At 33.5% G+C, this 222,981-nt stretch overlaps 15 protein-coding genes across 22 annotated transcripts; 6 read left to right on the top strand and 9 right to left on the bottom strand.

Annotated features, from left to right (window-relative positions):
• Positions 1-2,314: 2,314 nt before the first annotated feature.
• Positions 2,315-20,041, bottom strand: LOC111046436 (zinc finger protein 227). The gene is made up of 8 exons (XM_039444459.1): positions 19,719-20,041; positions 18,062-18,271; positions 14,682-14,899; positions 8,748-8,954; positions 7,147-7,332; positions 5,894-6,083; positions 4,799-4,968; positions 2,315-3,352 (listed from the first exon to the last, which is right to left on the bottom strand). The coding sequence occupies exons 1-7, from the start codon at positions 19,848-19,850 to the stop codon at positions 4,813-4,815; spliced, it is 1,299 nt and encodes a 432-aa protein (XP_039300393.1). The 5' UTR covers positions 19,851-20,041; the 3' UTR covers positions 2,315-3,352; positions 4,799-4,812.
• A 2,458-nt stretch (positions 20,042-22,499) lies between these two features.
• On the bottom strand, positions 22,500-29,630 carry LOC111046421. 2 transcript variants are annotated; one of them, XR_005573835.1, is made up of 5 exons: positions 29,484-29,630; positions 25,940-26,058; positions 24,585-24,800; positions 22,682-23,033; positions 22,500-22,649 (listed from the first exon to the last, which is right to left on the bottom strand). XR_005573835.1 is itself a non-coding variant. In XM_022331970.2 (4 exons), the coding sequence occupies exons 2-4, from the start codon at positions 26,050-26,052 to the stop codon at positions 22,781-22,783; spliced, it is 582 nt and encodes a 193-aa protein (XP_022187662.1). In that variant the 5' UTR covers positions 26,053-26,058; positions 29,484-29,630; the 3' UTR covers positions 22,500-22,780. The 2 variants fall into 2 exon arrangements, 1 of the variants encoding a protein (XP_022187662.1); XM_022331970.2 differs by having other exon boundaries at positions 22,500-23,033.
• A 3,439-nt stretch (positions 29,631-33,069) lies between these two features.
• LOC111046426 (peptidyl-prolyl cis-trans isomerase NIMA-interacting 4) lies at positions 33,070-39,694 on the bottom strand. Its single transcript, XM_039444481.1, has 3 exons — positions 39,159-39,694; positions 36,010-36,129; positions 33,070-33,278 (listed from the first exon to the last, which is right to left on the bottom strand). Exons 1-3 carry the CDS (start codon positions 39,252-39,254, stop codon positions 33,120-33,122), a joined length of 375 nt encoding a protein of 124 aa, XP_039300415.1. The 5' UTR covers positions 39,255-39,694; the 3' UTR covers positions 33,070-33,119.
• On the top strand, positions 39,422-53,538 carry LOC111046427 (origin recognition complex subunit 2). The gene is made up of 9 exons (XM_039444450.1): positions 39,422-39,822; positions 43,672-43,836; positions 46,337-46,759; positions 47,706-47,914; positions 49,081-49,301; positions 50,138-50,270; positions 51,196-51,436; positions 52,313-52,546; positions 53,214-53,538. Exons 1-9 carry the CDS (start codon positions 39,702-39,704, stop codon positions 53,411-53,413), a joined length of 1,947 nt encoding a protein of 648 aa, XP_039300384.1. The 5' UTR covers positions 39,422-39,701; the 3' UTR covers positions 53,414-53,538.
• Positions 53,539-54,662: 1,124 nt separating this feature from the next.
• LOC111046438 (survival of motor neuron-related-splicing factor 30) lies at positions 54,663-60,116 on the bottom strand. The gene is made up of 6 exons (XM_022331987.2): positions 59,786-60,116; positions 58,415-58,544; positions 57,976-58,102; positions 56,402-56,539; positions 55,807-55,933; positions 54,663-54,948 (listed from the first exon to the last, which is right to left on the bottom strand). The coding sequence occupies exons 1-6, from the start codon at positions 59,837-59,839 to the stop codon at positions 54,811-54,813; spliced, it is 714 nt and encodes a 237-aa protein (XP_022187679.1). The 5' UTR covers positions 59,840-60,116; the 3' UTR covers positions 54,663-54,810.
• Positions 60,117-60,303: 187 nt separating this feature from the next.
• On the top strand, positions 60,304-78,049 carry LOC111046439 (mitochondrial folate transporter/carrier). The gene is made up of 7 exons (XM_022331988.2): positions 60,304-60,805; positions 64,072-64,222; positions 65,102-65,239; positions 68,632-68,746; positions 70,629-70,742; positions 72,620-72,765; positions 77,646-78,049. Exons 1-7 carry the CDS (start codon positions 60,652-60,654, stop codon positions 77,773-77,775), a joined length of 948 nt encoding a protein of 315 aa, XP_022187680.1. The 5' UTR covers positions 60,304-60,651; the 3' UTR covers positions 77,776-78,049.
• Positions 78,050-81,202: 3,153 nt separating this feature from the next.
• On the top strand, positions 81,203-87,392 carry LOC111046440. Its single transcript, XM_039444420.1, has 3 exons — positions 81,203-81,582; positions 84,305-84,580; positions 85,993-87,392. The coding sequence occupies exons 1-3, from the start codon at positions 81,531-81,533 to the stop codon at positions 86,508-86,510; spliced, it is 846 nt and encodes a 281-aa protein (XP_039300354.1). The 5' UTR covers positions 81,203-81,530; the 3' UTR covers positions 86,511-87,392.
• A 1,757-nt stretch (positions 87,393-89,149) lies between these two features.
• On the bottom strand, positions 89,150-101,722 carry LOC111046441 (keratin, type I cytoskeletal 9). The gene is made up of 4 exons (XM_039444429.1): positions 101,343-101,722; positions 97,150-97,227; positions 95,520-95,853; positions 89,150-89,538 (listed from the first exon to the last, which is right to left on the bottom strand). Exons 1-4 carry the CDS (start codon positions 101,416-101,418, stop codon positions 89,187-89,189), a joined length of 840 nt encoding a protein of 279 aa, XP_039300363.1. The 5' UTR covers positions 101,419-101,722; the 3' UTR covers positions 89,150-89,186.
• A 3,653-nt stretch (positions 101,723-105,375) lies between these two features.
• Positions 105,376-112,725, bottom strand: LOC111046442. Its single transcript, XM_022331992.2, is given in 5 exon segments — positions 105,376-105,565; positions 105,568-105,683; positions 106,894-107,181; positions 108,789-108,864; positions 112,574-112,725. Coding segments are annotated over 5 exon segments (663 nt in total). The 5' UTR covers positions 112,635-112,725; the 3' UTR covers positions 105,376-105,443.
• A 1,129-nt stretch (positions 112,726-113,854) lies between these two features.
• LOC111046429 (fibroin heavy chain-like) lies at positions 113,855-117,580 on the top strand. The gene is made up of 2 exons (XM_022331978.2): positions 113,855-113,991; positions 115,306-117,580. The coding sequence occupies exons 1-2, from the start codon at positions 113,922-113,924 to the stop codon at positions 117,114-117,116; spliced, it is 1,881 nt and encodes a 626-aa protein (XP_022187670.2). The 5' UTR covers positions 113,855-113,921; the 3' UTR covers positions 117,117-117,580.
• Positions 117,581-121,461: 3,881 nt separating this feature from the next.
• Positions 121,462-128,673, top strand: LOC111046446 (glycine-rich cell wall structural protein). Of its 4 annotated transcripts, none has more exons than XM_039444408.1 (5): positions 121,462-121,621; positions 122,600-122,667; positions 124,684-124,802; positions 125,980-126,975; positions 128,512-128,673. In XM_039444408.1, exons 1-5 carry the CDS (start codon positions 121,537-121,539, stop codon positions 128,519-128,521), a joined length of 1,278 nt encoding a protein of 425 aa, XP_039300342.1. In that variant the 5' UTR covers positions 121,462-121,536; the 3' UTR covers positions 128,522-128,673. The 4 variants fall into 4 exon arrangements, with proteins under 4 accessions (XP_039300342.1, XP_022187692.2, XP_022187693.2 ...); XM_022332000.2 differs by having other exon boundaries at positions 124,684-124,898; XM_022332001.2 differs by having other exon boundaries at positions 124,681-124,802.
• Positions 128,674-130,045: 1,372 nt separating this feature from the next.
• Positions 130,046-137,873, top strand: LOC111046448 (keratin, type II cytoskeletal 59 kDa, component IV-like). Of its 2 annotated transcripts, none has more exons than XM_039444389.1 (5): positions 130,046-130,412; positions 131,097-131,314; positions 132,477-132,607; positions 134,504-134,686; positions 137,648-137,873. In XM_039444389.1, exons 1-5 carry the CDS (start codon positions 130,319-130,321, stop codon positions 137,658-137,660), a joined length of 639 nt encoding a protein of 212 aa, XP_039300323.1. In that variant the 5' UTR covers positions 130,046-130,318; the 3' UTR covers positions 137,661-137,873. The 2 variants fall into 2 exon arrangements, with proteins under 2 accessions (XP_039300323.1, XP_039300320.1); XM_039444386.1 differs by having other exon boundaries at positions 130,230-130,412; positions 131,094-131,314.
• On the bottom strand, positions 136,770-157,644 carry LOC111046443. 2 transcript variants are annotated; one of them, XR_005573762.1, is made up of 12 exons: positions 154,926-157,644; positions 152,996-153,211; positions 152,244-152,570; positions 151,189-151,312; positions 150,128-150,235; positions 149,392-149,476; positions 148,740-149,204; positions 148,110-148,271; positions 144,110-144,296; positions 140,350-140,498; positions 138,850-139,095; positions 136,770-137,027 (listed from the first exon to the last, which is right to left on the bottom strand). XR_005573762.1 is itself a non-coding variant. In XM_039444372.1 (11 exons), the coding sequence occupies exons 1-11, from the start codon at positions 155,272-155,274 to the stop codon at positions 139,024-139,026; spliced, it is 2,244 nt and encodes a 747-aa protein (XP_039300306.1). In that variant the 5' UTR covers positions 155,275-157,644; the 3' UTR covers positions 138,776-139,023. The 2 variants fall into 2 exon arrangements, 1 of the variants encoding a protein (XP_039300306.1); XM_039444372.1 differs by lacking the exon at positions 136,770-137,027 and having other exon boundaries at positions 138,776-139,095.
• Positions 157,645-158,925: 1,281 nt separating this feature from the next.
• On the bottom strand, positions 158,926-177,449 carry LOC111055752 (alpha-ketoglutarate-dependent dioxygenase alkB homolog 6). The gene is made up of 4 exons (XM_039441827.1): positions 177,399-177,449; positions 169,928-170,080; positions 169,517-169,618; positions 158,926-159,222 (listed from the first exon to the last, which is right to left on the bottom strand). The coding sequence occupies exons 1-4, from the start codon at positions 177,447-177,449 to the stop codon at positions 158,929-158,931; spliced, it is 600 nt and encodes a 199-aa protein (XP_039297761.1). The 3' UTR covers positions 158,926-158,928.
• A 4,162-nt stretch (positions 177,450-181,611) lies between these two features.
• LOC111055754 (attractin-like protein 1) lies at positions 181,612-222,551 on the bottom strand. 2 transcript variants are annotated; one of them, XM_039444362.1, is made up of 23 exons: positions 222,240-222,551; positions 218,714-218,917; positions 217,722-217,850; positions 213,944-214,140; positions 212,286-212,477; positions 211,582-211,661; positions 210,728-210,881; positions 209,848-209,982; positions 209,188-209,371; positions 207,978-208,274; positions 206,319-206,495; positions 204,625-204,810; positions 201,198-201,351; positions 199,864-200,047; positions 193,541-193,711; positions 192,364-192,504; positions 191,608-191,757; positions 190,672-190,836; positions 189,692-189,908; positions 187,707-187,785; positions 186,318-186,452; positions 183,357-183,471; positions 181,612-182,551 (listed from the first exon to the last, which is right to left on the bottom strand). In XM_039444362.1, exons 1-23 carry the CDS (start codon positions 222,515-222,517, stop codon positions 182,415-182,417), a joined length of 3,861 nt encoding a protein of 1,286 aa, XP_039300296.1. In that variant the 5' UTR covers positions 222,518-222,551; the 3' UTR covers positions 181,612-182,414. The 2 variants fall into 2 exon arrangements, with proteins under 2 accessions (XP_039300296.1, XP_039300291.1); XM_039444357.1 differs by lacking the exon at positions 213,944-214,140 and adding an exon at positions 215,744-215,940 and having other exon boundaries at positions 222,240-222,518.
• Positions 222,552-222,981: the final 430 nt, after the last annotated feature.

The raw sequence follows: 222,981 nt of genomic DNA, 5'->3' as shown, positions 1-222,981 counted from the left end.
TTGTGCCAAAGGGACATTCGCGGGCAAGTCATTGATGAAAACAAGGAAGAGCAATGGCCCCAAAATAGAGCCTTGTGGCACTCCTCTCCTTACAGTCTGGGGTTGTGAGCGATGAGGATAGTTCTGAATTCGATCCTGCTGAATCTCCAACTCCACAACTTGAAACCTGTCTCTCAGATAAGACTGTATCAGCTGCAGGAAGTTCCCCCGGACACCATAATAACTCAGCTTATTGAAGATTATATCATGACTGAGCATGTCAAATGCCATCCTTAAATCCACAAAGAATCCAGCCACCTTCACGCCACCATCCAATGAAAGATAGACCTCATCCAAAAGCATATTTATGGCATCAACTGTTGCCTTATTCCTTCTAAATCCGAATTGATTTTTATGCAGTACATTTCCCATTTGGAGGTGTCTGTAAAGCTCGTCATAAATGGACCTTTCAAAGATTTTTGAAAATGATGATAGCATTGAAACTGGCCTAAAATTTTCAATAAGCTCCTTTGATCCTTTTTTATGGAGTGGCCTAACTTTGGCAGTCTTGAATGAGGATGGAAAGATTCCAGATGACATAGACAAGTTTAAAAGGTAAGTCACAGTATCTGCCACATAGTGAAAGAAATCCTTCATTATTCGTGATGGAACACCATCCAAACCACTGGACATCTTACCCTTTAGAGATCTTACTATTTTCTTTACATCCTCTACAGATTTAACTGTCACATCATTCACTCGACAGTTTCCTGAATCCGCCCTTTCCAACAAGTCCATATAATTTGCATCATGTTTTCTGATTTTATGTGGTCTGTCCTTAGCGAAAAACATATTGAATAATTGGCTATTTCACTTGGTGACTCAGTATAGGATTCATTTAATTGTAATTTATAGCTGTTCACTCTATAATTATGTTTTATCTCTTTTTTAATCACATCCCAGATTGCTTTTGGCTTATTTTCTGATGAACTAATCAGTCTGCTGGCATATTCTGTTCTTAATAAACGTATCTGTGACTTTATTTCAGTAGAAATTTGCTTATATCTATGCTTTAACACAATATCATTGGGATATAGTTTCGTAAACAGCTGAATATCTCTCTTACAGGAACATAAATAATTAAGATATGGGCAAGACCATTTTACAGTTTCTGGTTTCTTCCTTACTTTGAGTTTCTTGAGAGGAAATGCTTCATTGAAAGCCACACAGTACATTTTCATGAATACAGCCAACTTATCATTGATGGTCCCTGGTACAAGTTGTATACAGTTCCAATCACAGTTCTGCAAACTCTGTTCAAACTTTGTCCTATTTTCTGCCGAGAAAACTCGCTTTACAAGAAACTCATCTCTGTTGTAGTTCATTAGGCCACGCGGCAGTTTCACAGTAACTAGTTGCGCATAATGATCAGAAAGAGCCAAAGAATGTACACCCGAAGAGACGTATTCAATTGTTGAAGAGAGAAAGCAGTTATCGAGCAAGGTCGCAGAGTGTGATGTGACTCTTGTAGGAGTATCAATAACACCGGTGAATCCAAAAGCAGAGAGAAGTGCACACAATTCTTGTTTGTGTGATGAATTAACTAGGAAATCACATTGAAGTCACCAACTAGAATGATTCCCTTGAATCTCTGTTGAATCAGATCCAAGTATCTCTCTAGATCAGAGAAGAAATGGAGAATATCACCGCTGGGTGGTCTATATAAACATAAATAAGAAACTTTTTCTCAAACACTATTGCAGTATTCTCAAATCCAGTTCAAGTGAGCAATCAAAGACTGAAGCCGACGATGCTATTCCTTTTCTAGCAAATATTGCCACTCCCCCTCCTCGCTGACCAGATCGATTTGAGAAAGATATGAGTTGAAAATTATGCAGTTGAACCGTTTCCTGCTCACAGAGCCAAGTTTCTGACAAACAAAGAAAATCCAATTTCGGTAATGCACCTTCCTTTTGCATTGTTTCCAGTTGAAGGGTGAGTTCATTATCTTTCGAGCGAATGCTGCGAATGTTATAATGCATTATACTGATCTCATTAATGTTGGATGCTCTCCTACTTGCTTTCTGCTGACATGGTACATAAATCAAATTATTCATATTTCTGCCGTGTCTTTCGTTGGTTGAAAACTCTGGAAACTTGATTCAGCAGCATCCTCTACTACTGGAGCTTGTACACCGCTACTCCAGGAGGAGTATTGAAACCTAAAAAATCATTGTATGAACTATCTGTAACATTTAGTTCATTTTCTGCAATAGAAGGAAGAGAGGATACTGAATTTGGAAGAGACCTTCTAAACTTGAATTCCGCAATAAAAGAATAATTTGAAAATGAACTATATTGTCTTAAACTTATCCTTATTTGAATAAAAATATACTTGTAAATAAAACTAAGAATATAATCAGTTCAAAATGAATTTTAGGGAACAGAGCACTAATGTGTCAATAACTTACAGTAATTAATTGATATTTACATGCCACTTCAACGTGGTGGGCAAGAATATTGAAAAATATTGTTATTCCACTTAATGAATCAATTTTCAACAGATAAGAAAGAAAAAAGTTATAATATTTTTGATCCAACGTTTTTTCCAATGACAATATACGCACAGAAATTGTGAGTAATGTTGATTTTGTTTTGGTGTGGTGCTATTAATTTGCTGATAAAGCTATTTACGAGTAATGAAAGAGAAGGTGGATTTCCCGTTCTCCAACATAGTTTGGACTAGAATAATTCAGCTAGAGAAACAATGTTGTGGGGAAAATAATAAAAAATAATGTTATTCCACTCATTGCATTAATTTTCAACAAATAAAAAAGAAAAAAGGTTGAATAATATTTTTGATCCAAAGTTTTTACCAATGGCAATATACGCACGTAAATTGTGAGTAATGTTAATTTTGTTTTCGTTTGGTATGCCTACTAATAATTTGCTGATAAAGCTATTTACGTAGTAATGAAAGAGAAGGTGGATTTCCCGTTCTCCAACATAGCTTGGACTAGAATAATTCAACAAGAGAAAAGCTTAATTCTATGACCAATTTGTTCAGACGACTAGAGAAACTTGAGGTTGGCTGGTAAAGAGGAGGCTTTATCTGACTCCGTCTAAGAAAATACAAATAAGAAAAAATGAGATACTTCATTAGATGAATAAATCCTATAAAAAATTAAGTCAAAGTCAAACGAATAGGAAGAAGTACAAATAAAAATACGATTAAAAAGTATTTACCCATCACTTCTAGCCTATGTTGATTGATTTTGAGCTTATTGATGTGACTAGATTTTGGTTGGAGGTTACGATAAAAGGCGTAATTTCTATTGATTCATCATTCAAATTCTCCATGACAGTGATTTACCTGGAACAATCATTAAATGAATAAATTAAATTTATAACAAGTTGATGAGTTTTTAACACTTAGTGACAAATATTGAATTCAGAACACATGAAAAAGCTAATATTCTCAATAAAAACTAGTGATATTAAAAGAATAGCATTAGCTATTGCAGAGCAGTATTCAGCAGAAAAGTAGCCTCACCATCAGAGAAGTGACACTAAAGAAATACTATAGGATTTACATCGTCAACCGTCAGTAGCTCTGAGACCCAACCATTAATAATTTCTTGTCTCTCAGATTATATAAAAAACTTACTTTCAGAACTCGCATTATGAGAATGACTGCTCGTGGTTTGAAACCCACTATTGAATATTTCTCTAGACTTCATCTCTAATCATCAGACATCACATTACACATTTACTATAAAAAAAACTTGTGAGCATGTTTTTCAGAGAAAAAAGAAATCTTAGTAATTAGCCTTCAGGAAGGTTAATAGAACTGGGAAGACTTTTGTTCATTCACTTTATACTAGTGGGAGAGCCAAGGCTGATTTTTTATGAATGAAGACTCCAAAGATCAAACCACTTAGAATTCAAAATATATCCTTCTTTCAGTTGAAAGTTGGAAGGTAGAAGCTGGGAAACACTGTGTGTGAATGGATGGATAGGTATAATAAAGGAGGTCAAGGACTCCATTTGGACTGTAGAATTCCTACTATTTATCAAACTATTAAAATTCCTACTGGAACACTAAAAAACATACCTGTAAACCGGGGTGACTTTGTCCTAATTTTGGGGTGTTGAGATTTAAACCGTTTGCAATCAATACTTCAGTTGCAACAATCTCTTGCAATATTTTTTATTGTATTCTGCAATGTTTGAAGATTATTTTTCATTATACAAAGTTAGTATTTTTCGAAGTTAATGTCACAATTTTTTTACTGGGACAAAGTCACCCCAAGTTCAACCTAAAAGTGACATCGTTGTATTTAACTAGTAACAGAAACCTAACAAGTTCAACTATGGATATTACAAATAATATACCAATTGAAATATAATAAAAAGACCAAAATAATATGTACTCACCGATAACATAAGTCTTTTAGAAATAAATTTTCCAGTACAAAGTTTTCCGACAACGAAATCACAAGATGAAGCAAGCAGTTATGTTTTATGTCGATAATTCAACTAATACTTATCGACAACTAATATCTTGAATAGATTCGACAAGATATCGATTGTAGAACCTCGATAATGATCAGGGCTACGGCTATCAATGTTGAACATCGATTTCGGATAACAGAGATAGGAGTTAAATTGATTTGAATATTTTTCCGAGAGGTGGGACAGTCACTCCAGTCGACGGGACAGTGTTATACATGTAAAATTTCAATGATAAAGTCAATAGAGCTGAAAATTGCAAGTCAATAAAACAGTTAATTTGGAAGTAAATGATAGTGAATATTACCGTAGATGTTGTGATCATCGTGCTATTTCGTCGGCCATTTCTCTGTCTCTTTCCACTTCGGTCGGATGCATTCGCTTGCGATGAGAGAAGCAGTTTCCCGAGCTGGCAAACGCTTTCGGACAATAGGGACACTTGTACGGACGGGCACCAGTATGCTGATTTATGTGGAACTGAAATTTATAAAAAAAAAATACTTTACAACAATATTGTACGTTTGAACCGTTTCAAAACTATGATTGCAATGAAATGATAAGTGGAATAAAAATAGTTTGATCATATTACAAACTTTACGGGCTTGAGAGGATTTGATGCAATTACAAAAGAATTCAACATTATTTTGAGTGATGTAGTGAAATACATTGAGAAAAACAATATTTTGCAATATACAGTATATAGACAATAAATATAATCACATGATGGTATCAGATACAATATCATACAAGATATTAAATTCTTGTAAAATAATCTGAACTACACAGCCACTGACACCAAATAAAAACAAATTTTCAATCAATCTTAAAAATTTCATTTTCCCACATTTTACTTAACTCCATTTCCAAAGTGAGTTATACTATCAAAGTTTAATCAAACCCAGATTCAGATAAATGTATCATTCAAATTACATTTGTAATGAGAGTTCATCGGCTAACTTCATGAGTGTACACAATTTTACAAGAGAGGAAATTCACTAAATGAGAAACGGCCAGTAATAAAATTAAGAGAAAACATTTCCAGACAATACCTGTGGAAAAAGTCAAAGGAAAGTTTGAAGTTTTATTAGTCTAAACTAATAATTTCTTTTGAATTTGTTGAGGTTGTTTCGGTTTCTTCATAGACATTTCACACATTTTAAGCCGCATCTACATTTTGGCCGAGTCGCTGGCACTGCCCAAGTGCCCAGCCTTCCCCAGTCTGGTAATTCAACGTGGGTAAATAAAGGCAAGTAAAAGCCAGCGCTGGCAAACCACCCATCCACACATTGGCGCTGGCTGACATTGGCCTTCGTTGGGCCAACATGTGGATGCGGCATCACAAATAACACATTATTTCATACATAGATTAAATTTTGATTTTCGAACTTGAGATTCTACTCACTTTAAGATCCTGATTTCTTTTGAATGTTTTCTCGCAGAGCGGACACTTGTGAGGCCTGAGGGTGCTGTGGGTGATGCTATGCGCTCTGAGAGTGCTGTTGGTCGGGTAGACGCGGCCGCACACCAAGCACGGGTACTGCACGCCGCCGTGATACTCCTTGTGTCGGTACAGGTTTGATTGTGTCTTGAATCTGAAACAAATCAGAAAACAGTCAATGTGTTTTGTGCATCATCGAATAAATAAATAAAACGTCCTCAAATTAAAATAATAAATTGGCTTTACATACGTGTGTGATCGTCAACATCAATTATCTAGTAACTAGTTGAAAGGTTGGATTGTAAAAACGAAATAACAACAATATTAAATGAAAACTACTTTATATTGTCAAATCCACTTATTTATAGAACAATTTGAAATACTAGTTTCGGATGCTACGCCATTATCAATCTTGAGTGAACTATACTAGTTTAATAAACTAGTGGGTTTGACAATAACAAGTCGTTCATTTTTGAATATATACCAAAACTACCTTTACAACAACACAGAAAAAATATTATAAAGGAAATTGAAATTCATTTGAAATTATGCATATTAATTTTTAAATAAAAATATGGCAAAAGCACAACAGAATTAATTTTGTGGTTTTCTGTCATCAACACTACTATTACGACATTACTATTATACTCATCTATTTCACTTTCAATGATGAACTGCTGGTTAATACTTCTTTCTTGAATTGTAGTTTTCGTCAAAAATAGTTCAAAAAAGAACTAGGTACTATTCAAGCTAATAACAAAATAATAGATTATGTGGGATTGATGTGTTGTAATCGGGTAGTAGTTGTCACAGCGTGACATCACTAATCTCTTAGATTAGCCAAGTGACGAACACTCGGTACTACAGTTTGAAGGGTGTCCTCGTAAAGCTCTACACACACACACACACACACATCGATTTTTGTTCGTACGATATTTTGCATTCCTTATGAATTCTATCAGATTAAAAGGAACTTGACAAACATCATCTGTTTGAAATCATCTGTTTTATCTAATAGAATTTATTATGACGGCAACATATCCTACGAGCAAAAATCGATGTGTGTGTAGCTAGCCTAAGGCTAGCTTCACTCTGACAGTATTAGCGTTAAAATCTCTTCCTAGAAGTTTACAACCCACCACTGCAGGACCAATCATTTCTCATCATCATCATCCTTCGCATCATCAGGAAAACCCCGTACAAAATATTGGACTCACATTCTTCCGCAAATGTCGCATCCATATTTGCCCTTGGGTCGATGAGTTTCTAGATGAACTTTGAGGTTGCCCTTGGTCGAAATGCTTTTGCCGCACATTGGACAGAGGAAGCTCTGACCGTTGCTGGTCACTTGCTCGACGGCGACGTCCCCCGTTACCGGCAGGAATGCGGCCCGTCTACGCCTTCTGAGAAAACAAAAACAAAACTTTTAGAACTATTTAATGGCACGTCTACTTATCTGAAAAATAACAAAGCTATGATAACTATAGAGCATTAAATGTTCTAAAAGTTTAATAAATTTCAATAGAATTTCTCAATATAAGCTAAAATATTAGCTTCATGAGGCAGCCACAAATTCATAATATGGAGATCTAGAATTCTTAAGACTGTTTTAATAAGTATATCACTTTTCAATACTCAAATTACGACATAGCAGTCTGATTTTCATGATTATAAGCTATTAGCTTCTACTCACGATAAGCTATTAGCTTCTACTCACGTTTGTGGAGCGCTTTCGGACGCTGAGTCCTTTTTCAACACTGGTTGACACCACTCAACAAGTGAAGTGTCTTCACTCTTCAATTTCACTTTCCACTACAAACTGCTTGTTAATGATCACTTTTCAGTAAGTTACCTAAATTACGACATAGCAGTCTGATTTTTATAAGTAAAAGCTAATTTTTGTAGCGCCTTTTCAATACTGGTTGACATTACTCAACCAGTGTTGAAAAACGACTCAGTGTCCGAAAGCGCTCCACAAACGTGAGTAGAAGCTAATAGCATATAATCACAAAAATCAGACTGCTATGTCGTAATTTAGGTATAGCAGTTCGTAATAGAATGTGAAATTGAATAGAAATATAGTAATAAAATTAGTAGAATTGATGGTGATGTGAAATCTCTCCATAATAAGAGAACAAAGATATTGTCAAATTTCACTAAAATATCTTAGGTACTAAATCCCTATCTAAACACTGTTGGTTAAAAATAATATTTTTTTCAGTTATCGCAAGCTTTTCACTCAGCTTTAGGTACCGTATGCTTTCACAATATTATAGTGAGATTTGACGATATGTTTGTTTTCTTATTATTAGAAATATAGTATATTATTATATATTGATTTCTATAATTTATATACCGTACCCTGCTATATAATTATGTAATGTGAAAATAATTTGAATGAAAAGAGGTTTGAGCTACTCAAGGCTGAGCAACAGGTTTAGAAAAAATACTGGTGAGATTTTTCAAAGTTTTTCAATTTGGATACTACCAAACTATCACAATAAGAAACATTTTGAGGGAAGTTTTAGTAAGAGGGCTTTTTACAGATACAGACAAATTCATGCTTCAGTGATAGACAAGTTATATTTTTTCAAAGTTTTGTAAATAGTCCAATTCCTCTTATTAAAGGATCGTACATTTTGGACTGTAACGTACTGTTATTGTACTGCTTTATCTGTTTCATTTTTCAACTGTATATACTATAAATTGTTGTTAAATTTTTGTTGAAATGAAGAATTATTATTTATTATTGATATAGGGCATGGTAGAACACTAGATCATTTAAAGTTGTAAGCGCATAAAAAGCTATACATCATACCTTCGTTTTGGATTCGAATTAGCAGATGAAAGCACTTTTCTAGTTGCATGCGAGTGACACCATAAATGATTTTGTAGTCCTATTTCAGTGTTGAAGCCACGAGGGCAGTTGGCAACAGTGCATTTGTATGGCTTGTAATCCTTCGCTGAATGAATTGGAACGAGACCAGGTGGTGGGGGAACTCGCGACACTGAGTTTCTATTCGTACTGAAAATTACACAAATAAAATTCATTTGATGAAACTATTTTACTTCTGAGAACACTGATTGTATTGTGAATACTACTTTATACTATATCCATACTAAGAATTTACGGTCCCGTTCAGGTTAACGGGCAGCAATGGCAAATAAAAAAATGAAGAAATAGAAGCATTAATGATAGGAGAAAATATAATACGATTTGATAAGGCCCAAAGAATAAGGTGGTTGGGGCAGGTGATGAGGATGAGTGAGGCTAGAATTCCCAAAATGGTATTCAATAGCAAGTTGCACAGCAGACGAAAAAAAGGTAGGCCAAGGAACAGGTGGGTGGACCAAGTGATGGATGAACTGAGAATGATGGGGGTGAGAGGATGGAAAAAATCCATGAACAGAGAAGAATGGAGGCGTGTTGTGAAGGAGACCAGGGCTCACCTAGGGCTCTAGCGCCGGATAAAGAGAGAAAATACTTTATACTATAAGTGTTCTCAATTAAGGAAAGTTCCACAAAAAAATATATATATACTAGAAATGATTCTTTGTTTGTCCAAACAATCGCTCTTCATGAAAATGGATATGGTGCCGGATTTTATGGTTGGCCGTCCACTGCAACCGATTTCGTCTGAACTAGCATCGGCCGAAAACTACCAACTCGTCCGAACAATCCCCCAACAAAGAAAGCTATAGATGCTCGTTCATTGCAACAGGTTCATATGTCCGTGCACGGCCGTCTCCGGTCGATCAAGTTTTCGATCCGAATTGGATGGGATTTTCCGGCTCTATCCGTCCGAAGTCGAGCTGAGACAACATCATCCTAACCTCAAAATTGTTTCACAGTCTTGTCTGTTTTGTTTTTGAACTTGTTCTGTTTTATAAATATTTTTTATTATCTTTGTGAGTAAACACACACAGATGAATGACTTTCCCTACTAATTAGCTTGCCACTTCACTTTCTGGCAACCAGCCAACTACTGAACTAGATTGACAAAAACGGTTCCAATGGACGACCGTGTTCGGCCGAATTAACGGCCGGCAGATTCGTCCGATCCAACGGCCGAACGGTTCGGTTGAATGCGGTTCCAGTGGACGGTTACCCTATAGAGGAGCATCCGTACCACCATCACAGATTGATTGATTTTTATTCTGTGCTAGGTCTGGAAAGATCCATTGCACATCAAAACATGGTACAGCAAAAATAACATAATATAAAAAATATAGATTGATTGAAATATATAGACTGTAATTATAAGACAGTACTAATAATGATTGTAGATGATATTATTGTAAGATACACACTTCACATCTACTGAAAACACATTTTAATCACTAACGACACAATCCTCATAAATCTGGATTTCCACATATCAGTATCTGTAAAAAAGACTGGCACAGTGAAAATATAATTTACATAAGTTCCAATTGGTCTGTTCCTACTCAGCACGGCCGAGCGAGTGTGAATAGTCCCATTGGAACTCATGTAAATTATATTTTCACTGTACCGGTTACTTTCACTGTCACTGACATGTGGGAATCCAGCTTAAGAAAATAAAAAAACAATGACTATTCTCCGATCCTTGGACCGTGGTGGAGACACCAACAGTAAGTAAGTAATGAGATTAGAACAGTCGTATAACTTATTAATAAAAACAATATAAAAATCTTGAAGTACCCTTTATTTTTTAAAAACTTTAAAATAGTTCTTTTTTTTATAAAGGGTACTTCAAGATTTTTATATTGTTTTTATTAAAAAATAGCCCATGTGAGTGAAGTGTTTTTATGAAACGTATAACTTATCTATGTTTCCTGCTATTTCTGCTGAGGGTGATGCCCACATGAGCTCTAGGCTTGTGCGTGGGTAATGAGGTGGATGATAATGAGATATGAATGGAGCTACAGTTTTAGGTGGGTTCTGAACCACCGGGAAGCGATTTTACAAGAGTAATGTGCTGACAGTTTAAACCTGAGAGTTACTAGATGAGTGATGGAACTAATTCATCAATATTACAGAATTTGAAGTAGTTATGTAGAACCGTCTGAATCTTCAATTAAGTTAGTAGCTAAATATTAGATATTGCAAAGAAAATTTGAAGCATGTAATTAATAATTATGTAAAGGATAACTAACGATGAAATTTGTATTATGTTGATAAGATTATGCAGTAGAATAGAAGAATTAGAAAATAGGATAGAGTAGGAATAAGAAAAATGTTCTTCAGAAGGGAATCTGTTACTGTTTTATAATAATATTATACCTCTGTATTTCCATCTCAATCACTATACAAGATCAAAGTAATTTAATAATTGCATATTTTATTTTATAATTCCTTCTTAGTATAATAATAATAATATCGAGTGACCTGGCTGGCTCAGGTCTGGTGTCAGAGTTTTCAGAACGCAATAAATTGATCAATTTCAGGGCCTCTGACATGACATAACGACTGCTTTTTAGGCAGCCGGGACCGACGACTTAACGTGTACATCCTTCTCAGTGATTCATAGATTTATTGTTAAATTATTGAGTTTATTTTAAAAATATTCAAGAAACATAATTGAATCACTGAGAAGGAAGTATTATGATAAAATTGAATATATGTTATAATTAAATTACTTTGATCTTATATAGTGTTCGAGGTTGAAATACAGAAGTACATATTATTATAAAACAATGACAGATTTCCTTCTGAAGTACATTTTTTCAACGTTTCAATGATTTTCGATAACCTACTGTTCTCTCCTTATTTTGACGTGTGATTTGTCTTCGGAGAATGGATCATCTATTGCACCATTCTCGATGCCTTCCATGGCGGTGGGCTCTCCGTCATCGTTGGTGTCGTCACACGAGAAGAAGAGCATTGGGTCAATGCGCACTTCCACCTCTGTCACCTCAGATGGCTCTGACGGCGATTCCGATGGAGAGGCATTGCCGTTGCTACCATTTTGGCCCTGTTCAACAAACAAATATATTGAGAGACATTACAGTATTAGGATATACAGTTATAAAATCACTTCACTTATATGGGCTACTTTATTCAAATTAATAAAAACAATATAAAACTTGTTTTATACTTAATTTTTGTGTTTTACACATGTTTTACACTCAATGTTTTACACATGATAATAAGTTTTTGTATCCAAGACAAATAAAGTTCAGTTTTGTGTTTATGGCTCTCAAGTATTCAAGCATGAAGAAATCATGGTGATTTTGTTAATTTTAACATTTCAACTTGAAAATGGCCAAAGTAGGTCGAAGCTAGTCGTTAGAATGTTTTAAAGTTTTTAAAATGTTTTAATAAAAGGGTACTAAAAGTTTTATATTGTTTTTATTAATTTGATATACAGTTAGTGTACAGTATAGGATACATTAGCCATCAGTATTAGGATACATTACAGTTAGGCTATGATCATATTGGATGCACGGTTGCGCAAGAACAAGTGTGACCACGCGCTCAAATAGGAAAAATATCTGGAAAGAGCCATAGAAACACGTTGTGACTTGTCTGCCGCTGCTCACACTGAACGCACAAGTAAGCGTGCACCTGCTGGTGGTGTTCAGTGTGAGCAGCGACAGACTAGTCACAACGTGTTTCCATGGTTCTTTCCAGATTTTGTTTCTGCGCGCACTTGCTGGGGCCTATTTCACAAAGGTACAAGTATTGTTACCAACCATGGTTACGAACAAGTACTTGTAGTTACAAGTTTACAAGTACTCACGTTTCACAACAATTTATGATCTACAAGTTTACAATTTTACAAGTCTACAAGTACTTCAATAGTAAACATAACCTATTTTCATGATGATTTCCTTTTTTCATCCTTTATAAAGGTTACTTGTACTTTTCAATAATTACTTTGAAAATATTTGAAAGCAATATAATGTTTTTTGTACAGTCTACTTCATTTATTGCTGAATTTGTAACCTACACACTATATGTACTCTGTATATATATAGTAGATGTACTATATATAATGTATACTATATATACTGTGTATATATACTATAGTACACATAACCTATGAGGTAACACATTAATAACTATTTTGGAAATTTATTAAATTCAATTTCCTGATGCATATATTTCCAAAATAATGAATTTTAGAGGGATATAGGGCATTTTTGATTATTAGAAATATTTATTGAATATTTAAAATCATTTTAATGATCACTTGTAAATCCTTTACATAGCTTTCCACCTCGGTAGAAATTTCATAGTTACGAACAAGTAATTTTGACAAAAATTGTTGGCTACAATGAAAATCTTTGTGAAGCACTTGTTCGTAACAAGCAAATCACTTGTAAACTTGTAGAAATTCATTGTAACTACAAGTTTACAATTCTGCTTTTGTGAAACGCTAGTAATCAGCTGTTCTCCAAAACCATGGTTGGCAACAAGACTTGTAACCTACTTGTACCTTTGTGAAACGGGCCCCTGGTAGCGTTCAGTGTGAGCAGCGACAGACTAGTCACAACGTGTTTCCATGGTTCTTTCCAAATTTTGTTTCTATCTGCACTGCACGTATGACCACACTCCCACAAACGAGCATCCAATGTGATCATAGCCTTAGACCTGTCAATTGGACTTATGTAGCCTACTCGCTGTGTGCAGAGAAGTTGAAAAATTTAACAAAATTATTTATCAATCATAGTATTATTTTAAAAAAAGTGACGGGAGAATCAATAACTTCATACATGGAAGAGAATTTTGATAAATACTGGCTCTTAGAATAGCTTATACTCTCTACATTTAAATGACAAATTTGGACAGAAGGCCCAAGATTTCTAGTCGGGAAGTCCTTAAAAGGACTGTTGGGTTTATTATTCATTTGAACAGCTTATGAGGGCAGGCTGGATGACTTCCTGGTAGCTACACCAGATGAAGTGGCATATTTAAATCGACTGGATATATGTTATATAACTTTTAAAATTTTATTTTTCTTTATTTGTGTTCCACCTTTTTTCAAACTTGTGACTAAGATGACTTCATTGTTTATATGTGTGACTTTAGTTAGATAACATAAAGATTTGTGTCGTAGGGCCATACGCTAAATAAAATAAATGGAAGAGAATTTACTGAGGTTTCACCCTCGAAAGACCCTTGATGATATTGATGAGTGAAATATTTTAGTAGACTTGAGCACAGATAAAGCAATCTGACAATATCATAGAGATTATAATAAGCATTGTAAGTTGGTATTATAGCTATAACAAGCCGGCTCCACATGTGTAACCTTGGCCTCGAGGACTCCTTGTCCAACACAGAAATATGCAATGATAAACTATTTCTTACTAGTATTTTTGGTCTTTAGATAACCAGGAAACCTCTGTATAGTAGCATTCATTTTTAACACAGATAAATAATAGCGTCGAGTGACCTGGCTGGCTCAGGTCTGGTTTCAGAGTTTTCAGGTCGCAATAAATTGATCAATTTCAGGGCCTCTGACATGACATAACGACTGCTTTTTAGGCAGCCGGGACCGACGACTTAACGTGTACATCCTTCTCAGTGATTCATAGATTTATTGTTAAATTATTGAGTTTATTTTAAAAATATTCAAGAAACATAATTGAATCACTGAGAAGGAAGTATTATGATAAAATTGAATATATGTTATAATTAAATTACTTTGATCTTATATAGTGTTCGAGGTTGAAATACAGAAGTACATATTATTATAAAACAATGACAGATTTCCTTCTGAAGTACATTTTTTCAACGTTTCAATGATTTTCGATAACCTACTGTTCTCTCCTTATTTTGACGTGTGATTTGTCTTCAGAGAATGGATCATCTATTGCACCATTCTCGATGCCTTCCATGGCGGTGGGCTCTCCGTCATCGTTGGTGTCGTCACACGAGAAGAAGAGCATTGGGTCAATGCGCACTTCCACCTCTGTCACCTCAGATGGCTCTGACGGCGATTCCGATGGAGAGGCATTGCCGTTGCTACCATTTTGGCCCTGTTCAACAAACAAATATATTGAGAGACATTACAGTATTAGGATATACAGTTATAAAATCACTTCACTTATATGGGCTACTTTATTCAAATTAATAAAAACAATATAAAACTTGTTTTATACTTAATTTTTGTGTTTTACACATGTTTTACACTCAATGTTTTACACATGATAATAAGTTTTTGTATCCAAGACAAATAAAGTTCAGTTTTGTGTTTATGGCTCTCAAGTATTCAAGCATGAAGAAATCATGGTGATTTTGTTTATTTTAACATTTCAACTTGAAAATGGCCAAAGTAGGTCGAAGCTAGTCGTTAGAATGTTTTAAAGTTTTTAAAATGTTTTAATAAAAGGGTACTAAAAGTTTTATATTGTTTTTATTAATTTGATATACAGTTAGTGTACAGTATAGGATACATTAGCCATCAGTATTAGGATACATTACAGTTAGGCTATGATCATATTGGATGCACGGTTGCGCAAGAACAAGTGTGACCACGCGCTCAAATAGGAAAAATATCTGGAAAGAGCCATAGAAACACGTTGTGACTTGTCTGCCGCTGCTCACACTGAACGCACAAGTAAGCGTGCACCTGCTGGTGGTGTTCAGTGTGAACAGTGACAGACTAGTCACAATGTGTTTCCAAGGATCATTCCAGATTTTGTTTCTGCGCGCACTTGCTGGGGCCTATTTCACAAAGGTACAAGTATTGTTACCAACCATGGTTACGAACAAGTACTTGTAGTTACAAGTTTACAAGTACTCACGTTTCACAAAAATTTATGATCTACAAGTTTACAATTTTACAAGTCTACAAGTACTTCGATAGTAAACATAACCTATTTTCATGATGATTTCCTTTTTTCATCCTTTATAAAGGTTACTTGTACTTTTCAATAATTACTTTGAAAATATTTGAAAGCAATATAATGTTTTTTGTACAGTCTACTTCATTTATTGCTGAATTTGTAACCTACACACTATATGTACTCTGTATATATATAGTAGATGTACTATATATAATGTATACTATATATACTGTGTATATATACTATAGTACACATAACCTATGAGGTAACACATTAATAACTATTTTGGAAATTTATTAAATTTAATTTCCTGATGCATATATTTCCAAAATAATGAATTTTAGAGGGATATAGGGCATTTTTGATTATTAGAAATATTTATTGAATATTTAAAATCATTTTAATGATCACTTGTAAATCCTTTACATAGCTTTCCACCTCGGTAGAAATTTCATAGTTACGAACAAGTAATTTTGACAAAAATTGTTGGCTACAATGAAAATCTTTGTGAAACACTTGTTCGTAACAAGCAAATCACTTGTAAACTTGTAGAAATTCATTGTAACTACAAGTTTACAATTCTGCTTTTGTGAAACGCTAGTAATCAGCTGTTCTCCAAAACCATGGTTGGCAACAAGACTTGTACCTTTGTGGAACGGGCCCCTGGTAGCGTTCAGTGTGAGCAGCGACAGACTAGTCACAACGTGTTTCCATGGTTCTTTCCAAATGTTGTTTCTATCTGCACTGCACGTATGACCACACTCCCATAAACGAGCATCCAATGTGATCATAGCCTTAGACCTGTCAATTGGACTTAAGTAGCCTACTCGCTGTGTGCAGAGAAGTTGAAAAATTTAACAAAATTATTTATCAATCATAGTATTATTTTAAAAAAAGTGACGGGAGAATCAATAACTTCATACATGGAAGAGAATTTTGATAAATACTGGCTCTTAGAATAGCTTATACTCTCTACATTTAAATGACAAATTTGGACAGAAGGCCCAAGATTTCTAGTCGGGAAGTCCTTAAAAGGACTGTTGGGTTTATTATTCATTTGAACAGCTTATGAGGGCAGGCTGGATGACTTCCTGGTAGCTACACCAGATGCAGTGGCATATTTAAATCGACTGGATATATGTTATATAACTTTTAAAATTTTATTTTTCTTTATTTGTGTTCCACCTTTTTTCAAACTTGTGACTAAGATGACTTCATTGTTTATATGTGTGACTTTAGTTAGATAACATAAAGATTTGTGTCGTAGGGCCATACGCTAAATAAAATAAATGGAAGAGAATTTACTGAGGTTTCACCCTCGAAAGACCCTTGATGATATTGATGAGTAAAATATTTTAGTAGACTTGAGCACAGATAAAGCAATCTGACAATATCATAGAGATTATAATAAGCATTGTAAGTTGGTATTATAGCTATAACAAGCCGGCTCCACATGTGTAACCTTGGCCTCGAGGACTCCTTGGCCAACACAGAAATATGCAATGATAAACTATTTCTTACTAGTATTTTTGGTCTTTAGATAACCAGGAAACCTCTGTATAGTAGCATTCATTTTTAACACAGATAAATAATAACGTCGAGTGACCTGGCTGGCTCAGGTCTGGTTTCAGAGTTTTCAGGTCGCAACTGATCATTCTCAGGGCCTCTGACATGACCTAACGACTGCTTTTTAGGCAGCCGGGACCGACGGTTTAACGTGTTCTTTCGAAACACGGGAGTGGCCCGAGATAATATTTAATTTAATATATTGGATTTGAACCCGGGCCTCTGAATCATAAAGTCAGCATCTGATCCACTCGACTACGGCCACTCCAACAGATGAATCGGCCATAAGTTAGAGTAAAGATAAGAGGAAAAAATTAATTAAAATTATATAATAAATTGTTATTTAAAATACACAACAGCAGGGATAGCCAAGCTACTTACATTCTGATGTCTGCTACATCACAGGCCTAAATTCATTGATTTTCTATGATTCGATGATATTAATAAAATAAAAATATGTACTAAGGAATTGGATTAGTCAAGTAGGGTAGGTTGGCTTCTCGATGATGCCTATTCCAGTACGAAGGACCCTACCTACCTCCTCCACCTACTTCCTCTACCTTATAGGCTACTTATAAATGGAGTTAAAAATTTCAAGTTGGACAATTTAGACGTGGATGTGGTTGGGTCAATAATTAAGACATGTATAAGAATAAAAAATGTTCATTATTTTCTTGCAGAAGTTTTCCTCCTCTAGTTCTATTATTGATCTGAAATTATGAATGTCAATTAGGTTTCCTGGTGGTTAGACATAGGTTAATTGGGATATTATGGCATTAAACTTACCTTGGTGAGAATAGAATGCAATAAACTACCATTATGCTCGTCATCAGTAGATTCGCAGTTGGTTTCCGATGGTTCATCATTTTTCATTTTTACAGATTTTTTCAACTTTTCTTGCATTTTTACAGCCATTGTAGCAAATTGATGTACATCATCTAGTTTGGTCTTGCAGTCTTGACATACCATTTTAGGAAGATTATCTTCAACATAAACCTGGAAGTATCAAATGAAAGATAAATTTTGTTTGGTCTCGTTTTCAAGCCTTGCGCACACCGGTGCGGAACGCGAGGGGAAGAATTCTATGGTGAAAATTATTGTCCCACTATCCATCCAGTTGTTGTACTGCTTTCCGCATACATTCTGCACTGTTGTGCGCAACAATAATACCTTAGGCCCTAACTATACGAGCGTCATAGAAGCGCTGAATTTTTTCAGCTCGTTTACAAGATACATTGTCTCTTATTATGGAGAAAACTATACGAGCGTAACTATAAGACGCACCCCATATGCAGGACATGCATTCTATATTATGCGCTCGTAATATAGTTGGTGCCTTAGACAGGACCGAATAAAATTAATTTTGATAATTATTCTATTTGACAATTCCCCGGTCTATTGACTGTGACGAAGACCTAAAAGAAAATGAAACTACCTATTCTATTCCATATTGTAATAGGATATAATATGAAAAAGTCAAATTAATAAATAAATTTGGAAAACTTTTAGAATGTCATTAAAGTTATTTTGACAGACCATATGAATAAAATATTGAAGAATAAATCTAAGTTTAATTTGGTTGATTTTTCGAAAATAAACTACCTAACTTAGTGTATAATTATGGCATATTTTTCAAAATATTGTAATACTTTTTACAATAATTTTAGTTAATTTTTACAAAAAAAGTTAATTTTTTGCTTAAATAATTAGTAGTGGTGTCATAGCCAAGTTATTCCCTCGGTGAATAATAAAATGCAAGTACTTTGCGCGATTATTATTCAATTTATTAGGATTATAGCCTTAATGTGGCATTTTCACGGTTGCATAACAAAAGCGATGATACCGGTACAGTATAGAGTTATCAAGTGAGATATTATAATTCTCAATTAACATTTCAAGTACTTCTAGCATGAAAATAACTAGATTATATTTTTAGAAAACTAATCAAGGCAAATCTCTGAGCAGAAAATTAGCCACTCTATACAGTAGGCTATCCTAATCGATTGTCTTTAGAAATGACAGTTGACAACTTATCTTCAGAATCAATTATTATCAACATTTACAGTCTTCAATTTAAAACAATATGAATTGTAAGTTAGGTACAAAAATGTAAAATTATCAAAAAATAAATCGATTTCAGACTTTGTTAGGTAAGATCTTTGTTGCTATAATTAGGCTACGGGTAGAGATGAGATTAGCGTATTTCATTAGCGTGCGGTATTTTAGACTACACAAGATTTCTAAATAGATTTATTAATAAAATAATAACTATAAATAATTTTGTACAATTGAATAATGATTTTCTATGTATGATATCAAAATAACATATTACTTTGAAACTCATTTATCGTTGAAGGGAAGCATTCTCATAACCTAGAGGTTATCAAAAACAACCCCTAGCAGACAACGCTTTGCTACAATCAATTCAAAACATTTTACTCACCGATATGTATAAATACTTTCTTATCTTTCCTTCTAGATTGTGTTTTTTTCCTTCTTCACTATAAATATTAATTCCTTCGCTTTCGTCGGTGCAGATACGACAAATACAGTCAAACTTTTTATTTTCATCCATTTTACTAGCGCTATGTTTTGAAGTCAACCTCCATTATCGACGTCGGTTGCTGTGCTGGGGATCATTTCTTGCTATAGAACAACGCAGTCTTTTTACATCATGAGCATGACCTCTGACGAAACAGCAGCGCCGAATGTTTCAGAAATGAGTGGATTATTTGAATCGCTCAATACATTCCTTGCGGCTGCACTCGGCCTTTCTCTGATTAGGCACGTACAGTACATACCGTACTAGTTCAAAATAAGGCTTTTTCCTTTTTAAAAAATGTTTCCCTTTATTGGAAAGAACACAATAAACGAAAATGTTACATAATATATTTTCCATCAGCCTATATTTTACCCCTAAAATTCATTTAATACCGGTACCAGATATCATTACAATAAAAAGTTGTCACTTATACAATATGTAAAAAGTTGATTCAATTTCCAAAATTTTCTTTTGAATACTGTAAAACTTTAATTTATTTCAATATAGTTGAATGAAAAAATGCATACTATGAATCTTACAAACATGAATTACTAAATAAAAAATTTATTGGTCAAAGTATTATTTGTTTATATTTAGATGTTAGGTACTGTATGTACTCAAGATTAAATTAGGGGAGGGTAAGTCCTGGCTGGGGGGGGGATGTGCATCCCTGTTATGTGGAAAATGGTAACTTTAAAATCATGAGGATATTAACTTATGAACGATCCATAGGCGAGCGCAGGATATTTCCACATATTTCGTGAAAGCAGTACAATACTAGATATACTAGGTACCTACACTTTTCACTTAAACTTGTACGGTATGTACTGTACCTATAAATAAACACTATAGTCAGGTCCACGTTGGTGTTGCTATCCTTGTCTATCATTCGACAAAGCAGATGGCGCTATCCTTTTCTAGCTTTGCAACGTTGCCAGATTGTTTTCAACAATTTACTAAAATATTTAATCTCAAATGAAATTTTTATTTAATCACTGTAAAATACATTTTCTTGTCAAACAAGATTAAATAGATTATTATATCAAACAAAAATAAACAATATTAATATTATAGGTACATCAGAGATACCAGTATCAGCTATCCTCTATGGAAGGCAGTGGAAAAGCAGAGAATCGGCAATGCTGTTATCCTATCTTTCTCCACTGCCATTATAACGTGGACCTCACTTCAAGTTTCCAGTGAGCTTAGTACTGTACTACTATGTACAGTACTAACATGTTTAGCCTGATTTTTCAATACTGTAATATATATATATATATATATATTATAAATATGAACCATGTTCACTTTCTTGGTAAGGTTTACTCGTATTTATGTAGAAATTGAAAAAAAAAATCGAAGTAATGAAGTTGAAAAAAGGGTACTTTGATACTATTTTTACATATGAACGATGTTCAGGTTGATCCCGAATCAGTGGCGTAGCGAAGGGGGGGGAGGTTTCCAGGTTACAAACCCCTCCCCATGAGCCCGAAAAAGAGACACCAAAATCCAAGATAACTACCCCCCCACCCTCAACAAATTCCACTAGAGGTAAAGTCTACAGGAGACCCGAAATTTTTGGTCAACACCCTCCCATTGCAAAATCCTGGCTACGCTATTGTCCTGAATTCTTTCTACGGAGTTCAAGAAGCCCTGCCAGTTATCCAGTGAATGAGGCAACCATTATTTATTTATTGGCTTATATGGAATGACGCCAGAAATAAGAAACCCTTGACATTTGGACCTGAAATTCGCAAGTGAGACCACCGTTCCTTGAAATTTGGACTTAACATTTTTGCGAGTGAGACACAGTTCTCCTCTATGCATCTATTTTGGTTCAAAATAAGAGTTATTTAAAAAAAGAATCCTTATAATGAAAAAATAATACCATTATAATACTAGAGTTATTTGAACTCGTCTTAGAGTTTTATAGCAAGAGAAACACATGAAAAAAATATTTTTATATTAAAAATTACCTACTCAAAATAAATGCAAGTATACCGTATCGTATATGTCCAATAAGTGGTGCCCTATTATAATAGAATAAACTGAATTATTCTTTTACCAGCGAAAACTTAAGCTGCATATAGAACTTTACCCACAGACAATAATTTTTATATGGTTCAACTTATAAAGAGAGCATGTAGAACATTACTGGCACTTTAAAGCTGGGTTTACACCAAATTTATTAACAAAATGTTAATAACTTAATCCTTATAGATTGAACATAACTTATCATACACATGATGAACATATATGTATTTGTCAAATTCCGTTCAATCTAATAGAATCTATAAGGATTAATTTATCAACATTTTGTTAATAACTTTGGTGTAAACCCAGCTTTAGATTACCATTAGTTTTCTTGTTGGTGCCGTATTCAATTCACGATTTCTCCAAACAATTTCAAAAACTTGACTTACTATACGGTAATTCAAATTCTTGAAATTATTATTCTTTCTCACCATAAAAAATCTAATGTCATCAAAGTTCGATTCGGTTTAAATTTAGTGGTATAACCCTCACTTATCTATGCTTGATCAAACAATTATCAATGAGTGATTGAAGGTTTATAGAATATATTGGAGAAATAACCTCCAAAGGTACAGCCGTGCTTATTATGATATACATACAGCCATAGGCTACTCAAGAAAAGTAACTTTGAAAAAGCGTTAATCATAATAAAAAACATGAACGAAATAATATTTATTTAGAAGTTAATCAGTTAAAAGAGAATACAATCAATTTGAGATTCACAGTCCATAACGACATTTTTTTTAAATTGTAGAAGTTTATAGAGGAATGGACTTTTTTATCATGGACTGTTTTCCCCTTGATGTACAAGTGAAGTTATACAATAAGCCTATTCTGTATGGTAAAATGATGTCTGTTATGAATCGAATATCGAAAATAATATTATTTCTACATCTATATACAGGATAAAAAATTATAAATTGAAAACATCAAATTTCACGATCAGTAAGTATGTTGAAGACAATTTTGCAATTGTCTGCTGAAATATCGGCGGCATTGGTCAGTTCATCTAGTATTTTTATCTGATGTTGCACTTGATCCCTCGCTTTGATCACCTTGGTCTTCAAAAACTCAACTGATTTTTCTGTCTCTTCCACGTGCAGTTTCAAATTTTCAATGAATCTCAATTTTTCTGTGATGGAAGGAGCACGTAAATGTTTTTCAACACTGCCAGGTGGTCTCCTGTGAAATAAAACCAATGTCTTTTATTGTCTATAACTATAATAATCTAATAATATGTACTAATATTGTTGTAAAACATAAGAAGAAGAAGAAAATTTACCGCCTATAAAATCAAGATAATTACACAATCAATATTCTAGAATTCAGACAAGCTATAGTGAGATTCCCATTATAAAGACTATAAAGTCAGCACCTGATTAACATTCATTTGCTATCCTTGTCTGTCATTGAACAAAGCAGATAACAGCCATAACACTATCTTTTTTTTAAATTGTTGTCAAATTGTTTGTTGGCTATGAAGAAATATAATGATTACCAAAATATTCAATCTCAATTATGAAAATTAAATAAATAACAATTGTAAATAATTTATTGAATTGTAATAAATAATAATTATAATTGGCATTAAATTTGATTCGCCAACTTCCTTGTCTAATAAAATATATTTGAAATAGTTTCATATCATTATTAGCAGGACTCAACAATTATATCAGATATAACAGAATAATATGAATCTAAATTACAGAATAAACAGCCATCTAAATTATAGAAGGCGGTAGTTACAGAAAATCTGTATCTCTGACTTACTATTATTTCCATTGACTTAAATAACGTGAAACTCTAAGGGGTGACAATTATGAAACAATACACAGTGCGGGCAACGAGTCTTACTGTAACAAATGTCCAAGCAAAATAATTACATGTATTAGTTATTATAATGTATACAGTATAATAATTCATGTTTATAAAATAACTTTGCTTTTATGGGCTACTTGATATTGTTTTTATTGTTCATGTTTCTATTACAAGAGGAATATCATGAGAACATATTACACTTGATCATTCTTTTAAAAAATTACTACTATATACTAAATCGATTGTACTAATTTATGTAATAATTTCAAGAATTCATCCCTAGTAGAATACACGTGTATTTCTATTTTTACTCATTGGTGTTAAAATAAAGAATCAGTAACAATAAAATTACCAATCATTCATGATAAGATTTGTGTTTGATTGTAGATATGAATAAGTGAAATAACGGAAATAATTTATATTTAAATTAAAATACTTGAAAGCCTATAATTTATGAATTTGCAGGTGCATAACATAGCAGTAGGAAAGTTTCCATCTCTACTGCAAGTCATAAAGCTAATGAATCAACTCCTAGACCTGAGTGTTCAGACAATATCTGAATCAGAAGGGAAGACGTCAGACAATGAACAACACAATTAGATAAAATTTGGGAGGTAATCTCAATTATTTAAAGCTAGACTTTACATATCTTACAAGATATAAGCACACAATAAAAAATGCACGAATTTCAAATGATAGACAGGAAATGCTACTGGAATTCATTTATTCAAGAGTCAAAACTACAAATCGCTATATCGATTTTGCCACAAAAATTAATAGAATAATAGTTATGAAGAATGAATTAATAGTTACTCCAATAAATCGAATTATTTCATTTCATTTAGCAAATGAATCTTAGTTAAATTGAACAAGTGATTATATTATAATTTTAATGTTCATAATGCAGGTACATACCAAGCTTCCACATCTTCGTGTTCGGCGTTATTATCTGTTAGAACTAACAGTTCTGAAAATTTGGCATCAAGATTATCAGTCTTCACTAAATCATGTAACCATTGAGCTGCATTGTTGTCAAAGACTATATTGAACTTTGCATGCAACTTTTGCGCAAGTAGGTGTTTAGTTTTCAGTGGTTGTAAGTCGCCAATAACATTTCTGAACTCTTCATCGCTGAAATAAACAAAAATCAGAAAAATAATAATTTTACTCAAATTGTGAGAAAACGAAAAATATTTCCTTAATTGAATGAAACTGCTTAGCTAGCAGTAGTGATAACACTATTTTATTTATTTATCCAATAAATTTTAGAATATTTCAAGTTTTAGAATATATTTTTAAGTTAAAAAAATTCAGAAAATTATTCGATGTTTCTTAATTAGAATTATTATTCTTAATTAAAATTATATTTACTTTTTTTACAATACTAGTCTTATCATAGAATTCCTTTTTATCAGGCCTAATAAATTTGATTTTAAAAATCTGTGTATGCTTCAAGTGTTTGTAGAGTTATCCAAATTGAATTTTTGCTAAAACATGTCTCACTTATTATTAATTCAGCTCTACAAATTCAATTCTCGTTATTTATTAATGCGACCCAATGTGACAGTATTAATTTATGCATATATTTTTTACCTAAATTTGACAGAGAAATAGTTTTGTGTTCAGCTTGCTATTTCTCTCCCTATTATATTCATAATAATGCATATTAGAATATAATAATATGATCTGTGCTTCATTGTAAAAAAGAATACATAAAATAAATAAATAAATAATAAGGAGAGAAATAGCAAGCGGAAAACAAAACTGTTTCTTTGCCAAATTTAGGTAAAATATAGTCCAAATAGGATTCTAAATTTATTTTTCACAATTCAATGAATATATTTCCAGACCAGGAATATCTATGATGAATAAAGTAATTAGCTATTATATTAACTAAATGATATTATATTCAGATGAACATTTCAGGCTTCATCTTAATTCACTATCAATATTCTTGATAATATTATTTTTCATTTGGTTTGAGGAAACGTCTTCTTTTACTTATGCAGTATTATTTGTTATTGGTAGGTGAATATCATTAATATAATAGTATTGAAGGATTGAAATGTAAAGACGTACCATAAATTCACCCTTTCAAAGGGAGAGATAAAGATTGTTATTCTATACTATGCTTTCTATACAATATCATATTTTAAAATTGTTATAATAATCGAACTGACAATCAATCCAAACTATAACTACTCGAATGTGAGAGACAGAGACGTCAATTTCATATCACCATTGGTGTATACTGAATAATAACAGATTACCTAACTCCTTTAATGATTTCTTGGACTGTTTTGTGAACTGCATTCTGAAGTACCATCATTCTTTCGGTTACAATGGAATCCCCATTGCTGATTGTACCATTATTACATTCCATATTTCTCTGTAAACAGAAAATTAATTGTTCCAATAATAATCGAAATAATAGCATTCATAAATGTAATGTTAAAACAATTACTAATAATCGAAATAATAGGATTCATAAATGTAATGTTAAAACAATTACTAATAATCGAAATAATAGGATTCATAAATGTAATGTTAAAACAATTACTAATAATCGAAATAATAGGATTCATAAATGTAATGTTAAAAAATTACTAATAATCGAAATAATAGCATTCATAAATGTAATGTTAAAAAATTACTAATAATCGAAATAATAGCATTCATAAATGTAATGTTAAAAAATTACTAATAATCGAAATAATAGCATTCATAAATGTAATGTTAAAACAATTACTAATAATCGAAATAATAGGATTCATAAATGTAATGTTAAAACAATTACTAATAATCGAAATAATAGGATTCATAAATGTAATGTTAAAAAATTACTAATAATCGAAATAATAGGATTCATAAATGTAATGTTAAAAAATTACTAATAATCGAAATAATAGCATTCATAAATGTAATGTTAAAACAATTACTAATAATCGAAATAATAGGATTCATAAATGTAATGTTAAAACAATTACTAATAATCGAAATAATAGCATTCATAAATGTAATGTTAAAACAATTACTAATAATCGAAATAATAGGATTCATAAATGTAATGTTAAAACAATTACTAATAATCGAAATAATAGGATTCATAAATGTAATGTTAAAACAATTACTAATAATCGAAATAATAGGATTCATAAATGTAATGTTAAAACAATTACTAAACTTATGCAGCTGGGATCAATCACTTACTTACTGCGGTGGCCACTCGTACCCCAGTCGGTACTTAGCCTCATCAACTAAGCCTCTCCACAAGTTTCGGTCACCCGCGTCCTCCTCTTTTAGGCCCATCCTCCTCATATCTTTCCGGACCTGGTCCCACCATCTAGTTTTTGGCCTTCCAGCTGGTCTCCTTCCTATAGGATTATTCCTCAGTACATTGCTTGTCAGAGCGCTTTCTTCTTTCCTCAGAATGTGTCCCGTCCACCGTAACCTTCTGCTTTTAATCTCACCCACTATGTCTGGTTCATTGAATAATTGGTGTATTTCATAGTTGTGCTTGATTCTCCAAACTCCGTTCTCTAGTGTTGGGCCGAAATTTTTTCGAAGAATCTTGTTTTCAAAAACAATAGTGTTTTTTTTTCTTTTTTTTTATTCAGTATCCATGTTTCTGAAGCATATAGTAGTACTGGTCTAATGATGGTTTTGTATAGTCTTAGTTTTGATATATTATGTGAGAGGAGTCTCGAGCTATTGCAAGCATAAAAGCTTTTATTTGCCGATCTTATTCTGTTGGTCACTTCCAGTTCTTCTGAGTTGTTGTGCGTGAGTGTCACTCCAAAGTACGAGAAAGTTTCTGTCTTTTTTAAAATAGTTAGTCTCTTACTTCCAGAGATTGTTCATTCTGTCCGTTTATATTTTGAACTCTACTTATCTGCATGAGCTTGGTTTTATATTCATTTATTTTTAGTCCTACATATTCAGTTTCTTCAATCAATATATTTGTCAGGTATACCAAGTCTTCTTCTTTCTCAGCTATGACAACAATGTTGTCTGCAAAAGCCAGGATATTTATATTTACTCCAATCTTAATTTCTTCATTTGTACTTTTGACTCTTTCCAGTGCTTCTTCTACTAAGGCTATGTTAAATAATGTTGGCGACATTCCATCTCCTTGTCGTACTCCAGTATTAACTTCAAAAATGCTTGTGGTTTTTCCATTTACTTTTACTTTGCATCTTGAGTGTAGAGTACGGTACTAAGCTTAAGCTGGGATCAATCACACTACTATAATCATACCAAATCAAATTATGAGCGAATGATAGCTTGAAACATTATCAGAAATGACTACTTAGCTAATTACTTATAGGAACAGTGAATGCTATTTGAGATTGTAAATCTATTAAAAAACGTTTTACTATTGTAAAACTATTAACAACACTTATGAATGCACAGTTTTTGATGGAATTTTGAGGAAAGAAACCCACCCCACCAACGATATGATGGGAGATGAGAAGACACCACTCAAAACTGACAACCACGACGCTGATTTGCTTCTAGTAAAACAATATCAAGTAAGAGACTTAACAGCCTTAACATCTACAATGAATTTGTTGAAACCGTGCACAAGATATTATTTTCAGGCGTTTCCAACTCCATCACTTAAAATTAATGTTTGCGAAAATTATAATTTCAATTTTTATCAATCATAGTTGAATTACTGAAAAAGATCCAGCCAGGCTACTAATAATTGATGTATTATAAATAAGGTAAAACAGCCTTTTAGTCATAATCTTTGATAAAATATTTTGTCAAAGTTCTTTGTTTACATATTTTTTCTAATCTCTTTAAATATGTGTAATAGGTTATCATTCATCATATACAGTATCTCAACTTTAAATTTTTATAAAACTTTCAAGAGACAAATTAACGTGCGGTTTGAGTCTAGTTGCGCCTGTTCTATTTCAGCAAGTTAATATAATATATATATTTTTAAATATTATATTTCTTCAGGAATAAAATGAGGTTAATGTACGGCGCGATCTAACAGCGTTTCTAGCTGAGTTGAACGTTGTATCTAATGTGTAGAGGGAAGTGTAAAATTTTTTCAAACATGTTTATGATATTTGAATTAAATAACAAATTGATTAAATGTCTCTCAAAATATAATAACAACTAAAATATCAAAAATGTGGAGGTTTTAAAAATAGCAGTTGATTTTAGCTTCAAGTGATTAAGTTACATAGAAAGCAGTGATTTGAGCAGCACAGGTCTAGTGTAGTAACATTGAATTATAAAACTTGAGAGCATTGTTGCTTACTATGCATTCTAAAACATTAGAATAAAGGTTAGTGTTTTGAGAATTGCAAATTATCCAAACCAATGTCCAATTTTAATATTTTATGACAATACTGTAGTAAGGGCTACACTATAATGGTAGAAGAGAAAAATAGACAAGCAGCGTTGTCGATTTTCTGCCTTTGCGGAGCTTGAAACTGAAAACGCTATTTGTTTTTTGAGTGAAAGACAAGGATGGCAACACCGAAAATAATCAAATACGGCCATTATAAAGTGGATTTTACTATAGGTATTTTTCAACAAATTTAATGTACCCGACAAAAATAACTCATTTTTGTAAAAGTTTTCTCAATAGTCAAGCTCTGACCATCAAAGTTTACGAGGATAAACTTTTAATAATTGATTTGAAGATATAATAAATAATATGATTAACATTTTACATTTTGAAGTCTTGTCAAAATATTTTGAGAATTATTGTCAAACCATTGAAAACATGATTTGCAATATAAATTTCTAAGTTTAGAAATTAAGTAATTAAAACAATGTTGAAATACTCACGAAATATTGTTCCTTGGATAAATGAATTAAATGGTTCAACTAATAAAAGATTTGTTATTCAACTTTACATTTCAATGCTCAAGTTAGGTTAACCTATAAAGTTCGTTACTTCAAAAATGTGATCAGCCCGCCAAATCAAACTAGTGTACCAACTGTATCATGTTGATGCGAACATTGATATTATTTTAACTAGAATTAGGAGTTTTTTTTGAAGCAATAAAAATGTTTTCGAAAATAATATTTATCAATTTTTTTTGTCATAGACTCACGTAAATATTTGTTAATACTTTCCTCAACGGACCATGCTGTACTTGTTACCGCACAATAATTATCAAAGGGGTTCAGCGATTTCACGTTTATAACGAGGGTAGAATATCTATATATCCGAAAGCGTACTGGTGTGAAAAATTGGGGCTTGTTTGGAAGGTCAATTATATACACTCGAAATATGGAAACAAAAAAAAACATTAATTTTAGATGGAAAAATATCTAATATGTTTCTTTTCTATTATGAATATATGGGTTGAAAAATATGTTTGAGTTATCCTTTATTCACATCAATAGGCTACAGCACTTCTTTTTATTTTCAAACACCTTACGCAACTTTTTCATTTCACTTTGTTTTATAGTGACTTTCCAAACTCCGGATCTGACGCCTCCAGATTTCCATTTATGGAGTGTACGGTAGCAACCAACCACACAGAATTGATGAGTTCTGCGATAACGTTAGAGGAATCACTGACATTGAATTGTGTAAGGTGTTTTGGAAAAAAAGCAAATAGTAAGCTGTGAGTAGTTGTCATTTAACTATAGTAAACACTTTTATTTCAGCCATCTTAGTTCTATGGTATGGTCTATTGTTCATGATGCTAATTGTTGACTGAGCATGTTGCCATTTCACCTATAGTGAGGTCTACATTATAATGGAAATGGAGAAAAATAGGAGAACAACGTTGCCGATCCTCACCTCACTGTCTTGTCAATGCCTTTTTGACGGTAACTGATACAAGTTTATTGATGTAATATTAATTTTTCATTCTCGTTTAAAATAATAAATTATATTTTATTAAGAAAGAAATTATATTTTTCAATAATTTTATAATGAATTTTCATAATAGAGAATACTGTTAATTAATTCTACATTGCTAAAAGCCGATCTGGCAACAGCGCAAAGCGAGAGAGAGTGAGAGGAAGGTAGCGCTATCCGCTTTGTTGAATGATAGACAAGGATAGCAATACCATTGCGTGGACCTTACTATAGGCGGAAGTATCAAAGTATCACATTCCTCTTCACCAATACCAGCATGGGCGGATGAGTTGCGGTAAGAGTTTATTAAATAGAGAAGGTACAGTGCTCAACCTCAAGTATAAGTAGAGAAGGCTGGGTTTACACCCATAAATGTCGGTTTTTATTTATAAATTTTCAGTTTTTTTTGAAGGAGAATATTATTTTCTATAAGTTGAAGAAATGGCAGGTTGAAAATAATTAAAACTTTACTAAATAAATCGGGACCCAGCAGCATGTAATTTCCTTATTAAAAGTGAAAGATTATTCACATTCTTCAAAAAGTTCAATCAAACAAAATTCAGGGGAAAATGATTCAATCGATGTTAGATTTTTAGGTGTACACACTACACAAAAATATTAATTTCTATAAAGGAGGACAATATTATTTGAAAATAAAAAGTGTTTTATTCAAAATTCATTTGGAAATTAACATTATTTTTTACCCTCTACCATAATAATATGATAGCCGAATTTCGTTTTGACGGGAGGATCTGTGTAAACCGGTGAACCTAAGCTAGAAATGGGCAAAGCGAAAGCAGCATCTTGGAAGGGACCCACCATCGATCCACGAGTCATCCAGCCGAGATCACCCTGTAACAGATATTTTTTTCAGTTACAGTAACTTGATAGATTTTATATTTGCAAACATCATTTGAGATGACTCTATGATTAGATGGGAATGCCACAATTTCGAATGCAAAATATTGACTAAAACAAAGTTCTTTATTTTGCCCTAGTGTGAAATCATACTTCTCTCCTAAGTTATAAACAGAGATCTGAATTGACTGTATCTGGAAGTAGACTGACTTGGTCCTTGTCATAGTATTGAAATACAAGTTATTCAGAAATGAACACTTATTCACGTTTTTTACCTAGTCAAACACATAAAACATTTACAAAAGTAAAATTTTACAACTTTTCATCAAGATGGCCTTAAATTCCTTCATTCATGAAATGGAACTGAATTTGCACAATTGATCACTGTAGAAATAAAATATTCCTGTAATATTTTATGTTTCATCGTATTTGATTGAAATTCACTTCTTATGAGATGGAATTACAGGAAATTAAAAACTAAAGGCAAAGCAGTTTCGTTCTTAAGGTGCATTTTCGTTTATGTGTAAATTTTCGCAGTCGACGACGACAAGCATTGTTGACATTCATATTGTCCAAATTTCAAGTGTGCCAAAACAGCTGATCAAGTAACTTTTCATTATTCAATAATCAAACAATTATTCTAATAATATCAACATATTGCCATTTAAAAGTATAAACTCAACCTCCCCCATTAAAACATAATTCAGCATAATATTTCAAGTTATTAAGACAAATTGAAATCTACCCAATCTGAGATCCACACCATGTCGTGGTCGACGACGACATTTACTCACAAACAAAAACCCAGCTCAAGAGATTTTTAGAGTAACCGTCCACTGGAACCGTAATCAACCGATCCGTTCGGCCGTCGGATAGGTCGAATCTGCCGGCCGTCAATTCAGCCGAATACGGTCGTCCATTGAAACCGTTTCGTCAGTCCAGTTCAGTAGCCTAGTTGACTGGTTGCCAGAAAGTGAAGTGGCAAGCTAGTTAGTAGGGAAAGAGATTCTTCTTTGTGTGTTTACTTACTAAGTCTGTAAGATTTCATCCATCGAATGAATTTCGATGAGATTATGCTACTTGAAAGTACCTACTAATTATCAATTATAAAACAATTATTTCTACTTTATAATTCTACATCAGTAGAATTTTCTACATTTTTCCACTTCAATTCAGTTAATTATAATTTAGTACATTTTTCCACTTCAGCTCTTAGTTTTTTGTTGTTAGTAACAAAATAGATTAACTCATAATTTCCCAAACACATTAAAATAACTGTTCAAATTCAAAGATATTCATTCATTTACATCATACAAAATTATTTTGATATTTATGATATGTATAATACTTATATCATCATACAAAAATCATTATTAAACTTATTTATAAACTAAATATCAACAAAAGTAGAAGTATTTTATCTTAAAAACTTAAAATGATATTGTTTTATAACTTTGGAGGGTTATTTGAAGGAGAATATTATTTTCTATAAGTTGAAGAAATGGCAGGTTGAAAATAATTAAACTTTACTAAATAAATCGGGACCCAGCAGCATGTAATTTCCTTATTAAAAGTGAAAGATTATTCACATTCTTCAAAAAGTTCAATCAAACAAAATTCAGGGAAAATGATTCAATCGATGTTAGATTTTTAGGTGTACACACTACACAAAAATATTAATTTCTATAAAGGAGGACAATATTATTTGAAAATAAAAAGTGTTTTATTCAAAATTCATTTGGAAATTAACATTATTTTTTACCCTCTACCATAATAATATGATAGCCGAATTTCGTTTTGACGGGAGGATCTGTGTAAACCGGTGAACCTAAGCTAGAAATGGGCAAAGCGAAAGCAGCATCTTGGAAGGGACCCACCATCGATCCACGAGTCATCCAGCCGAGATCACCCTGTAACAGATATTTTTTTCAGTTACAGTAACTTGATAGATTTTATATTTGCAAACATCATTTGAGATGACTCTATGATTAGATGGGAATGCCACAATTTCGAATGCAAAATATTGACTAAAACAAAGTTCTTTATTTTGCCCTAGTGTGAAATCATACTTCTCTCCTAAGTTATAAACAGAGATCTGAATTGACTGTATCTGGAAGTAGACTGACTTGGTCCTTGTCATAGTATTGAAATACAAGTTATTCAGAAATGAACACTTATTCACGTTTTTTACCTAGTCAAACACATAAAACATTTACAAAAGTAAAATTTTACAACTTTTCATCAAGATGGCCTTAAATTCCTTCATTCATGAAATGGAACTGAATTTGCACAATTGATCACTGTAGAAATAAAATATTCCTGTAATATTTTATGTTTCATCGTATTTGATTGAAATTCACTTCTTATGAGATGGAATTACAGGAAATTAAAAACTAAAGGCAAAGCAGTTTCGTTCTTAAGGTGCATTTTCGTTTATGTGTAAATTTTCGCAGTCGACGACGACAAGCATTGTTGACATTCATATTGTCCAAATTTCAAGTGTGCCAAAACAGCTGATCAAGTAACTTTTCATTATTCAATAATCAAACAATTATTCTAATAATATCAACATATTGCCATTTAAAAGCCCTATCAACTGACATGAGTCTCATTTCTGTGAAAATTGCAGGAGCTCCGTAATATTCTTGAGAAAAATGACAGTTACTAAAAAACCATGTTTTTCACGATTTTCTCAAAAACGGCTCTAACAATTTTTTTCAAATCCATACCCTGTATAGTTATTTATTAGCTCTATCAACTGACATGAGTCTTTTTCCTGGGGTACTAATGGGGGGTCCACCCAATCCTTGAGAAATGGACTTTGTAACCTCCTTCTCGTGCATGAGGTAGGTAGGAACACGGTTTTTACTTTTTCTTCTTCCATATACCGTGGGTAGGTAGAGCAGTTTATAAAAAGAACACAGTCATAGTCAAGATATTTCATCTGTAGAACAGCTGTTTTGACGAATTTAAAAAAAACATCGAATTTCACAATATTTACATAAAGGAAAAAGTACTCTGAAAACAATTGTATATACACATATACAGTAGTCTGATCGTAGTTGCAAATATGTTGCCGTCAATCTTCATTATGTTTTTCTCCTAAATTATTCTCGTTTGATATTGAGGCTTAGGTTTATTTAGCGAACTATATTGGAAATTTTAAGGTAGGGTTATAAAAAGGGCACTTTGTTCCGTGGATGTTTTTTTACAAGAGAAATATTTGATCAAAATAAGGGGAAAGGTTTTTAAACGAAAATAGATGTAAAATTTTAAATAGTTCAATGAGCAAGGAAAGTTGTGTGAGTGTACCACACCAGATTTTTTATAACTGTACTCATATAAAATAATATGAGAATATATTTAATATTCTAATAAAACGTTTAATTTTTGAAAATAAACATATTTTGAAGTTTCAAAATCCATTGAATAATTGCCGAATTGTTTGAACAAGAGATTCAATTATTTATTGATGATAAAGTTCAATTGCAACGTAATACATAGAGAATTTAATCTTCATCAATTGCAATATTTCACAAAATGTTTGGAGAGAAAAGTCGTGTTGCCAAAACATACATAGAAATGATACTCATCAATTATTCGTAAACAGTACAGAGGAAATACTTTCACCATTGAAAATATTAATTTGTCCCCATGCAAAGCCTATGGTAGTAATAGTACACTACTGTGTACGTAGTACAGTATCCTTTCCTGCTTAGATCAAACCTGTACTGTAGGCTACAGAAGATTCACGACATGTCAATTGGAAAATTTTCTCATTTTCAACTGATATCTTCTCAATTACATTTGACGATTTCTCAAATATAATTCACTAATCTCAATTATATATGATGACTTCCCAAATACAATTGACTATTATCATCTACATCTGACATTCTCTCAATAATTACAAGTGACTATTCTCAAATACAATTGATTCTTTCTCAAATCAACTTGATACTTTCTCAAATACAATTGGAAAAGGTGTAGTTAGTTGAAGGTGGCCCGCACCAGTCCCATCTACGAGTAAGAAGACTCTACACAATAAATAGCTTTGGATCAATGAAAATTAACCGGTCTTCGCCAAGATTTTTCAAACTGAAATTAAAAAGTGTTACACTATTCAAATGGTAAAAAAATGATAGCTACAGACTGTTCGTCACAAGCTGAGCTCTAGCCGACAGAGTACTCAAACAGATCTGTCATCAAATCAATATTCTCCAGGTAATTCTGATTATGGTCAAGACATAGTGGAGAGACGAAGGTAGAGTGTAGAGTGTATCAGAGACGATAGCTAAGAGTGTTTAGATAGTGCTCGTATATGTCACTAAATGTCTCTGCTTCCTGCAACTTTTATGTTCGTCGCTTACATATGTTCTGACACATTTGAATACATGCAAAATTAGATACAACACTCTTAGATACATTTTCTGATACACCTTAACTTGCCGCTCCACTATGTTTTGACTTTTAGCTATGTTTTACAACAACATATAGTTCAGTGCTACAGACTTGCAATTGGTGACCCTACATTTTTATATAATTTTTCGAATGTTGGATGGTTAGTTCAGTTTGTAACATTTTTATTCTTCAGTGTCGGCAAAAGTTCAGATTCTGATGTCCATCAGAAATTGGACTCACCCCTTGTCTAGCTTTGTCCTCACTGTACTGGGCAGCTATTTCGTTGAATTTCATTCCTGCTTTCAATTTTTCCATTGCTTCCATGCATTTCGAATGTTTCTCACACAATATATGTCTCACCTGAAACAGGTTTTATTAAAATAAAATTCCAAGCACTTGATATATGTATTATTGAAACATAGAATATGAACAATAAATCACAATTAATTGAATATCAGATATCGCAAACACCCACCTTCATAACCAACCAATCGACACACTTTAAATCCGCAATCTTTCCTGTCACCAGTCTGCGACAATTACATAAAGTCATAAAGATCAAGTATACATTTTTACTGGCAAATTAACAAATAAAAGTTGTTAATTTTATGCTTAATAGTAGGCCTACTAGGATAACAGTAAAATGCTAGGATGATCAAAATAAGATCAAGGTTTGAAAAATGAATAGTTGTGTTCTGACCTATGGCCTGCTGGAACCCTAATCAAAGAATTTATAAATGAAAATAAGCGAAATTTTTCATTCAAGGGTCATGTACCAGGCCGAGCAAAATAATCTCAAATCAAATAGGTCTAAATACTAGTCTTGTAAATACTGCTTCTGTTAATGGTACTGATGATAAATTCATGTGAAGTGGAACAAAATTGAGCAAGCTGAGAATTTGTTTTTTAAATGTACAGTGCCTTCCACCAAGTTTGAGTCACTGAACCTCTGGGTTGAAGAGGTTAACCCTGACTTTTCTATGTATTTGTGAACATTGGCTGAAGGCTGATGAAACTAAATATTATCAAAATATTGGTAATTTGACTATAGTTGATTCATATTGTAGAGATACTATGATTGATGGTGGTACCGCTATATATGTTAACAGTAGGTTGGGTTCAGATGCTGAACCAATTGACCTAAAAATTTGTTGCATTGACTCTATACTTGAAGTGTCAGCAGTATCTTACCAGCGTTGCTCAATTATTGTTGAGTCAGTGTACAGATCCCCCAAGTAGTGACATCAATTGTTTTTTTGATATGTTGGAGGAGTGTCTCAATTTTCTCAACAATTTTGGACATAAAATTATTATGTGTGGTGACTACAACATTCATTCAGAAAAACGCCATGTAAGTGAAAAGCACTTAACTATTTTATTAAGAACGTTTGGATTGTTTATTGGCAATAGAGCACCAATAAGAGGTGATGCATGTCTTGACACAGTTGTTACCAATATGAACTCTTGGGACTATAGTGTGGGAGTAATGGATCCTGTCATGGCCGATCATCAAGCCCTTGTGATAGACATTTCCGGTTTGTGTGAGGGGGTGAAGGAGGCCCCTGAATGTTGTACCAGGTATGCTTTTACTTACAGAAGAATTCATGAATGCAACATTCCATTACTAAATGGTGCACTGGAAAAAGTGGTTTGGAGTACAATTATCGTGGACAGTGAGCCTCGATTAGCTTTTGTACAATTCTTTGAGAGATCTAAACGACCTACTGTGGATGTAGAAAAGAAGGATAGACTGGAAAAGAAACTTCAGAACTCATGGTTCACAGCTGAATTGGCCAATATTAAAGCCTTAGTGATTCTGGCAAGTAGCCTTTGTAAATCTGCCACCAGTAATTAACTGAGGAATAGGTACTACACTGCATACTTAAGACTTAAGAAAATCTATCACCAGTAAATTGCTGATGCCAAAAAGTTCAGCGTTAATGGAATCATTAGTCAAGCTACAAACCTCTGGGCAGCCTGGAATATTATAAATAAGTCTAAAAAGAAACAGTCTGCTCTGACAAAAAATGCAAGTCCAGATGATTTCAACAATTTTCTTGTTCACTCTGTTACACAGATTGTTTGTGCTTTTACAGGAACTACATCCTGTGCGGTGGAAAGAGTACCATTACAAAACTACTGTGTATTTGGAAAATGGAAAAGAGTGTCACCTATGGACTTGGTAACAATTGTAAATGGCTACAAGAGCTCGAGAAGCCCTGATGTCTATGCATGTCTACCTTTCTTATGAAGGCAGTCATTTCTTCAATAGCCTCACCACTTAGCAGACTAATCAACAGCTGTCTGTAACAAGGTGTATTTCCTGATCTACTGAAGATTTCAAGAACAGTGCCAATCTCCAAAAAGGGTGATACTGAAGAGTTGTCAAACTACCGACCTATATCTCTGGTTCAGGTGTTTGCAAAGATTATGGAGTCTGTGATGCTCTGTCAGCTTTCGGCTTATTTTGATGAGAATTCACTCTTTAAGGAGGATCAGTTTGGTTTACGCCATGGGAGGTCGACTACGGGTGCTGTCCAAAGCCTGGTGAAATCCATTCTTGAGGAGAAGAAACACTCAACTGCCATGACCCTCTGTGACCTCACCAAAGCATTACTTTGTTACTGCAGTCTGTTTCAACTATGGATTTGCACTTTGGGGTCATGCAAGTGGATACCAGAGGATTCTCCTTCTACAGAAGAAAGTGGTTCGCATCATAACATATTCGCCATACTTGGAGCAATGTCGCCCGCTGTTCAGGAAGCAGGGAATACTTACTGTCTTCAGTCAAAATGTGCTGAGCTCCCTTGTGCTTCTGAAAGGCCAACTTTACAAACTGCAAGCAAGAGGTGCCAGATCCACAACTACTCAACTAGAAGGAGAGACAACATATCTACCTTCCTACTCAAGATTGGCTAAGCAGCACACCTGCTATCCAATGCGCGCGTTGAAAATTTTTAATAGAATTCCACTGCAGGTGCGAGAGTTGGAAGAAAAAGTGTTCAAGAAAGTGCTCTGAGAAACTGATTAACCTCCCTCTGTATTTCTTGAATGAGAGGGAAATTGTAAACTTTGTCCGTCTCTTTGATCTGCCATTTTGAGATAACTATAAATATTTGAACTTCTATACTTTATTAATCTACTTTCATTTTTTATAAATCTATCCAGTACATACACAGACGAAATAAAAATTGAATTGAAAAGATAACTTGATCAAGGTTACTTTCGTTTAGTTCCATACAAAAGTAGGCTACACACATTTAAATTCTCAACTGCTCATACAATAAGACTCTCCAAATTAATTCAGATTAAATATTAAATTTTTTTAAAGTTTGTTATAATAAAATTAAAATATTTATGTTCCAAAAAGTAAACAAAACTTACAATACCTTCACCGATGTTCCACCTTTCGTTTCTTTGGATTTACCTCCTTCCTCATCTTTGCTTTTTGACGCACCACCTTTGCTTCCTTTTTTTGGTGGCATTTTACTTGAATAATTAATAAATTTATCTACAGAATGATAGAACAATTTACATGAAAAGTAAAAGCCGATTACGTAGGTTAATTAGGTTTAAGGTTATGTTATTACTTATTGCTTTACCCAATCAAGTTAGCAGAGCACAGTCACAGCTTCTGCCGCACAGCTGACTTGGTTTGGTTTTACGCGGGAACATGATCGCAAATCGTGAAATTTTTGGTTATTGCTTTTTGGTTAGGTTTGCATGTTATTGTTTTTGTTTGTAATTTTATAGAAATGTAGAGGTAGTGTGAAATAATTAGCTTGAAATTTTGGCAAATAATATCAAATCTTGAAACCCCTAAATTTCACAAAATAGTTGTACGCTATTTAAAAATATTACTTTTCTTAGTTTAATGAGTAGTTGCTCTATCAAATCTTATCAAACTCTTGCATGTTAAAACTAGTGTGACCATGGCAAATAATATGAAATATCAAAATAAGCGAAAACAACGTGAAAACGTTGTTGTTGAATTTATTGATGACTCCGAAGTGAATCATATCTTGCCAATAGAAGACCTACGATTGAAAATGGGTGAGTTTCTTTTCTGTTTAAGAGACAAACATGCTTTTAACTTTTAATTTATTGAATGATCATGATCAAAGTTTCATGCTTTGTGTGATCTGATCCAAGCCTTTAAAAGCAGCATTGGTTGCAAACCTGTCCTGTTCTGCTGAAATATGGAATTGTAGCATGGGCAAGGGATCTGCGCCAAGGAACTGTGGATATGGACAGAATACCTAGCTGTCAAATCTATTGAGGATTTTCTTGAGGTATGATTTCAGGGAACATTGAAAACCACTATTTATCCAAAATAAAATACTCACTGTGGTCTCCATATATATTATAGAAACAATAATTTTTGCTATGGGACAGAGCCCTGCACTTCATAGTGACCGACATTATTGCAATACAAGAAAGTTTGAAATAAATAGTATTAACCTCCCGGATCATAGGCTCCAGAAATTCAAGTACACCCCAAATTATGCTGGCTCACACTATTTCAACACTCCGCCAAAGGACGTCAAGTCGATGATACACTCCTATCCACACTTCCTTAAGGAGCTGAAACAATATTAGGTTATATGAGAAGACCATAAATTTTACGATAGCAGAAATTATAGAGGAAAATACGTTCCAACATCGGAGGACATGATCGAGTTTACCTTCTGAAAACTATGACGATTCCCCGATCCATGGAACATGGCGAAGACACCGGAAGTATACATTAAGTAACTAAGAAATCAACTGTGTGGGCCATGGCATTCCACTCTAAAATCGGAGTTCTATGGTTTAAGGGGCTCAGCCTTTTCATCTTGGGCTCTTACCTTACTGGAAGGACTCAGATAGTCTCCCTTGTTGGTGCAATCTCCCAGACTCTTCCGGTGACTTGGTGTGCCTCGGGGATCAGTGTTGGCGCCTACACTGTTCCTAGTCATGATAAATTTACCTTAACGACCACTGTCCCTCTGATGTCAGATGATACATGTCTACTTTCGTCACATCTCTACCGTCATCGGTTGCTGAGCTTGAGTGGGGTTTGGAGGCGTTTGGGGAGCATCTTCGATCTGCTAGTTTGTGGTTCCTTGCTAATCGATTACAGCTGAATGAGGGCAAGACTTTCTAGTGAAGCTGCTGGGTTTTGTCTTGGACTGCAAACTCAGCTGGAACAGCAGGTAACCAGCCGACTCTCCCGCATTTGATTCCTGCAGGTCAAGATGAGGGTCCTGGTGAATGAGAGGTATCTTGTGATGATGGATGTATAATGCACACTTCCATGCCACATGATTGCTCCTGTAGGGTCACTCGGCAGGGGCTGCTGATGTCTTGAGGCTGCAAAGGAGGGCTGTGAGAAGCTTAACAGGCAGTGACCATCTTGGTTGCCTTGGTGTACTGACGGCCATCAGCCATTACATCCTCCTGTGATTGATAAACTATGTCAAAAGAATACAGCAAACTCTGACTGTCCTTAGTGACATTCACCAACACAACGGCAGGCACTATGAGCTGTTGGATGTCTCCACTGATCGCATGACAGTTGTAGGATTTCTGTCCTGAGATTCTTCAACAAGCTGCCTCCTACTGTGAAGCAATTGGATGAGGTCATATTCAAGAGAACCGTCAGGAAGCTACTTTGTAACAAGGCATATTACAGTGTAAATGAATTTATGAGTGATAATTTAAATTTTTACTTTCCTTGCCCTATTACCATAGGTGAGGAAAGTATTGCTTTCCAAAAAAATTTAAGGTACCCTAATTTCATGTTTTCTATACGTTTCAAGGTCCCCTGAGTCCAAAAACATGATTTTTTGGTGTTGGTCTGTGTGGGTGTGTGTGTTTGTCTGTGAACACGATAACTCAATTCCTAATAAACCGATTTACTATAAACTTAAGGTCCTTATACCATGAAGATCCGACAATTAGAAATTCAATAAAATTCAATTCAAAATGGCGGATAATGGCTAAAAAAACATGTTTTTCACGGTTTTCTCGAAAACGGCTCTAACGATTTTCTTCAAATTTATACCCTAGATAGCTATTTATAAGCCCTATCAACTGACATGAGTCTCATTTCTGGGAAAATTGCAGGAGCTCCGTAATATTCCTGAGAAGAATGAATTTTGTTAAATTTCTCAAAAAGGACTTGACCGATTTTTACTAAAAGCGATCACTGCATTGGTGCCATCTGAATAGTTATGTGTTGAATTACATGTACTCAGGTTTTTGATACCATATCTCCATCGATCCCATAAGTAAGGGTAATAGATGAAGCAGAAGGAATTACTCTTATTTAAGTGATCTTTTACCAATCGACTTAAAATTTGAATACATTTATTCTTATGCCTATTTTTAGATACACTAAGTAAGATAATTCTAGTTCAACTTCGTTGCCTTGAAAAATCAATTCACTTCGTCCTTTTTGAGGCGTTTTCAAATTCGAAATAGTTTCATTTTCATTGTCAAATATTATGCTATTGACAATCATGTGAACAGTAAGTGAGTTACTCAAAAATAACGATACTTTTTTCAAGCTATTTTTAATATTTCATCCACCCAGATGAGCACTGTAGGCCAATCTTTGTTGAGCTGGACACCCTTAAGTTATTCAACCAGTATATACTGTCAAGTCGTCTGCTGCATGTCAAATACACCGAGGACAGAATGGAGTAGAATACAAGCAGAAAAAATTAGGTTCCTCTGGGCAATAACGGGAAAACCATGTAGAGACAGAGTTGGGAATGGAATATAAGAAGAGAACTGAGCATGGAAAGCATAAGGGGAAAGATAGAAAGCATGAGAATACGCTGGTTTGGACACGTGAAGAGAATGGGAGAGGATCGGCTGCTAAAGAAAGTGGAAGAGATGAGGATTGAAGGAAGGAGACCAAGAGAACGACCGCGACGACGACGGGAAGACACAGTGGCTAACGAACTGGAGAAGAGATGATACAGATGGTGATATTTTCATTTTCCGGTGTCTTCCTCATGATCAGGGAATCGTCAAAGGTTTTGATCCCTATTAGGGTCGTCATCAGGTGTGTAGATTATTCTATACTCTAAGGTGTTGGTATATGTGGTCTCCATTAAACCCTCTTGTCGTATAGTATGGTCTTGCAACTAGATATTTCTTAAGCTCTTGTGCGAAAATGCCATGATCCTGAATTTCTTTTAATTCTTTTGGTAACAGGTTGAAGAGGCAGGCTCCTGAATATGCCGGTGAATCACTGTATTTTTTGAGAATGTGATGTTGTAGGTCTATGTTGTTGCTGTTTCTTGTGTTGTACTCAAGTCGCTCACTTCTCCTGATCGGGCTTGTCTTTTTAGCCAGGGTTACTACCTCGAGGACATACAATGAAATGATAGTCAGTATACCATGTTGAGTGAAGAGATTGTCCTGCAATGCTCCATCGGATCCTTTCTTAGTATAGTTTTAAGGAGTATCCTTAGTTTTTCTCTCCCAATCAGTGCTACTTTGTAAAAATTATAAATAAATAAATAAATGTATTCAGAAAATAAATAAGTGCTCTCATCTGGATACGCAGGACTCCGTCCAAGCTGGTTTGTGCAGCGGATTCCCAGGCCACTATGCCGTACCTGAGATGAGAGGCAAACAAGGAGTGATAGGCTATAAATGCGTTTTATTCTACTCAATTGAAATCTCTATCTAAACCTTTGTACTGACTTTTAACATAAATATCAGTCCAAATTATACTTAAAAAATCTATGACTACGCTGAACACATTGTTTTTGGGCGTAGTTAAGGAGACTGAACAAGGTTTTTTGTTTTTTCGTTTTACAACGGCAGAGTTTCACAACTGAATGTGAATGAATGAATCACAAACTTATTCTTCTTTAAAATTTTATGAATTTCTTTATTTTTCAGGTTCTAAAAGAATGAAGCATAAGGCTCTTGGGAATGGAAAATCAGACACTGAAAACTCTCCTTTAGCATCCAGAAAGAAGCGATTTTTGAAAAAAGACCAAACAAATGACAGTGATGAAGATGATGATGACGATTATAGTCTCAAAAAAGACATCAGGCCTGCTGGTATGAACCATTTTTCCCTTTTAATAGTTTGCCATAGATTGATTTTAAGATCTTGAAATCTAAGATCATGAAAAATCAACCTCGATCTGAAATCTACCATATCCTATCAATCCACCATGAAGGATATTCAGGACTTAATAAATCGAATTAATAATAATGTCTTTAATTCCATTATTTATTACGAACTGCTATAAATATATGTTTCATCAAGTAATAATATCGAGTGACCTGGCTGGCTCAGGACGCAACTGATCAATTTCAGGGCCTCTGACATGACCTAAAGTTTTGACACTGAAATGATGACTTGCAGACTATATTATTGTGATAAATAAAAAATATTTACTCACTGACTGGAGCATGCTTTCAAATCGCCTGGGATTCATTGTCTGCTGACAATGGATTTTATATTTTTCACAATAATATAGTCTGCAAGTTGTCATTTAAGTGTCAAAACTTGATGAATAAACTAATATAATAGACCTTAAAATGAATTAATAAGAAAAAGAGTAAATACTCTCAGTTTTGGTTTGAAGCCAGAAAAAATATTATTTCTAACATTAAAAAAGAGAGACGCATTCTTCTCAGATTTGTAGAAAAATAGTTCATTAGCCTTCCATCCACATTGTCCTAATAAAATTGTAGAATCAGCATTCCTTTACAAATTGCCAATCCACCAAACAGGTCAACTATTGTTTAACAGTGATGTCGCACACAGTTATTACTGGAGTCCGTTCATCATAAAGGTTTTCATACTAACATGTAACATGAAAATCGGTTTCATTCATTTCTATCATTCGCTTCCTTGCTTAGAAATTCACAAAATTTGAAAACGAAAACGCTTTTAATTTTTTCCACAAAGCTGCGAGGTAATCCCAATAATAATTAAACAAAATCTGCTATCGTTAGAGTTAATACAATTCTGGTAAATTTATAAGATCAATAATTCAATTTAAATGTTCTTAAAATATGTTTTATGGTGCAGTGCGAATACGAATTAATCATTTCACACATTCTCATTGACTTCAAAAATTTTCTTCTACAAATCAGTCTCATAATATCTCTTAAGATTGATAGATTAGATAATTTTTGTAATCTTATAAATATAGTCTACCTTTTTTGTTTCAATAATTACTGTTTTCATGTGAATTGATGAAATTTGAATCTATTTAGTATAATTTTCCGACTCATTCAATTATTCTACATTAACGAAATCGGTGGTATTTTTATTTACGTTACAACCTATCTTTGAAAATGGATTGATTGATCCGAAAGCATACGTAGCCCACTGTGCTTCAACATAGTAAGTGGAATCGTAATGCCTTTCCTGAGAATAGAGGCTTCAATTCGTTGATATTGGAGTTGAAATGGACAAAATTTATAATTCAATAACAACACTAAAAAGTGTGAGGTGCAGGTAGGTTTTTAAAATCACTTGTAAACCAACGTACTGTTTACCAAATGCCCATATCAATGAAGTTGTAGTTTCAAACAATGATACGGCATTAAAGTATTATCTATTATAAATGATTACCAAAATTGTTTAACTGCCTTGTTCAAAAACCAGTTGTTGTATGATTTGAATTTTTTGTACCCTGTTATCATGGATAATAGATACCAATTTGATTTGATCTGATTTTGTTCTGATCAAGGGATTATCCCAATGCTAAAAACAACCTACCTTCAGATACGCACATTTATTAAAAATAAATAAACATTTACATTTATTTACAAGTACAAACAGGTACATTTATTTTGATTCAATGATCATTCTTTACCCAGGAATAAAAATATGAAAATCTAATTAATAAAATCTGCGCTTAAGGCTGTGCAAAGGATAAAAATAAACTTTACTCGTGATATTTTTCAATTTTTTTTTATTTGTATATCATCAAGCTATCAAAATGGAAAAGTTTTCTTAGGAAAACATTATTTCTCCGATCATTACTTTTTGAGATATGAGCGCCTAAAGTTTGAATTTTTGGGACAGAACATTTCAAATTCGGTAAGAGATAAATCCATGAGATTTAGAGGATGGATTCTTCATGGTATTGTTGATCTAGTAAAACAAAACATTTCTAAAAGTATCAATTTTTGAAAAAGTTTTTCAATGTACCAAAAATAAATCAAATAAAAGTTATTTTTGGTTATTTTTAATAAATTGAATAACTTATCTCTTACCGAATTTGAAATGTTCTGTCCCAAAAATTTAAACTTTAGGCGCTCATATTATCTCAAAAAGTAATGATCGAAAAAAAACGTTTTTCTGAGAAAACTTTTTTATTTTGATAGCTTGATGATATAGAAATCGAAAAACTTTGAAAAATATCGAGAGTAGAAAGTTTATTTTTAGCCTTTGCACAGCCTTAAAGGAAGCTGATCTTTGCTTTAGCATGAACCGCATCAAAATTGACATAGTATAAATTATACTCAAACTGTCTTCACTTTTAATATTCAAGTCTTATAATATGCGAGGATTAGTTTTGTGTATTCCTTTTTTCAGCCTTGTTTGAGGATGGCGACGTAGCAGGGAAAGTAATGTTTGGTTTCCACACGCCAAAAAAGAAGAATGCTATGATTGAGAAAGCAAGATTGTCTTCGAGTAAAACAACCCCCAAGCACAGTCCCAGAACTCCGCAAGTGATCGGCCTCACTCCGAAAACTAGACGATCGATATTGGCCACCAAGGAACCGCAAAGTGTTGATTACTCCAGCCCCGGTTGTTTGAAACGCACTGCTGATAAACGCTCAGTTCGCAATCCGTTAACGAAAAGCAGGCGATCGATAATGTGGAATGACGATAACATCAAAGAGACGTCCAGTCCACGTTCCAAAAATGTTCTCAAAGAACAGAATTGTGATAGCAGTATACCAGACACCAAGATGCCTTCCACTCCTTATAACATTAGAACTCGACTCAAATCAAGTGAGTAATAATTCAATTTTTTCAATTCCTCTCAAGTAATTTCCGCTTAGAGCAACAATACTCATATTATTGAAAACACAAATTGGAATTGTCAACTACTTTTATATCTACAGGTGGAAATTATCTTCAAATTCCCGGGCTGACAAATAATTTTTGAATCATTTGAATCAATTTTTGACTCATCGAATTTCCATCTAGCTGTTTACCCTGTTGTCAATATTTGCAGTAGCATAAGTCTTCGGGGTGATTTACAGCATTTAATTTGGATTTTAGTTCAATAATAATAATTACTTTTATATCATTTCACTTTCAATTTGTGTTTCCAAAATGGAAAATTACCACAACATCACACACAACACAACTTATGATATTCTTGCACAATTGTGGCTTCTACTCGTAAAGTGATTGAAAATGATGTTACAAACTAGCTGCCCAACTACATCCATGATTATTAAGTTTTCCATGTTTATACTATTGCTAGTTTTGAAACTAATAGGAAATTTGTACTATTCTAATATTCGATTTCTAAAATAAATAGTGATGAATATTCATGACAATCACCCACAGCTACTAATAAGTAGCAGTGGTAGAAGTTTTTAATCGGTAATACTACCTATTAGTTATGGCTAATACTATTTAATAGGTAAGCCTACTAAGGTAGCATTAATCATGAGTAATCCAATAAAAGCTAAATCTGCTCTTTCCTTGAATGACAACCTATAGTAAATGCTAAATTTTTGCTCCATTTTCTATAAAAGGAGTAGGCCTACTGCTGACTCACTACTTTTACTCTACTATTAATTCATTCTACTTCTTTTTTCTTCGACGTCTGCACATGACTACCGACAAAGTGAGATTCATTTTGTTCACCATTATTAGAAATTATTATCAGTTATTCGTTAAGAAAGTTAAGCGTGATTTTCAGTTTCAATTTTCCTCTTTTCAGAGATAGCAGCAAAAGTTATGGAAAGCGACAGCGAAGAGAGCGACGTTGATCTGCCGTCAAGTGACAGTGACAGTGATAAATTCAAGAGTAGTGAATCAAGTAGCTCTGACGATTCAGACAATGAAAATGCAGAACAAGTTCCCGCTGGGAAAAAATTGGATAGGGTTTACAGTGATTCAACCAGAAAAAAAGGGAGAGATCTCACTTACGTAAGTAAACCAAGTTATTTTAAAATAATAATGTAGTCAAATATTTCGTTTTCAATTTGAAAAAAAATTATTTTTTGAGCTCCACAGTTAGTAGAATATCTACTTATTTTCTCTTTATCGAAATCTTATAGTCGCTGATATAAACTAACATTTGATTGATTATATCAAGGTGTATTGCCATTGATTTGCTTGAGCCGGCTAAGTGAACCAGTGAAACTTTCCATTTTCAATAGAATTTGCAATTTTCGTTGGCGTAAAATAATAATCTTGGTTTTAATGTGTGTAAATTTTTGAATGAGGTAAGCAACCTATTTTTGCTTGTCGGCAATATCGTTTCTAATACCAACCAAAGAATGAATTTGTAATATGAAAGTACAAAGGAGACTGTATTCACTTGAACTGTAGCTTACAAACTAACAATAATATTTGGATTTGAAAAAACCTATTGCTTTCTCGGAGTACACTTTGAGTTGTAGGCCTGAGTGCCGGGAAACAGGTTACATGGAGCCGAACACTTTCACATGACAACCTATTATGTACAATTACCTACTACCTATCGGTTGCGGGTTAATAAAGTTTTAAATTTAAACTGAATAAACACAATCCACTAAACTGAGCTAATAACACTCTTCTTCAGTTAAGGAAGTAGAATCCAGAAACAATTGTTTCAACTATTGAAGAAATCGAGTCTCCATCAAATATGTGTTGAAAAATTATAGTAGGTACTTGTTCTCAACATGTTGAAAAATAGTAATAAACAATTATAAAAAAATCAATTAATAAAACATAATTCTATAATACCCCTTTGTTTTTAAAACATTTTCATATAAAGCACAATAACAACAGAGTTTTAACAAATCAAGTAGCCTTATTGAAATACTTAATAAGAAAAAAATATTTGTTTAAAAAATGGTATTTAATGATTATTGAATGTGCTTGATATGTTTCAAAAGGTTAATATTTTAAATGAGTGCTATCGGCACATGTTCGGGAAGTGGGTTAGATGGAAGCTATTATTGCTTACACTTCTCATTGCTACAACACGAACGAATAGTATGAAATGAATCATTTCAATGTCTAAATATATTTGCGTTATCACCAAGAACACAGCAAAGGAAATATTTTCTTTATTTCGTCAATTCCACATTATTGTTATTTTTTTCCAGGCGATAAGTGTTGACGACTATTTCAGTTCAACATCTTCCAAGAAGAATAAAACATCAAATCACACATTGAGCAAATTGAAAAGTCCACGTATCAACGAAGATCAACTAGCAAAGCTACTGAAACGCAGTCACTCGCAGTGCACTCACACTGCTGCCTTGCAGTCATTGCACAAGCTATGCATTTCACAACACCACTTCGACAGTTGGTGCTTCTATCTCAGGTGAATAAACAGAACAGAGTGGTCGTTGAGATGCTTCTTAAATGTCTTTCGAAATTGGAACAATACTGTAGAAAAATAATCGTCTATTTTTAATCAGTAATATTTAAATGAACTGTCGTTTCCACACTTTTGCCAAGTCCGTGCAAATAACGAAGAGTGTGATCAGTGACGTTTGGGGTGGGGCGAGGTTAATGTAAGATTAAGTGGTAACACCCCATGATGCTTAATATCAGTTTTGCTGCTCATATTCAGAGGATAATTTGCGCTGAACGCCCTCTTTACCGTCAGGCCGTCAAAAATTCCGATTACTGTACTTTTTTCTGAAAATACTGTACTGATTTTTTTTATATTCATATTTTCGGGGGGGGGGCTGTCTCCTGGCTCCCCTGACGCCACCGCTTGCCTTTACTCCGCCCGTATAGATGTATACAGCGAGTCGCTTGGCAAACGACACGGCCAGTGACTGGGCGAGAGTGTGGCGCTGGCATTAGATACAACCATTACCATAAAATCGCATGAATTCAAGGTCTTGAAACCCATTCTCACGCTATGCTGATTGCTGAGCAAAGCCCGTCCAAATTATTTTTTCTGAACTAGAAATATGTCCTATTTAGAGATTTACCAGTTACTCTGCTCATTAATAAATCAATCAATCAATAATTTTATTCAAATCAACAGAAGATACGCAAAATAAATCAACATACAAAATAACACAATCAAATTACAAATGAACGAATGAAATGTAAGTTATTCCCAACTTACTACCAACCTATTCCCAAGTTATGTCCAACTTGTTTCGCTAGTGGTCTAAATTGGTTCATTATTTTCAATTTCAGAGAAGGCTTCAGCGTTTTGCTGTACGGACTTGGATCCAAGAAATTTATTCTAGATGAATTTCACCAGAAAGTCCTCACTAATGAATATGTTCTGGTTATCAATGGATTTTTCCCAGGACTTTCCACAAAAGAGGTGAGATTAGAAAGAAGCATTTATTTAAAGCTAATATTTCAAACACTTAATCAAACCTGTATTTTCACAAACGCTTTTCTAAAAGCCACCCTTTCATTTCCGAACAGACAACAGAATTTGTAATCTATAGTCTGTGCAAATCTTAGATCGCAGCATTGCATTTACGGAGTACTAAGCTGTCGTATTTCACAGAAGCCAGAAAACCTGTGAGGTAATTGTGTGAGAGAAACAGCGAAGAAGAGAGCGTTGGTCATTTTGATGGAATGGGCAGAAATATGGCAACAGTGCGCTCCTATTCTTTTATGCCTAAATAATGGCAATAGAGCCTTGTGCTGCAAACTAAGGTTTGTGGGGAGTTATTGCAGTTATATTTATTAGTTTGGGTCTGCATATTTTGTTATGATGAAGCGGAATTGGAATACTATTGCTTTACATCTGAATATCGTTTTATCTGAATAGCTGTACATCCTAAAACTTTAACAATTCTATAATCAATGTTGTACGGTACATTCAAATCCATTCAGCTTATTTATACTATTCACTATTTATAAGTTTTTATTAAACTTGATTTAATAGAAGTTATGTACTGATTAAACTTCTCAGATTTAAAAACCGAAGATAGGATATAGATAGGCCTGCAAACCGTCTATTTTTATTTATTCTTATATTATAATTTGAACTATTTGTGATACGTACGAGTTCTTGTGAATTGCTCCTTCTCGCAATACATTACTAGCGCCAATACATCTACCTGATTTGATTTACTTTATCTACCTGATTTGTTAGTCAAGTGAGTTACACGTTGCCAAATTATCTTTAGGTGAAACTGCCAGACTTCAATATCTGCAAATTGAATATAATTAACACCTGAATATTCTGATAAAACACATTTTGTATTTGTCTAAATCTGAGTGTCTGTTTTCAGATAGCTGATTCATTAGCAGAACTACTGAACATGAAAGATGTACCTTCACAACTGAACGAGGTTGTAGAAATGTTAGAAATAAGTTTGTCGCGTAAATCAAGTCCCGATATATTCTTGATTGTCCATAATTTGGATGGTGTAATGCTGCAATCGGACAAGGCTCAATCGTTTTTGTCGAGCTTGGCTCGGCTGCCCAAATGCCACCTCCTAGCATCAATAGACCACATCAATGCGCCTCTCAGTAAGTCATTTTGTATACAATATTTTATTTTCATTGAATAATATCCTTTCACATTCAACATTTTCCAATCACATGTATTTATGGTATCCACTCCATAGCTCTCTAAGGGCCGGTTTCCGAGCTCGGGATTTAGCTAAGTTCTAGACTTTAAACAGCTGGAGTTGGCTTTCCGGAACGGGGCGTAGTCGCGCAGTCCACGTTTAAATTAAATTTAGAAAAACTACAAAATTGAACACAAAATAAAATAAAGATAAAATAGTGTAAAGTTTCAGCTATTTTGAACTATTAGGGAATGTTTCATTTCGTCAAGGAAAAACGTTTCCAATAAATTATAGAAATGAAAAAATAAAGATTATCATAAAAATTACGACTACGCCTCATTTCGGAAAGCTAATTTTCTAACTCCTGTTTGAAGTCTAGAACTTAGCTAAATCCCGAGCTTGGAAACCGGCCCTAAAAGGTATATTTGTTGCCATAAGGCATTTACAATAAAATCCATTAGAGCATAAAATGCGCAGACAGAAACCAAATAATTTTAAATAGAATCAACTCGTCGCGAGACCATTATTTACTTGTCTCTAAAATCATTCTTGGAGACCGAATAAAAATAATAATATCCTATGAGAAACAACTTTTGAATGGCGAGTATCATTTATGTAGAAAAATGCCTGTCATAATTGTGCCTGGGTTGTTCTTAGATTTCATTTTGCATATGGGTAGTGGCACATGTCTTGAAGTGGAGCTGTTAAAAGCACAGATTTCTCACTCTGTGGCATGTTCTGTAGTTTTCTGTTGTATTTCATTTAGATGTGTAAATTACCTGTACATTTCAAGGTCTTGCTTTTATGATTAAGATTAATTTTGTCTTTTTTCTAGTGTGGGATGATAAAAAGCTCAGCAACTACAATTTCATATGGGAAGATTCGACAAACTACAATCCCTACTTCGATGAAACCAGCTTTGAAAATTCGTTGCTTGTGAAGAACACTGGTGGCCTAGTCCTGTCATCACTCAAAAGCGTCTATCAGTCCCTCACGAAAAATGGCAAGGATATATTCAAACTGCTCGTCGAAGATCATCTAGCCAATAAGAAGAATAAGAAATACTCAGGTAATATTGTAATCAATTATATTAATAATGAAATCTTTAATTTATACCATTAGGGCTACGGTAGTTGAAAGTTCTATTACATCGAATTACTTTTACCTTTTTTTATTTTCTTTGAGACACGACAAGCTTTGGGTATTTGTCCAATTAACAAGACTTGGTAAAATCACATAATGATTTGGGCACTTGATAATGGAATAAATATCCAAAACCGGTCGTAGAGAAAATAAAAAGGATACTAGTAATTCTATCGTTTTTTTTTTGTTAGGGCTACTCTTGAATAGAAATAAAAATCTAAGTACCCTTTTTGGGCCAAATAAACAATTTTAAAAAAGGGTAGGCCTACTTGGATTTTCATTTTTAATAATTCTATGTATTAAAATATTATTCAAAAGTTAAAATAATCTTACAATTCCCATACTCAGGGAATAATACTAAGAATCCTACTCAGTAAAAAAAATTAGACGATTGACTTGATTGCCTTGTTAAATAAGCTATGTCTATATTCCAACAAATATACATTTTGAATAAAAAGACTTGAAATTGTCAGAACCACTTATCTGAAACATCAGATAGGGGTTTTTCTCAGATTCTCAAATATTCGAAAAAATCATGTAGGCCTAGGTATTTGGAATTAGAACTTTTTTATTGAGTGTTGGGATTTTTGCAGGTCTAGGATTCAGTGAACTGTATTGGAAATGCCGTGACAATTTCCTTGTCAGCACTGATTTGGCTCTCCGTAGTCAATTGACTGAATTCCTGGATCATCAGATTCTGAAATGGCGTCGAGACTGCGACCACCTGTTCATTCCCATCGATTCCACTCTACTCGAGCAGTTTGCTAGTTGCATCGAAGAGCAAGGCATTTGATCAACTTATTTTTTCTGTTTTATTGTTTAACTCATCACTTAGTTTATACTAGTATTGATCGTCAACTCATTTACCATGTCAAACATATTCATTGTTTTATTATTAAAATTGAACTTTTCTAAAAATGAAGTTTCCCTTATGCCTACAGCGTGTAATACCTGTACTTCAAGACCGGCCAATTTGATACATCCTTTGTATTGCCGCTTCCACACTCTTTTTCACTCCGCCCGTAAAGATGTACACAGCGAGCCGCTTGGCAAGTGACTTGTTGATAGTGTGGCGCTGTCATAAGACATTTACTAGAGTTCGAGGATGCTTCAAATAAAACGCATCTACAGGGCTCTGGCCCGGTTGCACAACAGCCGGTTAAATTTTAACCGTGAATAATTTCACGAGCACCAATCAGAGGCGTTTTTGAAAAGACGGCTTCTCTGATTGGTTCTCGTAGAATTAATCACGGTTGAAATTCTACCGGCTGTTGTGCAACCGGCACTGTTTTATAATTCGATTTTTTTGAAAGAATGCTACACACCTTGGAGCTTGGAGTGAAGATGAAATATATTATATAACGAAGTAGGGTTTCAACCGAACCAAGTTAGCCTGGACTTTTGTGATTCGTGTGAAAAACTTGAAATTGAACTTCCAACATGATCTGTCATTCAATTGCTCCTTGAACGTTACTTTAGTCGCATGAGAATTAATCAATTAGCAATATTTCCTGACTTATAGCACTTTTTCATATTTTACCTGGCTCAAGAAACTATTCAAAACGTTTTTCCTGCTCAAAACAAAAAAATCCTGACTATCAATTTCTATGGCAACATTGTAAATATATTATTTCAATTATGGTTTTCAGTGATACGAATTTAGTCGACTAAAGGTGAATTCCCACAAAAGTGGCAGTGAAAATATAATTTTCACGAGTTCTTATTGGACTATTCCCACTCAGCCCCAAAATCCACTTTATTTAAATAAAAAATAATATTTTACAGTAGAATACTTTCGTGTGTGCTTACACATCACCAGCTGTAAGTTAATATTAATTTTTATGAAAATAAAGTGGATTTTTGACAACATTTCAAGTCTCTTGAATTATGGAAAAATTCTACAACATCAATATTCATGCCACAGACAATATATATATTTTGGACAGTATATTCTATCGAAATTCGGAAGAGCAACAGGTTTGGGCTGAGTTTGTTTTCTAATGATGATTGTAGGATCTTTACCAGTAAACTGTAACAATTGATGAATTCTAGAAATGAAATGGTTTATTAAAGATTTACTTTACATGTTAATGATATTTACAGTCATGATATATACAATTGAAACACCAGAGCGAGAAATGTTTGTTTTAATAGAGACTGGATCAACTTATTGGGTGACTATTGTATTGTTTACTTCCTCCATTTCTCGGCGGATGTGTATTCAGTCATACCTCGGCCACTGACGCCGCACGTCCCGATTCCAACTCGGCCATTCACGTTGTCCGGAGACGCGAAAATGCTCTTCTTGATCAAGCCTTTCTTCGAACTCTGTCAACACCAAACAAATTAAACTATATTAAAACACTGATATTTATTGAACAAACAAAATTAGAACTCAATCACTCATATTCACACAATTATTTTTGTCTATTCACAAATTAAGATTGGACTATCCAAAAATGTTGAACTATTCAAGAATTGAACAGCAAGTTCGAGTTGTGGTTGAGTATGGATTTATATACTTGGATTCTATGAAAGCACAGTACACCAAAATATCGTGATATTGAATTGAGCATAGCTAGAAGTTGAGAAACAAATCACCATAAATATTGAAAAGTTTTGAAAATCAGAAATTTTTCAAGATGCTCTATAATTATATTAGTGTCCACAGTCCACAATTGTTCAAAATGTGCTTAATGGCTATGCTCTTTTGATTCCTGTAATGTTCTTGTTTCATTATTCTGTAATGCGCCATATAACCGGAACTACATATAATTGATTACTGTGGTTTTATTATCCACTTGTCGAGTTGGGTGAAATGACAAACACCTCTATTAGGCTGACTAGGGACTATGAAGTCCGTTTTATCACTCAACCTTCTGGATATTTGGGTGCTCAACAAGCTAAAAACAGTTATTCCAGACTGAATCTTTTTGAAAGAAATATACATTCAAGTATGTCCGGCTATTGGATCCTTTTTAAAGGAATTATTTACAAACGCATAACATGGCAGTTTTCCACTCAATGTTTGCACAACGATTTTTAATAATTTCGAATTTTGATGTGAAAAATTTTTGTAATCATTTTGATAAAGGCAAAGTTGAATTGCGTACGACTATATAACTCTACCACAAAAAATCAAAAAAGATACAGTCATAAAAATCATACGAAAAAATATTTCTCTACCTTGGAACTGAATGCTAGCCATTTGTTCTTCTCTGATTCTCTATCTTCTTCCAGCTGCTTGTACCTCTGCAATTTCTTTTGCTTCTTCTTCTTTTGGTATTCTCTCACCTTTGATTGTGGTTGTTTTCTGCAACAAAACAAATAAATTAGATTGAAAATAATTTACATTTGAAATAAAAAATATCATTTTCTGTTACGAGATTATTTTACAGAAACAAAATGAACAGGTACTGAACAACGATAGCTATGCCAATTACTAGTTGAAGACTAGCGTTATAATTATTTACTAAGACAAGACTCTAGAATACAGTGTAGAATGATATCGTGTTATATGTTGTCTCACGAGAAATATTTATAAATTATTTTCAAGTGTTCGTATGCAAACATCATTCGGTTGAATATGAATTGTTGCCTAGCATCCAATAGCAATTATTCAATCTACTAGAATAGTCTCAAGTTCTGATTGGTTCACCAACTTAATAAATTGATTATAAATATGGCACTCGGCGATTAATTATACAAAAATGGATCACTCCAATTGCAAAATGAGAGAAAATGTAAGTATTTTTATAATGAACAGTGATAGTTGTCTTACTTGGATTTGGCATCAGCTTCTTGGGATCTAGGAAGTTCCTTTATAAATTCCAACGACGTAACTTCGACGGTCTTGTAATGGTTAAATAGGACCGACACTTCTTCCCCTTCAATGGATTCGATTACAGCTTCATAATACCTGATTTAACAATAGACAGAATTATCATAAAACAGCATTTGGATACCAACTTCATTAAATAGCGATGAGCTATTGACAGTATTTCGACAATACCTAGCTGCAATAATGTTACTTTCAATCTTACTTAATATTGTTCCACAACAAAATAGTAATGAAACCAACATTGTAATTATTGAATGGAACTGAGACTTATAAATCGTCAATGGATTTGAAAACCTGATAGACGGGTTTTTAATGTATATTGCAACATTGTTCAATCAAATCTAAAAACTCTAAATTTAAAAACACTTCATGTTGTGCAATTCGAAATATTCGCTCCGATTTAAATTTGATGTTTTCTTCTTATTCAAAACTTTCTTTAAATTCATATAAGTAATCTTCATAAGAAGTATAAGTTGTGAAAATCAGTCTTCTAATTAATATTTCCGCACTAATTCCTATTATGAGTGAGAACCGTATCCACTCTTCACAGTTCATTGACCCAGAAGTAATGAATCTAAGAAATCTACAAATGTGTTGATGTTCATCATTCAAGACACGGCTCCGTTACAACAATTTCTGTATGCATGAATTTTATTATGAATTGATTGTATGTGCAACGGATCTTGACGAATTTTTAATATAGGTTAATGATACAGAAATCGTTTGCTCCGGGCTTCATCCCTGCGATAATATGCTGAGACAAAATCATTTTTCAAGAAACATCTTTTCTCAGTTGAAAATGAAAGTTCAAGAAACATCTTTTCTCAGAGAGCGGGAGCGAGTCAGTGTGATTGATTCAAGAGTATACTAAATGTTGATAGGATTTAATAATTATTCCATTATAAATTTCAATTCCTGTGCATCTGTAGTTCTGAGCAGAGATCGATCCCCTAGTATTATTGTTGTCTGTATTAAATCTAAATCGCGCTGTGTATGTAAAGAAATATAGCCACAGCTGTGGGCTCAATAAGCGATTTTCGGAGACATCACATCAGAAATCAAATTGGTGGGATTTCTCCATGAGGAGTCTCGCTTCTCTTAACATCCCACAGTATCACTTTAGACAGAACCGTGCATCCTCTTCTGCCACACATTAGTTTAAAAAATATATATTTAATTTATAATAAATCATTTCATCAGTGCATTATATAGAAGAATAATATAGTTTGAACATGAAAATACTGAAGTTAATATAAAGAAACAATGCAAGTTAAAAATCATATTGAGTTTGACAATACCTACAGAATGGTAGCTAACGACAGTGAGCCGATGTGATTGCGAGACGCGGCAATTTGAGGCCCTCGCCAGAACTCCACAACATGGCACCCAGTCACTTAATAGGTCTTTCACAACCTTGTAAACAGAGTAACCAGAATAATAATGAAAATATGTGAACGTAATGCATGAGAGGACAAAATAAGTTGTCATTGTTTTCTCATGGCTACAACACTTACTGATTGTCTTCTGTCCAAAGAGCTAGGCATCTATCTCCAACCTTCCAGTCCTGTTTTAAAGCATTACTTGCTTGACCATCTTCTACATCGGAGTCAACGTCTATACCTGAGTAAGTAGGAGCCGAATCTGAGAAAAAAGACGTTATTGTTACTTGACATTAAATCCAATACGTTCAGTTAACTATTGTCAACAGAACGTTATTAGTTAATCATTTATGTTTTGTAACAAATGGAAATTGTGTCATACAAAAACCACGTAGTAAAACTTTTTACAAGCCTGAAGTCATGATTAAATCATATATTTTAGAACAATCATGCACTTGATTATATTTTCAAAAATCTCAAAATGGAAATAGTCTTAAAGGAGAAAAGTCTGTATATGCATTCATTGAAATCATAGAAACCTAGAAACTGAAAAATAGAATAATAGTGTACACACCTTGTGCTGATTTTTCTTCAAGCACTTGAGCTTTCAATAATTCTACCGTCAGCTGAATGACTTCCTCAAGGTCGGACTTGAGTTTCATAAGTTCCTCATCATCAGGATCTGTTGTCAAAGCAGCTTCAACCTACAATATATAAAAAGCATTGAAGATAGTAAATAGCATAAATGAAATTTTTTTCATTCTGTCATAAGTTGAAAAGTTGAGCCAGGTCTGCACTGGCAAATGTTGTATCGCATCGTTAATAATTCTAAACGTCATGGACTTTCTAATATGAAATAAGCGGTATTTGGGTTATTTTTTAGATAGAACTATTTTTTCAGATGCTTCCAGAACACGTAATTGCTCGATTAAAAATTGAGTTTCATCACTTCCACGGTTTAAGAGTGACTCCAAACAACCGTGGTCGTTAAAAGACCAGAACATCCAAATTGTATATTATTTATATTAGCCTACTTCAACATATGTGGTTCTAATAACAAACACTAGTCTATCATTTCCTGAGTAAAGGTTAATACTGCATTTGTTATATGATAAGAACTAAGAGGCGTATTTTTCAAGTAAGCACCGAGTTTAATAACTCTGTCGCCGATCATCACTTGCACATCCATGAGGAACCATAGGATCCAAGTTCACATTTGTTAGCGTGATTTTTAAATGCCTCCACCTATTGAGAACTCCGCCTACTGTGAGGTGCGTGCTGTAATACGGTTTCTCTGTACTAAAAGCTTTGAATCAGTTGACATTCATTGCCAAATCAGTTATGTGAATGTTAGAAACATTATGAAATTACAAGCAATTGTGGGTGCGAATGTGCGTTACGGCCTTTAAGGGTGGCCGTACTAACGTTTTGCTCCACACACAACAAATCCTCATTAGGCTACTTTTGATGGCTGGAAACAATAATTTATTGGACAATCCTCCTTACATTCCCGAACTGCCATTTGTTTATGCACTTGAAGAAGAACCTGGCAGGAAAGCAGCATTTCGATGACGATCAAGTAAAAACGACTAAAGCTTACTGCAAGCTTTAAGAGCGATGTTAAAACAATTCTGAAGTATATCCAAATATCCTAATAACATTTTGTAATTACATTAGGCCTACGGGCTGAAACTATTGTATAAAGTCTTGATTTTCCATCTTATGAAGCATAATGGGTCCTATATACAGAGTAAACACAAATTATGTGAAAAGATATTAATCATGAAAAAACAAACTTTTTGTTGAACAAAACAAACTCAGAATTGAGTAAACCATTCTAACAAAATTGTAGCAAATATATAGCCTAGTTTTATTAGGTTTTTGTTTTAAGAATATTGAAATAAAAAACATATAACTAGTAAAATTGATTAAAATTCTAACTCACTTGCTGAAGTTGAAGCTCATAGTTTTGTAAATTTGCTTTGAGGTTTTCGGCCATATTGTTTACTAGTAGTGTAGAGACCGATACGCTTTCAATTAAAAAGATTATCCATATATTTATACAGTGGTACCTCTAGTTTCTGATAACTCAACTGATTATACACTCAACAAATTATTAGTATTATCTTCAAATGTATTATTTATAATTAATGCAGAATAGAAATATTATTGAGTTTAGTACTTTGGCTGACTTCCTCAATAAAAAAGAAGGAAGGATCATAGAATAGAACATCATATTGATTATAGAGTGGTTTTATGGAATCAGCTGATATTTTGTTTTCATAGACAATAGATTTTAGACTAGTTCAGTATTAGATGGAATTTCTTCAAAAAAATGGATAAAAAATTTCAATTGGATGAACTCATAAATATTCGCTTATTTTTCTTAAATCTTTTATAATTTTCGTTTGAAGATAATATTTTTTTCTTCTCCGGCTACCTTGAAATGACTGAATGAAAATCACTTCCGCCTTGAAGAGAAAGAAGCTAATCGAACATTTTGGAATGTTGGGGACAGTGCTGGAAACGGAAAGAAAGAAGTGTGTGTTTTCTGCTAGTCTTTGCTTCTGCTAGTTTATTATTTTTGTTCGCGTTTAGTCAGTTATTGTTATCATTATTCAGTCTTTTGTGCTATTAGTTTATATCCATCATTTTTCGTTCTGTGTTTGAAATGTTGTGTAATGTCGACCTGCCCTTTCACAATAACGTTTATGATGGAAGTAGTGTAATACCAAGGGATAATGATGCAATCTCTGTGAGCTGATTTATAAAGCACTTATTTTTAAAGGTTAGAAATTTTTGATAGCAAAAATGACAACGATGAAATCGTCATCAGGACCTTCAAATTCAGGACTGACAGTTTTTAAACATGTCAAGTATGAGCATTTAATAGCTGGCATAACTGGTGGTGTCACTTCAACTCTCATCCTTCATCCTCTTGATCTAATAAAAATTCGATTTGCTGGTAAGTGAATTTTACTTTTTAACTTACCTATTCTAAAGTAAATTAATTTAACACTTCTGCAAAAGATTCTAGTCACTGCTTTCCTTAATGAAAATTGAATAAATTGGCTCATGACGTTGGTTTTAATTTAGAACTTGGCAAAGAATGTTCAATGTTATGTTTTATTGCAACAATTCGAATTACGGTTTGTTTATAGAATGCACGTGCATCATGTAATAGTGCTACTAGGTGTTATAAAGAAGAACTGTAAAATATTAGGCTTCAGTCTAAAGCTATAGATTTTGATGCTTAAATATTATTATCTGTTAGGCTTATATAATCACCTCAGATTAAACGAAGATAAAAACAGCTGACCATTTAAACCCAAAATGCAACTCATTAGTGTGAATGCAACCATATCAACAAGATTTTTTTTGCGTTCAACAAAGAGTGTGCATGTGGTCATAGAATTAACTTTTAGAATTGTATATTTCTCCATTTTCAAATTTTGATGTATATAAAGTTCGATTGACGGGGAATACCTATCCTGAGTTATTTTGAAATTGGCGAGTTTCTTGCCCTCACACAATGTGACCTCAGTAAAGCCTTTGACTGCGTTTCTCAAAAAATACTTATAGGTTATAGGAAAACTCTAGATATATGGTCTAGGTAGTACAGTCCTGGGGACAGTGGTATCTTACCTTGAACTTAGAAAGCAAGTGGTCCAACTGAGTGGTGTCACTTCAAAATTGTAAAATGTAGAGCATGGTGTATCACAAGGATCAGTTCTAGGCCCTCTGCTGTTCATATTGCTTATAAACGATTTCACGAGCGGTAGCCTACTTTTTGTGGATGACGCCACCTTGTTGTCCAGAGGCCCCTTCATCGAACAGGTAAGAGAAATGTCTGCCAGTCTCATTGAGGAGGCCAAGCTATGGTTTCTTGCAAACAAATTGAAGCTCAATGAAGATAAAATGAGCATCATAGTCTGCTCTTTGAAGAGTCATCCAGCTGCATAAGAACCAGTTGGGTTCTACGTTTCTGGAAGGACAGGAGGTTGAGCTGGAATCATCATGTTTAACGGGTGTGCAGGAATTTTTCTAGAACATTATATCTCCTCAAAAACTGAGACACCTGGTTGACCACAGCAGCCTCATCATGGTGTACCATTCAATTTGCCACATTAACTATGGGTTACTGCTGTGGGGTCATTTACCGGCCGTCCATTATGTTCTGCTGCTGCAGAAAAAACCATGAGTATAATGACCTCAGAATCCAGGGATCATTGCCGGCCTCTCTTCAGGAGTCTTGGAATCCTCACTGTGTACAGCCATTATGTGCGCTCACTGATGTACATAAAGGAAAACCAGGATCTGCTTCACAGAAGGGTGATATACAGGCATACAATACCAGACATGCTGCCTCATTGGAGATAACTCGCAGCAGACTGGCTGGACTTGCAACAGCATTCCAAAACAGGCTATATAATTCTTCAACAGTCTTCCCAAGCAGATACAAGGCAAACCAAACTCTAGGTTCTACGCAATTGTGAAGAACAAACTTATTGAAATACCAATCTACTCGTCGAGGGAATTGAGAGAGGAGTCCCTTTATTGCAAATCTTGCATCTCCACAGCATGAATATCCATGCAGCTTGTTTAATGTATGTGACAAGTTTTCTGAGACTGCCTATTTAGAGACCCCAGTCATTGGCAACGACTTCAAGTATTCAAGTAATCCCATTTTAACTCGTTGACGGTTTTAAGGGACCTCCGTGACTCACGTTTATCAAACCAGTTGTTGAATCTAATTAAATACCTTTCATCGAATTTATATCAAAGTATACAAATATTTTCCTTAAAAACAAAAATATTTCTAAATCATATAGTACGAATATTGTAAAGAAGCCTAGGTATCAATAGTAATGTTTTTGTTAGGGTAGCCATTCACGAAAGGTTTTCCAAACAGGTTTGTCTATTTAGAAAATTTAAGAATGATAACTTTGATCACATTGAATGCAAATATATTATGAGCAATTACACGTCACATCATGCATGAACTGAAAAACAAAATCTGTAAAGAGCCATTGAAACACGTTGTGAATTGTATGTAGCTGCTCACACTGTACTCCACCATAATAATCGAAATTTCCCATAGATTTTCAAAACCCCACCACCCCATCAACTTTTCAATAATGAGCGCATCCTTGACTCTTTCAATTCACCATGAGTGAGTAGTGAATAATAACAGTGCTAATATGTTTTCTGAGTGATAACAATACCAATTGTCCTTTTCCACCATCTTCTATAGTAGATAGCTGTGATGTGCGTGATAGCTGTGTCACGTTAGCCTGATAAATCTATGATATTTTTGGAACTAATATAAATAATTTTATTGTAGCTTGTTAATAAAGATCAATGGGTAAAAGAAACGAGACGGGGCCGCGCTACTTTTACACTGGGCTATTGTTCCAAAAATGTTCATTTTCTAAATCTCGACTAGCATACTTTATTGTCCTCTGATTCCGCTTCATTAACCTCATTAGTGGCCCCGTGTGGTTTCTTGAAGTCAATTCTAGCTGGTAGCTGGTAGCACCAACTAATTTCTACTTTGCACCTTTCATCTGTTACTTGTATTTTCTACAATATTATTGAATCTAAGTCAGTGATCCAGTACTTGTAATATTGCATTATTCCCAATGGTTCATTTGATGAACTCCACTTGCTCATAAGCTGTATACAGACCAGCTTGAATTACATACAATTCGATTAAACACAACTTGGCAAACATGATGTGTATCATGTGTTTGTCAAGTTCCATTCAATCTCGTTGAATTTATAAGGACGGCAAACAAATGTACGTCCAAAAATCGATTTGGGCTTTACACACCACGTACGTTTGACTAAATTTGTACTCATCATCGATAGTAATGTGTGTGATTATCCAATCACGGTATGCTACCACAGGTTTACAGCTGAAATTCCTTCTAAGTAACCAGACTGGTCCACCAAAATATTCCTCAGAGTGGAAACCTTAACAATAGACTACGAAAATGTCGAAATTCAATAACAATAGGCGACCACTGAAGGGTTACTAGAACTTCTACCTGTCCTTCCATTGTTTTCGGCGGTCCCGTCTTGTTTCTTTAATCCATATCAAATATATCCCAACTATATTTCATTCAAGAAAATAATATCAGGCTGAATTATAGATGTTTATAATTGAGATGTGTAGAATTAACTTGTATTGTTTTGGATACCTACTTAATAATGTGAATTATGTTGCAGTAAGTGATGGGCGAACAAGCGTCCCACAGTACAATGGAATGCGAAGTGCATTATCCACCATAATGAAGCAAGAGGGATTCAAAGGCTTCTACAAAGGTGTCACGCCTAATGTATGGGGCTCTGGAAGCGCTTGGGGCTTCTACTTTTTGTTGTAAGTTATCCCATGTCACTCACTGACTCACATAACTTAATTGATAGTTATTTTGGTCTGATGAAACTCATTACTGTCATTTTTATTATCTCGTGTAATGTTTCTGTATTCACTGTGATATTCTTAGTTATTTATTTTTAGTGACAGTTTTAAGCTGTCTGTATTCAGTACTCTGTAGAACTCTGTATTCAGTACAAGAATATTCATAGAGTTAAACACTGAGCGGATTTTCCGCTGATACCCTGACCTCACCCTCCTACCTTACCTGACGTGCCCCTAATCTCAATCATATAGGTGGTAAAAAGAAAATTAAAGTGAAGCTATTACAGTAATGTATAGATAATGGAATGTTATACTACAAAATGGTGAATTAAAAAGTTCAATTGTGTTTCAATTATGTGTGAAACAGGTATCCACAAATAAAGTACCGTATTCTTTTTTGTGTTTTGCTCAAACAATTCTTTTATATTGAAAATTAAAATCGATACTAGCTGCCAGCACTCAAACTTCGGTTTTGCAGGCAGCGCCAAACATGCTATTTTGTTTTGACAAAGTTGTTTTTCGTGTATATTTAAATATTGATCTATATGTTTTTTTTCAACTTTGTATTGAAGATTATTATTTCTGTTGTGGCGAAATAAAATTTGATTTTGATTTGATAGCAATTTATGTCTGGATGGCGTAAGACATGAATGTTCTCACTGCTATATACAGTTTTTTTTAATATGGTTTTTGGTTCGGCTATTTGCTTCTGACTATGGTGTAACAAACAAACCTTTCATTGCAGGCGATAGAATGGAATAATAGTTCTATTGTTTATTTATGTTGTTAATGTTAATTATAATCTAATGTAGCCTAACATGAAAATGTCTATTTCAGTTACAGTTCGATAAAGACTTGGATTCAGGGTGGCAATACGAAAACGCCACTGGGACCCACACTGCACATGATTGCCGCCGCAGAGGCTGGCGTTCTCACGCTGGTCATGACCAATCCTGTGTGGGTCGTCAAAACAAGGTAATAGTTCTGTTCTATTCTCCTAATTATACTATCCAAAACAGTCAGTATCAGTATTGCTCAACATACCCACTCATTTGTCGTTCAAGTATTAATTATCTCTAATTGTAAAGTAGATTTTAACTAGTTGTATTTTTTCATGATAGATTTATCTCAATGTATTTCAACTGCTATTCCAGTTTTTTGTATTTTAAGTTATAAATTGCTTTTTTAATGTACGATTCTTTGAATATAGAAGTAAAGCTGTGATAATATGATGGAACCAATGTAAGTATATTGAAAATCTTTGAATTTAATTTTCTCCAGTTAGGCTAGTTGTCCTCTATCAACATTAATTGATGTGGAACTCGTCTCACTTTGCATAATCCCACTCAGTGCGCTGAACATGACAGAAATTCTTGAATTATCGTATACCAAAATAGCAATTGCATATATTCCATTCTATCTATAATAACTTGGTTCCTTGAAGAAATAGTTTTTCATCTCATAGATCTGTTTTCCTATTCCATATCCTGTCACGTATTTCATAATTGCTATTTTGGTATTATCTGGTCTCCATTTCAGTTTTATGGTTATAAATGCTTGTTTTTACCTCTAATTTATCAAGGAACGATCCTTTGAATATGGAGGTAATGTTGTGATTACATGATAGAATCCTAATGCCAACGTTATTCCAATTATCACAAAGCTTGCAAAATAATTGAGTAATTCATTAAAATGTTGAATTTTATATCGGTCGTGATTATAAATCTGTAAGCTCACTGTGATTTCAACTTTATAAATCCTTACAAACTTGATCAATTTGGGGCGTTCATTGCGTGCTCATTGATAATTTTTATTTCGAGTTGTTATTGTGCATTAGAAAAAATATCTTCTCAATAGGTTAGAAAGTTTAATCAACAAATATGAGAATTTTAAATCGTTTTCTGTAAAGCAGAATTTAAAAAAGTTGCAATACTTGCAGATCAATAAATTTATTTCTTATTCATTTAATACATTCATATAAATGCAAAAATGATTGAGGTTTACAGCTTACGCTAAAACAAACCGCATTGATAACAAATTGATTTCTCTGCTTTTGCATTCTTCTGATCAAATTATAAATGTTTCTACGCGAAATCATTCCAAAAAGGATGAGCTGCTACCTACCTACCTACCTACTCACTACTATTACTTCACTCCGTCGTGCAACGTTCCTTGATTCAACATTCAATTCAGTTTGCAATTTTTGGAATCAAAATTACATTTTGCATTTTATTAATTTTAATAAAATTAAAATTTCATAATTCACATTTTTCCACATTTTCTACGCAACAACAAATCTTATTATATCTTACTCCTTTTCACTTATTTGACGGATTCGCTTAGTAATTATATTATTTATTCTTAATTCTTAATATATGCAATAGCATGATTAGATGCTCTGCTTTTCTTTTATTTTCTTAACTCTTTAAGAGAATTAAAAATTTAATTGGAATCATTATCAAAATATTACTGAGTCAGATCAATCATATTCAACTTAATATTGCCTTTGAAACATAGCTTACAGAAAGTATTCACTATATTCCATAGCTTATAGCATAGAGAAACGATAACATAAGTAGATATCCCATGGTATAGGGCGTTTATGTCGCAACGTTTACTGTTATCCCAAGCCGATAGTTCACGTAGTTCTTTCCTATGCAACTATGTGATGCTGGTAGTCACTCAAATTGTGCCGTTCATACACTATCACCCCAACAAAACAGTAAAAATTGACAATAATCGACAGTAATCGGCTTGAGATAACAGTAAAAGTTGCGACATAAATTCCCTATACCATGGGATATCTACTTACCCTATTGTTTCTCTATGCTTATAGTTATTGTAGGAAAAATAACACAATTCATAAATCAACGGATTCATTTTAAGTTGTGTAATACCGATCATTAAGTGTAGTAAATCTATTGGTAAAATCCAAATTTCATTAATATGTTAAGAATCTCTATCAAAGTAGTTGTAAATGCTTATTTTATTTTGTATGGTAGTCTGATTACAATCTTCATCTGGATTGTTAATTTATATATGTTGTTCGGTTGAAATACAATTTAACGGAGCAATAGAACAGAAAAAATTGCCTCAAACTTCTTCTATTCCAAAATGTTATGTCATTATGTACAGTAGACCAAATTCATCTCACATATTTTCGCTCAGTATGGCTCAACTCACACTTACGCGACTCAGGTCGAGAAGAGACTCGACTCTAGTCGAGAGCATGTGTTTTCAAATGGTGACAGTCGCGGAGACTAGAATCGACTGGTCTGAGTGTCACCATTTGGAAACACATGCTCTCGACTAGAGTCGAGTCTCTTCTTGACCTGAGTCGTGTAAGTGTGAGTTGAGCCTAAGAGCAAGTTACAAGTTTTATTGACTATTGAATTTCTCAAACGGTTGTCAATGAACGAAAGAATTATTTGAAGAATTTAATACAATTTATTAGGTATTCAATTTAACAAGAAAAATGTTTCAGATTCTTACTTATCACTGCACATCACGAATAATCACTATAGTCCGAGAGATATTACTTTTTACACGGCTCTTTCTCGAAGACAGAGAGGCCCGATGCTCTTTCCTTCACTGATCACTCCCACTACCTAACAGCATTCTCCCTACTTTTGTGTCAGCATCCAATTGTGCGCAGTACGCTTACTCCACTGCTCCACTACTCTGTCCATGCTACAAACTGTGCAAGGAGAATCTGGTTTCCCTTCTTCATGGTTAGGTTCTTTGTGGTTAAGTGGTAGAGTGGACATTACTGTCCCATCTTCGCCACGTTATCTAATATAAAAGACATTCTATTCTATTTAAAAATTAATATCTCTCGAACTATAATTGAACATACTCTTAGATCTTGTAGAAGAATCAATTTTATTTTCATTCGATTACATCAATATTTTAACATCATCATATTTTGATATTAGCTTAACAAAGATTTTCTGACTACTAATTTGATCATGATTTTGTACAAAACACGTAAATTACTGGCATAATGAAATTACTATGTAATCCTACGAAATTCTCACCCTTACAATAGTAAATAACACATATCGTACATTATCTATCCTGTCGAAATTGATTTCCCAATTGAACCCTACCCGAATGGAAAGTGTTCTTGCTTAGAGCAACCATAGAAAATTAGAATCCAATCTAATCTTTACATGTATATCCTCTTTGGTGCAACCGAACATTATAAATTTATCGGATATCGAATTTGAGCTCTGAAATGAGACATTATGATTGTGTATACATCCATCGCCGTCGACTGAAATATTGAATTGGATTCCGTGGCTGATGTGTGACATGTTGGTGATTTTCATTTCTGTTACTATGTGCTGGTGTATCCTCTATTCTAGGCTTTGTCTTCAGTACGGTAGCGAGTCGGATGTTGCTAGCGGTAAGCAATATTCTGGAATGGTCGACGCTCTGTCGAAAATTTATCGAGTGGAGGGCATTCGAGGTTTGTATAAGGTGAGCCAAAGTCAACTCATTCGGAACTGTGTTTAGTTCATTGGAACCGACTAACTCGTTTTCATTCATATCATCTAGGATTAATTTACAAATTGACTGACTTCAAACATTGTTGTAAGCATTATCCATAGGATTTTTGATTAGATAATGAATGGATGACTGATATTTCTGTATTCAGCTTAAGTTTTTTTGTAATCCATCTCATTGTTGACTCATTTTCAATCTAATAAGAAATAGATTTAATTTAAAGAAATCTAATAAGGATTAGTGTTTCATTGAATGTGTAGATTATAGATGAATAATGATGTCAGATATGATTGCCGAATTGGGTGAAACATTTTGTATCTGCTGGGGTTTAGAAGTATTGTGAACTACGTAAATTAAAAGTAAAAATGTACTGAATTGAATTTATTGCAAGATAAAATCGTATGTGAGCAACAGGATAAAGGTTGTGAATAGTTAGTGATCGATATCTAATGAAATCCAAAATTGAGATACCAAGTTACCAATTTTATTGTTTAATTTTATCTATTTTGCTGGCCTGAAGCTTAGACCTTCCCAATGGCCGTTAGTTTCGTCACTCATCTCAACGATTAGATATTACGCTGACCACTTACATATAGTCACTTTCTCTGTGTGATATAAATAAAAAAACTGTCTAAACAATAGCTACCTATATGGAATAATAGCTAAATAAATGCTGTTGAACTTTTTTGGGAAAGAAATACGAGTTAATTATATGTGTAAGTATACAAGTCAGGTAAATGTGAAATGAATCACGAGAATTGATGTAACTTTATGTTAAAGTTCCAATATCTATTGTGAATTTGTATGTAATTAATAATTGAAATATCTCAGGCTTCCTTCCATTTTGGAATTTTGCTAGAAAACTATGCAAGAGACTATAATAAGAATAATGTTTACATCCAGATCACAGATTCTGTAGAAGTTCATTGTATTTGGTTCAATCTGAAATATAATCTTTGATTTTTGTATATATTTGAAAATTCAGTTCAATTGGAGATAACTTACCTTTGTAACGGTGCATCCTGAAATAATGGATGAAGTTGATGCAATTTTCCAGAATTTTCTGTTTTTTATGTTTGAGTTGAGCGTGGAATGGAATTGTATTGAAAATGAAGTAAGTGTGATAACAGGATGAAAGTAATGCTGGTTTGTGGGGTGAAAATTCTGCCATTTTTATGGTGAAAGAAGGCTGGTATGTATGAGGTGTTTTGAATGAATCTCTCCATATTATTAGACCTACTATTAATAGTTTAGTATTATTTCAGCTACATTTGTGCTTGAAACATTCCATTCTGGGTCTTCGTTGTTCATAAAATAAATTTAATTTTATCATTCTAATCATAATGTATAAACCTACCGCACTATTGCTCATCATTGTAAGAGTTGTTTATTATCATGATGATTGATCCAATTCCATTGGTACTAACCCAGTCTTGTATTATTAGTGGTTCGATTAAATTTCCAGTAGTATGTTATTGATTCTAAAGTTCTACATGCTTTAACTATTTTGTAATATTTATACCGATTTTATTCACCTTAACATACTAATGTTCAACCTTCATTTGATTCAGATTTTGTTATAAACTGGAGTGTTTTGTTAAGTTACTTTAGTGTTAGCATAAAACACATTAGAAATTGGAAAACATGTTAATAATACTCGTAGTGTCAGTTCAATGCTGTAGATTTAAAATTTTGATTGTCTAATACATCCCAATAATAGCTTTCATTCTTCATTATGCTATTCCTATTATTATTGTGATCATTTATTATCTTGTATAGAATTTCATAACTTAAATTTTGATGTATCTTTTGTGTTGGTGCTGTACGTATATTATATCATAGTTATTTGTTTCAGGGCTTTATTCCTGGAATGTTTGGTGTTTCTCATGGTGCTTTGCAGTTTATGACTTATGAAGAAATGAAGAATTTCTACAACCAGTATAGAAATCTTCCCATCGATACCAAATTGGTAAGTAAATAAATACCTCATCTTACGTTGAACTACATATCAACAGCTCTTTTAGGTCTTACAAATTCCCTCTCAAAACTGCGTTATTCTTATTTTATCATAGCTAAACTGCTGTAATTGTCACTGACGAAGTCACTGGGCTAACCACAGTCATTTTGGTTATGTTCATTATTAATAAGTTTGATTTATTGAAAAATAATTGGAATCCTATACTATTACACGAGCAACTTCTGTTTATATGTTTGAATGTTTAGATGTTAATATGTTTGTATTTCACCGGATCTCGAAAACGGCTCTAACGATTCTCACTAAACTCAGAACATAGTAGGTTTATAATATAAAGATTCGATTGCACTAGGTCTCATCCCTGAGAAAACACGCTGAAGGACATTAAAAGGATAATTATTATTCATCCTAGGGAAAACAGATGATAATAATTATTTCGTCGTCTGTTGGTGATGGAAGTGAGTGAGCGAGTTCATGTGTGTGGGACTGTGTCAAAATTATGACAGCTGTTGAACTTTTGTAATCATTCAATCAGGTACTAAGTGCCGGTTGCAAAAAAGCCGGGCTATTTTCAATCCTGATTAATTCCAGTAGATCCATCTTTTTGAAATGGTCTTCTCTGATTTGGTTCACGTGAAGTTAATCAGGATAAAAATTTAACCAGCTTTTGTGCAACTATGCCTTTGTGAGGGAAATTATTGCATTATTCTGGGAATTAATCTCAATTTACTGTGATTAGATAGAAAATTTCTGTGTGAATGCTATTATAATTTCTTCTTTCGTAATACATTTTTTATGCTTTTGTACTCCAGAGCGAAGCTCGGTCCCCGATATTGTAACTTAAAGAACACAACATCTTTCTAAAGCAACTAGAGAAACTGGTATGCAGAAAAGACGAGACCTTCCTATAGTGTCAGTTTCGTTCTAAAAATAAATAAATAATTCAACCCATACAATATTCATGTCTTGTTATAATTATTGTGTTTATTTTCACATGTTTGAGTATTTTAATAACTTATTGGTTGAAGGTTTCCAAATCTATACTGTTTTATTTGTGCCCCTTGTGTTGGGGAGGTGATACGAACTTGGTGTGCACATTGATCTCCTTACAAGCGTTTCCTACCATGGTGGCTATTTTCTCATATAATGTATATTTTTTCAATTAAATAAACTAATATTCTCAAAGTTTTTCTAAAAACTCTACATGTTTCTGTGAATTATGCGGATTTCAAGCTCCATTAATGGGCAATGAAAATCTAAGAACCTTTAGTCAGGACCAATGGGATGTTCTTGGCACTTGAAAAAGACATACTTTTATTGGCCAAAATATGTCGTGTCTTGGAAAATAGATGTTTAGGGTGTGATTGCATTGGTTGCTTATATGTGCAAGTGTACGCTTGATTAAGCATGACCAAGCGCGCAGATGATAAACAAAATCTGAAAATAGCAAAGGAACACTCACACTGAATGTGTTCACTTGCTGTTTGCGTTCAGTGTGAGCAGCTACATGCAAATCACAGCGTGTTTCAATCGCACTTTCCAGATTTTCTTTTTCGGCTCATGCATGAACTGACGTGACTTGCACGTATACGAATTCAATGTGAAATCACACCCTTAATCTAATCAACTGAAAACTTTAAAGTATTCCTATAAAATAATCATCTATGGGTTGACTCGTTTCTTTTATCTACTCATTTCAAATGGAGTTATTGAGTGGACTAGATAATTATTGTTTTATCCTTTTATTTTATCATTATTTATTATGCTTTATCTTTATCTATCGAAAGGATCTATTCGATGAACGATGAATGGATTCCCAGTTATTTTGCTGTGTTTAGTGTGTAAAGTGATGGTTTGATTGCGATGTACAGGGCACATCAGAGTACCTGATGTTCGCGGCGGTGTCTAAGCTGCTGGCGGCCGCCCTGACCTACCCCTACCAGGTGGTGCGCGCGCGCCTGCAAGACCACCGCGGCGGCTACGCGGGCACGCTTGACTGCATCAACAAGACTTGGAGGTACGAAGGCGCTCGTGGATTTTATAAAGGCTTAATACCCTATCTACTTCATGTTATGCCAAATATCTGTGTCGTGCTTCTCATTTACGAGAAGTTCACCGATAGCTGACTCTGTTGTTGTGGTTTACTGGTAATGTTCACTCCGTGCATATCTTCTGACACCCAATTGTCACTAAGTTCTAAGTTATAATTATGTCATCACCAAATGGCTCCGCACAACAACGCGCATTTCTCTTACTATTTATATCGAACGCATACTTATGTACAATTCAATTTTCAAATAGATTTTACAGTTATAGAAGCATGCAGGTGTTTCTTGCAAGTACATTCATTGTAGAACTTGAACTGGAAATCAAGTGGAGTGATTTTTTGTAATCAGGGAGTGTTGTCTCCAACCCGTATTTATGAACGTATTCAATTGAGGGTATTTGAAAAAAAGAACGCTGGCTGAATTGGACTTTTCATGTGACAATCGTTTATCCCAAACATGATTTACTAAAATATAGACTCTTAAAACAAAGATACAAGTATGATAATGATTTATAATATTCAATAATAGTTTCCGATAAATATTATAACTTATTGTCACTTGATTGGTTGTGTAGGTTATCAAAGTTAAAATCAATCCATAGATTGTTTGTTAATAGTGATTGAAATAATGATTTTAACTTAGTTAAAATCAATCAAGACTAACTAAGGTTAGCGAGTAGATCTTTTCAAGTACAAGTGAATTGATCCTTCAAGTTTGTTAGATCTCAGTAAAAATTGCAAATCATATGAATAAAAATAACGAGTATCCCTTATTTCAAGTTGAATATTGTAGGTAACGTTCATAAATACGGGAATGATAATAATTTGAATACGTTTCTAAAAATGCTTTTCGAATTTAATAGATATTTCAATATTTTTTAATAAAATGGTATTCTTACTTAATTTTATCTAAATATTCTGATAGTTAACATCAATAGGTCTCAGTATTAAATTTCTAGCTAGAAAAAAAAATGTAGTTTGTGTTACAATATACTTTTTTGTTTCATTTAATGTAATATATTCGAATCTCTTTGATGACAAGTGAAATAAAATGAGCCATCCTGCGGGTAATGAAATTTATTTGATATCGTATGTAATATTGATATGTATGTAATTCATTCAATCTGTGATAAATCTGTTGATGATCATAATATAATTTCCATTAATATTGCTTAGAATATTGTTTTTTTTCACGTATCAATGTAATGAAATGAGTCCATTTTTTATTGAGTGGAGTTAAAACTCTCTACTTTTCAACCCTGAACAATAATGCATCTATTATAATACTAGTCACTAGATTATATCTAGTGATATATATGTATATCCTTACCCAAAGTAGTGCAATCATGTAAGTTTGAAACCAGAGTTCCTCCTCACAAGATTTGAATAAGGAATGTAATGAGAACAATCTTAATGAAAGTATGAAATATTAGTCCGTGATCCTCTAAGTTGCAATTTTCAAGTGTGAGCTCACCTCACAATGCATCGCATCAGTAATCTAAATTTCGAATGAATAGCTATGGTATGATGAAGTGTAATTCAATTAATTTCAATGCCTATTCTTATTATAACGTTCAATTTCAATGACAAAATTAGTTAGATTTCTCGAATCAGATTTGGTCAGCTAATGATTCTCAAGGATTAATTCTTGTCATCGCTATTTGGAATAACTTCTATAGAAATGCCATTTTTGATTAATTGAAAGAGAATTACATTGTAATTAATTTACCCAATTCGAATAGAGCTTATTAGAATCGTCTTGAACTCATCGTGTAATTTTCTTTATTATTTCTTGATATCATCTAGAAATCTAGATAGTAAGAGAGGACTAAACCATTTCTGACAATAATATATCATATTTAATTTGACAGTTCAATATTATTACTGTATCAATGACCCATAAATCTTGTTTGATGTAGGTTATTGAGAAATTCAACAAACAAATGAAGCAGTTTGACTTGTTATTTGTCTATCATGTTTTATGCTTGTAATATACTATTTTACTGTTGAAATTGTTGAAAACCCTATTATTTCCAATCTATCTATGTTTTCTGAGCTTAAGGTTTACTCATAATACAATGAAACAGATTCTTGAAAAATCCATAGACATGAAACTACAGTCCTTGCGATCTGGCCCAAAATAATTTGCTTTTTATGAAACTGAAATGTGCAAAATGAAGCTTTGAACTGGATTATTACGTAAATTTGAAGGTGTAATACCCAAAGATGAAAGCAAAGTATTGTTCAAGAACCCTTGGAACGAATATCAAGGTTCTAAAAATTACAGTTTAATCAGAATAATTATTATTCTGTCAACAATTTTGAAATTGATAAAATGATGATAATATTCTGTCAGGCCAAGAATGTCTTGAAGGTACTGGCTTTTTTTAATTTCATGCAATATATCATCTCTGTCTTGAGTTAAGCCTTTACATTTGATTGAGATTTTCTGTGTAAAAACATCAAGTAAGGTGTTCAGAAACCTTGCTTCTAATAGAAAGCGAAAAGTAATTTCCAAGTTGTACAAATATTTTCAAACTTTATCCATAATTTCACTGAATATCTTCTGTTAAGAAGTTTAAATTATCATATAATATTTCTCGATTTTATCCATTACGTTTTCGTATAGTACCACCTATAGTTTGGATAAAGGTTGAATGATGTTCGTGATTGTATAATTACTTATACGTTCTTAACCGTGAAGACGTCAGGGACTTTTCATATCAATAACTTGAAGAAACAATTTAAATCATAATTTATTTCTTTATTAAAAAATTGAAAATGTTTCAACAAAATTCAAACGCTAATATTATAACTGAATTGTTCTCTGGAGTGCATATTATTATAACACTTGTACAAAATTGATTATGTTGTGATATTCTTGATAAGCTATTTATTTTCATCTTTAGATCACTTAATAATTTAATACTTCAATAGATATAATTTGTATAATAATGAATTAGTGTACGAGTAGTTTAGTATGATGATTGATTATATTTTTCTATAAATGTAATTTGTATTGAATATCTAATTGATGTGTTTGAAGACACTATGCACATCCAAGTGGCTGGTCCATTTGTTTCATTATCATCTGATCAAATCCATAATATTGTAATAAAACAATAATGCTCTTTTCTGCTGGTCATGAATTGCATAAATTTTTTTGATCTAGCTATGTATATTAAAAATATTTCAAGTTTATTGCTGATAATTATTGTAATAAATTATATTTGTTTGTGTGGTACATGCTTTATACAGAAATCCTGTCTTTCGTATGGGTTCTATAGGTTGAAACTTGATATAAATATTTAATGGAAATAATGGAATGTATTAGATTAGATACTCTTTGGTATTCGCTAATTTAAACATTGATAGCTCGAAGAAGGAGCATCAAAAATATTGGAACGTTCATCTTGATTGTTCTGTTAGAAGAAAGTTTTAACTTGTGAATACTTGAGGAATATTTAATACAATCCATTATTTCTCATCAGGAGCTTCGTTATTTTTAGTCTCTCTCACATAATGGAATGCTCTTCGATTTTATATTGATTAACAATTTTATGGAGGTTGATACTATCTAGTAAATCTGATAGGTCAGATGAAAAATCTTTCTCATGATGATTATATCATTGAGATTGTTTTGAAAAAGCAGCATTCAACGTCAAGCACTTCAATTTTTGTTAACTATTATATTGTGATCTCTAGTTTATAGAGTACAGAAAAATTGTGAAGACTCTAAACTTCTGAACTCCTTTACTCAATAATTTTCATGTATCTCTTCCCAGTCAATTATGGTATTTTTATTTCCATGTTCAAATTGAATATTCAATAGTAACATTCAAATTTATCTCTTGATATCATGATAATTCTTGGTGAGTTTTTTGTACTAATTCACAAACACCAAGTATGAAATGTTGCCTAACAAAATTTAGACTCTAAAGTTAGAATAGAAGAAAATCCTAAGAATATAAATTCGACTTATAACTTGATACAACTGCTTTTGAATTGTGTAATTATTGGCTTCGTATTACTTCCTTTCTAAATTAGACATCCACCACCGCTCTTCCACGGGTGGCAAAAGCTCCACTCAAACTAGAATGAGTCTTTTCAAAAATCTTAATTCGAATGATTCTGAATGTCCCATTCTCAAATTTTCTTCAATGAGATTTTGAGACAATTCGCTCTATATTCACTAGTGTATTAAGAGATTTTTATGTTATATTTAATTTAATAACTCGAATAATTCCTATAACTGTTGATTACATCCTTACCATTTACTACTTTCTCAAAATTACACTATTCGTATCGCAAATCATAAGCATGAGACTTATGATTCTTCGTTGCATATCCCTCTCCCTTGAATTTATGAGAACATTGAGTTAATCTTATTATTTTCAATCTTTGACTCCGAAGATCCGAAAGCTATTAATGGCAGATCCTTGAAGAATGTGGGTTTTCCCTTATGCCACTTGCTGCAATTTTTTGGAACGTCCACCAATGTCAGCTCATATCACACTATTATGTATTTTCATATTGAACATTTTCAATTCAATCTTTTTGAAAGGTTCTTTTCTATGTGTCAACTTATAATCGGCGTTTGAACCTGTCAGATTTAATTCAAACTGGGCCGAACGATTTTGTCCTGTTGAACAGGTAACATTCAGTTATCATTGAATTTTGAATATTTTTTTATTTAACGAATTTATCTTACAGAGCTTTACCTGTCTGAAAAACTTTGCTAAATTAGAAAATACTCTATATTTAGAACAACGTTGGATTCTGAAATCTAGTTTGAATAAATAAGAAGCAAATCTAAATGATCTGCAAATAATATGTTTGGTCGGTTACAGGTTTGAAGGTGTTGAGGGGTTTTACAAAGGCTTGACTCCTAACCTGACACGTGTTGTTCCAGCCACTATGATTACATTTACAATCTATGAAAATGTATCTCGGTATTTGCTTAAGAGGCGCTCGGACTAGGCCCTACCACTGCAAATTTCTTCTTATCGATTATAATAATAATTTATCAATGTTTCCATCATCGTATTATATGTGTAGAAAGTTTCACGACGTCAATACAGTAAGCCCGTAAATATGATATTTCACAAACTTTTGAAATCGAGTTTCCGCATTGGATAGAAAAGCAGTAGTAATTTAATTCAACCAGTTACTCTAAGCTATTCCAAAGATTCTCGAATTACTTGTAAATATGCTCTGTTTGATTATTGAATAAATTAAAATGTGAATGCATCAAGTCTATAGTCAATTATTACAATCCACTTTACTTGAAATACAGCCTAAGGGCTTATAGAAGCATGACAATTTGCCATAGAGTGGATTAGTCCACTTCTATTACCTTTACTCTATATATGCGATGAGAGTATATACGCTGATGCTCAGCTTTAATGTGTGCACCCATGCACCCTCTCACTTTAAGACACAGAAACGCATAAAAAAACTATAAGAAACATTGTTCAGTAATCTGTGGTGGATGTACTCGGTGGATGAGGATCAAAGTTAATTTTTCGAATGTGAACAAGGGAAGTGTTGATATGTTTTCACTTGTATGGTGATACTTTGGATGTTGCATAGTTATAAGCCCTTCTAAAACTGGTTCATCATTTTCAGCAAACACATGACGTTTGATGAGATGGATGCACACTAGTAAGAACCACATTATTTGCCATGAAATGATGATATCCATCCCTGGTGGGTTCAATATTGGCGGGGTGACCAATGAAGCTCTGGTTTTTCAAAAATGTTCAAACCTCTTCTAACTAGTAGATCTTTTTCCTAAAAAGATTCACTTTTAACTAAAAAGGTTTCTTTATCGAACGTTTTGGGTGGCGGGTTTATTACAATTATTGCATCAGGAAAGGTCGCAGTGGTTAAGATCATCGCGTTTCAATAATTTATATTTGAAATAGATCTCTTCCAGTAATGTACATGTACATTACTATTGTTTCGTTTTGTATGTATTAAAAGATTGTTAGTAATTCAACTATAAATTCCTCAAATTGAGGTAAGGGTTCTATTAATTAAGAGTGTACTCAAGGTTTTTATGAGTTGTTCAATCATTGACTTACTTGTATGTAATGTAAAAATTTTCAGTACCGTTCAGGTAGCGTATTAATTGTTGTGGTTCATTTTGCTCTGTAAGCATGATGTGGTTGGAACAAGAACAACTCGGTAATGCATCTAAAGCTTTCTATCGTACTAACATTTCTATCGATTAGTAGCTAATGAAACCTACCCTACTGTCTCAATACATAAAAATACCATTTCAACTTAGGGTATGATCACATTGGATGCACGTCAGATCATGCATGAGTCGAAAAACAAAATCTGGAAAGAGCCATTTTGACTCGTTGTGACTTATCTGTAGCTGCTCACACTGAACCATCAAATGCACGCGTTCAGTGTGAGTATTCCTATTGCTCTTTCCAAATTTTATTTCTTACCTGCGCGCTTCGTCATGAATAACCAAGAGTGCACTTGCACATATACGCATACAATATGATCATACCCTTAGAAGAATGTCGAAGGACGGCATGAATAAAAATTAATTCATCAACATTGAAATGCATCTTTATTCATTCTACGTTCGGTAGTACGTTACTGGGAGACTTCTATGCTAAGTAAGACAGTACCAAATAAACTATTTTTAATGTGATTTGAATGAGCATAATATTATTAACATCTACCTGCTACTGACAACGGAACATCATTTGTAGTACAGATTTACATAGAAAAATTTAGGCTACAGAGTGCTGTCACTGCCATCGGTTTGTTAATTTTTGTAATTAAATATACAATTCTATTACCGTATCATAATTATTAAAGAAAATGCTACAGCAGGTTATCTACTACACATTCATTTTATAATTTTAATTGAAAAATAACTGGAATTGCAATAATTAATTTTATATTGTATATACTGACCTCCTGCGAAGAGGTGTAAGGATTTGTCGAACTTGAAGTAAATTATTCATCTACCCTCTCAAAGTTTATAACACAATCTGAAGTCCACTACAGACTGAGCGCATATTCACAGCAACTCCTTCAATTCAACTAATTCGTCCATTCTTCACAGATCCAAAAATCATCAAGGATGGATAAGAATCTTGATGAATAAACTGTATGCTTATTCATCAAGCCATGTAAATGAAAAATTATAATGAATTATTACGTATAAACTAGTGGAGGCCTAATAGTTTTAATTTAGATGAGTTCAAAAAGGATGACTGGGTGTATGAAACTAGTAAACTATACAGAGTGGGTGAAAAGTCCGAGGCTTAATATCTCATACACAAAGGTAATTTGAAGGTGGATGTGATTGGGGATCCTACTCAAATTGAAAATTTTGAAATTGATACTACTTTACTATGACTCTGAAAATCTGGTCCGCCATTTTGAATACAACTTTATTTTTCTTAAATAGGAATGTGGTCATGCGATACATGATTTCGATACGAAATTTCAAGAAAAAATGAATGGCGAAAACCGCACATCGATATCTCAAACCGTTTCGAAGATATTCACATTATTAATCAATATACTATTCAAAGCAGAAAGGAGAGAAAAAAGTATGATACTATGACTTTAACAATCTGGTCCTCCATCTTGGATCCGCTAATTTGAATGCAACAATTAAAAGGTGGTGATGCGATACAACAGGATTTCAATACGGAATTTCAAGACAAAAGGAATGACGAAAACAGCACATCGATATCTCAAACCGTTTGCAAGATATTTACATTATTAATCAATACCACTTATTTATTTCATTTCTGATTTGCATGGTATTGATTAATAATGTAAATACCTTCTGAACTGTTTGAGTCTTTGTGTATGAGTTCTGATTTGCATGGTATTGATTAATAATGTAAATATCTTCTGAACGGTTTGTGTATGAGATATTAAGCCATTCTCGGACTTTTCACCCACCTGTATAGTAAGACAACTAGATTGTAAAGTAGTTTTATAATTTTTTAATTTTCATTGATACTATTGCACCGTATCGGTACCGTAAGTACTGTTCTACTAGGCTATTTACAGTTATCTCATAATCCACTATATTTAATTCATGATTGATATAAAATAAATTTATGATTTATTTAATATTCCTTCAAGCCTACAAAAAATCGTACCTAATATTAGAAAAAGAAGAGTTTCTACCAGAAACCCCATTTCGGCGTCCTAGAGGGATAGGGTTCGCAGATTTGAATAATTAGACAAATGCTTCTAAAGCTACAAATGCAGGAAACATGTCCAATAAGATTATTCTTGCGATTTTCTTATCACAGAATCTGATTGTAGTCATACCTGATATTATAACTCTCAATTTTCATTACGTTTGTCCTTCGCGTTACATCGTTTCATGCTCTTCTGTTTTTCTTCTCAGCCAGTATAGTAATTGACTCCTTCAATAAAACAACTAATAACATTTCCTTTTATAATTCTCTATCTCTTATCTTCTCTCATTGTCATGCCTGTTGACTTTTGTATCTCTGTTTCTCTTTTCTTAAAACTTCTTATGCGTGTTTCATCTGTCTTTTGTCCTGTAAAATGACGGTTATAATTAATAAAAGCTCATGTGACATTTTCCATGCTGCTGAGTATTGAAGGTTGAACAAAGTTTTCAAAGATCTCGCCGTAAGGAGTTTTCTGAGGCCAAGTTGTTTGCTTGTTTTTTAATCCAGTTGGTAGGAGGAAACTCGACCAGTCTGTTCAAGATGCTCCTCCAGTGCAGGCAATCCCTCATCTGCCTGGCATGGCTCCTTCCAGGTTAGTATAAATAACCTGTTACTTAAATTATTGAATCCCTTATTATGCCACAGGTCATCTTTGTTATCTACCTGACGCACGAAAAAGTAAAGAGGGCTTGAATAATAAATATTGTGCTGTGTACCACTCGACTATTTATGTCTACACCGTGCTATACAACCGCTCATATCATTTGAAATCATAAATAAGTTATTATTACATTTGAATTCTAGTTTGAGTGAAAATAGTGAGATATACAAATAATCGAATTACAATCTTGGTTGAATGAATTATTGAAGATTACAAATAACACACCTTTGACATATATTTTCATTGAGGAAAAAATATTTCCATCTTAAACTTTTATGGTAATGAAATAAATTTCCTTGATAGTTGTGCTGGTGTTGAAAAATGTATTGAACTTGAACTAGAGGACAACTACAAAACTATATTGCTACCGTGTAATGTGAATGCTCTGATTATGTTCAAGCATGATTCATTTATGATAGATATTATATTCAATAATAAAAATGACGGTATACCGGTACTTAATAATGGAATTTTCCTTCCACTAATACCACGGTAGCCTACTGGTATAAATTTTCCACGAATTTATTTATATCTACAAAATTATTCCAATAATTAATTATAAAATTAATTGAGTGTAACGGACCGCTACGGTATACCTAGTTGAAATATATTAATTTCAGTGATTAATGAACGACCTATAAATGTTAATCAAATAACTGGAAAAATTTCACAGAAAAATATCAATATAAGTTGTATTATCGTATTACGTCATAGATAATATATATAATTAAATGGTCATTAAACTCTACTATACATTTTCAAGTTCTATAGGTCTATTTTACAAGAATCAACAACATGCGTAATGGGTTTATAATCAAATTCCTCCCCAAGAGTCAAGATCTATTCAGCAGGACAAATCGGTGAACAATAAAATAAGTTTCATAGACAAGTCCGACTATCTGAGAGTCTGTTAATCTGAGATGATTTTATGTAGGCCTAACTTATTATCATACTAGAATAAGATAAATTAGATTACAATTTAATCACTAGAATAAAGACGCAAAGGCTTATTATATTCTTCATATTTTATATACCAAATTACCAATTAATGTATTTTGTGAGTAGCCTTGATTGATCGACTTTTTATAGCTAATTAATGATAAATTATTGCAAAATACTCTGTTAGGCCTCCTGTTGTTAATAGTTGATCTGTTTTTATTTTCCTTCCAATATTCCTTTCCAATAAGATGTTCTGCTCCATCAACTGATACAACCAGATTCCATCTGAAGACCGGTTCCATGCTACTTATATTAGGTCTTCTCTATATTGTTAATATCAAATTTTGCTGGGGTGGATGAACTTTGTGAGCCTGTATTCACCCAACACCACAAAGCTCATCACTTGCCCTCAAAATACTCCTTTCTCAATATAAATAAAAATATTAATCTGAGTACCCTTTTAATATTTTTATTTATATTAGAAGTAGCCCTAAAGAAAAAAATACAATAAATCCTTTCTCAATATTATGTTTGATATTGTTCAATTTCACTATCCATCACGAACTGTTTGTTAATTATCAGTATTGAAAATGATTATTTTTGAGTTGACGATGCTTATTTTTTATAAATCGACTCTATAACTAGGCACTTAACAAAATATGACTACATAATTCATAATTGATCTTTAGAAAAGTGCATCTCTCTCTTTCGTTCCTTTGTAAATAAAGTAAAATTTGAAAGTAATAGAGTAGCCTACCGTACTTTAATGAATTTTTCCATGTACCGTAAGTAAAGGAATTAAGACTTAATTAGGCCTATATACATAGGTCCGTATTATCAGATCATCACTTAGTAATTCCATATTATCAGAAATTAATGCTAGACAGTAGAATGTATGGTAATAAATTAGCACGGTTGACTGCAATCAAAAATAATAAATTGCTTCTGCAAATTAAGTTGTTTTGGTAATCCATAATACTCTGTGCACTAAAACTACATACTTGCTGTAACCTACATCACTAACTTACTTTTGATTAGGCTACTATTATATGGTACTAAACTTACTAAATTGTACTTGCAACTTACTCATTATAGTGTTTATATAGTAGGTATTCTGAATAAAGTTGAATGAAAATTACAAAATGGAAAAATTGAATTAAAAAAAAAAAAATGATACCACAAACACCTTTATACAAATCAAGAGCTCTAATATTCATGACTAATGATAATTCCTTTTTCAATTAATTAATTTTTTTAGTTCAAGTCACTTAGTTGTACTATTATTTTATTATTATATTACTATCGTATTTTATATAACTTTCAATTGAAAAAAACACTCACATTCTTTTCACTTTGAAGTTAGTATATAAAATACGATAGTAATAATAATAGTGAAAACAAGTTGAATAACACACAACGTATTATTTTTGCTTACAATTTTCAATTTCTTATTTTATTAGCAATTTTCTAGTACCTAACTAGATTTTTATAGTACCGTATATAGTATCAATGAAGTATAGTTTATTTTCTTATCGATTGTCAGAAGACTCCTCCATGCACACGGACTTATCGTCCAAGCATGGAGTTATTCATTTACTTTTTATTTGTTTTTCATATTAATGTTTCATTAATCGAATGTATCGCTTTTACTTTGTTTTCATTAAGTATGTAATGTATAAAGTTTTGAATAAATTGAATTGAATTTGTGCTGCAGCTTTAGCTGTTGCCCTGGACCTGAATGAGATTGACAAATCGCTCAACCCACGACTGGTGGGAATGATTTTCAACTTGTACAGACCACATGCCAGCACCAAGAAGCCGCCCATCATTGTTGACTGCGACCATCCGGGGATCCTGTGCCAGTTTGGCAGCAAACCTCTGGTTGCCAGGCCGATCAGTGAGTGCAACTGCAAGGGCGAAGTGCCAATTGTCACCGGACTCGAACCGGAGAAAGAGAGCAACGGAGAGCAGACAGAAAATGAAGGAGGAGGTGAGATTGAGATGTATTCCAGTTATATTATTGTGAGGTCCACGTTATAATGGTATTGTTTGTATAGCAATGGTATTTCTATCCTTGTCTATCATTCAACAAAGCAAATCGCCATCTCTTTCTCGCTTTGCTCTGTTGCCAGATCGTCTTTTAACAATGTAGAATTAATAATTAATTAACAAAATATTTCATCTTAATTATGAAAATTCATTATGAAATTATTGAAATTCATTATGATTATAATACATTAAAATTCATAATGAATTATAATTCATTATGAAATTATGAATAATTTCTTGCTTGATAAAATATAATTGATTACTTTAAACGAGAATAAACAGTTAATATTAAATCAATAAATCTGTATCAGCAACCGTCTATAGAAGGCATTGACGAGACAGGGGATCGGCAACGTTGTTCTCCTATCTTTCTTCAATGACATTATAACGTGGATCTCACCATAGTAATAAGAATACACGTTTACCTATAAGTAATTGAAGTTGGATGAAATTAATCTTTATATTGCAACAATCAAAATGAAATTCATTAATTATCAACTGAATCACAAAAACAGCATTTTCTCTATCAATTACATATTCAGGGTTTACAAGAATATACTATCTAAATTTTGGGTTAATAAGGCTTGTATAATTATCATCATCAAAATTGCTAAGTTAGGTAATTTTAGGACAAAAACTATTCTCTTATATATCATTACTAAACTGCATTTATCATTTCGTATTTAATTACTGAATTATTTACCATATCATGACTTTTTATTCACGTTTTTATCTTTCCATTGATCAAAATCTATATCAGAGAGAAAATTAAATAATATTGTCAGGGGGTTTCTTCCGTATATTCAAGTTCTATTTAGGATTTAGAATATTTTAAGGCAAAATAAATGTTTATTTGGAAGTACAAATTATTATATAATGGTAATGGTATGTGAAATGAAAAAATGGCTTCTGTAATTGAAAAAAATGTTTCGTCTCATTAGACTTTTATATTTTATTAAAGGAATAGAGATTGGGGCATTCTATAGGAAAAGTGTATAATCATGGGACGAGATAAAAAGATACTCTACGTTTAGGAAACCAGATTGGTGGATTGAGCTTTATCTCTCTGCTTTTCTGGTTTTTACTCTCTCCCTTACTCTTCCTTTAGTACGGTACGAAGGATTCGTTCAAACACAATGTTTTATTAGCATTCATATTTTTACTGACTTTGATTGATATTTAATTTATACTTTCATCAAAAATAGAGTGTAGTCTTCACTCGTTCACTACGCAATACCGCAATACTGAGTGTTTATAGAGGTTTTATTTCATACATGTGGAATGGAGTAAACCAATGAACAAAATTTACACATGAGGATGGATTCTTATCTAGGAAATATCAATCAATTTCAGAGGCAGTATCTCCAAAATCGCCTGGAGCAAGCACCGATGTGCCGATCTACAAGGGAATAGTTTCGAATATGGAGGCAGTTCTTGAGTCGGGAGCCGCATCTGCAAGTCTGCAGTACAAGCCTTCGGTAATGGGGCCGCCAAACAAGTGGAGCCCCTCCACTTCTGAAGATCTGTACCAGAAGCGGTTGGGAGAGCTTCCCAAAAAGTACGCATCCTACTATCCGTTTTCCAAGCCAGTTCTAATCGATGATCCTGATGAGTTTGATCCAGATTTCGACCAAGGTCCACCCTTCCCCTTCTTCCCCGAAATGTTCGGACCACATCACAAAGGATCTCATCATCAGTTTCATCCGTACAAGAAGCAGAATGGTCCAGCATCCAAACCTCAGACAAGCTGGAGACAGACTGCTAAGCCGACATCAGTCACGTCAACAACGAAAAAAGCCGTAAAGGTTGAACCTACCACACCCACCCCACTATCCAAAGCTAGTGATAAGGATTCCACAAAAAAGACGTAGTACCTGAATTATTTTCAAGTTTATCAGAATTTCTAATTTATTTTCATAATGAAAATTCAAGACTTTTGAAAGCTCAATCAAAATTATAACATAATTTTCCAGATAAAATTTTGTGTGAAAATATTTTAGTCTTCTTGTAATTAATAAAGAAAACATTTGTTAATGGAATCAATATTTGTACAATTAAATAAAACTTTATAACGTCAAAATGAATCTATGAATTTATCTTCACTCAGTAACCATCGGGGACTAAACCATCATCTTTGCGAGGATAGGATTATTTGATTTTGATATAGCATTTTTTTTTATGATTATTTTATTTTCAGTAATCATTGTTGCTGATATGTTATACTTAAAATATCCTACCTAAATACCTAGGTGCTCCTAGTAGAATAGTATAATTCCTTCGAGATTAAATGGAAAAATTAAAAAAAAAAACGAAATTTTAGGGGTTTTTGGGGGTGAAGCCGCCCTCTGGCGTGTCAGCAAATTTCAGATTCGTATTCAGCTCCCCAAAATACATATAGAACCGTCGAGAAAAATTCTTTCGGGGCTGTTTCCTGAAAAACGACCATTTGACGATCATACGGCTCAGACTATTATACCAGAAACAAATATAATACAAGTAGTATTGAACGGATCTTTAATATTTGTCTGTAATCTCTTTCTCAAGTTATTTGATATGAACAAGATTTCCTTCAAATTTCATGAACTATAATTATTTGTATTCTTGCGTTCATGGAAAATCCATTAACTTATCTATTATTGCGCTATAATTTAACTTATGTTGTAGACACCTTTTGAGTAGGTAGGAATAATGTAATATTGAACAGAATTATCTTCTAATTATTGTGAATGAAAATAAACTATCTTATCACAGCACATACCATGTAATCCAAAGTGACTATTTTTCCTAACTAAAGTTTCTTCCTTTAAGACAAAAAAGGATAACAAATTATACTGTCAGCAAAAAAACTATAATATGCTCAGTGCACTCCTTCGCACCCATAATTATTTTTTCCGAAATTAAATTGACTCTTTTGTAAAGACTCCAGGCATCCAGTTCAAGATGAAGTTAGAACAATGATGAATAGAGCACCAACATTAATGTTTTACAATATATGGCTTTCTATTATAGAAGGATGGTGCTACCACTGAAAATGGCAAAGTTCGCGTACTAGGTTCAGTCAGCCGGTTAGCCCCAGTAAATATATTTGAGATCAGTATCAGTGATGTAAATTCTATTGTAAAATAGTAGTTCTAGTTCATTATCATAAATAAGTTACTTCAAACTTCAACTACCTACTGTACGAGTATGCCAAGTTGAATCAACGTTACCAGTTCGTTGGGCCTATCATATCGCTAGAGCTCTAGTGCTATCACCATACTATATTTGAGTAATTATGCTTAAATTTTCCGACTCATTCATTCGATTAATCAGCTTCTCTATGCTTTTAAAAATCAAATTTATTATTAGTTTTTTCCCTAATAAATTGATAGTTGATGAATTATTATTATTAGCTTCAAGAAGTAGAAAAAAGAACAACCGAAATAGGGGAGGACCCAATAGAGAGTTCCAAGTAAACTTAACACGTGAGTCACACCCACTCAATAACAGCCTCATTGACTTGAAAATCATTGATTGATTGATTTTCATGCCTCACATGTTTTCGACGAAAATAATCAATCTTGGCATAGTCACGATTGAGCTTCTAATGATAATGTAGAGAGATCTTGGTCCATCGGCCGCTTAATAAGTACCTACCTAGTGGAAGAACAGTCCGAATCTATTGCAAGAGATCTTGATGAGAGAAGAAGACGCGTTGGCCTTGGGAGTAGTAGCCAAGGGCGAGAGAGCAGGAAAGAGACGCTTCTGCTCGAATCACGTGCAACTCGTTCTGTCTAATCGCTGCCCATCGCAGTGCATCGCTGTAGAAGTAAATTATGTACCGGTTTCCCCGCAATTTCAATAAGTTGCGACTGAAGTTACCGCACCCGCACTCATGCCGTAGAAGAATAGAATCGGTAACAGTGCTCTTCAATTTGTAGAACACACGCGAATGCTTGAAAGATTATAGTTACCTATTTCCACTTGAATGAATATTTAATGGATAATTAATGAGCACTAGAAATTTCAAGCTTGTTTACTAATAACACAAGAAAAGAATCAACTACAAGACTATTCTGGCTGGTTTTGCATTGTTCTGAGTCTTACTCAATTAGTATGCCTTGCAATATTATTATTCTAATAATAGAATGTTTAGTAAACTTAGAAGTTCTGTGATATAGAAATGTTGTTCTTCCTACACAATGGTCATATTCCTCTAAAAATTTATGACAAAGCATGCAGGGCTTTTCACATTGGCTGAGTAAAGGCTGCTTCTTCATATACCTGTACCTATACCTTACAGAGACTAGAGATAACATATTGATGAGAAGTGAATTAAGTAAGATGAAGGCCCGGTTGCACAACTTCTGATAACTTTTATATGTGATTATGTGCTGATTAACGATGTCTTACGCTCCTCTGATAGATTCTCATGGAATTTTACCGTCTTTCAATCACCGTTAAAATTAAACAGGCTTTTGTGCAACCGAGCCAGAGATTGTAGATGAAAAACACAATGAAAAATCACAAATATTGAAATAAATTTTAATCAGATGATGAGGAACTTATCAGGGATCATGGGCTTGGTAGGTGGTGACTTTTCCATTATCGTTGACGGTGACTGACGACTGCTTGAAGGAGCTCTTCTTGCCGTTGACGTCCGACTGGCCGGATGAGGAGAAGGACGAGATGCCGTAGTAGGAGCCGCCGGGGGGAGGGAAGGGTCCGCTGGACTGCGAGACGGGTGGAGACCCTCCGAACCGGTTGAAGACGTCGGGTGAGGGGGCGGGGAACACTGAGGCCTGGCCGTAGCCGCCCTGCGGTCCGTACTGACCGAAAGCGCCCGCTCCCGCTACCGTACCCAGCTCGTTGCCGAAGCTATCCGGAGACTGAGGCAACTGAGGCGCCAGACCCCCCTGGCTGTTATTCAACAGATGCAAAGAAATGAAAGATTGAATTTGAAATTGAGATTGAATTATACAATATTATCAATCCTGCTCGCTCTTTTGTCAATAGACTATATTTGCAGTAGCAGAAGTCTTGGGGGTGGTTGAGAGCATTTAATTTGGATTTTCGTTTAATATTATTATTTTTACTGATTGTCTGATGAACAGAGAGTGTGGAGATTTCTTTTGAAACGAAAAGAAAGTATGAATTTGTGAATATAATATTTTCATAAGCCATGAAAATGTTGCCTGTTCGTCTATGTAACTGGAAGACACTCTGAGGGATTCAAAAATCTGAGCTTCAAATTGAGTAAGTATCAAAATCTGATAATTACAATTTGTGGATAAGAGTATGAATGTGATTGTGACAAATTCAAGCCTTATAATACTTTCCTTGATGGGTATCTATCACATTTCTAATTTGCACTTTATAGTGTAGTGTTTGAAGGATCACAGCATGTGGCTTATCATTTGTTGAAAAAAATGATGTAGGATGTAGTGTAATCTAAAATATTTCTATAGGTAGTATAAACAATCAATTTAAAATTCATTGTTTCAATGACTGAATAAACCCCAAACTGATTAAGTGGTAGGCTAATGTGATACATATAACGTATACATACAGAGTGAGTCATATATATATATGTGGGAACCCTTCAATAAGTTTGAGACTGTTGTAGATATAATACTGTAACTTTCAGGATACATTATTGGTCGAATACTCTACCTTTTGACGTACAACTGAACTTCAACCCCTCATAAGGGGGTGACTTACGGGTTGTAACTAGAATATTTAAAATATAAACACCCATTGTGTGGTACATCATTTTAAAGGCCCTATCAAAACAAGAAAGATTACAAGAATAAAAATGTTCTATGATACTTGTATCCAAAATGGCGGCTGATTGAAGTATAAGATTTTATAGAAATGATTGATAAAGTTCAATCAGCCGCCATTTTGGATACTTGTATCATAGAACATTTTTATTCTTGTCATCTTTCTTGCTTTGAAAAGGCCTTTGATATGAATTACCACACATGGGTGTTTAAATTTAAAATATTTGAGTTAAAACCCATCATTTCTTTAAAAACTAAAACTTCAATCCGCCGCCATTCTGGATACAAGTATCATTGAACATTTTCATTAATGCCATTCTTCTGGTTTAAAAAAAGGCATTTAAAATGATGGACCACCCACGGGTGTTTACATTTTCGAGTTACAACCCCTAAGTCGCCCCCTTATGAGGGGCTGTATTCGACCAATAACGTATCCTGGAAGTTACAGTACCTATTATATCTACAATAGTATCCATCTTATTGAAGTGTTCCCATACATATGACTCACTCTGTATAACAAATACACTTACATACAGAGTGGGTGAAAAGTCTGAGAACGGCTTAATATCTCATACACAAAGATGATTTGATGGTGGGTGTGATTGGGGATCCTACTCAAATTGGAAATACTACTTTACTATGACTTCAAAAATCTGGTCCGCCATCTTGGATCCGCCATATTGAATGCAACTTTATTTTTTTAAATAGGAAGGTGATCATGCGATACATGATTTCGATACGAAATTAAAAAAAAAATGAATGGTGAAAACCGCACATCGATATCTCAAACCGTTCAGAAGATATTCACATTATTAAGCAATACTATTCAAAGCAGGAAGGAGAGAAAAAGTCTGAGAACGGCTTAGTATCTCATATAAAGAAGTGATTCCACAGTGGGTGTGATTGGGGATGATACTTGAATTGAAAATACTACTTTACTATGACATTAAAAATCTGATCCGCCATATTGAATGCAACTTTATTTTTTGAAAGGGAATGTTGTCATGCGATGCATGATTTCGATACGAGATTTCAAGAAAAAATGAATGGTGGAAACCTCACATCGATATCTCAAACCGTTCAGAAGATATTCACATTATTAATCAATACCACTTATGTATCTCATTTCTGATATGCATGATATTGATTAATAATGTGAATATCTTCTGAACGGTTTGAGATATCGATATGCGGTTTTCACCATTCATTTTTTCTTGAAATTCCGTATCGAAATCATGTAGCGCATGACCACCTTCCCATTTAAAAAAAATGAAGTTGCATTCAATATGGCGGATCCAAGATGGCGGACCAGATTTTTGAAGTCATAGTAAAGTAGTACTTCCAATTTGAGTAGGATCCCCAATCACACCCACCGTCAATAACCTCTGTGTATGAGACATTAAGCCGTTCTCGGACTTTTCACCCACTCTGTATATGTGGTACATATAAAACCACTAATAAACTCTACAAAAACACAATTTTTGTATTCTACATTTACTTGAAAAATGAATACTATAATAATTATCTGTATTGTTTTAAGATACCATGGAACATGAAAGCACCATAATAATCATCATTCAATGCATATTCAGCTGTATGATAATACAGCTTTTCTTCCTTATAATTTCGTACTGACCTCCGATTTGTTCAGTATCATAGTGCCAAATATAATCCAAATTTATAAAATACAAAAATCATAAAATTAAAAATAATAAGTAAAATAGAATTAATATGATTGGTACAAGAAGAAAAGGCTCAAGACATAAAAGGTTGAAATAAGGGAAAAATGGATGGAAATAGCATTGGACAAATAAAACTAACTATATTAGGATAAATATGATCAGGAGAAGAGAGAAAAGCGTAAGGCATAAAAAGTAGAAATAAGAGAAAAATGGATGAAAATAAGATTAGAACATATAAATAGCAGAAAAAAGCAAAGCTTACATAGTATGAGACACGTTGGGTGCTGGGCGGAGGCCAAGTTGACGACCACACCACATAGTTGGGTCCGCTCACGTAGATGCCGTGACCGCTAGTGCAACAAGCCAACAACATGCATGCATTAACAAGCTCAAGCATTGCATTTCTATTAATAAAGCATGATAAATTATAAAAGAATTGAAACGTGAAGATTGTTTCTTCCAATGGAAAAGCGTTATTAATTTGAAGCTGTAGGCCTACTTATAATATATTTAAAATATAAGAAAAAGATAAGAAATCGTAAAAAAACTAGATATGAGAAAAATATGTGATCCTCAGAAGATAAGAAGATCCATATAGGAGAGATGTGAGATAGGAGATTGAGATGTGAAAGATGTAGAAGCGCTCATGACAAACAATGTAAAATCATGAACTTGAAATTATTTTTGCTAATCAAGCATCATTTGAACAGAGATAGAATTGAATGGTTGAATAAAGAAATGAATGGTAATGATTCTCTGAAACAGTTCAGACAACCAAACATCATATTGACTGCCACACTGTGTGACCGAATGAAATTTATGGAAGCACTGGAAAAATAGATATGCAATGAGCAGTAGAAAGAGTGTTAAAAAAATGAATTATGATCAAATTGAATATATTGTAGAGTGTGTGGATATAAGAGCCTATGAACCATTAATGAGTTTTCAGATTAATTTCTACAATGATGCAGGTTTGATGCCTAGTGAGATCGGACTCCCCAAGCAGCATTTTGTGTAAAGTTGTAATGCAAATAATTAATAGAGAAGAGATCAGATAATATTCTTCCTAACAATTTTACTCATAAAAACTTAAAATTCACTTACTTTATTTACTTGAATAAATATAATTTTTTAGGCTACTTTAAAACAGGCCCACTGATTCAAATTCGTTGGATTGCCATTAGGAATACAGTTTTTTTTATGAGAGGCATTTCTTCTAAAAATTGAGAGAGAGGCGGAAATTTGTTTTTCTCATTCTCACTACATGATTAACTCCTTTGTTCGAAGGTAGTCTCTTATCGAGTTATCAAGCTAATGCCACAGAGAATGGCGAGCTATTAGAGAAAATGAGATTAAGTCAATATTTGGTCCAAAGGCAGATAGGTAAGAAGTCTTGCCATAACAAGCTCATCAAACAAAGGCGTAAAAGGAATTTCCAAAGACTTTTGTTTTCTAATGAATTATTCACAAGTTACAGTGTAGGATTTAGGTTGTGCAATATTGTTCGTTATTATTGCTTCGAAATATTTCGAATCAGGACTTGAAAACCTTGAAACATTTTCAAGACAATGAAGCATGAAATAAGAATGGAAAATATAAGCTTTTCATTCTAGAAATAATGAGAATGAATGGATAGTGGTTTTCATTCAGCACTTCTTCCAAATATAGTAACTATATTATGGGTAATATAGTTACTGTACGTTCAAACTATCCAAATACTAAATAAAATATTACAAGTAGTCCTATACAGAAAAGAGATATCCAAATACTTTTTGAAACAATTTTTTTTCAAAACCACCATATTTAGGCTTATTCTATTTTGAAAAATACAATATGATTTGTGTGATAGAGTTCTCAGATAGTCTAGAAATAGACTCTAAACCATTTGGTAACACATATAAGTATGACTTTTAAAGGGAATTTAATCACATCAATGAATTGAATTCATCATTTTGTTAGTAGAAAAGTACAATAGGTACTATTAAGCTTCCACATCCGCAACACATGGCACCAACCGTGCTACAATCAATTTGATCGACCTTCGTTCTCATCCCGGCTTCATGGACAGGTGCTATCGATTTATCAAGTTCTGTATCAACTGATAATCTACAGTTGGTGTGCTCAAAATGTGATATGAAATTGCAGTAAAAATGCAATTTTACTGCAAATTAAACTTGCACGTATTGTGCAAGAATACTTTTTCAATGACGTGTCATTGAAGAATTGTGTGCTTGTGACATATTTTTTCATCATGTATTACTTATTTTGAAATGTGTCAATTTTGTTATTGTTGTTGTAGGGAACTTATTACCTCATTATCCATTTCTCTTCTTCGTATTTCCTAGGGAATTTATTTACCCATTATCCTTTTTCTCTTATTTGTATTTTTTTAGGGAACTCATTTACCCATTATCCATCCTATTCTCCTTTGTATTGTTTTATACATAATGCTCTATAACTTAACATTTTTTGATTATAAGTTGAATAGTTTCAAAACTTAAAATAATAAATAAATAGAGAAAACATAATAATTCAACTTATTCCATAAAAAAGAGTGGGCTACAATCACAAAAATTGATCTTGAAACTAATTTGCATCATAATTGGATAGAATTTGAAGTTGTAGGCCTATTTTGCTAATTTATAAACTTTACAATCCACCTCATATTGCATCCAAATCAAAATGTTTAAGGGAGTTGAACGAAAAAAGTATATGGAAGAAAGGTGATGTAGGATTTGGGTTTTATGGTGCTGTATAATCCATTTTGATAGAATGCGTGAGAGATTTTCATATATAATTTGAATAAATATAGCAAGTCTTTTGAAACGATGATGGTTTCTTGATCCATTCCGAGCTGCGATGTATTAATACACTTTTTCTATGTATTTAAACACGACATGCAGTCAATTATTAAGTAAATACGGTAATTAAAAACTTCTACTTACTGACTGAAGTACTAGATCGCTAGACGATCGAAAGTACTTCAGTAAGTAAGTAAAAGTTTTTAATTATTTACTTAATAATTGACTGCATGTCGTGTTTAAATACATAGAAAAAAGTGTCTTTTGAAACCTTGAAAACTCATTGTGCATTAAAAAAGAAATATATTGAACATGATATAGAATGAAGACGATTTGATATGAAAATATAAAACCAATATCGCCCACCAAATAAGCCAATCAATAAAAAGACAAATGTAATCTAGTGTAAGAGCTTATGGAAGAAACATAAAAGAAGTAGGTACTTGCGAGGAAAATTGCGAGACAGTGAAGCATTGTAAAAGAGCAACTGAGATATAGAAAATTCATCGAAGTGTGCTTCAAACTTCAATTTCCAAGTGTACTTCAAACAAGCAAATTCAAGTTTTGTAATAAATTTAATGTAGATGTACCCTCTACACAATATGAGATGAAATTTCTCCCAAACTTGTACTCACTCAGCGGCTGCTTTCTGTGCCGAAGCGGCCAGTTGCTGGTGATAGCGCTGGATGGAAGCGATATAGTTCTGGAAAAACGATGAGAAGTCAAAGGGTTGAGCCGGTGCAAAGTAGGGGAACGGAACAGGAGCGAAGTTGGGGAAAGGATAGCCGGAAGTGCCGAATGAGCCGAACGAGCCACCTGAGCCGCCGCCAAATGAGCCACCCGAGTAAGATCCTCCCGCGAAGCCACCTGAGTAGCCCGATGGACTGCTGCTGCCTGAAGATGCTGATCGGAACGATGGGTTCGAGAAGTCATGGTTGAAGCCTGACTGCGCTACGAATGATCCAGTACCTTCAATCAGAGACAAATAATCAAGGTAATCAATAATAAACGGGTTCTTACTCTATGCTTTAATCAAATGCAACTCACAATTCATCGTATGCTATTTATTTAGCTGAAATAATTCTACGGGGAATAATAAACAGGGAATAGGGGAATTCATTCAATTTTGGAACAATAACTCAATATATGTGATCAGTATATATTATAAATTACTCAAATATTAAATATATTATATAAAAATAACTCAATATATTATTGATCAGGTTTTCAGTTGCTTGATTTTTTCAAAATAGAATAAATTTCTCCAGAATTGATATTCTAATAACTCAAAAATAGTCATGAGTTAGATAGACAATATCTAGGAGAATGTATCCTCAAAATTTCATGAATTTATTTGCTCCCAATTCGGGAGTAGAATCTACAAATATTTCAACTTTGAACGCTCTCATAGCAAGAAGTAAAGATAATAAAAAACTATTTTCTTACAGATTTGTTCCATTTGGGGAGTTTGATAGTATTCAAATTGAAATAATTTGAAAAATGTCACAATAATAATAATTAAAAATGAAGTAAAAATAATAAAAAACGATTTTCCCAGAGATTTGTTCCATTTGGGAGCTTCATATAGTACCGTATTCAAATTCAAATAATTTGAAAAATGACACCAGTAAAAAGATTCCTAAAAGCGTGGTGCACAGCCACAACATCACAGATGCAATTTTTCAATTTACTTAGCTGCTGGCTCAGTAAAACAATTAATTTTATTCAATTAATCATGTTAATATAAGGAGTTTTCAGTAGCAAAGCCCTCTGTACCCCCATCCTATTCACAGTCTCAAGTTAATTGTAAATTAGTTTTTGATAAAAAAGTAAAATGTTAAAATTTACATCACTCAAAACTCTATTGTTGGAAGAATATAATCGGAGATTGCACACTGTACTGTTTATTAATAGGTACTCCGTTATTAACTTGGAATGTTATTTTAATGACAGATTTATTATAAATTATTAGTTAACTTTATTTGTTTTCACAAGGAGTAGGGATACGGCTTTGATCATCTCTTATTGTATTATTATTGAACGGTATCAATCTAAATGAATGAATAAATTGAAAATTTACTTTTAATTAAATTATTTGTAAACATTTAAAATATTAGTAATCATTTAAATTATTAGTAAACTTCAATGAGGAATTTGTTTTCACAAGGAGTAGGGACACGGCTTTGATCATCTCTTATTTTATTATTATTGAACGGTATCAATCTAAATGAAAGAATAAATTGAAAATAGGCCTATGTAATTTACCATCTGGACCAGGTCTTAATGCTGTACCGGAGGACGAAAATGCTCCAGCATTAGCGGATGATCCAGCTGTAGATACTCCTATAAGAATAAAATGATTACTGTACATCTGTTTTATACTCTTCATAGAAATATAATACAAATTTAGTGCTTTATGGAGAATCAAGCACAACTATGAAATACGCCAATTATTCAATGAGCCAGACATAGTGGGTGAGATTAAAAGCAGAAGGTTACGGTGGACGGGATACATTCTGAGGAAAGAAGAAAGCGCTCTGACAAGCTATGTACTGAGGAATAATCCTATAGGAAGGAGACCAGCTGGAAGGCCAAAAACTAGATGGTGGGACCAGGTCCGGAAAGATATGAGGAGGATGGGCCTAAAAGAGGAGGACGCGGGTGACCGAAACTTGTGGAGAGGCTTAGTTGATGAGGCTAAGTACCGACTGGGGTACCAGTGGCCACCGCAGTAAGTAAGTAAGTAAGTATGAATAATCAACTTGAATGTATGAAGAAAAAATACTTTAGTAGTTTGTTCACACATAATGACAAATCTGATTATTTATTTATTACAAATGAATGAATAAAGCATCGTTTACAATATTAATATAATACGGTAATGAAACACTGTGGAATGTTGAATTTAATGACTATATGATGTGATTGTATCTAGAAATGTAGAACGCAAAGTTTTTCCTTTGCTAGTTGAAGCTTTGTTTTGATAATTATGCTTTTCAGTTTTTGTTATGTAGACATGCATCTCAAGCAGGTATAAGATATTTGAAGAGAAGTACAAACACTTGCAACAACAGATATAGTGTGTCCATGCTAATGAATTCAGTACGTTTTTTGAACAAAGAAAGATTGTTGTGTTGACAGAAGATGTCAAAAAGCGTAAGAATGAAAATAATTATTATTCATTATAGGCTTAGTGAGTTGGTTATTCACATGTAGGATTTCTACTCCCCTTATAATATGTTTAAATAATTTATAAATGTTAAAAATTGTTAATTTATAAATGTTTATTAATGTTAAATGTTAATTTATAAATGTTTAAACTAGTAGTTCTGTGAACAGTAGACCTCACGCAGTATTCTCATCCACAAGTACCTGATTGAAACTATAGACCTTATGGAAATACAGCAATAAACTGGCTTCTCTACACATCTGTGTAATCACTTGTCAGGTGATTTATGATGAATAATATTCTATAGTCTGATTTTTACTATAATATTGACGTATGAAGGAGGCTACTTTTTCCTTTTATATTATCCTTGAAATGCGAAATTTCCAAAAACCTTGTATATACGTCGACGCGTAATTAAAAAATGAACATACCTGTCAAATTTCATAATAATCTATTACCGCGTTTCGCCGTAAATGCGCAAAATATAAACATTTAAACATTCAAACATTTAAACATTAAGAGAAATGCCAAACCGTCGACTTGAATCTTATCCCTCACTTCGCTCGTTCAATAATTTATAAATGTTTCCCCTTATAAATGTTTAAATAATTTTTCCCCTAATATGTCTTATTTGTAGTCTACTTCTTGTCTTATATCATGGTATAAAACATCTGATTTTTAGAGTAAGATGCTCATGAATCTAGATTCAAGAATCCTTTGAAAAGTATCACTAAATGACGATACAAAATAATATCAATTCTACACCTCTTCTAAAAAAAATAACGTAGAGGATTATACATGTACAGCCTATGTTATTCATCAATTTGTGAATTATTTATCTTTGATGAATATACATATATTCGAATATTTTAAAAGAATTTCGAGTAGGTACCCTCAATATTATTGTATTATTTTATTTACGATACGATTTTCGCCTAAAATTTCTACTTCAAAAGTTTGTGATTATATCAATCAGCCTAAATTTGAAGTTTTCTTCCTCAATTTAGTAGTAATAACATATTATTATTCGTCTATTCATGTCATTTTTGGTGATTCATCCAACTCATATTAAAAATTATTTTTGATGTAAGTATATACTGTAGTTGCCGTATCACTCTCTTTTCCCAGACTTTTTGCCTTATTATTGTGTAGGTACTTAGAAGTAGAATCACAGATTTTAGCCGGTGGCCTGTGATTCTTGTCTGTGTTACAGTAGACGAACAATAACGATATGGGAATCAATAAAATAATTAGCATCTGGAAATACAGGAAAACCCACGAATGGGAGTAATGATGTAAGGATAGATTTCTATTGTGCTATTCCATACATACGTCAATGAGATGCGTTTTAAAAACAATAATAAGTGATGAATGTCAATTTGAGCATTCCATTGGTGAAACGCTGGAACTGCTCTGCATTGTAAGAAACTAATACAGCTCTCAGTAGCTAATCGATCGGAAGCACCTTATTCTAACATAATTTAATAACGGGGTACCAATATTATAGAAAACTTATTATTCTCCTCCCATCAAATTTCCATTCCAGGTCATGAGATGCTCAAAAATAACTGACCGATTCTGATTACATGAACACAATTAAAAATGTAATTTTTAAAATAAACTTTTCAATTTTTCCTAATACATGGTTATTGTTATTTTCAATATTGTAATACCTTTTGGGAAAATCTAATTTGGTAACATAATTATTAAAAAGGAGTTAAGAGGATATAATATTTTATTAATTTTCCAAATCTAATCAGAGTTTTTATTGTATTTAACCATTCAAAACTAGGCAACCCAAATTTATCATCAATGAGCGTCGACAAGAGCATTAGGAATTTCTTGATGAGTGTTGAGAATTTCTTGATGAGCAATGAGAATTCCTGGGAAAGCAAATTTTTAACTATAGTACCGTATTGAACTATTCAGCAAAATCGAATAGATATTGAATATTTTTTTTAGAGTTTGCAATATTCTTATGGATCAAACTCATGGTTCATTTGAATAAATTCTCATCATAAGCACTTTTAGATTTACTGAATCAATTTATTATAAAAACAAGAACCAATAATTACGCCTTTGAAATCGGAACGTTTGAAAATTCTTATCAGAAGAAAACCCATAGCATAGTACTTGAAAAATAGAAGCCTTTCATACCTTAATTAGTATTAAAACCAATAATTTATTCATTTATTTTTGTAAAAATAATAAATGAAAAATGAAGAAAACTACAATAATTAGGAGACTTGATCATTGGCCACTATCAGATAATATAATAACGGTATCTTTCTCTTTACTATGTAGTGATTGTACTAAGGGGATGTGACGTGCAATTAAAGGCAGCTTGAGATGTTTTTCCAGATATTTCTCATTTTTTTCTTATTGCGGTAGATGCCTACAAAAACTTTCAGCTTGTGCGTGGGTGATTTTATTGTGATGATCAAACAACAAACCATAAATTCTAAAATTTCCATTCAAGTCCACAAATTATAAAAAAAACATTCCCAAAACATTTTACTGTCTCAAAATATTACATTTACATTCTCAAAACATGTTACTGTCTTGCAACAGAGAATTAAAAATTAGTATCATAGGAAAAAGATTAATCATGAGGGGAACGAAAAATAATACAGCCGCGTTCTTACAAAATTGTAATTGATTCTTTTTTTTCTTTTTCAACAAAATACAAAAATATACAACAATTTAATGTGAAGAAGGCTCCTCATATTGGCAAATACCTGTGTGTGAGGAGCGAGTTCCAAATACAATTGAATAAGTATTACAAGAATAAAGACAATAATCGCAAAAAGTAAAAGATTTCAGCTTACTAATTGATAAAGAACAAGCGACAAAATTATTCTAAAATAAGTAAAAACATTACTATAAGTAAAAACATGTAGTACCCTTTTTATTTAAAACATTTTAAAACTTTAATAAATTTCAATAAAACATTTTGTTTTTATTAATTTTAATAAAGTAGCTCATACAAGTGAAGTTATTTTAACTATAAGTAGTACATATCATTTCTAGTATTTTTATTTAATATGAATAATTACCACAATATCAACTACACAAAAAGTAGTATATATAAATAAAGTATCTTTTCAAATCAGTATCTTTTGTATATAATGTTATGGAGTTTTATGAAGACATTCAAGTACTTAGGTAGATAATTATTTCATATTCTGCTGATGCCTATCTTAATAGGACACTAGCGTTATCTGTTTGCGCGGGTGATAATTAGAGACGACAAGGGAATCACGTGATGATGTATAAATGATGGGCTTACCGGGGAAAGGCTGCGATTGGACGGCTGACAGCAGGGCTGCGGCGAAGATCGCAACATTAAGGGCGAAGGTGTGCATGCTTGAGGAAGGCGCTTCAAAACTAAGCGCCACAATACAGAACCTATCACAGCTTCCAGTTGACTGAACTCTTATTGCAGCACTCGGTCGCTTTTAAGTAAACAGATTATTCGTGACTGACTGAATGTGTAGCGGCACACTCTGACTCTGACGTCTGTCCAGAGCGATTCTCACAGTTCACCTCCCAATATTTTCCCACTTCTCTCTCAGTCTCTCTCGTCTTCCTTCTCTATTTTCCCACCAGTCGGACTCTGATGGGCGCTTCCAATAATGAGCGGCAGGCGTTCATAGCTGCTGCTGAGGAGAGGCAAGGTCAAGGTGACGATTCTAACGAGGCTCTACATCACGGATCGTGTTCATCATCATCATCATCACCATCATCACCAGAAACTCACTCAATTTAACAAACCTTATCACCAACATCGCTCCTGTAACATCATCAGCCTCCATCCGGTTGGTGTCGGAAAACATTTTTAATTTTGTTGTTCTGCTGGTATCAGAATATTAAAAATGAAAAAATCATAATTCTAAAAAGCAAAAGAAAAACAACTGTCCAGAGTCTAGATGTCCATAGAGCGGACTTTGGGTGAAAAGTTGTGTGTCGTTAGTGTGATGATGGCAGCTCATGAAGATGTATAGATATGAAATAAAAACACGACACATATAATATCATCAAATTCTACAGTTTTATTTGGTACAGGACCATAAAACTGTAGAATTTTATGATATATATGCGTGTTTTTATTTCATTATGGAACGGTTCTACAACATTGACAGTGACTCAGTCGAATGTATAGATATATTGGTAGAAAGTAAAAGTAAATTCGTATGGCTTTTGTTGGTGGGGAGTCCCTTGCGGGAAGGTCCCACCGCCTGAATATATAATTTGAGCCGTCAATGGGCCTTACGACTGTCATACTTCAGCCGGGACCGACATTTAACGTGCCCATCCGATGACACGGGAGTGATGTGGTTAAAAAACTTTTGTTAATGACAGGTTTGAGCCCGCGAGAGTTAGAGTGCTTGGCAGAAAGATCTATCTTATTATCAAGTCCACCAACTGAATGAAAGAAGGCATTATAGAAATGCGACAAAGTTCAAACAAAACATGAAAATGTTTGAGTGTCTAGTCTGAAGGTATTATTTTGATTAGGTACTGTTTACTTAAAAAAACTGAAAATTAATTTCAAATAGACAATTCGAAATACGCCTTTCTAACAATGTAATATGTTTTGTATTTCTGCAAAACAGACGCCAAGTTATACGGCCATACGGAAGATATATAATATTATAAAAAAAATTGTTTCAAAAAATATTGGTTTAAGAAATATCTGGTTTCGCAAACTGACAATTTGAAATAAGACTTTTCAACAATGTAATCTGTTTTGCATTTTTGCTTAATGTCTGACGCCGAGTTATGCGACCAAACGGACGAGATATATTATTTGTTTAACGAAATATTTGGTTTAAGAAATATCTGGTTTTGCAAACGCCAGTTGTTGTTTGAAAAACAGTCCAAAGTTTCGTACGGTATCTATTTCAATTTTTCATTAATATATTATTAGTAGGCTCAAATCCCTTATCGACCGCATAGATTTCATAACATCTCATATTACTCATTTACGAACGACTACAAGTAATATAAAACTGCATAATATTGATCTGAATTTTACTCTCTATTAAATAGCATATAAGTTTCAATACTGGGTCGCACTAACCGGTTTAAATGTACATTTAATAAATTATTGCGATAATCACATATAGTACCTCAACTAGTTAGCTTTGATGAAATTGTAAAATAATGATTGTAATCACAAATTCAAGCGATAATATTCCACAAATTATTTTTTACGTTTGATTAATTTCAAGAAATTACAATACTTCTAAAATAAATATGAAGAAAAATAGAATAGACCTAATAATATTGTAAAAACACTACACTTGGGCTACTTTTTAAAAAATATTAAAAACACAATTTAAAAACATTAAGTACCATTTTATTGCCATTTCAACATGCCAAAACTAGTTGTTTGAAATGTTTTAAATAAAAGGGTACTTTATGTTTTTATATTGTGTTCTCAATAATTTTTACTAATAATTGTAGTATATTGTCAAGCGCATGAGGTTCATGAATGACCAAATTTAATCTGTGACTCATGTTTCTCATTCCAACAACAAACATAGCTGAAGAAGTCCATGACAATGACTTTGACCCTTCTCAATGCTGATTGACAGTCCACTTGTTTTCAAGTTCAATCGACTTAATTATCAAAACATTGCCTCGCCTCAAACAGACAATCAACTATCAACAGACCAATTCAACAAAGCTGCATGCTTCCATCAAATAATACAGTAATTATTGCTTCATGCAACATTCAATTGAACATAACTTAATGTTGGTTTTATTATCCTCTAATATTCTAATAAAACTTACCTTAATAAACACTTCGCAGCTTATTGTGGTAATAGAAAATTAAACAACCTTATTTCAACACAAAAATATTGTTTTTTATACTATTAAAATTGAAGGGTTGACGCAATATTTCATACTGAAATGAGAATATATATGCATAGCCTAAATATATAATTTAAAATATGCTATACCGGTACTACAAGAATCTAAAATGTATGAGTTATAGGCTTTAAATATATTCCAATGGAGCTAAAATCAATGAATATGCCTTAAGCGTCCCAAGTTTCCTATTTCAGATTGAAATAAAATTCAACAGTGAAAAAATAAAATAATGAATGGGAAAATAACCTATTTTTTGACCAGTGTATGAATCGAAATTTGGGGAAGGGACAGTTTTGGGGTGTGTCTGTTGGTCCTTTCCCATTCACTTTAATGAATTATGTTTTGTGTATCATTGAATAAATGCAGAATTGATTAAGTTTATTGAATTGAAGAAGTTTTGGGCAATAGCCTGTTTTTTCTTTTCCGACTACTGTATTGTTTACTCTATCTAATAAATAAATAATAATATATTTCTAACACTATATACCATATTGTATGTTTCAATTAGCACATTCACAACTCCAATATATACGTTTTATTACTAATAGATATTGTAGGTAACGTATCTGAAATCGGATTCTCCAAAAAAATAATAATCTCAAGAAAAGCTTAAATTTTGAATCGCGTACCGTATTTTTTTTGTATGCTGAATGAAGCACTCATCTACGTTTTTACATGGCATATTTGATCATAATTGAACATCTTATTTACTATTGTATTGGAAATGGAAGCTTTAAAAATGAAAATTTCGCAGTGGATAATGCCTAAATTTACATGATACTGAAATTTTTAGGAAGTATAGTGAATAATAATATAACGAATTGACCAGTAGGTCTAATATTATTGGGCTTGTAACAACCTTTATCCAACAACGTTTGAGGTATGGTTGAGGATTTCTCTGTTCACACTTGCCTTTTTTATTATTTGTGATCAAAAGTCCTGAATCGTTGATGGTGAGCGGATGGACCCATACGGTAATACAATAATTATATTATAATAGGTCCATAAAATTCTAGATCAGGATCGGGTAGGATTTTCGGATATCATATTTCTATGAACTAAAACTATACATGCATTTGTCTCTGCCACTCGTCCGTGTCTCTATCTCTGTAGGCCTACCTCATCAAGTGTTTGACCACTGACATCAACATATAATCAATATTTTACTGGAGGTGATGCCCACATAAGCTCCAGGCATGTGCGCGGGAACGCTTATGATGAAGAAGAGAGATGAGTGGACTCAGCTTTATGTGGATTTAAAACCGAGTTTTCAACTCACATAAAGCAAGTTTTAAACTCATAATTAATATTAAACGAAGTCAGCTCTCAAGTTACCCGTGTCCAAGGTGATGCCTTGCAGGCTCGTGCCTCTTAATTGATCAGATCGCAGAACTGATTCCCCAAATTTTGCTGGTCAAGGTTCAAGAATAGTGTACACCCAGTAGAGTTCAAATGTTATAATTTTATTTACATAGAGCTTGAAATAATAACTGTTAATTAGAACTAATATCTAGAAAACATGAGTGGTTACTTTTCCATTATCGTTGACTGTCACTTGGCCGGTTTGTGAGGCGGTGACAGGCACACCATTGACGTGGGCAGAATGAGACGACGTGGAATACGACATACTCTGAAATTGGAGCCTGGCATACCAGCAGTCAACGGCATTTGGCCAGGCATGGTCAACGGCATTTTGCTAGGCATGCTCAATTTTATCTCCTTACTGTTGACGTCCGACTTACTTTTCGATCTGAAATATACAACATAAAATTTATGTTAAATTTCTCAGAATCATACTTCAAGATCCCTAGTGAAGATGAATTCAATTTTAAATATCCAAATAAATTAATTTTAATGTTCAATTCCTCAGAATCATACGTCATTAATTTCTTTATTGTCATTCAGATCTTCAGTCTATCGTCATCTAGTGCCGTTTGCACGGATTCTTAGTTTGAGCTAGACCACATCCATATTATGTCTTGTTTGTTATGTGTTTCATTTTATTAAGAAATAAAACCACCAGCGGATTCAATTCAGTTGAAGCTTTCACTGTGTAAACGGCTCTAAAGAAATCATAGTTTGTGAAGAACGGTTGATGGTCAATGCGGAGTCTTTAAACTAGAGTAGGCTACTGATCTAGAACTTGAACATCCTTTTCATTTTCATCTATTTCTATGTGATAATTTTTGTTTCATACACTTCAATGTAATTAGTTGACAACGTGAAAATAATATATTATGCATTATTCGTATTATGAATTAGAGTAATGAGCTTTGTTTTCAAATGATTGATGAATTCATATAATGCACTTACAAGTGCTTGAATTCGGATTATCAAAAATATTTCGTTCCTGAATAGTACAAAAATATGCTCAACTTATTGCCAACTAAAATTAACTAACTATACTGAGGTCCACGTTATAATGACAGTAGGCTATTTGATCAACTTTGGTTTTGCTATCCTTGTCTATCATTCGACAAAGACGGTGGTACTATCCTTTTCTAGGTCCACAACGATGACAATTATGTTTTGACAGTGTAGAAATATAATTAGTTAATGCAGAGAATCGGCATCGCTATTCTTCTATCATTCACTGCCATTATAACGAGGACCACACTATAGTTAATGAGTTCAAACAAAACAACATATCTCTTCATATGTTAATAAAATTGCTCTTTCAAATACATAAAAATGTTAATATCCTCAAAATTATATTCTCCATTAATTCACCAAAGTATTCCCTTAATTCATTCTTTTATCGTCTACTTTTATTTTTACAATAAACTAGTTTCCACACAGATAATGACTTCTTATAATATTGATTATATTTTCTCTGAAGCTGGTCTATTCAGTAATTAATTTTTTATATATTTGTTGATGGTTAACCTGCTACTTTTTTTGAATTACAGATTTCAAGTTCACATCAATAGCAGTGCTATTAATCCTTGAATATGATTTACCTTGCACTAGTATCACTATTCATCGATTTAGATGACTTCGACTTAGACTTGGATGACTTTGATTTGGGCTTTGTCTCTACAAGAGGCTTTGGAGCCAGGGTCGCAAAGTGATTCATCATTGCCGCTTCCATCATTTTTTGATGTTCTAGCATCATTTTTTTATGTTGAGCTTCTATCTTCAATTGTTGAAGTCGCATTTGCTCCCGTAGCTTATTTATATCTTTGGGTGCCGTCACTTGAAAAGGCTTTGGTTGCATCGTTGGAAACATCATCATTTGCATCATATCGCTGCAACACAGTAGCAGGTACAACCATCATTTATCATATGAAACTTCACTTTCTCAAGTAAATAACTTCAAGTCAACTGAGCTACAACAACTACTTTAAGTAATTTGCTCTTCTCAAGTAACTACACCCACTATTTTGGGAATTGCTATTCGCATCTCATACATTTCAATTCTGTTATTCAATATAAACTTTTTTAAGCCGTTGCTTTTCCATTTTTAGTGAGGGCCTTCACTATTTTTATGGCTGAAAATATTGCTGAATAACATACTTGCTTCAACTCATCTCGCCATCTTTATTATCTTCTTTCATAGATACTCCACTTGAGTTGGATATTTGTTTCCAACATAATATAGGTCTAATCGCAGAATATCTAGTGATTTATAGATATGGATAATATCCTACTAAACTTTGAAAAAACTATTTTATTGTTAGTTATTTTAGTGATACAACCAGTATTATATACAGTGATTCATAGTTAATAGATTGAAATACCAGCAATTACATGTTGATAAGAAATATATAGAAGTAGGTAGTTAAAATAATAGAATAAAAATACAGTAACTATATACAAGAAAAAGTGAGAAAGGGTCAATTGATAGCGACAGATGTATAAAAATTCGAATAAGATAGAAAAGGAATAGAGCACAATATAAAAACTTTAGTATTATTAAATATTATTTTTTCCAGAAGTAACTATTTCGTGATGGTTGCTCGTAAATGCAATACTCTGCGAATTGATTCGATTTTTAAATCTAGATGCATTATTATGATTGTTTTCAAAAGATAACTCGAGAATACATTTTTATTACTTTATTAATAAAGAAAAAATGCTACTTTTCACTGCAGATAGAATTGACCCTTCAAAAAAATTCGGATTTAAATAACTATTTTAAACGTGGTAACTTAGCGGAAATAAATTCATTGAACATTAACGGTTGAAATTTTCCGAGAAGAGTCCGAGTGTTTATGGCTTGCAATTCATATAAATAAGCTGCCTAGAAATCTGCCAAAGTCAAGTAATTTTAAGTGAGATTTGTACGTATTTCAAGTTAACAAGGCTTATTATAGAGTTTTAAAATTATGGGGCAATATAATTTATTCAAATCTAAAATTACAGCTATTGTTTGTAAAGTAAAAAAATTATAATTGATGTGACCAGTGCTATATATTTTGTAAGCTCCTGATATTTTCTGTATTTTTCAATACTTTTGTTGACATGACCAGTTGTAAAGTGTTTTGCTCAATAAAATTACTGCCAAAAAATAAAAAAAATTGAAAATATCATTAAATGAGAAGTCAATTATTTTCGAACGAATTTTTTTCTCTTCACGATAGCAATACCAGGACCTCATATATATGTCCTGTTATATTAAATAAAAATTTTATAAAAAAGCTGGGAATTGGAAGTGAATTTTTTTAGTTGAGAAGAAGAAAATTGCTTTACGGGCTACAAATAATTACCAAAAAATGCAAAAATGTATTCAGTTCATATAAATTATTTGAAAGTTGTTATATATTATTTAGTTTATTGTGAAATGTATTTTTATAAAAAATCAGAGAAGTATAGAGGTAAAAGAATATAGCTGAAACCAGACAAGTTTACGTACTGTAACCCAAATCCTGGCATTCCCATTTGTTGAAAGCCGGGCATCGCCATCTTTGGAAACATTCCGAATGGCGTAGCTGCAACACAAAAAATAATATCAATAATTATTTTTTCAACTCACAAATTCAGCAGGATAAATTTCTATTTATGTGGGTGATTTCAAAATTGGTCATGGTTGGTGGTGCATGGAAAATAGTGGTCACCCGTCGGATGGTAGTACCAATCGCTAGTCACTTTCAACTCTACAGTGGTGTTTATTAAATATATGATAATGATGATAATAATAAAACACAATCAAGAATCAACTATTCTAGAATCCTATCATCTACATTACAATTACCGTACTAAATGTTCTATTGCGTGTTGCAGTTCCATAAATTTTAAAAGTGTTATAAAGTATATGTTCCTTGATCACTCATACCATCTCTTATGACTGTGTCATACCATCTTTGTGAGTTGTGTCATAGAAAATTGTTCTTTCTTCTTTGCTTGTAAGCAAACAAGTAGTAATCAAGCTTCTTGAAAGTAATTCTGTACTTCTCTTCTAGATAGCAGCACTTGCATGGGAAATAGTGGAGAAGAGAGACTGGAGAATTGAGGAACAATAAATTGACAGAGAACACTCTGTACCATGGGTAATCTCTTATTTTTGCCATAGTTTCAGGCCAGATAATTGAGATTATACTGTAGTAGGAAATTAGAACAGAAATACGGTAACTTTTATTTGACAAATAGAGTTATATCTTGATCAAAACTGAGATTGCTTGAGAATTGAACGTAATCAAAAAAGATTTTACTCAAGAAAATGATTCAATCATAATAACATAGAAAAAAATGAAGCACTGGATTAATATTAAATTTAGACATTTTATATTCAACTTTATATATTTAATGAGCCTGGACTTGGAAATTATTACAATTAATTACTATCCAAGTAGTGGACTAGTATTATAAGTCACGGTGTATGGCTAGTTTCACACTCATTCGGTTCGTTTCGTTTTCGGCAAATTCCGATAAGTGTGAAACGGTAATTCGGTTTGAATTCGGTACCGAATAGCAACCGCATAGCACCGAACGCCCCCTCGACACAAATAGGTTTCATCATATTCGAATTCGTTGCTAGGGAAACAGGGAAAAACAAATTCTTTTACACACACTTGCCTAATTGTTTTTATTTTAACCTGATATCGTGATCTTTTTCAAAATTTTCCAAGTCAAAATCATATGGTCAATTCATTTCTGTTAGTTCACAGGAACATTTTTTTCTCAATGGATAGTTTGCTAAAAAAATGTGAAAGATATAAATTAAAACTCAGGGAGAATTTTTATTATTTTTTTTTTTCAACTCACAAATTCAGCAGGATAAATTTCTATTTATGTGGGTGATTTCAAAATTGGTCATGGTTGGTGGTGCATGGAAAATAGTGGTCACCCGTCGGATGGTAGTACCAATCGCTAGTCACTTTCAACTCTACAGTGGTGTTTATTAAATATATGATAATAATAAAACACAATCAAGAATCAACTATTCTAGAATCCTATCATCTACATTACAATTACCGTACTAAATGTGTTCTATTGCGTGTTGCAGTTCCATAAATTTTAAAAGTGTTATAAAGTATATGTTCCTTGATCACTCATACCATCTCTTATGACTGTGTCATACCATCTTTGTGAGTTGTGTCATAGAAAATTGTTCTTCTTCTTTGCTTGTAAGCAAACAAGTAGTAATCAAGCTTCTTGAAAGTAATTCTGTACTTCTCTTCTAGATAGCAGCACTTGCATGGGAAATAGTGGAGAAGAGAGACTGGAGAATTGAGGGACAATAAATTGACAGAGAACACTCTGTACCATGGGTAATCTCTTATTTTTGCCATAGTTTCAGGCCAGATAATTGAGATTATACTGTAGTAGGAAATTAGAAAAGAAATACGGTAACTTTTATTTGACAAATAGAGTTATATCTTGATCAAAACTGAGATTGCTTGAGAATTGAACGTAATCAAAAAAGATTTTACTCAAGAAAATGATTCAATCATAATAACAAAAAAAAAAATGAAGCACTGGATTAATATTAAATTTAGACATTTGATATTCAACTTTATATATTTAATGAGCCTGGACTTGGAAATTATTACAATTAATTACTATCCAAGTAGTGGACTAGTATTATAAGTCACGGTGTATGGCTAGTTTCACACTCATTCGGTTCGTTTCGTTTTCGGCAAATTCCGATAAGTGTGAAACGATTATTCGGTTTGAATTCGGTACCGAATAGCAACCGCATAGCACCGAACGCCCCCTCGACACGAATAGGTTTCATCATATTCGAATTCGTTGCTAGGGAGACAGGGAAAAACAAATTATTTTACACACACTTGCCTAATTGTTTTTATTTTAACCTGATATCGTGATTATCTTTTTCAAAAATTTTCAAGTCAAAATCATATGGTCAATTCATTTCTGTTAGTTCACAGGAACATTTTTTTCTCAATGGATAGTTTGCTAAAAAAATGTGAAAGATATAAATTAAAACTCAGGGAGAATTTTTATTATTTTTATTTTTTGTTTATTTTCCCACGGATATTACATTATTTTATCAATGGAGAGAAGAGATGAAGTTTATATACCATGTGTCAAAACAAGGAACAAATTTTCAATTTAAAAAAATAATCTCTCTGAACATCCAAAATTAACATAATCAAAAAGAAACTATTCAAATAATTCACAATTTTTAATTAACTTTAAAATTTTGTTGTTCAAGAAATAACATCTTACAATTTAACACCATTTGTTATATTTAAATATACCAGCATGAACTGTGAAAATCCAAACACAGCTGTGTTTGAGAAGAAAATACCTAATTAGAATCGTACGAATTAAAACCTGACATGTATGAAAGCCTCATTCGTTTTCGGTAACGAACCGAACCGAATGAAACCGAAAGCGTGTGAAGCTAGCCTGTATTTAGATGAAATCTTCTTCTACATACCGTGGTATAAGTTAACATCAGAACATTTTTTTCAACATTATATTTTTTATCCAAATTATTTTTTCTAATTTGATGAAGCCTTTAATTTTAATTTTCAATTTGATCAAAAATTATTATGGTTTCAGTGATTATAGCTTATTTGTTGGTTTTTGGTTTCATTATAACAATAGCTATAATATCCCACAACTTCACTAATTGGGATACAATCTTTCCTCTTGAGATATCCTGGCGGAGTTCAAATATTCAACAACACGGTGTCTTCAAATGAAGAGGGGAGAGAATTGTCAGAAATAGAATTCATCAATTGATTCCTAGAATCTAAAAACACGTCATAAGCAGCCTGAATATCGTTTGATGAATCAATTATGAATGATTACTTCACAGATAGCAGGGTTGTAACTCGAAATTGGTGATTATTAGTGTGGCTTGGTGAAGAGATTTCCTGGTATTTTTTATAGGTTTTAAAGTTTTCATTGATACTAGATAACAAAAGCAGATGCAGAGGAAAAACTACAGCAAATGGGATGGTACTGTTTCGATTTTTGTTTCAAGTCTCTGAATCTCATTTCGTTTCCTATTAGTTTTATGGAACATTATTATCATACCTATTATTTCTGTATGGAATTAAAATATTTTCTTCGACGACAGCCAGAGAATAATTAAAAAAAACCAACCTGAGAAGTGAAAAAAGTTAATTTGAATTTCTTGGACAAAGTTAGATTCTAATTCAATGATTGTATAAGGTATAGGCCTATAGCTTTTTCAATGCAATAATGTTTTAGAATAATACGTACCTTCACTGAAGCTGATGACCACCACAAAAACGCAGACAAAAATAAAAGACATCTGAGCCATAATGGAAAAACAAAACTAGTTACGTCCTGACAAAATATCTGCGATCAAAATAATTTCTAGCACAGTCGCTTCACCTTTTTATACATGTGGGCACAACAATTAATACCGGGCACAAAACAATAGGATTTTGATAAATTATATTTATTTTCTTATTCAGAACAAATAAAAACCAAAGAATGAATGGGACAAAGGAATGACAGTTTGGAAAAGAGATTGCCTATTATTTTTTATTAGCAAGTGGATGTCAATGAGTTATTGTACCTTGTCAATTTTTGATTAATGGCTTGAAATGTTAGCTTAGAAAAGTGTACTATGATGAATAAAGATCCTGCAAGGAACACGTAGGTTACATGAATAGATGTAATAAATGATGACATCTTATTATAGCGTAACTCTATATAATGGAAATCTGAGGATATTAAATTAATAGAGTTTCATTTTAAAACTAAATAGAAATCTAATCCGATCTGGTCCTTCACCGTTTTTCTACTTATAATAATAAATAGGTGAAATTATGAGGGCCTTACAAAATGTTTATATTATTGAAATATACCTAGGTAGGTACCTCAGTAATGTTGGTGACTTCACTGACGTTTGGGATTGACGCATTATTATCAGAGTACTTTTACATACTTGGATCTTTTTCATTGCTATTCGAAATATTGTGACTACTTCCTTAGTTGTTGAAATAGGCTATACATTTTTCTCGAAGAATCTTATAATAAAATGGTCACCGCATTTTGATTGTTGAATGGTAGGGCTGATGAAAGAGTAGGCTTCGACCTAACTATAATAAAACTTGGGTGCATAAATCAGGCAATCATGGAAATTTTTTTTTAGATCTGCAATCGTTTTTATAGTTTCAGCTTCTCTTTTGAAAGAAATGTACCTATTATACTTATATAAATGATTGAATGGTGTCAGCATGTATGAAAATGTTCTTTATAGGATGGGATTAATTAATTCCATGAAATTTGATGGTTAATATTTGATGGTTTGGCTATAATCTCATTAGCCTATACGGTATTATTCAACAGTCATTTTTGTGCTAGTTATAATTTCTTCTAGCTAACAGACCTCTGAGTTGAGAGTCAACAAAGACATTGTTCACGATTGATTTCCACCAAACTGATTACAATAATCTCTTGAAAAGTTTCAGCAATAATAATTAAGTTACCGTACACTATCACCTAAAACCTCCGTGGTGGAAAATGGTCATTAGTAGCAGATAAGTTTTATAAGCAGCTTCTAGTCTAGTAGAAATTTGGCTTTTCAGTTTTGTTGAAAATGCAGATGGCTGAGGCACTGTTCAGGATATCAATAACTCTGTTATTGATCACTATTTCATTCGCTCAAAGTAAGTACATTAATCAATCTCTATTGCTTTCAAAGCTAAGCCAACAATAATATTGTTCATGAGTCAAGGCTGATGAAAAGACAATATTTCGCAATAAAGAATAATAATTATTGTTGAGCTCCACGTGTGGGTCACATCTTAAAAAAAATTCAGCATTTAACAAAACAAGAATTCTTCATATGCATTTTGAACTTGAAATCTATATGCAATAGATGTTCAACTACACGCGTGTAATTGTATTAGTTATTGTCTCATCGAATAGGCTAATAAGTTTCTCAAAAAAAAGAAGTAGGAAAAATTCTTGAATAAAGATTCTCTTATTGGAATAATAGATAGTTTAAATGTGCCTTATTTTTTAGCCATTGTCAATGATAATGCATTTTAATTGAATTATTATTATTATACAGAAGAAGCTTAAAGTACCTATAGTTCTGAGTGTTCAGATTATTGTGTTGTAAATGTCATTCTAATTGAAATCTTCATACCATATTCACTGTGGGACTATTATAAGAAATCCAAATCTACTACCTATGCTCTTATCTGAATTATATCTAGTTTACGTTTTTTAATGAACTTTGATGTTAAATAGATTAACAAAAAGAAATAAGTTACGGCTTCTATTTATCTTATTCAAGTAAAAATATAGTTTTCTGTTATCGCAATTTTTTATTTTCACGCGAATTCAGTAAATTAAGCAGGGTGCTGTTAGAACATTGTTACAGGTGAAATTGTAGTCAATTTGGTAAGAGATTTTTTCTCTCACTAACAATTCAAATAGTTTCATAATTTTCCTTCTTGAATAATAATTTCAATTGAAAATAAAATTGTCAGGCATTGCAGTCCCTGAGTACTGATCAATATCATTCTGATTTCTACTGTTTTAACCTCTAAGTTCTAAATTTATGTTAATTTATAATTAATTTCAAGTAATGAAACTGATTTTCGAAAGAGTGATGTAGGTATTATACAGTACTAGGGATCAAGTATATAGAAATTGAGAAGTCCTGTAAAGCAGGAAAGAGTACCGTGCCACATGAGACATACAAAATTATCATATACCTATCCATACTACAGTTACTGTAATTCATACTTGCCACGTCTATATAATTATCTAAAAAGTATGAGGGAGTATATCACATATATTAGCTTTTTATTAGAACTCTATAAACATTAATGTTCTCATCAATAGTAATATTCAATTCTTCAAACATTTAGAAATTACATTACCGTACATCGTACTTTCAGCCTCATTATTATTCTTTTTTGAAATTTTATACACACAATTAAAATATAAATTTTCCATGTTTGTTCCAGTTCCTGAAAAAACAAATGAGAAAAATGTCGAATCGAACCCGGGAGAAGATTTGAAAACAGGAGAGGAAAATAAGAAATTGGAAGCGGAGAGTAATTCTGCAATTCCATTGGTCTCAGACCGTGCTGAAAACACACCAGGAATTTGGCCTTTCCAGTATATAATACCGAATGCTCTGGGGTCGAGGCCAGCTGCTTCTGTCGGACAGGCAGCCCCTGCCCCCGGGGCGCGCCCCTCGCCCAGGCCTGCCGACAGAGCAAACTCAGCTCAAGCTGTCATCACAGCCACCGTCTTCCAGTTGAAAACCGCCATTGAGGTAGTTCATCTGAGACATGCTAGTCTAGTGGAGTTCATCAGATGCAGTATACCAGATATCCCTGAGACCTGCTCCAAATATGAACCAAAGCCTTTTGTATGGAATTGGAGCTTATTCATTCCACCAGGTTTCACTGTTGATAGTTTCTTTGAGCTACAACTCCCCGAGCAGTTGACAGCCATATTCGTGGTTTTCAGAGATGCATTGTACCATCTTCACGATCTGCAGAAATTCACATTGGAATTCATATCCTGTTCTTGTCGCAAGAACACTACATGTGCAGCTCAACAGGATTTACAGCAACTATTTTCAGGGGGACTTTTCCAAAACATCTTTGGCTCCCAAGCACCGAATGGAGGATGGTCAGGTGGAGTTAACAAACCATCAGGGTCAATATTTGGCAGTGGAGTGTCCAAGCCGAATGTGGTCCCATTCCATCAAGGAAACACATCTGGTGTAACCTATACTGGAACAATTGATGGCAGTGATGGAAAACCCACAGGAAGCTATTCTGGATCTGTATTTGGAGGCCCCAATTCAGGAGGCTCCTACAGTTCTTTCTCTTCAGGCAATCGTCCCCTGAGTGAGTATTGGTCGGGGAGTTCCGGTGGTAGCCGACCTCAAGGAATTGGAAGTGGTCTTGGGAGTGGGATAGGTAGTGGTCTAGGGAGTGGGTTAGGTAGTGGCCTAGGGAGTGGTCTAGGGAGTGGGATAGGAAGTGGACTTGTGAGTGGTGGAGGAAGTGGAAGTGGAATAGGAAGTGGTCTCGGGAGTGGGTTGGGAGGTGGGTTAGGTGGATTAGGAAGTTTATTGGGAGGTGGAATTGGTAATGGAGCTGTAAGTGGATTATTGGGAGGGAATCGGCCTCAAGGTGTGGGTGTGGGTGCTGGTGGTGCTGGATCAGCTGGTTCTGGCGGAGATCTTCTCGGTTTGGGTGTGGATGGCAGTTTGTATGGAAGTGCAATAGGCATTCCTCTAGGAGTCGGAGGTGGTGTTTATGGAGGGGTGCGACCACAAGAGGGCGGTCTGTTTGGAAATGCTGGAGGTGGTTTAGGAGCTCTACTTGGGGGTAGTGGACGACCTCCGTTGTTTGGAGGACTGAATGGTCTGTTTGGAGGCGGTCGTCCACAGGGTGGAGAATCAGGCAGCTTTGGTGGAGGAATACCATTAGGATTGGGAGGTGGCATCTATGGAGGAGGTGGCCTTTCTGGACTGGAGGCTGGAATCTATGGCGGCACAGTTCCTGGTCTCTTTGGTGAGATATCTGGTGGATTTGGGCCAAGACCTTACCACCAGAGCAGGCCCGGAATCTCGAGTGCTAGTGGCAGTGCTAGTGCCAGCTCTGCAGCTAGTGGCTCGTCGGAGGGCGGATCACTGATTGCAGCCTCAACTGCTCCCGACAAAGGATCGGCTGCCACTGAGTCAACTGGCGGTCTTGGACTTTCATTCAACATCAATGCAAATTTAGGAGATAACCAAACATTGTCAACTAATTAAAAACTATTGGCTAGCAAAATGAAATTTGGACACTGAAAGGCTGTTAACATTTCATACTAATTTATTAAATTGGAAGCAATATAGTTGAATGAATCCAGGATGATGGACATCACAACTAGGAATTAATTTTTTTGTCCAGAATAGATTGAATACCTTGCGTAGATCAACAACTATATAAATCTAGTTGTACACAAGAAACTTTCATTTTGTTTCAAATTTATTCTAATAAAGATTATTAAATAAATTGCCAAATTATATGTATCAACATTTCTTAATTTCAGATTGTGTAATACATCACGAAAAAACAATTCAAGATTTATATTAAAGTATTAAATACTTACATAAGTAAAGTATACTATGGTTATCAAATTGAGATAAAATATTCTATTTTAGGAACTATTGTTAACCAATAAAGTGCTTTAAAAACTGGAATATTGCATTCAATAAAACAAAATTTATAATTCTTACAGAAATATTCTTTTTTACTTTTGATTATGGTATAGATATTGTAAAATTCTGTTATTTCCAGCCAGGCTACTCAGCATTTATTTATCTATTTATTTCCATAGATCTTTTCTATTTATTCCTCATCACAATTTTCTATTACTGAGAATAACACTTTACAATAATAATGCAGATTCTGTCTGAAAAGAACAACTAACACTGTTAAAATAAATTAAAATTTCTTATAATTAGTTGTCAGTGTTTGAGAGAGCAGTAGATGTTTAATCGTTTACAGCCTGGGATTTCCAAGCTGTCATCTCCATTTAACAATAAGATAGAGCTTAGATACGCAAGAAGAACCTGTTTTAATAACCTATCCTAACAAGGTCTTGAATAGTCAGAGGCGACTTATGCAATTGAAATAATTTCAAGGGTGATAAGTGGTCTGGAAATTATCATAGTGTTAACATACTTATTGGGCACTTAAACGTGACTTATATACATTCTTATGGGGGAAAATTATGAAATGAGGGCATTTTTGTAAGTCCGATTGGATGTTGAGAGATTTGAATTGGGAGAAAACATAGATAAAACAAATTTACAACTACTTGAGAGTAGCCTAATAAAGAAGATAAATTTGAATTTATTTTATTTTTTCCCATTGATAATTGATAATGTATTAGAGGGATGGTTGATACAAATAAATGCAAGACAATATATGGTATTGAATTCATGACCGTTACAGCGACAGTAGTCTAAATTTGTTTTATGAAAATGAAACTTTTTGTAGATAATTATAGAAAAGGAAGACAAACACAAAGAAGGATGAAGACGTGCAGAAAAGATCCAACTCACTATGCATGTAGCAGATTGCTGGTTGTAGGGGTTCCAGAAGCTTATTACTCTTATCAGCTACAATCAAACATTTTAAAACCGGAATGGCTGTAAAGTACACTAGGCTACCTAGTCTTATAAAAAAGAACACAACAAAGAAATAAAGATGGTAATCTCATTCCAGAATTAATAAGTTTTCTCTTGAAGTAATAACATTAATCGTGTGTAATACATAAAAAGTTATAGATAAAAATAAAAAAGAGGGTTTGATGTAATGCGTGATTCAAGGAATCTTTGAGCCTTTAATAATTATTCTCATTGATATGCATAATCTTCTACCTTCTGCAGAAAAGTGACCATATTGTCAGTTTCAGGTGAAAGAAGTTGTTAATTAAATTTATATTAATTAATTTATGGGTTCTTGAAAAAGTATTTATAATCAAGAAGATGCCTGAAAAAATCGAAATGGAACAAATTACAAAAAATAAACAAGGCAAAAATTCCAGTGCATAATATTATTTTAATGTCTATTTTTCCCGTTCTTAGAAGAGTTTATCTCTCTTCAATTAATTTTCTCTGAGATGTAAGATCATCAATAATTTATCTATTAATATTTCTTAAATCAACATAATCATAACTCTATAATCATGTTTGAATTTTTTCTCAAATGAATAGAGATAGGAAATCGTAAACAACTAAAGACTGATCCAGGATGAAGAATATAATGAATGACAAGTACAAAGAAGAAAGGTAACTTACATGAACAATCAATTCGCGATGAAAAATTACATCTCATTATAGTTAAGAGCACTATAATAATATACTTCGAGGAGAAGTGCATTACAGTATGATTGGCACCTAAATGTATTACAGTATTGGATTTTATCCAAGAAAGAGTTGAATGAAGCATGCATTTTATTACTCCTACTATTAATAATCCACTGATGAAATGTTTCTCAGATATTGTTTAGCACAATTTATGAGTTACAAATAGACAATCCATCGATTAATCACTGAATAACTTTTGTACTATTTTATTTTAGAGAATGTTATTCTTCCCATATTTTAGAAAAACTTTTCTATGCTTCATAGAGAAAGTTTTCTTCCCCTATGGAAGGAAATTTCCAGGAAAGTGAATCTACAGAATAAGTATTTTGGTATATATAGAGATGGACATAAATATTCATTGCAACTATTCAAATGCTTATATAAATTATAATAATTATTAAACAAAAATCCAAATTGATATGCCATCAACCACCCTGAAGATTTCTGAGACGGCAAATATTGTCAATTTATTGTGAGATCAGCTAGAAAGAAATTTGATGAGATCTACTATCCAAAAATTACTAGTCTTTGTGGGGAAATTTTTCCCATAATAATTGGACTTTAATTTATAACAATGATTATGAAAGATATACAATCTATATTATTCTTCTATAAATCTATGTAATACACATTTATAAATAATCAAATGATAAATATAGTCATTTCTGATATTTAAAATTCAAAATTCTATGATTCATTGAAATTCACAAAACTCTAGCGTAAGTAATTTAATTTTTCATTATAATTAATGAGTGACAAAATTATACTTCAAAGAACCTAATAATTTGATTTGAATGATTATTTTGTATTAATTACTACTGATTATGATTTCTCTTACGAAGCAGATTAATTTTTCTACTATTTCAAATTTGTTCTACATTTTAACTTTGAATTGGAATATAGGCTGCATGGTGAGGACTGGATTTTAACAAACCTACTGTTTATTATAAATTTATTACATTCAAATGAAAAATAAAATGAGCTACAGAAAGTTTGGTTTGATTTGAATCATCAATCTAGGGTGAATTTTCAAATTATAGGCCTATATGCTAGGCTACTCAGTATATTTTTTAACAACATTCAAATGAACAATAAAATTCGCTATAGAAAGTTTACTTTGATTTGAATCATCAATCTAGGGTGAATTTTCACATTATAGTCCTATCCTAGGACTACTCAGTATATTTTTTAAATCAATCAACCACGTTACCCTTCTATTTGACATTTTAATGTGTCGAAACATTGCGTGCTAATAAAAACAATACAAATGTTAGGGTACTTGTTGATTAATTAAAAAAATAAATCATTGAGATAAGTAACGTTAAACAATATACAAATGATAACAAACAATAATTTCCATTAAATATGAGAATTGTTCCACGCTGCAGGCAGTACTGGATTTAATAACATATTTTTGTATGCTGTAGACTAGACTCAGACTCCTTTATGTTTTTTAATAAGTGTAATTGTTATTTTGCTTTATGTACACTGATCACACTTACTGGAAAAAGTGATCAGTTAATTTCCAAGTTTTTATGCATTTATTTGTAAATGGTTATTGGAGGAATTGAATTCATTTATTTATTTATTCAATTATTAGTAGATATTATTGTTATCATTAACTGGGAAAAATATAGAGAACAGATGTATTGAAACTATAATTTTCTATCAACGCTAGCGATGAAATTTGAAGAATTCATCTATCACAGCGACAATTTATTGGTAGTAAATCAACCATCATCTCTCTATTGAAAGTCACGCGAACTCTAGGTACAGGCTTCCAGGTAAAACAAGTTTGCGCTGATATAATGTTGCTCCGGTTCCGGTTATAACTTTTGATAAATACGGCGAATCGTTTATTTCAGTCGATAATTAATTGCTTCATTGGATTGAGATTTTGTGATAAGGATTGTGCTCTTGATTTTTATGGTCATTTTCAAAATAAGAGTAAGGCGTTTATTGGTGGGAGGATGGGTTTGGTTTCCCCATCGCAATTTCAAAACGAGAAGTACGTATGCTTGAGTGTTATTAGTGGGGATACCCTCACGGGTTGTTCTATTGTGATACCAAGAACCGATACGAGCGGCTGGCTGGTAAATCATGAGTGACAGCGTGTTGTTTTCGTTGTGGGAAGAATCTGCAGCTGATCGAGAGTCACCTTGAACCTGAGCTTCGAGGAAACTACACACCGGCACCGGATGACTTCATACAAAATAAAAAGTTCACCATTCAGGACGCCTTTTTCTAATAATTCAAGTGCAGTGTAGGAGTTTAAATAGCGGCGGCGCATGTGCCGTGCTCCAGAGTCACCGCAATGGCCCATCTGTCAGTTGCAGCTCTGCTCATCCTCTGTGCGGCCTGCCTTTCCACGGCTGCCACAACACTCGACCGAAATGCAGGTTAGCCACTATTTTCACATCAATAACATCTCATTCAATCCCACAATCTCTCAATCTTCAATTATAGCAATTATCAGTCTCATCTTTGACCTTTCTACCTATTATTGGCAAATCTATCAAATTCTATATAATAAAACTTTACTTGCTCCTGACTGAAGACTGTCGTACTGCAATACTGAATGCAATTATTTTTTACTATAATAATCATTCAATTTTTGTAGATAGATGGATTTTATTGAAGGTTTCAATTAAGAATTGAAGCTCGTTTAAACTTTTACAGCTCATTATAGAGTCTTCTTGGCTAGAAAATACTTCAATAATTCGTATAAATGTTTTATAAATAATAAACTCAAATCTGTTTACTAGAAAAATAGAATAATAAACACAAGAGACTAAAATTGATTTATATGTATTACAATTAGTTTATAAGAATTTCAGTTAGAATATTCAACGTTTTTCAATGTTTTAGATAGATAAGTTCTCTTATTTTCTGTAGAATATCTCTGAAACAACTTTCACATACAGCAAGGTTTTCTGTTATTTTTCTTAATATATATATATATTATTTCTCTTGCATCTTTTTTATATAAATAGAGCAACACTGAACTCACTACTGCTCACTAACTGCGAATAACTGCCAGAAGAGTTAGTAGTGCCATTTCTTAAAAAATATTATAAAGGCCTAAGGTAAATAAAAATTGTAAGCTGTTCATTGCAGAAGAAAAATTCGTAGCATTTTTATTATTATTAGTTCACTAATAAACGGATCGTTTTAAATTGCTATTTCTAATTATTTCTTGCACAGTATTTCATTTCTAAGTTATATTCCACATAATAATTTAAAAGAATAGGCTATTAGACAAGAAATTGGTGTTTAATCATCCTTATTTCAAAATAATATTTATATGTGCCTATATAAGAGTCTATTATCTTTTTAAATTTTATTATATTCAAGTAATATTTTTTTTCTATCGACAGACGAAAAGAAAATTGACATTCTGGAACTTTTAGGAGGTGCCGAACAAGCCTATGAAGGACTTAATAATGTGAGTAGAAGTTATATATTACTCTCACACTATTATTTGGATTAAGAACAATCTGAACAAATAGCTACAATAATAATAAAAATTATAAATAACAATGATACTCGTCTTTTTCATCTTAATTTCGCAGTGAATAGAATAAGACTTATAATAAAAATCAATGATTATTAATATTGAAGCTTTCATATTTAATATTCATGTTATTAATTCAATTGGCATTAAATGATCTATTAGGACACGGGGTGACAAGCGTACACATGGAAGATTTATTGCAATACATTGTAGAAAAGGACAGAAACCTTTCATGAATAACGATAATTTATTTAAAAAAGAAAAACTACAGGTAAATATTACTGGCAATTCAGATTGTATTAAATTGTTTAGCTGCGTTTATACTGTGTAACTTTGTTATAAAACATTGGTTATATAACAACTTTAACAAAAATGTTATGAATTCATTTAACTTGTTACATGTAACTTCGTGTTTTAAAACATAATTTCGTGTTATATATACCGGTAACAAGTTTTTCCTTTAGCTACGTTTAAACTGTGTAACTTTGTTATAAAACGTTATGGTTATATAACAACTTTAACAAAAATGTTATAAATTCATGTAACTTATTACATGTAACTTCGTGTTTTATAACATAATTTCGTGTTTTATAACAAGTTTTTCCTTTCCCGCACGACGTCGGTAAAGATAAAAAAAAGTATAACTTTTTGTTACATGTGTTATAAGAACGTTTTACTACTCATAACATGTTACAAGTTATAGAATAGAGTTGAAATAGGTGGTGGGGGAAGTAGCTGAATCATCAGCTGCTTACAGGCGCGGATCCAGGACCCTGCCCTGTGGGGGGGGGCGTCCAGGGGACCCCCCACCTGAAAATTGTTGAGGTTTATAATCGGAAACAGCATTTGAGAGCTTTATTTGTTGAAATTGATTATATTTTTGAACTTGTTCATTTAAATGCTAAAGTCATGATACTTATTTCTGCAACTACAGTACTTTAAATATACATTTATTCTTGCATTTTATATTGTAGTTCTGATTTTCAATATATTGTTTGGGTACATAAATTTCCTTGTGCTAGATACAGAGTGGCCCAAAAACCTTGTATTTTCGGTCCATTTTTCAGTCTTTTTTATGTTATTTCCGCCAAATCCTGTAATCGATCAGAAAAATTTGCTCCCGTCTTTTATTTAGATTATTAAATTACTAATAAAATGAGATTATTCGGAACTTTCTATCCTCAATGATAATGAAAAATTGATGTTTTAAGCGTTCTTAATGTTATTTAAATAAACTTTATTGATCTATATCAAAGTACAGTATAATCAGTTTCCCTTCAAAAATTTCATACCAAACTAATCGGATGAAGTTCAAAATAAGTTTCCAATCGGTAAAAGAAGTGATAAGTTTCAAATTTCCAATATATTTCCAAATAATTTTTAATAAATAAGATAGGACTATAAAGTTTGTTTATAATCTTAATGGCGGATTTGTACCACGTGACAGTCAATGGCCATACTTTGAGTAATATAGTTACTGTAGAGACCCACAAACTTGCTTTTGTTTTATAATATGTAACAAATTCCTTTTTGTCGATCAAATTTTTGTTGTATAACAAGAAAACTTATTTTTCTAACAAAAGTTACATATAACAAAGTTACACAGTGTGAACGCGGCTTAGTAGGTACATATTTATTTATTTATACATTGACACATACAATATCATTCTCAACTAGGAATTATTGGAAAAGGAACAACAGGTTTAAAGCCTAAAACTTTTCCTTTCCCAAAATTTTGATAGAAATTGTCCAAAAATAGGTTATGTTTTACACTTCATGATTTTTCTCCAATTCTGAGTCCAATGTATATATTTAAATATATTTAATGATACTAGTCTAAATATGGGTACCACTCTGTGCAAAGACAATGAAATCCATTCTACATATTTTTTTATAACATTTTCAATAATTTATTCTAATCTAATTATTTTTTGTTGTATCTAGCTGAAAATCCATGAGAGGAGCCGTAGAGGCAGCTATGGGGGTGGAGGTGGACCCAAGCATTACGGCGGGGGCGGTGGAGGAGGAGGAGGTGGCGGAGGAGGGGGAGGCAGTTACGGAGGAGGGTACGTACAAGAGCCTTCCCTAAATTATCACCAGTACCACGTAAGTGACAGCAGCAGCAGTAGCGCTGCAGGCTCTTACAGTTATCGTTACGCCTGGTGAGTCACAAATCGACGTTTATATTGCATCTCAGGCGCAACTAGAATGCTACAGAAACTAAACGCAAACGGAAATTAAATTAAAAATGAACAAAACTTATAAACGCTGTAGTCGCTTTCAGATTAAAGAGGGCTTCAGCTTGGAACCGGAAAGAAATAAACTTTATACTGTGAATGATTATTGGATCACATCTCCACTATCTCTCTTTCCTTTTGATCTACTATACTCAGTAATAGATTTCTATTCAGACCAGATCTCCGCAATCTCCTTGTTTATCTTTCATTTTCAGTTGCTTTATCAAAATGCCTAATGCGAGGAAGTAGCTTTCAATGTGAATTGATATTGTTCCTACCTCAATAATTCTTATGATCTATATAGCTTAAACAGCGCTACACCAACTGTCGCAGCTTGCAACTCTTTATGAATGAATTGGGATTTATTGAGCTTTATTTGAAACATTAAAGTAAGCGATACCAAGAAAGCTTCTCTCAAAGTCTGCTAATTCAACTAACCCTGTGCATTTTTTGCCAGTTATAATTTATCTATGAATGAGTGTAATGTTGTCAATGCTCCACTTTGTAATTTTATATTGTGATTTGATTGGTGGGATGATTATTGAAAGATCGTGTCAATCGAAATTCCTGTTTCTCTATCACATTTAATTTTAATCTCTTGGAAATTAATAATGATTTATTAAATCTAAAATTGAATTACTGTTTGAGGCTTCAATTTCATACTGAAGAAAGCAATTTATTGCTATTTTGAAGCAGTTATACTTCAGGAATCAAAAGGAATATCAAATTTCAGAAATAGTTGGATACCATCAATATAATATTACTTTCATACGAAGCAATTCACAATTTCTATATAAACTATCGACTCTGAGAATTTATATGTTTATATGATGTCCAAAAAGAATTGATTGGAATCCGGAAGGAAGCTGAACCTTTGAAAACTTGAATTTAAACTAAGGGTTTAATGAAAACTATGTTAATTATTGATTTATTTTTATAAAAAGAGTGTTTGTACCATATCACTTGATGAATTACATAAATTGTTATCATTTTGTACGATTTTCAGGAGTGATGGAGGGTTTGGAGGAGGTAGCGGTGGAGGAGGCGGCGGCGGCGGCGGTGGGTTCGGAGGAGGAGATGGACTAGGAGGAGGGTCAAGTGGACATGGGGGCGGAAAAGGGCATGGAGGAGGATCAGGTGTGGGAGGAGGGTTCGGAGATGGCGGATCGAGTGGATTTGGAGGCGGAGATGGGTCATTTGGAGGTGGGAGCGGATCTAGTGGATTCGGGGGTTCCGGTGCAGGGGGTGGATTAGGAGGTGGAAAAGGTGTATATGCAGGGTCTAGCGGAGGAAGTGGGCATGGTGGATCTGGAGGATTTGGAGGTTCCGGAGCAGGAGGGGGATTTGGAGGAGGGAAAGGAGGCCACGGCGGAGATGGTGGATTTGGTAGTTCTGGTGGAGCCGGAGGATTTGGTAGTTCTGGGGGAGCTGGAGGATTTGGTAGTTCTGGGGGAGCAGGTGGGTTTGGGGGAAAAGGTGGCCATGGAGGATCTGGTGGAGGCGGAGGATTTGGAGGTGGAAAAGGAGGATATGGAGGAGGAGGAAGCGGTTTAGGAGGATCTGGTGGATTTGGAGAATCAGGTGGCTTTGGCGGTTCTGGGGGAGCAGGTGGATTTGGAGGGAAAGGTGGCCATGGAGGATCTAGTGGAGGCGGAGGATTTGGAGGTGGAAAAGGCGGATATGGTGGTGGAGGAAGTGGCTTAGGAGGACCCGGTGGCTTTGGAGGTTCTGGAGGAGCAGGTGGATTTGGAGGGAAAGGTGGCCATGGAGGATCTATTGGGGGAGGAGGATTTGGAAAAGGTGGCGGATCTGGAGGTGGATATGGACCAAGTGGAGGTGGATTTGGACCTCATGGACCGAGCGGAGCTGGAGGTTGTTCAACATGTGCGGGGGGTGGAGGTGCAGGTGGCCATGGTGGATCCTTCAGTCAATCCTCAGCTTCCGCATCAGCGACTGCCTCCGCATCAGCAGGCAGCAAAGGACACGGCAGACACAGCAGCTAGTGAGTTGTTTTCAATTATACTGTAAGGGCCTACTGTAGATTAGTTTCTTTCTGTTTGAGAATCATATTCATGAATGATTATGAATAATATTCAAATCCTGACACAATATATAGTCCAGTCACCAGGTTCTTTTTGCTGGGAAAAAATCTGAATACGCTTATTTTTTCGTGCAATGATTCTGGAGTATTGGAGAACATTGTGAAGATATTGCACAGTAACCTTCAAAGACGTAAATATCTTTGAAATATTCTTTTGAAAATGTTATTTCAATTTTCTATTTTTTTCATAATACCGTTATATATTTTTTAAATAAGTGAACAATAGACAAGAGGCTACTCATTCATTTTATAATGATTATTCATCGCAAAATGTCCAAGATAATTCGTTTTAGGAAATGAAAGCAAATAAAAAATTGCTTGAAACGTTAGATAACTTAGATCGGAGATATACAGCACACTTATCTCTGAGAAAAGAGGAGGCTACCTAAGAGAGTTATACTTCAGTTGAAACCTGCTATATTCGATAGCTATAATTTATACAGAGTGTTCTGAAAAAAGGTGCCTATATGCCAGGGGGTGATTCCTCACATCAAATGAAGAAAAAAGTTCCAATAAACATTGGTCCGAAAATGCTTGGTGCCAGTATATTATAAAGATTTCGTCTGAATTTCAGTTCCCCTGCCCTACGGGTATTTGTTGGCTGTTAATTAGGATGTTTAATTCAGCGTACTTTATGTATAAAATGAACTGATAAATTGAATAAAACCGTTTCCAGACTGTTAGCTACACTAATTTTTAAGATATGTGACGAAATACGCGAAACTTGGTCCCGAAAAACAAGTTCCTTCAAGGGTTGAAGCAGATTTACTATATGTACAATAAACACAAAATATGTTTTTACAGAACTTGTAGAAAATGTAATTTAGAAGAGAAAGATGTAGAATAAGTATATATAATAGGCAAACGCAACCTTGAAAAAATAACCCTAATTACATACAAAACGCATGAAAAATAGAGTTTAACAGATTTTGTCTATTTTTCATGCGTTTTGTATGCAATTAAGGATTATTTTTTCAAGGTTGCGTTTGTCTATTATAGACTTATTCTACATCTTTCTCTTCGAAATTAAATTTTCTACAAATTCTGTAAGAAAATATTTTGTGGAAACGGTTTTATTCAATTTCTCAGTTCATTTTACATAAAGTACGCTGCATTTAAAATCTTAATTAACCGCCAACAAATACCCGTAGGGCAGGGGAACTGAAATTCAGACGAGATCTTTCACTCTGTATAACTTGGTAACCAAGCATTTTCGGACCTATGTTAATATGAACTTTTTTCTTCTTTTGATGTGAGGAATCACCCCCTGGCTTATGGGCACCTTTTTCAGAACGCCTTGTATATTCATACTTCATTTGTAATTCTGATTTTTGGGACATTTATTATAAAAATGCGTAGTTCTCAGTCAAAGCTGATTGACATTATTATAATTGCATAATTAATATGCTTTATAACATAATATTTTTCTATTTTCAGTGGAGGCTGAGCTTGAAGACTTCTAGGCCTACTACTGGTTTTTTCTGCAATCAAACCTCACAACTCAAAATTTTTATTGAAGAACCTTTCAAAAATGTTAAATTACTAACTTCAGATTTTGCTACCTGTTATGAAAAATAAAGTTTTTGCTTCAATAATTGATTGCTTCTCTACTTAAGAACCTTTCATATTTTTATCACATCTTTATCAATATTACCTCATCGAAATTGATGAATAGTTCAGTTCAGATTAATATTTTATTCTAATGTTTCAAGTCCATTATTTTTTCTGTTCTGTTCAGCTCAATCGTACAAGAGGTTTATCTTGAAAAACCATGAATTTGGAGTTTAACAGAAGTACAGTAATTCTACTTTTTCATTCCAATAAGGTTTTTAATTGAATCGTTCACAAAAATTATTTCATAATTTTCTATATATTGAGTTTAGCAGTGGAACAATAATCTATCCCAGAAATAAAATGAAATCGATCCTAGCCTAATATAAAATTTACTATTAAATCATATGAATATATACACTATAATTTCATTTTGGATTAACTGAAACTTTCGCTGCAGTAAAATATTCTTATATATTTTGGATACTTTCGTTACTGTAAACTTACAGACATTACTACTTTGAAAGAGCTAATAGTCGTTGAGTATCAATTTGTTCCTAATTTTGGTTATCTTGAAAGAGAATCAATTTCTTTGATTCCTGTTATGAAAAGTAAACAATTTGCACTATTTAACCCACTTGATTTCCAAATATCAGACAAGTATTATAAACTTGATTTAAAGAATCAATTCAATGTACAACATTATAAAACTACTGAAAAATATTATATTAAATCAATAAATGTCAAACGTCAAGGTGATTATGACAAGAAAGGCTTATGAAGAATTAAAGGAACACAAAATTTGAGACCCAATAAAACGACTGTCAACAAACAAATAAATACAAAAAATGATTATTCAGACGTAGTTTAAAAAAATATGTAGCATTGAAATGAAACTGACAACTAGGATTGGAGTAGGGAAACATAATATTGGTATGAAGGTTGTTACGTTTGTTAAAATAAAACGTGAGAAAAATGCTTGTTTTAATAATATTTTTAAGTGACCTGGCTGGCTCATGTCTGGTGTCAGAGTTTTCAGGTTGCAACTGATCAATTTCAGGGCCTTTGACATGACCAAACGAATGCATTTTAGGCAGCCGGGACCAACGGCTGCCTAATCCATCTGAAACACGGGAGGGGCCCGAGAAAAATATCTTGCCCAGGCCGGGACTTGTACCCAGGCCTCTGAATTATAAAGCCAACATCTAATCCTCTCGACTACGGCCACTCCAATGTTTTTTTAATAAGTCTCAATATGGTTGCAGCGTGTATAAATTGAAACTACAAAGCTTTTAAAGGAAATGTTGTTATTGAATTGAAGATACTCAATTCTCGAAGAAATTTCATTCAATAACAAGATTAGAGTATAATGACTAGAGATTAAGCAAATTTAGTATGTATCTTTTTTCTTTGTCACGTCAGTTAATACTGACTTTGACGTAGAGTATTATTGAAGATTGCAAGTTGCTCATCTAATTTGATTTAGTAATCATAGAACGACACTTAGGTGAATCCCCGATCATGAAAAAAGAAAAAGATTGATACGAAGCACAGCCACGAAGGTCATACATAGTAATTTATGTTCATTTACCAAGATCCTGGTGTTCCCAGTGAAATCTCTCCTGCTATAATATAAGTGACAATAGATGGTTGTAACAACAGTAGTGAAAAAGCTTCAGCTAGTGAAAGAGCAATGGAAGGTTATCGGAATATTATAATTTTCTTACTTGTTTCTCTTGCAAAGAGTCATGGAGTTGAGGAAGAATCAACCACTACCATACCTACTGGTGAGTTATCTGCTAGGTTTTGCTTTTTGGAAATAATTATTTGATAAATAATCATCAAATAACTTGAAATAATAAGAAAAGTTCTAAATTATTGTTCTAGACATGTAGATTTCAAATTTCAAAACAAGGAAAGGCCATACTAAGACAATCGAGCATAATAATTTCATATTATAGCCAGTCATAATTTGGAGGAAATCAGTAAAAAAATGTATGTTCACCAATAACTTAGAACGACTGAACCAATATCCTGAATTAACTTCTTGGACAAGAAATGAGCAGTTTATAAATTCGAATATTTCTAAATTTAAAAAAATATTTCTCAATATTGAATAAAAAATTTCCTAACTTTTAAACTTCTGCTCGACTTTTTTATCCTTTATAATGACTACGTAATTAGCAATTACATGGCCTCTTAGCTATTCAGAGGGTTATTCAGCACATTTGAATAATAACAGATATTATCTTCATATGTTCCTATCGATCTGTTTATTTTTGAACGTACGAATTTTATTGAATCTATACATCCTTATCATTTTTATAAAAGATACTTGATTTTTCAAGAATAAACGATCAGTTTATTCACTAGGGCATTTTCACCACGAATCGTAATTTTAATACACACGAAGTATTTTTAATCATTGAGCAACTAACGTGAATATAACGCGATCCAATTATTTTCTGCAGAAAATGATACTCAAGCTTCCGTCAACACAGACAGTCAATTAGATCGATTATTCTTTGGACAAGAAGTGCCAGATGAATTCAAGTCAACTATACCAAGTGTGATGAAAGAATTGGATGGTATGACTGACGAGCAATTTCTCAAATTCTTAGAGAAAGCTGCAGAGAGGGCTAAGCAATCATATGAAGAATTGAAGTCTATTCATGACCAGCTAGAAAAGGTGAGTTGACAAGTATTCAATTGATATTTTCTACTCAACTTCAATGATTGCATGCGTTTATTAAACTGATTCAAAAAACTTGATGAAATAACAGCCGTAAGACCTCAAATGTATTATTTTGAATTCTAATTGAAACAGTGGTTGTTTAGTTATTATTATCTTCTAGTGAGGTCCATGTTATAATGGAAGTGGAGAAAGATAGGAAAACAGCGATGCCGATTGTCTGCCTTTCCACTGCCTTCTACAGGGGATAGCTGATATCGGTATCTAGCTGGATCTGATCTAATATTAACTGTTCATTCTTGTTTAAAATAATCAATTATATTTCATTCGTCAATAAAATATATTTTTCAATGATTAAATAATACATTTTCATAATCGAGATTGAATATTAATTATACTTCTACATTGTAAAACGATTTGACACTTTCTGCTTTGTCGAATGATAGGCAAGGATAGCAACGCCAATGTTAATCAAATACTGCCATTATAATATGGACCTCACTATAGACGGATTTATTGATAATCACAGTTTGTAATCAAATTCAAAATTTAATAATTCATTATGCTGTTTGATTTTTACTATTTAAAAAAGAAGTATTCTTTTGTCCTTTCAACTTCATCCACAATGAATATCTTTTCAGAAAATAAGCACCGATCATCTTATTCAAAAACTGTAGTGTTGGGCTCACTACATTACCATAATCACTTTCAGAATGAGTGGTAGCTACTGTATAATATTCATAAACTAAAATATCAAATCGATTCAAACTTGCTGTTTCTCTTTGAAATAAGTAATGACAAACAAGCTCGAGGGTAATATGTCATGCTTATAGGCCAGTTTTTAAACTAAAAAGTATCAGTAACTACCAATTTTGTATCTATTACGATATGTTCACATAACATAAAAATCGCAACATTTTTCAAATATATCTTTTAAACTACTTTTCAGTATTTTTCTCGGGCCACTCCCGTGTTTCGGATGGACATGTTACTTAGTCTGTCCCGGCTGTCAAATAACAGTCGTTAGGTCAAGTCAGAGGCCCTGAAATTGATCTGGTACGACCTGAAAACTCTGACACCAGACCTGAGCCAGCCAGGTCACTCGATATTACTATTAATATATTACTTTCCAAAACTACTTCAAGCATAAATTTTACAGAACTTGTCTACCATTCCGCCCTCTCAAAGACTGAAGCGCTGTCATGCATGCCATAAGAAGAGAATGGGTTTCATCAGTCCGATGCCAGTATTTGTTCCAGTGGCAATACCTATGCATTATCCGAAGTTTCGGTAAGTTATTTAAAGTAATTTACTTTATTGACAGAGAATTTTATCTTCACGTATCAGTTTCATTATTATCAACGTGTAATGCATAATGTTACTTATTGAATACAGTTATACATTATTGTAAGTAACCATATATTTTAAACCAATTGAAATTTTCAAATTCATCTCCTGCTTGACAATTATAATATAATAAAGTTAAGAAATTCACTCTAATTCACTAGCCGATAAAGATTAGATTACTATCTTGCAAATACAGTACATTAATAAGATTTATAAATTAATGGTTTTTGATGCGTCGGCTTTTGGAAATGAGAAGCCAAAATCACAAATTTTTCTTTCAATAAAATATACCCAACTGAATGAACATTAATCAGAATTCGATATCCAAATAATGACAGCCTAAAAACAAGAATTAAAATATTTTTTCAATCGCGTACCCGACTTATCAAATCAACAAGAGTTTTTGATGTATTCCATTAACTTGATCTGATTAAAAGCTATTGTGGAAGCGACTGGTGTCGTGGTCGCGCTGATAAGCTATCAATAAGATAAGTTAAGCTTCATGCGCCTGCTACTCCCATTGTAAAGCTGCGTACACATATACGCACTTCCAACGCGCACCGAGCACGCTCCGCCTTCGTACCGCCCTCGTTCCTCCATCGTACCACAGTCGCTCCGCCCGCGCACCCATCATGAACGTTACGGAAGATGTTAGATCTTCTCGCGTTCCCCGGTCGAACCACTCTTGCTCCCCGGTCGATCATCAATCGCTCTGCTGGAGTGACGTTCGGTTGCGGAGCAGAGCGAAAGTCTGTACGCACCTTAAGGGTGACCACTTGGAAAGTCGAACTCCTCGCAATATCATTTAAGAATTAAATAATCGCTTTCCGGTGGTTAAGAACCCACCTAAGGTGTAGGTCCATTCATCTCTCATCATCTCATCACCCACGCACAAGCCTAAAGCTCATGTGGGCATCATCCACAGGAAAAAAGCACATAGTATAAAACCTGTAGTCTAAGTTTACCATAATTGTTGAATTTAATTATTTCATTATTACAGTATTAAATTAATTTTTCCTCCACCTACTGTCTAAAGTACTTACTTTACTCCCTGAAACATAATACTAAAGTGTCACTTTTTCGCTCTCGGTAGTAAAAAACAGAAAAACTCCCTAGAGAGGAAAAGTGACTCCATTTAAATAACATGGGAAGCATCTCTATTTTAAAAACTTACATTGTAATAGGTAAGAAGGTCTAAGCTCAGTTGAGGAAGCATATAGAGTAGTCAGTCATTGAGCCAACTAAATTCAATACCTCAACCAGATTTGATCAACATATGAAATATATGTTTGTATGCTAGAATTATTACAAACTTCATATCACTATACTAAAAAAATGTATAAATATTCTTTTATATTCCATGCTATTCAAAATACCAGCCAACGAATATTCCTTATTAACTAATCAAATTTGAAACGGGGACTTCATCATAGCTGTAGTTGTAGCGGCCATTGTTGTTACAACTTTTGCCGACAGATAGCGCTGTCGGCGGAGAACTGTGATTACAAGTCAGCTGTTTCTGTTTACTTTTTAGATTATGTTGTAACAGTATCTACAGTAACACATTGTTTGGTCACGTACTTTACGTTTTTAAAAATTATTTTATTTGCAGTTTTTATAAAAATATAGGTGGAGGAAAAATGTTGTGTATATCACGAGTGAAAAATGTTTTTTCTCCCTCAGGAAAATTGTTGCCCTCGGCTTCGCCTCGGGCTTCAAACTTTTCCCTCAGGGAGAAAAAACAGCACTTTTCACTCTAGATATACAAATAACTATCTGTGTTTCTGTGAAGACAGAAAATATAATCTAATTCAATTGAATACATTGAATGTGAACTAGCGGTGGATGCGGTGGTTACGGAGGATGTGGAGGAGGAGGGGGAGGATACTACCACGGAGGCGGAGGCTATGGCTACCAACAGCCCCAGGTGTGCCACTCTTGCGGCGGTGGCGGTTACGGTGGAGGAGGCGGAGGGTCGATGGCTTATGCAAGTGCAAGTGCCAGTGCTTCTAGTGGCTCTTGGTGAGTTCTACCTATCTATTATCTATCAAGGGCACATATTTTTCAATTTATTCATTGCATAATCTGTTCTATAAAAAAGTTTCATGTTTACTATACAGAGTGTTTACGAACTCCCCACCAATACTGTAGGGCATTGTTCCTGGGTAACAAACATATCTAAATTGTCTGGAAGTCTTCAGTTAGTCACACAGCGGCCATTTTGATTTTTTCACTTATTTTTTTCTAAATAATGGTTAAACATACGAAATTGAAACTTTGCACAATCATTTATAACAACTAGACAACGCTACAAAAAATTATGATGATTTTTCAAATTCATAAAACAAAATGGCGTCCATTTAAAATGGTCTATAAATCAACTTCGTATGTTTAACTATTATTTAGAAAAATAATAATAAGTGAAAAAAGCAAAATGGCCGCTGTGTGAGTAACTGAAGACTTTCGGACAATTTAAATATGATATTTAGATATTTTTCTTACCCAGGAACAATGCTCTAGAGTATTGGTAGGGAGTTCACCCTGTATTATATACCCTTTAGAGGCCGCGAGAATAGTTGTGACCCCTGGCCCCTATTTCGAGCAGGTAGAAGTGAGACGACCTTTCTCACTCACTCGCACTTAAATATTTCAGTGGTCAGTCGCATGTTTGGGAAGGTGCTAGGAACTTTGGGACCGATACTTTTTGTGACTAGAGGGTTCCGACATAAGAGAGGATGGGCCTTCACAGGTAGAAAGGAAGAATCTGGTGTCTCTAACAGGTGGTTGGATATAGTTCTTCAACACAAAGGCTTTGAAATTAGCGAGTCAGTTGCACGCCTATTCAACTATAAATAACGATTTATTCAATATACTTTATATATGGCCATGTGGTCACAGGCCACAACTAATCTCTAAAATAGGCCTCTATTTCTATCATTTACCACTCTCAAAAACGTCAATGATTGGTAAACAAACCGTCCAAACCTTTTGAGAAAAATGTTTCTATTCAAAAATATATTTTTCTAAAAATATTTAGAATTGACTCAAACAAATCAGTCTTCACTAATTACTGATAATTGACCGAGCGAAGTGAGGTCTAAGACTCAAGTCGAGGGTTTGGCACTTCTCTTAATGTTCAAATGTTTGAATGTTTATATGTTGCGCATTTACGGCGAAACGCGGAAGTAGATTTTAATGAAATTTGACAGGTATGTTCCTTTTTTAATTGCGCGTCGACGTATATACAAGGTTTTTTGGAAATTTTGCATTTAAAGGATAATATAAAAGGAAAAGGGAGCCTCCTTCATACGCCAATATTAGAGTAAAAATCAGACTATAGAATTATTCATCATAAATAAGCTAACAAGTGATTACACAGATGTGTGGAGAAGCCAGTCTATTGCTGTATTTCCATAAGGTCCATAGTTTCAATCAGGTACTTGTGGATGAGAATACTGCGTGAGTAGTATTAATATATATAGCCTACAATGCATAGTGCATAATATGCCCAGTGTCATAAAGAACTCAACTTAACATTGCACTTTGCGTGTATTACAGTTTACTTGCACAAGGCTATAAATTCCAGGAATAAGCTTTATCGGCATAACTATGAAGAACTCTATAATGAGGTCCACGTTAAAATGGCAGTGGAGAAAGATAGGAGAACAACGTTGCCGATCCTCCGTCTTGTCAATGCCTTCTATAGACGTTAGCTGATACAGGTTTATTGATGTAAAATCAACTGTCCATTCTTGTTTAAAATAATCAATTATATTTTATTAAGCAAGAAATTATATTTTTCAATAATTTCATGATGAATTTTCATAATTAAGATGAAATATTTTGTTGTTTTATTCTTAATTCTACGATCTGGCAAAAGAGCAAAGCGAGAAAGAGATAGCGCTATTTGCTTTGTTGAATGATAGACAAGGATAGCAATACCATTGCTAATCAAACACTGCCATTATAACGTGGATCTCACTATAGGAGGTTCTCATTCCAATTCTCATTATGAGTAAACCATTCCAGTAGGAAATTGATCAATGTACGAATTGTACTGTAGATGTAGACTACCATAAGAAAGGCACAACAAACTTGACCTTGATCTAAAAACAATTAATTTGTATGATTTATGTAAAGTTTACTGTACGGCCATAGATAAAAATTAAAGCATTTCAGGAAATTGATACTGTGAAGAATTTTTTTAATAAAAAAGTATTATTTTGCACTCACCATTATAGCCTGTATTCAACCTTGTTTGTTTCTTTGTATGAACTCAATGGAGAAGATATTGCAATGGACACCATTCCTTAATCGGCTTTTTTATGTGATGAATTCGAAGTATCCCAAAGAAATCTACGGCCTAAGGGTTACGAAGCAAAAATTATGAGTGATATTCTAAAAAAAGTTTTAGAAATAAAAATGAATAAATTATTGGAAAACATGAAAGTATCCTGGTGTTAAATATATTAGTTACAAGTTCTCTTATTCAGATAATTAATTAAAAACGTAATAGTATATGGACTTAATAGAGTTAATAATAAGTGAAGAGACTTGAAATGTTGCCAAAAATCCACTTTATAATAAAATTAATATTTTACAGGAGCATGTTTTAATGCTCTAAAATATTAATTTTATTTAAATAAAGTGGATTTTTGACAACATTTCAGGTCTCTTCAATAATTATGGAAAAGTTCCACAACATCAATATTCATGCTACAAACTTAACTCAATAATAAGAGTGATGTATTGATATTGTTGGACATAAATAATCAGTGTAAATGTTTAACCATTTTATTCACCGAAAAATAACTATACTGTCTAAATACTGCTGAATGCAATACCCAATGTTTATTCACACTGGATTGAATATACTTCATATTGATGACGTTTTAATTTATATTTTAAAGAAAGTTGTTTAGTCATTAAACTAATACTATCAGTTTACTAATAACACTATTAATACTATATTCCATTTTTCAGGGGAAAGAAATAATCTACCGCAAGTTACGAATCGATGGGAACACATGAACGTCTATAGAAAATAGATTCCTACAAAACTTAGTAATAATTACATTATTCTGATTTCACAATACTTGACGCAAAGCAACATCGCAATATGCAACGCGACTCATATTTCTGTTCGAATTCTCGAGATCAAAAATTTATTGAATTTTTCGAAATAATAATTTCAGCCTGCTTTCAAATAGTTTTCATTGTAATCCTTCTTTCCAACTAAATTATTTTACAAGATATATTTCATTATAATTATGCTAACTATTTGTCTGAATCGGTTGCACTAGAGCCTGTTAAATTTGAATCATGATTAAATGCCACGAGAACCAAAACAGGCTTTTGTGCAACTGGGCCCAAGTGGGAAAAGTTGAAGACCAGTGAATAAAATTGAAATGAAACAAGTTGAAATAGCCTACTATCCATATAAAAATAAAAACTATATAAAAACTATTAGTACCCTTTTATTAAAAAAAATTGATATATATTTTAACGACTAATTTCGACCATTGGTAATTTTTTTAAATATATAAAAGTTTTTAAAATTAATAAGAACAATATGAAAACTTGTATTACCTTTTTTTATTTAAAATATTACAACGACTTGTTTCGACCATAACTTAGGTAATTTTCAAGTTGAAATGTGGAAAATAAATAAACAAGTTGATACTATTTGATATGAAAATATTTATTTTCATATTTATGATTAATTTATTTCTTATTCACTGTTTTTTGGTTGAAGTTATCAAATTTAATAAATTGAAATTTATTCACTTAATTTTATGAAAAAATAGGATTATTCAAGTCAAATTGAATTATATTTATCAAATACCATCAACTTGTTTATTTATTTTCCACATTTCAACTTGAAAATGACCTAAGTTATGGTCGAAAATAGTCTTTGTAATATTTTAAATAAAAAATGGTACTACAAGTTTTCATATTGTTCTTATTAATTTGTAAAAATGTTGCCCAATCAAATGAAGTGTTTTTATATAGTTTTTATTTGAATCAAATAGCCCATATAAGCGAAGTGATTCATACTATCCATTTATAATTATGAATAGGTTGAATTAAATATGTAGATTATGGAAACAATCACTTTACAAAATCTCATACGATTTATTGAACACATTGACTTTACAAAACGTATCACTAGAAAGCATACAAACCTCAACTTGAAGTACGTCATTACTCAGAAGAAGGTTATTAGAGTATTGTACTTGACGCATATAATTCATCATAATTATATGCATATCAAAGATTATAAATCAATTATTATATCTTAGACGTCTATATAGCTTTGGATTTAGAAGCAGTGCTTCTTAGCACTTCTGTACCTAATTTTAAAGGCTGGATATCACGCTAACACTATTTGATAGATTCGTTTCTCCATTCAAGACCCGTTTCTGCAGCTTCTGAAATTCAAAAAATACTCAAATTGGAAAAAAGGAACGGAAAGTCAGTAAATTTATTGATTTTGATGAGATAGATGAGCCTAAAATGGGCCAAATGGAATTTCATTGAAATAAATATTTAAATACCTACATTTTTATTGTCATTAAGCAACATTGGCAATAGACAAAGTCAAAACTAATACTAAACATTATACAAGTCAGAAGGATATCAGTTGATGTAATTGAAAGTATGTACGGTATACAATATAAACAAACATTACTACATCTAAAGTAAACCTAGAAGAATTCAAATATTCATCACTATACAAACACAGTAGTAAACAAGGCCCAGTCAATACGGTTAAAACAAGAAAGAAACGTTTAAAAATAAACTGTACGGATATGTCTTCCTTTCTTTTTTGCAAGAACAAAGGTTTGAACCATTCTAAAGCAAACTCATAGTTATTCCTGCCATGAATAGCTTAAATTAGAAACCGAAAACCCCCGTTTAAATACTGTACATCAATCTCATCGAACGATGACAAACAAACTTAACAAAGATGTTGAGTATTAAACGATTTATTTCATTCAAAAATGAAATCTACTAGTAGTATGAATTACAACAAAATGAACAAATTGGAATTTCAAGTGAAAATTGAAAAAACAAATAGTTTTTGTTTTAGTTTTAACATAACTTATTTTTGGACAATTTCCATCTAAATTTGGGAAAGGAACAGTTTTGGGTTTTAAGCCTGTTGTTCAATTCCCAATCAATCATAGCTGAGAATGATATTGTATGTATCAATGTTTAAATGAATGCATAAATTACAACTGTGAATTTTATGTTACAAAATTCACAGTTGATCTAAAAGTGATTTCATTTATAATTTCATGAAATCATCTTTCATGAATGCTATAACTTACTCTCCTCGATGTTCTGATGATTCAGTTATATTTTCACGCTAAATAGTATAGTATAGATTGAGTTCACTCAGTTCAGTATTAAGCTTTGTATGGTGTTGATTCAAGACGAAGGTATTTCTAAATATACAATTTATTCAAGTAGTTTCATAGTTTAGGCTACTCGAAAGATTAATTACGAAGAAATACTAGTACCCTTTTTTGACACTTGATAATGGTACAATCGCCAACTTCGTGTCGAAAATAAAAACAAAAAAGATAATTAGTGTTTCTTTTTAATTAATAATATTCATTCAATTCAATAAACTTAAAAAACCTATTAAGTTCAATTACGGTGAGAAATTTTCAATTTACCTTGGTGAAAACTTCAGCCATCAACCTATTAGTACGATACGCTTCTTTTCGTTTCAAGTCAATGTTTCTATTTTTCACTTCAGCCAGCTGGCGATACTTGCGTTCCGTTTGTCGTCTCATTGTCCTTTGACTGAAGACTCGTTTCATTGCTGCATTAAAAATAAAATGATAAATTAATATGAGGAACATAATAATGAAACTTATAAAAAGTGATCCATAAAAATTGAACAATATAATAGAGTTCAACACTCTATAATATCTATAGAATATCACTGATATAATTTACAGAGTTGGTGAAAATTATGGCGCGATTCTACTTGTCAATACTTTTCTATCTCGAGTATAATTGAACCTTTATACAGAGTTGGTGAAAATTACGGAAACAGCTTAATATTTTTTCACAATGATAATTTGACAGTAGGATCGATTTTTTGGGATCCTATTTATGAAGTAGGATTCAATATGGAGGATCAAAGATGGCCGATAAAAATTTTGAGGTGACGTTACAAATATCACTCTTATTGGCATATAGCCAACCCAAACTACTCTGCTCTGTTTACTTGCCCACAGCCTTCGGCTGTTGCCGCCTGTCATGCTGCCACGATGCTCGCCCATCTTCGCTCCGTTACGTAGCTGACGTCATAAACAAAGTCATAATATTAAAAATAGACTTGGCCAGAATTATCGACTGGTATAGCGCGCACAACCAAAATAGAAGAGAGTCGGCGTGCCTGCTTGACACTTTGCAGCTTGCAAACATATCTACGACGCCAGCTACGTGTAATAAATAATTTCCGTCAGCTGCGTAACTTCGCTTCGACTCCCGTTGCCCAGACGGCGTTTCACTTAGCCGTCCCGCGAGCGCATCAATGGCAGCATGACAGGCGGCAACAGCCGAAGGCTGTGGGCAAGTAAACAGAGCAGGGTAGATTGGGTCGGTGGCTTGCAGCCAATTCAAAAATAAAAATTGTTTCTTCTTTCAACCACATCGCCAACAATCTTTGCATACGCTACAAAGTCTCTAATTTATATACTAATGAAAAATATCTGAATTCTCAGTTCGAGTATAGTGAGCAAAGTGGTACATACGATTCAAGAATTCTCTATTACGGGTTCTAGTGAGCATGTCCAACTCGGTTCATTTTACTCAGTTACCTACGGAGTTAGAGTATATCAGTGAATCATAAATTAATCGCCAAAGAACTGGAATGCAGCGAAATTCTCAAAAACTCCTCGGAATCGGAAACAGAAATGGGAACCAGTGTACCTTCACCAAATGGTGCAGGGAAGAAATTGAAAGGCGAACAACAGGCGACAAAGAAGACATCCACACCGAAACAACTGAAACGTCCATCGACGGAAACAGCTGGGACGAAATTTCCAATTTTGAAAAAGATGAAAATTCTGAAGAAAGCAGCAGTGAAGGCGACCGACAATCCGAGCCCGACAACATCAAAGACATCATCAACGACTTCGTCACGTCCGATAATGAGAATACCGTCCCACTCACTCTGGACGATACTCACTGGACTCTCGATGCCATACCCTGATCGATTACGTAGATCCTCTCTATCGAGAGATACACTCTCTCTCCCAACAAGAGTATAATCAATAATTAATTCACATACTTCAGGAGATAGTCGACAAAGTACAAGCACAGATTGTGAGGAATTACAATGGCAAGGAAATCTTTGCCCGAATTGAGAAGTACGCTTTTCGATCAAGACTGTACGATATATGGACAATGATGAACGTAAGGCCATTAAGGTCCTTATTGTGTGCGAATTAACTTATCATTTACGTTACGTAAGTTATATAACCTTTAAACTGTGTATTCTAAATTAAGGTTTAGAGCAGTTTTGGGCAAATGCCTGTTGTTTTTACCTGGATTGTAATTGCATATGGATGAATAAATGATAAATAATGATAATAATTATTCAGCAATATCAAAACGCAGACGTATATTCAAGACCTAGAGCAAGGTTGCGGTACGTCTGTATCTCATCACATTTACTTGTCAAATTGCAGTCGTGGACGAAGTGGAGGTACCCGGATTCGTTGTTATCTTTATCGGTGTGTGATGAGATACTGACGAACCGCATACTTGCAAGCCACCGACCCAAACTACCCTGCTCTGTTTACTTGCCCACAGCCTTCGGCTGTTGCCGCCTGTCATGCTGCCATTGATGCGCTCGCGAGACGGCTAAGTGAAACGCCGTCTGGGCAACGGGAGTCGAACGAAGCTACGTAGCTGACGGAAATTATTTATTTCACGTCGTAATATGTTGGCAAGCGGCAGAGTGTGGCGGCCAGCCAAGCAGGCACGCCGACTCTCTTCTATTTTGGTTGTGCGCGCTAAACCAGTCGCTATTTCTGGCAAAGTCTATTTCTAATATGATGTTTTTGTTTATGACGTCAGCTACGTAACGGAGCGAAGATGGGCGAGCATCATGGCAGCATGACAGGCGGCAACAGCCGAAGGCTGTGGGCAAGTAAACAGAGCAGAGTAGTTAGGGTTGGCTATATTCCAATAAGAGTGGTATTTGTAACGTCATCTCAAACGCTTTGTAAATGTCACCACAAAACTGTTGTTGGCCATCTTGGATCCACCATATTGAATCCAACTTCATAAATAGGATCACAAAAAATGAAACCTACTGTCAAATTATCATTGTAAAAGAAATGTTAAGCTGTTTCTATAACTTTCGCTAACCCTGTACAAAGGTTCAATTATACTGATCCATGACCTTGATAAGAATTCGGTTGCATCTGAGATAGAAAAGTATTCACAAATAGAATCGCAACTAATTTTAATATTGTTGAATGCTAGGAAGTTTTTTCAAAGCATCTTAATCAGAAGATGGCGGACCTGCCGAAAGATCTGGTTATCACAGTGATTAATTCATTTATTGTACAAAATCTGACTGCTAGTCGTTCTTTTAATAGCAAAAAGTGATTTGGTTCGTGATTGAAAACAATATTGAAGCATCTTAATGTGTAACACTTAAAAACTCTTGATTATTCTATCCCCTACTGAGATTTATACTTATTGCTCAATCTTTACCTTCCCAAACCTCACAAAGAATATAAATTTCCTTTCTTTTCCAATCACAGCAATAATTTGAGTTTGTATAGATAAATAAATAACTGATCATTGACAAAAGGAAGAATCAAGAAACCTAGATAAATTATCGAAATTGTATTAAATAAGATTCTTATATTCTAATTCAACATTTCCACTCATAAATTTGACGGTACAAGTTTTTATATACTCAATTCGTCGCACATCATATGGATAGACTATGATAAAAGGTCTTGATAATAGCTATTAAGATGTATTAAGATGAATTCTAATCATCACCAATGGTTCTAACTCTCCAATAGATCTTTACATTGAGGTTTTAATACGCTAATTCATATCCTAAAAGTTAATTGAAATATGTTGCTGTTCACAATTAGTAAGTAAAATATTGAGAAACGTGAAATAGTTGAATATTAACACATAAAAACATCCAATGTTTCAAGTATTGGTTGTTTTTAGTACTATTGTTTTCATGGAAACGCCTTTCTTTCATGAGACTAACAAGGAATTCTATTTTGTCTTTAATTGTTAAGAATATTGTAAATAAAGGTATTACCCATGGGTTTAGCCTTCTATATTGGTTGAGGACTAGATTGAATTGAAATTATTCTCCAATGGAAATTCTTAAAGCACAGGTTCAGGCACAAAAGGATATCATTATTAAAACGAATAATTTACCCAATGGAGGAGGTGGAAGTTCCCTCGGTGTTGTAGACTGACTGTAGTCAGAGCTTTCTGGTGCCATCACAATTAGATGTCGTTTAGTTTTATTGCGCAGTTCTCTCAAATATGTCAATTCTGCTACACATTTCCTTCTGTATTCGGCTCTGTTCACATATTCACCGCGATTCATCACCAGGTACTCCTAGAATATTGAAGAAAACTTGATTTGGCAAAGAATAATTGCAGATTGTTCAATTGCTATAAAATTAAAAATATAATCACCTGTATGCTTTCTCAGTGAAGGCGACTCAATAAGATTCCTTAACTGCAAGTGATATTGAAATCAGAATTGAATAACTGAAGGGATGAGTTTTTGCCAAGTAGCATATTCCAATAATTCCTTTAGCTAATCCATCAATCATTTTATTCGCAGTTGCAGAAATCTAAAAAATGTTGTTATTTTTTTCAGATTACGTCCTAAAGACTCCAGTCATGGAGTATAAGACAAGTCATGTTATTACATAATAATTCTAACACTAAGTAGTTCAACCTAGTTTAGGTTTGAAAGGAATTCTTGTACACTATAAAAAGCTCTATCAACTAAATATTTTTTCATTTGTTTTTTGAAAATCTTCAAATCATCATTACTTTTCAAGATTTGAGGTAGCTTGTTATAAAATTTCCTACCAATATAATCTGGTTTTTGTTCAAATAACCTACTATTGTGACCCATTATATGATAATCTGCTCTGTTTCGCGTATTATACTCATGAACATCTGAATTCTGGATCACACCACTCGTTTTCACATGCATTACAACTTCATATACATACAAAGATGGCACAGTTAATAGACCAAGCTTTTTAAATAAAGGCCTACAAGAGTCTAACCTATTCACTTTCTCTATACATCTGAGTGCCTTCTTTTGAATCTTAAACACTCTGTCCATATTTTGTTGAGATGAATTACCCCATACTAAAATAGCATACCTAATATGAGATAGTATAAGTCCATGGTAAGCAGTTAACAGTAGTTTTTTATCATTCAGCCTAGCAAGCTGCCGCAGGACAAATACCCCAGATGATATCTTATTACATATCCTCTCAATGTAAGGATGCCATGTTAATTTCCTGTCCAATAAAATTCCCAAGAATGCTACTTTCTCTTCTTGGTCTAATTCATTTTCCTCTACAAACACATTTATTTCTCTATCCTCTACTGAATTATATTTACTTTTGAATTGTAGGAATTGACATTTCTTACTATTTATTGTTAATTGCCTTTGCTTCAAGAATTGGACAATTGACTGTACTCCAGTAAAAGCATTTATTTCTAGACTATCTAATAAATAATTGTTAAAGATAAGCGATGTGTCATCAGCAAACAACAGAGCTCTGTGATCTTTTAACTCTTTTGGTAATTGGTTCACATACAACAGAAACAGTAAGGGACCCAGAATTGAGCCTTGAGGTACTCCAGCCTGGACCTCCAGTTTTTGAGATTTAATTTTTACTATTTCATTCCCATCCACCTTGGTAAGCTCAACACACTGGTTTCTACCTATGAGATATGATTCAAACCATTTTAGTTCTATACCATTCACACCTACAGTTTTTAGTATTTCCAATAATATTCTATGGTTCACACAATCAAAAGCTTTGGATAAATCAAGAAATATTGCGGCTGCCTTCTCACCTGAATCTATTATATCTATTAGTCTTTCAACAAGGGATACTATTGCAGTCTTAGTAGATTTCCTTTTCTGGAACCCATGCTGTTCATCACATATGAAATTAATTTCTTCCAGGTGCATCAATAACCTATTTAAAACTACTCTTTCAAAAATTTTACTTATTACATTTAGAATACTAATGGGTCTATAATTTTCAACTCTTTCAGAATCACCGCTCTTGAAAATTGGCAAAATTTTTCCTTGTTTCAGATCATCAGGGAAAATACCCTGCTCTAGTGAAGTATTAAGGAGATGCAATAAAGGGTCCAGTAATTCATTTTCACATTCTTTTAAAATTTTGCTTGAGACCCCATCCAATCCTACTGTTTTTTTGTTATTCAATTTTTTATTATTCTTGACAACTCATCTCTTGATAATGGATGAAATTTAAATACCTTTTCAATTGGCTCAGCATTTAATGTAGTTGTATTATAAGTATTAGTGTTCAGTGACTTTTGGAGATTATATGCAACCTGTTGATAATATTATTGAAAAAGTTACAAATGTCTATACTATCATCCATATAATTTCCATGTTCATCGATTATCCTAGGGACATTAGTAACTGTATCTTTTTGAGCTGCTCTCCTATTTCTATTAATTACCTCCCAAACAGCAGAGTTAAAATTGGTACTAGTTGTTAATATTTCAGCTGTTTTCTTACACTTAGCTTTCCTCACTTCTTTTGCATAGTTTTTCTTTAGACATTTGTATTTGACTTCACTCGGAACATCCCTCACTAATTTAAATTCCTCATAAGCTTCCCTAACAATATTTCTTTGAGTAAGAATATCTTCAGTTATCCATTCATCTACTTTGTTTAATTTACTTTTTACTTTGACTTTTTTTATCGGACAGCATACACTAATGTGAAATCTTAGAGTATCAATGAATTGCTTATATTTGTAATTTAGGTTACAACTGTTATAAACACTACTCCAATTTTCTTGAAGCAGTTCCTGCTTCAAACAATTTATATTTCCTAGCTCATATTGCTGTATTTCTTTCACAAAAGTTTTTTTTCTGCTTGGATTCTGGCCCTGCAACTTAACATCTAAAATTTGATAGTTATGATCTGATAGATCTGAGCTACCTAACCTGACATTACAACCTTCTATATTTGTGAGGATATTATCAATAATTGTCTGTGAAGTTCGAGTTACTCTTGTATATTCGTGGACCTTAATTTCTAAATTATTCATATTAATAATATCTCTAATATCCTCTGTCATTTTATCCTGCCTGGCAAAATCGGTATTGAAATCTCCTACTACTATAACATTTGTGAAACGAGCGGTTGTAATTTCCAAAAGTGTATGGAGCAGCTCACAAAATTTTTGCCAGTCTCCATTTGGTGACCTATAGATACCTAACACTGCTACCTCAAATCGATCATCAATTTTTAACCTTAGTCCCGTCACCTCTAAATCCATCTCAACAGAAAATCTCTTAACAAAATCCAGTTCATAAGTTTGGGTATGTTTAGCATTGCTAGTGAATATACATACACCACCACTTCTATGAGCTATTCTACAAAATTCTGATCTCAGTGAATAGCCTGGAATCCTAACTTGATTTATTTCCTTTATTTTTAAGCCATGCTCTGTGAAAATAACAATGTCAGGATCCTCCTGTTTAAGAAATACTTCTAATCTGTCAATTTTGTTGCGAAGATACTGAATATTTTGATGATAAATACTAAAAACTTATAGTACTAAACTTAAATACTTATAGATGGTTGAGTTACGAAAAAAGGTTGAAATTGCAGCAGCGTAAGTCGTGAGTGAATCATCCATATCACTAATGTGATTCTTGTTAATTAGTTATTAGTTAATTAATTGATATTAAGCATCAAAGAAGTCACAATTGAGCCAATTTGGATTGTCACAAATCAAGTATGTTGATTTTGAACATTTTATACGGAGAGGCGTGAGGAATATTAGTGGATTTGACCTGGAGAGTTCATGATAAACAGAATAAACTAGAATGACCTTTTTATTTGATGACTTGGCGAAGTTTCAACAGTAAAGTCCATTCTACCACGTCGTTATCAAAAATGCAGATAAAAAAGATACAGAGATAATAACGGAAAAGAGACAAAAATGACAATAAAATGTAATAAAAAAGAGTCTATCACTCTTTCATCGCAAAAAATTGCGGTGGTTCAGATCTTACCTATAGCTAGATGTTCTTATATCTTTTGTCATCCTCTCATTGCCAACTCACTAGTCTAGAGATCATTGTTATGGGCAATCACCCTCGGTTGAAAGTTATTGCAATTTACCTGCAAAGTTGGTCTCCATTCATGATTTTTCTTTGGTTGTTTTGGTTCTCGATTTTCTTTCTCAACTGCTGAAGTTTCTTTCTTTTTTACGTTGGTAACATTCGATACTCTATCATTGCTTCTATTTGATTTTAATTTGATCTCTTCCAAGGAGTTTTCAGCCTGAAAAAATCACAAATCAACATTATTCTATTAAAATATTTTAAAAAATTGTTTAAATATTTTTTTATTATTCTATTTTGGAATCTTGAAAGAGATAAAAATGCATAGACTATTTTCTTTATACAGAAGAAAATGAAAAATTTACATAGCTTCATTTTTTTCAACAAATCAATTTATTTCTAAACTAGCAGGTAACATGTGCTTCGCAAGGGTCAAATTAAAAACTTGTCAAACTGAAAATTTAACTTACTGAAATATTGAAGAATTCAACATAGGCCTATAACCATCCTCGGTTAATTGAGAATCTATATGTAAAATTTCAAGTTAATCAGTCCAGTAGACGAGTTAATCAGACGTGATGATGCGTCATTCGTGAATTTTCTATCTTGTAAGTGTTCAAGTCAATTCTTTCTTTATTATATTATAGATAACAGAAATAAAACTATAATATCTTGAAAGAGAACTTACACCAACAGAAGAATTATTTTCTGAAGATCCATCTTCGAACGTTATAAAGTAAGCCAAAGGCTTTTTATTCTTCTCCAAGCTTGGATTATTCCTGGAGCACTTGCATGATTGGATTTTTTTAGAGTGGCAAACTGGACAATCTGGTTCTAAAGCTGAAGACTTTGAAGACCTTCGCGACTGAGACTTTGTTGACTGCTGATTGTCACTGGTTACTGGTTTCGAAGCTAGTATTTCACTAGATTCACCATTCGATCTAGTATCAACAAAATTATCGTCATTCTTTGAACGTTGGCAATCATCCACTCTTCTACTATCTTGTGATTTCTTCGTTTTGATAGTACCATCGTTATTTCTCTGCTCTTGGCTAACAGATATTGAGTTGTTTCTATGAACCTTGTTCGATATTGGTTTGTTCATCTCATCAACAGACGAACAATAATTATGAGAATCCCATTCTTGATGTTCCTGCAAGAAGACATTCTGAACTTATTCAATGATCATTGATTTTCCAACAAAAACAATTTTGAATAAGATATTAAATGAATCAAGTATTATGATAGATAAAGACACGTCTTAAAAAACGAGACATATTTATATTCATGATTACAAATCGGGAATAACGTGTGAGAGATTATATAAAAATGTTACTTACCTCCTCAGTATTTGAATTTCTTCTATGATTTGATTCGGAATATTGTTTCAGTCGACTTTTTATAGAATTAAGCACCTGCTTATTACTGGAATAAAGAAACATTGAATTAAATAACAAAAATCATTCCAATAATTAATAAATTAGTAAGTTTTTTATGCCTTTAAATGAGTTTAGAATGAGAAACATAACCGTTTCAGAAGCACAGAGAATCAAACACTTTCTTAACTTTAAACAATTGGCTTGATTGTTTTTCTTGCATTACTCCGCAATTATAGGTTATATTAATTTATGTTAAGCTGATAAGTTCCTGTCACTCACTATGGACATTGCATTGAATGTATTATAATAATGAAATAATCAATATCATAGATATAGATAGAATTATTAGTGAATCTAACAATGGTTGATGTATTAGAAATGCAACATTCCAGTCTAAGTAGTTACAATAGAAGAATTAATTTGACTTTGAAGCAATTTATAGGAATACATAACACTACTTAATAAAAAAACGAATACAAAAATGTTCATTTTGAGTCATTCAAAACCTATCAGACTATTATAAGGGCAATTAATGAATACATTTCAAAAACTACCAAGATGGCAATGGAATGATCATTTTAAATCTTGAGTTTATAAAACTGATTCAGATTTAGTTGTTTAAAACGTCTCAATTTGTACAAATTTTAAATAATTCTAACTATAGAAAAATAAATCATATTGAAGCTCTGTAGATTACCTTTCATTGGCAGTTTTGCACTTATTATAACGGGAGTCTAGATGCTTCTGTCTGGTTTTTTGGATTTTAGCTAATGAGTCTCTCAATTCTTCCTGCTTCTGTAGGAGTCTGCAAGCAAACAACAAGGAGTTTTCAAAAATGGATATTGCAATTTTTTAATGTTAGTATTGAATTCCATGTTTTTTGGAAACAATGCAATGTTGTCACTCCAAAATAACAGGCTAACAGACTAAGTAGTAGTTTTAGTTATTCAATAATAAACTTTCCAGTTGCTACAATTTATTATAACTAATTGAACAAAATTAAAACTATGCAGATCAGTAATAAGTGAGTTTGATATTTCAAATTTTATTATGTTTGCACCAATTTTATGATTTTGTGCTTATAGGATGTTGGGTTTGATATTCTCCATCTTACAATTCATTTGAAAAACAGACCATCAATGATATGGCCAACTAAAGAACTCCTAGAACTTCTTAAACTTTGTATTTTTTCAACTATATTAAAATCATGTTTTAGTATGCAACAAAATTCACAAAGTGGAATGTTAAAAGAGAAATTTAAAAAAACTCAAAACTCAAAACTTGAGGACAGAAGTAGTTAGAAAAGATCATTCAAGTATCATTATGAAAAGTGTTTTTGAGATGATCAATAGACATATTGGAGGCAAATAACTGGAACCTAACATTAATTGTTCCGAAGTACTCATTTTTTATTGAAAGTGCTATCCGCATAAAGCACAAATACAGAGGTTGATACAGGGCAATAAAAGTAAAGCTGTAAACTATACATGCTGATTCCTGAATAGCATTGATTAGCATGCAATGCCAAGGTCAGATCGAGGCGATACAAGGCTGTTCAAGTGAAAGCCTGCTACTGTTGCTGTTTATATTAATTCTATTGTTGGCTGCCCTGTTTATTAGCAGAGAGCGCTACAGCGCATGCGCACTACTCTATTTCCCAACTGTGATTAGGCTAACATTTGAAACAAATTACCTTTACTGAACAAACTGTATTTTTCTTGCAGAAATATTTATGATTTATAAGGATTTTTCTCTCACCTTCTCAAATAATCCAAGTGCTCTATTTCAGATTGAATCATAAGGCGTTGGTTATCTCTTTCAAAGCTGAGTAGATCAATCATTGCTTTTGTGTTAACATTATCATCTGTTCTGGTATTGCCCGCTAAAAAATATTTTTCGTTCATAAATGTCCGTAATTGATGAAATAAAAATTTGGCATGAAACAAAGCACATCATGAATATTTGGAAGGTACGAGGTACCTACAAAAGAGTTTAATAATAATTACACTGATGCCCGGTTTCACCAAGCTTGATCAAGAAATTTGAACATGGTCAAACCTGGTACGATTAACAAGTAGTCTACACTGCAATTATTATCTAGAAACTATTCCCATAGAAATCGTATATGATCCAGTGCACTCGGTGTAAATCGTGCCTAATTTAATCATGTCCAAATATCTTGACCGACCTTGGTGAGACTGAACATGAGAGATGTTCAATTACTCAGTTTCATTATTTTGACCAACAAAACTAATTATTGTAAGGGGTGTGTTTCCATAACATTTCTATCTTTACAAAAGAAATAGTTATTTTTTTTGTAACAACATCGTTGTTGTCAGCATGAACACAGTTTTCGTGAAATAGTCAAAATATCATAATTAATAACTTTCATGTCTATAGGTTTCATAACAATCTAATTTATCATTCAGTTCGATTAATTACTACGTAGCCTATTATGTAAATCATCACCCACCATGTAAAAGAGGTATTCGTAAGATAGTCTAAATAACATAGTTATTGACTTTTATGTCTATAGGTTTCATAACAATCTAATTTATCATTCAGTTCAGTATAATAGTTACTATTCATAGCATCTAAGAATCAATAGAGGTCTTCCATACAAAGATTAAAGGTTGAGTGGAAGACTTCACAGTCTCAACTCCGTCTGATAAAACGTATTTTCATTTCAAAAAGACAATATTCTTGACTGTAGTCTGTTCAAAATTAATAACAATCCTATCTGAGTAGATGAAACCATAATTACAAAAATAGACAAACAGTATTTTTAACAGAATTAATTGATCAAAAATCACCTTGAAATTTTCTTTTCTGTTCAAAAACTCTGGTGGGAATCGGCATTGACGGCTTCCAATCAGAAGAATTGTCAACAGGGCTGCTCCTATTCGAATCAATTGTAATTGATGATTCAGGAGTCCTGAGACGACGATCACTCTTCTTCCCTGAATTGGTCGGTTGCTTTTGAAAATCACTGCATTCCTTGTTGTCATGGTATTTAGCAGAGGACTTCTCCAAGTACAACTTGGATACCTCATTGCTGCTTATTGACTCGCACTGTACGCCAACTGACCCAAAAATACGTCTGGGTCCGTTACTGTCAGATGATGATTGAGTACTGCGCTCTGAAAAATTGAAAAAAAAATATTGTAAAATAACTTTTTATCGAACATTATTATATGAATAACTTATTTTGAATCAAAACAAATCATTTTGCTATATAATCACCATAGCATCAATGACTCTCGTCTGAAGCCAGTCAAATTTGGATGTGTTGTGAAAACTTATTTACCGTTTTACAATAGTGTTAAATGGAAAACAGAATGGTATTATATCATTATTAATGAAAATGAAGATATCAATGTAATTTATATAGGCATTTTTCAAGAATATATCCGTAGTTGCAATTTTCAACAATTGATTTTGATAGATCAAAATGAATGTGAGAACGACTAGATCATTCGATTTCGACCTAAAGACTATGATTTATTCCATAGGAGTAACTAGGCTATTAAAGCAAGAGCATGAGAAAAATTTATATCTCAATCACCTGTACCAACACATTTGTCAAGTACATCTTTGATAGCATGTTTTTTAGCTGAGGAGAATGATGATTTCGGCTTGAAGCATTCGGATGATGTCCGACTTGAAGTTCTTTCAGAGGTGAAAGGTGACTCTTGGCAATGAATGTCTTTGACGTCACCCCTTCTTGTTTCCCTTCCATTTCTATGTTCACCAAGTCTCTCCTCAGATAACGAATTCGATCCTGTAACAAAAACATAGAATATGATCTAAATCCTAGTTGTTATAGAAGATAGTGGACAGGAACTCCCAAAGAGCTAGATACACTAGTATGGTCATAATATGAACAGAATATTTTGAACATAGAGTTTTATTCAATTTATCAATGTTAAACTGTGATTTGATTTTGACAGCTTTCAATTCAGATGCATTAATGACATTTTAAAAAATCTGGTGTGGTACACTCACACAACTTTCCTTGCTCATTGATCTATAAGCCTCATTAACGAGGATAATTAAGGGGAATAACATTATGCCGATTGGCGGCTAAATAATTAAAACTACGATTATACTATTGTGATTGTGTTCAGAGTACATTTTCCTTTGTTTGAATTATGAAATTTGAGGATTTTTTAAAAGTTGTCAAAACAGCTGTTCTACAAATAAAATATCGACATAATTATGTTCTTTTGAATAAACTGCTCTACATACCTACCTAACGCACGAGAAGGAGGTTAAAGTAAATTTCTCAAGGATGGGGTGGACCCCCTGTTAATTTCTCAGGGAGGAGACTCATGCCAGTTAATAGAGCTGATATATTTTTTATACTATACAGGGTATGAATTTGAAAAAAATTGGTCGTCATTTTTGAGAAAATAGTTAAGCTATAGAAATTTAACAAAATTCATTCTTCTCAGGAATATTACGGAGCTCCTGCAACTTTCCCAGAAATGAGACTCAGGTCAGTTGATAGGGCTTATAAATAGCTATCTAGGGTATAAATTTGAAGAAAATCGTTGGAGCCGTTTTCGAGAAAACCGTGAAAAACATGGTTTTTTAGCCATTATCCATTTTTCCCGCCATTTTGAATTGCATTGTAATGAATTTCTTATTGTCGGATCCTCATGGTATAAGAACCTTAAGTTTAAAATTTCAAGTCAATCGGTTAATTAGGAATGGAGTTATCGTGTTCAAAGACACACACACACCCACAGACCAACACCCAAAAAACATGTTTTTGGACTCAGGGGACCATTAAACGTATAGAAAACATGAAATTGGGGTGCCTTAAATTGTTTTTGGAAAGCAATACTTTCCTTACCTATGGTAATAGGGCAAGGAAAGTAATGAAACGTATAGAAAACATGAAATTAGGGTACCTTAAACTTTTTTGGAAAGCAATACTTTCCTTACCTATGGTAATAGGGCAAGGAAAGTAAAAATGAAAAATGATAATTCCACAGCTAATCATCTGCGTGATTTCTAGTTCAGACTTTTCATTTTTTTCTGTAGAGTTAGTTCATTTATTATCACTGAAAAATACCTCCTGTTTAATTGATTATAGTTACCGTATACCAATTATTGTTCAATTTCAGTAGGAGATGTGTTGGATATAAGGACTGTGACTTATTACTTCTGTTGTCTTCGCCGCAGTCTGCTGACCGGGGAATCGTCATTATCCCTTGAACGGGGTTTTCCACGGCACTAGCCGCTATCTGAGGTGTGTTTACCTCAGGTACCTACCTCAGGTGTGTGACGCCGAGAACTGCGTAATGAATTTTTGTGCGTATAGGTGGTGAACATCGTTTTCTTACTTTAGAGAAGAGGCAATTTGAAAATGTGTTTCTGGAATGTATCATTGCCATTGACTTATGCAATAATCATTAATGAGAATAGCATTTTTTTTACTCAGCTCTTAGAATGTAAATACATAATTGATAAAATTTGCTAAAGCTTACCAATAGAAGAAGGGTTTTTACTGTCCATTTTGTGGCAGCCAGATGAAATATCGGTGGAAATCAGTTTTTCGGCAACGCGCTTCATCAACTTTTTCTTCAGTTCGGAACTTTTTACTTGCGAGCTTTGCACGAAATTCAGCATCATGTCAACACCACGTTCAATGTCTCTGGCAAACGTGCTTGAGTTTGAGACATCCCATGATTTGTCAGCTTCATCGGTCAGTTCGTTGTGCGACGAGGCGTTTCGGTTGAGTGAGATCGATGAGCTCTCGCGCCCCGACGCGTCGTCAGGCCTGTACATGTGGCCTGGCAGGTACTCGAAGCTGTTCGCTCTGTCTTCGACGCCCATCGACTCATTCCGGTCGGCCCACGCTGGAGGCTCAGTTTTCACACTGCTTGTCACACTGTCCAATGTACCACTTTCGTCGTTATTGTCCACTCTAGACTCTTTCCGTTCATTCCTGCTTGCTCTCTGTTGATTAGAAGAGCTTGTCGATCCTACATTGCTGTCATTCTTGGAAAATGGCTGTGATGTAAGACGTTTGCTGGTCTCTCCTCTATCAAATACTTTTCTATGTGCTCCATTGCATATGTTGCCGTCATGTTCATGTACATGCGAGACTCAACTAGGCTTTGAATACTGGAAATTTTGAATTGAAAAGCCAGTGACTGAGGATGTTGCCTTCAACGATTGGCTTCTTTCTCTTGATCCAGATTTCTGAGAGTTCGAAAACTGACCTAAATCGGTAACTTGAACACCTATAGATTGGTTAACAAAAGACGTTTGTACAAGCTTTGAAATATGTTTCGGCGAATCTTTTTTCTTCTGTACAACGGTGGCGATAGAGGATGATGAAGCAGATTTTGTGGGATTATTACATTGCAACAGATATTTGGGCAATGTGTTTGACTCAGGCATTGCTACACAGACATCACTATGACTTTGACTTCGAGGCAATGTATTGAATTGAGTGTTTATTGGTGGTGACTTGGGAGACTCATTATCTCGCAGATTCTCCATTGAACTACTAAAATGCTTTCTCAAATTTTCTTTCATACCATCTAAATTGATGCATTCTGTATTTTTCTGTGAATCATCAATGAAGTTCTCAACATTTTCAATTGCCTCTTTTTTCTGAGGTTTAAAATATGAGCTATTAGCTTTATTTTTCTGAGATGATTGCACATTTTCAGTCGAAGTTTTAATTTCAGGAAAGAGAGGACAGTATGGCAATTCCTTTACATTATCTGTTAATTTTGGGACAAGCTCACTTGTCCCTCCATCATTGTCCACGTTAACCGTAGATTGTACTCGAATATGATCAGATGTTGCCGGTATTATAGGAGACAATTCATTTTGACTTCCTGAATCAACATGACCTGATGGAGTGTCATTTATTGATTGTTTTGTACTGAATGGTGTAGATTCTGCCATAGGAATACCCAACCGCTCCTTAATATTATCTTTTTTCAAAGATTTATTGGATGGCATTGTATTAGCTTGTTGAGTTCTATATTCAGTGGTTCCTTCTGGTTCCAATCTTGTTAGGAGAGCAGCTGATCCAGTAGCTATAGCTATACGTTCAATAGTGCTCAACTTCTTCTCATCTGAGTTGTTTGATGAGTAAATTTGATAGTAACCTACATCTGCTCCACTATCCCACTCAAGAGGCTTTAGAGATACGGAGGCTACACTTGATGCTGAAGATGGTGGCTGATCCATTTGATTACTTTGGTCTAATAAGCCTTCAGGTGGTTTGACATCTTCCCTAATCGATGTAGCGGTCTGTTTAACATCAGTGCATACAAATTCATTATCAGTTCCAACCGCTGAAACCGGAACATCTTCACTTTCATTTCCTGATGAACCAGATATTGCAGAACCACTATCATTAGAAGAAGACGATGCGTGTCCCAGTACTGGAGGTCTTAAAGTCATTCTTTTCAAATCATTCTCAACAGATCCTATCACAACTGGAACACTTGACTTTCTATCTTGTTCTAACATGTGTTTTGAAACACGCTCATCCAATCTCATTTCAGGATAAGTCCTATTTAACTCTAAATACTTTCTGAATTTATCCAGACCAATATGCTCATATTGTAGATCTTGTTTTAACGAGCTATGAGGTGGAACCATGCCCAATTCTTGTCGCATAAAGACTGGTAAATCATTTTGAATAAGCTTATTAGATCCTACTTTCAAACTACTACCAATAAACAAAACCTTTGGTGTCACTCTTTCAACAAAATTACAATGATTTGAACCAACACTAGAAGATGTTGTAAGGATGGTGCTTGATGATGATATGGGTAAGTGGTGTTCAGTCTCTTCACTTTTAATAGAATTATCAACATCGTCTTCTTTATCACTCATGTTGACATTCGAATTACCTATTTTTAAGGTATGAATTTTTTTTTGTTACCTGGATGTTTTGGTGCTTTCTTAGAAAAGATTTGTCTAAAATGAACAAACCCTAAGTTTAACCTCAATTTAAACCTAAAACGCACAATCACATTTCCCGAAACTATTAATAAACTTTCTTCTTGAAATTTAAAGTTTGATAAATGAATTTATTTTATAAAAAACATTATCAAAAAATTACTTTTAGATAATTTAAAGTTTTCAAGCATTTGTTTAAAATAAGAACACACAAAATAACACTGGTTTTCTCGTTTACAAACAACCAACTCAAGTACAAAAACAACAGAAAAGAGAAACTGTCGAACTGCAGTTTGGCCAACTGATTCAGCTTGAGATTTCAACGGTCTCTTGCTGGAATTACCCTTGAAATTTCACTGGGTGACTAAATAGATTTTACGTTAAGAAAGGATGCTCAAAATCAATGTACCCGAAGCCGGTTCTGTACACAATGCTGCAGGGGAATATTTTGTGAACTATGGTGAGAATAACAATAATATAAGTCGTGAACTTGGTTAACGTTAACTTGGTTAACATTGATTTGCTAACCTTTTTCATTCTATTTATTTTACGAAGCAGATAGCTTTGACAAAGGATCTTTACCTCCGCAATATTGTAAAATTGTTTATAGGTTATAAAAATATGATGAATATGATCCACTACCAAAATATTTTATTCCAATTATTAATAGACACACTTTTCCAAAAGTGTTAAACATGTGGCAAGTCCTGAAAATTGTGGCATCAGCGAGTCTTTGAACAAAATTTTTGGAATTTATGTTTTCGTATCTTCAATTTTTTTGTTCATTTTTTCTTTCCTGCTCTATTTGACGAGGCTCATTTATTTTGTATCATTATAATTAGTAATTTCCTTGTGGTTTATCTATTGTTTGTTCATGGTATGTTGAAAGCTGCTGTCTATAACATGTTTTTCGTTCCAAAATTTTTTCTGTTGTTCACCTTCACACATGTTTAATAAACTTGACCTTTTCATCAGTGGCCACTTTTAACATTTCTAGCATGAAATTATTATCATATCAATAATATTATATTTCACTCACAGGAACATTGTGTTTGATAAAAAATTATACTGCACAAAACACATAGAACATCAATAAATTATTTGAGTTGATAAAAGTATGATAGACTTCTCAACTTGTTTGTAGCTAGACATTGATTCAAGTAATTTGAGAATTAACAGATTTACTCAAGTAAAAATATTTAGGCTACAGTCTGTACAAAAATCTATTCCTAGACTGAGACAAATTTGTATTATTGAAGATTCAAATTTTTTCTACCCGGATTGATTCTTTAAAATTATGGTTTTAATAAAATAATACCGTAGACATCATTACAGCAAATATGAATAATTTCATTCAAGTACTATAATAATTAATGATTGTGGTCCTCATTTTTGGACAAAACTGTATTCCCTTTTTTCCAAGGAACAAGTCTTACAGAACATTGATTCAATAATTGAATTATAGTTGCTTTTCTCTCGTGTAATCTTAATCAATAATTTTAAACTAGTGTGCTTCGTGTTCGGAAAGGGCTTGGTGTGGTAACAAAATAAACATTAATGTCATCTAATAAAGTTGATTTTTAATTTGGTTGTCTTTGGCACATGACGGATAGTTAATGAAATTCTAGTATCTCTGGTCAGTTCATCACCAATTTTAAATTTCTGTTCAGTTTGCTGCAAGTTGGCCAAATCTTCTGAAATAATATCATCACAAGTTTCAGCTATGCCATGCAGGTACTTGGTGTACATGTCATCCTTCAGCACCAGTAGACTTCGCCTTTCAACTAAAATCGAAAACATCTTCAAGTTGCTGCTTTTTTCCTGACTAGTTGGCATTGAAATGTCTTCAGCTTCCTAAAAATAAAAATAAATTATTTTCCAATTGAAATACAAGAAAAATAGAGAGCAGAGTCGATCACATCCATCAATGAAAGACAGCTACCAAAAACCATACGTATTTCTACATTAGAGATGTTGAAATAATTCAAAGGTTTCACATACAAAAACTTGTATTCAGTCTTGAATCATAACTTTTAATAACACTTCATAAATCAAAATATTTTAACCAAAGTATTGTATACCAAGTATTTCTTGAATAACAAATAGAACACTACTTTCAATTTCAATCTTGATAGATTCCACCTGCTTTTATTTGAGTTTTGGTCCGTTGGTGCTACCTGGCCATGGGTTCGAAGCCCGCCAGTAGGCATGGACGTTTGATTACCTCATCAAAACACCCTAGAACTTCCCATAACCCAATCCAAAGTAAAAACGTAAAACCTCATGTGACATATCCACATGATGATGTAGGCATCATCCACGAAAAAACGTTGGAATACTGATAAATGAGGACAATAGTTACTAAGAATTTAATATTTACATAGAATGAATTAAGCCTGTAATTGTTATAGCTTGGCTTAATAATCCTTATAGATTCTATACAATTAAAACATGAAATAATGCAATCGGTCCCTAAATTTCGGTTGAAAATCTGGCTCTTTCTACTATCGCAATACTAAGAATCGTGTATTAAGACCTGGAGAAGTTAGTAATTTGAAAGGCAATGTTTCATCTAATTTGACTATAGTGAGGTCCACGTTACAAAAGCAGAGGAGAAAAAGCCAGATACTTATAAAGAAATCATAGATAAAAATAAACTTATTGATACGTTGAAACAAAGTGAGTGGAATAGCTGCGTTTCACTCCTTTCACCTAATTTAATTTATGATAAAATTAAGCTAAACTTTGATATAGCAGTGACCAATGTAAGAAAAGTATACACTACTAAGCGTCGAGCGCTTAGCTCTAGGGACAAACTAATTCCGCTAGATCGCTCCAGCTGTACTATTCACTTGCTGCCCGAGCATAGCAGGCGTAAAACCGTGCTTTAAAGGTACCAGCGGCTATTATTGTGTCTATTATAGAAGTTTAAGCATCAACTACATTCATCAAGAACAGCGCTACAAGTTGCTATGAATTTGAAGTCTATAGAACAAACATTGAATGAGAAAAAGGAGTTTAAATGCATAAAAATTTAATTTTTTCAGATTTTCAAAAATAAAGTTGACGTGATTTTTACTACATTGAAGAGGAGGCTTGCATATTTTTCTCAAATTTTTCTGACAAGTAGTTTCTGAAGGGTATGTGTACCATCTGCCTCAAAAAAGTTACTTTTGAAGCCCTATTGTTAGATAACAGAAGCTTATATAGCCCAGTCAATGAAGGACCAAAAAAGCAGTTTCGATCCGAAAATTAAATAAAAGCTGAATTTCCCACCATCGATAGAACCCTCCCAGAGGGTCATTTTCCCAAAAGTCCCAAGAAATCCCCTTGGAGCTTTCCGCCCCAGCACCCTAAAACATGAAAAATGCAGGTAAACACGGGAAATCAATTATCTCTGTAACCATTGATCGGAAACAGTTCTATTATATGCCATTCGATTTGTTACATTATGTACTACAATATTAGTCATATTCTTTTTTCCAATAAAATTAACAGTTTTCCTGATAAAATAATATATATGTAAAAATTTAGGGGGGTTTGTGATTTGATTTTTTTGTTTTCTTCGGTTAACTTCGAAACAAGTAGTTTTAAAGGAAAATGAGCCAAATAATTAATGTAGTCACTGTCATTGCAAATCCATTGATGAAATATTGTTATGTATTTGCGATCCGATTTGATGCTGTGGAAGGGGAAACAGTCGACGTGGAACGGCGCGGCTGACTCTCTTAGCCATAGCACGGAATAAGCATAAAGCAGAAAGTAGTGTTTCTTTCCTCTGTGGCCATAGTAAACAGCAAACTGGAAATCAATTATCTCTGTAACCAATAATCGGAAAAAAATCTATCATGTCATTCGATTTGTTACATTATGGACTAAAATATTAGTCGTATTCATTTCCTCAATAAATCAAACAGTTTCCTCGATAAAATAATATATATGTAAAAATTAAGGGGTTTTTCGATTTGATTTTTGTTTTCTCCGATTAACTTCGAAGCAAATAATCTAAAGAAAATGAGACAAATAATTATTGTAGCCGCATTCATTGCGAATCCATTGATGTAAATTGTTATTTATTTGCGACTCGATTTGACGCTGTGGAAGGGGAAACAGTCGACGCGGTACGGCGTGGCTGACTCTGTTCACCATAGTAAACAGTAAAATACAGTAGTAGGCCTACTGCTTTCTAAGCTGCATCTTATTCACACTATGGCGCTCGAAACAATCAATTTTGTCTATTGTTCTGACATGCGATGAAACTAATTTTTCACATTTTAATTCTCTAAAATCATTTTGTTGTTATATATGTGCTAAATCATGCATTCCATGACAGACAAAGATATTGTTTGCAACCGATAAAATATTCATACTATTACATAATATAATACATATTTAAAATATGTGTGTATGCTCATAATTCTATGCTAAAATTTATCATAAGTTATGATTTTCAAAAATTGAGATAAATCATAGATTACAATAGTATTAACAGTGGCAATTTCCTGAAAAATCATAGCGTGCAGTGTTTGCTGTTTTCTACAGTTAACATTCTCCAAGCCAGGTTGATAATATACCTTCAGTTGTGCCAAATATTTACGACGGCTGAGGCATAAAAAAATTTATACATTGGGCTTGTTGAGTTGAAACTTTCTATGATTCTCTCTGTAAAGTAGCTTATCTTCCGTTCTTACTAGTTGAATCTACATTATTTAGACAGTCCAATATTAAAAATCAGTAGATTCTAAAGATGAAAGCCATGCTAACATACAAATTAAGGAAGAGTAAGCATGCATAAAAGGTAGGAAAATCATGAAAGTGTTTCACATTTAACCACAAAGTCCCCTACCGTGTAAGATTAATTGAAAGATGATTCATCATCTTCTATTATTTTTGTTAACATATCGATTTTTCACCTCTACTCGCATCTTGTCATTCATTACACAAGGTTGGTAGAAGCTTTTCTTCATGTCGATTAATGTTGATTGAAATTGATTTTGATTAGGGCACCAAAAGAATAGATCATTTTCTATTTGAAGCATTCAAATTAAATCTATTGAATATGATTTCTTATGACTTAGCATTCACAGATTTAGTTGGGTGAAGCGATTTGAAAAATGTACCTGATTATCAATTTCATGGTTTTTATACCATTCTAGTTCATTGTGATCATTGAAGGGTTGAAGTGATGAGTTAGTTCAAGTGAAGTCTAGTACACAAGTATATTGTGCTTATAATGGGATCTTCTTTATTTTCTATCGATGTTTTGCTCCAGTAGAGAAAATTTAAAATGTTGGTTTTACATTTTATAAGCTATATAAATAATATAAATTAACGGTAATATAAATTTGATAAGTCCAGTATTAAATTAATCGATGTTGATTTTCATTGTATCGCTTTGTATCAATGTTACTTGCACTGTTTGCAATTCATCACTATTCTCTCAAGAATTAGTTTTTTATGAATTTCATGATAATATATGAAAATTGGAATTCAAATGCTATTTGGATGACGTTCACATTCCACTGTTTTTTTTTTTACAATAATTGCTACGTTGAAGAGTGAGGCAATTCAATCCATTTGGAAGTAAAAGGAAATCACAGTGCGATTTGAACAGTGGATAGTAACTTTAAAATTCAGTTGCTCAATTCATTTCGGCTTGATACTATCATTTGTAATAATTATAGTTGATCAGAAATATGCATTGTATGTAATGTTTATATTTCAGTTTGACTAATCTTATATCACAGTCTCGCTTTCATTCATAAACATGATAATCCTAAATACTGTACGTTGATTACCTTAAAGATGTAGCTTATCTTACGTCGAACAATGTACAATACAAACAATTTTCATTAAATTACTATTATGATGATCATTGGAATTTCTGCCTGTGATTGAGAAAAAGTCATTTTATGAGCCTTGAAATTCGTACCTAGAAAAAGTTGCATTATTACTAGAAATTTTGTTATTTTTACTATTTATTATAGGTACTGTACATTGATTTTTGTGATTATAGAGATCAACTACTTTATTCTGAATCAGGATAAGGATAAATAGGAAAATTGTGAGATAGGGATAACATCCATAGTTACATAGCATCAATTTGAAGCTCTGATAATAATGATTGTGAACGGGACTGCAATATTTGCTTGATATTGCACCTTCATGTTCAGTGAGAAAAGAAAGCTTCAGAGTAATTCATTCTCACTATATATGATAATATAGGTAAAATTTGGTAACATTTATTAATATTTGAACCGAAAGAGCAACAAATTAATTTACTTTCAGCTTGAAAATTTTCAACTTATCAGGTGTACAGTGTTATCATATAGTATCTCAGGTAGGCCCACCCTTTTATTTTTTTTTTGTTCACGTGATCTGATGATATTCATTCCATTATCAAGTGTTTAAATTATAAAGAGTGATGAAACAAGATAAAACACAAGAAAAGCTATGAAAAGAAATTTTGAATCTTCATTTTTCACAAAATAAGGATAAGATGAAGGAGTCGGACACATAATATATCATGAAATTTCGTTGAAAAACATCAATATCTGAAACTAGAGTTATCAAATTGTGTTACCTCTGACTCGTATGGAGAAGGCACACTTCAAATTAATATAATAAATTATGTAAGCAAACAACGAAATCCTGATTTTTATCATGAGCATGGTTGAATTAATAAAATTGTAATATTTTTTTTAGAGTATTGAAAAGTGAAAATCTATATACAGCGCATGTCAAAACAATAGACAGAATTAATTGTTTCGAGCGCCATAGTGTAAATGAGATGCAATGTAGACAGCAGTATTATTCTGTTTACTATGGTGAAGGGAGTCAGCCGCGTCGGCTGTTTCCCCTTCCACAGCGTCAACTTGAATCGCAAATACATAACAATATTACATCAATGGATTCGCAATGAATGTGACTACAATAATCATTCTTCACATTGTTCTTTAAAATTTACTTGCTTCGAAGTTAATCGGAGAAAACAAAAAATCAAATCGAAAAACTCCTAAATTTTTAAATTATATTATTTTATCAAGGAAACTGTTCGATTTATTGAGGAAATGAATCCGACTAAAATTGTAGTCCTTAATTTTACGAATCGAATGACATATGAAATATTTTTTTTCCGATTAATGGTTACAGAGATAATTGATTTCCAGTTTGCTGTTTACTATGGCTAAGAGAGTTCCACGTCGACTGTTTCCCCTTCCACGGCGTCAAATCGAATCGCAAATACATAACAATATACATCAATGGATTTGCAATGAAAGTGGCTACATTAATTATTCGACTCATTTTCCTTTAAAACTACTTGCTTTGAAGTTAATCGAAGAAAACAAAAAAATCAAATCGCAAACCCCCTAAATTTTTACATATATATTATTTTATCAAGAAAACTGTCTATTTTATTGAAAAAATGAATATGACTAAAATTGTAGTCCATAATGTAACGAATCGAATGGCATATAATAGAACTGTTTCCGATCAATGGGTACAGAGATAATTGATTTTCCGTGATTACCTGCATTTTTCAACTTTGAGGGGGTCTAGGGGGGAAAGCTCCAAGGGGATTTCTTGGGACTTTTGGGAGAATGACCCTCTGGGAGGGTTCTATCGATGGTAGAAGATTCAGCTTTTATTTAATTTTCGGATCGAAAAAACCTTTATTGACTGGGCTATATAAAAATATTTCAATTGCATAGATTATGTCCTAAGAACCTGTCCAATAGATTAGAAAAAGAAAAAAGAATTAAAAAAAATTGAATGCACAACCTTTAAAACATAAAACTCAATTTCATAAATAATTGGATGACTGAATCGCTTCATAATAGGCCTTTTTTTTAGATTACATCCTAAAGACTCCAGTCATGGAGTATAAGACAAGTCATGTTATTACATAATAATTCTAACACTAAGTAGTTCAACCTAGTTTAGGTTTGAAAGGAATTCTTGTACACTATAAAAAGCTCTATCAACTAAATATTTTTTCATTTGTTTTTTGAAAATCTTCAAATCATCATTACTTTTCAAGATTTGAGGTAGCTTGTTATAAAATTTCCTACCAATATAATCTGGGTTTTGTTCAAATAACCTACTACTGTGACCCATTATATGTTAATCTGCTCTGTTTCGCGTATTATACTCATGAACATCTGAATTCTGGATCACACCACTCGTTTTCACATGCATTACAACTTCATATACATACAAAGATGGCACAGTTAATAGACCAAGCTTTTTAAATAAAGGCCTACAAGAGTCTAACCTATTCACTTTCTCTATACATCTGAGTGCCTTCTTTTGAATCTTAAACACTCTGTCCATATTTTGTTGAGATGAATTACCCCATACTAAAATAGCATACCTAATATGAGATAGTATAAGTCCATGTTAAGCAGTTAACAGTAGTTTTTTATCATTCAGCCTAGCAAGCTGCCGCAGGACAAATACCCCAGATGATATCTTATTACATATCCTCTCACTGTAAGGATGCCATGTTAATTTCCTGTCCAATAAAATTCCCAAGAATGCTACTTTCTCTTCTTGGTCTTATTCATTTTCCTCTACAAACACATTTATTTCTCTATCCTCTACTGAATTATATTTACTTTTGAATTGTAGGAATTGACATTTCTTACTATTTATTGTTAATTGCCTTTGCTTCAAGTGTAACCGGTGGAGGTATTTTTAAACCCTACACCACACCTGACATCATTTCTGTAACCGGAGATATCTTTGTCTCTATTGAGTTAATCTTCCAAATATGAAATATATAAAAATACATGTGGTTTGATAGACATTTTTGCAGTCTATACCACCGCTGCGCACCAATGTAAATGGAGGAGGGTTTAATCATCTACCGGTATTTGAATCCTTGATTGGTTGGGAGCTTTTAGTGGATTCGTTCATTCAAATGCACAGATTATCATCATTATCTAATTGTCACTTATTTTAGCAACTAGCAACTATAGTAACTACGAGCCAGGAACTTCAATGAAAAATACCTTTAAAATTTAACCTCAGGTTTATTGAACTCATTTACGACTCAATAGAAATCATGTCAAATTTTCCAACAGAGTTACTCAGTAAGTGATTCAGAAAAAGAAGTATATTCAATTTATACATTTTGGGAACCTGCTAACTTGCTGCATTTAAATTTGGGCCTCGGTCATTCTATGAAATTAAATATGAGCTTTATAAGAAAAACAACAAAAGTTCGGCACTCACCATTTTAACAATATTCAAACTTCGACTCTTCAGAAACACACACATACGATTTAAGAAAACTCACTATAAAGGAACTAATACGCACAAATAATTTCCTGGTTCTACTCTCACTAACTATATAAAATTTTGGTTTCTATTTAACTACATAAAAATTACTGATAACTAAAAAAAATTTTTCAATTTGTCCCCCTGAATGGGAAATGGGCCCATTCAGAGGACCGAAGCTCGCACACCGTTACATGTTTTTTCGTTCGCGTCTCAATACCAACTGTGGCCCTTTCACTGAAAATTATTCCCCCTCCACGAGCGTTGAGCACAACTTCCAGTGGGAAAGCCAAAGCTGCAAAAAGGTCAATGCTCGTACAATTTTCAAATACAGTGGCTTTTTCGACATGAAATTGAAACTGCACTTGGAAAATGCACGAAAATTGCTTTAATTTTGACAACTAGGCAACAAGTTAGCAAATTCCAACAAGACAGAGTCAAATATTCTCACACTAAAACGCAGGGTTCAACAAACAGTAAAATCAAAGTTCATTTCAGTTCAAAAACCTGAAAAATGATATAAGATACACAAAAACAACTACAATACTACCCTCTCAATATCACACTATTACACAAGAATTGGACAATCGACTGTACTCCAGTAAAAGCATTTATTTCTAGACTATCTAATAAATAATTGTTAAAGATAAGCGATGTGTCATCAGCAAACAACAGAGTTCTGTGATCTTTTAACTCTTTTGGTAATTGGTTCACATACAACAGAAACAGTAAGGGACCCAGAATTGAGCCTTGAGGTACTCCAGCCTGGACCTCCAGTTTTTGAGATTTAATTTTTACTATCTCATTCCCATCCACCTTGGTAAGCTCAACACACTGGTTTCTACCTATGAGATATGATTCAAACCATTTTAGTTCTATACCATTCACACCTACAGTTTTTAGTATTTCCAATAATATTCTATGGTTCACACAATCAAAAGCTTTGGATAAATCAAGAAATATTGCGGCTGCCTTCTCACCTGAATCTATTATATCTATTAGTCTTTCAACAAGGGATACAATTGCAGTCTTAGTAGATTTCCCTTTCTGGAACCCATGCTGTTCATCACATATGAATTAATTTCTTCCAGGTGCATCAATAACCTATTTAAAACTACTCTTTCAAAAATTTTACTTATTACATTAGAATACTAATGGGTCTATAATTTTCAACTCTTTCAGAATCACCGCTCTTGAAATTGGCAAAATTTTTCCTTGTTTCAGATCATCAGGGAAAATACCCTGCTCTAGAGAAGTATTAAGGAGATGCAATAAAGGTCCAGTAATTCATTTTCACATTCTTTTAAAATTTTGCTTGAGACCCCATCCAATCCTACTGTTTTTTGTTATTCAAATTTTTTATTATTCTTGACAACTCATCTCTTGATAATGGATGAAATTTAAATACCTTTTCAATTGGCTCAGCATTTAATGTAGTTGTATTATAAGTATTAGTGTTCAGTGACTTTTGGAGATTATACGCAACCTGTTGATAATATTTATTGAAAAGTTACAAATGTCTATACTATCATCCACATAATTTCCATGTTCATCGATTATCCTAGGGACATTAGTAACTGTATCATTTTGAGCTGCTCTCCTATTTCTATTAATTACCTCCCAAACAGCAGAGTTAAAATTGGTACTAGTTGTTAATATTTCAGCTGTTTTCTTACACTTAGCTTTCCTCACTTCTTTTGCATAGTTTTTCTTTAGACATTTGTATTTGACTTCACTCGGAACATCCCTCACTAATTTAAATTCCTCATAAGCTTCCCTAACAATATTTCTTTGAGTAAGAATATCTTCAGTTATCCATTCATCTACTTTGTTTAATTTACTTTTTACTTTGACTTTTTTTATCGGACAGCATACACTAATGTGAAATCTTAGAGTATCAATGAATTGCTTATATTTGAAATTTAGGTTACAACTGTTATAAACACTACTCCAATTTTCTTGAAGCAGTTCCTGCTTCAAACAATTTATATTTCCTAGCTCATATTGCTGAATTTCTTTCACAAAAGTTTTTTTTTCTGCTTGGATTCTGGCCCTGCAACTTAACATCTTAAATTTGATAGTTAAGATCTGATAGATCTGAGCTACCTAACCTTACATTACAACCTTCTATATTTGTGAGGATATTATCAATAATTGTCTGTGAAGTTCGAGTTACTCTTGTATATTCGTGGACCTTAATTTCTAAATTATTCATATTAATAATATCTCTAATATCCTCTGTCATTTTATCCTGCCTGGCAAAATCGGTATTGAAATCTCCTACTACTATAACATTTGTGAAACGAGCGGTTGTAATTTCCAAAAGTGTATGGAGCAGCTCCAAAAATTTTCTCCATTTGGTGACCTATAGATACCTAACACTGCTACCTCAAATCGATCACCAATTTTTAACCTTAGTCCCGTCACCTCTAAATCCATCTCAACAGAAAATCTCTTAACAAAATCCAGTTCATAAGTTTGGGTATGTTTAGCATTGCTAGTGAATATACATACACCACCACTTCTATGAGCTATTCTACAAAATTCTGATCTCAATGAATAGCCTGGAATCCTAACTTGATTTATTTCCTTTATTTTTAAGCCATGCTCTGTGAAAATAACAATGTCAGGATCCTCCTGTTTAAGAAATACTTCTAATAGAGAAGTATACTCAAAGTTAGAGACAGACTATTTTGAATAGTCCTCTTTCCAAAACATGTAATTGTAATTCTACAGTATCTCGAGAACTGAATTGCCAAATAGATTATTAAATATTGATAGAAATATAGAAAGAAAATATACTAAAAAATAGAAATATTGGTTATTTTTTGGTATGTGGTACTCATAACTATTTATTAATCCTTACCGAGACTGAGTCTGAACGCTGTGAGAAGAACTCGAGTACAGTATGTGATCCACAACTGATTGTGGTGACCGTTGGGTAGAACAGAGGTCCGTCCAAATGAGGCTATAAAAAATAAAAGAACGAGTTTGAAAAAATATAATTGATATGAGTTAAAAATAACTGTTTGAAAGTTGAAGAGATACGTTTGAGCTGCAATAATGGTAGAGACTCTAATTAAACATAATTTTTTATTTTAATTGTATTTAATATTTGACTAAACATATTTTTTATTGTTGAAAAACATGTAGCATCATAAAAACTACACGTTTAATTCGTTCTTAATGCTATGAGTATGAAATTGTTTGTACATATTTTCAAAAATATTTATAATAATAAGATATGAAGATTTGAATTGAAGAATATAAAAATTACCATTATGCCTTGACCTTGAAGATATTCATTGATTAGTACATGGTTGGGTCGGATGGAATCTTCAAAGAAATTCAAATCTTCCACCTTTTCAACATATTTTTGCAGCCACTGAGGAATTGAAAGAGAAATTTCATTGCTTAAAAAAATATATAACTTATATAAACAATTTCAAAAATTAAATTGAAAGCCCAATATTTTTGAGAGGGAAAACCTTTGAAAAAGTAGCAAATATTTAACCTCTTCTCATTTTGAATATAGTACTTCAACTTCTATCTTTAATTGATTTAGATTTCTTTCAACTTTCTTTCACATTATTCATTCTAAAGTGGACTGAGTACTTTGTTACAATTTATTTCTCTACTTTTTCTTACACGACCATTGTTCCTATTTTTTTAAACCTCTTAACGAAAGTCTATTCTTTTGCTGGAGATGTCATTCAATATATTATAATTGGTAATATTGAATGTATATTGCATCTTTATTCTTATTTTCTTAAATGTGATTATACTATTAATTCAAATTTAGTAATTTAGTCTAATAGTTTTTCATATGAGTAATTATATGCATTATTGAACAAAAAATTGAATTGAATTTAATGACAGTGAAAATCATTCAATTTCTCAAAAAGCAAACTTCTTTAACACTTCAGCATTTAAGAACAGCAAAGTGTTTGTGCACAAATAAAATTTTACATTCATGTTTGGATAATAATTGTTGGAGTATGTTTTAAACATGCATTCTGAGCATTTTGTGTGTGAGCATGGTGTTGTGTCTGCATTAAATTTACATTATAAGGATTGTAAACTATCATTCCGGCTGATGGCTTAGGCCTAAAGCCTAAAAACTTTTTTTTACTTTGTCGAAAGAGAACATATTATGTTATTTTTAATTCATTTTTCAAATGAGGTGTTTTTTGTGAATGAGCTTTCTTTTTCTTTTATCTGAATTATGTTAATTAAGTTCTATTCTAAACATGCATGTAAAAAGTTTCAATTGATATTTTTGCAGCATTCTGATAATTTGTCACAAGCAAAGTCACTAGCCTTCCACTAAATGAATATTTGCAAATAATGTGAACATAGCTCGGAAACTCGCCAGTACTTACTAAAAAGTTGTTCGACAGGATGAATTAAGTGTTTAAACTTTTGCTGGCGAGATTATTGACGCCAGAAAATCATTGCATAATAAAAAATTGAAAATTATAAATTATCTCCTGCACTGGAGGAGACTGTTAAAAAGTGATTGGTACGCCATCATCATAACACTCTTTCTTTCTCACTCTTCTCGCTCAAGCTACGTTTACACCAAAGTTATTAACAAAATGTTAATAACTTAATCGTTATAGATTCTATTAGATTGAACATAACTTATCATACACATGATGAACATATGCGTTAGTCTTCTTATTTTTTTTATTATCTCATTCTCGTTTTTCATTTTTCTTCCGTTCAATCTAATAGAATCTATAAGGATTACGTTATTAACATTTAGTGTAAACGCAGCTTTACTGTGTGTTCCATAGTAGCACCAAATTAAAAAAACTTTCACCACACTTGTGCGATTGATGTCATTACAAACATGCAACATCACTCCAACGCCGTCTGGAACATAGAATCTGCGGTCTCAAGCCAGCAAATTCACATTTTCCGCCCTAGATACGAGGTATTCTATTCCATACAAACTATGGACAATTGAATAAGGTTGTCTCCATGCACTCGGGCTGATAAGTTTGGTATGGCTTGGATAAGTCAAGATTTGTGCCTGCTACTCCAGTTGTAAGGGTGACCACTTGAAGAGCAACTCCTCTGAAAATCATTCAACTAATGAGTTAGAAAATGGCTTTCCTGTGGTTCGAAACTCACAGAAAGAAGTAAGTTCCCAAATCTCTTATCCTCTTATAATCTCATGATCTATTATAATTAATTCCGGTAGTGTGTTGATGTGTAGGATAAGTTTTTTTTGTAGATAGATCATTTTATTACAACGATATCTGTGGACTTCAAAAGCAATACAATTGTCAATTTAATACAGGTAATAATATTAAAACATAATGGTAAAATATGTATATTAATCAATATCAAACTTCTTGTGTCCTAGGATGTATCTCAAGTCACTCATATGCTATGTCTAACTTTAGACTATTAAATAATAATCATTAATAGTACAAAAGTAAGTTGACAATCAATAAATTGGAATAAAAGTAAAATTCAAGTTAGCTGCTAAACTAGTAGTGCCCTCTGACAGTTGTAATCACTAAGCAATTAAATCACAAAAGAAAATCTATTGCTAAATTTTGAAAAATATTCTTAGCCAACTTATAGTTTCTCCACATGAAATCAGGGATCATGAAAAGTTTAATACGATGCTAAAAAGCATGATTTTTAAGACTCTGACGTTAACAGGCAGAGAATTAAACAGTTTTATAGACAATTATAGAAACGGTTTTTTGTGCTTTAGAATAGATGTATCGCTGGGAACTCGGATTATTTATATTTTTACTGAAGTAACCATGAGCTACTCCCTGTCCTACAAATCTCTCCAGATTGTTTCCGACGATTCCAAATAATTTGAAATGCTCCTGGCCTTCATATCAGCCTATGTTGGCTTTCCTCTGAATTCGAAAGAGTCTTACACTGTATGCTAAGGAGTCCCAGAACTTTCCATACCTTATTGATTTCTTTACATAATTTTCAGAGTCGACAATTAGGCCTTTTTTTGTTAAAACATTGCCAATTTATGTAGTCACTTTACAATCAATATTAAAATTGCATTCTCTCTTCATTCTGATTCAGCGACGCCGACTTCATTCAAATATGGGGGGGGGGCAGAATTAAGTTTGTTTTTCGTTAATTCTTCAAAATTATATTTTTAATATGTGAATATTTCCTATTTTAGTTGTAATAATGTGAAATATTTCTTCTATGTTTAGTTTTGAACCATCTAAATTTGAAAATCTTCTTTGTGAAAATACTTGAGGACTGAAAATTTTGTAAATTGAAGAACTACAAGACTTAACCTATTTCGGACTATGTGTTACTGTATCTAAATTTGGAGAGGAATAGCACAAGGTTACTTTATTTTTCCTCTCCCTGCCATTTTGATAATGCACTTATTGTATAAATGAATGAATTATGATCTTAAGAGGGGTATCATCCGATGATGGTGGGAAGGAGTTGTGAAAATACACAAGCAGTAAGACTGCTTCTATGCATTTAATTTTCGTATTTTTATCATTTGTTGACATTGTGGAAGTAGTCTTTAAAAATAATGCAGTAGTGATATTATACCAGTTCACACTGTAATAGTTCAGTTTCCAGATGTGAATATAATAAAATAGCTAGACAAATTCATTGTTTCTTATTATAAATTGGTTCCATTTGAGATTTTTGGAATTGAAGATGGGAAAAAATATTCTTTTAATACTTATTAATCTCTTGTAACGTATAAAGATTGGGAGGACAGAGTATACACGCATTGCCCCCGTGAGTGATTATTGATGGGGCAGAAAGTGTCCCCCACTGTTGTTGGCGGAAAGTGCCCCCACTGTTATTGGGGGCAGAAAGTGCACCCACTGAAAGTTGGCGCCACTGATCTGATTAATAATTTATTATTTTTTGTAAGATTGGTTTACAGTCATTTATTAAGAATAAGTACCTATATGAACCAGAATATAGGCCTATTGCAAATTATATAAATAAAAAATTCTATTTTTGATTCCATCATCCGTTGTTTTATTACCTATGCACTAAGTTAGCTAGTAACCTATATGTGGGCCTGTCCATAATTTTAGCAAACATTTTAGTAAATACTGTAGACTACCTACTCATACTAACCGTTCAAGATTGATTAAGATTGTTAGAGACGAATGAACTTTCACAGGAAATTGTGAATGTAATTATGAAAAAAACATTATATTAAATATAATGTATAAATATAATGTATAAATATAATGTATAAATATAATTATATTAAATATAATGTTTTGAACGAAATGTTCTTTCTTTTTTCTTAAATCCAAACCATTTATTACAATAAACAAAAAATGGAAAAACTTCTATAACTTACATTATTTAACTTGAACATATCCAAAATCATTTTTTGCATTTTTTATGGATTCATGAAATACTAAAAATGCTACCAATAAATTTCAAAAAACTTGAAATTAAAATTTTATGCAATCTGAAGATCTTAACCTCCAATTTCTGAAAACAGTAAACAAAACTCCATCGACATTCAATATCGATACAATGCCATCGATTCAGTATTTGAGATTGATAGTCGATATTTCAATATCAATATTCAATGTTTTTGACATTCACTCATACAATATTTTGTCTGTATGCAACAAAATATTGAAAATTTGATTTGCTCGTTTTGAAAGTAGCAGTAGACAAATTTGTTGCGTGCCTTTTTTCACCATTGACAAATAATATAGTGAGTATACAGAGTGATTCATAATTATTTAGAGTAAATAATTTAATACGTGATAGTAGAGGTAAAAATAAGGAAAAAATTTCTTATAAAATAAATCATAAATTTCCTCAAGTTCCCATAAGTTCCCATGAATTTATGATTTTTGGGAATATTCCCCTTAAATTCCCTGGGATTATTTCCTTGATCTTAAATTCCCGGGAATTTTACATTACTAGTATCATCCGATGATGGGGGGAAGGGGTTGTGAAAATACACAAGCAGTAAGACTGCTTCTATTCATTTAATTTTCGTATTTTTATCGTTAGTGGACATTGTGGAAGTAGTATTTAAAAACAATGCAGTAGGCATATTATACCAGTTCACACTGTAATAGTTCAGTTTCCAGATGTGAATATAATAAAATAGCTAGACAAATTCATTGTTTCTTATTATAAATTGGTTCCATTTGAGATTTTTGGAATTGAAGATGGGAAAAAATATTCTTTTAATACTTATTGATCTCTTGTAACGTATGAAGATTGGGGGGGCAGAATACACGCATTGCCCTGCCCCCTGATTGATTATTGATTGGGCAGAAAGTGTCCCCCACTGTTGTTGGCGGAAAGTGCCCCCACTGTTATTGGGGGCAGAAAGTGCCCCCACTGAAAGTTGGCGCCACTGTTCTGATTAATAATTTATTATTTTTTGTAAGATTGGTTCAATTTACAGTCATTTATTAAGAATAAGTATATGAACCAGAATATAGGCCTATTGCAAATTATATAAATAAAAAATTCTATTTTTGATTCCATCATCCGTTTTATTACCTATGCACTAAGTTAGCTAGTAGCCTATATGTGGGCCTGTCCATAATTTTAGCAAACATTTTAGTAAATACTGTAGACTACCTAATCATACTAACCGTTCAAGATTGATTAAGATTGTTAGAGACAAATGAACTTTCACAGGAAATTGTGACAGTAATTAAAAAAAAACATTATATTGAATATAAATGTTTAAATATAATGTATAAATATAATTATATTAAATATAATGTTTTGAAAGAAATGTTCTTTCTTTTTTCTTAAAGCCACACCATTTATTACAATAAACAAAAAATGGAAAAACTTCTATAACTTACATTATTTAACTTGAACATATCCAAAATCATTTTTTGCATTTTTTATGGATTCATGAAATACTAAAAATGCTACCAATAAATTTCAAAAAACTTGAAATTCAAATTTTATGCTATCTGAAGATCTTAACCTCCAATTTCTGAAAACAGTAAACAAAACTCCATCGACATTCAATATCGATACAATGCCATCGATTCAGTATTTGAGATTGATAGTCGATATTTAAATATCAATATTCAATGTTTTTGACATTCACTCATACAATATTTTGTCTGTATGCAACAAAATATTGAAAATTTGATTTGCTCGTTTTGAAAGTAGCAGTAGACAAATTTGTTGCGTGCCTTTTTTCACCATTGACAAAATAATATAGTGAGTATACAGAGTGATTCATAATTATTTAGAGTAAAATAATTTAATACGTGATAGTAGAGGTAAAAATAAGGAAAAAATTTCTTATAAACATATATCCATAAACGCTTCATTAGCGAGCTATAGAGAGTGAAAGATTTCACCTGGAATTCAGTTCCTCTGGTAAAGTACACCGATGCTGAATTGTTTGGGGACTAGTTTTTGAAAAACTTATGCTGGATTCATATGGAAAAATATCTGAAAAACTGAATAAAACTAGTCTGGAATCTGTAGTGTAAGTAGTTTTTGAGAAAAAAGTTGAAATATGCAAAAAATCTAAGTAGAAAAACACAGACTTCTATGCTTGATGCCCAAATGTTTACTGGAAACTGATGTTGTGGAAGATTGGGATTGATGGCATAAGGATTCTCAGCTGCGCAAATATGTTAGTTGTGTACGTTAACGATAGCTGTTCTTGTAAAGTGTGCCTTGTCGGTAAATAAAACGGTTGTTAAAAAGTTTGGGTAAACAAGTTTTACTAAAAACCATCGGCAAATACCAAGCACGGGGAATACAGTCTCGTGGCAATAGAGTATGAACTTTCTGGAGGTGGTATGGATGTAATTGTTGCTCTTTTAGTATCCTCCAAATAATAGATTGATTGACATTAAACTGCACTGTCAATTCTCTTGTTTTCTTCTCGGGATGTTAATAAATTTCATTAAGAACTTGTTCTTCTAACTCAACAGTCTTAGTAGATCCAGCATAAATGTGCTCTTTGGATATCAAAGAATCTGTCTCAGACAGACGTTGATGAATAGTGGCAAAAAACCTTGAACTTGGACATACTCGGTTAGGAAAGTTCTCTTGATACAAACGTCTTGCTTCAGTACTATTACAGTAGTGTCCCATTCCATACATTAAATGCATGTCAGCTAATTCGGAGTATGAATAATAATGTCTAAAATTACCTGCCATTTTTCAAAAAGTTAACACTTAACACAGAAGCAAAGTGAAATGGTTACAAATAGCTGGTTAATAGGTTAAACAAAAAAACACAGCACGGCTACAGTAGGTCTAACTTACAGTTTGTTTTTGACGTGACAACGTCTTATAAATTGGTTTGCCGGGAGACACTTCAAGAAACTGCGTTACGTTCCCACATTATGCGCTCACAATGAGAGCAAGTGAGAGCGTTCGTTTTCGGTTCACGGTCGTCTGGAAAGAGCACGAATAGGAGCAGTGGCGAGCAACGCTCGCAGCAGCAAGCCCAGCAACCCGAAGCATTCACCTGGAGAGAGAGTGAAACGGAGCAGTCAACCTGCGCAGGCGCCGCAAGCAATCTCCTGCGACTGCGCCACTAATTCAAAATGTCAAGTCAATGGTTGTCTCTCTCGCTCTTAGGTGGGCGCGGGCTAACCATGACCGAGTGGAAGGGACGCGTGCCTCTCACTCACTCTCATTGTGAGTTATTATTTCATCCTTCTTCCTACTATACGAATGAATATTCACATTAAAATTATTATACCACTCAAAGTCGTTGTCACGTAAAACTTTCGCCCGTATACCGCCTTTAGAGGCGGTATACTGCTGCCATTTGGCGGTATACTACCTGCCATTTCATTTGTTCAACAGTAAGCTAAAATATTTCTGAAAATAATTTTCAGCTGATAATTTCTTTTAAATATTTTTTAAATTAAAACAAAATAAATCAGCTGTTTTGGAACAGCTGTTCTTAAAATCAATGTTCCATTTGCAATCAGCTACAACCTATGAGTTATTAGTTCTCTCCTCATAAAACAGCAAATTTTGTGGTGTAATGTACTACATAAGAATACATTTTATCCAACTTTTATTTAAATTTAGTTTACACAGCTTACATCATTTTTTCAGAATTAAATTCTCTACAATTTTTATTGCGAAAAATTATTTGTTTACTGGTCATTAAAGAAAGTTATTGGGTATCAAACATGGAAGTCTGTGTTTTTCTACTTGGATTTTTTGCATATTTCAACTTTTTTCTCAAAAACTACTCACACTACAGATTCCAGACTTATTTTATTCATTTTTTCAGATATTTTTCCATATGAATCCAGCATAAGTTTTTTCAAAAACTAGTCCCCAAACAATTCAGCATCGGTGTACTTCACCAGAGGAACTGAATTCCGGGCGAAATCTTTCACTCTGTATAGCTCGCTAATGAAGCGTTTATGGATGTATGTTTATAGGAACTTTTTTTCTTATTTTTACCTCTACTATCACGTATTAAATTATTTTACCATAATTATGAATCACTCTGTATATATTAAAATAAAGTGAGTATTTACTTCCTTGGTAAGCGCTACCTACTTTCATTCATGTAGAAAATATAAAAAAACAAAGTAGCCTACCGTTTTTCCAATTTAATTTTAAATTCTTACATAGGCCTACCTGTTTCGACCAGTGCTTGATTTGTAAATTTTCATGTGCCGGAACTAAGGCTGACCCTATACCGGGGATATGGAATACCTGCCAAGGGAATAGCCGCCCACCCGCGGGAAATTTTTTAAAAAATTTAGCCTTAAGAACCCAGCAGTTATTTAAGTCTGTTTTCAACTATTTTAATATTCATTAAGCAACCCTCAGTTAATCCTCAATAGACGGAGTATCCCCTCCAATAACTTCGTCATATTTACTCATTCTCATGCGTGTGAACGTGAGTTTTGATATATTTAGCTGCAACTTACTGTAGCGGTACTTTCCAGTTGCCCTGGGAGGTACCCCGGACCGGCATTTCGGCTGAAATTAAGCACGGATTTCAACTGATAAAGTAATTTTCAAGACTCACTAACTTGAAAATGATTTTAAAAATTGAAAAATGTTGAGAGAAAATAAAAAAAGGGTACCTACTTGGGGTTTTCAATTTCCTATTTCATTATTGTTCCTTGAACAATTACCTATATTCAAATGTCAATATTTTCAAAAATTAAAGCTTATGTTAGCTGATGATGCATATTATTTATGATAGAATAATAATGTAGTAATTACTTTAGTATATCCACGTTCTCTTTATACTATATATCTGAAGGCCAATAATGAAAATTTACTTACAAAATTATTCTGTCTAGCTGAACCTGCAAATTTAGCATTCCATGGAGTGCAAGTCAGTTTCATGTCCTACCGTAGCGACTATAGAGCTCCAAGATCAGAATAATTTCATCCCTATCAGCACTGACCACTTACAAATTGAGACATAGGCTTGATGGGAAGAGGGAAAATAATCAGATTATATATATGACTTTGCATTAGTTTTGCATAGAAGCAATTTTCATCAGAACATCATGATCTATTATTTCCTTAATATTTATTATTTCCAACGGTGGTTGTCCGTATTGTAAGTCACAAACCCAGAGAAAATAGATAGAATGCTTAATAATCCACACGAAATAAAATTTCAAATGCTGTAGGTGAACTAAAGGCAATAAGCGCCCCTCTTCCACTTAAGTCACTATTTTACTACCTATATTATAAAAAAGGCCTATGGAAATCAAACTATTTTTATTCTATTCATTTCGTTCTTACTGTTCCTCACTAACATTAAGATGGGACAGAATTTTTCAAAAAGAAGACAGTATATCGCAGGGAAAAATAAAAATATTCATTTTTAACAGGAAAACATTTGGAAACTATAAGCACAGCGCACATGGTGTGACGACCGTTGCAAACCGCTCTCAACCTTTTTGGGACCTTGTTACTGTAATTTAAAGTGGGCACCTATAGTGAGGTCCATGTTATAATGGCAGTGGATAAAGATAGAAGAATAGCGATGCCGATTCTCTGCATTAATTAATTATATTTCTACACTGTCAAAAACATAATTGGCATCGGTGTGGACCTAGAAAAGGATAGTACCACCGGCTATGTCGAATGATAGACAAGGATAGCAAAACCAAAGTTGATCAAATACTGTCATTATAACGTGGACCTCACTATAGACGCAAACGATGCAACGGTATTAATTTAACGATCTTAAATCAGTCACATGATACAAACGTGGGCCCGCGGTTGCAGTTGCGTTGCCGACTTCAGTTGCATGAGATGAATCAATATAGAGTATCCCAAAAAGAGCACACAATTTTAATTGTTAATTAAATAATAATTTATTCATAATTTTAAATCTTTACCATTACTATGCAAATTGTATTTTCTGCGGATAATTGTGGAACACAATATCAGACAAAAATGCCCTCATCCACGACTTTGGTTACAAAATCTCTCTCCACTTAATTTGACAGCAGCAATGTTCTTGATAAACCGGCCAAGATGTGGGAGTTCTAGAGGTGTAATAACCAAAAGCAAACCGATTTCCTCGTACTTGAGTCTCTCAACTGTTTAGGTGACATTAGTCAACCGGGAATTCCAAAAAAACTTTTACATTTGGCATATCATTCCCCCATAATGCGTACTATACTCATAATGCGTTCAGAGAATCACAATGCATTACCTACTCCTTCTTGTAATGTTGCATGTCAACTAACAGCAGAAGGAACTGATGACAAAACAGGCCTTAACAATGCTACCAACCTAACATACCAACAATGGCGTTGGAATCAAAATGTCGCGTTCTTTTTGGGGACATTCTTTAGATGCAACCGTTTTACAACACGCCTTCTGCCAGTACACTCGTGTGCGGACCGAAGTTTTGTTTCAGTTGCAAACTGGTTCCAGAAGCATGGTGGTTGTAAAACAATCACAGTGTGTGCGCGGGGCCTAAGGGTACAGCTCCAGAAGCAGTATTTTACTGCATGAATTTTTATGGAAGAAATAGATAGTAGCAAGACGCGCAGTAACTAGCCTTTATCAGTAGAAAAGACAGAACAGTATCATGCAGCGAGGGAATAGGACTGATTCCAATTTATTTGTGTCAAGCAGCTTTAAGGGCCGGTTTCCGATCTCGGGATTTAGCTAAGTTCTAGACTTTAAACAGAGTCAGAAAATGAACTTTCAAAAAACGGGGCTTAGTAGTAGTTTTTACGATAATCTTTATTTTCTCATTTCTATCACTATTTTATTCAAAAGTTTTGTGACAACTTAAAGCTTGAATTTTATATGAACATGTTTCATAGATTGGATTACGTTAGTAATAATCTGAAAAAATGTTTCAAGAAACAATTTGTCATCGTATAATTGGAAACGTTTTACCTTGGCGAAATGAAACATTCCTAAATAATTCAAAATAGCTGAAACTTTACACTATTTTCTCTTTATTTCAATTTGTGTTCAATTTTCTAGTTTTTCGAAATTTAATTTAAATGTGGACTACGATTACGCCCCGTTTCGGAAAGCCAATTTTCTGACTCTAGCTTTTCAAAGACTAGAACTTAGCTGAATCCCGAGATCGGAAACCGGCCCTAAGTAGTTCGATGCTTGATGACAGGTATTTTACTGCATACATTGAGCACGAAAGGTGTACCCACCTCAAGCAGCAAATTATCTCCGCAGTAAAATTCCAGCTAAACCAAGCAAAAAAATTATTTCTAAAACAAGCAGTAGAATAATTACTGTTGAGCCGTAGCATAATAAGCTAATGTCGAATTAAACTGAGAATGGGAGAGTGCAATAAGCACACCGACACAACAGTCTTTTCAAGCTTACTTCTATTTTCGCGTCTTCTTTCACTATAACCATACAACGTCTATGTCACTTATAAACATACTATATATTTAAGATGCAAAACAGATTCTTTTCAAGGTACTCATTATTCTAAATAGACAAAAGGACAAAATAAATTTATTCGCTCAATACTATTCTTAATTATTTGTAATTCTGAAATAATCTTGAATACACAATAATCGAAGGCCATACAATATTGAGAAAAAAACTATAAATGTATGTTCATTTAAGAGAGCAAATGATTAAAAACTCCAGGTCAATATTAATTTATGTAGATGTAGATCATGCATAAGTTTCATAGCATTATGACATGTATATATCATTCATACTGAGCTTAATCGATTCTATCACACAACATCCCAAAGCTATCTATGAGGTAGGCTAGAAATGATCAGCAGATTTACTTTGAATTCAGCGTTTGATAAGGTTTGGAATTTGTTTTAAAAAAGCTGACAACAATCTCCATTGAAAAACAATACAATTCCATTCATTAAACGAGTTTACCCAGGTGAAAAAAACAACATTTTAATGACTTCTTTAGGACTTTTGTAAGAGCACAACTTTACGATTATGTTATATAAATTATGTAAAAAACTTGAGTATAAAAAATAAATACGTCCAACAACAAAACATAACATGGTTTTCATAGCGAATAATATGATACTTAAATCTAATTTTAAATGACTGGTATAAAAGTATAATATATACATAAATGTCAATAAATAAAAACGAATCATTATATTGTTCAACAAAATATGGAATAGCATTATAAAGAACCTAAGATTGTGACAATGTGAGTTGGTGATAAATGAATAGGAAACCTGACTTGAACAATGAGTAAATCAAAAATATTTACAATGCAATGAATTGATGAATGGAATGGACGAGATTATTATTAACATGAGAATGATGACATTTCGGCAATGCGGATGCTATATACAACTATCCAGATGTTGACTTGAAACTGATTTCCTAGTTTTTCCCTTAGCATCCATTTTTGTTGTCGGATCTATACTGACTTTTCTTGGATTTCCTAAGGTAACCAAGGCTGAAGCGATTGCTAATCCAGCTGTAAATTAAAAACACAATTGAAGATTATCATTCATTTAAATTCACGAAAACAGAATACATTTATACAATATAATTCTTTCAGTTTATTGTATGTTGATAAGGTAAAATTCTTTATTTAAATCTCAGTATGAAAGAAATCATTGCATTTTTGTGTTATAGGAAACCTACAAACAGTATAGAATGCATTTTGTGGATGGGAGTTTGAAATAGCTTTCTAGTTTAAAACATGAGAAATTTCACATGAGCAACCCATTCATTCATCACAGCATGGAACTCTGAAAAGTATTTCATATTTCCAGCACAGAAGCTCTGAAGGTATATTTTCCAGTACGAATAATAAACATATACATTTTCTGTTTTTTTTGCGAGGGATGATTTCAAAGTTTCTTAATAATTTTTCAAGGGTATAAGTCCCCCTTTAAACTCAATGATGGACTTAATTCCAGTCTGTTGATTTGACTTTTTAAAGACAACTTGTTTACAAAAATGTATTGTCCAATGCTCCTTGATATGGGAGGATCGACTACTACAAAAGTCATCCTCAATATTTTTGTTACAGACTCAAATTGCAAAAGCGAAACACCATAATCCAGACACCATTATTTTCCACTAGAGCTGAAGTAGGCATTCACTCAAGTGGGAACCAATTTAATGAGTTTTCTCTTTTCTCTCTTCTCTCCCAATTCGATGTTGGCGCATTCAACTCAAACATCAGAATAGTTATGATTTTATAAAACCGGATGTGAAATGTAAATGTGCTTTTCAAAGAGCAGAATTCAGAATTTATGGAATTTATTTAGTACCTGATTGCCCAGTAGGCGTGTACATTTCGCCACCAGTGGGAAGGCGAATTAGTAGAGACAGCACAGCTGCTCGGTTGCCACAGCACGGCTCTAAAGCTATTGGACTTGGCGAATCCTGCAACAAAGAAAATTCATTGCCCATCAAATAACAAACAAATTCAGACCAAATGCACTCACGATAAAATGTAAAAATGCATCAATAGACTGTCAATATATTCTTTCTAAACGTAATATAAAGTTTTTAAGAAGATTTGAAAGTGTCAAATTCACAAATAATACAATACTTATTTATTGAGCACTACAAATTTCACAAGAAGAATCAGGGTGTTTTCAGTCATCAACCCCTGCCATGAAGTTCTTATGGCTTTTCAAATTCTAGAAATGAAATAGTAAAGTTGAAAAGTATATTGATATGGTTATACATAGTAAATTGGTTAAATTTCAATGTATTCAATAATTGAATAGAGAATAAATTGAATAATTTGTAAATTATGGACTAAAGGTTCCTCAATTCAAATACATTATCACTAGTGAAAGGAATTATCATTTCATCAGAAGACAATTCACACATCACATTATACTACGATGATAGATGATACGGTAATATGAAATAATAATGGAATAGAGAACGAAATATGTGGATCACATTCTTGATGTGGATAAAATAAATTCTATGAAAAATGTGATTTGATAATTATTTAATCTTCATGTTCTACAGAACTGCTCAATCAAAATGCAATAAATAGGTACTCGCATATCATACTAGTGGTTATAAACGGACTAGCTGTATTTAGCCTATAGCCTTAATAATATAATTCAATCAACTTTTGGTAAGATATTAGTAGTAGATCCCAATATTAGTATCGTTTCAGATAAAGTTAATGGAAATAGCGTCTAATACAAATAGACAGTCATTTTGACACTTGATAATGGCGTTGCAATTCAAACACTCTGCCCCAATAGATTAATTATTATTAGAATAACGGATTAATCACTCAGGCAACCGAATTGGACTTTTGAACTGGTGAGTCATGACTCAGGCCACCGAATTAGACTTTTGAAATGAGCTGGAAGTGTGATGATAATAATATCCTTTATTTCTGCATGTACATAACGCGTAGAGACTAAACGGGGGAGTACGTTTCGTGGTGCGCTGGAGGAAGGTTGTGTGAGAGAATTGGTTTTAGACGAATGTGATTGAAGTGTTATTATACACAGAAGAGAGTAGGTGTTATTATCATGGGAATTGTCAATAAAGAGTGCTTGAATTCGTGAAGTTGTGTATTCATTTCATAATCATCTTATATAAAGTGGCAGGGCCAAGGACTGAAAACGGTGGCAGCTCTACTGGAGAGCACGCACGCCACAAGTGGTGACTTGGCGGTGGGATCCGGACTCTGAAAACTTGTTTCCAAGTATTTCAACTTTGTAAGAACAGTGAATCTTGTCTCCGAAAGATTATATAATTGGCGCCGTTATACTTTTAAATTCTATTCGAATTTTTATCCGTATTTTCAATGTGTGGACGTGATTTTGTTGAATTATTGATATTTTGTTTAGTGTGTTCCTGTACTTTGTGAAGCGAAACTTTAACTGCTAGCGCCATTATAAATTTAAATTTTATTCGAATTTTGATCCGTATTTTCAATGTGTGGACGTGATTTTGTTGAATTATTAATATTTTGTTTTGTGTGTTCCTGTACTTTGTGATGCGAAACTTTATTAACTGCTAAATAATGAACAGTATAAATTCATATTCATATAAATTCGGACACAGGGCAATTTATTAAACTCATGACATTTATTTCAAATCCGTTCAGAAATATTTGAAAATAAAACGTTGAATTCTCAAAACTGATCCAGCTAGAAAATTTATTAAAATCGACTTCAAAGACTGTTGAAAATTAATTTCGGAAAATTATTCGGATGAAATATGTATCCGAGCGCGATTGTTGAACTCTCTAAGTCATCGAGGAGAGCGGATGTGTCTTGAGTCAGCAGAACGCGGACAGTGAAACGTTGAGTGGATTGGTAGAGGGGTAGAGGTGTGATGTGGGCTTCCTACAACTTCCGCCTGTTGACGAATACGTCACTAGGTTCATCATCCTTCTCAGGCTACACAATTCCATAGAGACTGTTGCTGTCATCCTACCAGTTGACAACTGGAATAACATGGATCTGCTGGGTCAACGTTTGCTGCCTTCCACGATGCAGATGAAAACATCAATCAAATTTGGTGAGCAATTTATACAGCTCTTCTAATATTTCTAATATTATTTGAACGAGCGTAAGCGAGTTCTCATTTTTGACTCACTCAAGGCCAAAGTCGTTGTCTGTCTATTTGTATGTTCTACAATAACTTTAAAAAGAATTCAACACTATCTTGCTCGCCACGCACGCCACAATGCGGGGAAACCCCCGAAACCAGTCGTGTCTCAAGAAAAATAAAAATAGGGTTTAGTGAGGTACACGTTATAATGGCAGTGAAGAAAGATAGGAGGAAAACGTTGCCTATCTTCTGTCTTGTCAATGCCTTCCATAGACGGTAGCAGATACAGGTTTATTGATGTAATTTTAACGGTTCATTCTCGTTTAAAATAGTCAATTATATTTTATTAAGCAAGAAATTATATTTTTCAATAATTTCATAATGAATTTTCATAATTAAGATGAAATATTTTGTAAATTAATTATTAATTCTACATTGTTTGCTCTGGCAACAGAGCAAAGCGAGAAAGAGATAGCGCTATTCGCTTTGGTGAATGATAGACAAGGATAGCCAATCTAACACTGCCATTATAACGTGGACCTCACTATAGTAATTCTATGCGATAGGAAAGGCTCTTATTTATTCGCCTCCTGAAGAATCAGATCAATTTTTCCTTGTAATTTTATAAATTCCATCCCTTCAATTAAACCAGTATAATAGAAGAATACATGATAAATTGGAAAGAGATTTACCTTTTTTCTCTTTTTCAAGGTACTGGTGACTGATGTGGTATCTTGTTGACTAGCTGAGTTGTCTCGTTTTTCTATTTCAACAAATACTTGGGAAAACGGTCGACTAGCCATCTTCTCCATTTCTACATTGATTCTCTGAAAGCATTAAATGCATACTATTTATCAAGATGTTCTCAAGTTATCCTACATCATATAATACATCCTACAGAGTCTAGCTGAATTGAAAAAGTTGGCCCAGCCATCGAATATCTCCAAGAATGTAAGTTGAGTTTTCTTCATATTTGTAATTTGTTAAGAGCTGTTCTATCATAAGTAAAGTAAATTCGTATGGCTTTCAATGGTGGGGAGTCCCTTGTGGGAAGGTCCCACCGCCTGAATATATAATTTAAGCCGTCAATGGGCCTTACGAATGTTATAATTCAGCCGGGACCGAAAGTTTAACGTGTCCATCCGATAACACGGGAGTGATCTGGTTAAAAAACTTTTGGTAATGATCCCGGGATCTCTATGCTGCAACGCAAGCACTCTATCCACTATATTTCACTCTATTTGTGTAGTGTTGTTCTATCATTATTTGTCAATTAGTGATTATATTGGTTATTTATTAAATTTTACCAATGCTACATATGATACATTATAATGTACCTATTTGTGTACCTATAATGTATATTTTTGTGTTTACAAAAATCATGTAGTTGTTGCAATTTAGAAAAGGCAGAATACGTATTCATTCATTCTATTTGAAATAATAGAAAAGAAATAACTAAAACTTCAGCCGAAAATGATTGTTTTCAAAATACACAGAAAACGGATTATTTTTGGTCCGTGTGTAGATTGGAAAGTAGTTGGGTAGAAAGTAAATTAGAGTTGTTGCAGTATGTGACAAGGCTTGTCCTACAATAGGACACTAGTGAGTGAGGCCAAAGCTTCCTCATTTCCCCACTCATGAGCTCTTATGGCGCTTATGACACCAGCCTCAAACACCATTAATGTATCACTGCTGTCCCAATGTAATACCGGCCTTAAAGTTCAAACGAACTTCATCACCGACCGCTATAATTTGTATACTGATGGAAATAATTTTTTACTGTGATATTTTCATGTTTATTGAAATTTAGTTATGTTCTCTTTCAATGTGTGATTTCATAACCTAATAAAACTTGGCACATCAAAATTTTGGCGAGAAAAGGTACAGGCTCAGTCTAGTTTTGCCTCCAAGGTCATAATTTATATTATGATTATAGTGTTTTGTACAATAAATAGATAAAATGAAATGGATGCTCATTATTTATTTGATGTCACCAATATCATTGGAGCAATAAGGCAAGTAGGCAAGTTGAGTCAAAAATAAATTTCAAGTAGGCAATCAGTAATGGAATGGTCTATTACCTGTCTTCGCCTGTACATGTCATACTTCTGTTTTATTTTCCATAAGACGGCAGCAACAAGCAGCAGTGCAAGAAAACATCTGAAATTGGAAAAACAATAATTATTATTAATCAATCACAAACTGGGAGAAACTACAAGATTACAAAGATGATCAACAACAGAGATTCATTATCAAGGAAACTGGAATGCCATCTACCTATCATGATTATGACCGTTGTGCAGCTAACCTTATTACTTACACTAGAAGTTAGTCTTATTAGAATTTATTTTATACAACAAAATACTTTCTACAGAGCTATCTATTATCATAAGAGAGAGTAGGGTTGTGTTTGTTCGTGTGTTCGTTTCTTCGCATCAAAACATGTCCACTTGTGGATTGCATACCGGAAAAACGGGAATGATTTAGATCTCCAAATTTCGAACATAGATTCTAAAAATATCAATCTCGTGCACCTGGAAGCCCAGGGAATTATGCTTGACGCATCATCACGTCTGAAATATACTCAACTGATTAATTTGAAATTTTGCATATAGGTTCTTAATTAACCGAGGATGGTTATTTATGCCTATTTTCAGTTCTTCAAGATTTCATTACGTCAAGTTTTCAATTTGTCATGCTTCCAGTTGTTGTATAGAAGCAGCTGAACATTTCTTTTAAAAGGGACACTAGATGATAGGTATGATTGGGGATCCTATTCGAATAAAAATAACTGATTTTCTGTCGCATCAAAACCGCACCGATTTCTCAAACCGTTCAAAAGTTATTCTCATTCAAAGATACTGATAAATCATCCATCTGTCCATCATCTTTACTATAATAATGGAAAGAGCTGGCTCATACACGTACGTGATGTAGGAAAATTATGTTTGACACATCATCACGTCTGAACTACTGGACTGATTGATTTGAAATTTTGCATAAAAATTCTTCATTAACCGAGGATGGTTATAGGCTTATTTTCAAATTTCGAATTTTTTATTACGTCGAGTTTTCATTTTGCAGTTTTAAAATAGACCCTTGCGAAGCACGGGTTACCTACTAATATGATGAATAAAATGGAATACTATTTATTACTTATACAAACGTTAATATTGTATTGGAATGGAATTATTATTTATATTGATTATTTTTTGAATGCGTGGATTTTCGCGAGTAAACCAAGCTTGTCGTGTGCTTGAAGCGACCTAGTACAAAATAAAGTTAGTTCTTTCTTATATTCCTTTCCAACTCAAGTTACACTAGCAATCATTTTTTCACAACTAAGAGCCTTCACACTAGAATTACATTTCTAGTAATTTTGGAATTTAAAAAGACAACTTCAGTATTACCTATTTGAAATAATTCTTGAAAAAAGATAAAGAATAACGAAAATGTATAAAAATTTAAAGCTTTTCACCTACAAAAGTAGGCCTATTCAGGGTGTTTACGAACTCCCTAACAATACTCTAGTCCATTGTACCTGGGTAAGAAACATATCTAAATATAATATTTAAATTGCCCGGAAGTCTTCAGTTACTCACACAGCGGCCATTTTGCTTTTTTCACTTATTATTTTTTTCTAAATAATGGTCAAACATACGAAATTGAAACTTTGCACAATCATTTATAACAACTGGACAAAGCTACAAAAAAATTATGAATATTATTAGTCTAGTTGTTATAAATGATTGTGCAAAGTTTCAATTTCGTATGTTTAACCATTATTTAGAAAAAAATAAGTGAAAAAAGCAAAATGGCCGTTGTGTGAGTAACTGAAGACTTCCGGAAAATTTAAATATGATATTTAGACATATTTCTTACCCATTTCTTGCCCTAGACGAGTATTGGTAAGTAGTTCGTAAACACTCTGTATAATGTTGTTGTTGAGCATAATTCTCATATAGAGCAAAATAGATCGAAACAAGACCATCTAGTATTCGATACAATAATACTGTCCTTCATTATTGAGAAAGTTAGTTCCACATGTTGTAGCGACAATACTTACGATGAGAATGTAATGAAGAATTGTTGGAGGTTGAGTTTCGGATACTGTGAGAACGATATCTGAATCCAAAGAGGCGGATGGAAGTCATACACGTAGACATAGAACGTTGTGTAGGTCACATTGTCCATCACTCCAAATGAGAAGTCTGCTTTATTGAATTTATAGCGATAGGTGGTGCAGTTGTATCCAGAGATGATCGGAATTTCCAAACTGCTCGCTGGAAAGTCGAAAAAATTGAGTCAGTAAAAAAGTGATTTTTGAAGTCAATGGGACTAAATGAATGGAGTGGTAAGAGTTGAACCAATAGCAATAAAAATAAGAAGTAAATAAGTTGGTTGCAATAATAATTATTGTTATAGTCTTATTGCTGATCATCATCTGAAATTAAAAATATCCTGGTTAAGGTAGGCGCACACAGATCGTCATCGGACGGACGGCACGCATCGGACGATTAGATTTGATGCATTGTAAACCGATGCGGATAGGTATGCGCACTCCAATTGAAAACATACCTATCCGTATCGGTTAACAATGCATCAAATCTAATCGTCCGATCCGTCCGATGCGTGCCGTCCGTCCGATGACGATCTGTGTGCGCCTTACTTTATTCTGATGTAAGTTGTAAATCCGGTTAATTATTATTCAATTTTTTATTTTATAAATTTGGAAGAAAAATAGCACAAGGACTACCTTATTATTTTATCTACCAATGTTATTACATTAGTGTCATTGTGAATAAATAAAAAATTAATTGAAATCCGTTGTAAGCTTTTTACTCTGATGATCAGAGCAAATGAAGAGTTTCACAAATGAGAAAATCATACAAGTCAATGTTTTGAAAAGTAAGTAAAATTAAACTGATAAAGTTGAATGATTATTTCAGTACATCGTACAATGAAGAACTCACATTAATTGGAAAATATTAAACTAAGATTTATATTAAATATTAAACTACTGAGAAAGAATGCTTGCTGAAATACCTGTTTTTATAGTGATGTTCATTTTTGCCAGAACAGAGCAAGTTATGAGGAAGTCGGCATCAATGTCGGGCTTTGGTGGGGAGTTCTTGAAATTGATTTGAGTAAAGTGTCTGTCATCCTTCTTCGACAAATTGAATGTGAATTGATAGTCGATGGTCAGATCATCTGGAAAAGAACAGAAAACGGTTGAATGAATGAAGAATTCCTGAAGAAAATGATTGACAATATAATATTTCAACATTTATCAGCGAACCTCTTGAAGTATGTGATATAATTATGCAAGACCAGATCGAAGTCCGTATCATACATCACAAAATCATAAGCTGTTACTATAATTTTAATGTAAGATATCTCTTCTAAGGCTAATTAAAAAATCTTCAAGAATTTACTAGCACCCTTTTATTGACACGGTATGTTTAAAACTTTAATAATATTTCATAATGTCTTTACAGTAGATACAGTCTCTACTACTTTTACACGACCGTCAAAACATAATAAAAAGGGTTAATTCATAAAGAATGCTATAATTTTATAGAAATAATATAAATAAAATAACAAAAATACCAAATGTAATAAGAACATTGTAAAATTCTATATTTGTGATCAACACTACAAACTTAGAATTGTGAGTTTTCACTTCGAAAAAAATGATTACCGAAATCGAATTCATTTGAAAGGTTATTCAAGTTCAAAAATGATTATTTTTCAGCATATATTCAATACAAAAACTTATCCATAGGTTAGTAATGAAAATTCAACTTTCATTCATAAGCAATAAGTCATTAATTAGTGGTCATTCATCAATAATATCATAATTCATAAGTACAACACTTCTAAAAATACTGCTTCATGTCGAATTATTAAGTTTGATCATAACATTATGGTGGAATTTGATAGTTGTTGGAAGTTATTTTTTAAGAAAACTAGATAACTCACAGAAACAAGAGCCATGGTTGGTGGGATCACCGTGATAATGATTTTGTACATCGCATCGTTCACAATGATCTCCAACGATTCCTTTTGTCGTACAGTAGCATTTTCCAGTTTCCTGATCACATTGGGTTCCATGGTCATTACATTGGCAGGCTGTAAAAAAATTATTATTTCAGGAGAATAGAAGTATAATCTGTTTAAATTATTATTATTAAACGAAAAACAAAATTAAATGCTGCAAATCACCCTTTTTTCGTTTAATAATAATTAATTATTCATTAGCATTTGAATAAATGTAATATCTCTGTAATTTCCATCTAATCTGGTTAATACCTGCTGGAACAATATAATTATCCTGATAAAAAAGAAGAAAACCCGGTTGTTCTTTTATTCTAATAAAATTTGTTAACTGCGATTTTTGAATAAATGATTCAAGGTTGGAATTATTAATATCACGCCAATGCAGCAATATTATACACTATATGTTACATTGAGCTACTAAAGGCACGGAGTAAAAAACAACGTACCTATAAAATAGATACCTATAATGTTATTCGTGACTAAAATTTTTCTTCCCTTGGTTCGATATCCTGCTATAGGCCTGTCAATCTGCAATCAATATCCCATCTCCAAGAAGCCTTAGGCTACATTAAATAGTCTCTGATTTGTGAGGTATTGTTACAAATCTGATATTCATTTTTAATTAACTATGCCTGCTGAATAGAAACGCTGAAATATTCATTGGTATTGAATACTTACGTTCACAGACTCCCCCATTAACTGGATTGCCATGGTAACCGGGCTTGCAGCGTTCACAGTGAGGTCCAGTAGTCTGATTGCCGCAAGGATCGCAAATTGCTGTGTTATTCGAACAAGTACTGTGACCATTGCACTGGCAAGCTGGAATACAACAAGAATACCATTGTGAATCATCCATTCACCATGATTGTAAAGTTTGATACAATAAATTAGTATTGAGCAAAGCCCAACCTAAAATAAACTTTACAAACGATAATCAGCAGGATAGTTAAGCATAATTAATAATATATTTATTTGAAATATTGATTTACTAGGAAGTAGGCGATTTTGACCTTGTAAGACCTACTTTATTCTTATGAAAACATATTATTCAGATGAGAATCTATTTAGGCAAATTCAAAATAAAAGCCATTATTTTTGTGATATTTAATACTTCACTTTTTGTAAAGGTATTCTGGGCATTATTAAATTGGACTCTAGTAATGGAAAGCGAGAAACATTTGTATAAAGAACGTTCATAAGAGAGAGCTCTACTTTTTGATAATGGCAAACTCTAAAAGTTTTAATCAGTAATTCAACACAAGATATCCAGATTTAAAATTCGCAGACTATTATAATGAAACACAAACATTGCTCCTAACAAAACATGATTTCATTTAACCGAAAATATTTTCTATTTTTATGGCAAGCGTACTATAAATAAGAAAATGTTTCATGTACTAAATTAATCTTAATTTTTTTATTCTTCATCTATTTATGTTTACAAACAACACTGATGTAGATAACACTGATAAAAATAAAAAATAATAAGGCAATCTTTTTGCTATTTTTCGCCCTAATTTAAGTGATGACACAGTCCAAAATAAGGTTAATCTTTCACGCGCAATTCCAATACAAGTTTAGTCCAAATTATAAATCTAATAATTTCCTCCTTCATTATGGATTCGTCACGTTTATGATGATTTTCAAATTTCGTTGATATTTTAACATTAGTTAGTTAGTCCCAGTAGTTAATAGATCAACTACACCAATTGAAAATTCAATTTCAATTAAATTTATTTTACAAAAATAATACAAAGTTGTGGCAGTTGGACAAAAACAATAATTATTATTCTAAATAGGTAAATAAACTATCTTATTCAACTATAGAATGAATAAAACTAGAGAACTGACTCACTTGGACAACGCGTGAAGTACCAATGCTCCTTCTGGCAGACGTCCATTGAGTTGTGAGCGCCGCCCGACAGACACTTGCCGAGTCCCGTGCCCGAGCCATCGTCGCACCAGCCACACTCGGGCGCATTCCGGCACTCGTCACAGGTGCGGTAGTCGCTGCACCCAGATGCACCTACAACAAATCAATAAATTGCTAGCTAAACTGAAATTAAAATAATTTCTCGCATATCGCTAAGTAGCTCGTACAATAATAACAACAGGTAAGTTGTATTAGTAATCAAGTAAGAAAGCAGTTTGAAAAGTTTCCGACCTAACTGTGAAGATGACAACGTTCATGAACATGATGTGGTGTATCATTTTGGACATATTTTAATAGTTAATCACTGAAATTACACCATTTTGGACGCGAAGTATTCATTTTAGTCATCTAAGTACGTCGATGTCTGGTGCTGTGTTTGCTCACATCATACCAAAACTTGTTCACTTGTCCAACTCATTAACAACAGCCCAACCAACTCTTAACAGTCCACTGATTTATTAGATCTGAAGGGGCAGCAATTCATCTAAATATCATCTCAAGTAATATTTTTTTTCTTTTTTTTTATTGTACAATACTATAGCTATCTAGTCTGGAGACTAATGAGCTAATTTTTTCTACCCTAACATACTACTTGAAAATGTTAACAGCGAATATCTCATTGGATATTCTCACTGATATTGATTGTTTAATTAATATGTACACTTATGACTGTACTATAGAAGCTAGATTCACTCAATCACTGCTCTGCTCTTTCACTGGACACTAATTGAACAAGCACTACACTAGCTCATACGGTTTCCTCCTTTTGAGCCTCCGCACCAACCCAGCATTGTCTAGCAGCTGGATCGCCTCAACGTTGTCGTGTTGGTGCAGTCGCCCCTCGTGCCTCTCCGCATGCCTCTGGATCTCGGTGGACACCAGGTCGACGTGCAGGTCTCTATGAAGATCGCTGTTCCTGACATACCAAGGAGCATCCACAATGTTCCTCAGCACCTTGTTCTGGAACCGTTGTATTACATTGATGTTGCTGTCTTTGGTACACCCCCAAAGTTGTATACCATATGTCCATACTGGCTTTAGTATCTGTTTGTACAAAAGTACTTTGTTTTGGATTTGTAAGTTGGAGTTTTTACCGAGCAGCCAATACAGCTTCTTATATTTGATTCCAAGTTCCTCTCTCTTCTTCTTGACATGGGCCTTCCAGCGAAGCTTTGCGTCCAATGTCATACCTAGATACTTGGCATCATTGGCATATGGTACAACTTAGTTGTTAATTGTTATTGGTATGGGCAGGTCCTTCTTATTGGTGAAGTTGATGTGAATCGACTTTGCTTCATTTAGTTTCATCCTCCACTTTCTAGTCCAATCTTGAATTTTGTTGATGGATCTCTGTAGTTTTTCTGTTGCAATATGAATATTACTGTCTACTGATTATATGGCTGTATCGTCTGCGAATGTTGCTGTAGTATTCTCATCAATGCTGGGAATATCGCTGGTATAGAGTAGGTAGAGAAATGGTCCTAGAACACTTCCTTGAGGAACTCCTGCTTTTATTTCCTTCAAATCAGAATATGAATTTTCATGTCTGACTCTAAAGTATCTGCCAGTCAGATAGGATTTTAATATATCTGTAAATTGCTTTGGTAGCACTTTTTTCAGTTTGAAAAGAAGACCTTCATGCCACACTTTATCAAAAGCTTGCCCTATATCAAGGAAAGCTGCTGAACAAACTTTTTTCTCTTCAAGGCTCTTCTCTATTACATTCACAATCCTATGCACTTGGTCTATTGTTGAGTGTTTCACTCTGAAGCCAAATTGGTGATTTGGAATTATGTGCTGTCTCTCAATTATTGGTGTTAGCCTACTCAGTAAAATCCTTTCAAACAACTTGGCAAGCACAGGTAGCAATGATATTGGCCTATATGATGATACTTCATGTGGCTCTTTACCTGGCTTGAGTAGCATTATAACTTCTGCTACTTTCCATATTCCTGGTACAAATTTGAGTCTGAAAGAGGCATTCAAAATGTGTGTTAATTTTACTATTGCTTTTCTTGGTAGGTGCTTGAGGACTAAGCCAGTTATCATTTCGAATCCAGGGGTCTTTTTGTTATTCAGATTTCTTATTTCTCTTTTCACCTCTTCTACTGTGACACACATTATTTCTTGATTTGGCTGTAAGATGTTCTCCTCTGCTTCTAAAGTGTCTTCTTCAGTTGTGTTGTTTGGTTTAAAAACGTTCACAAGATGATCTGCAAAGGTCTGTGCCTTTTCATCACTACTCCTTGCCCATTGTCTGTTCTGCTTCCTGAGAGGAGGAGATTGATGAATGGGTTTTTTTATTTTTTTAGCTGCCTTCCAGAGTGAGTAGTCTGTACTGCGTTCTGCTGTTAAGTTTATCAAGTAATTATTGATTGATTCATTCTTGATACATTGAATCTCTCTCCTTAGTTCTTGAGTTAGATTGTTTAAAACTCTTTTGTCTTGAGGGGAACGTGATTGCTGCCATCTCCTTCTTGCTCTTCGTTTTTCCACAATCATTTCTCTGATTTCCGCAGGGTAATTATTTCCAGTGGTTCTTCTTCTGAATTGTGGAGTATTACACCATGCTGCCTGTTGGATATCAGTAACAAACTTCTCTAACTCCCGATCAATCTGTTCTTCGTTTCTTAATGGCGAGTTCAACTCTATTCTTTCATCCAGCATCTTTTGAAAACCATCCCAATCCGTGTGGCTGTTGACTAGCGCAGGACAAGCATTTTCCTTCTGTAGAATTGAATCACTGAGAGTCAAAATGATGGGTGAGTGGTCCGAATTTAGATCGAAACTATCCTCTAAATGCAAATAATTTACCGATAATTCTTTGTCAGAAAAAAATCTATAAGATCTGGGATTTTCCTCGTATCGGTGGGCCAGTAGGTTGGTTTACCAGTTGAAAGAGCTTCGCACCTCATCTCTCTCATTGCTTCATAGAGCTGTCTTCCCTTGTGTGTTGTTAAGCGCGATCCCCAATGCACGTGCTTTGCATTGAAATCTCCACCAAGAATGAATTTGTCTCCTAACATATCAAGCAATGATAAATATTCATCTTTTCTGATGGAATATCTGGGAGGACAGTAAATAGCTGCAACAACAAAATGATAATTGACTGCTTTCACTGCTACACCTGTCAATTGTATTCTATCACTTTCGAGTTTCACTTGTTCATGATGTTGTAGATTGTCTCTGATGATGATGGCACTCCCACCCCTTGCGACATTGCTGGGATGTAAAGCATGATAGATCCTATAGCCTTTGAATTTTATAAACGACTGCTTTGTAAAATGAGTCTCAGATATAAGACATATATCTATTTTTTCTATGTTTAGAATTGCTTCCAACTCCTGTTGCCGTTGTAACAATCCATTTGCGTTCCATTCCTTCATTTTTAGTGAATGAATCATTTGAATTGCAGTAGTTTACTTTGTTCTAACTTCAGAAATTTAGACTGCAGTGAGGTGATTATTTGTTCTTGTCTATCCAGTTTTGCCAAGATGAGCTGCAAAATATTATTGTTATCTCCTACTTCACTTTTTGGCTCTCCCAATTTTGGTCTATTTTCTTTTGAGACAATCTGGGCGAAAGTTAATTTCTTAACCGCGCTTTCATTGTTTGGATTGTGGGTTTGTGTATTTTCTGTGATTTTTGGTGGAATATTCTTCACTGTGTTCTTCCGTTAATCTGGAATATTTTTTGTTTATTGGAGTTTCTAATCTTTTGCAATTCGATTGCGACAATGCAGCCTCGATAGCTGGCTGGATGTGCTTCTCCGCAATGAATAAATTTTGGTGAAGCATCACTGGGTTTTTTACAGTCTTTTGTTTGATGTTTACCTGCACACTTTACACACCTAGGCTCCTTGTTACAGTATTTTTGTGTGTGACCGTATGCTTGGCATCGTTTGCATTTCGGTATCAGGTTGGCCTTCTTCAGTGCTTCCACTTCCACTTTGCAACCAAGTATATTTTTTAAGTTCAAAAACTTTTTTTATATTTTCTTCCGCGCTGAATGAGACTATGAACATATCTAATGCCTTTCTTGTCTTCCACTTTAGCTTATTTACAACTTCTAGAACTTTCAATCCTCGTGTCTTTAAATCTTCCAGTATCATGTCCGTACTACAAGAGTGATGAAGTTTTTTAATCATTACTCTTATTGGTCTCGACTGGTTATCTTCATAGGAATGCCAGTTAAATCCGTCATTAATCAGTTCTCTGGTAACATTCCGATAAGTTTTGGAGTCGACTGCATTTATTTTGAACGTTTCTCTACTCAAGAGTTTTATTCTAAATTTGTCAGCTGGCGACACTTTTTTCAAACTCTTAAGGAGTCCATCTAGATTCTTGATACCATCCACTATGATTGGGGGTGGTGGCATTTCTTTCTTCTCTCTCTTCTCCACGTCAGTGGTTTTAGAATTTAAGTTCTGTTGAATTCTTTTTGCAGACACATTTTTGACTTCTGGCGATGGAGTACTAAGCTTCCTCTTCTTGGTAGCCCGCTTTGTACGAGTCCTGATCCATTCCGTTTCTTTGGCCAATTCTTCCTCATTTGTTGAGTAGTTCTCGGCTGCTGAGCTGGTAGGCTGTGAGCTGTGAATTTCTTCTCAATATTCAGAAATCTTGCTTCCAAATCCTGCACTTTTTTAACAGTTCTAAGTTGCTCTTCTCCAATTCCTTCCTCTTCTCATCGGTCTCTTTCCAGGCGATGAAAAGTACCTGCTCGGTTGAAGTTTCGAGTTTATTTAATTTGATATATTTATCCGGTGAACACTGGATTTCTGATGTATTTAGCATGGTGTTGGTGTCCATACTGTCGTTAGTGGCTCCCTGTTCTCTTTGCTCTTCTGTAGGAATACTAGGTGGCTTCACTAAATTAGACATATTTTGAAAACATACCTTTCAAACAGCCCTCGTATCAACACTCACGCACACGGAAACGCGAACGCGAGCTTTAGAACGGCCGCGAAAAGCAGGTCGCTTTGCTTGCATGAATTCCGCGGTCGACGACCGATATTCGATACAATATTTTTGTTCTACTTTTGATGGCGAACAAACTGCTGACTCACTACTTTTACACTACACTATTACTAACTACTCCACTATACGTCCGTTCTCTACGAGTTCTAACGCAATACTCAAGTAATAAATTTTGAAGTAAGATTTCATACGCCATAAGGCCGGTCACTAACAACAGGACAAGAGTGTCGAACATGTGTCAACACTTATTGTGTCAGATAACATGAACACAGACAAGTTGTGTCATCAGCGAAAGGCTTTAAACAAAACTTTTTGAGATTTGGTTTTTTTATTTTCCATTTTTAGTTTTTACTTTCTTCGCTGCTCTATTTGAGGTTAAACTATTTTTGTATAATTATAATTTGTGATTTTCCAGTCGTTTATTTACTGTTATTGGTTGTTTATTCTATTTGAGTTGGAATTAAACAAGTTTTGGACTGATGTTAGCAGACCTGGTACCCAAAGCCTTACTCAATTGATAGTAAAATAACTATAGCTGGGTTTACACCAAAGTTATTAACAAAATGTTGATAACTTAATCCTTATAGATTCTATTAGATTGAACGGAACTTGACGAACACATATGTTCATCATGTGTATGATAAGTTATGTTCAATCTAATAGAATCTATACGGATTTTAAGGAAATTTTGTTAATAACTGTGGTGTAAACGCAGCTTAAGCGTCCAAAATGATTGAAATTTTAGTGATCAACAATTGAAATATGACCGAAAGAATAGGATATACCAAATATTATTTGCAACGTCAATAGTGAGAGAAGGTTTAATAACATTGATTACAATGTATACATGAATTTATTGAACTTTCGAATTATAACAGTTTCTTCAGCTGTTCAAACACAAAAGTATAATTCATAATTTAGATGATGCAGACTTTCTTAATGACGTAATGCGTCTTTATTAATTATTGTGAATCATATTTTATTTATACAGACTTTGGTAAAAATTTTGGAGAAAAAGATTATACTGTCACTTTCGCATCGACTGTAGTGTAGTTCACTTCAAACGACATTGGTTAAAGGAAGCGTTGGTGCTATTTATATGGAATGCTGACGGTTTAAACTAGATCACACTGTAGCCATATTTCAAACCAACTTCAAATTTCTGGCCACAAAACCGTAGGATTGCAGTTATACATGCAATGAATAATCCACTTGTCAGCTGATTGATTATGAATAATTCTATAGCAATGAATGAAATTGACTGACCATTTGTGGAACGACAGCGATAATGTTGGGTGGTCCATTCGCGGCATTGGCCGTAGGGGAATGAGGCCGTGTAGGCGGTCTTGTCAACGCACCGCTCCTCGTTCTGACACCAGATGCATTCCTCTTGGGTGCAGTTCAGGCAGGAGGTCAGCTGAGCACAACTGTTTGGACAAACCACTGGTTCCTGTCGAGAACAATTAAAAATATTTTTCAAGCAAATCGAATAATAAAAATGATGGATCTTCGCATTTTATAAAACAAGAACATAATTTATTCTATGTGAAATTGCTCCTGAGAGTGTTACAGGAGCATAATAAAATATATAGCAATAATAAAAACGCTAATCCACGAAAAGCAACCCATGCCGAGGGGTGTAAACCATTGCTAGGCTTCTCTAGACATCTGTGTAATACATGCAATGAATACTCCACTTGTCAGCTGATTGATTATGAATAATTCTATAGCAATGGTTTACAAAACACGCTATTCGGGTTCCTTTTCGTGGATTAACGTGGGTCTACTTTGCGGCGGGCCTAAGGCTAATCTCACTTACGCGACTGAAGCCAAAAAGAGACTGCGACTCTAGTCTCTTCTCGACGCAGCATGTGTTTTCAAATGGTGACACTCAGACCAGTCGACTCTAGTCTCCGCGACCTCACGACTTTGAGACAGAGTCGAACGTCAACTCGACATGTTGGTCGAGCCTCGACTTGAGTTGCATAGTACCGTGCATTTTAGTGAAAGTGAGGTTATGTTTCATCATTTTAGATAAGACAATAATAAGAATTAAATGAGACAATATATTCATAATAATTATTATAAAATTTGTTACATGCGCAGAAGTGACGAATTGGATTTCATATTTTTAATAATGTGAGGTTAGAAATGAAGTAGCATGGAACTGAAGTAGTGACAATGAGCGAAAAAGTCGTAAGGTCTAGAGACTGGAGTATCCTCGACTGGAGTCGTACGATTCGATTCGGAGGTAGTGTGAGTTGAGCCTAATACTACCAGTATGATACCATAGTACAGAAAAAAGCGACAGTAACTATTTGCATTGTTGTTATCAATTAATACTGAAAACTTTCCTGAAAATAAATTATAATAAACCGACTCTCCGAGGAATTTAGTTTAGAATAATCACAACAATTATTGTAGGATCATTAGAATAATGTTCGTAATAATTATAAAAGAGGAAGTTATTCACCAAAAAAGAAAAAAGTTTCTCATTAGGAAGGAAAAGATGGTTTGCACGCTACATTTAATTTCAATAATTTCATTCATGGTCTCATTCCTTACAACTTCATAGGTAGTGAATAGACGGGTGGACTTACATGTTGTTCTTCAATGGACAAGTTGGCTGCAGCCTTGCATGGCCCCGGTGTACTGCCACCTGCACTGTGGGTAGGCCGAGCAGGCCTGGCACGAATGCAGCTGCCGGCAGAACGGCTCATCTTCGATGCCGCACTCGTATGCTGACGTGATAGGCTGAAACACCATATACTGCATTTTATAATAGCTTTAATCATACAAATGCCTGTATGATAATTCGATGTGCATTCTAGTGCAATCGAACACGCTTAAAAATATCATTATTGGTTTATTATAACACATTTTTCGAAGTTAATTCCACTTTCATGAAGATGTTTTCGAAGAGTGATCAAAATGTCAATTCAACTTTCATAAAGATATTTTGGAAGAGTGGTAGAACTCTAATGCACTACAAAATTTAAAACAAGTCCCTTCGCTGTTCGCTGTATTTTTGAAAATTCTAAATAAATTGTTCTATTGAATTTTGATAGCTACTTCCACAAATCTTCATCCAAATCATATGTGATCTTCATCACATTATGTAAACTTTCAAAACTTAAACAGGTCTAAAGAGAACTAGAATTAAGATTATACTGAGCGGGAAGATAGTTAGATTCCGATAGCTCAGTTGGTTAAAGCGTTATCAATATTTGATAAATTATAGCCAAGAGTCTTGAATTCAAATTCCACAAAATGAATGGTTGTTTTACATTTTATCATTACCTATCATTACTGACGCAGAATAATTATAAGGACAATAAGACTTATTAATTAGTTTATTACTAGTTTAGGTTTAGTTTAGTTTAATTTTCGTCATATAACACTACAAAAATCAAGCAAAGATTGGTAGTATATGACACGTCAAAAATATTGAGTACAGTACTCAAAAAAAGTTATTATGAAAAAGAAAAAAGAGTAGAAAATTCGAACATACAAAGGAGTACAAAGGGCTTGAGGGCAACAAGATACCTAAAGGTGAGTTTTCGTTTTCGATTGATTACTGAAGGTTCAATTCCTTAGCGACGACTCAAGCCACGCGGCTAGAGTTGGAAACGCCGCGACTGGGGCACATAACCTATGAATTCATTAATTTCGATTATTCATTTAGATACTAAAAGCAATATAGTAGCAAACACTTCAAGTTCATCTGCCACCATAACGTTCATACAACATAAAAATCTGAAGAATCATCGAATCTAATGAATTTATAGGTTTTGTGCTCAAACCGCGGTGGCTCTAACCACGGGGCTCCAGTCTTCGCTAAAGGGATTGTACCTTGAGGAAGAATTTGGCACAGGCTGCGACATATAAACAATCCCACAAGAACCTGAATTATTCTTCTGTAGTCGTCGATCATAGCGCATAGGCGGACCCCCACCTTTAAACTCTAATTTAAGTTTAGACTACCTTTTTTAACGCTTGTTTACAGCTTCAACCATCTTGCCACATAGTAACATACAGTGCAACAGCTGCAGAGCAACTGATTCAATCCGCCTATACATTCAGAACTTGAACTCATAGTGAATTCGCCATTTCTAATGAGTACTATACCCATTAAGCTACTATTCATATAATATGTCTGTATATACTTATATCTAGTATGAAATTTTTGTGTAAAATTTATATTCTTTGATTTGTTGAAGAATGTTAATAAATTCAATTATAATATCTACAAAACATGAGAACATAATCTCTATCAACTTGAAAGAACTCACTCTCCTCTCACAGACTCAAGTCTTTGTGGAGAGTATTCACTGTTAAATGTTTAAATGAATTTTATAAATTTGTATTATGTTTTTGTGAATAAAAAGCTATTTGATTTGACAGTGATGACTTACGCGAACGGCATGGAAGCTGTGCGTGTTGGGAATGGGCTCCTTGCACTTGTGGTCGTGCGTGCAGACCTGGGAGGCGGGACACCAGCCGCAGCCGAGCGACGTGTGCACGCACGACGTGCAGTCGGACAGCTGCGAGCACGCCACTATGTTCGCAGCCACCGATGACCGGCTAGCCGTCTCCGGACACCGGCTGCCACAAACAACAAAATATTGTTCACACAACACACATTGATATGAAGACACATTGACTCACTGTGAGTCAGTCAACAGAAAACTGGAAACTAACAGAATAATACCAATAGTACAGCATCTCAAAGCAATGTTGATGACACAAACAATATCATACAATTATACGTCGGTAAATCGATGAAAAACTAGACACAAATAGAATATTACACAAGATCTCAAGAATTGAAATATACAGTGTATATGTTGGTATTATTAAAATTATGTAATTATATTTTAAAAATATAATACAGTTTACAATCTACAATAGCATGGCCACCTCTAATGCTTGTATTAGAGGTGGCTATGATAATAGTTCACCAAAGATTGTTTTCTGACAATCTTATTCAATGATCACACATCAGAGTTAAGCTCCAAGACAAGTCAGATGGATTCCCACTGATTGAAAATGAGGGTTTGAATAGAAAATGTTATCATGAAAAAGAAAAAAGAGTAGAAAATTCGAACATACAAAGGAGTACAAAGGGCTTGAGGGCAACAAGATACCTAAAGGTGAGTTTTCGTTTTCGATTGATTACTGAAGGTTCAATTCCTTAGCGACGACTCAAGCCAGGTGGCTAGAGTTGGAAACGCCGCGAATGGGGCACATAACCTATGAATTCATTAATTTCGATTATTCATTAGATACTAAAAGCAATATAGTAGCAAACACATCAAGTTCATCTGCCACCATAACGTTCATACAACATAAAAATCTAAAGAATCATCGAATCTAATGAATTTATAGGTTTTGTGCTCAAACCGCGGTGGCTCTAACCACGGGGCTCCAGTCTTCGATAAAGGGATTGTACCTTGAGGAAGAATTTGGCACAGACTGCGACATATAAACAATCCCACATGAACCTGAATTATTCTTCTGTAGTCGTCGATCATAGCGCATAGGCGGACCCCCACCTTTAAACTCAAATTTAAGTTTAAACTACCTTTTTTAACGCTTGTTTACAGCTTCAACCATCTTGCCACATAGTAACATACAGTGCAACAGTTGCAGAGCAACTGATTCAATCCGCCTATACATTCAGACTTGAACTCATAGTGAATTCGCCATTTCTAATGAGTACTAACCCATTATGCTACTACTATCATATGTCTGTATATACTTATATCTAGTATGATTTTTTGTGTACAATTTATATTCTTTGATTTGTTGAGAATGTTATATATTCAATTATAATAGTTTTAAGTATAATATGTACAAAACATGAGAGCATAATCTCTATCAAATTAAAAAAAACTCACTCTTCTCTCTCCAGACTCAAGTCTTTATGGAGAGTATTCACTGTTAATGTTTAAATGAATTTTATAAATTTGTATTATGTTTTGTAAATAAAAAGCTATTTGATTTGATTTGACAGTGATGACTTACGCGAACGGCATGGAAGCTGTGCGTGTGGGAATGGGCTCCTTGCACTTGTGGTCGTGCGTGCAGACCTGGGAGGCGGACACCAGCCGCAGCCGAGCGACGTGCACGCACGACGTGCAGTCGGACAGCTGCGAGCACGCCACTATGTTCGCAGCCACCGACGACCGGCTCGCCGTCTCCGGGCACCGGCTGCCACAAACAACAAAATATTGTTCACAAAACACACATTGATACGTGAGTCAGTCAACAGAAAACTGGAAACTAACAGAATAAAACCAATAGTACAGCATCTCAAAAGCAATTTTGATGACACAAACAATATCATACAATGATACGTCGGTAACTCGATGAAAAACTGGGCACAAAAAGAATATTACACAATATCTCAAAGAAATTGGAAATATACGGTGTATATGTTGGTATTTGAGACTCGTCTGTTTCATATGTGTTATTATTATTAGCGTATGGCTTTGAATGGTGGGGAGACCCAAGGGTAGTTCCACCTCGCCGTATATAATAGTCCACAGTTCTCCAATGGGAAACCGGACACTAAGGTGTGTGTGTTGTGTTCGTATGTGTTGTGTATCTGCCATACGCTACATAGATAAATACAGTAAATATATTACGAAGCAGCCCATACAACACAAAGTGCATCTCGCTTCTTTGAAAACCACGCTAACTAATAAACAAACAAATAGCATTAGAACAATACATTTAATTTGATAAAAAGAATATCACACATTCATAAGTCGATAAAAAATCTATAGCCTACACAGATAAAATATCACGAGGCAACCCGTGCAACGCAGAGCGCTAGCTTCAGCTGATACAAATTGCATGCAGTTGATTCAGTATAACCATAGAATAAGAATTGACACATAATGAAGTACACTATAAATTTTTGAATGAAGTATATACTAAGTATATACATAATGAAGTATACACTATACATTTTAATTCTGAACAACCCATTTATTTTATCTCATAGAGATTTCCGCAACAGAGAAACAAAATCAACTCATCAAAGGATTAATGTTTCACAGTATATGCATTAAATATTTCTTCTTTATTTCAGTTTTCATTGGAAAAATAATTTGTAACGTAGAGGATATTGAAAAAAAAAATGTAAAAACAGAGTGAATGTTTTCTAAGAATATGGATTTGGAAATAGTTCACTATTTGAAAGTTAAAATGTTGAAATGACATTGTTTTTGAGGTTTAGAATTTTTTAGTAGGATTTTATAAACTGTCAACTTATTGAAAATTATGTAATTATATTTAAAAATATAATACAGTTTACAATCTACAATAGCATGGCCACCTCTAATGCTAGTATTAGATGTGGCTAAGATAATAGTCCACCAGAGATTGTTTTCTGACAATCTTATTCAATGATCACACATCAGAGTTAAGCTACAAGACAAGTCAGATGGATTCCCACTGATTGAAAATGAGGGTTTGAATAGAAAATGTTATCATAAGGTAGTAGCAATCGATTCTACATAAAGATTCTCTCAACAGGGATTAACGCATTCAAACGGTTTTACGTCAGTAACTAACTTGAAATTTTCAATGAAAACAATTGATTGATTGAATGATTTGAATTTTTTCTCCCATGATGGTTTCACATCAGTAACTAACGTAAAATTTTCAATGAAAACAATTGATTGATTAAAATAATCTGAATGTTTCCTCACATGATAGCATCATTCTCGTGGTCTATGTCGGAAGGATGTCGCTGCTGGTCGGGCGGCAACTGGGACAGCGCCACACACTTGTTCTCGCGTCGGTTCCACACACACTTCCAGCCCAACTTGTGATTCAAACACTGCGATTTACTACTAGAAAGACTACTACACGAACCAGGTACATATCTGAAACAGAAAACATTTTCTAGGTTAGGATAAGTTTGGATTAGACTTGGTTAGGTTGAGTAATGCTCAACAGAGAGAAAATATAAACAGTAAAAAGAATAAGAACGTTTATACATCATTAAGTTACATCGAATAAGTATACATTAATAGAAAGTTAGTCGTCGTGTTAACGAACGGGGACGGAATTTTAAACCGTAGTTCGCGTTATCTTTTAGTATTTTTTTTATAACCTCAGAACTACTTGGGCCATCAATGGATGATTTGAAGTTTTATAGTTTTTAATAGTGTAAGATTTATAGTGAAATGAAAATTAATGGTCAGTCTCTGAGACTAGTTTTAATGACAATCAACATAAAAAAATCTTTTAGCAAATCTGTGGAATCTCGGGAGCTAGTTCTTGTAAAAAGTCTTAGTTCAAACGGTAAACTCTAGCTTGATGTAACTGTGAAACCGGTATGCCGTGTCCTATCCCGTGAGAAATCTTCTCCTCTATGCCTTATTCATGATACAAGTGACTCTAGTGAACGGAAACTTGTTTTAGCATTAGAATAAATATACAATAGATGAAATCATACCGTATGTTTGTTAGCTACTTGATCTATCAGAGTTGACCTCTAGGAAACTCTTGAATTTATATAATAAAAATGTGAGAGCTTGAAGGTTTTTTATTAAGTGGCCTTACCAACTATGTTTAAATACAAAGGCTTCGAATGACTTTCCTTTGATGGAGTGGCAAAGTTTGGAGAATAATGGCCACAACATACTTGACCTTGAAAAACCTGAACAAAATTCACCTGATATTTGTTAGATATAATTATGCCTTTATATCACTTTAAACATGAAAAGTGTTGTGGGCGAAGTTGAGGAAATAAGAGGTGGAAGTATTTTAATCAGTTGACCACTTGAATAAGGTGTAGTGAATAAATAGTTGCATTGTTAGTGATGTAGTATTTTCCGTAAAAAAATTGGTTGACAACATAACTTTGTGTATTCATCTTGTGAATACCAAAACATATATTCTAGCATGTTGATTTGTTGTGAATACCTAAGCATATAATTATTGAGCATGTAATTTTATTGTAAATTCCTAAGGTTATCACGAACATACTCGTTTGTTGTGAATACCTAAACATACTATTGTGCAAGTTAATTTGTTGTGAATACCAAAGCATATAATCATAGAGAAAAGATAGCAAAAAAAATTATCCCATGGTATAGGTCGTTTATGTTCCAAATTTCAGGCGCTTTTTTTGCCGATACTGTCGACTACTGTATATTATTAATGTTTTATTCGGGTGAGAGTGTAAGAACGGCACTAGCTTCGCGAAAAAGAGATACTAGGACTATCGGCTTGAGTTAACATTGAAAATTGGAACATAAACCATATACCATGGGATATCTTCTTATGCCATCTTTTCTCCATGATATAATTGAGCATGTTAATTTGCAGTGAAGCATGTTAATTTGTTGAGTAGTGAATACCTAAGCATATCATTGAGCATTTGTCCGTCGAAGCCGCCGTAGACATAGAGCTGGTGCTCAAAGGTGACGGCCGAGTGGCCGAAGCGCGCCAGGTCAGCTCGCAGCGAGGCGGGCACGGCCAGCGAGGTCCACGTGTCGCACGTGACATCATAGGCGAGAAAGTCCTTGGAGTAGCACTTGGCGCCGTGCGACGTTGCCGTGTCGTTGTGCGTGTTGCCGCCGAACACCAGCATCAGGCCGTGCACGAACGTCGCCGTGTGCAGGAAACGTGCGCTCGGTGCCGAACTCAGCAGGGTCCTAACACAAACAACCGCACTTCAACTCCCGGCACAGTCCGTTCTTTTTTGCAAATTAGACCACTGGCAGTTTATCTTAGGGTGTGTGTGTGATCACATTGTATAGCTAACATAGTTGGTGAAAATTATGGAAACAACGTAATATTTTTTCACAAGGATAATTTGGCAGTAGGTTTTTATTGTAGATTCTATTCGGATTATGAAAGCCACTCTTCTCACTTCAAAAGTTTGGTTCGCCATATTGAATCCAACTTCATTTTTTTTAAATAGGAAGGTGGTCATATGATACATGATTTCAATCCAGAATTTTGAGAGAAAATGAATGAAAACCGCACATCGATATCTAAAATAGTTTAAAAGGTTATTCACATTTATAAAATACTAATAACACATACAAAAATTAAATAAGTGAGTACATTGAAAAACGAAAGAAATCCAAGCTATCAAATTTCACTTTTTCAAATGTTAGTAAACACTTGCAGTTATACCCACACACATATATTTAACAATTTGAACAAAAAAGTCTGTTATATCACATTTTCAACGTACTCATTTATTCCATTTCTGTATTATATTATTTATTAGTATTTTTTAATGTGGATGACATTGAAACGGTTTGAGATATCGATGTGCGGTTTTCCTTAATGCCTTAGAATAGTTCTTTGATATCTGGAGGTGCAAATTGAGTTGATCGACCGTGAAGAATCACTGAAATGATATTTTGAAGGATGAATAAAGCCAGCAACAGATCAGTTTATTGGAATAACAATTGCTGTGCAAGATAAATGATAAATAGATTTGCTGACTTGATAAAAATTCCAAATACCGGTTGCCTTAAAACTCTGCAACTTCGTAAAATGTACTCCCTGCTTTGAAAATCATATTATTATAATATTCAATAGCAAATGACTCACCATGTATATAAGTCTGGGTCATAAGCATAGAGTCTGTTTGATAGAATAGGAGTTGAAGGGAATTCCGAAACAAAACCTCCATAAACGTAGATCCGCTGAGTCATCGGATCCCACGAGCTGCTGTGTCCGTAACCACCTTTCACAGGAAATCCTTTCGTTTTTACAACAATCCACTCTCTTGTTCCTGAAAAATAATTTCAAAATTGAGATTTTTCTCCAAGAACATTGCTAGAACAAGAGCAGATTGCTAAAACACATGAAATATTGGGATTTAATTGCGAATTCAACAAAATAGAAGTATTAGATCTCCACATCTCCTTATATAAAGATGAATGCCCATTCACGGAAAATATAAGTAATATTAAAGAGGAGACATAATAAAGTATTATATAAGCCTAGTTTACACATATTCATAATCTTACATATACTTTCACAAATACTTACTTCAGTATAATATGTAAAATATAGAAAATTTAATTTGAATACTTCATGAAAAAAAAGAAAAGCAATAGCATTCTACAAAAATCATTCTAAAAACAAAAGCTACAAAATGCATTCTCTTTATGCCAGATAGGCCTATAACAAATCTCTACAAACTGAATGCCATGAATTATTTCGCTAATACGACTAATGAAAAATATACAAATCAATGTATCTCACCAAAATGGAATTCTTGCACAGTGTTGAGGTATCCATAAGTGGGCGAGTGTCCAAAAATAACTACCATTTTTTCGGACTTCTTTTGTTTGTTGGTTGTGACTAGAGTTGCTGTGTGTCCAGACGATTTCAAAGGACCTAAAATAATTGAATAATAAAAAATTGTAATCAATCCAGCTTATTATAGAGTATTACATTAATTATATTGAGATTAATAACTTCTTATGTTTTGGGACTTGAGTTTTCTTCTTTGAGGCTTGAGTCATTCGAAACAAAATTAGCATTACAAGGCTCATTGACATTAATTATCCTCTCATATCCCACATACGGTAGGTAGAGAGTCCCACGTTTGGTAGAGAGTTAGTGGGGAGGATATTTTTAATATTCTTTCCGAAGAATGGACATTGATATGTCCAAAGCTCCGCCAATTTATGTAGATGCATAACAATATGATTATTATCTATAGTTATTATATTACAAATTGCTTTTTCATATCATATACAGTTCAATAATTATTTTCTTAGTCTATATTATGTAAATTCATCTATAATTTTGCTGTATTGTAAGCTATTGTATATAAGTGTATAAGCCAGTATATATTGTAATCTACATAAATAAAGTACTCAATCAATCAATCAATACATGTCTCAGAGGCAAAATAGGATTAACTTAAATAAAGAATGCACAAATATATTATAATTTAATCAGAAAAATTCTCCTTTGTTAGTTGCAAAGGTGAAATTCTTTGAGAAGTTGAGAGTTGCTCCATTAAAAAGTCGTACTGATATAGATGTGTGACACAAAGTCATGACATTATCTGCATGAATATATAACATTATATCAGTGTTGAAGCATTTAAGCTTCATAATCAATGAGAACTCACCACATAGATTGACTGAGCTTGAGTTGGATAATGAGTAGCATTGCTCTGCTCTCACAGTGATGTTTTCCCACGTTTTTGCACTCACATCAAACGCCCATAGCTCGCTGCAGACAACTCCACCAAGTTTCACACCTCCATAAACATAAATCTTATCCTGAAATAAGAACGCATACAAAATTTGTAAATGTATTCAATAAATTTGATGTTCATTAGAAGCAAATTTGTAGCACTTGAAGAATAGAAAATAAGTATTGTAAAGATGAAAATTATAATTCCCATTCAATTGCATGAAGAACTGCCGAAAATTTTGGAAGAAGTTCAATCAACTTGCAGTTACCTCTCAATTATCAAGTTCAATTAGAGTTATTGTGTTCAATGACGAAGCAATTCAACGAGATTCACTGTATTCGTAGTGTATTAGTAGTGTTCTATACTAACAATATTGTTAGTAAATGGAGTGATCCGTGGTCTAGTGGATGGAGTGCTTGCGTAGCAGCCTAGAGATCCCCGGTTCAAACCCGCTCATTACCAAAAGTTTTTGAACAGGTCACTCCCGTGTTATCGGATGGGCACGTTAAACTGTCGGCCCCGGCTGAAGTATGACAGTCGTACAGCTCATTGACGGCTTAAAAAATATATTCAGGCGAGGTGGCATTTCCGTCAGGGACTCCCCACCAATAAAAGCTATACGAATATTCTAACAATGGTTTATTGAAATGAGATGCCAAAACAAATTTGAATGAAGTGTAGGACATTTAACTACAGATCTTTTTATAATTACATTCAATTCCAACATTTATAGGAAGTTGATAAAGATAGATTTGATATTCTCAAGAACTTTGCGAAGTTCTTACCCCGAAAAGTACAGCAGAATGACCATATCGCATAGTCGGAATATTCCTACTCTCCATATGGTGCGTCTCCCATACTTTACCTGAAACAAGTTCAATTTCACATTCTAGTTGTACCGGTATTGTACACTTTTCAACAACATAGTGAGTGATGAGAAAATAGTATTTCTAGTGATTATGAAATACAATACAATTTTGGAATTACAAAACAAAGATAACAGATGTGCAATATTTAAATGGACATTTTACACTAGAAATTGTGATTTTATCAGTTTATCCCCATTGGGAAAATAATGAATCAAAAAATGAATTCAATGAATCAAAAATTGGAATGAAAATTCAAAAATAATTTTTATGTCTGTCTTAGAATAATTTCAAAGAATTTTGAGCGGTTATAATGGAAAAGAAGATTTGAAAAAAGCAATAAGCAAGACATTATATTCAATGAGATAGTGGAGGAATATTGTTAGCATGCTCTTGTTTTCTTCCACTCTTATTGATGTTTTAGAATACTGATAAAAATTGGAGGCGAATTAGTTGTAGTAAATGAACAATAGTTCAATTAGATGAAATGTGATGTATTACTGAGAATTATTCAGTTGCTAGAATTCGCAATTTGGTCAAGTACCAATGAATACATTCCAGCAAACTTTTGCAATACCTATAATTCTTGATGCTATTTTTTTTCTTTTGTTAGTAGATCTTACCATTGAAGTCATAAACATAAATCAACTTTGGCAGTTCATTTGGAGGTGGATGATAATACGATTCTCCACCGATAATATATAGTGAATCCCTCCACACAACAGCTGAATGAGAGGCAGATCCTTCTGGTACGAAGTCCTTTATTTGGACTGTCTCCCAATAGCCCATTTCTGCTACTTGGCTACAGTCTTCGCCTGGAACGTAAATAAAAAAGTTGATTTTAAAAGGTTTTAATCAAATTGGAAGAACTTGAATGAGTTGAAGAAATAGACAATGCTAATGAACTATTAATTTTTAATAGCCTGAACTGAAGAGTAACATAATTGTAGGGTGTTCTTCAGTTGAGCCAACGTTGTTTTCTACTGATCAATAGAACGTTGATCAACGTTGTTTTCATGAGGATCAATTTTAATCGGGGACCAGGAGAATATCGTAATTCGATATATTTTATGAAACTCAGCATTAATAAGGTTCAGACAACGTTTGCTTTTGATTCATCAACACTCTACATTCATAACAATCACCACAAATGTTTGTTCAACACCTCAATTCCCCATACATTTCAAACTGGCCTGATTTACCATCTAATATACAATGCGAAAATTGATACAATATTCGTTTTATAAAAACTTCCTGTACAAGCTTTCATGAATAAGAAAACTGAGGTCACTTTAGTTGATACTAGTTTTCTCTGCAAGAATCAAGAAAGGCTACTTGTGTATGGTAACCTTTGGATAGTTAATAAACACGAAAAACAAAGCTTTCAATACCTATTTCTTTCACTGTTCCATGTTACAAAACAGAGATACTATATTCCGATCTCTTATTATACTTAATCTTAAGGTTCTTCAACAGTTAAACACTTTAATTTTATTAACAGTCACAGTGGCCTTTGGATAGTTAATAACCACGAAAAACAAAGCTTTCATGACATGATTTTATATCCAGTTAGACATTTAGAAACATACATTCCATCAAACCTTTTCATTTTTATTTGGCTTTCTGAGAGTTTGAATCCAATTTAATACTGTACTTACAATTTATATTGGTAATGTTTAAATTTTCCATTTCGAACTCTAAATTAAATTCGTTTAATTCAAAATTGTGACAAGCTAATTTATAGCAATTTATCTCAATGAGACTTAATTTAACTTGCTGAGGCATGGCGGACTACTTGTGGAGACAATGGAAGGGACTGTGCAAGGAGGGAGGGTGCTGGGACGAAAAAGAGTGAAGTTGGTGGATGATATCAGGGAGGAGGGAAAGTACTCCAAGATGAAGAGAATTGCACAGGACAGAGAGGAATGGAGAAGGAGGAATCATGTTTAGACCTGCACTAGGGCAGAACACCAGTAATAATCTCAATGAGAAAAATAGTAGTTATTTGTGCATCTAGATACTTTATCTAACCGAGGGCAAAGTTTGTAGTTCGATGGTATAGCCGAGTATGACATTTTCCCTTAAGGAGATGTCACACCAAGCCGGACACTAATCAATAAAAAGACCGCTCCGACCAGAAGGCTTAAGCATTGCAGCAGGTGAAACCACGTCACACCAAACATTTTGTATATACGTAGTACATTTTTTAGTGTCGTGTCCGGCCTGGCTTGACATCAACCTTCGGGAGAAGACATACTTTACACAAGTGATTCATAAATACCTCTGTATTTGTGGTTGCAATCGCAGCGATGCTGTTCGGCGTTGCAGACGCCGTTGCTGTAGCTGCAGTTGTTGGGACAGATGGGCGTGTCGCATGCCTCGCCCGTGAACAGTGCGTCGCACGTGCAAACACCGTCGATACACACGCCGTGCCCCGAACAGTTCAGCCCGGACATACGGCTCGGACACGAGTTTAGTCTGCAAAACAAATGCAATTCACAATTGAAATCATACAATAACAATTGAACTTTTTAAATAGTAAGGTTCACGTTAAAATGACAGAGGAGAAATATAGAACAGCGTTGTCGATTCTCTGCCTTGCCACTGCCTTCTAAAGAGGATAGCTGATACTGGTATTTCTGATGTAATATCAACTGTTAATTCTTGATTAAAATAATAACTTGAATTCTATTCGCAAAGAAAATATATTTTTCTACAACCGCTCGTAACGTTCTTCTTCACGAACTGAAAACTCGTAATAAAACATCTGTTTTGTGAGGAGCGAGCGAGAATCTATTTTACGCTCGCTAACCGCAGCGCATGCGCAGGCTACATTTTTTGTGTAAGCTAGATTTGAAGATTATCATCATCTCAACTCAACAATGAATTCAGCAATGGACATGAACGATAATAATAATTGGATAAATTATTTAAAAAAAAAAAACTGTTTATTGTATTGGAATCCAATACTGCAGTTGTAGAAAAAATATTGTATGTATTTCGAGCGGAAAGCTACTTTATCACTCTCGTCAAAATTAGCATGCTCCGCCACGCGTCGCGTAGTAACTGTTTTGGCTCGATCGATAGTCGCGTTTTACGCCCTTAATACATAAATAACTATTTTAAATAATGAATTTTGGTAATTGAGATTAAATATTCTGTTAGCTCAATTGTCTATATATGTGTTTCTATATAGCTTATATTTCTACATTGTTAAAAACGATCTGGCAACGTTGCGGAGCTAGAGAAGGATAGCACTATCTGGTCTGTCGAATGATAGACAAGGATAGCAAAACCAATGTCAATCAAATGTTTCCATTATAACGTGGACCTCACTATAAAGGAGTCTCTTCAAGGAGGATGTTTATAAACTGTAAAGGTGCGTACAGATATACGCGCCGCGAACATGAGCAATTCACTTCTAATCAGCTGATTATATCTGTATTTTTACAGAAACGGTAAGATACAGATACATAAAGCTTGGCATCAGCTGATTAAAAGTGAATTGCTCATGTTCGCGGCGCGTAAATCTGTACGCACCTTAAGTGATACAACACTTCTCACACCTAGTTCTCTGAAGTTAATGGCCCATATGAATAAAACCAGAGCAAATGCTCATGAGCAAAAGCATTGAGCATAAGGTTTTGCTCATGAGCAAAAGGTAGAAGCAAAAGCATTGCTCATTTTGATATGAATAAGCTTTACCTTATACTCTTACCTTATGCTCTTGAACTCTGGAGCAAATGCTCACGTATTTTAAAAATTTTCATCAGCTGATTCGCTTTTGTAGCCTTAATTTGTATTTATAGCTCACGGAAGCGCTAAATATGCAAACAGGGGGCACCGCTTGTAGTTCGATGGTATAGCCGAGTATGACATTTTCCCTTAAGTTGATGTCACACCAAGGCGGACACTAATCAACAAAAAGACCGCTTCGACCGAAGGCTTAAGCATTGGAGTAGGTGAGACCACGTCTTTCCAAACATTTTGTAAATACACAGTGCATTTTTGTGTCGTGCCGGCCTGGTTTGACATCAACCTTCGGGAGAAGACAGACTTTACACAAGTGATTCAAAAATACCTCTGTATTTGTGGTTGCAGTCGCAGCGATGCTGTTCGGCGTTGCAGACGCCGTTGCTGTAGCTGCAGTTGTTGGGACAGATGGGCGTGTCGCATGCCTCGCCCGTGAACAGTGCGTCGCACGTGCAAACACCGTCGATACACACGCCATGCCCCGAACAGTTCAGCCCGGACATACGGCTCGGACACGAGTTTAGTCTGCAAAACAAAATTCACAGTTTAAATCATACAATAACAATTGAACTTTTTAAATAGTGAGGTTCACGTTAAAATGACAGAGGAGAAATATAGAACAGCGTTGTCGATTCTCTGCCTTGCCACTGCCTTCTATAGAGGATAGCTGATACTGGTATTTCTGATGTAACATCAACTGTTAATTCTTGATCAAAATAAACACTTGAATTCTATTCGCAAAGAAAATATATTTTTCTACAACCGCTCGTAACGTTCTTCTCACGAACTGAAAACTCATCATAAAACATCTGTTTTGTGAGGAGCGAGCGAGAATCTATTTTACGCTCGCCAGCTGTTTACTTTACGGTCGCTAACCGCAGCGCATGCACAGTAGGCTAAATTTTTTGTGCAAGCTAGATTTGAAGATTATCATCATCTCAACAATGAATTCAGCAATGGGCAATGGACACGATAATAATAATTGGATAAATTATTTGAAAAAAAAACTGTTTATTGTATTGGAATACAATACTGCAGTTGTAGAAAAAATATTGAATATGTATTTCGAGCGGAAAGCTTCTTTATCGCTCTCGTCAAAATAAGCATGCTCCGCCACGCGTCGCGTAGTAACTGTTTTGGCTCGATCGATAGTGTCACGTTTTACGCCCTTAATACATAAATAGCTATTTTAAATAAGGAACTTTCGTAATTGAGATTAAATATTCTGTTAGCTCAATTGTCTATATATGTATTTATATATAGCTTATATTTCTACATTGTTAAAAACGATCTGGCAACTTTGCGGAGCTAGAGAAGGATAGCACTATCTGGTATGTCGAATGATAGACAAGGATAGCAAAACCAATGTCAATCAAATGTTTCTATTATAACGTGGACCTCACTATAAAGGAGTCTCTTCAAGGAGGATGTTTATAAACTGTAAAGGTGCGTACAGATAAACGCGCCGCGAACATGAGCAATTCACTTCTAATCAGCTGATTATATCTGTATTTTTACAGAAACGGTAAGATACAGATACACAAAGCTTGGCATCAGCTGATTGAAAGTGAATTGCTCATGTTCGCGGCGCGTAAATCTGTACGCACCTTAAGTGATACAACACTTATCACACCTAGTTCTCTGAAGTTAATATCTACTTAATAACTACGAAGAAGTTAATACTACTTAAGAAGTTAATACTACTTAAGAAGTTAATATCTACTTATTAACATAGTAGTTCAATGTACATTCATGTAATGTGGAGTGTCTTCATTTTTTTCTCCATATTACAAGCGTCATGTTACAATGTTCATTAAACATGGGATTGCGGCAGTTCAGTAAAGCCCGAGCCACACCTTTTATGCAGCGTTCCGATCATGCTCATATCAGATTTTTGTGTGGGTTGGAGGAATGTTGGGACAGATCACATGTCGAACATGTGTGGCATGCACCATTCTATACTGTTGTCCGTGATTGGATTGGAGTGGGATCGGAACGCTGCATGATAAGAGTGGCCCCGGCTCAAACCGACATTACAAATCTATAACCCTAATCTATATTTCATTTTTCGACTAGACTATTCGACTCAAGTTGTTCCCTCAGTTGTTTTATTTTTCAATAAAAAATTCAGATTAAAAAATATCAGTCTCTTTCGATTGTTGCGAAACATATAGTGAAAGCTGTCTTGATGGTATGTAATCGCTCATAACGCAAAACAAGAGATGTGCGCATGCTACACCTTTTGAACTGGTAAATAAATGCTGGATAGATAAATTACATCTTTACAATTGGTAATATTCACGCACCTGTAAGATATGTTGAATCCTGTCATATTATATGCTACGTCGCTATAAAAATGTAGGAGTGCAAATCCTGAATTAGCTACTATTTCTGGTGTCCTTCTAATGGCATAGTCTTCTTTATACATCAATCCACTGAAAATAAAAAAACATTACAAATTACAATCACTAATTAATACATTATTCACTTTAAAAAAATTTGCCTTGCATAAACAAAGTAGAATGATGACCATAATTAATTCAAAAATAATTTTATTGTTTCAGACCAAAAAGTAACAAATTTCAAGATGTAATTTCAAAATTCAAAACATATTCTGAAAAATGCAGGCTGGGTTGGATCGGATGGAATGGATTACAAACTAACGGTTTGCTATCACCACCTGGTTCGTGGGTATGAATCCCGCCGGTGGCATGGACGTTTGATCATCTCATCAAATCAACCACGCACTTACCCACACACATGCAAAAAACTTATGTGGGCATAATCCGCAATAGAAAAATTAATGAATAATTTTTGAACTGCTGATAGTTCTTATTTTATCGATGATGATAATAGAATAATAAGTAAGTAAGGAGGCTACAAATAAATTTTCAGAAGATTCAACTCAAGACTAAATTACCTGTATGATCAATAAATGCTAAAAATTTGGAAAAATGAGATAATTTAAAATATGTGAATTTTTGGTAAATTTTTACAAGAATGATTTTTATTTAATTCCAAGAATAACAGATGAAGAGGTAAGTTGTGGAGCAGGTTACTTTGATTACTTTATTACAACTCAACTAAAGTAAGCAGCTACTGCTGAAACGTTGCATTTAATGCACACGCTTTTCAGATTGGTACAACAAAGTAATCTTTTAATCTACTGACAATCCTCTAGATCATACTTGGTGTCAAATGCTGTGATTTTTGAAAATAAATGAAGACTTCTGGACCAATTCATGTAAGGAAATAATTAATTTTTAAATAACAAAACAGGGAAATAAATGAATAGTACCTCAGCACAGCTAGCAGTTTCGAGTGAACCGAGTCACCATCGAATATGTACAGATGATCCCAGCCACACTCGGTGGCAAACTCCTCAAAGTGCAATCGAATAGACGCATTTGGAGAGCTTCCAGCGTCTATTAGCCAGCTGCATTTCACGTCAGTCGAATAGTTGCCTACACCGTCATGAATTACGCCCGATGGCCCAGATAACCTGAAATGCACAACGAAAATTTTGTGATTAAATGCTTCAACGAATTTAACTTATCAAATAGAAAATGTAGGTAATCTATTGCATTACAAAGATAATTCCCAGAGTGCGCCTACATATGTCTCAGGTATTTTACAGGAATTCGAATCATTTTATTATAGAAGGCTCCTGAGATCGGCGAGAGTAGGCCTATTAAAAAACATTGAATAGTTACAAAATCACAGACAGTCAATAAATATTTATATAATGTTATATGAAAATGGACTAGATTAAAATGACATAGTTTAGCTCAACGGTTTTTTAGAAGGCTGCCTGCAGGGGTAAAGCAGCTGGATCTGAATGTTTTTGAGAGAGTTGAGACCAAATACTCGAGAGAGTAGGCTCACTAAGGTGTTCAGGAGCTTTTGTCTTGTCACAAATATCATTTTGATAGATTTGCCATTCTAATTTACGGCAAGACATTCAAATGAAATTTGAAGAATGTGAGTTGATAATTTCACAACTTCATTCTTAGTTGAGGATTAAATCCCATGCACCTTGATCTAGATTATCATATAGTGATTTCCTGTTTATGTTATGGAACAATCAATCGAACAAGCAATTAATCAAGAAGAAATTATAGGTTAAGGATTATGCCTATTAGCTTATACAGTTCAATGATCTAGTTAGGAAAAAATATACCTGTATGGAAGTATCATAAAATGGAAAATGGCTTCAATCAACCTACTAGGATTATGTCAATTTATTATTTTACAGTAAGTTTATTATTATGACTTGTAGCTACGAGTAGTGTAGTGTTAAACTTCAACACTCAATGCATCCTGCAAAGCCGCAAAAAAGATGTAGGCCTAATGATGAACTTGATATATTCAATGAATTTTAAACTTTCATCATGAAAATGGTAAATGTTTATTATTGGTGAGAAAATCTAAAAAATGGAATGTTGAAATAGCAATTTGAGATGATTACAAAAAGTGGAAACACTCAATTTCGGAAAGTAAGTTATACCTATCACTAACATTCGTTAGACTCAATTACTGTCAAACATGAAATTAACAGCTAAAACATGACCATTTGTTGCCAGGAATAAAGTTTTCATGACTTATGCCAGCTTGGTCAATAAATCTAAAGTTTGACTAGAAAACTACACTACTAGAATGATAAAGCCACCAGATCTCAACAAAACAACCAGGAAGCTCAACTATGTATTCCAAAAATTAAATTACGCTTTAAAAATTCTTTCCACAGTTTCCTTCATTATAGTTATTTTTGATTGGATTGTGCAAATAATTTATTATTTACAGATAGGAAGAATTATATTAGCGTCATAAATTAGGACAATTATTGTAGGGAACGAATTGAGACCATAAATCAATCTGTCTAGCAGACCCAGGAAAATTTCAATACTGTTCTTCGAAATTAATATATTTAATTTTCTTTTCTTTCATTTGCAATTTTATGTCAGATAGGAAGTTTGTACACTTCCATAAAACCATTAAGAACCCTTTCAATATAAACTTATCTAATACAAAAATATAGAATTAAAAGATTGAGCCCTTTCAATATTAACTTATCTAATACTTATCACACTTTGGGTTATGGTCCGCCTGAGTTATTTCTTTCAAGTTATGAATGAAAAAATGAGGACAAGGACAAATCTCGAGTAATTATCATGTTTATTTATGGAAATGAAATATCAGAATTTTTTATCTTGTTTCTATGTAGAATGATTCTGTGTAGATGTATTTATCCTATAGCCATAGCTACTAATTAATTGAGAGTGAGAACGCAAACGTATGGGTTTATCGGGTCTCTACTTTGATGGATATGAATATTATTCAGAAACTACACAATCAAATGGCAATGTAGCTGGGAAAAATCAACTGAATGAAGTCCGACCGGGAGAAGAAAATAATTGGAAAACTATGTAGACAAGTTTGTGAAACATGTTCTTGGCATATCCAGGCTTATATAAAAAGGATGATTGGCTAATTGGTAAAGTTTAAATCGTCAACACTCTCTGGTCACTAGATCAGAATTGCCAATCCAAGACTACAAAATTCCCCAATGCAGGTATGAATTTACAAGAAACAAATAACAATACGTTCAAGTCTTAAGTGTATGCAATGTCCTTGTTACATTGTAGCAAGGACAATAAATGTAGCTACAATAAACGTAGCCTATACATTTATTGTGAAAGAGTCAGTCAATAGCATTACATTTCAGCATATAATATTAACTATTTGAAAAAGGACGTTTATTTGTTTATCCTGCCAAAGCGGAGCATAATAGCGTCCCCGAGTAAATTTGGAGACAGCGGGAGACTAACCTAAAAAGCGGGACGGATGGTCACTTCAGGCTAGCCACATCCAGCAAGTGAACAAGAGACTAATACAAATCTGAGAAGATATGTGACGGAGGCATATCTGATCATGGTGTAACATCTTCTTTTTTACTGCCATATCTTCCATGGTCGACTCATGTAGAATCATTCAGTCAATTTTTGGGATAAACTGAAGCTACAAAAAAAGGCTGCCCGGATTATAACTGCGAGCAAAACTCGTGCACATTGCAAGCGCCCTTTTATGCTAGGCTGGATATTTAACAAAACGTCAGCGACTTCCTTCTTATCTACATAATGTATATAAAAAATAATTAATAAAATGTAATAACTCGAACTGATGTAGGGCCTACATCACCGAAATGTCTTATAATCCGGGCATTAAATATAACATGTACATAAAAATTACAGCCTAAGTGGATCTTGCAAAACACATTGGTTTATTTCAAAGTCAAGCCAGTTATTTTTCAAGTTTCTTGTTTAATTTTAAAATGAACTGCGCATTCTTACTTGTCAAAATTTGGCTTACTTTTTATAAAAGGTCACAGAATGAAAATATTAATGTTACCCTAGGTAAACTTGATAGTTGCTCTAAAATTGCATTTTGAGTATCAGATGAATTGATTTAAAAATAAGTAAAAAATTTGGCAATTGTTTAGAAATTTACTAACCTTTCTAACTGACAAAGTAGCAATATGACATGGCAAGCCAATAACCAAATTGAATATTATAAAGAATATGATAAACCAAGATAATAATTTGCTGAATAGATACAAATAAGCAATAACAATAAATAATTAAAGATAAAAAGTCAAAATCTGGGGAGATTAGTTATCGAAAGCTAACTTTCATTTCATGACCGATAGGTTCATGTTTGTGTCAACAAACATACCCTAACAAATAAAAGGATCTTGAATGATGACATCATTATATTTATACTGCATACCTGACATAATTTTTAGTAAATAAAAAAGACAAACTTACCTTACTTTTCCACCACAAAATTGACAGGATGGTCCTTGCCACCCATCTAAACAAACACAAGTTCCATTCACACACTCTCCGTTTACGCAATGAACTTCACTACACTTAGCACTACAAAATATTGTGAACACAGATGAGTAAATTATCACAAAACACAAAATTACACTTTGAATTCCATATTTTCTACGAAATTTAGTCTTGAATAAAAATAAAAACATCTGCATGAGGACTGCCATTTTGGATGTTTCATTTCCGCGACAGCAGACACACTCTATCATCAGAATCAGGATCAGCCGAGAGAGTGCGTGGATGAGTGAGAGAGACCGATAGAGTGGCCGTAGAACAAGTTACTTACTAGAGTGCTCTGTTGTCGTTCTGTAGAGATCCTACTATAGAAAGCTTTTTTCTTTTTTAAAGGTTTCTATTTCTGTAGGTTATCTATAAAACTATATTTAACCATAAAAAACTCTATTTAGAAAGTTAATCTATAAAAACCTTTCTACAGATCTTGCAGAGAGCATTCAGCTCAATAGTATTTTACGTTACATGTTCGGTAACGCTAGTTTTACACATGAGTAGGCCTATAATTGTTTCTGCCCAAAACGAGTTGAGGGTAAAATTATTATTACAATACGTATGCGGTAAAAATGTAACCGTATAAGTAACGTAGACTATTTTCTTGACATAATAATCTGAGGGAGGATAATAATTATTGTGGAACAGAAAACACACTGTGAAATAT

The sequence above is a fragment of the Nilaparvata lugens genome, chromosome 1 (assembly GCF_014356525.2).
Source record: "Nilaparvata lugens isolate BPH chromosome 1, ASM1435652v1, whole genome shotgun sequence".
Taxonomy (NCBI): Eukaryota; Metazoa; Arthropoda; class Insecta; order Hemiptera; family Delphacidae; genus Nilaparvata; species Nilaparvata lugens.
Note: the sequence above shows the minus strand (reverse complement) of the source record. Positions and strands in the feature narration are given on the sequence as shown.

Bases quoted from the DNA above. Each gene is read 5' to 3' on its own strand.
- LOC111046436 (XM_039444459.1), bottom strand. From the start codon at position 19,850: ATGGATGAAAATAAAAAGTTTGACTGTATTTGTCGTATCTGCACCGAC. The intron at 7,333-8,747 runs GTATGATGTATA...TTGTTTTCTCAG, and splicing joins AATTCGAATCCAAAACGAAG to AAGGCGTAGACGGGCCGCAT. The intron at 6,084-7,146 runs GTGAGTCCAATA...GATTTGTTTCAG, and splicing joins TGCGACATTTGCGGAAGAAT to ATTCAAGACACAATCAAACC.
- LOC111046421 (XM_022331970.2), bottom strand. From the start codon at position 26,052: ATGGAATGTAATAATGGTACAATCAGCAATGGGGATTCCATTGTAACC. The intron at 24,801-25,939 runs GTAATCTGTTAT...TGTTTATTTCAG, and splicing joins GAAATCATTAAAGGAGTTAG to CGATGAAGAGTTCAGAAATG. The intron at 23,034-24,584 runs GTATGTACCTGC...TTTATTTCACAG, and splicing joins CACGAAGATGTGGAAGCTTG to GAGACCACCTGGCAGTGTTG.
- LOC111046426 (XM_039444481.1), bottom strand. From the start codon at position 39,254: ATGCCACCAAAAAAAGGAAGCAAAGGTGGTGCGTCAAAAAGCAAAGAT. The intron at 36,130-39,158 runs GTATTGTAAGTT...AACCTGTTTCAG, and splicing joins AAGGTGGAACATCGGTGAAG to GTGAGACATATATTGTGTGA. The intron at 33,279-36,009 runs GTGAGTCCAATT...TATCTGTTACAG, and splicing joins AGGACAAAGCTAGACAAGGG to GGTGATCTCGGCTGGATGAC.
- LOC111046427 (XM_039444450.1), top strand. From the start codon at position 39,702: ATGGCAAATAATATGAAATATCAAAATAAGCGAAAACAACGTGAAAAC. The intron at 43,837-46,336 runs GTATGAACCATT...TCCTTTTTTCAG, and splicing joins AAAAGACATCAGGCCTGCTG to CCTTGTTTGAGGATGGCGAC. The intron at 51,437-52,312 runs GTAAGTCATTTT...TCTTTTTTCTAG, and splicing joins CCACATCAATGCGCCTCTCA to TGTGGGATGATAAAAAGCTC.
- LOC111046438 (XM_022331987.2), bottom strand. From the start codon at position 59,839: ATGGCCGAAAACCTCAAAGCAAATTTACAAAACTATGAGCTTCAACTT. The intron at 56,540-57,975 runs GTAAGTGTTGTA...TTGTTAAATCAG, and splicing joins CTTTGGACAGAAGACAATCA to GTATTATGAAGCTGTAATCG. The intron at 55,934-56,401 runs GTAAGACAACTA...GTTTTGTTGCAG, and splicing joins GAAGCTGATGCCAAATCCAA to AAAACAACCACAATCAAAGG.
- LOC111046439 (XM_022331988.2), top strand. From the start codon at position 60,652: ATGACAACGATGAAATCGTCATCAGGACCTTCAAATTCAGGACTGACA. The intron at 60,806-64,071 runs GTAAGTGAATTT...ATTATGTTGCAG, and splicing joins AATAAAAATTCGATTTGCTG to TAAGTGATGGGCGAACAAGC. The intron at 72,766-77,645 runs GTACGAAGGCGC...GGTCGGTTACAG, and splicing joins TGCATCAACAAGACTTGGAG to GTTTGAAGGTGTTGAGGGGT.
- LOC111046440 (XM_039444420.1), top strand. From the start codon at position 81,531: ATGCTCCTCCAGTGCAGGCAATCCCTCATCTGCCTGGCATGGCTCCTT. The intron at 81,583-84,304 runs GTTAGTATAAAT...TTTGTGCTGCAG, and splicing joins CCTGGCATGGCTCCTTCCAG to CTTTAGCTGTTGCCCTGGAC. The intron at 84,581-85,992 runs GTGAGATTGAGA...AATCAATTTCAG, and splicing joins GACAGAAAATGAAGGAGGAG to AGGCAGTATCTCCAAAATCG.
- LOC111046441 (XM_039444429.1), bottom strand. From the start codon at position 101,418: ATGCACACCTTCGCCCTTAATGTTGCGATCTTCGCCGCAGCCCTGCTG. The intron at 95,854-97,149 runs GTAAATTACATA...CTCTGATTGAAG, and splicing joins ATTAAGACCTGGTCCAGATG to GTACTGGATCATTCGTAGCG. The intron at 89,539-95,519 runs GTGAGTACAAGT...GTTGAATAACAG, and splicing joins GCACAGAAAGCAGCCGCTGA to CCAGGGGGGTCTGGCGCCTC.
- LOC111046429 (XM_022331978.2), top strand. From the start codon at position 113,922: ATGCAGATGGCTGAGGCACTGTTCAGGATATCAATAACTCTGTTATTG. The intron at 113,992-115,305 runs GTAAGTACATTA...TGTTTGTTCCAG, and splicing joins CACTATTTCATTCGCTCAAA to TTCCTGAAAAAACAAATGAG.
- LOC111046446 (XM_022331999.2), top strand. From the start codon at position 121,537: ATGGCCCATCTGTCAGTTGCAGCTCTGCTCATCCTCTGTGCGGCCTGC. The intron at 121,622-122,599 runs GTTAGCCACTAT...TTCTATCGACAG, and splicing joins AACACTCGACCGAAATGCAG to ACGAAAAGAAAATTGACATT. The intron at 124,899-125,979 runs GTGAGTCACAAA...TACGATTTTCAG, and splicing joins TACAGTTATCGTTACGCCTG to GAGTGATGGAGGGTTTGGAG.
- LOC111046448 (XM_039444386.1), top strand. From the start codon at position 130,319: ATGGAAGGTTATCGGAATATTATAATTTTCTTACTTGTTTCTCTTGCA. The intron at 131,315-132,476 runs GTGAGTTGACAA...TAAATTTTACAG, and splicing joins TTCATGACCAGCTAGAAAAG to AACTTGTCTACCATTCCGCC. The intron at 132,608-134,503 runs GTAAGTTATTTA...AATGTGAACTAG, and splicing joins ATGCATTATCCGAAGTTTCG to CGGTGGATGCGGTGGTTACG.
- LOC111046443 (XM_039444372.1), bottom strand. From the start codon at position 155,274: ATGGGCGTCGAAGACAGAGCGAACAGCTTCGAGTACCTGCCAGGCCAC. The intron at 149,477-150,127 runs GTAATCTACAGA...TCTTTATTCCAG, and splicing joins TGCAAAACTGCCAATGAAAG to TAATAAGCAGGTGCTTAATT. The intron at 140,499-144,109 runs GTAAATTATTCG...TTTTTAATGCAG, and splicing joins ACTTCCACCTCCTCCATTGG to CAATGAAACGAGTCTTCAGT.
- LOC111055752 (XM_039441827.1), bottom strand. From the start codon at position 177,449: ATGGCAGGTAGTATACCGCCAAATGGCAGCAGTATACCGCCTCTAAAG. The intron at 169,619-169,927 runs GTAATTTTTATA...TATTTTTTATAG, and splicing joins TTCAAGGTCAAGGCATAATG to CCTCATTTGGACGGACCTCT. The intron at 159,223-169,516 runs GTAAGGATTAAT...TTTTATTTTTAG, and splicing joins AGCGTTCAGACTCAGTCTCG to GAAGCTGAAGACATTTCAAT.
- LOC111055754 (XM_039444362.1), bottom strand. From the start codon at position 222,517: ATGATAGAGTGTGTCTGCTGTCGCGGAAATGAAACATCCAAAATGGCA. The intron at 201,352-204,624 runs GTAAGTCATCAC...ATGGTGTTTCAG, and splicing joins ACAGCTTCCATGCCGTTCGC to CCTATCACGTCAGCATACGA. The intron at 183,472-186,317 runs GTAAATCTCTTT...TCTTTGTTGCAG, and splicing joins CCTTGAAAAAGAGAAAAAAG to GATTCGCCAAGTCCAATAGC.